The sequence below is a fragment of the Vombatus ursinus genome, unplaced genomic scaffold (assembly GCF_900497805.2).
Source record: "Vombatus ursinus unplaced genomic scaffold, bare-nosed wombat genome assembly UNPS02014773.1, whole genome shotgun sequence".
NCBI classification, from domain to species: Eukaryota; Metazoa; Chordata; class Mammalia; order Diprotodontia; family Vombatidae; genus Vombatus; species Vombatus ursinus.
In genome coordinates this window covers 22,075,315-22,340,050 of record NW_020954551.1, presented here as the reverse complement: position 1 = coordinate 22,340,050, position 264,736 = coordinate 22,075,315, and the positions used below count along the sequence as shown (strand labels likewise).

General features: G+C 35.1%; 2 pseudogenes; both read left to right on the top strand.

Moving 5' to 3' along the window:
• Positions 1-42,766: 42,766 nt before the first annotated feature.
• LOC114044292 lies at positions 42,767-83,890 on the top strand (annotated as a pseudogene).
• Positions 83,891-83,979: 89 nt separating this feature from the next.
• Positions 83,980-174,371, top strand: LOC114044291 (annotated as a pseudogene).
• The last annotated feature ends 90,365 nt before the right edge of the window (positions 174,372-264,736 follow it).

Genomic DNA, 264,736 nt, shown 5'->3' with positions numbered 1-264,736 from the left:
TCTCTCTCTCTCTCTCTCTCTCTCTCTCTCTCTCTCTCTCTCTCTCTTTCATTTCAAGTTACCATTCAGGTTTCACCACTGTTAATAAACATTTCTAGGTGAAGACAAGTTTCACAGTTAACAGATGTATGGTGTCCTGGGGTGGGCATGATCATACAAATGGGAAAAGGACCCACATGTACAAAAATATTTATAGCAGTTCTTTTTGTAGTGGCAAAGTATTGGAAATTGAGAGGATGCCTATCAATGGGAGAATGGATGAGCAAGATATGGTATATGAATGTAATGGGATACTATTGTGCTATAAGAAATGATGAACAGGTTGACTTCAGAAAAACCTGGAAAGACTTATATGGTCTGATGCTGAGTGAAATGAGCAGAGCCAAGAGAATGTTGTACACAATAACAGCCATATTGTATGATGAATAATATTGTTATACTTAACCCTTCTCAGCAATAGAAGGATCTAAGACATCTCCAGAGGCCTTGTGATGGAAAATGCTATCCACAAAGAAGAAAGAGCTATGGAGTTTGAATGCAGATTGAAGCATACTATTTGCTACTTTTTTTTTCTTCTGTTGCATTTTGTTTCCTTCTTCTGGTGGTTCCTCCTATTGGTTCTAATTTTTTCTTACAACATCACTAATCTGAAAATATGTTTAATAAAAAAATAAATAAATCCTTCTTCAGATACAAACTATTGTTGTGACTAGGTATGTGACCCACTGCCTGACTTTGTTTCCTTGTCTTTAAAATGAGAATAATAATAATAACACCCAACTGGAAAGAAAATGAAAATACATAATACAAAGGAGATACTTTGCAAATATTATAGTGCTATAGAAGCATAAACTATGAATAAATTGGGTAAAGTAATGTAGCTTACTTATACACATTATGTGTGTTCCAGTTGTCTTTTGAATAATGTTTAATTTTGATTCTTTGAAAATTATTGTCTTCAATGATTCATAGGCTTAAAGGATAGCAATGTGATTTAAAGGTGGGGTTTTGTGCCATTGTCCATATAGGAATTAACATTAAAACACTGCCAAATGGAGCATGTTCAACCCAACATCCTCAATTCTTCCTCTTAATTTTGTACCCAACTTATCACTTATTTGCTTTTCCTTCCAAAATAATGATACTGATTCATTAACTCTGTGGGATGCTCATTTGACTACATGTTACATCTAGACATTATGAATTTTTTATCCTTTTGATTTTCCCTAGGTAAATAATTGAGTTGATGCTTTTTAATTGGCAATATGTTTTCACCAAAGAATACCTGCTATACCAATGGCTTGATAGAATCAACACATTGCCATTCACAAAAAAAGCATTTTGAAGACCCCTTTTATAGAAGATACCTCTTCATTGTGGCCTCTGTCTAGAGAATCCTCTCCAGCAGTGATATGCACCTTATATAAAAAACGCCTCCCTGTACAATAGCTTATTTGATATTTATTAACAGATTTGGTGGATCAAAGTTATCTCTGTAGCATCAATAAAATAAATTGTAAAATATGTTTGTGTTATGAATTTATTTTTTTAAAAATCCAAAAACATACAGAGAGACTTATAAAATAGTACTCATTCCAATATCTGACTTCTTCTGCAGATGCATCCAAGGTACATTTATAATTAATTTTGAGAAAAACACTGCCATGACCATCACAATACACTAAATTATAAAGAAAGTGGTTAAATTATCTTCAGCACATTTTACTTACTAAGACAGGAAAGTATAGTTATACTCAAAAACATTTTCTTTAGAAAGAGTCCAAACAAGAGAGGTATCTGTTATTAACTCTGAATTAACAGAACAATTCACTCTTCTGAGTATTGCAATTGACAATACAAGGTATTCTTGCTGCATGTTCAGAAGGCACAGGAAAAACCATCAGAATCTTTCTTTCTTTCTTTCATCCTCCCTTTAATGAATATGAACATGTATTTATATGTTTATTTTTATGATCTTTAGGACCAAAAAAAATAGCTTATTGTCAGTATTTGGGATTTCATTAAAATATTTCTAGCAGTCCACTACATCTAATCTGCTTTCCTGAGTTCTTGTGATACATTTTAAGAAGCATAGATTTTAAGTTGGTAATCTAATTTGAGTTGTACAACTAATGTGACATTGCTTTCAGGAAATAGCAGAGTTTCTTTAATTATCTCAAGTTCTCCATGAAAGTAGAGGTCTATCTTTTTAATATTAAATTCCTATCTATGTTGTTATGTGACATCAAAAAAGAATGGAACAGATTCTCAAATAGTATAAATAAGTATCACATGGAGGCCAATGGAAAAGTGCATGATGAATGTGAGTAGAGAGCAACATATGATCAATAAGGGATCCAAAAATAAAGCACAATAAAGATGGTATCCAGCAATTATGTGTTGGGACATGATGGTGAGATGCTCACATGGTGAGGATAAGAGATGACAGGTAGATAGGTTCCTAGTTTTATTTATTAGCTTAACAGTTTTTTTTTTACTTTCAATTTTATTAATCTCACATTTAGTTTTCAGGATTTCCAATTTGGTGCTTACTTGGGGATTTTTAATTTGTTATTCTTGTATTTTTTAGTTGCATGTCCAATTAATTGATCTGTTCTTTCTCTATTTTGTTGAAGTAAGAATTTTGAGAAAAAAATTTCCCCTAATTATTGCTTTGGCTGCATCCCATAAATTTTGGTATGTTACCTCATTATTGTAATTATCGTTAATGAAATTATTAATAATTTTATGATTTATTTTTGATTCCCTTATTCTTTAGGATTAGATTATTTAGTTTCTAATTCATTTTAATGTATGTTTCCACTACCCTTTATTGAATATAATTTTTGTTACATTATAATCTAAAAAGGACATATTTAATATTTCTGCCTTTCTACATTTAACTTTGAGGGTTTTAAGCTATGACACATAGTCAATTTTTATGTAAGTGCCACGTACTGCTGAGAAAAAGGCATATTCTTTTCTATCCCCATTCAATTTTTTTGCAGAACTCTATAATATCTAACTTTTCGAAAATTCTATTCACCTCCTTAATTTCTTTTTTATTTACTTTGTGGTTAGAATTATTTGTTTCTAAGAAGGGAAAGTTGAAGTCCCCCACTAGTATAGTTTTACTGTCTATGTCCTCCTATCACTCATTTAGCTTCCCCTTTAAAAATCTGGGTCATATACCATTTAGACCTTTTATGTTTAGTATTGATATTATTCCATTGCCTATGGTACTCTTTGGCAAGATCTAGTTTTCTTTCTTATATCTTTTGATTAAATCAATTTTTGATTTTGCTTTGTCTGAGATTGCTACCTCTGCTTTTATTTTTTTTTTACTTCAGCTAAAGCATACTATACTTTTCCCACCCCTTAACTTTACACTGTGTGTCTCTCTGCTTCAAATGTTTCTTATAAATAAAATATTGTAGGATTCTGTTTTTTAATCTGCTCTACTTTTTACTTCCATGTTATGGGTAAGTTCATTCCATTTACATTCACTGTATGATTACTAACTTTATTTCCCTCCATACTATGTTTCCCCTTTTCTCTCCCTTTCTCTCATTAACCTCTCTATTTCACCCTATTAGTTCTCACCCATGTTTTGCTCCTGACCACTGCCTCCCCCAATCTGTCTTCCCTTCTTTTAGTCCACCCTCTTTTCTTACTCCCTTCCCCTACAACTTCCTTATAGGGCAAGATAGATTTGTATAACTGAGTGTGTGTGTTATTCCCTCTTTGAGACAATTCTGAAGAGAGTAAGCTTCAAGCAATGCCCACTACTTACCCATCTTTCCCTTCACTGTAATAGGTCTTTTATGTCATCTCTTCATTGAGATAATTTACCCCTTTCTATCTCTCCATTTCCTCTTCTTCCGGTACAATCCTCTTTCTCTCCTCTTAATTTTGTTTCTTTTAATATAATCCCATCAAAGTCAACTTATACTCACACCCTCTATGTATACTCTTTCTAATTGCCCTAATAGGGATAAAGTTTTTAAGAGTTATGAAAATCATCATCCCATGTAGGGATGTAAATATTTTAACCTTACTGAATTCCTTATGATTTCTCTTTCCTGTTTACCTTTTTATGCTTCTCTTGAGTCTTGTATTTGAGAATCAAATTTTGTGTTTAGCTCTTTTCTTTTCATCAGGAATGCCTGAAAGTTCTCTATTTCAATGAATATCCATTTTGTTTTCTTGAAAATTTATACTCAGTTTCACTGGATAGGTGATTCTAGGTTGACTTTTTTGCCCTACAGAATATCATATTAAAATTTCTCTGAGCCTTTAATGTAGAAGCTCTAAATCTCTAATTATACTGACTGGGGCTCTGTAATATTTAATTGTTTTTTTTTTTTCTGGCTGCTTGCACCATCTGCTAATTGACCTTGCAGTCCTGGAATTTGGTTATACTATTCCTGAGACCTTTCCTTTTGTAATCTCTTTCAAGAAGTGATTGGTAGATTTTTTCAATAAGTATCTAACCCTCTGGCTGTAGGGTATCAGGGCAGTTTTCTTTGATAATATCTTAGAAATATGATGTCCAGACTCTTTTTTTTATCATGGCTTTCAGGTAACCCAATAATCCTTAAATGATCTCAGTTGGATCTATTTTCTAGGTCAATTGTTTTTTCAATTAGGTATTTCACATCTTCTTGTATTTTTTTATTCTTTTAATTTTGTTTGAAATATTCTTGATATCTCATGGAATGCTTAGCTTCTGCTTTCCCAATTTTAATTTTTAATAGTATTTTATTTTTCCCAGTTGCATATCAAGAACATTTTTAGTACTTATTTTTACAAGATTTTGAGTTCCAAATTTTTCTCCCTTCCTCCCTCCTCTCCATTCTTCTAAAATGGTAGACAGTTTGATATAGTTTATACACATGCTATCAGGTAAAATGTTTCCATATTAGTCATAGTTATGAAAGAAGAAATAGATCAAAAGGAAAAAAACACAAGAAAAAAATAAAGAAAAAATATGCTTTGATCTACATTCAGGGTCTATCAGTTCTTTATCTGGGTATGGATAGCATTTTCCTTCATTAGTCCTTTGTACTTGTCTTAAATCATTGTGTTTTTGAGAAGAGCTGAGTTATTCATACTTGATGATCACACAATGTTGCTGATACTGTGTACAATGTTTTCTTGGTTCTACTCACTTCACTTGGCATTAGTTCATACAAATTTTTCTGGGTTTTCTGAAATCTCCCTGGTGGGCATCCCCCGATTTCCGATATTTTGCTACCACAAAAAGGCTGTTGTAAGTAGTTTTTGCACATGTAGGTACTTTTCCCTTTTTTATGATTTCTTATATACAAACTTAGTAGTTGCATTGCTAGATCAAAGGGTATACACAGTTTGAGCATATTTCCAAATTGCTGTCCAGAATGGTTGGATCAGTTTACAACTCCACAATACTGCCTTAGTGTCTCAATATTCCCACATCTTCTCTAGCATTTATCATTTTGGTTTTTTTTTTTTGTCATATTAGCCAATCTGATTGGTGTTAGGTGGTATTTCAGAGTTGTTTTAATTTTCATTTCTCCAATCAAGAGTGGGTTGGAGCACTTCTTCATATGCTTATAGATAGCTTTGATTTCTTCATCTGAAAACTGCCTGTTCATAGCCTTTGATCATTTATCAACTGGGGAATGGCTTGTAGTCTTCTTTACTACCGGTGTAGTGCTCTTTCCACTATGTCACTTAGCTACTCCATAGTCTAACCTCACTGAAGAATAAAAAGGTAAGAAGGGGGTCATAAAGACCTGAGTTTCCATTTCTAATGGCTTCATCAAATGGTGACCAACCTTCTGACAATGAGTTTCTCTGTACTTATCTAGGATAGTCCTTAAAAAGTGAAAGATCATCTTTCACTGGGTCTAAGATGTTATTCCCTCTAGATATGCCCTCCAAACTTAAAATAAGAGAGAATGTCCAAAAAAAATTGATTGAGCAAACAATTCACTGTTCTGACTTCAGTGGCATCTACTCTGTTTTCTTTCAGGGACAAGAGTGAAAACTTTACTAAAACCCCCAACATCTCATAAAGCCAACAGAAAATACTAAATCAATTATCCCTTTACCTTCCTGAAGGTTAGATGCAGATTATATGCTTTCTACAGCAAACTCATTAAGAAGCAACCCATCTGCTGTTTCTGTTTTTTTTTTAAAGGAATAAATAGTAGTAGTTGACTTACTTCTAGCAGTCAGCTATCTCTCAGAAGAATTTGAAGGTGAATCTGTACCATCCACAGTGGAAATCAAGAAGATGTGGGTCAAACAGCTTAACATAATATTATTAGCTTAAAAAACACCAACGACATAATATTTACAAAAACCAAGAGAACCTCCAAAATAATTGCAGTTTGAAATGGGCTCTTTGTCAAGTCAGGACAGCAAGCATTATTAAGTCCGTATTATGTCATTCAGTCTGCTATGCACTAAAGATACAAGAAAGAAAGAGTGCTCTCAAGAAACTCATAATCTAATGGAGAGACAAGGTTCAAAGAACTATATACATACATGATATATATGAGACCTGTAGATAATTCTAGAGGGAGATCAGAAAAAACTTCTTGAATCCATTAGGATTTTAACTGAGATTTGATGGAAAGTGATTTTAGTGACATGCTGTTTTCATTTCATTTCATTTATATCATTGGGCATGCCATTTGCATCTGTTCTCTATGGACTCTGATAACCTAGTACAGACATGTTCATCAGTACTTCCCCTAGAGATAAAAGGAAACAATAATACAATATAATACTACAATACAATAAAAATTATACAGTAAAAATTCTATTTACCTGTCATCTGAAAGACATATCCAACTATGTCCTCTTTCTATCAAGTCACCTTAATTATAATTGGATGCTCAGCAGTCTTGAATCCCATTTCTGATCTAAGCCAGGTTTCATAGGAAAATCTTGCTGTTCTACTGGTAAGAAATTATCATCATCATTGCCACCACCATCATCACCAACATAAGTAATATCTATTCAACACTTTACATGTGGCCTTCTCATTTCTTGCCCATATAATATAACATCAGCAATCCTCATTCCTTTTACTAGTCATCCAACATACTCTCCTCATCTCTGCCTTATAGAATTTTTATTTTATGACTTATTCTAAAGAATATCTTTATACAAAGTCTTCTCTACCCACCCTCTCAAAGTCAACTGCCATTTCCCTCCTTTCATAAGTTACTTTGCATGTATTTTGTATTTATTATTTATATAAAGAAATACTATCTTCCCCAATATAATGCAAGCTTTTAGAGAAAGGAGACTATTCCATTTTTTGTTTATGTACCTCTAGTGTTTAGTAGAGTTCCTGACATGTAGTAGGCACTTAATAAATTCTTGTTGATTGATTTTTTTTCCTTACCACAAACTTGTGAAAATAAGAATTCAGTAGTCTCATTCATATTTTACAAATAAGAAAAATGAAGCCCAGAGATGTTAAATGAATTGACTAATATCGACAAGCTGTTAAGTGAAAGAGGTGTACCCTGAAGCTTGGCCTTCACAATCCAAGTGATCAGTTCTTAAAAGTATTGTTGGATGTGATCAGAAACAATTTGGTTGAAGTTCTTTTTGGATCTTACTATATAGTGAAACTGAATTGTAAGCTCTTCTCTGTGTGACTACACCTTGATTAAACACTAATAGACGAGGAGCAGCCCACATGGCATAGGAAGATGCTGCATCTAAATCCAGTGTCCATTCTACTGTATTGTGTACCCTTCCAGTCACAGAAGGAATCAAACAGAACCAGACCAATGTCCAATGGCCACAGAAGGAAACATAGATTCTAACTGTGGTACACCAATAAAAGCTGAGATAGACAATGATTGGGATTATAATATATAGAGACATACCCCATCCACCAAGTAAATAATTGTAAAATGGGGAAAGAGAATTAATGGTAATTACTCAGTTATTAGAAGTATATGAGTGGGGTTCAGCTGCTCCAAGAATCTAGGAGAATTTTTTTTTGGGTGAAGGTGCTAATTTTCATTGCATAGCAGACATTGTTTATAGATGTCTGCTTATAAATAGGTACACTCAAGGCTTTTTGGTCTCACACCTGATACAGTGACCCTTTTCCTTTTTTCTCCTTCTGTTAATTTATTTTGATTTATCAACAATCATTTCCATAATCTTTGGCATTTTAATTTTTTTTCTCTATCTTCCACAAGACAGCATGTAATCTGATATAGTCTCTACATACACATTCCTATTACCCATATTTTCACATTAGTGATGTTGTAAATAAGAATTAAAACCAATAGGAGGAACCACCAGAAAGATGAAACAAAACACAACAGAAGAAAAAAAATGCAAATACTATGCTTCAATCTGCATTCAAACTCCATAGTTCTTTCTTCTTTGTGGATAGCATTTTCCATCATGAGACCTTTGGAGATGTGTTAGATCCTTGCATTTCTGTGAAGGGTTAAAACTATCAAAGTTAGTCATTGCACAACATGCTGTTACTATATACAATGTTCTCCTGGTTCTACTCATTTCACTCAGCATCAATCCATACACGTCTTTCCAAGCTTTTATGAAGTTCACCTGCTCATCATTTCTTTTAGCACAATAGTATTTCATTACATTCATATACCACAACTTGTTCAGCCATTCTCTGATTGATGGGCATCCTCTCAATTTCCAATTCTTTGCCACCACAAAAAGAGTTGCTATAAATATTTTTGTACAAGTCTGTCCTTTTCCCATTTGTATGGTCTCTCTGGGATATAGCCCTAGAAGTTCTATTGCTAGGTCAAAGGGTATGCATATTTCTATAGCCCTTTGGGCATAGTTCCAAATTGCTCTCCAAAATGGTTGGATCATTTCACAACTCCACCAACAATGCATTAGTGTTCCAATTTTCCCACATCTTCTCCAACATTTATCATTTTCCAGTTGTGTCATGTTGGCCAATCTGATAGGTTTGATATGGAACCTCAGAGCTGTTTTGATTTGCATTTCTCTAATCAACAATGATTTAGAACATTTTTCATATGACTATAGATGGCTTTAATTTCTTCATCTGAGAACTGCCTGTTCATATCCTTTGACCATTTATCAATTGGGGAAGGACTTGTATGCTTATGGATTTGACTTAATTCTCTATATATTTTAGAAATGAGGCCCTTATCAGAGACACTGGTTGTAAAAATTCTTTCCCAGTTTTCTACTTTCCTCCTAATCTTAGTTGCATTGGCTTTGTGTAAAAACTTTTCAAGTTAATGTAATCAAAATTATCTATTTTGCTTTTTGTAATGTTCTCTATCTCCTGTTTGGTCATGAATTCTTCTGTTCTCTATAAATCTCATAGGTAAACTATTCCTTTCTGTCCCAGTTTGCTTATAGTATCAGCCTTTATATCTAAATCATGAACCCATTTTGACTTTATTTTGGCATATGGTGTGAGATTTTAGTCTATGCCTAGTTTCTGCCATACTCTTTTCCAGTTTTCCCAATAATTTTTTGTCAAGGAATGAGTTCTTATCCCAGAAGCTGGGGTCTTTGGATTTATCAAGTACTAGATTACTATAGTCATTGACTACTGTGTCTTGCACACCTAACCTATTCCACTGATCCACCACTTTATTTCTTAGCTAGTACGAAGTAGTTTTGATGATTGCTGTTCTATAACACAAGTTAAGATCTGGAATGGCTAGGATACCTTCCCCTGCATTTCTTTTTATTAGTTCCCTTGATATTCTGGACCTTTTGTTATTTCAAATGAATCCTGTTATTAATTTTTTCTAGCTCTATGAAATAATGTTTTGGCAGTTAGATTGGTATGGCACTGAATAAGTAAATTAGCTTACCTACAATTATCATTTTTATTTTATTAGTTCGGCCTACCCATGAGCAACTTATGTTTTTTCTAATTTTTTAGATCTGACTTTATTTGTATGAAAAGTGTTCTGTAATTGTGTTCATACAGTTCCTGGGTTTGTTTCAGCAGGTAGACTTGTAGATATTTTATGATGTGTACAGTAAGTTTAAATGAAATTTCTCTTTCTATCTCTTGCTGTTGGGCTTTGTTGGTAATATATAGAAATGCCAAAGATGTATGTGGGTTTATTTTATAGCCTGCAACTTTGCTGAAGTTGTTTATTATTTCAAGTATTTTTCCTTGATTCTCTAGGATTCTCTAAGTATATCATCGTATCATCTGCAAAGAGTGATAGTTTTATTTCTTTGCCTATTCTAGTACCTTCAATTTTTTCTTCTTCTCTTATTGCTAAAGCTAATGTTTCCAGTACCATATTGAACAACAGTGGTGATAATGGACATGCCTGTTTCACCCCTGATCTTATTGGAAGTGCTTCCAGCTTGGCTCCATTACATATAATGTTGCTAAAGATTTTAGGTATATGATACTTATTATTTTAAGGAAGACTCCATTTATTCCTATGCTCTCTAGTGTTTTTAATAAGAATTGGTGTTGTATTTTGTCAAAAGCTTTTTTCTGCATCTATGGAAATGATCATGTGGTTTCTGTTAGTTTTGTTGTTGATATGCTCAATTATGCTGATAGTTTTCCTAATATTGAACCATTCCTACATTCCTGGTATAAATCCTACCTGGTCATAGTGTATTATTCTTGTGGTAAGTTGCTGTAATCTGTTTGCTAATATTTTATTTAAAATTTTTGCATCTATATTCATTAGGGAAATTGGTGTATAATTTTCTTTCTATGTTTTGATTCTTCCCGGTTTAGGTATCAGCATCATATTTGTATCATGAAAAGAATTTGGTAAGACTCCTTCTTTGCCTATTTTTCCAAATAGTCTATATAGTATTAGAATTAATTGTTCTTTAAATATTTGATAGAATTTACTTATAAATCCATCTGGCTCTAGAGATTTTTTTCCAAGAGAGTTAATGTCTTGTTCAATTTCTTTTTCTGAGATAGGGTTATTTAACTATTTGACTTCCTCTTCTTTTAATCTGGTCAATTTATATTTTTGTAAATATTCACTCATTTCACTAGCATTGTCAAATTTAATGGCACGCAGTTGGGCAAAATAGTTTCGAATTATTGCTTTAATTTCCTCTTCCTTGGTGGTGGATTCACCCTTTTCACTTTTGATATTCGTAATGTAGTTTTCTTCTTGTTTTTTTTAATTAAATTGACCAAAGGTTTATCTATTTTATTGGTTTTTTTTCCCATAAAACCAGTTCTTAGTTTTATTTATTAGTTCAACAGTTTTCTTAGTTTCAATTTTATTAATCTCTTCTTTGGTTTTTAGTATTTCTAATTTGGTGTTTGAGGATTTGTAATTTGTCCTTTTTCTAGCTTTTTTTTTAGTTGCATGCCCAATTCATTGATCTCCTCTTTCTCTATTTTATTCATGTAAGCATTTAAAGATATAGTTGATCATTGGTTGTAATCCAAGCTCCTTTGCCTTATGGAATATTGTATTCCATGCCCTATGATCTTTTAAAGCTTCAAAGTCCGGTGTAATCCTGACTGTGGTTCCATGATATTTAAATTGTTTCTTTCTGGCTGCTTACAATATTTACTCTTTGACCTGGTAATTTTGGAATTTAGCTACCATATTCCCTGATCTTTTCAATTTGGGATCTCTTTCAGGAGGTGATTGGTGAATTCTTTCTATTGCTATTTTACCTTCTCGTTCTAGGACCTCAGGGCAGTTTTCCTTGATGATTTCCTGGAAGATGCTGTCCAGGCTCTTTTTTCATTGTGATTTTTATGTAGACCAATAAGTTTTAAATTGTCTCTCCTGGACCTGTTTTCCAACTCAGTTGTTTTACTAATGAGATATTTTATGTTTTCACCTATTTTTTTTTCCTTCTTTAGTTTCTGTTTGACTGATTCTTGATGTCTCATAGAGTCATTAGCTTCCATTTGCCCAATTCTAATTTTTAACAAATTGTTTTCTTCTTTTAGATTTTTGTACCTACTTTTCTATTTGGCACATTTTAAGGAGTTCTTCTCAGTGAGTTTTTGTGTCTCCTTTTCTGTTTGGTCAATTCTGCTTTTTAAGGAGCTGTTTTCTTCAGTTAATTTTTGTCCTTCCTTTTCTAAGCTATTGACTCTTTCTTGCATACCTCTCATTTCTTTTCCCAATTTTTCTTCTACCACTCTTATTTGACTTTTAAAGTCCTTCTTGAGCTCTTCCAAGAAGGCTTTTTGGCCTTCAGACCAGTTCATATTCCCTTTTGAGGTTCCAGATGTGGGTTTGTTGACAATGGTGTGTTCTTCAGAATTTCTGCCTTAATCTTCACTGTTCCCATAACAAGAATCTATGGTACATTTCTTTTTGCTCAGTGTGTTTGTTTATTTCCTCTGCCTATAAAAAGATTGAGCTCTCCTGCTGGGGATCAGGAGGCACTGACCCAAGCTTCTTGTATTGGGAGCCTGGGGCCTGGTCACTGGCTTTGTGTGCTTAAGCCTCAACTGCTGGCAGTTGGAGGCTGTAGGGTTCTGGCAGCTTACCTGCTGTTGGCCTGGAATCAGCAACACAGGAACTCTAGGGTTAGGATTGGATATTCTGGCCCCTGGAGGTTGCCTGCTCACCCAGGTCTTTCTTTCCTTTCTCTTTCTTCAGCTTCTTTCAGATGGATGTTTCACTGCTGCAGGGTTTTTCTCCATCTGGGGCTTTCTCCCTTGGAACATTTCTCAGAATTTTCTTGAGGCACTGGGAGACTTGGCTGCTGTACAATGCTGAGGCATGTGGTGGTTATCCATGCTGGTTTCCACTGATTGCCCTGCCCATACTGAGGCACTCAGGGTTCCTGATATTGGTGTTTGCCTGCTCTACCACCTGGGGTTCAGGATCATCCCTGGTATGCTGTGGTGTGGCTTTCCACTAGCTTGCTATGACTTCTCCTGTTCTGTACTGCTCCCATTCCCTTAAGGCAATAGGTGCCTTTCCCATTAATCCCTCAAGATACCTGGGCTACTGGACTGCTGCACCCCATCTTTCTTCTGGTTCAGCTGTTCTTGGGTTTTTCCTATGGTGATATTTTCTGGCCTTTCAGAGGTTAGTAAGGGAGAGTGACAGTGACTTACTTCTTATTCAGGGGAGTTCTGCATTCAACCTAAATAAACCAAGTTTTCTACTTTGGGTTGGAATTGAGGTGAATAGGCTTTTTAAAAAAATGCAAGATGAACTGTGTTAAATAAAACTGGTCTTTTAGGGAAGGGTAAAACAATTAGACTCTAGGTGGTTTACTATTTTTTTTTATTTTTTACAGTATGACTATTTCTTTAATAATATAACACTTGGTGAGAATTTATGATCTCACCATATGGATACTCTAGTATACAAAGGAGACAGACAGTGGCAGACATTCACAGAGTTAGAGATAGAAGGAACCTTAGAAGTAATCTAGTCCAATGTTCTCATTTTACTAATGATGACACTGAGGCCTAGAAATAAAAGACACCTTGTGAGGGGTTGTATACCTAGTAAGATGCAGAGCTGGGATTTGAACCCAAAACCTATAATTCCAAGTCCAATATTTGTGTACCACTCTATATCTCACTAGATTGCACCACATCCATATACTCACATCTCATGAAATTCTCATCATACTGAATCCTCCAGTTTGCTGGTGATTTCACTCTGTTTATCTTGACATTCTCCAAATATCAATGGAGTATATTGGGCAACCCATAAGTTATCCTACAGTCCTACTATATAAAGAGTATGTAACTGATTCATGTATTTTAGTCATGTATCACTCTGACAAATCAACTCAAACTATGATTATAATTTGGATATCCCTGGAAAAAAGACAGATATATAGTCGTCTTTGCCATGACACAAAGTTTGCTCCTTCTTAGCTATTTTCAGGCCATAAGTCAACCTTTCCATTATTGCAACAAGTTTTCCCCCTTTACTTATTTTATTTCTCACTGTATGGAGAACTTATAATGGTTAGATATGTGCTTATCCCTCATACCCATGAGGCATAACACATTATAGGTAAAATATGGCACTGTAGGTTTAAACCATCAACATATAGCTATATATTTTGATATGATTATGAGAAGCTCCCTGTTTCTAAAGTTTTATGGAACCTTAGAAGAAAGACCATACTCATCCAAACTCCAGTGATACATATTAAAAATTATATGCACTGATCAATAAAGTGTGAAGAGGCTTATGAAACAGACTGCTTTTTTCTGGGACAGCAATTTTTCCCTATGAATTATTTATAAGGGGAATGAAGTAGAAACAAAAGAAATATGAAAGCATAAGGCTTACCTTATCATTCATAATCTTTCAAACATCAGCAATGAAGCCATAATCATTTCCCACATGCTGAGACATCACTGAACAATGTAACATGATGGCAAGTAAAAATGTGTTAGAATATGTAATATAAATTAGTCCTAAGTATGTTGCTGAATCTCTGTTATGAGTTTTCTTTAATTGTGAGTGGTCATTTCACATTCCTCCCTCCTTACCCTTTTCTTCCCCTAAAATATTATTTCTTTTTGAAAAACTCATGATATTTAATGTTAAAAATATTTGGAACCTTAAGGGGAGAGTCTAACATCTAACACATAGGCAGCACTCCGTCAATATTGACTAAATTATGGAATTTAAAGCTAAAATGGAAGGGTCATGTGAATCATAGGTTAAGAGCTATAAGAGATCATAGAGCTCATCTTCCCCAACTCCAAATGATGAAAAAGAAAATTAGAAAGGTACAGTTACCTTACCAGTGTTATATAGGTATCAATTGACGGAACAAGAATTTGAACCCAGTTCCAAATCATTCTCTCCCTGTGGCATCAGACTGCTTCCCAGACCTTTCATTTCAAACTTCTCAATTGATAGATGAGGAAACTGAGACCCAAAGAAACCATTAAATAACTTCTTTAGTCAGTCAACATACAGTGCTCAGTCAAACACTTATGTGCCTAGCATCTTGCTAACTGTTAGATGCGAAGAAAGGCAAAAAGTATAACTTTCTTCAAGGAAATTACATTCTAATTAATGAAGTGACATCTAACTAACTAACTATATCTATATATCTATATCTATCTCTATATCTAGATATCTAGATATCTATCTAGATATCTAGATATCTATCTAGATATCTATATGTCTATATATCTAGATATCTATCTATCTATCTATATATCTATCTATCTATCTATCTATCTATCTATCTATCTATATATATATATATATATATATACACAGAGTAGGTTGAAAGTCATATAGCTAATTAATGGCAAAAGTGGGTGGGGGGTGGCTTGTGCAGCTAGAATTTCTGTTTCCAGCCTCCTCACTCAATACTTTTTCTAATGTAATACAGCTTATTTCATTACTGAAGAGGGCAAAACAGAAGCAGTCAAACATATATTTCACTTTGAACTTAATTTCATTAAGATGCTGAACAGCATGTTTTCTTAAGTTTCAATAAATACATAATAAAAAATAAAACAATAAGAAAGATAAATCTTGATTTCAGGGCTATCTACAACTGCAAGAAATTGACTTCAAGTAACAAAATATTGTGATAATACTGTCTTTCATTTTGATGGATACTTACATAAAGCACAAAGTGAGTAAAGAATAAACTCATGATGGGTTGATTTTGTATTTGAAGGCAACTGAGAAAACATGCATATGAAAGCACTCTTTGTTATAGAGTGATTTTCTATATACAAATCGACAAGGTGTCCCAAAAGTTTTACGGCATCATTAAACATGCACTAAAATTTTTGGGATACCCTGTGCCACTGAATAAGGAATATATTTGGAATGAGTTCCAGAAAGACCCACAATAACAAGATTTTTTTTAAAAAAATCTATTTCATATAATAGTGTAATTGGAATAAATATTAGATGACATCTAATCTAACCCTTATCTGAATCATGTCTGTCTAAAACTTTTAGCAAACTTATTTCTCAAGGAAAATAATAACAAAAATTACAATAATAATAACATGAAATTTATATAGTGTTTTTAATTTTCCAAAGTACTTTATAAATATTATCTAATTTTATTTTGGCAGATAAGAGATATTATTATACCTATTTTATAGAGGAAGAAACAGAGAAAGACACAGTTAGGTGACTTTCCCAGGGCACTAACTACTGTCTGAGGTAGGATTTGAATTCAGCTCTATCCTGACTCTGAGCCCAGAGCTCTCTCCATTGCATAATGTAGCTGTAACAATCTAACTCACTTTGAACAGCTATAATTTTTTGGAAGTTCTGCCTTATGTGAGGATATATTTCTCATTTCATTTCTAATTATTGGTTTTGATCCTGCCCTTTGCACCCCAAGTAAAGGGAAAAAAGTGCAGTCTCTCACATAACAACTCTTTCAATCCTTGAACACAATGATTGTGTTTGCTTTGTCTTCCTCCTCCACTCCATCTAAGCTAAGTCCATTCAACTTATTTCCCATGTGACGGATTTTCTTCTTCCTCATATCATGCTTATTGTCTTTTAGTTGCTCTCTAGCTTAAAATTTTATTTCCTTACATATATGGAATCAGTTTTGTGCTTTAGCCAGCTCACATAGGTTGATGAGAGCCAATTGTCAAATTTCTGTTTTGAGAATGTATACCTCAGAAATTTGAAAATGCCATAAATCAGGGCTTGTTGATTATTTAGACTTTAGCTAGTGATAGGAAGGCTCTGATTCTTAGAATCTAGCCAATAGCCCATAGATGCTCAGATTCCTTAAGAGTCTAGCTAATATGGCAAATCTTCAATAAACCTTGTTCTTGGCTGCAAGAAGGCTTGGGTTGATTTCTTTCAGACAGGATCCAGGTGTCATGATTTTGAGATTCCAGGATCCCTAACCTCTAGACCACATCATATGGTTCCCTAAACCGGGAAAAAACTGCCTATACCAAGCTCTTCACCAGCCGGGATTGGAAGATCTGTGTCTTCCAGACTACAGGCCATTCACCTACAGTTGGTAACAGCAAATGCCAGCCAATGTCCCCCATCATTCCCTGGATGCAGCCTGTGCTCGGTACAGTCAACCTCCTCTTTGGGGTCCCCTTGAGGCAGGGACAGCTCTATGCCCCTTGCCAGCAGGTAGCAGTTTCAGAAGCCAAGACCTTCACCCCTTACCCCAAAAGAATTTGGGTTCCTATTTGTTTGAGGGGGGAATGATGGGGTTGGAATCTGGGCCCCAGAAAGGAAAAATCCTGGACTTTCCCACATGGCCAAATTTCTGGCATTCCCCTGAGGCTATGATCCCCTCAACTGGCCTTTCATTGTGTCTACATCCAATCTCCCCTCCATTGTCTTACCTCCCTATGGCCCCTGGCAATTTCCCACCCTTAATCCTAGCTAGGCTCCATTCTCCCTTGGTCATGGGGTTCAGGTCCCAGGAGTTCTGTTCATCCCAGCTTACTAGCCACTCCCATCCAGATCTCCTTAGGCCCTTCCACCTGCCACCCCAAACTACTTGGCCACTCCCAGATCCCTCCCACAGTCTTTCTATATATAAGGTCCATCTTGTCTCTATTAAGATGCTCTGATTCTTAGAATCTAGCCAATAGCCCATAGATGCTCAGATTCCTTAAGAGTCTAGCTAATATCGCAAATCTTCAATAAACCTTGTTTTTGGCTGCAAAAAAAAGTGATAGGAAAATGGTAACAATGAAGATTAAACTTAAAATTGTGTTATGTGACCATTTTGGAAGAATTACTTATTAAACGTAAACTAACATATTGCTGTGTGGAATCCAGAGTTTGATTCAAGCTGATTTGACCCCAGGGTACAGTACAGAGAACCTCTTATCTCTCTATTGCCTATCATAGTATATGCTTGACATATTGTACTTGCCATTCCATATGAATTACATAACTACTGAGGTTCCTTCCAACTCCTAAATGCTGCAATTCAGTTCCCTATTTTCCCAGATCTCTTCCATATGAACTATTGTCTACTCAAATTCACTTCCATTCTGCACCCTCTATTTTTAACGACAATTGCTTAACTGTGAATGTTTGAAACTCACTAGACAAGTTGAATTGATGTTCTGACAACTGTTTACATTCACTTAGGAAAGATCCTCATAGGGAAATCATGTATATTCTTTGAAACTTTCTATAATTTACTCTGTTACTGGATCCATAATCTCATAAAGGCTCCATGCTTCCACATCTGGCCCTGCCACATAGAAGATCCCATTGAGCATATACATTATTAGGCAATGCAAACAGCCCAAACTATACTGACATTCAAAAATGTCTTATATCTATGCATGGATCTGTATTGTTTAAATTTTATAAATACCTTGTATAAAAGCATCAATGTTTATTAACTTCCAGATGACACAAAACTTGGAGGCATTGCTAATCACTGGAGGAAAGAGTCAGAATGTTTATAGTCTCATAAGATGAAACTCACTAGATATGAATTTAAAATCTTCAGTTGGGTTCAAAAATCACCTTGAAAATTAAGCAATATAGGAACCATAATTTGAACAGGGGATTTCTTAGGGTTTTAGTGGATTATAGCATCAATATGAGCTAATATAATCAACCAATGAAAGCTTGGGTAGCTAGGTAGTACAGTGGATAGAGTGTTGGTTCCAGAATCAGGAAACTCATCTTCCTGAGTTCAAGTCTGGCCTTGCTGTGTAATGATGGACAAGTCACTTAATCCTGTTTTCCTCACTTTTCTCATCTTTAAAATGAGCTGAAGAAGGAAATGACAAACCACTCTAGTATCTTTGTCAAGAAAACCCCAAATGGAACCACAAAGAGTCAGACGCAACTGAAATGACCAAATAATAACAACAATGAAATGTAACATCATCTAAGGCTGCACAGTTGTCCAGAGCTAAGGAAGAGAGGTGACATTACTATTGCACTCCACCCCTAGAGAAACCAAATCTGGAGCATTGTATTCCCACAGTTTAGGCAAGACATTGATTGGAGAGTGTCAGAGTAGGCAACTAAGAGGTTGAGATGAAGGACCTGGAGTTCCTTTCATATGAAGATTGGTTGACAAAGCTCAGAATTTGTAGCCTAGAGAATAAAAGACTTGATGAAGAGGACATTTAAAGACAGAGGTCCATGCCCCTATGCTAGAGGTTTCTCAAAAGGCAGATACTGCCCTATTAAAGATCCCTCATTGCAACCTGCCTTTAAATCAGTTCTAATTCTATCTAATTCTATTATCATCAAACTGTCCTCTGAATCATAAATTTTTAAAAAAGCATCTGTATGCTATAGCACTGTTCTAGGTGCTCATGATATGAATACAAATCTGGGAAGACAACTACACTCAAGGAACTTCACTTCTAATGGAGTGGGAGAGAATGTTGACAGGCAATTGGTAGCAAGAGAAGAGTGGTTTTTTTTGGTTGTTTTTTTTTTCTGGGAAGTATCTAGGGTATTCAAGGAGGACCAGTATCTTTGGTACAAGAGCTTGCTGAACCTTTCTCAGGGCTACTCATCTACCATTGGGGTCTTTTTCTCAGCCAACTCTCACCTGTGGCTTTAAGAAGCTGTAGCATGCACAGCGGCCACACCCTAGTAAAATCATCTTGGCAGATGGGCTAAAGCAGTTTGAGGGTCACCTTGTTAGATGATAATTAGGTAACATTATTACTTGTTAGGTAATATTATTATTATTATATTAATATTACATTATTATTACTTGTTAGATAATATTATTACTTGTTATAATATTATATACGTGTTAGGTGATAATTAGGTAGTAAAGAAGTTTGAAGGTCACCTTGTTAGGCCTCAAACCCATCAGTAAGTTAAGGGGGTGGCTACCTTAAGCATGTAAAGACTTTCTCCAATGGAATGGACAGATGAAAACAATATGGCAGCTGAGGCAGACACCATGGGGCACTTGGAGCTTGATCAGACACTGAAGATGCCAATGTCATCTACTGCATCCTGGGCCATCGCCAGTTGTCCTGACTGTTGTCTTGCCATTGGACTTCAATGACTCTGGAAGAGAGAGAGCACGATTCTGCCTTACTTAAATCCAATTCACATGCAAGTCAAGACATCATCCCATGATGTCATTGGTCCTCTTCTAAAACAAATGACATACAACATCTGGGGCAATGATTGGAGCAATAGAGTGATTGCTTATCATACAATTTCCAGTGTGAATGGTAGTATTTATCTGATTACTGTTCCCAGAAGAAGTGAAAAAGGACAAGAGTGAGGAAAAGATAGAGCAGTTAGGCAAGAGGGCAAAAGGGCATGAGAACAGGAGGACAGGGTCAGCTTGCCCAGGAAGACCCTGGTTCCCTGGTAGACAGCAGAATGGTATGGAAACTTGTCCACTAAGCTATTCTGGATACCAATAAAGTAGCTAAATGCACCAAGTGCAGGCATTTGCATCAAGTTAAATTCAATGTGACATCTGATAAACAGAAGAGGTGCAGAGGAAAGAAGATAGGACTTAGATTCAGGGAAACAAGGGCTACTATTTATTATGCCTCTGGCACTGTTTGACCACAAGCAGCTCATTTAACCTCTCCAAACCCCTATTTCTTCATCTGTAAAATAGGAATGATAATAGTAGCTACCTCAAAGGTTGTTATGTGGACTCAATTGAGATAATTTAGGTTAAATGGTTTTCAAATTACATATATATATATATATATATATATACACACACACACACATATATATACATATATAGTATCTACATGTAAATTTTGAAATATATAGCTAACATTGTATCTAAGCATTATATATCTATATATATATGTGAACTGTTAACATATATACTAGTTTTTTTATCATTTATTAAACTCCTATTAAGTGCAAGGAGTCATAAAGATCTTTGACTTGGAATGTATTGACATGGATTCTCTCCATGATGTAGTTTAGTGATCTCTCTTCCTAGTGTAATTCTCTTTAATCTTTACTTGCAGCTTCTCCAGAAGGCTCTGTGCCCCTTCACTGGAGGAAAACATGACTTCCAGAGACTGTTCTAACAGGTAGCCTGCTCTGCTAGGATAAGCATTACTTGGAGAAGAGAGCATAGAAACTTGTAAATTATTAAAGCACAATTGGTCCATCAAAATTTTAACAATTTCAGGGCAGGACCAGTAAAGCATCTATCATTTGGAGATCTCTTTTCTTACAAAGCTTTTCTCCTTTTAACTTGTCCTCATGAAAATTTCAGAGGTTCACTTGCCGTACAAATGTCATTGATGCCAATTATGATGACAACAGGAATGTGTTAGGAAGTTATACTGTGGTGAAGAGCCATCCATTTAAATGGTAATCTAGCAGAGACAACGTCCAACAAATAAAAACCAGGGGAACTTGATTCCCCTTGTCATTCATGTACATCAGGCACTACATTGGCAGGTCCAGCTTTTCACTAATAAGCCTTCAAGAAGGATTAGTACCGATTTGCTCATTGCACTATCACATGCACATTGCTGAAAATAGCTAGGTGAATTAAATGTCACTGTGCTTTCTTGTATGCAGAACCTGATAGGTTCAAATGACACTGCCATCTGACATGCTGTTGTATCCAATGACCCTTTGCTTTCCTAGTTACTGATATGCTCTTAGGACTTCAAAGCATCTTCATCTGCCTTACAGTTTACATATTTTCTCTTTCAATTTTCTTTTTCTATCCCAGTTCAGCTAAGCACAGTATTTGGCACACAGTAAGCACTTAATAAATGCTTTTCCATTCACTGGTTCACTTGGTCATAATTGCTGGCACTCATATAGCATTTTAAGGTTTGTAAAAGCCTTATGTCTCATACAATCCTGGTCGCTAAATTGTGCAAGGCTTAATACTGCACATTTTACATATGATAAAACACTTCAGCCAGGGTACCTGAGTTGAATTCAGGAGGAAAAGTTGCTGAATTGGAGTGGAAAGGGAAAGAAGAGGTACTGATCTAGAATCCTGTGCTATTATTGTTATAAATGTTATTATTATCCTCATTTTATAGATGAGGAAGCTGAGGCAGACAGAGATCAAGATGATTATCTTAGGTCACACATCTAATAAATCTGAGGTAGGATTTGATTTTCATATTCCAAGATTTTAAGTCCTTTACTCTATTCACTGCACCACATACTGACCTCTAAAGTATGTAACTTTTATTCCATGTTACTCAAGATTTCTAATTTTGCTTCATTGTTAGAAACATAAATAAGTACTTCTCATTAAAAGAAATCCAAAATAAATGTAAACAGTAAAAACAAAATATCAACCAATACAACACTCTACTAATATATCACTCATTTCTTCCTCAGAGGAAGTTTCTTGGATTTCAGTCCAGATTTAAAATATGGGAACACACTGCGAGAATAAAAGACTGCCAAAATCTCACAAAAGAAGTACAGAGATTAAAGTGTAGAAATAAATGAAAAAATCAGACTTCATGTCACTTGGTTAAATTGTACAAACAACTCAACTAGTCCACTTATAAAGGAGATCACATTGATGACATCATACAAGGAGAAAATAGGTTTTGTTTATAAACTCCATTGAGCTTTCATTAAGATTTCTGCAATGATGTAGATTTTTTGCCAAAATATCAGTGTTAACTGGGAGGTTCCATATTGTTTAAAATGTCCTCAAATTAATTTCTTTTGGGGTATTGTAACAACATTACAAAAAGGGAAAAGTGTTATATTCACATTAGACTATTCTGTTTCATTAATCCAAGGGTAGATTATCATTGCACTCTTAGTTCCTGGTTTACTTGTCCCTGCTTAGACAGGGCCTTGATGAACTAGAAAGTATTCATTGGAAAGCAACCAGGACAGCAAAGAGCCTTGACTCTGACTCAGTGTTGGTCAAAGCAATCAGGAATGTGTGGCCTAGAGAAGAACATATTCAATGAGAGATGGAGAGTGATACCTGTCTTTAAGTATTTCAAAACGTGTCATTTGAAAAGAGATTATTCTTCTTCTGTTTAACACCAAAGAAAAAAAAAAAAACAAAAAAACAAGCAAGAGTGGAAGTTACATAGATTCAAATTTAATTTTAATGCCAGGAAAAAACATCCAAACCAAACCCAACAAAAACTATCATTTAGATCTGTATCATTAGAGTCAACCTATAATTGGGTAGAGTGGGGGTGAAGTCTCTCCCCATCCCCCTTCCCCACCCTACCCAGTTATGGGTCTTAAATGAGGAGTCAGATGTTAGATTAGATGTCCACTAAGATTGAATATGATAATTCATGAAGGGATTTATAAAATATAGGTAAGTCATAGCTTCAATATTCCCCTCTCCTATGAGCTTTATAACCCAGTCAAAAATGGAAATATGTTTAGTCTGGCATGACCTCTTTTTAATGAAATCATGCTGACGTTTTGTGAACCTTGCTTCATTTCCTAAATGTCCCTATCTCTTTAATAATCCATTCTAGTTTTTATTTTATTTTTTCCCCAAAGAATCAATGTCAGTCTATTTTCTCCTCTTGCCATTTGTCTTCCTCCTGTCCTAAGGTACCTATGTCATTCTCCATGAATTCTTGGAATCTATTACTTCTGTGACTTTACTTTCCAAAGTCAAATATTGGGATTTAAAGGTGATGGGGATCCAGAAGCATAAATCTCTTGTTGTTGTTTTTTTTGAGGGGTGGGAGATGTGGTATGAGTGATCATTTTGCTGGAACTTGGCATCTTATGATTAAATCTGGTACTTACTTTAAGGTGAGTGTGGATGTCTCTGTTAATTGAAATCTGGGACCTGAACAACAGACTCTTATTTTTTTTTCCCTTGTTATCAATGGCTAAAATTAGTCAATGGCCAGAGAACAGGATTTCTCTCTCTCAAAGGTTAAATTGTCCTTATGAAATTACAACTTTTGGCCGTGGTTTCATTAACAACATATTCTAGATAATTAGAATCTTTTGAATTTTTCAGTAGAGTGATACAAACATGCAGAATTCCCTTAATTCTATTTCTCCTCTCCCCTCTCTATCCAAATTCCTTACCCCCTCCATTCTTCAAGGCTCAGCTCATCTCACCTTCCCTGTGTCTTTTCCCTGTAACAAATTACCATTCTTTGGAGTATTATATTCCTACATCTATTTTAGTATCCTAACCTTGCTTTGTATGGAACCACTGAGTTTGTGGAGAACTTCATTCAAAGACTCTTTCCTCATATCTGCATGAAATGAATGCTTCCTTGATTTTGCTTTAATGCTGTTTTATGACTGCTTGTTTAATCATAGCTATCATTTATATAGTGCTTTAAGGTTTGCAAAAAAAAAAACTTTACATATCTCATTTGATCTTCATGAAAACTTCATGATGAAGGAGCAATCATTATACCTTTAAAAAAATTAACAGAGAGGGAAACTGAATCATGGGGAAGTGAAATGATTTGCCCAGAGTCACATTGCTAGTGAGTGTCTGATGAAAAATTTGAACTCATTTCTTCCAGACTTGAAGTTCAGGACTCTATGCATTGTGCCACTTAGCTATTTTTCTTAGGAAAGGCAATTATGCCCTAACAATACCCTGTTGACCTCCAGACAGTTCATTGATTTACTTATCTGGCTCAGGCTTATTCCAGATACATTTTAGCTTTCTATCCACATTCATACCAATGTAGGATCCAGAAATCCTAGACTCACTTTTTCCATTAGATGAATCAAACAACAGAATTAGTCTTTTGCCATCTATTTTTATAGAATTGTTAGGAATTTGATTATAACAGCCCAGTTACTTCTAAAAATGAATAACATTTCCATTGGGCACTGCTAAAATTCACAGAGGCATTTTAAGTGCCTATGAATATTCAAAACCTCATTATTGTTGAAGCTTATAATTATCAAAATCCCTTGACAAAATATGCAGGGTACAATAAAAAAGGAGATTCATTTTAAAAAGTGTTCACTTCCATGTTCAACTATTTTGATTTAATTCTAAACTCTAGAGTGTGTGTTATTACAAGTCATTTTGGGAGATACCCATGCTGGTATGTATCCTTTCACCAGGAAAGCATAGCTTGCAGATTTTGTGCATTTAATGATTAGAGCATTACACATTTAATTTAAGTCATGGTTATACTGGAATCAGATTAAAGCCTTAAGTTAAAAATAAAAACACAAACTAGAGGGTCTTGAATGGAATGATTATTAGTTGAGAACAATTTCCATGGACCTTCTCACATTTAGTTGGGTTTCTGATATTACCGTGCTTAGTGCCAAAAAGAATAATCTTGAACTCATTATACCACCAGCAGTGCCGAAAGCTGGTGAATTTCTTATTAAAAATTCTTAATTATCTTTATATTGATAGGATAACTTGTCACTACATCAAAAGTAAATTGTAAGAGAAATTCGATAGACTTTGAAACCCTGCCCAAGCTTTCACCTAAAATACTTTAGGACCAATGAATTTCTGAACCTGTCTTCACAATTTGTAAAGAAGATGGTTTCAAAATTTCTTCTCATAATTCTTTGTAGCCCTTGCTTTTGTCATCATCACATTAAAATTTTGGATAATAAATGTGTGAATACTTTAATTGAATTTTAAAATAAGTCTGTTACCTACTATTAGTGTGGCCTCAGGAATATCACCTTAGCTCAGAGAACCTGTGTATATGGTTGGACTAGATGGGGAAGTATGGAGTAAGAGATAGAGTGAGGAAAGTGGAATTTGGAAGATCAGGATGTAAACTACACTTCAGGCACTTATCATCTTGTGATTCTAAAAACATCACCTAATTTCTTTGTCCCTCAGTTTCTTCAACCATAAAAATGAGAGGGTTGGACAGTATAGCTTCTAAAATTCCTTCCATCTCTATATCTTTCATATTAGATCTCCAAGTTCTCTCTCAGCTAGAAATCTATGACACCTGAATTAAAAATATAATCAACAACTCAAGAATTGTCAAAGGTTTACTTTGTGTCAGTCACTACTAATATCTGGGAATACACAGTTAAGCAAAGAAAAAGACAGTCCCTGCCCTCAAGTAAGTTATATTTTAATGGAGGAAGACAATATATGAAAGAAGGCTGAAAAACATTGAGATTCCTTCATGGGGCATGTTGGAGTAGTCCAGAAAATCAAGAGTGAAGCCTAATATGAAGAACTGAGCTGGGTACTTCCACAAAATGGACATTTTCAGACAAACTCACTAAACTATCAATAGGGGAGAAGAAATGGGTAATGAGATTCTTCCTCCTACACAGTTGATTGACAAAGTTGACAAAAAAGGGAAAAAAAACAAATATAGGTGGGGGTATGGGAAATGAGGTACATCAATATGTTAATATACGGTTAATAGAGCTAGGAATTGAGAATCTCCCTCCCAATTGAAAAGAATGAAATCAAAACCTTTGAATCAAAACCAAACCGACCCCATATTAGTCAAGTTAATAAAAAGTAAGTCTCATCGAACACCCAGAGTTTTCATTGTCTCACTTTCAGGAGGTGGGCAATACTCTAATCATTTTGAGGCAGGGGTGGGGAACCTGTGGCCTTCTAGGTCTTTGGGTGTAGCCTTTTGACTGAATCCAAGTTTTACAGAGCAAATCTTTTTGTTAAGGTTATTTGTTCTCTGAAGTTTGGACTCAGTCAAAAGGCCGCACTTGAGGACCTAGAGGGTCACATGTGGCCTTGAGGCCTCAGGTTTCCCACCTCTGGTTTGAGGCATCATATTTTAGTATGGACATTAATTAAAAAAGGAAAAAAGAAAAAAATTGTCCAGAGGAGGGCAACCAGAATATTGAAGACCTTCAAGATAATGCCATATGATGACCATTTGAAGGAACCAGTAATGTTTGTCCTAGAGCAGATAAAACTTAGGGTAGTCCTTTATTTGTCTTTGCATATTGGAAGATCTATTAACTGGAAGAGGGATATCACTTTGTCTATCAGCCCCAGAAAGCAGAGGCAGAAACAGTAAGTCAGATATTTAAAGGGACAAATTTAATACTATTGTAAGAAAAAAAAGTTTCTTACAATTAGAGCTATTTAAAAGTGAAATGGGTTGCTTTGAGAGGCAGTGAATTCTCCATCCTGAGAGGTATTCAAACAAAAACTGTATTACTCCTTATCAAGTAAGTTATAGATAATATTCTTGTTTAATTGCAGTTTGGATAAAGTGCACTTTGAAGTCACTGCCCACTCTTAGATTCTGATATTAAAATTATCTTAGGAAAAGCTTGTTCAATTCAAGAGTTGTACCTAGAAATTACTGTGCCCGGGGGAAGTGCAAAAAAAAAAAAGAAGAAGATGCCTGAACCAAGTGAAAAGGGTGAGGAGGGGAAAGGAGTGTGGACAGCAAGTAACCTGTGGAGTTCCCAGGGGGAGAGATATCCAGCCATAGCCATCTATGTATAACACAGATATATATAAGACAGTCTTATGTTCTAGAGTCCATTACAGGGGAATAGAGAAGGGCAGGGAGCCAAAAAGACCCCCGGTGCATGACTGCAAAAGAAAGTTTTTTCATACTACTATATTTTGACATTTCCTATTTTGGTAGTTTATCACTTTAATTATTATTACAAGTAGGTGTTGTTGCCACTTTCTTTCAAGTGCCTTAAACCTTCTACATTTTTTAGGAAAAGTTCAAATGAGCCCACCCTACTTAAGGCTTTCTTGTACAATCTAAAACAAAGTTATCATGTGTCTCAATAAAAGAGATTTCAGATGGAAGTCAGAGTAATCTGTTTGTGTCCTAATGTAGCTCTATCGTCTATAATACTGCAACTGTGAACTTTCATTCTGTTCCACTCCCATTTCAATGTCAATGTCTAAATTCTTGTCATGGCATGTTTTGCCCCAATAATTCTTCAAAAAGGCTGTCAGATTTTTCTCTCTGTTCTTTCAAAGCCTGCCCACAAATATTAACAATCTCGACAGCTCTTCCCAAGTCCATCTCTTTGTTCTGCAGAGCAGAACATTTTTGCCCTGGGCAAAAATGGATAGACCTCTTTGATCAAAAGAACTATACACAGGAAAGTTGATAGTTAATATTGGTGCCAAAGTCTCATGACTACTGACTTCCAGGGTCCTGTGACCTCTGACACATGAGCACGTGAAAGAATAAAAATGTCTTAGAAGTAATTGTCAAGGATGTAGCTATTACTGATAGCATGTGACACTAATCCATTGTTGCCACCAAATTTGGTCTATTCTGTGACAGAGACTTGGGAAGGGTATAGTCCCATGCCTCACTATCATCACTGCCCCCCCCAGTCACACATTTCTCAAATCATTGAAACAAAGATACAAACATAAAAAGAAGGCTTCTCATTAAGGCATTGCCTAGCTCTCTATTTATTCCTATTACCAGCATATTCAATTTTATAAGCCACGATAAAAGCCAAATAAAATACATAATCTAAATATAAGGTCATATTTTAAAAAATTGAGTGGAACAAAGGATTTTTTTTTCACTTCTGTGACTAAGATAAAAATTATTAACTCATTAAGAGAATTTTTTTTGGCTAGGCAATGGGGTTAAGTGACTTGCCCAGGGTCAAACGGTTACTAAGTATTATGTGTCTGAGGCTAGATTAGAACTCAGGTCCTCTTGAATCTAGGGCCAGTGCTCTATCCACTGTCCCACCTAACTGCCCCGAGATAAATTTTTAAATAATTGACTGACAATTTAAAATATAAAAATTATAACAATATTTTCTATGAGCAATCATTTACTCTAGAAATAAATGAGAACCCAGGAAGAAGAAATGTAGTTCAGTGGAATGAACCCTGATTTTGGAGTCATAGAATCTGGGTTTATATCCCGCCCCTGATACTTACTGCTTATGGATCCTTGAGCAAGTGACATCCTATTTGGGCCTTAACATCTTTGATCATTTAATGTAGTAGTGAGATTATATGGCCCTTCATAGATCACTGCAATGTCATAGTAGGAGGGCTTGCATAGTTCAATGAAGCTGTGGATTATGCCATGCAAGGTTACCCAAGATAGATAGGTCATAGTGTAGAGTTCTGACAAGAGGTTATCCCATGGAGATGGGAATGGCAAACCACTCCGGTATTTTCGCTGAGAAAAGCCCATGGAGAGTATTAAAGGAGGACAGAAAGACCTGGCATGCTATGGTCAACAGGGTCACGAAGAGTTAGACATGGCTGAACAACTGAAAAACAACAGAGATTATATGGCCTCTGAGTTACTTTGTAGTTTAGGATCTGTAGTCCTGATTGAATTAAGAAATATATTTACATCAAATATCTCAGATAAAAGCTTGAGTTTCAAAATGCAGAGAGATCTGGCACTAGTCAGAACAAGGACTGTATATCAATAGATAAGCAGTAAAAGGATATGAACCATTTTCAAAAGAAGAATTAAAAACTTTTAACAGCTATACAAAAAAATTGTCCCAAATCATTAATAATGAGACTGCAAATTAAAACAACACTGAAGTTCCACCTCAAGTTCACAAAAATGATTAAAATGGAAATTATAAATATTAGAAGGCATGCTAATACATCATTGGTTGAGTTGTGAATTAGTCTAGCAGGGATAAGTAGCCCACAGCCTCAAGGCCACATGTGGCCTTCTAGGTCCTTGGGTGAGGTCTTTTGACTGAGTCCAAGTTTTACAGAATAAATCCTTTCATTAAGGGTATTTGTTCTGTGAAGTTTGTATATACTCAAAGGCCACACTTGAGGACCTAGAGGGCCATATGTGGCCTCAAGGCCGCAAGTTCCCCACCCCTGGACTCTAAACATTCTAGGAATCATTTTGTAATTATGCAGGAAAAGTCACTAAAAGGTATATATACCTTTTGATCTGAACATACCCTTTGATCTACTTTAAGATACAAAAATAAAACCCATTCTACACCAACATTTTCATAGCAACACTATTCTTGGTAGAAAGGAAAAAAATTAGGAAAAAAAGAAGCCTCTTGATTAGTGAATGTCTAAGAAAATTGTGGAATAATGGAATGATACTATACCATAAGAAATGATGAATACACCACATTCAAAGAAACATGAGAAAAGCTATATGTGCTGATATAGTTCAAAATAAGCACAGCCATAAGAATAACATGTACACTGAATACAATAATGTAAATGAAAACAACACTAAACAGAACTTGGGCTGTGATTAATTATAATTACCAATTTAGATGATAAAACACTTATCCCTTCTCTCTATTGAGATATGGGGCAATCACAGTTCCAGAACAGTGTTTGCTGTGAGACACATTTTCCCTATGGTAGGTTGTACTTAACCATTTTTCTTTGTTAAGAAGAAAATTTTGGAGAAATAGAGAGCACATTGGGAAATAGTTTTAGCATAAAAACAATAGACAGTAGTACAATGTTTGAAAACAATCCACATACAGATGTCTAGTTGCTTCATATAGGGGCAGACTAGGGCACACCAGACCTTAGGTCAAAGATCTTTCCTCTCTATGTATTATCTACAGGTACTCCAAATGCCAATGCCTTTAGCTATGGCGGCCACTATGGACACTATCCTGATTTTCTTACAGTAGCTACATTTGGGGTTTTAATATAACTGCCTCCATTTTAGGTAAAGTAGCATTAATGTATATTTTTCAATTGATTTAGAAAAATGACTGAAGAATATTAAAATTTTATCGAAAATTCTTTGATATGGAAAAGCAGTGAACTAACAACCTGTGCATCTTTGTTTCATGAGTTGTTGGGGTGCATCCCAAAAATCTGTTTGACTGAATGAATGCCAGTGACATCTTAGAAATGGTTACAACCTCAAAAAGTACCCAGTGATATGGATTTTTTTGTTAACAATGGCAGGATAGCAACAGGGTCTGGAGGTAAGACACTATATCCGTGACCATGCATGAAGTATTGTAATCAGAAATTACAGAATCTTCAATTTTGAAGGAGCCTACAGAGGCCAAATACTAGTAGATAAGGATCCTCTCTACATTGTCTCTGATGAGTATTTATTCAGCTTCCCAGTAAGAATTGCCAGGAAGAGAGAGACTACTTTCTAAGGTATCTCCTTCTGTTTTTTGACAGATCTAATGATTAGGAACCTACACCTTACTCTAAATTTAGTTCCGTCTTTCTGTCACTTATACTCATTGCTCCTAGTTCTGACTTCTGGAGCCAAGCATATCAAGTGCAAACCCTTTGTCATAAGATGAGTTCTCAAATACATGGACACAGCTGTCATGTCTTCCCTTAGACTTCTCTTTTCCAGTATAAACATCTCCAATTCTGATCCTCCAATAAGATTGGAAGTCCCCCTTAAAATGATAGACAGTATCTATCAAAAACCATCAGCAAGTATAACATGCAGGGGAATAAACTAGAAGCATTTCCATTAAGAGTAAAGGTGAAACAAGGATGTCCATTATCACTACTGTTATTCAATATTGTGCTAGAAATGTTCGCTGTAGCAATTAGAGAAGAAAGAGAATTGAAGGAATTAGAATAGGCGAAAGAAGAAACAAAGCTATGACTCTTTGCAGATGATATTATAGTATACTTAGAGAATCCTAGAAAATCAAAAATAATAAATATAATAATAATTATACAATTATTGTAGTATACTAATATAAATAATACTAATATAATTCATAATAATAATAAACAAATTTAGCAGTTTCAGGATATAAAATATACCCACACAAATCATTAACATTTCTATATATTACTAACAAAGACCAGTAGCAAGAGATAGAAAGAGAAATTCCATTTAAAATTACAGTAGACGCTATAAAATATTTGAGAGTCTACCTGCCAAAACAAAACAAGGAACTATATGAACACAATTACAAAACAATTTTTACACAAATAAAATCAGATCTAAATAACTGGAAAAATATCAGTTGCTCGTGGGTAGGCCAAGCTAATATAATAAAAATGACAATTCTACCTAAATTAATTTACTTATTCAGTGCCATACTAATCAAACTACCAGAAATTATTTTAAAGAGTTAGAAAAAATAATAACAAATTTCATCTGAAAAAACAAAATGTCCAGACTATCAAGGGAACTAATGTAAAGAAATGCAGGGGAAGGTGATCTAGCTGTACCAGATCTTAAATTGTATTATAAAGCAGCAATCATCAGAACTACTTGGTACTGGCTAAGAAACAAAGTGGTGGATCAGCGGAATAGGTTAGGTATGCAAGACACAACAGTCAATGACTATACTCATCTACTATTTGATGAATCCAAAGACTCCAGCTTCTGGAGTCTTCACTATTTAGCAAAAACTACTGGAAAAACTGGAAAAAATGTATGGCAGAAACTGGGCCTAGACCAACATCTTACACCCTATACCAAGATAAAGTTAAAATGGGTACATGATTTAGACATAAAGACTGATACTAGAAGCAAACTAGAAGACTGAGGAATAGTTTGCCTTTCATATGTATGAAAAAGGGAAGAATTTATGACCAAACAAGAAATAGAGAACATTATGAAATACAAAATGGGCAATTTTGATTATATCTAATTGAAAAGTTTTTGTGCAAATAAAGCCAATGCATCCAAGATTAGGAAGGAAGCAGAAAACTAGGAAAGAATTTTTATTAACAGTGTCTCTGATAAAGGTCTCATTTCTAAAATCTATAGACAACTAAGTCAAATTTATAAGAATACAAGTCATTCCCTAATTCATAAATGGGCAAAGGATATAAACAGGCAGTTTTCAAAGGAAGAAACTAAAGCTATCTATAATCATATGAAAAAAATGTTCTAAATAACTATTAGAGAAATGCAAATCAAAATGACTCTGAGGTACCACATCACACCTATCAGACTGGTTAACATGACAGGATAGGTCAATGATAAATTTTGGAGAAGATGTGGGGAAATTGGAACACCAATAAATTGTTGGTGGAATTGTGAACTGATCCAACCATTTTGGAGAGCAATTTGGAAGTATGCCCAAAAGGCTATCAAAATGTGCATACCCTTTGACCCAGCAATAACACTTCTAAGGCTGTATCCCAAAGAGATCATAAAAATGGGAAAAAGGTCCCACATGTACAAAAATATTTAAAGCAGCTCTTTTTTTGTGAGGGTAAACAATTGGAAACTGAGTCCATCAACTGGGGAATGGCTGAACAAGGTGTGATATATGAATGTAATGGAATACTATTATGCTATAAGAAATGAGCAGGCAGACTTCAAAAAATTTAGAAAGACTCACATGAACTGATGCAGAACTCAATGAGCAGAACCAGGAGAACATTGTACACAGTAACAGCCACATTGTGGGATGACTGACTTTGATAGACTTGGCTCTTCACAGAAATGCAAAAATCTACAATAACTCCAAAAAACTACTGGAAAATGCTGTCCATGCCCAGAGAAAAAAGTACAGAGTCTGAATGCAGATGAAAGCATATTATTTGCTTTCTTTTTCCTTTGTTGTTTTGTTTTATGGCTTCATTCTTGTGGTTCCTCCCTTTACTTCTAATTGTTCTTTACATCATGACTAATGGTAAAATGTCCTTAACATGAATGTATATGTAGAGACTATATCAGATTGCACGGGAAGAAGGAAGGAAGGGGGGTAATTTAAAATTCAAAAGCTTATGGAAGTGAATTTTGAAAACTAAAAATAAATAAATAATTTATATTAAAAAAATGAGAGAGAGAGAGAGATTGGAAGCCCCTTGCCATCCTGGCTACCTTCTATTTTGTCTGCTTTGTCAATGCCCTGGTGAAATTGTGGTACTGAGACCTAAATACAATACGCTGGAAGTGTGCACACAGGTAGTACAAGGGTCAATGGCAGGATTTGAACTCAAATCTTTCTAGCTGTAAGTCAAGCACTTGATTATACAATGCTGTCCTCGTTTTCAAATTGTTTTGCTTAATTAAACCTTTGAGTTAGACAGTTAAATCATTATTATCCCCATTTTGCAGTTAAGCAAACTGAGGCTCAAAGGGGTTAAGTGATTTGAAAGGACACATTGTGGGTGCTTATGGGTTTTTATTAAGTTGAATGGAATGGAATCAGAAAGACTGACATATTTTGAGAGATCCGGCTAATGGAATTCTGCAGTTTGTAGAGAGATTGCTCATGAGACATGGTGAAGGTAGGAGATAGATACTATTTTAAGTATAAATAGTAAGGAATAATGGTTTGGAACTTAGGAAATATTTATCTTATTTTCTTTTGGTCTGTTAAGTCTCTCTGGGAAAGCAGATAAGGTTTTTCTGTGGTATCTGTACCCATGTGCTGTGGTGTGTGTGTGTGTGTGTGTTTGCGTGCATTGTAACTACAATTCACAACCATGTGACTGCAAGTGATTTCCCTTGGAGTTCTTTGAGACAACATAGTTCAGGGTCAATGGAAGCTGTGTACTTGAACATTCCCTTTAAATCACTTCCTACTCTCTATGGCTTCCTGTGTGAGAGATCATTGAACCTTGGGATCTTTTAATAAATATGTTGTCACAATGTAGTCAGTGAAAGCACATTGATTATAGAAAATATCTGTCCTGGTGTTATCTCTTTACTGATTTTTTCCCATACACCTGATTATCCTGATATCATTACTGTACTATCATAGCACTAAGCAATGATTCCTGAAGAAATAAATTAATAAAGCATTGAGCAGTCTGATCACTTAACTGAATCAGGAGTCAGATTCAATAAAATAGTGTTAACCACATATTGGAAACAAGCATTAAGTAAGGACAGTCAATAGAAGTTTCACATTTCTGCCATGCTCAAGAAACTTGGCTACAGCCACCAGCAGAATCAATCATCTCACCTGCTTCCAGACAAAACAAATTCACTTCACTGTTAATGCAATGGATGACTGCATCCTGAGAATCCCTTCTGTTAAGTGCTGAAACAACTTTATTTTGAACCAGTGGCAAAGCAGGCAGAGTCAATCAGCAAGAAACTTTCACGTAGAACTTTAGGGATTTTGCTTGGTCAATTCTATGCAAAAAGGGCAACGAAAAATCCCTTAAAAGTAGCAGTGCAGAGAGCTCTGACCAACACAATTCACATAATGGTTTGTGGATGGCTAGTGATTTTGTGTATTTAACTATTTCCTTTGGGTCTGCTGATTTCTTGAAACTATTCTCAGATCCTAAACACCTAGACCCTCTTGAAAACCACTGATGCTTCTCTTTCTATAAATAAATTGCCTTTTGCTATTGCCTTCTATAAACACTGCAAATCAAACTGGATTTCTCATAAACATCTTCAACCTAATGTTTCTAAAATATTATTGCTGTTGTTCAGTTCTTTCAGACTCTGTAATGCCATTGAAGTTTTCTCGGCAAAGATAAATTTAAAGATAAAGTGGTTTGCTGTTTCCTTCTCCAGCTCATTTTACAGGTGAGGAAATTGAGGCAAACAGGGATAAGTGACTTGCCTAAGGTCACACAGCTAGTGTCTGAGGTTGGATTTTAAATCAGAAAGATGAGCCTTCCTGACTCTAGAACCCACACCCTATACACTGTGCCACCTAGCTGGCATGTCTAAAATAAAGCTCATTATTTCCTTCCCACAAAGTTCTTATCTTCCAAACTATCTTATTACTGGCTTTCCATTCACCTGGGCTCATAAGCGTAGTGTCATTCTCGAGTTCTTGCTCACATCACTCTCCACATACAATCTCCTCATGAATCTTATCATTTCTACCTTCACATATCTCACATGCATGTCCTTTCTCACACAAACTCACTCACACATACACTGCCCTGTTGCTAACCCTCTTTACCTGGCATCTGGACAATTTCAATAATTTTCTAATTGGTTTCCTAACATTATCTTCCCCCAATATAATCCATCCTCTACTCAGCCCCCAACTTTCTTTTCCTAAAATGCAGATTCAATTATATCATCCTGCCTCCCTGTCCCGCCTCTAATAATTAGCAGTAGCCCTTTACCTCTAGGTAGGATCAAATTTTTAAAAAATCACCTTCTTATCATTCAAAGCCCTTCACAACCTGACCTCTTTATCCTTTTCCATTTTGCTGATGCCTTACTCCCCTCCAAATAATCTATAATCCAGCAACACTGGCCTTCTTGATGAATTTATACATGAGACTCCATTTCCTGACTGTAACTTTTAACTGGTACAAAGGCATTTCTTCTCTGGGAGTGTTATCTTCTCACCTCCACCTTCTTGTTCCCTTGGCTTTCTTCAAGATTTATCTGAAATCACAAGGTCTTTCTAAGTTCTCTTCCCTCCCTTTAGTCCTTATCTTCTGAGATCATTTTCTATTTTTATTGTATATATTTTCATGAATAATTTTTTTGCATGTTGTCTCTCCTACTGGAATTTAAGTTCCTAGACTCATTTACCTGTGTTTTTGCCTTTCTTTTTTACTACCTGAATTTAATATGGTGCCTCACATATAGTAAATCTTTAATAAGTGTTTGTTGATTAACTGACATACTCCAATAATCTGCTTTTCCTTCATTATCCATGTGTATATTTGTGTAACATGATGTTGGAAATTACTGCCTCCTGGCTATTCATGTGTATACATGTGTCAGCTGTCTCATACAAATGCCAAACTCAGTGGACCTTGACAAAGGGAATGATTCTATTCCTGGCTTCTTTCTACCATGGACTGTCAATATGGAAAAGCTCTCTCTTGTGAGAGATATGGAATGGACTGCCCTCCCTCATTCACCCCAGCACAAATGACAAATAGCCAAGCACTCAGCAGTTACAGCTCATGGAATGCCTAGGCAAGCCTGAGCCTGGGTTTGAGGTTGTTTCATCTCCATTTGTGTTTCTTTGTCTGATGTTAGTTGATCAAATATTCTTTCTAAAGCTGAGGTTCTTAACCTCTCAAAATATTTTTGAAATAATAAAACACATGGGATGACAAAGGAAAACAATTATATCAAAATATAGTTATTAACACAAGCATATACATACATATGCACATGCACTTATATGTATATACATGCACATATATGCATATGTACAGGTATGTACATAAGTGCATATACATAAATATATACATAACTAACATGAAGCACACAGCCACTAACCTAGTGTTAGCCCTTATTAGCTCACATTTGGGTATTTTCAAATAATTTTCCCATTGCTCTCTGTTTCAAGTCTTTTCCAAATACAATTCATCCTCCACTCAAATGGCAAAGAGAGTCTAACAGTCATGTCTATGGGGAGGTGAAGAATTCATGACCAAACAAGAGATAAAGAGCATTACAAAATGTAAAATAAATAATTTTGATCATATTAAATTGAACAGATTTTGTATATACAAAACCAATGCAACCAAGATTAAAAGGGAAACAGAAAGCTGGGAAACGATCTTTATAGCAAGTATCTCTAATAAAGGCCTCATTTCACAAATATGTAGAGAACTGATAAAATTCACAAGAATGCAAGCAATTTCCCAATTGATAAATGGTCACAGCATATGAACAGGCAGTTTTCAGATGAAGAAAGCAAAACTATCTATAGGCATATGAAGAAGTGCTCTAAATCACTTTTGATTAGAGAGATGCAAATTAAAACAACTCTGAAATACCACCTAACACCAATCAGATTGACTAATATGACAAAAAAATGAAAATGATAAACATTGGAGAGGATGAGGGGAAACTGGAGCACTAATGCACTCTTGGTGAAATTGTGAACTGATCCAACCATTCTGGAGAGCAATTTAGAACTATGTGCAAACTATGCAACCAAATTGTGCATACGCTTTTATTCAGCAGTACCACAATGAGGTTTGTATCCCAAAGAAATCATGAAGAGGGAAAATGACCTACATGTGGAAAAATATTTATAACAGCCCTTTTTGTGGTGGCAAAATATTGGAAATTAAGGAGATGCCCATCAATTTGGGAATTGTGAACAAGCTGTGAAATGTGAATATAATGGCATACTATTGTGCAATAAGAAATGATCAACAGGAAGATTTCAGAAAAACCTGGCAATATCTGTACAAACTGACTTAAAGTGAAATGATCAGAACCAGGAGATCACTGTACACAGAATCAGCAACATTGTGTGATGATCAACTATGAATGACTCAGCTCTTCTCAGCAACACAATGACCCAAGACCAGTACAAAGGACTCACGAAGGAAAATGCTATCTGTAGCCAGATAAAGAACCGATGGACTCTGAATGTAGACTGAAGCATATTTTTTAGTTTACTTTATTCTTTCTCATAGTTTTATTTCCTTTGGATCTGTTTCTTCTTCCACAACTGTGATGAATATGGAAATATGTTTTACCTGATAACACATATATAAACTATCTCAAACTGGCTAACATTTTTGTAAGAGAGGAGGAGAGGGAGGGAAAAAAAACTGAAACTCAAAATTTTATAAAATGAATGGTAAATTTTTTTCTTAATATGTATTTGGGTAAAAATAAAATACTATTTTAATTTTAAAATGTCAAAGATAAATGTTAAGGACCCCTTTAGATTAAAGGTGATCTTGTGAGTTCAAAAGGAATAGACGTCTGGAGACCATCGTCTGGAGAGAGGAGAGTTTCCCATTGGAGAAAATGACCTCAAAGAAAAAGGCTCAAGATCTTATCTAGCTGGTTAAAAGTTAGAGTTATTGGAGGAAGATGACAAGACAAGGTACCATCTGACAAGGCTATTCAACAGCCCCTCAGATAGCAGTGCTCTAAGCCAGGCCCTAGTAGTTATTATTGTATGACTGGTAATCTGGTGAGAATGAGGGATAACCAAGAGATGAACTGTGGCCTTCCCAATTGTCCTTGTGATGTCAAAAAAAAAAGTCAAGAGGACTGGCAGTATGTTGGGTGGATGATCTGCAGTGAATTTACAGAACACAGACGAGCCATACAGGAGTCACAGACATGGACAGGTTATAAAACTGTATTGTTGGGGCAGCTAGATGGCACAGTGGATAGAGCACCGGCCCTGGACACAGGAGGACCTGAGTTCAAATCTGGCCTCCTACACATAACACTCACGAGCTGTGTGACTACTTAACCTCAACTGCCTCACACAAAAAAAAAGTATTGTTGAAGAAAATATCCACTTTGATGAACTCACAAATATATTTGAATGTATTAGAAACCAGTAGAAAGGAAAAATTCTGAGTAGATTTGTGTTTCCATATATGATGATAAACACATTTAGAAAGTTAGCACTGGCATTTGTTTACAGGGCTCATTTAGGAAAGAATGGGGTTTTTTTTGTTTTTAAAGTCAAATAAGTGGCAGTAATTATACAAAAAAAAGAAATCAATATGTTCTCTTTTAATATTTAATTTTCGTTGAAGCTAATATCTGTCAGGATAGACAATTCAAAGACTATGTTGGAGTCTATTTATATGAGGAGATATAGAAGTGAAGGTAAATAAAGAAGATGAAAAGAAAGCAGAGATGTGGAGACCTTAGTGTATTTGTTATCAGACAAATGGATCAAAGAGTCAAAGAATATATGTCAAGCTAACTCATGTTGACCACTATGAAAGCAAATTTGCGAAATTATTTTAATAATATTCTTTCCACTGCTTCAGGAAGTAAAGAATTAAAAAAAAAATTCAAAACTTGTAGGCTATTTTTTTGCAAGTTGGCTGTCCTTCCCCACAAAGAAGTTATAATCTAGTTTAAAATGTCTTCCAAAAGTGCTGCTTTTACTATTCCACTTATAGCTCCCTTTTTGGGACCACATACCTGTCCTGTACTTGTAGGATGGGTCTTCATAGGGATTAGTACTGCTTCATATTCATATTCTCAGAATTTCTCTTTATTTCTCTGCTCTATCTCTCTGTCTCCTTCCATGTCTCTCTACATCTCTCTTTTCTCTATGCATGTAAGTTTAATTGGGTCTCCAGTAAAGGTCTTCACATGTAAATCTATTTGGTCATATACAAGGTTAGTCTCCCAGTTGGGGTAGTTGCTTGTTTGTAATGAAAACTGGGGACAGGTATTCCACATGGAATAAATATAGCCCACTTCAATTTCCCCTTGGCAGAGTTCTCAAGGTAGATAAAAAATGCTATATGTCAAGATTGCCCAGCCTATTCTCACTTAAAAATTTGTTTAGGGGGCAGCTAGATGGTGCAGTAGATAGAGCACTGCCCTGGATTCAGGAGGACCTGAGTTCAAAACTGGCCTCAGACACATAACACTTACTAGCTGTGTGACCCTGGGCAAGTCACTTAACCCCATTGCCTAACCAAAAACAACAACAATAACAAAAAAAAATGAATTTCAGGGCAGGTAGGTGGTGCAGTGGATAGAGCACCATCCCTGAAGTCAGGAGGACCTGAGTTCAAATCTGGCCTCAGACACATAACACTTACTAGCTGTGTGACCCTGAGCAAGTCACTTAACCCCATTGCCTAGCAAAAAAAAAAAAAAAGCAAAAAAATTTGTTTAGAGATGGTTAGGTATCTTCGGTAATGATCATATGAAAACAGAGAGAAAAAATCCAAAGAGGGCCCAAAGTTATGATACAGACAGGGGTAAAAAAAAAAGCTTAACTCATACATAGAGTATTAGAATGACTGTTCTCCCTTCATAGAAATTTGGGGATTCTTTCACCATAATTCTCTGTTAGGATATAAAGAAATTCTTTAACAAGATACAGTTGGTACTTCTCTTCACCACAGAAGTTATGTTACAGTCTCTGAAGCTGCTGCCCACTTCAGGTCACTTTCTTTCCTTATCTGTATGAAGCTACTGCCACTAACTATAGTTATCAATAAGTCAGTAAATAAATAAGTTTTTTCTTAAGCACCTACTATGTGTCAGATACTATGCTAAGCACAGAAAATACAAGAGAAGCAAAAGATAGTCCCTGCCCTTAAGGAACTCATAATCCAATGGGGGAGACAAGCTGCAAATAAATTTGAACAAGCAAGCTTCATAAAGGGTTAATAGGAAATAATTAAAAGATGTTAGAATTAAGGGAGATTGGGAAAGTCTTCTGTAGAAGATGGAATTTTAGTTTTGACTTGAAAGAAGCCAGGGCAATCAGAAGGCAGAGAGGAGAGAAGGCATTACGAGCACGGTGGACAGGTGGATTGAGAAAATGCCTGGAATTGAAAGATGAAGTTTCACATAGGAGCAGCAAAGAGGCCAGTGTCAATGAATGGGCGTTAACTACTGTAAGCACTTCCATCCACCTCTGATGAAAGTTCTCATCGGAACTCTGGATCTCCTAAATTCACAAGGTCCATTAGACATTACTGCCTTGGAATGCCCATTTACTTATCATCAGGAAAGAATAAACACAAAGAGAGAGAAGCATGCAGGTGCTCAAACCCGTAATGGAGAGAAGGGTGGCAAGAGTTTCAACCTCTCTCTCACCAACTCTCAAGACTAGGTTGACATAATCCTAATTCCTTGATACTTCAAGGGAAAAGCTTCAATAAGGGCTTGGCAACCCCTCAATCAATCAATCAACATTTATTAAGTGTCTACTATATGCCAGACACTGTGCTAAGCACTGGGGATACAAAAAAGGGGAAAAGACAAACCTTGCCCTCAAAAAAATTACAATCTAATGACTGTAACAATATACAAACAAATCCATATAAAGCTGGCTATATACAGGATAAATAGGAAATAATTAATAGTGGGAATGCATTAAGAGGGGTTGGGGAAAGTTTCCTGCAGAATGAGGGATTTTAATTGGGACTTAAAGGAAACCAGAAAGGTCAGTAGTTAGAGTACAGGAGGGAGACCATGCCAGTCATGGGGGACAGCCAGAAAGAATGCTCGGGGCTGAAAGATGGAGAGTCTTGTTAGTGGAACAGCCAGGAGGCCAGTGTCACTGGATCGAAGAGTATATGTCAAGGGAAAAGGTGTAAGTCATCAGTTCTTCGAAGTCCAAGTCAATTAAAAGATTGTCTTTTATCATAGAATAAACCCCTGAGTCATCCAAGGGGTCTCTTAGAATGAAATTAATCCGAGAATTTATCTGTGCATACTTCAAGGACAGGTCCTTATAGGGCAATCTAACCATGGCAAATACTAAATGCAGTAGATGTAGGAGACAAATTTAGGTAAGCAGGAGGCTAGAGATGCAGAAGACCTCTAGTTTTTGTTTGATAATGTATCTCATTTTAAGACAGAATTCCAGATGGTTTAAATCTCACTATTTTGTATTTTTAAAACTACTGATTCTATTTCTTTCATTTTTTTCTCTTTGAGCTTATTTTAATTGATCATAAGTTTTAGTAAATATAAAAGTAAAATTCATTGTTGTCACATGGTGATTTCTCTTGTTTTATTATTAACAGTATTTGCTATGAGAGGCAGCATGGCATATTTGAAAGACTGCTATATTAAAATTCAGGTAGAACTGATTACAAGTTCAGTCTCTTGGCATACTTCCAAATTCCCATCAGATAATCATCTTTAGCATTTGGGAATGTAAAATCATGATTTGAGGGAACTCCCCAAATCATGTTATTCTCTATTTCCTATAACATTTCATTTCTGATTTTAAATCATATTGAGTGACTGTAATAATAAATAGTGAAACATTGTTTTCTATAACAGGGTAATACTAAGAAAGTTTTAGAGGTTTTCTTTATCTATCTATCTATCTATATATCTATCTATCTATATATATATAATGATAAGTGCGTGATTATTTGTATTATTTTAAATCAACATATTGTGGCAATGATTTAAAACATCTGTCAATGAGCTAACTGATTTTCTTTGTTCTGCTTAAAAATTACATCCAGCCCCTGGCTGTGGTGGAGTCAGAGAGAACAAGAGAGGAAAAGGGGAGGTCAAGATCTGGGCCTGGTGGTTAAAGTCAGATGTTGGGGGCCCAAGTTGCAACACCCTTAGTAGCATCAGGAGCCAAAGGGATAAGGATGAGTTTAGAGGAGATTGATGGGGGCAGAAATCAAAACTCTCTCCCTGGACAATGCATCAACACTTTTAGATGTTTTCCTAAAAAGGGGGCATGGGTATGGATTGGCAACCTGGACCACAAGATCACAGAGTACTACCTCCTCAAACATGTACAGAAATTTGGAAAAGTAAAGAGTGGCTTGCTATAGTGGATTGAGCTGAGGCCCTGGAGTCAGGAGGACCTGAGTTCAAACCTGGCCTCAGACACTTGACACTTACTAGTTGTGTGACCCTGGGCAAGTCACTTAACCCCAAATGCCTCACACACACAAAAAATTGGAAAAGTAAAGCAATTTGTCTTTCCATTCCATGAAACTAGTGCTTCAGAAGGACAGCCTTGGGAGTACTACTTTTGTCAACTTTGAAACCAAAAAGGAAGCAGATCAAGTGATCCAGTGTCTCAATGGCAAGCTGGCTCTGTCTAAGCTGGTGGTATGGTGGGCACATGCCCTCGTTGAGAGATATGATCATAACAAGAATGACAAAATCGTTCCAATCAGTCTTGAGTCATCATCCAGTCTGAATCCATTCAGTCCAACTTAGGTGTCAGTACAAAGATAAAAGCAATTGAAACCAAGATGAAAAATGATGGCCTGAAACCCTGATGCTGAATACTCAGCAGCCACTCTCTATTCTTACTTTAAACCACCAGATTAAAAAAGGACAAGTCCTTACTCCAGTAAGGTGTTACTTAATCATCACCTAAAATCCTCTAACCTGACTCCAGTTAGGTCTCAAAGGTGATGGTTGGGAAAAGTTGTAGCAGCAAAAAAAAAATTGCTTTATACACCTAAAATCCTCTGCCTTTGTACATTGTAGATTTAAATGGTACTATCCAAGAGCACAATCACATTAGAGTTTTGTAACATGGCATTTTAAACTTTTCTTATGGTGATTCCTGGCCTGAAATTTGTATAGGATTGAACACTATCCAAAACAAATTGGATTGTATCCAGAGCTCTGACTTTACACAAGGATATTGTAGGTAACTGGGTTTCTGCATTTTGTGAGTCCAAAAATGCTATTTAGTGTACCAAAGAGAATTGACTATTTTAAAGGAGAAAAGGAAATTTATCTAAGTATTCATTTTCAAAAGAAGTGGGGGTGAAGTGGGGTGGGGAAAATGTGTATTTTCTTTTGCCTAAATGATTTCAATACTTAAGGATAGTGGCAGGGGCAGGTGGTAAAAGGTGACCAGGGACCATTTTTGCGGTTCTATTTTTTAATATGCTCATAAGTGTCTCTAGAGTTTTACAGAATGGAAATGTCTCTGACAAGGAATGAAAAAAAAAGTTCCTTGCGGGAAGAAAGCAGGTCCTTAATCTGCTTAAGCATTCTTTTTCTCATGTTTTAAATTCCAGATAGGAAGGTATGATGTATGTCTGAAAACTATTAAAAAGGAGATAAATCTATGGAGGCCATTGATGCTTTTTCACCAAGACAACAATTCAGTCATGAAAACCTTTTGTCATGCTAGGTTTGCATCTTTTTAAAAATATTATTCCACAAGATAAACTAGTGAACCTGTAAACTTGTTAATGTGAAAGATATAGAAATTATAAGAATGCCAGGGGAGTTTCATAAGAATGCCTTCTGCAGAACTAGGTTTTTGCCACGTGTATGAGCAGTAAAATGAAATCTCTCTTTTAGCAAACATGAAGGCCAGATAGCCCTTGTCAAACACCTTCTCTCCTAATATGTCTCTCTTACCCGATTCAGTAGCAGAGATTGAGATGTGTTGGGGGAAGGGTGGGTTGGGGTAGGGAAGGCTGGGATAGGTAAAGTGAATGAAGTAGGAAGACATAGTCTATATAATAGATATTTCAGTCATTGGCCTAGTAATTCAGGGATTTGGTTTTAAAATCTCACCCAAGATGCTTAATGGCATTTGGGTCATGGGAAAATCACCAATTTTTTTCATTTATAAAATAAGTGGAGAATGTTTGTTTCACCAACCTCACAAGCTTGATGTAAGCAAATCAATTTGGAGAATTTAAAGTACTCTATACACACGAGTTTTATAATAATTTAAAGGCTCAGTACAAATTAGCCATCACTTACTACTTATCACCTCAAAGAACAAACATAAAGCCCTCTTTGCCAGTTCAAATCTTTTCATAACCTGTCCCTTTCCTATCATTTCAACCTTCTTAAATTTTATTCCCTATCTCATACTCTATAATCCAGCAACTCTGGTCTACTTCACAAAGGTCCCTCCCAAATATATAGACTGTTGCCCATGCCTGGAATTCACTGTCCATTTACTTCTACTTCCTAGGTTCCCTATTTATTTATTTGTTTTTTCCAAGACTCAGCTCAAAGACCACTTTCCACAGATGTTTTCTGACACACTCCCTTTCCAATTAGGCATAAATTTTCTATTTAACTAGTTATTTACATGTTAAGGGAAGAAATGTGTGTGTATGCATGTTTGTTTTTCCTTTCTTCATATCTCCAGTTGTTAACATAGTATCCTATACTAAATGTTTAATAAATGTGCATTGACTGGCTAATTGACTAACAGAATCTGGGTTTCCTTTTCAGACTGGAATTTGATGTTTCCATACCCACCATTTAAAACTTTGACTCCTCAAAGAGAATGTCAAGTTTCTGACAAAAGATCTTACCATTAATCAATTAATCGATTACTATGTGTCTACTATTTGCCTGGAACTGTACTACTCCTGGTGATAAAAAGACAGAAAGGAAGTATCCCATGTCCTCAAGGAGTTTACATTTTTTTTTACTCTTGAACTTGTTTTCAGTTTTTCAAACAACAAAATAAACTTCCTTCCCAACATGTGAAATCTCCCTTCAGACATTTTCTAAAATGTAGTTCCCAGCTTCTGGATGATCAAAGGGCTTGAAATCAAACATGGGCCTTTGATGTTGCTACAATCTATGAAGACAGAAGGGAAACCCCTACTTGATGAGCTCTAGGTCCCAAGAATGAAGGAATAAGTTCTTCAGGAAACCTGATTCATCTTAGAAAAATATTGCACACCTGTCATTCTCTTTGCACTCAGATACTCTATGAACTGGGAAAGTTGGCACCTTTTGGGATAAGCTAATCCCCCCAGAAAACCACTCCTGTCTACTTTCACTGTGTTTTAATAGCTTAATCTATACTCAGAGAAGGTTGTGAGCTTTATAAAACATCAAAAGCAGACATTGGAAATTTCTCTTTATGAAAATGAATCAAAGATTCATTAACTGAATAAAGAGTAATTGGATTTGAATGGCCTCCTAGTGTTTGACTCATTTAAGAAATTGCTCCATGGCTCAAAGGTATACCTTGGGTGGGATAGTACCAGCACCCCCAGAAACTTTCCCAATTCTCATGATAAAATCCCTTGGTAAGATATCTCCTCATTGTTAATGAATTTGTATTCTCTGACCCTACAATGGAAAGAAAAAAGGAGGATGATAAATGGCATTGTTTTCAAAGTTTATTTTCCACCAAACGTTACACCATATTCATCAGACAAAGAGACTGAAGTTCTATTTACTTCCATGAAAGATATTGAGAAGTTGCGCAAAAAGGGAACACTAAAGGAAGGAGAAAAATATATGAGCTCATCAAGTCATGCCCTGGACAAAAGAAAATGGAGTCAGCAACCTCATTTTCAGCAGGGATGATGAGCTCTGCTACCACATAGATCAATAACATTAGCTGCAGTGGCCATCAAATGAAGAAATGCAAAAACTGAGGGGGTAACAGAGAAGAACATCAGGAATACCAATCCCTCAGAGCAATGTGCTCCTGGTAAATGAAGGAACCAGCTTTCAAGATGGTTTGAAGCAGGAACCAGTGCATTCAAAAGTGGAATCCCCCAGGCAAAAGAAAACTCAGATTTGGACTGTGCACACCATCTCCCTCTGAACAGGAACTTGGCAATGATCTATGGTCTAACGCAGCAAACTAATTGGCTCTAAGTGGAGGAAACCATTTCTACCTTGAGTGCTAAATGTTTCCCTTTTTATACTTTCATCTTTTGAACTCTGCCAATGTGGATGTAAGCTCCCTCTGCCTACATCCATTCATTAGAACATGCATTTCCTGGGCAGTGTTTCTGATCTCCGAAACGCTCAATGTGTTAATGGATTTCCTTTCTATTTGTGTGCTTGGCATCATTGGGTATTCCACAGTGGGCTTGATTAATAGAAAAATCAGGGACTAGAGGACATTGTGCCCTTCATTGAACAAAGGAGAACAGATTATGATCTGCTCACTCAGTTGAGATCACGAAGCCTATATATAGGAGACTTATAGTTGGCTTCTGATAGAGTAATCCCCTATTAAAAACCAACATGGCCTTTTTCTTTTTTTTTCTTTTTTACTGCTCCAAATTCACTTGAATCACAAACTCCATAGGAGGAGAACATGAACTCCTCTCTACTTAAAACCTGCTGATGACTGAGATCCGCAACACCTAAATAAAACCGGCAATTCAGGCTTCACAGAGATGATCACTCACCAGTTAATCTCTGATCCACAAGCTCTGTGAAATAAAACTCTTTTCAGTAGTTATCTCCTATCTTCTAAGTTCTTTTGAACAAAGATAAGGAAAACCCCTAAAGACAATCGAATTGAGCTGAATTAACCATGGGAGCAGACATTTCAGATATAAGCAAAATTACTAACATGCATAATCTCTTGCTCGAATAATGATATAATAATTAATATATTTAAAAAGCTTTTGATTAATAAAAATACCAAAAGAGTAAGTAATAGTAAATGGCTCACTGAGCCTTTGGCACATTTGATAGAATCCTTTCTTTGTTTATGTGTGAACCATGGCTTTATGAGTTCTCGCCTGCATACACCAGTCTCCTTTTCTTTCTCTTTCTAATAGACTCAACCAATGACTTGCAGGGGAATTATCAAAAAAGACCTGGTTAAACAAAGAAATTGTGCTGACCAAAAATGAAAATACTTTGTAATTTATGAAAGTATTCAGATGACAAATGTTTAATTTGCTCTTAAACAATTATGAGAACAAAACTTCTGGAATTTTGGAGCATCTCTGCTTCTTCCAGGGACATTTATGTAAATAACTCTGAAGTCCATCATTCCTGCTCCAGCCTCCCACCTGCAGTCCTGTCCTGAATTTATGAATGCCTATCAGACATCACCACCAGATTACTTACCTAGAGTTCCATACATCCTATCATCTGTCAAACCTTAGCAATTGTTATCTCCACCACACTTCTAGCATCTGTCCCCTTCTCTCCACTAACAAGACCACCTCCCTTGATAAGGTTTTTATCTTGTTTTACCAGGCTCTCCCTTCCTCAAGTATCTTTCTTCTCAAGCTGATCCCCCACGGAGATAAAGTTTGGGATAAGTTCAGGAATTGAAGCTTTGATTTCATTGGTATAGTGTCAGGCTAATTGAATTAACCCTCTTTATCAATGGAGCTCAGTATCTTCTCTGAAATTTACAGTCTTAGAGAGTTGCCTAGAATACTGAGAGATTAAGTGATTTGCCCAAAGTAAACAAAGCCAGTACAAGTTGGGGAAGGACCCTGGGTCTTCTTGATTTGGAGACCATCTCTCTCTAACCATTATGCCATGTAGCCTTAGTCATGTAACTTTCAAAATTATATTCTTCAAACATAGGTCTGACCTTCTATCCTCTTCTTCAAAAAGCTTTGGAGGTTCCCTGTGACCAAATGAAGTACTAGTGGATTAGATGCTAGTGGATTAGATGGCCTAGTAAGGTCTTTCCTAGCTCTAAATCTGTGATCCTTTCATCCCCTGTTTGGAATTTAAAGCCTTCATAATCTTACTCCACCTTATTACACTTTACTCCCCTGTATGCACTGTTTTCCAAACTTAACTGTTTGCTGTTCCTCACATATGACATATTTTCTATTCTCTACTTTTTCACAAACTGTACCTCATGTTTGAAATACGCTCTGACTCCCTTTTCTCCTATGCCTTTTAAGGTTCCTGGCTCCCTGCAAAATTTTGTTCGATTGCCAACTCTCACAGAAGACCTTTTCTGACATTTCCCAAGGTGATACTGTCCCTTTTCATAAAATTATTTTATATTTACTTTGCAATCATAGTCTATCATTACTCAAAAGTATATTACTTCTCCCCAATAAATTCTTAGCTCCTTGAGGGCTGACACTGTTTCATTCTTCTCTTCATATCTCCAGTGTCTAACACATTTCTTGTCATTTAATAGGCACTTAATATATATTGATTGACATAAAAAATTAAACTTAAGTTTCTCCTTCTAATAAGTGCCCTCCCTCCAAATGTGGAGGTTCCACCATGCTGATTGTCACCCAGTTGCAAAAGCTTAGGATTTTCTGGTTCTCTTTTATCCCTTGGCAGCAGTCCTGACCATCCTGCCTCCCCATCTTTTTGTCATTGTCCTTTTGTCTTTTAATAACATCACCAACCTCCTAGTTCTTAGGCCGTCATCATTTCTCACCTGGACTGCTTTAATAGTCTACTAATTGGTCTCCCTAATGCCAGGTTCTCCCCTCTATAATAATGCATCATTCTGCAGTCACGATAACCTTCCGGATGAGAGGATCTGATGATGTTGCATTATTGTTCAGCAGCCTTCAATATTTTTCTAATACCTATAGGATTAAATCAAGACATCCCCACCCCCCAACACATACACATATACTCTCTCTCTCTCTCTCACTCACTCTCTCTCTCTCATACACACAGACACACACAGAGACATACACACACACGCTTCACATTGAAAGTCCTTAATCATTTAACTCAAAACAAATATTCCAAACTTATTCCCTTCCATTCGTGAATTCTAGAATCTATGTCTGGTTCTTTCTACCTATAGGACCACGGGCAAATCGTTTCACCAAACTTGGCCTCAGTTTTCCCATTTAAAATGAATGAAATGGAATAAATGGCATTAGAGTTCCTTACCAGTTCAAAAAGTACTATCCTATGATAAAACAGACTTTTCATTGTGTTCTGATCCCACATCCCCCTCTTCCAACTCCATGAATTCTTAAAGTATATCATGTGCATTTCCCTTCACACTCCTACCTATTAAAATCCTGTCTTCTTCTAAAACAGCTGAGAGGCCACTTCCCAGTTCTTTCCCAGGTTTCTAATCCATAAAGCAGATGAGGGTAATTCTTCCTTCTCCAATTATCTTAACAACTTTTTCTGGACCATCCTTTTATTTTTCACATTTTTTATCATGTTTTACTTTTCAAAGTATTTTATCAGCTCCATCAAAGAACAGCCTGGGTCATTTTTCATCAGTACTTCAGCATATAGTGTGACATGCTACACATAGTAGGTGTTAAATGTTGTTGAATTTAAATAAGGATGCAAATCAAATTGTAGTAGGGATATCAACTGAATGGTGATATCTTGAGCAATTTACACTCTCGCCACTATACTCTTTTTATATTCCAAGCAAATCAATTTAACACATAGGTACATGGTTCCAAGTTTGGATAGTTTCCTAGTAACTTGGGGATGCTCGATTCACTTTGAACTAATTGTGTCTGTGGGCTTACCATTGTATATTTGAAAATTAAAACAATTGTGAACATTAAAGGAAAGGAATCATAAGCTACAGTTTTAAGAATATAGACACTAAAAGTTTCATGAATCTTAAGGTTTATTTTATATAATGGCCACCATTGACAGTCTGGTGAAGTATATGAACCTCTTCTTAGAATTCTGTTTTTACATAATTGAAGTAACAGCTAAATTCAACTAAGAGGTCAGTGAAATTAATAATGTAAGTTTTCCCCCATCTAAGTTCATGAACTCCTCTAAATCCACCCACAGACCCCCCTCACATATTTTCAGACCCAAAGTTAAAAATTTCTGGCCTTGGGGTAGCCATTTGCCTAGTGGACTCATAGATTTTATTTGAGGGAAAGATAGCCCTGGAGGGGTTGCTAAAAAATACTAGCCTGATGCAAGTTTAAATGTATGTTAAAAAATTAACTCCTTATTGTATGACTATACCACAGAAATGACTTACCAATATAAATTTCATTGAACTGAAAAATTCAAAAATAAGTCACTCCATATATAAGCCAGGGCATTGGCTATTGAACTAACACAAGTTAAAGAAACCAAGTTATTTAGGTGGAAGTCATCCTCCACATCTGGATTTTAGAGATCTATATAGAGTTTAATACATTGTTCAAAGCAGACATTCAATAAATAAACTTGTCTTTGAACTGAACATTTCGACACCATAATATTCTAGGTTAGAGGTGTCAAACTCATATAGCATGTCTGCATACTGCCAGCAACATTCCCTAGTGTGACCAAACTAGATTAAAATGTATTTGGGGAATGTTTAGCAAAATAAATAAATACACAATGCAAAATAGTTGCTATTAATTTGTGGTTTCCTAAGTCAATATGAGTCCACGTAAACCCATTTCTATTTGAGTTTGGCACTACTGATCTTGTAAATTGAATATTTTGGATAACTGATGTATAGATTAATACCTTGCAAAAAGAGTTAGGCTATAGTAATACCCCTCCCCTTATCTGACAATAAGAATACAATAATTTCAACCATATGGAATATAGCTGTAAACCTAGATGTTTAAAAAATGCAGAAAATAGCTCTCATAAAGTCTATGCAATTAATCTTTCTCTTTAAAGCAGAATTTGACAGTTATCATTCTGCTCTAGTTCATTCGTCTTATAGAAATAAATATTGACACAGTTGCAAGTTACCGTGGACATCTAATCTAAGAATTCCACAACTTTCTGAATAAAATGCAATATATTTACAGAATACTCTGTATGAGGAACAGCTGGAGGTAATATGGGCACTTCCTCTAGAAAAGGGAAGGCACAAACGAGCCCTGACAACAGTTTTCAACTACCCAAGGGGCCTCAGATAAAAGAAGAGATAGACTTATTTGTGGCAGCTGTAGGAGACAACCAGAATAAGCAAGTGATAGTTACAGGCAAGTAAATTGGGGATGAAATTGAGAAACAGTTTACAACAATTGGTAGGAAATTAGTTGGAATACAAACAAGTTAACAAGTATTTATTAAGTGCCTCTTATGTACCAGGAACTGGGCCAACACTGGGAGTACTAAGAAAGGCATAAACAAACAAACAAAATAACAAGAAACAAATCCAGTCTCTATTCTCAAGGAGCTCACAGTCTGATGGGGAACACAACATATAATCAACTATATCTATATTTATATCAAATCTGTATCTATATCTATTAAACAAGTTGACCTAGGTCACAGACATCATTCTAAGTTACAGCATTGGGCTGGATGGCAATGTACCTGTCAAAGCTGTCCCTGGGGATGTTGGGGGGGGCGGGGTCAAGATGGCAGAGTAAAAGCAGACTTGCTTGAGTTCTCCCCCAAACCCTTCCAAATACCTATAAAAATGTCTCTAAATAAATTCTAAAGCAGCAGAACCCACAAAACGACAAAGTGAAACAAATTTACAGCCCAAGACAACCTGGATGGTTGATGGGAAAGATCTGTTGTGCCTGGTTGGGAGAGGAGTGCAGTTTGGTGTGGGCATGTAGGCAAGGCAGGCCTCCGCAAACCTGGAGCAGGTCTCAAAGGACTGAATCACAGGCAGCTATGGCGGTTTCCAGACTTCTAAACCCATGAATGCCAAAGACAATTTAGAAGGTCAGTGGGAGAAGTCTATGACTGTGGTGAGAGAGAGAAACACAGTCCCAGCCCCAGGGCAGTGGCTGCTTCTAGAGCTTCTGGCCCACAGACTGAGGGGGAATCAAGTGGCTGATCAGAGGAGCACTGCAGGGATCTCTCTGCTGGTGTAGGATTCTCTTGCTTTGCTCATGCTTCTTTCTGGGTCACAATTCAGGGTAGCAGTCCTGGGGTGAGGAAAAGTGCTGGCGTGGTAGAGCTTGTAGTGGTGGTGGAGAGGAAATCCTCCTCACAGTTCCAAGGCAGAAAAGAGTGCTTGTGGTCACTCAGAAACCAGAGCACAGGCCAGGAAAGGAGTAAACACCTCGCGCCTTATCATGCCACCTTGGAAGAACTGAAAATTTATAGGTCCCTAGAAGTATCTCTGAACACAGCTGCACAAAACCCCCAAAGCTTGGGACAGTACATTCTGTACACTGGAAGCAGACCCCTACCTTAACAAAGAGTTTAAAACTCAAGTAATTGGCTGGGCAAATGAGCAAACAGCACAAAAAAAAGTCAGACCATAGAATCTTACTTTGGTGAGAAAGAAGAACAAAGTATACAACCAGAAAAAGACAACAAAGTCAAAGCTCCCATATCCAAAGCCTCCAAGAAAATTATGAATAAATCCCAGGCCATGGAAGAGATCAAAAAGAATTTTGAGGAGCACATAAGAGAAGTAGAGGAAAAACTGGGAAAAGAAATGAGAGTGATGCAAGAAAATCATGAAAAATGAGTCAACAGCTTGCTAAAGGAGACCCAACAAAATACTGAAGAAAAGAACACCTTAAACAATAGCCTAACTCAAATGGCAAAAAAAAGGTCCAAAAAGCAATGAGGAGAAGAATGCCCTAAAAAGCAAAATTGGCCAAATGAAAAGGAAATCCAAAAGCTTACTGAAGAAAATACTTCCTTAAAAATTAGAATGGAACAATTAAAAGTTAGAGACAATCTGAGAAATCAAGACACTGTAAAACAAATCCAAAAGAATGAAAAAATAGAAAACTATGTTAAATATATCACTGGAAAAACAACTGACCTGGAAAATAGATCCAGGAGAGAGAATTTAAAAATTATTGGACTATCTGAAAGCCATGATCAAAAAAAGAACCTAGACATCATCTTTCAAGAAATTATCAATGAAAACTGCCCTGATATTCTAGAACCAGAGGGCAAAATAGAAATTGAAAGAATTCACCAATCACCTCCTGAAAGAGATCCCAAAAGGAAAACTCCTAGGAATATTGTAGCTAAATTCCAGAGTTCCCAGGTCAAGGAGAAAATATTACAAGCAGCCAGAAAGAAACAATTCAAGTATTGTGGAAACACAATCAGGATAACACAAGATTTAGCAGCTTCTACATTAAGGGACCGCAGGTCATGGAGTATAATATTCCAGAGGACAAAGGATATAGGATTATAACCAAGAATCACCTACCCAGCAAAACTGAATATAATCCTTCAGGAGAAAAAGTGGCCATACAGTGAAATAGGGGACTTTCAAGTATTCTTGATGAAAAGACCAGAGCTGAATAGAAAATTTGACTTTCAAATACAAGACTCAAGTGAAACATGAAGAGGTAAATAGGAAAGAGAAATCATAAGAGACTTATTAAGGTTGAACTCTTTACATTCTTGCATGGAAAGATAATATTTGTAACTCATGAGACCTTTGTCAGTGTTAGGGTAGTTGGAGGGAAAAATTATATGTATGTGTATAGATAGATAGATAGATAGATAGATAGGTAGACAGATAAATAGATAGATAGATGGCACAGAGTGAGTTTAAAATGAAGGGGTGATATCTGGATAATAAAATTGAGAGGTAAGAGAGGATTATACTGGGAGGAGAAAGGGAGAGGTAGAATGGGGTAAATTATCTCACATGAAACAGATAAGAAAAAGCTTTTACAGTGGAGGGGAAACAGGGGAAGGTGACAGAGAATGAGTTAATCTTTTTCTCATTGGATTTGGCTTAAGGAGGGAATAACATACACACTCAAGTGGGTATGGAAATCTATCTAACCCCACAGGAAAATAGAAGTGGAATGGGACAAGAGAGCAGGAGGATGATAGAGGGTAGGGCAGATTAGGGGAGGGAGTAATCAGTAGCAAACACTTCTGAGGAGGGGCAGGGTCCAAAGAGAGAATAGAATAAATGGGGTGGCAGGATAGGTTGAAGGGAAATATATTTAGTTTTTCACAACATGACTACTGAAGGGAGGAGAGATAGAAGGGAGGGCAGATTAGGGGAAGGGGTATACAGAATGCATGCCATCTTGGGAAGGGGGAGGGATGAGATGGGGAGAAAATTTGGAGTCAAAATCTTGTGGAAGTGAATGTTGAAAACTAAAAATAAATAGATTTCAAAAATAATAATAATAATAATAATGCAAAAAAATAGCTGTCCCTGGTCCTCAGAGAATTATAGAATCTTTTGTTAATTTTCAGGTTCATTGTACTGTTCTGAGCCTTCATCTGTTCAAAATAATAACCCAGATTCTTGTGAAGAACTCTGTGGTAGACCAAACAAAAAATAGCTAAAGTTTAGAAGCAACACAAAGCAAAATATTTAAATAAAGCAGGGTAGAAAGGTTAGTGACAGGGAAGAAGAATCAGTTAGACATTTTGGCATACTTTCATTGTACATCTGCAGTGGAATGATTTCCATTTACTCCCTCTAACCAGAAAACTTACCCACCATGCTAGGAAATTTCATAGCCAGTTCTAATTCACAATATTGGCTATAAAACTCAAGTTTCTTACCATGACACTGGACTCATTGTGCCATGGCTTCCTAGTATATTTCTAGACTCCACAGTTTCAAGTTTGTTCAGTTCTCTGTGCTAATAACCAAGAGCACAGTAAGTGTTAAATTATTGCAAAGGAAAGCCAAATGCTGAGCAATGAGGTAAGGATTTGTAGAGAATCTAAGAATTAAGATGAACTTTGAAGAAAGGGAGAATTTATGGAAGTGTATTCCAAGTAGTCAAAGTAGAGAAATGGGTACACACACTCTCTCTCTCTCTCTCTCTCTCTCTCTCTCTCTCTCTATATATATATATATATATATATATATATATATAATAGTGTTAAAAGCAGAAAAATGGTTATACACACATACATAAACATATGATACATGAATATATGAGCAAAAAAGTGTCCCATTCCCCTACTCAACATGTATCTGTATTCAATCAAAGGAGCGAGAAAACAGTAATTAATTGACCAGAATGAGGCCAGTTTTCAGGTAAGACATATAAGTTGTTTGAGATTTATATTTGTAAGAAAACTCTTTGCATCAGTCTTCAGATCTGACTGGGTTTCTGGTCAGCTTAAGCTAGGTTCATAATTATTGGACTTTAAGCAATAGGTAGAGGGAGTTTAGTTTCCCAGTCATGTGGGGCTAGTTTCAAACAATACAATAAACTTTTCTCACAATTGCCATAATTAAATAAATTTTCTCACAAGACAGAAATTGTACTAGTCCCATAATTGAATGGAAAGGGAACTGAGCAAGATCCAGAATTGAGTCACAACATGGAGTCAGCGTGGTTCACTCAATTCCCATAATTCAATCACATTTATATATGAGAAATGATTATTACTAATTATGATGAAGATGATAGTAATAATTTATTATCCTATAGTATTTTAAAGTAATTTCCTCATAAGTACATGGAAAATATGTTAATATCAATATCATTATTCATCTTATACAAATAAATTGATGCTTGTGTAGGTATAATAACTTCACCAGGTTCACACAGTTGAACATAATAAATGCTAGAGGCAGTCCTTATTTTTAAAGCACCTACTGGGAAAAGTAAAAAGCATAAGACATTTTTTGAACCAAAAATCATTCACAATATACCACAATACATTCTAAAATGGTAAAATTTCTAAATTTAAGGGTTTGCAACATTAAATAACAAATAAAGGAGAGTAAAAGAGGTACAACTATGGCTACAGGGAAAATTCTTAAATAAGGTTTGCTATTCATCATAACAAATAATTTCAATTACATGAAAATTTTAAAAAAAACTACTCAAATAAGACAAATTTATCTATAATGAAAAGAAAAGCAGTGGACTACAGAAAAATGATTTCATAGTATGCAGAGAAACTTAATATAAAAACATGCAGCTCTTCATTTGGAGCTCTCCCTCCAGGTCACATTAGTATAATGGGCCCCTTTGGGAATGACAATCCTAGTCCAATGCACTTTTAAAGTCTGAACCTCTGAAAGTGTAGCTCACTTCCCCTCCTTATTTGTTTCCCTTCTATAGTCAGTCTGAGAACACAGATAGCTCAAAGAAATAGATTTACTGAGGTGGAGCCAAAATGGTGGAGTAAAAGCAGTGACTTGCTTGAGCTTTCCCCCAAATCCCTCCAAATACCTGTAAAAAAGGATTCTAAACAAATTCTAGAGCAGCAGAACCCAAAAAAAGTCAGAGTGAAGCAAATTTTCAGCCCAAGACAATCTGGATGGTTGATGGGAAAGGTCTGTTGTGCCTGGCTAGGAAAGGAGAACAATTCAGAGAGTGCTGTGCAGGCAAACACAGAGCCCCAGTGAACCTGGAGCAGGCCTCAGGGGACTGAGTCACTGATAGCTGTGGTAGTTTCCAGACTTCTCAAACTACAAACATGAGAGACAACTTAGAAGGTCAGTAGGAAAGGTCTGTTGGACCTAGGTGAGAGAAGAACTCAGTCCAGGCCTGGCCCAAGTGCAGCCCCGGGGCCACAGACATAGCAGCATTGGTTGCTTCCAGAGCTCTTGGCCCCCAGATGGTGGGGGGATTGACTGGCTTCTAAGAGAGGGACTGCAGGGATGTCTTTGATGGCACTGAGGTAGGATTCTCTTGCATTGCCCATGCTTAGATCTGATTCACAGTCCTGGATAGTGGTCCTGGGGTAAAGAGGGGCTCTTCCTTGTGGCAGTGGTGGAAAGACAATCCTCTTCACATTTCCAAGGCAGAAAAGAGTGCTTGTGGTCACTCATAGACCAGAGCACAGGCCAGGAAAGAGTAAACATTTCTCCTTTGATCATACCACCTTGGAAGAAATGAAAATTTACAGGTTCTTAAAAGTATCTCTGAAAACAGCTGCACAAACCCCCAAAGCTTGGGACAGTACACCCTACACACTAGATGCCAACCCCCTACCTTAAGAAAGAGTTTAAAACTCAAGTAATTGTCTGGGATCATGAGCTAACAGAGGAAAAAACAACTCAGACTATAGAATCTTACTTTGGTCACAAAGAAGATTAAAACATACAACCAGAAGAAGACAACAAAGTCAAAGCTCCTACATCAAAAGCCTCCAAGAAAAATATGAATTGGTCCCAGGCCATGGAAAACCTCAAAAAGGATTTTGAGAAGCAAGTAAGAGAAGTAGAGGAAAAACTGAGAGTGATGCAAGAAAATCATGAAAAACAAATCAACAGTTTGCCAAAGGAGACCCCAAAAATACTGAAGAAAATAGCACCTTAAAAATACACTGACCCAAATGGCAAAAGAGGTCCAAAAAGCCAATGAGGAGAAGAATGCCTTAAAAAGCAGAATTGGCCAAATGGAAAAGGAAGTCCAAAAGCTCACTGAAAAAAAATAATTCCTAAAAATTAGAATGAAGCAAATTGAAGCTAATGACTCTATGAGAGTCATTATATAAACCAACATAATGAAAAAATAGAACACAATATGAAATATCTCATTGGAAAAAGAACTGATCTTGAAAATAGATCTAGGAGAGAGAATTTTAAAATTATCGGACTATCTGAAAGCCATGATCAAAAAAAGAGCTTAGACATCATCTTTCAAGAAATTATCAAGGAAAACTGCTCTGATATTCTAGAACCAGAGGGCAAAATAGAAATTGAAAGAATTCATCAATCACCTCCTGAAAGATATCCCAAAAGGAAAACTCCTAGGAATATTATAGCCAAATTCCAGAGTTCCCAGATCAAGGAGAAAATATTGCAAGCAGCCAGAAAGAAACAATTCAAGTATTGTGGAAACACAATCAGGATAACATAAGATTTAGCAGCTTCAACATTAAGTGGTCAGCGGGCTTGGAATATGATATTCCAGAGGTCAAAAGAGCTAGGACTAAAATCAAGAATCACTTACCTAGCAAAACTTAGTAGAATGCCTCAGGGGAAAATGAACATTCAATGAAATAGAGGACTTTTAAGAATTCTTGGTGAAAAGACCAGAACTAAATAGAAAATTTGACTTTCAAATACAAGACTCAAGAGAAGCATGAAAAGGTAAACAGGAAAAAGAAATCATAAGAGACTTATGAAAGTTGAACTGTTTATATTACTGCATGGAAAGATAATATTTGTAACTCATGAGACCTTTCTCAGTATTAGGGTAGTTGGAGAGAATGTGTGTGTGTGTGTGAGTGTGTGAGTGTGTGTGTGTGTGTGTGTGTGTGTGTGTGTATAAACAGAGGTCACAGAGTGAGTTGAATATGTAGGGATGATATCTAAAAAATAAAATTAAGGGAAGAGAGAGGATTGTACAGGGAGAAAGGAGAGGTAGAGTAGGGTAAATTATCTCACATAAAATAGTCAAGAAAAAGTTTTTTACAGTGGAGAGGAAGGTGGGGGAGGAAGAAGAAATGAATGAATCCATTCTCATTGGATTTGGCTTAAGGAGGGAATAACATACACATTCAATTTGAAATGGAAATCTATCTTACCCTACAGAAAAATAGGGGGAAGGGAATAAAAGAGGGGGCAATGATAGAAAACAGGGCAGATTGGAAGAGGGGGTAATCAGAAGCAAAATATTTTGAGGAGGGACAGGGTCAAAGGAGAGAATAAAATGGGGGTGGGATAGGATGTAGGGAAATATAGTTAGTCTTTCACAACATGACTACTATAGAAGGGTTTTGCATGACCACACATGTATAACCTATATCACATTTATTGCCCTCTCAATGAGGGTGGGTGGGGAGAGAAGAAGGGAGAGAATTTGGAACTCAAAGTTTTAAAAAATTGATGTTAAAAATTGTTTTTACATGCAGCTGGGAAATAAGATATGCAGAAAATGGTGTATAGAAATTTATTTTGCCCAACAAGAAAATAGAAGGGGAAGGGGATAAGTGAAGAGGGGGTGATAGAAGGGAGAGAGGATTGGGATAAGGGGTATGCAGAAGGCACACCATCTTGGGGTGGGTGGAGCAGAGAAATGGGGAGACAAATTGGAACTCAAAATCTTTTGGAAGTAAATATAGAAAACTAAAAAAATAATTAATTAAAAAAATGCATTTACTAAAATGGCATTGTAGGAAAAACAATTTTAAGGTCATCAGATCAATGGCTAATTTACCTATAATTCCATTAAGTTAATTTTCAATATTCATTCTTCATAAAGGAAAAAAAAGTGGAGACCATTTATATTCCCTTTACATATGTAATGTAAAGAATATTCCCCAATAGATAGTCATAAAAATCTTACTAGGCACTTAAAAAAAGTAAGAAAACTGTCAATAATTATTGAAAAGAATATTTCTTCCTCAAGATGGTAAAGCACAGACCAGAACCCATCAGAACTTTCCCAACATTCCAGACCAAATAACTTTAAAAACTGCTTCAAATTAAGTTTTAGAGTAGCAGAGCCAACAAAATGTCAGAGGGAGATATTTTTCCAGCTTATAATAACTTAGGAGGTCCACAGGAAAGTTTTGTAACACTGGGATGGGTACAGCCTTGGAGTGTGATGGGAGTACCACTGGTAGGCCTTGGAGGTGGTTGCACCAGAAGCTTGAAAAATGTCAGGAGTTCTCAGCCCAGAGACAGTAAGAGGATCAGACAACTGGTTAGTAAGAATTTACAGGGGATCATTTGCTGCTACCGGGTACATCTGGCACTGATTGGCACATCTATTGCCCATAAGTGGTTCTTTATCACAGTTCCAGGGTAGAGAAAATCTGTGGTGGGATTCAAGGGATCAGGAGCCCTGGTCCCAGTTTCAGGGCAAAAACAAAATCAGTAGCACTTGTGGATGCCAGAGAGCAGGGGACCAAATAGCAGTTCCAGGTCTAAAAGGAGAACTAGTACTTGTGGTCCCTTGTGGTCCCCCTACAAGGACCCTTCCTGGGTAAAGACTAGAGCACATACCAGCAGAGCAATTATTGCAGTGCTCCCAGAATAACATCAAAACCTTGAAGACTCCCAGAACCAGCTCCGAAAACAGTAGCATGAAAATTCCTGAAGCTTGACGTAGTGCTTCCCCACCCCAAGGTGAGCAGACCGCAAACCTGATGTAAAGTTTGAAATGAAGAAATAGATTGGGAAAATGAGTAAACGACAACAACAACAGAAGGAGTTGACCATAAAAAGCTACTATGGAAGAAGGGAAAATTAAGATATAAACATAGAAGAAGACAATGTAAAAAACAGCTAACGGCAAAATCTCAAAGAAAAAATGCTAATTGGACCAAAGGCCAGTAAGAAATCCTAGAAGAGTTAAAGCAACAAATAAGAGCAGTGGAGGAAAAAACTAGGAAAATAAATGAGCAATGCAAGAAAATTATGGGAAGACAATTAAATGCTTGGCAAAAGAGGCACAAAAAATGCCAAAGAAAACACCACCGTAAAAAACAAAATTGGATTAATGTTAAAAGAGATGCAAAAATTCACTGGGAAAAAAAATAAACTCCTTTAAAAGCAGAATAGGCTAAATGAAAAGCAGGTACAAAAATCCAGTGAAAAGAACTCCTTAAAAAACATAATTGGCCAAATGGGAAAACAGAGGTTCAAAAGCTCACTGAAGAAAATAATTCCTTAAATCTTGGAATTGGGCAAATGAAAGATAATGATTCCATTAGACTTCAAGAAAAAATAAAACAAAGTAAAAAGAATGATTTTTTTAATGTGAAATATCTCATTGGAATAAAAACTGATCTGCAAAATAGTTTAAGAAGAAATAATTTAAAAATTATTGGACTAATTGAAAGTCATGATCAAAAAAAGAGCCTAGATATAATATTTCAAAAAATTATCAAGGAAAACTGCCCCATATCTTAGATCCAGAAGGCAAAACAGAAATTGAAAGAATCCATTGAAAATGATCCCAAAATAAAAACTCTCAGGAATACCATAGCCATTTTCCCGAGCTCTCAGGCCAAGGAGAAAATACTGCTAACAACCAGAAAGAAACAACTCAAATATTGTGGAGCCACAATCAGCATTATACAAGATGTAGCAATTTTTACATTAAAGAACCAGAGGCCTTGGAATATGATATTGTGGAGGTCAAAGGAGTCAGCATTACAACCAAGAAAAAGCTACCCAGGAAAACTGAGTATAATCCTTCAGGGGGAAACATGGATATTTATTGAAATAAAGGACTTTCAAGTATTCCTCATGATAAGACCAGAACCAAATAGAAAATTTGACATTCAAATACAAGATTCATGAGAAGCGTAAAAAGGTAAACAAGAAAGAATAACCATAACGAACTCAATAATGTAAAACTGTTTGTATTTCTGCAGGGGAAGATGTTTACATGTAACTCCTAAGAACTTTCTTATTATTAGGGCAGTTAGAAAGAGCCTATATAGATGGAGGATACAGGTGTAATTTGCTTATGTTGGGATGATCTCAAAAAATGTAAGGGTGAGAAAGAGGGATATACTGGGAGAAATAACGAGAGACAGATAGAATTGGGAACATTTTTCACATAAATGAGGTACACAAGGAAAAACTTTTATAGTGGATGGGAAAATAAGAGAGGTGATAGGAATGTTTAAACTTCACTTTTATCAGAATTGGTTCACAGAAGGAAGAATACATACATACATATATATGTACACACTCAGTTCATTATAGAAATGTATCTTACCAAATAGGGAAATAGAAGGGGAAGGGAATAGCAGATATTCCCCACCACCAGGTGAGCAGAGCCCAGAGCAGAGGGGGTGATAAAAGGAAGGATGAATTATGCGAGGCCATGGTCAGAAGCAAAATAGACTTTTGTGGAAGAACAAAATACAAAGAGAGAGGGAAGGATAAACAGAAGCAAACAGGATATAGTGAAATACACATAACTGTGAATGTAAATGGAATGAATTAACACATAAAACAGAAACAGAAAACAGAATGAATTAGAAACCAGAATCCAAAAATATGATGTGTGGCAAGATTCATACTTCAAAGAGAAAAATACATTAAAAATAAAAGGCTGGAGGAGAATCTATTATGCTTTAGCTGAAGTAAAGAAGTCAGGGATTGCAACCATGGTTTCAGAAAAGCAAAAGCAAAATTAATGGAAAGAGATAGTAAGGGAAACTACATGTTGATAAAAGATACTGCAGACAATGAAGTAAAATTTAAAGAAATACAGCAAGCTTCTCTGATAAAGGCCTCATTTCTCAAATATATGTGAAACTAAATCAAATTTATAAAAAAAAAAGGAACAATTTCCCAATAAGAAATGGTCAAATGATATGAACAGGCAGTTTTCAAAAGAAACAAATCAAAATTTTCTATAGGCACATGAAAAAATGCTCTAAATCATTGTTGATTAGAGAAAGGCAAATTAAAACAATTCAGGTACCACCTCACACCCATCAGAAATAACATGTGCTGAAATGGATAAGGCAAGATAATATAATAATGAAATTGATGGATCAATGTACTGCTCCAACCATTCTGGGGAACAATTTGGAACTATGTCCAAACAGTTATAAAGCTGTGCATACCATTTGATCTGGCAATACCACTACTAGGTCTGTACCCCAAAGAGATTTTTTTTTAAATGGAAAAGGACATATATGTATAAAATATTTATAATAGTTCTTTTTGCGATGGCAAAAAAAATTGGAAATTGAGGGGATGTCTATCAATTGGAGATTGGTTGAACAGGTTGTGGTATATAATTATTATTTAATACTATTGTGCTATAAGAAATGAAAGGTGAGATGGTTTGGGAAAGGATATGGCAGGACCTACATGAACTGATGAAAAGTGAGATGAGAACAAATGGAAGATCATTGTCTACAGTAACAGCGATATTATAATGATGAGCAATCGTGAAAGACTTTGCTACTCTGACAATAGAAGTATTCAAGACAATCTCTCCCCCTGACACACACATGCATATATGTATATGTGTGTGCTTAGGTATATAGATATAGGTATATACTTATACATATATGGGGAATCACTCAGTTACATGAATATCTTTCCTCATGGGCATAAGTTTTTTTTTTAATTTGTTATTTGTGTGCGTGTGTGTCAGTGTGTCTGTGTGTCCATATGTGTAATACTTTTGTCTGTCCTATGTTACTATGGACTATAGAGTTGGCTGACCATTAATCTATTCTTTCTGATCCATCCCCCCGATGGATAGTAGTGCTACTATATTCCTCCCAGGATGTTCTTATATACTTCCTAGAAGACAATTTAGGGCAGGGGTTGGGAACCTGCGGCATCAAGGTCACATGTGACTCTCTAGGTCCTCAAGTGAGGCCCTTTGACTTGAGTGCTGCACTTGAAGACCTAGAGGGCCACAGGTTCCCCACCCCTGGTTAGGGCATGACCTCTTCTTCGGCTATCACCCTTTCTTCCCTACTCCCCTTTTCTCTAGAGATTGAAGCAGCCATATCTTGATATGAAAGTGTGTTTACTGTTAAGTTTAGGTGGAATACAATAGTCTTTATGTCAAAGTGGTCTCTTTTTCTGCTGATCTATGGAGTTAATGACAGAAAATGTTAGAAGTATTATCAAAATATCAAAGAGGCTCCAGGTAGGAAAAAAAAATCTTAACATCCTGACAGAGGTTTGGCCCTCTGCCCCAATTTATTTATTTTTTCCTCCATCTACAGCTAACCCCTGGTCTCTCTATATTTGAGAAAAGATCAAGAAACATGAAACATTTATGTAAAAAGATGAAACAAATTATATTACAATGTCTAAAACAGGCATGGTAGAGGAAACTGGACAAGGAACAGAACTTTAGAAAAACCTACACAAACAGAAAAACCTTCCTTAAGTATTTGAACATAATGAACATAAAAAGCCTCGATGTGAATCCTCAGTCCCAAGATTCCAGCAGAGGCCCATTGACCCAATGCTATATTTATTTCCTTTCCTTGTTGCAGTTCCACCCTCATTTCAGTTTCTCCTTTCAGTTACCTCCACTAGTGTTGTCCCAGTAGCACCTCTGCTTTCCAGAGCTGCTCATTAATTCCAGGTGCTGGAGACCCTATATTTCCTATTCATTACTCAATTGCCTTCTCAAAGACTGTACGTATCTCATTTTAGACTCCTGGATATGATTACCCTTCTCCTTTCTGACTTAAAGATTTCATTGGTCAAAATCATTGTTAGGACTAAAGAGAATGCTTTTAACTCTAAACTTGTAAGTACCAGAAAGCAAGTAACTTCTTACAAACCTATGGTATTTACTATATTTTAATACATAAGATGAAGTGAAGAATTAGAGGCAGAATTCCAACCCAGGTCCCTTTTCTCTTGGTGCTATTTTCACCTAAGCACAATGAATAGACATATTAAGCTAGATTCAACACGCCACATATAAGAAAGTAAAATAGGGTTAAAGAGACAAATAGTGTCTTGGTGTGAGAGATATACTTTGTCCTGTTGGCAATGGGGACTCCTTGAATACGACTGAAAAAGTAGGTGGTTTCAGCATAGATTTATTTTAGAATATCTTTCCTGATTTTAAAAATTCCTCCCTGACACCTTTAAATGGTATATTTACCTATGTTCTATTTTTTATCTATCATCTATCTATTATTTCTCATCCATCTATCTAAACACTATTTATCATTTGTATTTATATTGTTTTGTGTGAATCAAGGAATCTTGAAGTTATAAAAAGCTTTGAAATGAATATTTGTATTTGGTGGCATCTTCTGCCTATAACTATTTTAAATGTAAGAAGGTATAGATAGGCATTTCTTCCTTGGTGGTCACTTCAAGAATTATGACAAATGTTAATTATACAATTGATAATAATTATATTCTTAGTTATTTAACTGAATGTTATATGGATTTGATAAGGTTATAAATCATATTAAATGCACCTTAAACCAATCAATGGATTCATTACCTTATAATAAATGCTTTTCAAATTTAAATTAAATACCAACTTGACACACTTCATTTAAATGACACAAATGTACTTGAGAGAAATACAATGACAAAGTGGCTATTTTGAAAGCACTTTATTTATAAATTGCCAGTAGATTTCATTTAGGGATGGTTACACACACACACAGACACACACACACACACACACACACACACACACACATACAATTTCAGATCATAGAGTTCTAGGTAGACACCCATAGCCTCAGGAATCAGGAATATTTGTGATTTCATAACTTCTACAACTTTTTTGTTCAAGAAAGGATGTTCCAGCTGATTTTTGAGAACACCAGTTTGCTTTATAAGAAGCTAAACTAAATGCATAGTGAGAAAATAACTTGCTGTAGTTCAGTTCATGCTGGGTGGGAAAAAAGTCAAGCAGGTAAACATGACAAGATAACTAGAAGATAATAATAAGAAGAAAAAGAATGACCTTCCAGCAGCATTTTCAAAAGTAAAGTTTAGTTGGAGTTTGGTATTTTACAACTCAAGCTAGTTGGCTAACACAGTCCAAAATTGTAGAATATTACATTCTGAGGTCCTTAGAGAAAAATTGACATAATATTCAAGCTCAATTGTGTTGAAATTAACAACAACAAAAAAAAAAACAAGTAGAAAGTCTAACAATTCATACTGGCATGGCTGTGAGCCTGGGATTTCTGAGCAATATACATCAATGGAGCATGCATAATGGTAGGCCCTTATGGACATGCTTTAAGCATTTCCCTCAATATAGAATGTTGTTAAAGAAATAGTTTGAGGTCTAAGAGACTCCTCACCTACAGATTCATCATTAAGTGATAGACGTACATCTACCTACCTACTTGACTATGCATTTTTTTTTGCCCCCAGAAGTTTTGATGATGGTAAGTGGAGGGAAAATCCCCGTCAAGAGCATCTCAGTTTTTTTTAAGTATTAATTTGCCACCAGTATTTGCATTATCACAACATTCCTAATCTTATTCCATTTTAAAGTTGCAAGGAAATAGATTTAATTCCTCAAGTATGACCTTCTGTTTTCAAAATAACATACTTGCTTGTAAGCTTCCACATATAAATGTGTTCCAATAAATTTTATTTTCCAAGACATCAATGCATTTTTATCTCAGCCTAGGACTAAAGATGGAGCTATTGACTAAGCATGGTTTGAAAATGTTGAACTGAATAAAGATGTGCTCAGTCCTCAGAGGAGTTTTGTACATGTTAGGAACGAAATTTGATTTTATTGATATCTGGAAAAAAAGTGAATTGCTTGAGTGCCCATGATTGCTACTACAAATAACAAATATTTTTCCTATCCCCATTCTCTCACTGAAACACACACACACACACATACACACACACATTGTGATAGCCCCTTTTTAGGCTGATCTCTTGTACTTCAAGCTCTTTCTTATAAAACAAGCATAGTTAAGTAAAACAAATTAACTCATTGGACATCCCCGAAAACAGTCTTTATAATTTATGTGTCTGCTGAGAGTGGTGAAGCATTCTTCATCACCAGTCTTCTGAAATCAAGATTGGTCACTGCAATGATCAGATTTGTCCTGCCTTTATGGTTTTTACATAATTGCGTAGATCGTTCTCCCAATTCTGTTTCTTTTCATCTGCATCAGTTCATATAAATCTTCACAAGTTTTTTTTTGTATTCTTCATATTCATAAATTTAGTGGGGTAATAATGTTCCATTATGTTCCTTAATATATGGTCAGATTTATATGAGAGAAAGAGATAGGACTCATTATTTCATTGGATAGATGAGGAAATTCTATAGATACAAGTTGGTATTTTCTCTGTAACTTATGGACTTAGAGTGTTGCTTAGTACACTTATAGGTTATATGACTTGCTCAGGGTCCCATTTCCAGTATGCATCAGACATAGAACTTGAATCCTGGTCTTCATATCCTTGAGCCTAGCTCTCCATATGCTGTGCAACATTGCTTTCCTCAGCCTGTTATCTCTCATTTATATGTGGCAAGGTTGGGTGCTAGTTATTCCATGTTAGTGATTTGGAAGTATCAGTAGCATTTGTGGAGACTCTCATTATAGAACACCATTCTGATATCACCCTATTCAGATACAATTTTGTGGGCTAGAAATCATAGAGGTAAAGTGATGTCAAGCAGAATACAATTTGTACTTCCTAGACATTGTTGAAATACTTTCCTGAATTTATATGTAATGCTTCAGTTATTCTGGATGTATTTCCTGTTCTCAAGGACCGCTTATGGGGCTCCATTTTCTGGCTTCCTATTCCTGTCTATCGGTCTCTCTGTGTCTCTGTTTTTCTATGTCTCTATCTCTCGGCCTCATTCTCTCTGTCTCTCTGTAACTCTGTGTCTCTTTCTCCTTCTCTCACTGTTTGTCTCTCTCTGTAACTCTGTGTCTCTTTCTCCTTCTCTCACTGTTTGTCTCTCTTTCTGTCTGTATGTTTCTGTCTCTTTTCCACTTCCTGCCTCTCTCTGACGCTTTCTGTGTCTCAATCTCTATTTCTATTTCTGTCTTTCTCAGTAAGAGAGGGAATGTGGGGGCACTGAATTCATGAATTCATTGGCATAGAAAATACTGGGGGTGAAAACTCCCTCTATTTGCAAGATCTCTTGAACTAAGAGTTCTAGAATGTTTTCTAGGTCTTTGAGAACTTAAATTACTTTCCCAGAGTCACACATCTGGTACACAACAGAAATAGAACTTGATCTGCTATCTTCTTAACTCCAGGGTCATCATTCCCTCAAGTATTTAACAATCCCCCTCTAGAATGAAATTCTACATTTTCTAAAATATGCTCATCATGTTAAATTACTTAGCCTTGTTAAGAGAATGTAGTTGTTGGTCACAACATATCTTATGAATCAAATATTTTGTGTCACTTTTAATGATTTTTTTATTCGTAAGATTTTTAATAGGAATGAAAAATACCTGGAGATAAATTACTTCTTGTATCCAACAATTGTTACCCTATGGTTGGTTCTGGTAACTACCTATAAGAAGAATAGCACTAAGTTTAGAAGCAGAAAATACAGGTCCACACCTTGGATCTCACTTATCTAACTGTATGACTTGGGATAACTCACTTTAGCCCTCTGGGAAGCATTTTCTTCATCTGTAAAATAAATTATTTGGATTAGATGACTTCTAGATTCATTCCAGATCTAAATCAATGATCCTATGATCCAAGACATGTTGCCATTTCCCCACATAGGGAACAAGTAGTTTATTCAAACATTTCAGAAAGAAATGTAATAACACAATAATGACAAAATGACAACTAAGGCCAATAATCATGGAATCTCAGAGTAGGAAGGGACCCAAAGACCCTAATTATACCTGAAAAATAATTTTGCCTTCAATATCCCCAAAAAGTAGTCTTCTAGTCTTTGTCCAAAAGCTTTCAGCAAAGAGAAACTTATTGCTTCCCATATCAGTCCATTCCACTTTTGCTTAATTTTTTTTCTTTACATCTTATCTAAACTTTAAAATTAGGCCCAAATGAGCTATTAGATCCACATGCAAATGAAAGAAAAAGCAATATTCATGTTGGAAAACAATAATTATCACTGAAATTTTTATTGTGGTTTACAGACATCTCATTTAAGCCTCACAATAAGCATATGATGTAATTACTCAGGGTGACCCCATTTTAAAAGTTCTACTCTATACCACATGTACATAAGGAGATCACTTAGGCCTCTTTAAAGTTAAAATGAAAGTGTTCCTTCTGGCAGCTTCTGCCAAGCTAAAAAGACTTTGAACATGGCTCCAACAATATATCAATCCTTATTTGTTTTGGAGCACTAACCTAGCTATATACAGAAAGCGACATGACATTAACAATTAGCTGGTCACTTGCCATTTTTTGTTTGTGGGCTTTTCTTTTTAGCATAGTAATCAATGCAAAAAAATTGTTTTTGCTTTTGTTTTGTTTTGATTTTTAGTGGTATTCAGTACTTCAGTCCTATAGTTTATTGTTCTGTATCTGCAGTAATGGTAGCAGAGTGTTGGATAAAGGGGTCAAAGATTCTAAGGCCCAGAAAAGTTTTAGATTGCCAATAAAATTTAACTTGAATATTGTTCCTCTAAATCAGAGGTACCTGTACTTATTTAACCTACCTCCCCTCTTAAAAAAATTACTCAGTGCCATCCTGGACATCTACTTTCTTTAATCCTTTAATTTTTTTTTTCAAATTTGTATCATTTCAAAAAAACATATATGTATATATATAATGATGCATCTTAAATTTAATATTTTATTGTAAATTTGTGGGGGTTTTCCTGCATTGAAATTTTCCTGATGCAATATATTTCATTGTGTAACCATATAGTATAGTATTATAAACAAGTCATTACATGCACTTATTCCTGCTGATGCTTTCTTGACTTCCCGACAAAGCACTACATGCTTGTCTGCCAAAACTTTCTTGTCAGTGGGCTTGACCACTGATTGGTTATTACTTCATTTTGTGTGTTTATTTGGAAAGTAATGTAATCATACAACTTTAACTCTGTTACACAACAGATTAAAACACTTATCACAGGTTTTTCAAAACTTTCTTATATTCTCTTCTTTCCTTATGCTTCTAACATCCCCTTATTGTTATTTAATAACCCCCCCCAATTGCACCCGAAGCTACTACCATCCCTCTGGATCATTCCAGCACTCCTCCAAGGGGGGTATCACCCATTTTAGGAAGCTGTGGAAGACCTTTATCCGCAGACCAAGTGGGCATATATCTGGTAAAGTTTAGTCATTTCAATTTTGACATTCTTGGTATAAGTGAAACCAGAAAAAAAATGGAAGAAAGTTGCAGCTGAATGGAAGAATGTGCTCAAGAAAATAAGAAATATATCATTGAATATTTGGTCCTAACATATTGTAGTGCTACTCTGACTGTTACTAGCTACCATGTACATAGAGCTTTAAGATTTACAGTATCCTACATATATTATCTCCTTTGCTTCTCACAACTACCTTGTGAGGTAGGTACTGGTATTATCCCCCCTTTCAAGATTAGGAAATGAGGCTGAGAGAAGTTAAATAACTTGTCCTAAATCATAGCTGATTCAAAATCTACCACACTATGCATCACTCTCCCTAGCTACCCTCATTAATACTAACTTAAGTATTTGGGGGAGGGGAAGAGCACCATGAAAATAGGTGTCACTTATGTACCAACATTGATTGCTGAGGATAAAGTGGTTGAGAAATTCTATGAAGATCTTGGTAAGACTTCAAAAATCAAATCAATAGACACTTTGATAATTGTTTATTTTAATGCAACAATGGGACTTGGTGAAGATGAGAAGAACCACGCAGGAAATCATAGTACAAAAAGGAGGAATGAAAAAAGTCAAAGACTTCTAGATTGCATGAAACCAAATATCTATATCATGAACATGATCATTAAGGGGGGTGGTAGGGAAGGTAGATACTAATTATGGCAAGCTCTAAATAACACACAAAAGAATGAAATAGATTATATTACAACACACAGGAAAAGACTTATTACAGCTAAGCAAGTTATCACTTTTTATAGTCAGACAATCTATTCAAAATATTTTCTGAGAGTAATCTATGCATCAATCAATCAATACACATTAATTAATTGTAAACGATATTCCAGGCAAAGGCTCCTCAGAATATTAGTTTCCTAATGGAATTCAACAATTGACCACATCTTTATCATCTCAAAATTCAATAAAAGTTATATGTCAAGTCAATAAGTATTTGTTAAGTACTTATTATTCGTCAGGTACTATGCTAAGCACTTTGTATATCAATACAAGCAAAAAGAAAGAGAATTGTTTATTTCAAGGAAATTACATTTCAATGGTATAGTCAATAGACAAAAGTGAACGGAACAAACAAGGGAGGAGGTGGAGTTACATTTTAAAAATAGATAATTTTCACTGAGTCTCCCTCTTGCTTTTCAATTACAGAAAAATATTTGATTCTGAATGTATTTATATTATATGTATATATATATACAAATTTATATAAGTATTTGATTCTGTTTGTATATGTGTATATGTATATATAAATATATATATAATATATATCTCAAGCTATTTTTTCATCCATACATTGAATTCATGTAAATTTTTTTTTGAAGAAACAAGAGCAGAAAGAATCTTGCTCTATGGCCCTCTGATTATAAATAGATAGGACAAATGGATAGTGAGCTAGACCCAGAATTGAAAAGAGTTCAGTTGACTCTGTTCAACACCTTTGGGAAATTGCAAAGTTCCCTTACTGACCTCAAGCTTCCCATGAAAGCAGAGGCCATTCATTTTAATAGGACCATTCTACTGGTTTTGCTACATGGAAATGAGACATCAGATATACCATCTATGAAGAATTTAAAATGAAAACTTCATAGAGGGCAATAGATAAGCACATGGTGCTCGAGAGCAGGCTGTTACATAAAACCAAAGAAGTGCTACAAAGAAAAGTAGGTGTAGAAGGAATCATCAGGGGAAAATGACTATCATATAGAAAGCATTGATGAATGCTTATTGACTATAGAATAAATGCTTGTTGATTATTAGTAAGAGAACATGGGATGGCCCCAGGGCAAGTCAGATGGGTAGCTGGAGTGCTCCATATCTATATATGTGTGTGTGTGTGTGTGTGTGTGTGTGTGTGTGTGTATATACATATATATATATATATATATACACACATATATATATATATATGATGAGAAGAAATCAAAAGGGACTCTGGGATGTGGCATGGATTCCCTATGTTCAGCTTAAGGGCAGATGTGGATAAAATGTGAGCAGAATGGACAGGCATGAATGAATTATAAGTGGTATCATTGCAGGAAACCTCAATAGGTGAAATAGTGGATATATTTGAATATTTTCAAATGACAAACTCAGGTTCAGAGAATTTTCTTTAGGCCATATAAATAGTAAGTGACAGATATAGAATGTTAATATGTGTTTTCCCTACTCCAACCCACTATGCCAGGCCTGCCTCCCTATAAAGAAAGTGGTCTAAATGTTCCAATAAACTATGCAACTTTGACTGATTCCAGTTCTTAAAGTCAATGCATGTATGTAGCATATATTCCAAATTCAGATATAGAGCTGAAAGTAAAGAATTTCTGCAGCTACAATTATCAAAATAAAAAAGACAACTTTAAAACGGGCATTTTGGTGGGGAGCCAAGATGGCGGAGTAAAAGCAGTGACTTGCTTGAGGTCTCCCCCAAACCCCTCCAAATACCTGTAAAAAATGGCTCTAAACAAATTCTAGAGCAGCAGAACCCATAAAAAGACAGAGTGAAACAAATTTCTAGCCCAAGACAACCTGGATGGTTGATTGGAAAGTTCTATTGCACCTAGGCTGGAAGAAGAACACAGTTCAGCATGGGCGCACAGGCAAACATGAGGCCTCAGCAAACATGGGCCAGGCCTCAGAGGACTGAATCATGGGCATCTGTGGCAATTTCCAGACTTCTTAACCCACAAACACCAAAGACAACTTAGAAGGTCAGTTGGAAAAGTCTGTGACAGCAATGAGAGAGAAACTAGGTCCCAGAAACTAGACAGCAGCTGCTTCCAGAGCTCTAAGCCCACAGATAGAAAAGGGATCAAGTGTTGATCAGAGGGAGATTTCTGGGATCTCTTTGCTGGCACTGAGGCAGGATTCTTTTGCTTTGCTTGTGCTTGGATCTGGGTCAGAGCTCTGGGAGGCAGTCCTGGAGCAAGCTGGAGCATTGGCATGGTGGAGCTCATGGTGGCAGTGTAGAGGGAATTGTCCTTACAATTAAAAGGCAAAAAAGAGTGCTTGTGGTCACTCATAGACCAGATTTCAGGCCAGGAAATGAGTAAACATCTCACCCTTGATCATACCACCTTGGAAGAAATGAAAATTTACAGGTCCCTAGAAGTATCTCTGAAAACACCTGCACAGAACACTTGGGACAGTACATTCTCCACACTGGAAGCAGATATCTACCTTAATAAACAGTTTGTAACTCAAATAATTGGCTGGGATCATGAGCAGACTGTGCAAAAAGTCAGACCATAGAATCTTTCTTTGGTGACAAAGAATATCAAAACATACAACCAGAAGAAGACAACAAAGTTAAAGCTCTTATATCCAAAGCCTCCAAAAAAAAAAATAGGAAACAGTCCCAGGTCATGGAAGAGCTCAAAAAGTATTTTGAGAAGTAAGAGAAGTAGAAGAAAAACTGGGAAGAGAAATGAAAGTGATACAAGAAAATCATAAAAAAACAAGTCAACAGCTTGCTAAAGGAGACCCAAGAAATACTGAAGAAAATAACACTTTAAAAAAAGACTACCCCAAATGGCAAAAGAGGTCCAAAAAGGCAATGAGAAGAATGACTTAAAAAGCAGAACTGGCCAAATGGAAAAGGAAGTCCAAAAGCTCACTGAAGAAAATACTTCCTTAAAAATTAGAATGGAGCATAGGGAAACTAATGACTCTATGAGAAATTAAGACATTGTGAAACAAAACCAAAAGAATGATAACAATAGAAAACTATGAAATATCTCATTGGAAAAACAACTTTAAACAATTTAAACAATTTAAAAATTATTGGACTATCTGAAAGTCATGTTAAAAAAAAAGACCCTAGACATCACCTTTCAAGAAATTGTCAAGGAAAACTACCCAGATATTCTTGAGTCAGAGGATAAAATAGAAATTGAAAGAATTCACCAATCATCTCCTTAAAGAGATTCCCAAAGGAAAATTCTTAGGAATATTGTAGACAAATTCCAGAGTTCCCAGGACAACGAGAAAATATTGCAAGCAGCCACAAAGAAACAATTCAAGTATTGTGGAAACACAATCAGGATAACACAAGATTTAGCAACTTCTACCTTAAGGGTCCAGAGGGCTTGGAATATAATATTCCAGAGGACAAAGGAGATAGGATTGCAACCAAGAATCACCTACCAGTGAAACTGAGTATAACCCTTCAGATGAAAATGGCTATTCAGTGAAATAGAGGACTTTCAAGCATTCTTGATGAAAAGACCAGAGCTGAATAGAAAATTTGACTTTCAAATACAAGTCTCAAGAAAAGGTTGAGGACGTAAACAGGAAAGAGAAATCACAAGGAACTTAATAAGGTTGAACTGTTTACATTCCTGCATGGAAAGATAATATTTGTAACTCATGAGACCTTTGTCGGTATTAGGGTAGTTGGAGGGAAAAATATATATGTATTTAGATAGATAGATAGATAGATAGATAGATTGATTGATTGATTGATAGATGGCACAGGGTGAGTTGAAGATGAAGGAGTAATACCTGGAGAATAAAATTAAGGGGTGAGAGAGGATTATACTGAGAGAAGGAGAAAGGGGGAGGTAGAATGGGGTAAATTATCTCACACAAAACATACAAGAAAAGGCTTTTACAGTGGAGGGGAAATGGGGGAAGGTGAGAGGGAATGAGTGAATCTTATTCTCATAGGATTTGGCTTAAGGAGGGAATAACATACACACTCATTTGGGTATGGAAATCTATCTTACTGTACAGGAAAATAGTGGGGAAAGGGATAAGAGAGCAGGGGGATGATAGAGGGCAGGGCAGATTGGGGGAGGAGGTAATCAGAAACAAACCCTTCTAAGGAGGGACAGGGTCAAAAGAGAGAATAGAATAAATGGGGGACAGGGTAGGATGAAGGGAAATATAGTTAGTTTTCACAATATGACCGTTATGGAAGTGTTGTGCATGACTACACATGTATAACCTGTATTAAGTTGCTTGGTTACCTTGTCAATGAGGGTGGGTGGGGAGGGAGATAGAGAGAAAATTTGGAACCCAAAATTTTAAAAACAAATGTTAAAATTTGTTTTCACATGCAACTAGAAAATAAGATATACTGGCAATGGGTATAGAAATCTGTCCTGCCCTACAGGAAAATGGAAGAGGAAGGGGATAAGAAAAGGGAAGGGAGATAGAAGGGAGGGCAGATTATGAGAAGGGGTATTCAGAATGCACATCATCTTGAGTTGGGGGGAGGAATGAGATGGGGAGAAAATTTTGAACTCAAAATCTTGTGGAAGTGAATGTTGAAAACTAAAAATAAATAAAATTAATAAGGCTAAAAAATTAAAATGGGCATTTCAACTTCTAAAAGTTGCTATGTTGGGAAATATAGTAAGATAAATTTTCTCTAGAGATCTTGCTTGCTATGAAAAAATAGTCTTGAAAATGACATAAGGAATAATCATTGCAACCATTCTCTCCAAAGTATCAAGTTCTAAAATCATTAGCTCAAAATTATTTGATTTTTAGAAAAGTATGAGGATTAATTTTCTTAGTTTTGGGATTAAACTTTGGCTGAGGATGATAGCTAACAATTGATATGAGCTCTCATGCTTAGATTATGTTTCCCTGGACTGAAAATTTCTTCATTGATGATATAATAATGTCATTTTAAAGGTCATGTCCTCAATAAGAAAATAGAAAATGGGGCTTTTGAAATGTAAAAAAGCGGGAAACAAGAGGTGCTAGTAGAGCCAAATCTCAAACTATGAAGAACTCATTCTTTTAAAAGTTTAGTAAAGGTTGAAAGACTAAAAATAGAAGGGTGGGAGAGACATACAGAAGCAAACAAATCTATTTCCTTAGTATTATATGGTAAACACAAACATCCCAGCTACTGAGATAAAGTCTCTCCAATTGAAAAAATGCTGGGAAAATCAGGCAGCAGTATAAAAGAAATTGGAATAGATCAACCTCTCACAATTTATACCAAGTAAGCTAAAGATGGTTACATGACTTCAATATAAAATGTCACATCATAAGTAAATTAGAGAAATGTGGAAATAAATACCTATTTCGATTTATGGATAGGAAAAAAGTTCATGACCAAATTAGAAATAAAGAGAACTACATAAGATAGAATGGATAGCATTTTTTACAGAAAATTTAGAAAATGAATTATTTTACAAAAAAATTCAATAAACCAAAAATTGAAAGGGATGCAATGAATGAGGAAAAATTATTTTTAATAAGCTTCTTAGATAAAAATCTAATGCACAGAATATATAAGCAACTGATTAAAATCCTTAAAAACAAGATCCATTTTCCAAATAATATATGGTCTAACAATAACAAGAGGCAGTTCTCAAAGGAGGAAACCTCAGTTCTCAATAACCATAAATAGCCATATTAAAAATGATGCTCCAAATAACTGATGTTTGAGAATAGCAAAATTGACAATTCTGAATGTCCACCAATCACAGAGGCAAAGATACCAAAAGAAAGAAATCATACATGTTGGATGGGTTGTGGGGAAATAGGCATATTGATGTACTGCTGGTGGACCCGTGAATGGGTACAACCATTTTTAAAAATGTTGTGGAAGTATACAAAAAAGTTACTAATTAGTGAATATCCTTTGACCCAGCCATAACACTGCTAGGAATATACTCAAAAGATATATAAGAAAGAATTAAATTTCCTCTAAGTAGAAAAATATTTATACCAGCTCTTTTTGTGGTGACCAAAACTTCTTACCCCCACAAAAAAATTAAAAGTATACTCATTAATTGAAGAATGTCTCAAAATTATGAATATTCTGGAATATTATTGTTCTATAAGAAATGATGTAATAAATTATTTCAAAGAGATATGAAATGACTTTAATGAACTGATGGAGAGTAAAAAAAGGAGGAGAAAATTTATTCTGTGACCTCAATATGAAAATGAACAATTTTGAAGGTTTCCTAAACTTTCAAAGAATGAAAGGATCAGAATCAGAAAAAAAATGCATGCAATAAAAACATTACAAGTACAAGCAACTTTGAAAATTATAAGCATTATAATTAATACCAAGACTATTAATGATTCCAAAGTCCCTAAGATGCAGTGTGATACACTTCTTCTGACAAAGGAAATTTTCTCAGGGTATAGATATGTGTGTATATACATACATGTATGTATGTGTGTATATGTACACATATATATGAAATTATGACATTTTTACATTTATATCCATTCTAACTAGCAGCACAGTGATGAACTAAGTGTTTAATAAATATTGCATATTTGTAAAAAGTTACTTTTTACTTCTGCAGTGTGATATATATGATAAAATAAATATAGACATGTGTATACAGATATATGCTCACATATGTATAAAAATTACATATATACCATATTTGTACATATACATATCATCTATATGTGTCTGTGCATGTGAACATGCACACACACACATATTTATATATATATATAGTACCAACAAAGCCCAACAGCAAGAGATAGAAAGAGAAATTCTATTTAAAGTTACTGTAGACATTATAAAATATTTAAGAGTCTATCTACTGAAACAAACCCAGGAACTATATGAACACAATTGCAGAACACTTATCACACAAATAAAGTCAGATTTAAATAAGTGGAAAAACATCAGTTGCTCATGGGTAGGCTGAGCTAATATAATAAAATGACATTTCTACCTAAGCTAATTTATCTATTCAGTGCCATACCAATCAAACTACCAAAAAATTATTTTATTGAGTTAGGAAAAAATAATAACAAGATTCATTTGGAAGAAAAAAAACGTCCAGAATATCAAGGGAACTGATGAACAGAAATGCAGGGGAAGGTGGCCTAGCCATTCCAGATCTTAAATTTTATTATAAAGCAGCAATCATCAAAACTACTTGTTACTGGCTAAGAAATAGAGTGGTGGATCAGTGAAATAAGTTAAGTATGTAAGACACAGTAGTCAATGACTATAGTAATCTATTATTTGATAAGCCCAAAGACCCCAGCTTCTGGCATGAGAACTCACTCTTTGACAAAAACTGCTGAGAAAACTGGAAAAGAGTATGGCAGAAACTAGGCATAGATCAAAATCTCACACCATATACCAAAATAAAGTCAAAATGGGTTCATGATTTAGATATAAAGGCTGATACTGTAAGCAAACTGGGGAGAGCAAGGAATAGTTTACCTATCAGATTTATGGAGAACAGAAGAATTCATGATCAAACAGGAGATAGAGAACATTACAAAATGCAAAATGGACAACTTTGATTACATTAAATTGAAAAGTTTTGTGCAAACATAGCCAATGCAACCAAGATTAGATGGGAAGTAGAAAATTGGGAAAGACTTTTTACAACCAGTGTCTCTGAAAAGGGCCTCATTTCTAAAATACATGGAGAATTAAGTCAAATTTATAAGAATATATACATATGTTTAAATGTATTTAATCATATACACATGCATACACACACACATACACACACACACACACACACACACACACACATATATATATATATATCACCATAAAAGCAAAAAGTAACTATTTACAAATACACAATATCTGTTTATGTTTATTGGGAGATAAATTGATATACCTAAAAATTTGCACAAAAAGATAGAATTGGTTAAAGTAAAGGCACACTCAAATAGACAGCGATGAGAGATCAGCTAGAGAAAGATCACTGATAATTAAGGGGGATAGTAATGATTTCTTAAATGCCTCTGAGTGTTCTTTTATGAACAAGAGCAATTGGGGTAATAGTCTGATTTGGCCAGAGTTTAAGAATCCATGTGGAGTAAGTCTCAAAATCTAAGTAATTCCAGCCTACATTTTATGTTCTATGCAATAGGTTCCATGGAAATTTTTTTGAGTTGGGGAAAGACAAGATTAGAACAACACATTAGAGATATTGCCTTTGTAGCAGGGTGAAAGGTAGTTTATAATAGAGAGAAATTAAAAGAAAGGAAGACCAGAAAAGAGGCCATTCAATCAAAACCATGCACATATGTGTCCACTGGTCAGAATGGAGTTATAACTGTAATGGGAAAAAAACAATTTCATTGGGGGGTGGGGTTTAGGGAATTCCCAGAAGAAAGAAGGGAAGGAATAACACATTTATTAAGTACCTGCTATGTGTAAGGCACTGTGGTTTTTATCTCATTTATTCTTCACAACAACCCTGGAAGATAGGTACTCTAATTATCCCCATTTTACAATTGAGTAAACTGAAGCAAATTGAGGTGAAATGACTTACCCATGGTCACATAGATAGTAAATGTCTTATTCTGGATTTAAGCCCCTGTCTTCCTGACTCCATACTCAATATTATATACATTGTCTCACCTAGCTCCTTCTATGTGGAGGGGTAGAGAGGAAAGAGGTATCTGCCTCTATCAATGCAGTTGTTAATGAACAAGACAGAGAAGGATTTTAACCAAAACCTTTGCTCTAAGCTAAGCTCTCTATATGCCATGCTGTCTCTTTCATGGCTATAATTGTACCAGTGACTACATTATGGGGAAATACTTCACCCCTTGGGAAAGTTGGTGAAAAGAAAGCATGGTCCCTGTGGTTGACCCTGAGATGGTGTTGAATCTTTTGGTACCATTGAACTTAATGTCACAGTACTTGAATGTGAATATCAGCACTACCCCCTCTTCTTCCTCAGGTGACTTGGAGCAAGTCACTTCATCTCTCTAGGTCTTCATTACTTGTAAAATAAGGGAGTTGGTCTAAATGACCTCTCACATGCCTTGGAACTCCAGATTTATGCTCTTATGACCTTCAAGGCTACGGTGGCCTTAACTAGCAGAAGGGCAAGGTGCAATGATTGCAGTGAAGCCAGTCTTTACATAGACTCAGTAACCAATCCATGAAACAGTGTACAATCTTCCTTTTGCCTTCTATGAATTGTGGTTTCAGGACATTAGATCTATGAACCAAATCAATTTCTCACACTATGGCTGTGAGATTTTTTCCCTGAGTATTATTCATAACACTTTCAAATATAACACAGGTGCATAAGATCTTTCAGACTAAGCAGTCCAGGAATCCAAACAGGGATGAAAAGAGTTATTTTCAGAGGATTAATTTATGTAGTATTGTATGGTTAGCACTATAACATTGGCTCTCCCTTTGAGCCTCAGATTTATTGCATTATTGAAATTATTGCATTAAAGTGGCCAAAACAACTAAAGAAAAAATAGCATTACAATAGGTTATACCCATCACTGTCACATGGATGGAAAATTTCATCATAATATTGATTGATAATAACATACTGTAATTGTGTCTTTAATGACAATTTCTCCTTTAATGACAATTTCTCATAAGAAAACATTAAGAGCAATGTTTCATTTTTTGAATTATTGATTTGATTCAAAATCACTGATTAGTTCTGCTTCAAGGATAAGATTATTATACTCTATTAGAAAACTAGCTTATTTTTAACAGATATTTTCAGGGTCAGAGTTTGTGACAGCAATACAGTCGTATGGTGTGACAGATCAGTTTGTATTTGATTCTCTGGGTGAGAATACAAGTATATACTTTTCACAGGATCATTGATTTTGAGCTCAAAAAATTTATAGGTGTCATCTAGTCCAACTTCTTGTTTTTGCAGATGAGAAACTGAGTCTGAGAATAGTTAAGTGACTTTCCCAAGGTCACATAGCAATAATGAATAGGGATTGGATTTGATTCTAAGATCTCTATTTCTAGATCACATAAATGATCTTTGCATTGTTTCTTGCAGGAAAGAAGAAGTGAAGGAAGGAAAGATATGGAGAAAAAAGGAAGGAAGAAAGGAAGGAAAGAAAAAGGGAGGGAAGGGAGCAGAAGGGAAAGGAACAGAGAAAAATTAATAATGAAAGGAAAGGAATAAGGAAAAGAAAAAAAATTAAAGAAGAAAAGAAAATGCTTCAGGAATTCATAGGCTTTAGAGCTGGAATGGACTTTGCAGATTTGTGCTTCATATTCCCATTTATACTCCATTTTCCATGAGGAAAAGTTGTCTCATAATTTGAAAGCAATATTATGTATTGGAAAGAACACTAGTTTTGAAGTCAGAGGACTTGAATTCACCTTATAACACCGACACTTTCCAGTGTGACCTTGAAAAAAAAATCTTTTATTCTCCCTGTGCCTGAGTATGGCCATTTATAAACTAGGACAGTTGGACTATATTGCCACTGAAAGTTTTTTGAGAATTATCATCATATAACTATGTGAAAATAGTTTTAAAACAGTTGTCATTTTATGCGAAAAGTACATTTATACAATACTCATTAATCATAAAGAAAAATATTTTGAAATAAACAAATATTTCACTAGTCAAATTTATATTTGAAGCCATCAGCTTTCTCCAATTATTTTTTACATATTTTCTTCATTAGGTAGAAATGCAATTAACGTCACAATTTTATTATTCATATCACTTCATTTATTTATATAATACTATTTTTATTTTATGCCTCCAATTTTCCTTGTCTCCCTTTTTAATACATTTCTTAATGTTTATTTTTGCTTTTTTTTCCCTTTTCCTTTCTTTCTATGTTTCTTCCAATTTTTGTCATGAGCACACTTTGTTAGGAATTATTTTTTCTTCCAATTTTTGTCATTAGCACAAATGTCATGTGTCTCTTTGTCTCAGTCTTTGTCTCTCTCCCCTTCAAGATGTACTTGTCTCCTAATTCCTCTCATTTCATAAACTGAAATGTTATCTATTTCTATGTTCAGAAACTCACTCTGTGTCTGGATAGTGTTGATATTTATTACCTAATTTAAAGATCAATCATACCTGGGCTTTATTCTATGGCATCTTTATTCTACACATCTTACAATGCCTTTTGGCCAAAAGTAACATAATTCTGACCTGAAATCAAAATAATGAATTTAATTCTTTTCTGTGAATGCTTTCATTGGCAGCATACCCAGTCTCCCAGGTAATCAAGGTAGAAACTGCTCTTTATTACAAATAAATAATTCTTTGGTATCTGAAGGTTATTATATAGATTTTGAAAGAGTCGAACAATTTTTAAATGTACAGACTGAACAGTCACAAATCCCCAAAAGAAGATGATGACCTCCACTTTTCCATGGTTCAGTCATTTTTACACACACACACACATACACACACATGCACACACACACACACACACACACACACACACTCATACAATTTTCTACTTCCTATGCACTTGGTGACTCTGAGGAGTAGTCCACTTGATACAGGTAGTAAGAAAATGGTTGAGCTGAAAATTATCTCCAAGGTAGCATCTCTCAAGGGGTATCTTTTAAGTTATTTATGGCTTTTCTTTTTACATCAGAGTCATTTCTAGATATGTACTTGTCACATGCCCACACTCTTACATGTCCTCATCCAGTGGGACTTCCAATATAACAAAGAAAAAAAATTAAGGGAAGCTAATAGTCTATGATTTAGGTATATTAGTGTGGCAAACTTCTATGCCTGTTTTCATAAGAACATAGATGTAACATTGGTGGAAATCTCAAGGGTTATTATAAGATCAAGAAATTGAGGCTCAGAGAGTTTAAGTGCTTTGTAGAAAGTTACATAGATAATAGGTATTGGAGGTGGGGTTTTGAGTTAGGTCCTTTGTGCTCCTTCCACTAAAACTCTGCCTAAATTCAATCTTTCCAAGGATAACAGAAAAGTATATTTTCTTATCCATTCTCAGGGGTTAAGACTGCTTATCATAATTACAAGGACTGCAAACATTTTATCATTTTATCTAAAGTTTTTTTTCATCAATCCACAAAGTACTCTCTGTGGGTCTCTTTTTAGGTGGCAGAGTGCATTAATGTTGAATTTGAAGTCAGGAAAATATGATTTCAAATCCTACCTTAGATACTTAAGACCTATGTACCCCTGAAATTGTCATTTAAATTATCTCAACTACCTCATTGCATAATCGGGGTAATAATAGCACCTACCTCATAGGGTTGTTTTGAAGGTCAAATGAGATAATGTATGTAAAGTACTTTACAAACCTTAAAGAGATGTATAAATGTTAGGTATCAAAATTTGCGTTGTTGTCATGTTGTGTTTTCCTGGTTCTGATTACTCTACATCAGCTCATATAAGCCTTTCCATGTATCTCTGACTTCCACATATTCATCATTCCTTACAGTATAATAATATTCCATTACATTCAGCTAACAGAATTTTTGGCAGTTTTCAAATGAAAGAGTACTTACATCATTTTGGGGTCCTTGTCACCACAAAACATGCTGCTTTGAATATTTAGATTTGCATGGGACCTTTCTTTCTGACTTTAACTTTCTTGGGAATATATGACTATCAGTCTGCTCTCTAAATCAGAGGATATGAAAAATTGTTTTTTTTTATAAAATTCCAAAGAATTTTTAGAATGGTTAAACCACCCAGTGCATCAGTATATATGTTTACCCTAACATCTCTCACATGGACTATTTCTGGCTTTTTTGTCATCTTTGTTGATTTTCTGCGTATAAGGTTGTTTTAATCTTCATTTCTTTTGTCATTAGTGATTTAGTGAAATGTGGTTAATAATTTGCCATGTTGAAAGTTGTATGCAAATAGTTTCAGGCATTTCAGGAGCCCAGGAGCTAGGGACAAGGCACAATGGAACTCATCATCCTGGACGATTATTATCAGGCCAGTGAATGGGCTGGCAAATACATCAGGAACCAAATCACTCAGTTTTGTCCATGGTCAGACAGGCATTCTACCCTGGGGGTTCCTACTGAGAGCACCCCTCTTAATTACTACAAGAAACTTCCTGAGTATTACAGGAATGGAGACCTGCCCTTCAAGCACACGAAGACATTTAACATGGATGAGAATGTGGGCTTTCCACTTGACCACTCTAAGAGCTACCACTCCTTCATGTTTCTTCAAGCACATTGACATTTGCCAGGAAAACACCCATATCATAGAAGGAACACAGCTGATCTTTAGATAGAACGGAATGCTTTTTAAGAAAAGATTAAGGTAGTTGGAAGGATTGAGCTGAGATATTGGCTCTGATGGGTACATTGCCTTCAGTGAGCCTGAATTAATTCTAGTGTCTAGGACCCAAGTGAAAATTCTGGTAATGAATATCATCCAAGACAATGTTTGATTCTTCAATGGAGAACTCTTAAAATTCACCATGATGGTTCTGACTATGGGTGGGGGCATAGCCATGGATGCCAGTGAGGTCATCATTCTAAATACAGGGATCCACAAAGTATTTGCTCTGTTGAATGCCATTGAAGAGGGAATAAATCACATGTGGACTGTGTCTGCCTTCCAGCAGCATTCCAGCCTAGTATTCATGTGTGACAAAGATGCCACATTGGAGCTGAAAGTGAAAACAATCAAGTATTCCAAAAATTGATATTTTTTATAACAAACTGATAGAACCACTGTACATAATAAAAGGAAAAGAAACAGAGAAAAACCAATATTCCAAGAAATCATATAGTGACAAATTTGAAAGAGATACACAGATTTTAGGGAACAGGTCTTTAGAAAAATAAATATTTCATTTACTAAATATGTACCCCCTTGAATAATGCTGTATCTGCCTTTGATCAAAATGGTTGTAGGTGAGCATATTGTACTAGGCTGTAAGATCTGGAACTTATAGAAATGTCATTTAGTAATAATGAATTGATCTGTAATTCAATTTTTCTCTGAAGTGAAGATTGTGGACATGGATATCAAGCAAGCCAAAGTGTGATTCTTCAATGGAGAACTCTTAAAAGTCACCTGTTTTCTACTTCCTATTTTCTATTGCCATATTATACCTGCTAAATATGGGAATGTAGACATATACATGCCTAATATCAACATTTTTAAAGTGCCCTTAAAGCACAAGGAGAGAAGAAAGAATATGTGTAAGTGTGTACATGTGTGTTGTTTCACCTATTTAGGAGAGGCATTTAGAAAAGGTGTACATGGTAACATGAGAGTAGACCTAGGAAAAGTAGACATTTGGGACCTGAACAGGATTAATGACAATTGTAGGTGGGGTAGGGAGGAATATCCATTTTTTTTCTTTTTCTCCTTGTGTTATGCTTCTTTTTGTTGGTCTTTCACAGTAGAACCCTTACTTAAACTCAGATGACTCCATGAGTAAATCATTGGAAATAGGGAGAAAGTAGGGGGAGATGAGGGTCTTTGCCACTGCATTAAAGTCTTGCTTTGGGTTCACTGAAGCTGCCTTAGGTTCAGTCTGATACTTAAGAGGGTAAGGCACAATCCCATTTCACCACTGAAGCCTAGTTTATGTTCAGTAACAATACTGTAGTTTCATCAGAAATTAGGCAAATTCCTTAATTTAAGGGCTACTTGAGAGACTCTTGGGATTGGAAGTAAATCAATAAAACAAGAATTATGGCTCAAGATTAGGGTTAGCAATAGAGCATGAATGACGTTTCACTCTTGAGATTTGTAAGTGCAAGGCCATACATGTTGAAAAGTCTGCCTTGTAAAATTTGACCATCCATATTTAAAATGCCTGTGCACTTTGCCATCATGGATTGTTCATTCAATAAATATTCATTATCATCTACGATCAACAAGGTACTAGGTGTTCAGGGAGATACAAAGGGCATTGTTCCTGCCTTTTAGGACTTTTCTCCATTAGGTATGACTAATGTTTTACACCAGATATGTTTTGTCAAAATTTGTATCGTTTGATGCAACTATTCTTCAAACATTTTGTGATGTTGTCCCCCTTCCAGACATTAGCAACTTCCACCATTGCTCACTCCAACACTATTAGAATTGTCATGCCTCCATTCCACTCTCTTTGTAACCTTCCTACTGTCTAATCTTTTTTTTAATGTGCTTATGGGAAGCTGCTGCTGGATCCATTTCGGGGGAGGGGGGGGATTAACCTTGTGAATCTGATTCAGGTGATTCTGATAGAACTTTTGAATACTGTGTTTTCTACTGATCTCTCTATTTTAGCTTTTATGTGATTAGCAAAATTCTGTTTTAAGCTGATGGATCAATGGACTTTACTATGTCATCAGACACTACTGATAGTAAAATGTGGCCTTGAATAATATTCAGAAGTTATGAACTAAACCAAATATGAACAAAAGTTAAGATATATTTTTGATTACTGGTGTAATCAGTTATACACATCTGAGAAATCTAATAAAGACAGATTAGGGAGAGGAGTTATGGTAACAATAGCATTTATTTTAAGTAGGCTGAGATGGCTTAATTTTATGGAGTTAAAGAGGTTGTTCTCAATATTTGTTGGTATTACTGCATAATGATGTATGTTTTTTATCCTATGTTGCTGCCCTAGCGAATACCAAAGAGGAGAACAGCATCTAATTTTAATAAGAATGTATACTTTTTAATAAGTATAGTAATTTTGCCACAGTCCATGGTCCATGAGTGTTTCTTACATTTAAGTTTTATAGTCAATTTCTGCAATGTCCTAATCTGGGCCTGATCTAAAAGACTTAGCATAAGTTGTCAGAAGCACATTACAATGACTTTGTGGATAATTTTAGAGTCCAAGTGAGTGAAGTGTCATATGGAAAAGTAATTTGTTGGCCAAATATGGCTTCAATACTTTTTGTTATGAATGAGGGACGTTTTCGGTGTGATAAGGCAGGGAGTCCTCATTGACTCTGTAGCAGTAGTCCAATGATACTTAAGGGCTTTGAAGAAGAAAATAAAAGAACAGGAAAAAAACAGTATCCTCTGGCTCTTATCAGTGATTTAGAAAACCAAAAACTGGATTCGTGATATACGAAATAAAAATACATCATCTTTAAACATTCACCAATCAGAGCAGACATGCACAACATTCAGCCCTCTTACTGCCCACGCACCACACATAAAGGATTTCATGTGGCCCATAAAAAACGTAGAGGATGTAAAAAAGCACTGCACAACATACCACCCATTGGCCACTTTGGTGCACCACAAGTAGCCTGCAGGCCACATGTTATGCAGGCCTGAATTAGAGCAATATGAACAAGATAAAAATGTGACATCCTGAGAAAGTATTGAAGAAAATATCACAATCTTAAGAACTCTATTCCAAATTATATAAAAGTCATCACAGAAAAGAGCATGTTAAACTATTTTAATTTAAATTAAACTATTTTAATCACATAAAATTTTGTAAAGTTTATTGTATGCCAATGATTCATTTAAGATATCTCAGTCATTGTCCCTACCACTATTACAACAGAGATAAAAAGGAAATGCAGAATCAATGAAACAAAAATAATCATTTATTAAGCACCTATTCTATACAACACAAAGGGAATGAACAATCTGTATTTGCTAGTAGACTACATTCTTATGGGGGAGATAATCAGTACATATATAAGTAGGTAAAGAAAAATTGCAAGTTGTTATAAAATAATTAAATTATGTTAATTAGGGAGGAAAAACACTAGAGGAATTATGGAAAGACTAGGTAACAAGCAGTACTTAAATTGTGCTTTGAAGAGAAATACATATGATGAGGGGATGAGGGACTGATTACTAACACAGGAGAAGGTCAAGGCAAATGCAGGGAGATAAGTTTTGGAATATAGAGTATGAGTAACTTAGAGAAGGCCAGTTTGACCAAATCACAGATTGTAGAAAGGAATAATGGTAAAATGAGGTTGGATAGACTATTACCACTTTATGAAGAACTTAAAAACCCCAAATTCCTTCTCCAAGAGAGAAGATATAACAGATGATGAAAAAAGATAGCTTTTGATGCAAGGTCATCAGAGGGTAGCCATGTTTCAAAGAGCAGTAGTAGATAAAAGAAGCATGAGAAAAAAAGTGTTCAGTATAAATGTAGGGAGTTATGGTCTGTAGATGGAAGATGTGGCCTCTGACCCAAAAGTTGTTTGGAAGAATGTATAGAATCAGACTAGTTTAAGGGTATAGAAGAAGAGAATGTGAATACTACTAGAGATGATGATTGGTAACCACCTCCACATTCACCAGGGCAGAAATTCTGGACCAAAAACAAAATCCCTTATGAGTAGAATGTCATGACTTCTCCACACACTGTAATATATGTCAGCATATAAAGTGCAATTATTTTTATGGTGGTCTTTTTACATATACTTACCATGAAGACTATAATAAAAATTACTAGATGTCCTATGAAATTATGCTTCATGTTAACTTTGGATGTACAATTAAGAGAAGTAACTACAATGTATCAGGCACTATGATAAGTGCTATACAAATATCCTCATTTGACAAGTAAGCAATTTTTTTTATTCTTTTATTTCTTTATTTTAGTAACTTCTTTTATTTACTTCTCTAGAGAGAATCAATGACCATCCTTCCACTTAGTTGCAAGTTCCTTCTGTGCTCTGGTTTGATTTATGGTGAAAATGTCAAGGTTGATTCACTTCAGTTTCTCAGGTAGTATGTTGACTCAGTCATTGGGCAAACATTTGGCATTTAGGAGGGAAAGCAATAAATTTATGTGAATAGACAGCACAAAGACTAGAAAATTTTATATGCCCTACCACCCCACTTTTCCCCACTCTGTCATCATCTCTGCAAAAGTGAAAAAGGGTGTCATAGAATTGAGGACCATTTTGTATTTTTCTTTGTTTCAGAAATGACTGTTTTCAAAACATTTACCATCAAGATTCCAAACTATTGTTGATGAGACTATCCATGGTTAATTGGATCGGTTCTTGTAAAACAAATTTAATCTTTTGCAAGGATTTTCAAAACTGTTAAGTCTTATGCTGTCCTGGACTAGCTTTTAACAACTTAGGATAACCATAATAATGTGATGAGTCATTGAAGTGAGAGTTATTGAAACACTTCTAAAATATAAGGAACTTTTTTTGTGATCAGGGTAATTTAAGTAATAATGAAAAGCAAAGTTTTGGATTTCCAGTGCTGAAATTCCATCCCAAAATGGAACTGAGAATGATATTGTAGAAGCTAGAAATTGTCCAAGACTTTTATCCATTTCAAGTAGAATTTTTCCTCTATTTACCTATCTTTACTTCAGAAAATAATTTTATATTTGGTATTTTTTCCTAAATGTTCATGTTCTACAACTGCTGGAATAAGCAAAGCAGAAAATATGGAAGCCCTCACTTGCATCTTACAAACCCACATGTACATCTAGTTCCTGCTGTTGTTCACCCTTCATTTTCCACGAAGACCAATGACATCTTGGGGTGATGACTTGACTAGTGCATGAGATTTAAGTGAGGCAGAACTGCACAAAGTCACCCACCTCATCCTCTCTTCTAGAGTCATCAAAGACCAGTGGCAAGACAAAATTCAAGATGACTGGTGATACCCTAGGATGCAGAGGATGACCTTGGTGTCTTCTTTCTCTGACCAAGCTCAAAGCACTACATAGTGCCTGCTTTAGCTGCCTTTGTGGCCACTGGAACAAATTGTTCTTATCTATCCATTCTGCTGAGGGAAGTTTTCATAAGCTTTTTGTAGACATCATAACTCACCAATTGGTTTGAGGACTGTCAGTTACTCACATCCTGGTTCAGCCCATCTGCCAAGACAGTTTTACCAGGGTGTGGTTGCTGTGTATGCTACAGCTTCTTGGAAAAATAGATGAGAATTAGGTGACAGGTGGACACCAAAGGTGAATGAGTAACCCTATAAAGGGCTAGGCAAATTCTCACACCAGGGGTGTTAGTCCTCTCTAAACAAACAGTGCAACAAAGATATCAGTACAATTTGGAGTCAGAAGACATGTCACTGTAAAAGTCTCTATGTTTGGTCCTATGGCCCAGTAACATGATACAAGAATACATGATCATTAGTTAACAAAGTGTAAATTATTTTCATTGCTCAAAAAAAAAAATCACAGCAAAAAACTTTATATTTAGAAGTAGATAAAAATAAATATTATATGAAATATAAGATAATAAATGTGATCATTCTTACTGAAAGAGACAAAAAAACCTTTTTTTTCCCTCTGTCCTTGGAGTGAAAGCTATTACTACACGAACAGGGTCAAACACTGACACATTTCTTTATTTTAATTGTATCAAAGTAAAATGATAATTTTGTTTTACACTAGAATTGGGTGAAAATAATGGCATTTTCATTATCTTTTCAAGACATGAATATTTTACCATTACTTTTACCCAAATTAATTAGTTACATAATCTTTAAAATAAAGTATTAGACTGACAACATGAAAACAAATCTAGAGTTTCTTCCATGTTTCTACATTAGGTGTTTGATTGTTTTTTTCAAATGGAACTAAGTTTTGGTCTTTTACAAATGTATTTGTAATTCAAATTGATCTAGCACCAGTCACAATCAAATGGTTAGTAATTATTAATTCTTAAGAAAACAGTATTATATATTCACAAATAACGCTTATGAAATTTACCATTTTCAAGTCAAATTCATTTAAAATTTCAGAAAATGACTAACATTCATAATTAGGTGGCCTGAATTATAATTGTTAATGCATTTTAATGTTAATTATATGAAATATTAGAGACAGTTACAGTACCTATGAAACTCAACTTTAATTCATGTAAAAATTAAGATATGTTACAAATAATTGAGGTTTAAAAGCCCTTCTTCCTTTTGAAAATCCTAATCCAAATTTGAATCTTTTCATTTAAAAATTGTTCATCTTCAAATAGAAATTCAACTTCATTATTAAGTAGGAAATTTATATGCAGAAACCTGATCTTTCATCAATCTAATATATTGCTTTTAACAAAATTAGAATTCACACTTATTGTTAAGAACTTTATTGAAACCTGGAGGCATTCCCAGCCTTGTGTTTATAGTAAAGATAAAAGAATTTATAAACATCATTCAAACAAAAAACTGGAGGGCTGAAAGGATAGATAGATAGACAGACAGATAGATAGACAAAAAGACTCATGTAGGTAGGTAGGTAGATAGGTAGGTAGGTAGATAAGATGCTTTGGGAAGACTGGGTGGTGTAGTGAAAAGAGCACCAGCCTTGGAATCAGGAAGACCTGAGTTCAAGTTTGGCCTCTGACACTAACTAGCTGTGTGATGACCCAGGGCAAGTCATTTACCCTTGATTGCCTCAAAAAGAAAAAAAAAAGATAGGATGTTTTTCTTGTCCTTGAACCTTTTAGTGTTCTCACACTCTTGGGTTGTCTTTGGTATCATTTTACATATTTTTATTTACTTATCTAACCACATATTTTTAGCCTCTAGTAGAATATATATTCTTTCAGGGAAAAGGATATCTTGATTTTGTGATTATACCCTTAACGCCTTCAAGAACAGTGACTTAAATTCACAGCAAAACAAACAAACAAAAATGTATTTAAAGATAGATAAAATAAATATCATGTGAAATGTATTCAAAGATTATCATCATCTAATAAATGCTTGATGAATGAGCCAGAATCTCACTTAAATTGTATGATTAACAGATGTGTTTCAACTAAAATGCTAAAAAAAGGTTTTACCCAAAACACATCTTTCGCCTCTTCTTTTTTTTATCAACAAGTCAACAAACTTTTATTAAACACTTTTTATGTCCCAGGCACTGTGCTGGTGATATGGGAAAAAAAAAAGACAATCCAAGAGCTTGAGAAGCCTACATTCCAATGGGGAAATATCAACACACAAAAGAGAGATGAAAAGATGGTGAGAGAGAGGTGGTTTTCAAAATTTAGATTAGGGTGAACTTGGCAATGAGAGAAAGGGACACACAAACTTAAGAGAACTTATGAGTTTTTCTGTTATCATAAGCTTCCCTTAGGTCTGAGAGGAAAACAAAGTTGTTTGCTTGTGTATATTTTCCATGTTCTTAAAGTAAAACAAACATTAAATTTACAATGCTGATGGTTAAATAACTTTCTGGGTCTTTTTTTCTGCCTTCTGCCTGATTTTTCAGCTTTGCCTCTGATTGTCTTAGACTTCCCTTTCAGATAAGCTGGCAATAATTCTATTGGTGTCACTTTGTGATACTACATCATAAAAAACCCAGATTAAGTGAATAAGTGTTTGAATTTTGAAAAGAAGATTTATATAGTAATTTCTGTCAGGTCCGTTAGTATAGTAATCCTAGTAGGGACTGCTATAATAAGGTGATGATGTTAATTTGGAAAGGGAATATTACCTCTCATCTTCAATTTGATGGATAGCATCTTTCTCTAATGTAGAATTTCTGCATTGTGTCAGCACTGGGAATGTGTCCAACTATTCAAAATAGTACTTCACATCCAACCTCATGGTTCAATGTGGGTGTAGGTACTTGAGAAGCTGCCAAATAAACCTCAGACTAACAAACTCTATAATACATAGGGTTTAAAATATAAGACCCTCTAATTTATATAAAGGCAACTCATTTAAGATCCTGAGATTATGATTTTTTCTCCATGGGTTAAATTTTATCCAATAAATAATGATTTAATTGCCATCCTCGTTACTTTGCAAGGAATTTTAGTAGACTCGTGGAAGTATTATGCATGAAGTTTGCTCTCAAAAAGTATATGATCAGGACATAGCCAGATTGGCAGAGTAGAGGAAGCATTCAACTGAGTTCTCCAAATATACCCCTTCAAACAGCTTTAAAATAATGCCTCAAATCAAATTCTGAAGAGGCAGAAGCAACAAAAGTTCAGAATAAGACATTTCTTCATCCTAAGCCAATTTAGGAGGTTGGAAAGAGAGATTTGTGACATGGGGGGGGGGTGGAAGCTGACCCAAAGTCCACATAGATGAAACACCAATGGTAGGCCTAGGTGATGGTGACAGAGGCAACAACAGCTTTGCGAGCTCTCAAGCGAGAAAAGAGAAGGGTACCTGGCAAATGGCCAGAGATTAAATGAGACTCAAACTAGCTTTGGATTCAGGACCAGATGCTGTTTGTCGACTCCTTTGCCTATACCCACTTCTATGTTGTAGTTCAAGGGCAGAGAGAAACACTATTGCTCATGATTGATTGAATGCCCTGAGAGTCAGTATAGCTTTTGGTCACAAGAGATCTGGTAACCTGAGGGATAGTATCTATTGCAATTCCAAGAGATCAGGGGTCCTTTCTGGGTAAGGATAAGAATGCCACCTTGGTAGCTAGTTGTGTCAAACAATCAGTTTATCACAAGTACCCACAAAAGTTAGTTAAAAGAATTACCAAGCCCCAGGAGCCAAGAGGGTGGAGTTAAAAGGTAGTCGCTCTCACCCTCCCCTATCAACCTCTGAAAACACAGAAAATATCACCCCAGAAAAAACCCTGGAACAGCTGAACCAGAAGAAAGACTGGGAGCAGCAGTGCAGTAGCCCAGGTAGCTAGAGGGATTAACGGGAAAGGTGCCTCTTACCCTGGGGGAAGGGGAGCAGTACAAAACAGGAGTCACCCAGCCAGCTAATGGAAAGATCCACTTTAGCACACCAAGAGGAGATTCTGGTACCTCACCATTCTACAGCAAATGGGTCTCCCAGTGCCTCAGCAAAAATAAGGGAAGCAGCACTACAAAGCGCCCCAGGCAGATAAGCACCCTGCAGCATTCATCTGAAAGGAGTTGAAGAAAGCAACCTAGAGTTCCAAAAGTTCCAGCCTTGCTAATTCCAGTCCAATGCCAGGTAAGCTGTCAGAACCCTACAACCTTCAACTACCAACCAGGAGGAGATCCCAAAGCCCAGGTGATCAAGCAGGCAAACACCAACAGCTGGACCTCCGAGTGCCTCATTGAGGGTGGTAAACTGGTGGAAACCAGTTCAGAAAATCACCAGGTGCCTTGGCATTCTACAGCAAAGGAGTCTCCCAGTGCCTCAACAGAACTAAGGGAGGCAGCACTGCAAGGGGCCCCAGGCAGATAAACACCCAGCAGCATCCATCTAAAAGGAGCTGAACAAAGCTAAAGGAAAGGAAATCAGGCAACCTAGATTTGCCTGAAAGTCCCAGCCTTGCTGATTCCAGCCCAACACCAACCAGGTAAGCTGCCAGGACCCTACACTACAGCCTCCAATTGCCAACATAATAGGCCCCAGCACACAAAGTCAGTGACCAAGACCTAGGCTCCCAACACAAGAAGCTTGGGTCAGTGCCCTCTGCTCCCCAGCAGAAGAGCATAATCTCTTTAAAGGCCAGGGAATAAAGAAACACCATGACTAAAAAGGAAACATACCATAGATCATATTATGAGAAGAGTGAAGATCAAGACAGAAATTCTGAAGAGGACAACATTGTCATCAAACCCACACCTGCAACATCAAAAGGGAATATGAACTGGTCTGAAGCCCAAAAAGCCTTCTTAGAAGAGCTCAAGAAGGATTTTAAAAGTCAAATGAGAGAGGTAGAGGAGTCCTTAAAAAGTACAATTGGCCAATTAGAAAAAAAAGTACACTGAAGAAAACAAGTCCCTAAAAAACACAATTGGCCAACTGGAAAAAAAAGTACATTGAAGAAAACAAATCCCTTAAAAATACAATTGTCTAACTGGAAAAAAAAGTACACTGAAGAAAACAAATCCCTTAAAAATACAATTGACCAATTGGAGAAGAAAGTACAAAATCTAACAGAAGAAAACAATATGTTAAAAATTAGAACTGAACAAATGGAAACTAATTACTCCATGAGAGAGCAAGAATCAGGCAAACAGAAACAAAAAAATGAAAAAATAGATGAAAACGTATGAGTAATACAACTGACTTGGAAAATCGATCCAGGAGAGACAATTTAAAAATTATTGGCCTACCTGAAAATCATGATGAAAAAAAGAGCCTAGAGGATATCCTTCAGGAAATCATAAAGGAAAACTACCCTGAAGTCCTAGAACCAGAAGGTAAAATAACTATAGAAAGAATTCACACTGCCTGCCAGAAAGAGATCCCAAATTGAAAATGCCAAGGAATATAATAGCTGAATTCCAAAATTACCAGATTAAAGAGAAATTACTGCAGGCAGCCAGAAAGAAACAATTTAAATATCAAACCACAGTCAGGATTACACAGGACCTTGCGGCCTCTACATTAAAAGACTGGAGGGTGTGTTACATGATATCATGTAAGGCAAAGGAGCTTGGAATGCAGCCAAGGATTAACTACCCAGCAAAAATGAGCATGATTTTTCAGGGAAGGAGATGGATATTCAACAAAATAGGGGACTTCCAAGCCTTCCTGATAAAAAGACTGGAGCTCAACAAAAAATTTGATCTTCAAGTACAAGATTCTAGAGAGACATTAAAAGGTAAACGGGACAGAAAAATACAATATGTTGTTAATAAGGGCAAAATGTTTACATCCCTACAAGGGAAGATGACACTTGCAACTCTTGAGAACTTCATTGTTATCATACCATGTTAAAGGATATAAAGATGGGTGGATATAAGTTGACTTTGATGTAATGATAAAAAAAAAAAAGTCTAATCAAGTGGGTTAAATGGATCCAAGTAAGAGGATTAGTCTGAGCTAAGAAAATGTACTGAGAAAGAAGGAAGCAGACAAGGGTAAATTACATTACAGGAAAAGACACAAAAACCTATTAGAGCCGAGTTAAAGAAGGGAGGAGGATGAGCATTGTTTGAACCTTACTCTCATCAGATTTGGCTCAAGAAGGGAATAGTATAATCAGTTAGGTATAGAAATCTAACTTGCACTATAGGCAGTACGAGGGAAAAGGGGAGAGAAAGGGGAGGGGGGATAGAAGGGAGGGAGGAAGCAGTAAGGGTAAAGGGCAAGAAAAGGGAAAGGGATAATAGAAGGGAGGTGGAACCGAAGGAGGCTCTGGTCAAAAGCAAAACCTTAGCAAGGGGAGGAAAGGAGAAAGGAGAGAGAAAAGCATAAACAGTGAGGGGTGGAACAGGGGAGAAAAAGACACAGATAGTAATCATAACTGTGAATTTGAATGGGACGAACTCTCCCACAAAATGGAAGCAGATAGCAGAATGGATTAAAAACCATAATCCTACAATATGTTGTTTACAGGAAACACATTTGAAAAAGAGTAACACAAACAGGGTAAAGGTAAAAGGCTGGAGCAAAATATGTTATGCTTCAGCTGAAGTAAAAAAAAAAAGCAGGGGTAGCAATCCTGATCTCAGACAAAGCAAAAGCAAAAATAGATCTTATCAAAAGAGATAAGGAAGGAAACTACATCCTGCTAAAAGGCACCATAGACAATGAAGTAATATCATTACTAAACATATATGCACCAAATGGTATGGCATCCAAATTTTTAGAGGAGAAGTTCAGGGAGTTACAGGAAGAAATAGACAGCAAAACTATACTAGTGGGGGACTTTAACCTCCCCCTCTCTGAACTAGATAAATCTAACCACAAAATAAACAAGAAAGAAGTTAAGGAGGTGAATAGAACATTAGAAAAGTTAGGTATGATAGACCTCTGGAGAAAACTGAATGGGGGATAGAAAGGAATATACTTTTTTCTAAGCAGTACATGGCACATACACAAAAATTGACCATGTACTAGGGCATAAAAACCTCACAATCTAATGCAGAAAGGCAGAAATATTAAATACATCCTTTTCAGATCATGATGTAATAAAAATTATATGTAATAAAGGGCCATGGAAAGACAGACCAAAAAATAATTGGAAACTAAATAATCTAATCCTAAAAAATGATTGGGTCAGACAACAAATAATAGAAACGATCAATAATTTCATTCAAGGGAATGACAATAATGAGACAACATACCAAAACTTATGGGATGCAGCAAAAGCAGTTCTTAGGGGAAGTTTTATATCTCTAAATGCTTACATACATAAAATAGAAAAAGAGGAGATCAATGAATTGGTCATACAACTTAAAAAAAACTAGAAAAAGAACAAATTAGAAATCCTCAATGAAACACCAAATTAGAAATATTGAAAACCAAAGGAAAAATCAACTAAATTGAAATTCAGAAAACTATTGAACTAATAAAACTAAGAGCTGGTTTTATGAAAAAAAAAACAATAAAATAGATAAACCTTTGGTTAATCTAATTAAAAAAAAAGAAAGAAGAAAACCAAATTACTAGTATCAAGAATGAAAAGGGGGAAGCTACCACCAAGGAAAAGGCAATTAAAGCAACAATTAGGAATTATTTTGCCCAACTATATGCCAACAAATTTGACAATCTTAGTGAAATGGATACATATTTATAAATATATAAATTGCCCAGATTAACAGAAGAGGAAGTAAAACACTTAAATAACCCCATCTCAGAAAAAGAAATTGAACAAGCCATTGATGAACTCCCTAGGAAAAAATCTCCAGGGCCAGATGCGAATTCTATCCAACATTTAAAGAACAATTAATTCCAATACTATATAGATTACTTGGTAAAATAAGTGAAGGAATCTTACCAAATTCTTTTTATGATACAAATATGGTGCTGATACCTAAACCAGGAAGAGTCAAGACAGAGAAAGAAAATTATAGGCCATTTTCTCTAATGAATATGGATGCAAAAATTTTAAACAAAATATTAGCAAATAGATTACAGCAACTTATCACAAGAATAATACACTATGACTAGGTAGGATTTATACCAGGAATGCAGGGCTGGTTCAATATAAAGAAAACTATCAGCATAATTCATCATATCAACACAAAAACTAACAGAAACCACATGATAATCTCAATAGATGCAGAAAAAGTTTTTGACAAAATACAACACCCATTCCTATTAAAAACACTAGAGAGTATAGGTATAAATGGAGTCTTCTTTAAAATAATAAGTAGCATCTATCTAAAACATTCAGCAAGCATAATATGTAATGGGGACAAGCTAGAAGAATTTCCAATAAGATCAGGGGTGAAACAAGTATGTCCATTATCACCACTGTTATTCAATATCATACTGGAAACAGCTTTAGCAATAAGAGAAGAAAGAGACATTGAAGGTATTATAACAGGCAAAGAAGAAACAAGGCTATCACTCTTTGAAGGTGACATGATGATATACTTAGAGAATCCTAGACAATCAAGTAAAAAACTATGTGAAATGATAAACAAATTTAGCAAAGTTGCAGGCTATAAAATAAACCCACATAAATCATTGGCATTTCTATATATTACCAACAAAGCCCAACAGCAAGAGATAGAAAGAGAAATTCCTTTTAAACTTACTGTAGACATTATAAAATATTTAGGAGTCTACCTCCCAAAAGAAACCCAGGAACTCTATGAAGACAATTACAAAACACTTTTCACACAAATAAAGTCAGATCTAAATAATTGGAAAAACATCAGTTGTTCATGGATAGGCTGAGCTAATATAATAAAAATGACAATTTTACCTAAGTTAATTTACTTATTCAGTGCCATACCAATCAATCTACCAAAAAATTATTTTATAGAGTAAGAAAAAATAATAAGATTCATTTGGAAAAACAAAAGGTCCAGAATATCAAGAGAACTAATGAAAAGAAATGCAGGGGAAGGTGACCTAGCCATTCCAGATCTTAAATTGTATTATAAATCAGCAATCATCAAAACTGCTTGGTACTGACTAAGAAATAGAGTGGTGGATCAGAGGAATAGGTTAAATATGCAAGACACAGTAGTCAATGACTATAGTACTCTATTATTTGATAAACCCAAAGACCTGAGCTTCTGGGATAAGAACCCACTCTTTGAAAAAAACTGCTGGGAAAACTGGGAAAGGGTATGGCAGAAACTAGGCATACCCCAAAATCTCATACCATATACCACAAAAAGTCAAAATGGGTTCATGATTTAGATATAAAGGCTGATACTATAAGCAAATTGGGAGAGCAAGGAATACTTTCCTGTCAGATCTATGGAGAACAGAAGAATTCATGATGAAGCAGGAGATAGAGAACATTACACAAAGCAAAATAGATCATTTTGATTACATTAAATTGAAAGGTTTTTGCACAAACAAAGCCAATGCAGCTAAGATTAGAAGGAAGGTAGAAAATTTAGAAAGAATTTTTACAACCAATCTCTCTGATAAGGACCTCATTTCTAAAATATATAGAGAATTAAGTCAAATTTATAAGAATACAAGCCATTCCCCAATTGATAATTGGTCAAAGGATATGAACAGACAGTTCTCAGATAAAGAAATTAAAGCCATCTATAGTCATGTGAAATAATGCTCTAAATCACTATTGATTAGACAAATGCAAATCAAAAGAACTCTGAGGTACCACATCACACCTATCAGATTGTACAACATGACAAAACAGGAAAATGATAAATGTTGGAGAAGATGTGGGAAAGTTGGAACACTAATGCATTGTTGGTGGAGTTGTGAATTGATCCAACCACTTTGGAGAGCAATTTGGAACTATGCCCAAAGGACTATAAAAATGTGCATACTCTTTGACCCAGCAATTGCACTTCTAGGGCTATATCCCAAAGAGATCACACAAATGGGAAAAGGACCCACATGTACAAAAATATTCATAGCAGCTCTTTTTGTGGGGGCAAAGAATTGGAAATTGAGAGGATGCCCATCAATTGGGGAATGGCTGAGCAAGTTGTGGTATATGAATGTGATGGAACACTATTGTGCTGTAAGAAATGATGAACAGGCTGACTGCAGAAAAACCTGGAAAGACTTGTATGGTCTGATGCTGAGTGAAGTGAGCAGAACCAAGAGAAGGTTGTACACAATAACAGTCACATTGTGTGATGACTAATATTGGTAAAGTTAACTCTTCCTGGCAATACAAGGCTCTAAGACATCTCCAGAGGCCTTGTGATGGAAAATGCTATCCACATACAAAGAAAGAACTATGGAAGTTGAATTGCTATTTTTTTTTCTCTTCTATTGAGTTTTCTTTCCTCTTTCTAATGGTTCCTCCTATTGGTTTTAATTTTTACTTACAGCATCACTATTGTGAAAATATGTTTAATACAAATGTAAATGTATAGCCTATATCAGATTGTGTGCCATCTTGGGGAGGGTGGTGGGGAGGAAGGAGAAGAAAAATTTTCAACTCAAAATCATATAAAAATGATTATTGATAAATCAAAATAAATTAATAAAAAATTAAAAAAAAAATAAAAGACTCTACACATAAAAAAAAAGAATTACCAAGAAGAATAAGGACTAAGGATTCCATTTCAAGTAATTACGGGTGGAAAGCAGAACTTTACAGTGACTTTCAGAGAATGGGTTATGTTTTTGTTCTCAGTATTGACTAAAACATATTTATGTACAACGTTCATTTTAATATCTGTTCTAGAAAAGAAATTGAAGGAACTATAAGAAATGAGTTATGAAGGATAAAGAAGAAAGAAATAGTAAAAATCCTTCAAGAAGCAAAGTAAGAAGGGTAATGGGTATACATATAAGTATTTTTATTTATACACACACACATACACATACATATACATATATATGTATACACACATATGTACATATATATATATGTATGTGTATGTATATATGTGTGTATATATATAATGAAATTCCTGTACTGAAGGAAATGGCAAATTCTTGGAATAAATCAGTTTCCTGTGATTCAAGGAATGATGAGGTTGATGAATAGGTGCCATTAGATAAGAGGTCATTCAGAAGACAAAAAGATGAGTGATAATGCTTGGTTTTTCCCTACTGAGGGGCACAGAGGTAGCAGTTTGGTAAAATGACAAAGAATAGAGAAATCTGTTGTATTCTCAGAGTTAATATCTGCCACACAATAGGTAACCCACTGAGACTTTGTCAAACTTGCAGCAACTAATTGCTCCTATTGATTTGTGTGATGACACAGGACAAAACTAGAAGGAATGCAGAAAATGTTGACTTAAGTCATAGTATCATCAAATAATACATGTAGGAATAGAAGGGGCCTCAGAGGCAATCTAGCCAAGTTCTCTCTTATTTTACAAATCAGGAAAATAAAAGTCTGGTAGATTAAGTCTTATTCTGAAGGACACAGAGGTAGTGAATATTAGAAACAGGATCTGAATCCAGGTATTCTCAATTCAAAATCATTGTTCTTTCCAGTGTATCACACTATTTTCTATTATGATTATTAAGTTCTGGGCAAAAATAAAATGGTCCTTATGGGGACTGTTGGTCCTTTCTTCACTACTGCCAAATGAAGATAATGGGATCATGGCATGCCAACATGATTTTAACTTAGCCAATGCTAATGTCTAGTTTCTGTAGTTTGGAACCCCCTTTTTATTAGTAGTGCTGTAAAGGGAATAACACTGACCTCTAAACTTTATATATGAATTATGACTGGTTCATAACCCAAACACATAGCAGGTTGGAACAACTTTCCAGAATTGGTGGCCATATGGCTCCAATTAATTTCTAATGTCCTAGGGGCAGAATACTTTTATAGGAAAAGAAATGGAGAACAAATGGTCTCTCTCAGTTTCCAGCTTATCTGGAAAAAGGAATTATGTGAAACACCTGCAGGTTGTGTCAAACCCTGATCAGGTAAACTTGTCACAATACTGCTTCCATATGAATTATTGAAAAATATGAAAAGGCCAAGATGAAAATAATAATATCAACACACAATGATGTTTAATACAACATGTTAAAAGTTGCAGAACACTTTAGACATACCTCATTTGAGACTCTCAACAGCTCCAGGAAATCAATAATATAGGTATTATTCCCATTTCATAGATATATCTTTGGCTCTGTCCTAATCAGTATTTTTGTTTTCAATAATTTGAATGAAGGAATAGAAATCTTGTCTGACAAATTTGCAGATTACTTGAAGTTGGCAGGAAGAACTAACATATTGGATGAAAGATTCCAAACTTAGAAAGATTCTGTCTTTACTCCAATTTGCCTATACATGCTAATTTTACCTTGCTTTCCTTCATATTCTTTGGTCTACTCAAATGGCTTTCTTGCTGTTTCTTGCATGCAAAATTGCATCTCCTACTGCCATAATTTCTCACAATTTGTCTCCCATGGTTAGAATATGCTCCCTTTTCATATCTGCTTCTTAGACTCTCTAGTTTCCTTTGAAGCTCAGCCACAAAACAACATATTATATAAGGCCTATCATAATTTTCCCAATTGCTAATGTATTTACCTTGTAACATGTATATGTGTGCATGTGTATGTATGTATGTATGTATATACACACAAATTGTATACATTTTTCCTCTTCCAATATAATATAAACTCCTCGGGGGAGAACAATTTCATTTTAGGATATATACACACATACATACATACATGCATGCATATATGCACCTACATATATAAACACATATGCATGTGCATATGTATATATACATGTATGTGTGTATGCATAGGTGCACCTATGTGTGTATGTACATACATATACATATACACATAGCATATGCATTCCCAACACCTAGCACCCTAGCAGCAAGTCTGACACATAGATGATTAATAATTTTTTTATTGATAGATTGATCTAGACATGCTTCAAAGGGAAGCCAAATCTAATTTTAAAAGAAATTAAATAGGAAGTAAAGTAACAGTTTACTTTTCTATTAAAAACAGTCAACTTCACAAGTACTTGACAGGGGTTGTGTGGCTGGGCAAAAATTCCTCTTAAAAAATATCAGAAGTTGATTATCCACAGCAAAGTTAATATGAGTCAATAGTGTAAAAGTGTTGACAGAAAAGATTATATTTTCCTAAGCTGTGTTGAACTACATAATGTTCAATTGAATAGAAATTATATTTTCTCTCCATTCAGGCCCTTCTATTGAATTGACATCTGGATACTGATCTCAGATGTGGTCACCACATTTTAGGAAAGATATTGACAACCTTGGGTCCACTAAGGGAAAGGTACTTAGTATTGTGAATCAACTAAAGACAAACTTCATGTCTAAGCATTGGAGGAACTGGAGATGTTTTGCCAGGAGAAGATGATACTTTAGTGGAATATGACAGATTTGTCACATATTTGAAGGACAGGTGGTAAAAGGAAATTTGTCATTTGGGATCCCAAAGGAGCAATGGGGCAATATGCGGAAGATTCAAAGAAGAAGCTTTATCCGTTCAACATCAGACACAAGTCTATGATCCAACCACTAATGCTGAAGAGACCAAAGTTGATCAGTTCTATGAAGACCGACAATATCTTCTACAAATAACTCCAAAAATATATGTCACGGTCATCATAAGTGATTGAAACACTAAAGAAGGAAATCAAAAGAGAATTGAAATAACAGGCAAGTTTGTCCTTGGAGTACAGAATTAAGCATGACAGAGACTAATATAGTTTTGCCAAGACAACTTGCTGGTCATAGCAAACAGTCTTTTGTTTGGCAACTTAGAAAGGGATTCTACACATGGGCATCACCAGATGGCCAATATTGAAATCAGATTGATTATGGACCTTCAGCCAAAGATGGAGAAACTCTATGTAGTCAGTAAAAATAAGACCTGGAGTGACTGTGGCTCAGATCATGAGTTCTTATTGCAAAATACAGACTTAAATTGAAGAAAGTAGGGAAAACAAGCACACTGTATAGGTCTGACCTAAACAACATCCCTTATGTATATGAAGTGGAGGTGATGAATACATTTAAGGGATTAGGTTTGATAGATAGAGTACCCAAAGGACTATGCACAGAGGTTTGCAATATTGTATAGGAGGCAGCAATAAAAAATATTCCAAAGAAAAAGAGCTAGAAAGCAAAATGGTTGTCTGATGAGGCTTTACAAATACCTGAGGAAAGAAGGAAAGTGAAAGGAAAAAGTGAAAGATATTCCCAACTGAATGCAGAATCCCAGAGAACAACAAGGAGAGAGAAGAAGGTTTTCTTAAATGAACAATGCAAAGAAATAGAAGAAAACAATATGATGGGAATGACAAAAAAAACTCTTCAAGAAAATTAGAGATGTAAAATATAAAAATGGTACAGACTTAGCAGAAACAGAAGATATTAAGAAGAAGTGGCAGGAATGCACAAAAGAACTACATAAGAAAGATCTTAAAATCATCAATAACTACAATGATGTGGTTACTGATCTAGAGTCAGAAATCCTGGAGAATGAATTCAAGGGGACTTTGGGAATCATTTCTAACAATAAGGTGAGGGAATTCCAGCTGAGCCATTTAAAACCCTCCAAGATGATACTGTTAAAGGACTGCATTCAATATGCCAGCAAATTTGGAAGACTTAACAGTGGTCACTGAATTGGAAAAGATCAGTTTACACCTCAATCCTAAAGAAGGGAAATGACAAGGAATGTTCAAATTACCAAACAATTGCATTCATTTCACAGACCAGTAAAAGTTATACTTAAGATACTGCAAGCAAGGCTTCAGCAATATGTGAACTGAGAATTACCAGAAAATCAGGCTGGTTTTCAAGAGGCAGAGGAACTAGAGACCAAATTGCCAATATTCTCTGGATTATGGAGAAAGCAACGGAGTTCCAAAAATAATCTACTACTGCTTCTTTGACTACACTAAAGCTTTTGACTAGATGGATCACAACAAAATATGGCAAGTACTTAAAGAGATGGGAGTACCAGATCATTTTACTTGTCTCCTGAGGAACTTATGTATAGACCAAGAAGCAACAGTTAGAACCAAACATGGAACAACTGATTTGAGATTGGAAAATAGTATGACAAGGTTATATATCATCAGCTTATTTATTTAATTTAAATACAAAGTAAATAATGCATAATGCCAGGCTGGCCAGAATTAAGGTTTCCAGGAGAAATAGCAACAATCTCAGATAATCAGATGATACCACTCTGATGGCAGAAAGTGAAGTAGAATTAAGAAACCTCTTGATGAACATGAAATACAAGAGTGTAAAAGTTGGCTTTAAGCTTCACATAAAAAAAAAAAAAACTAAGATCTTAGCAACTGGTCCCATAGCTTCCTGGAAAATTGATGGAGAAGAAAAGAAATAGTGTTGGATTTTATATTTGTGGGCTTAAAGATCACTGTAGATGGCAACTGCAGCTATCAAATTCAAAGATGTTTGTTCCTTGGAAGGAAAGCTATTGCAAATCTGGATAGCCTACTAAAAAGCAGGGATATCACCTTGCTGATAAAGGTCCATATCATCAAAGCTATGTTTTTTCTAGTAGCAATGTATGACTGTGAGAATTGGGTTATAAGAAAAACTGAGCACCACAGAATCAAAACTTTTGAATTATGGTACTTAAGGAGACTTTTGAGAGTTCCTTGGGCACAAAAGAGATTAAATCCATCAATGTTTAAAAAATAATTCAGGCTATTTTCTGAAAGGTCAAATACTGAAGTTGAAGCTTAAATGTTTTGGTCACATAGCAAGAAGATGGGACTCATTGGGAAAGACCCTGATGTTGTGAAAGATTGAAGGCAAAAGGAACAGGGCAGAGGAAGAAAGGGAGAGATAATGTCATGGAAACAATGAACATAAATTTGGATAGACTTTGAGAAATAGTAGGAGATAGAAGGGCCTGGAGCACTATGATCATGAAGAGTAAGATAAGAATGAACAACAATAAAGAAAAGACATCCTAACAATCATATATGAAGTAGGTTGCCTTGGGAGATATTGGGCTTCCCCTTCAATGGTTATCTTCCAGAAATTGTTGGAGAGTCATTTATTGCTGGTTTTGTAGAAGGGATTTTTCTTTTAAATTGATGGGTAGAAGTAGATTGATTCTTAAGTGTCTTAGATTCCTAAGACTGTGATTCTGTCTTTCTGTGATAGTAAATATTTATTATGCTATAGTAAATTATTTGTAGTTTCTTGTGAATATACTCATGTTTTCTTCAAAGATGCTTTTTTGTATCCATAGACCATTCTTATGAAATTTCATAAAAATAAGAAAGCAGGAATAAGTATAGGAAAACAGGCCAGTTGTTAGTACAAGATGTGTTATAAGATATTGTGACTAATAGCTAAAAGATTATTTAGAATAATAGCTATAAGTCAGTCACTTAATAAACATTAATTGTGTCCACTATGTGCCAGGCACTGTGCTAAGTGCTTTTTTATAAATATTATATAATTTACAAGACTAATTTTGAATCACTAGTTGTCAATATAAAGAGGGAATGAAAATAGAAATTGACTTTGTGATTTCATTGGTGTAAAGAGTTTCCAAGGGAGGAAACTCTAATAATGAAGTCTGTAACTAATAGTCTTAAAGAGTTGTGTATAAGTCTCAAGAGTTAGGTGACTTGCACATTGTTATACCACATATTTGTGTCAGAGATTATATTTGAACATGTATCTATTTTTATTTTCAAGTTCAAGTAACTATTCATTACATTATGCCCATTCTCATACCAGTCACATGTAACATAATATATATCATACATTTTATAATGTGCTTTCCTCATAATACCTCTGTGAAGTAAATGATAGATTTATTCTTCACATCACTTTTCAGCTGAGGGATTGAGGTTAGGACAACAAGGAATTTGATCAAGGTCTCACAACTTAAAATTCAGTGAGTTGCTTTGTATTTGCAGGGCAGGTGGAATCAGCAATTTTGTATCATGGTAGTTAATTACAATATTTAAGCACAAAACTCAATGAATAAAAATTTTAAAATAGAGATCTTCCAAGATTCAATACTTTCAGTAACCTCTCCTATCATAATGACAAGAGCAAATCAATGAAAGAGAAAATCCAAGGGATTAGAAACCTCTAGCTATATTTCACTACTCTGACAAAATCTTGGTAATCTCAACCCATGCCCAATTCAGTAGATCTGTCCCCCTGGAAACATTTACTCATACCCCATTTCTTTGTTTATCACCTGGAAAGTCTTAATGTATGGCCTCAGTTGATACAATTAATCCATTCAATGGTGAAAAATCAAATAGTTCATTGAACAAAATCATGCCAAGGAAAGTTCCTCTAAAATTTTCCCCACATTAGAAAATCTAATTTAAAATGAATATGTATGTATTTCCTTCCATTCATTTAAAATGCATAAATAAGTTCCATTTTCAGTGATGAAGAACTGCGCGGTGATTTGAAACACCAGTTACATGAAATTCATAAATTCACCTTTCCATATTCTTTTCTTCTTTCCTTTAGTTATCAGTTAGGAAATAACAGACAACCCATTGAGTATGAAACAGAATTTCTTAGAAAACTATTTTCTTTTGCCTTTTTGACTATTACTTGAAATTAAAGCACCATTTCTATTATTAATCTCTTTTTCCATGACCACAGGAAAGCCTTGGCTTGTTTAATTGACAAAAAAAAAATGAAATATTGTTAGAAACAGTTAGTCTCTAGGTAATGAATCCTATTTTCTTTAGCAATCTAATTTGCTAATGCAAGAGTCATGGGTTGAAAGTTTTACTAAACTAATTAGTGTCTCTTAGTTGGGTCTTCTAGCACAGAGTTCATTGTCTCATTTTTGGTTTTGTTTCCTCAGCAAAACGCACAATTCCTGGTTTAAAAAAAGGAGGTACTTAATAAATGCTTGTTAATTGAAATTGTCTCTGTGGCAGACAAATTGTACAGAATTTATACTTGTAACTTCGTGCATATCCATAAGTCTCCCAAATAACATGTAATGTATCATCATTCCTTGTAGCAAAGAATACTACAGTAAAATGAGCAGAAAAAAAATCCTAAATATATAGTAATGACTGGGCAACAGGCATAGTATCTGAAGCCTTGTCAATCTTAATTTTACAAATATATCTTTCTGCCGTCAGTTGTGTCTGGCCCTTCATGACCCTATCTGGACTTTTCTTCACAAAGAAATTACCTTCTCTGGCTCATTTTACAGATTGGAAACTGAGACAAACAGAGTTAAGTGACTTGCCCAGGATCACACAGCTAGTATGTGTCTGAGGCCAGTTTTGAATTCATATCATCCTGATTCCAGGCCTGGTACTCTATTTATTGTACCACCTGGTTGCCCTATACAAAGTCATCTTATCTAATGTCACTTGAGCCCTCATTGCTATACAGCAACCCTTTTATCCTTCTCTGATTGACTCCATCACATTTCTTGGATGGATAATTCAAACCTCTCTTCTCAGTCTTCTATTTTCCTACAACTTCTTTCTTGGCACATAATATTAATAATGTACACTATTTATGTAGTACTTAAAATTTTGCCAATTACATGATATTTTTGTCGTCATTTGAATCTCCTAACCACCCTATGAGGCAGGAATGATTATTCTCATTTCCTCAGATGAGGAAACTGAGTGTGTAAGAAGTGATTTGCCCAGGGTCACACAGCTAGTGTCAGAGGCAAGATTTCAAGTCTTCCTGCCACTGAGATCACTTTTCCTTGAGCTTTGCCAAGAAAAAAAAAACCTCCACAGTGAGGTTCTTTCTCCATTCAGTCTTCCTACACACAAAGGCCTTAAACAATACTCCCTTACTCAAAACTATTTGATAGATTACAAATATTTCCTCACTAAACCAAGAATCTATAATTTGATTGGTTGAGAATAGAGATAGTGTTTCATAATAAATACAAAGACGAACTAGGAGGCAGGAAGACCAAGTTTTAAATCTTACCTCGGAAAAATATTGGATGTGTGACCTTGGGAATATCACTTAACATCTGAGTGGTCTAGGCAATTCTCTAAGACCATAAGTATTAGAGAAGATGTCCAGGGTGGTTGCTTACCTTGTCGTTCCCTATACTGATAAAACCCATAACTCCAGTTCCTATTTCTATATATCAACCTTTACTAACTCAGACATCAACCTCACTAAAACTTAATATATAAAACTTTTGAAAGTTTCTTTAGCAAAAAAAAGGTCTTTACTCTAAAGCTAACTTGGTTACAAACATCTCAAGCAAGAATGACCTAGGCTTGTTGTTGTTGTTATTGCTATCATTTGGGGTTTGCCCTTCATTTTTGAAGAGGACCAATGATATCATGGGATGATTCTTGACTCACAGGTGAATTATATTTAAATGAGGCCAAGTTGCACAAAGTCTTCTGGCTCATTCTTTCTTCCAGAATCCTCAAAGTTTAGTGGGAAGACAAAAGTCTAAATGGCTGGCAATGGCTCAGGATGTATTGGATGGCTTTGGCCAAGCTCTAAACACTCCATAGCACCTGCTTCAGCTGCTTTCATGGCCATTGGAACAAACTGTTCTCTTCCATCTATTCTGCCAGAGGAAGTCTTCAGCCCCCCATCTCACTTGATGGGTTTGAGGCCTTTCAGTTGCTCTCAACCTGATTGAGCCCATCTGCCAATAGGGTTTATTGGGGTGAGGTTAGTGCACATGCTACAGCTTCTTGGAGCCACAGGTGAGAGTTGAATGTCAGGTAGATACCAAAGGTGGATGAGCATCCCTGAAAAGGGCTTGGCAATCCATGCAGAGGTGCTCATCCTCCTTGAACTCAGATATTCATCACCAGGTGCATAACCAAGTCAATGCTTGAAGATTGTCTAGCTTCATAGAAACTGTCATATTTTATATGCTGGTGATTTAACCATCAGGTGCCCAGATTCACCTCCACAATGAAGCATCAGAGTAGTCTTTAGTGAAGGTCTCAGATATCTACAAGAAAAGATACCCACAGGAAAATTATTTCTTTCTTTTTACAACCTGGTTCCAACCTACCTTTCAATTTTAGTTCAGATTTGAGACTAGAAAATGTCCATTTAACTGCCTCCATGTTTTCAGTTGTGCTATTACCTCTCTCCAGAATGAGCTCTCCTATATCTTAATCATTTGAAATATTGCAAGGTCTAAATCCAACACTATCTCCTCCATAAAGCCTTCCCTGGTCTCCTAGCCAGAAATCTCTTTTTCTCTCATAAGACTCTGATATAGTTTGAATCTTGTATTTTTTTTTTGGTCTCCATATTCTGCTGGAAGGAAGAAAATATTTATTAAGTACCTACCATATGCAAGGCATTATGCTAAACATTTTATAAATAGTATCTCAATGCTAACATTATCTCCATTTTACAGAGAAGGAAACTGAGGCAGACAGAGGTTAAGTGATGCAGAGGGCTATTCAGGTAGTAAGCATCAGAGGTCATATTTAAATTCCTGTCTTCCTGACTCCATGCTCAACACTCTCTTCACTGTACCATCTAGCTACCGCTATTGCTCTTTTAATAAACGGAAAAAAAATGTGGGTAAGTACAATGTTTGCTTGTCTTTATGAATTCCTATGTGAGTACCACAATTATTTATATTTAGTAGGCACTCAACAAATGTGTGACTTTATGCCTTTTTTTCTTTCCTTTTCCTATTTTCTGTACCTGCTTATGGACATGGGAATATTTGAACAAGGCAATTTTTTCCATTGTGCTGTCAGACAGCTCTACATGTTAGTTACCATGAAACTGCAATATGGACAGTGCAAAATGTGTGATAAGTTGCCTATTTTTGACTTCTGCTGAATGAATGTTTCATTTGTTTTCATAAAATTCCCATGCCAATTATTAAGCCAAGTTCATCAGGAAGGTTTTTACACTGGACATAAAAAAAATCATTTGAAGAGGAAACTTGACCTTCGCAGAGGTTTTAATGATTTCCCAGAGAGACAAAATTGGAATGAATCAACCAGAATCTATGTTGATTCCTTAATGGAGTTGTCCAGTCAAGAAAAGTCAAAGCAACAGTAATTTGTCAGGGGCCTACTATGTTTACGGCACTGTACTAAGTGCTGGTGATGACAAAATAAACAAAAAAGCTCAGTTTCTATTCTCAAGGTCCTCAGAAAATAATAGGGCAGACAACACGGAAATAACTACGTACGCTTGAATATGTGGGATAACTTGGAGGTAATAACAGAGGAAAAGCATTACAATTAAGGAGGACTGAGAAAATCCTTTAATTTTACAGAAAGCAGAGCCATACCTGAGGTTTGAAAGAACCAGAAGATGGAGATGGGGGAGGAGAGAGTTCTGGGCATGAAAGGCAGTTAGGGAAAATGCCCTGAGTTGTGAGATAGAATGCCATGTGTGAAGAACAAGGAGGCCAGTGTTACTGAATCCGAATACTTTCTAAGGACCTAAGTTGGCATAGGGCAGAGCACACTCCTGAAGTTTTGGTAGTCTGGGACAGATTTGAACTTTTGTTTCTGGCATATCTACAAAGTAAATATCTCATTGTAAACACTGAATAATAACCAAGGTGCTAAACATCCCATTGTAAATACTAAATCATAATAAAGCAAAGTGCTAAATAAATGTTATTAGTAGTACTATCATAGTAGCTTTAGAGGATAGAATGAGTAGAGAGAAGAAGATGGATTCAAGAAATACCACAGAGATTAAATCAACAAAATATGTTGAAATATTTTACAAGCCCAGGTAACAGCAGTAATTGAAGGGTGATTCTGAAGATCTGAGTGACTAAAATACAATGGAATTTTTTAAATAGTAAAATTTTGAGTAAATGATAATCTGAGGGAGGATAAAGAGTTCTATCTTGCATATATTGAGTTGGGGACATCAGTGGAATATCTTGGAGTAAATGAGAGAGATTGATCTGAACATAAGGTTATGGAGTCATTTGCATTGAGATAATATTTGAATCAATAGAAGCTATTAAAAGAGAGAGAGAGAGAGAGAGAGAGAGAGAGAGAGAGAAAGAGAGAGAGAAAGAGAGAGAGAGAGAGAGAGAGAGAGACAGAGAAGGAATGTGAGCATAGAGAATGAAAACATGAAAAGATGATGTTTGAGGTTTTAACCTTATGGAACATCTATACAAGAGAGATTGAGGAGTACTTAGGTAATGGAAAAATCAAACAAATCACTATCATGGTAGACAAATGAGGTGAGTGTATCCTTGAGAAGAATGCATCAAAAAGGTTCAGAGGCCAACTAGAATGAGAACCGAAGAAAGCAATTTAATTTAGTACTTGAGAAATCATTGGCAACCTTGAAAAAGGAGTTTCCACTATACAGTAAGATCAAAATTGTGAAGTGAATTGGCAGTAAGGAAATGGAAGCAATGGGCATAAAAAAATCCTTTTTCTAAATTCGTCAGTGAAACAATGCTAATTTGAGTGGTTGGCAGGGTAAGGTAAGGGGCTTTCTTTTCTTTTTAGGGTGAAGCCTCAGCATGTTTGTAGGCAACATGGAAGAAGCTAGTGGATAAGAAGAGATCAAAGATCAATGAATGAATGAATGAATGAATGAATGAATGAAACAGCATTTATTAAGTGCTTACTATGTACCAAGCCTTATACTGATCACTGGAAACATAAATACACAAGAGAAGACAGTTTCTAACCTAAAGCAATTTACAGTATAACAGAAGGAGACATATATAGAGTAGAAGTGGTCAAAGAGGGGTATTTTTATTTGAAATATTACAAGGATAATGAGTGTAGTTCACAATGGATTTCATTAACTACCATCAATGATGGTACTCATTGGATTACAGATACAGAACTGGAAAGTGGACAAGATGGGGAGGGGTAGGGAAGGAGAAACTGGAGGATATGAATGCTTAAGTCAGCCTTACTGAAGGCCAGGATATATCCAGAAAACAAAGTGAAGCATGGCTTGAGCCAATTTAGATATAATGGATGATATGAGACACTCATAAGATAGCTAGGTGGTGCAGTAGATAGAGTGTCAGGCCTAAAGTCAAGAAGACTCATCTGCCCAAGTTTAAATCTGACCTCAGACACTTACTAGCTATGTGACCTCAGACAAGTCACTTAACCCTGTTTGCCTCATTTTCCTCATCTGTAAAATGAGCTAGAGAAAGAAATGACAAACCACTCCAGTATCTTTATGAAGAAAACCCCAAATGGGGTCAAAAAGAGTCAGACATGGTTGAAACAACTCAACAACAACAACAATAAGTGATTTAATCAGTTGATACTGGAGTATCTCAGCAGAAAAAGAGAGGATGGATAGATAGAAGTAAGCACTTATTAAACACATGCTATGTGTCTGGCACTTTGCTAAGCACTTTACAAATATTGCATTTGATCTTCATAACAGTTTTTTGATCCTGTCCATTCCTTAGCACTTACTAACAAATGTTTATTTAAATGGCTATGTGGTAACTCTGACACCACAGAAAAGAAAGGGAAAAAACTCCATAAGCAAAACTTACATAAAATTATCATCATCATCATCATCATCATCATCATCATCATCATCAATCATCATCATCATCATCACTACTGCTGCTGCTACTACTAATATTTTTAATAACCAGTCAATTATATCAATAAAGAATCAAGGCCCAATGACACCTATTTTCTTCCAGGTATTTCTGGAAAGAATACTATATCTTATGTTTAGAGACTGAGGTTCACATCAACCATCTATGCTACATAAATATTATTGTCCTCAAATCAGATCATAAGATACAGAAGTACAAAAAACCACTTCCCAGCCTTCTCCTTATATATAGAAATACCATTTCTGACAATTTTGTTGTTTCAGTATATTTCTTACTTCCTAGAAAGTCTAGGACAAGGATTAGTGAAGAAACAAGGTGTTATCCGTTGCCACCTCCAAAATCTGCATTTTGGCGTCTCTGACACTATAATTAGTTGAAGAAAGGAAAGAAAGAGGTTGGTGGTTGGGTTCTCTTATATTCCATGAGGTCATAGAAAATTTACTACTCACCACAAACAGGTGGGGAATTGCTCTCATGGCCTTGGTTTGGGACCATGAGGTACACTTTATATGCATAATTCCTTAGAAGAATTTTGGAAATAGCAATACTTAAAAAATGTAATGGGGGCTTGGTACATTCCTAGATCACCAGTGATGAAGTCCCTCACTTGGAAGAGAGTAATGTCTTCCCAAAAAAATCTGATTCTGTGAGACAGGAGAACTAGCACATTGATGTGTACTCTGTGTTTGGCCTATAACATGATTGGATGCAGCTTTTGTCCATTAGCTACATAGCCATTAGTGCCTGTGTCTTTAAAACTACTTGACCTTAGTCAGCCTCTTTTCCCTATATTGCTCTCCAAGGCTGAAGACTCATTTGCAGCAGGTGATATCATTAGCTAAATAAAGAAGGCCTGAGGGCAATCTTCTACCTACTACCTACCAAGAAAAGGGCTTGGGGCTCAGATCTCATTTTCTTTGACTTTTTCATTTCTTGATGTAAGGAGTAGAGTCCCTAACCTGGGATCTCACGCCACTGGGATTCAGTATACCCAGAAACCAAGCCCAGCAGTGAACAGATCTAATTTGATTTGTCCATAAGATTAATTTCTTTACCTTTAACTCTTGTGAATCAGCGTCCAAAGGTTTCCTAAGGAAAAAGAATGTGAAATGCTAGATAAGTGGGGCTTTGCCCCTCACCAAAGACTGAGATGGTTCACAGTAGATTATGAATTTTAGGAGTTGAAAGAGTTTGTATTGCTATATCTTTAAAGTAAATGTTCCATTGTAAAAGCAAATCTGATGTGAAGTGATTAAATAGAGCATGAATTCTATTCACTGGCCCTAGAATGGGAGAAGGTAATTGTTAGGAACTTGTGTCAATGCCAAAAGAACAGGAATTCCCTGCCCATCCCTAGCAGGACCCAGAAGAATGGGGTGAGAGTGGAAGGGAGAATGCATTGATTAGAGAAAGCAAGAAAATCAATCCATGTTACAGATTTCATTTGGTTTGTCCATAATATGAATTTCTCTACCTTTCATTCTTCTGAATCAGTTTCTGAAAATCCAAGTATGCTCCTTAGACATGTGACGTAGGGAGAGCAAAAAGCAGCAGAAAAAGCATCAGATTAATTGCCAGATGACTGGTGTTCAAATCCTCACTGTCATTTCTATATGTGTGACTTTAGGAAAGTCATTAAGCCTCTCTGAGACTCAGTTTCTTATCTTTAAAATGTAGGGCATAGACTAAATGAAACCAAAAGTTCCTTCTAATTTGAAATCTATGATCCTATAACTAAATCTGTGATTTCATTGGAAATGAAATAACATATGGAATTCCCAGGTTAGATAACTCCCTCAATCAATTCAAATGGGCACCTTCTCTGTAATGTATAAATAGTCTTACAGAATTTCTTAGAGCACTGAGAGACTTAGTGACTTTTTCAGGGATGTGTAACTAATATTTGTGCTTGTGAGAGGTGGGATTTGAGCTCAGGTCTTCCTGACTTCAAAATCTTTAATCTACAATACCCTCTAAACATGGTAAAATTCACCCAGGAATTTTATTCAGTACTTCCCGTGCTGTGCTTTTGTATACCTGTGAACTTCACCAGCAGTTAAGAACCCAGGGCTGAGAAAAAATACATTCTGTGCTATGAACAACAACAACAACAAAAATGTCTTATGAAGGAAAACAAAGAAAAAAATGTGCTATTAGATATTTCTTCCCTTTGAAAATAAAGCTCAATCATAAGGATAGCATTGAAATTGTCACTGATAGTTTTGCATTGATGATATTACAATGATTTTGGAAATGTCTTTTCATCCGTATTAGGCTCATATAAATGTAAAGCACATTTACATTTTAGGATATGAACTTTTAAAATGCACAGATTACTCTACAAAGTTATCGATTGTAAATATTTACTGAAGCGATGTAGGCCCATTGAAAAATGACTTCTCCCATTTCATTTGAAAATTTGGGAACGAGGAACATTTCATGGTACCATCAACCAATGAGATCAAAGAAATTATTTGTTGTTGATACATTATCCATTTAGTTAAGTTAAGTAGACACTGGAAATGAATTTTTGGGAGGACAGAATGTGAATTTATGTTTTAATAGAGTAGGAAAGCTTAAACTATTTGTGGAAATGATTATTTTAATGAAAACTATTAAAATGAATTTGTTGTTATAATTACCATTTTCACTGAATTAATTATAATAATTACATTTTTTGCAGTTTTCTCAGGACTAATTCTATTTAAGGAGCTATCTGCCTATTTAATTAATTTCAAAAGTTCATTTTATTTAAAAGGGTAGAATTGCCTGATACTGTATTAAGGGGAAAAAAAGGAATCTCAACATAGTGGATAGAAAATAAGCTTCAGAGTCAGGAAGATCTGTAAAATATTCTTCCTCTGACACATGCTAGTTATGGGTAAATAATTGCATCTTTCAAGGTCCCAAACACATTTCTAAGCTGATGTCCCATGCAGCTATAGAATGATGACCCAGTAATGTTAAGATCTCAAGAATCCAATGTAAGTGAAGAAGTAGTTAAAGATCTACATGAATGTGGCAATATATAATGAATGCAGAAAAATACATGAAGTTTTGCATGTTTAGGTGAAAGGTGAAGAAAGCAATATAAACATACCAAATACATGCAATAACAACAACAACAACATAAATGGAAAGAATAACCCAACCAAAAAAAAATAAACAAAAGTAAATGCTGCAAAATTAGAAAAACATAAATTATGGCTTCAAAGAAGAATTGTGGCAAGACATCTCCACACTAATTGATTGCAGAGGTGGGAAGTCCAATAGGTGGTCCATTACATATATTTTCAGTCTTTTTTGTATATGGATTCATTACATTATTTTTGTTGTGCCTTCTTCCACTTTTATTGCTTTTTTTCTTTAAGAAGTAGTATTTGCATGATAAATATGATCTACATAAGCGATATGCAGCATTATCTGTAATGAGCATAAACTAGAGGTATTTCTAAGAAAAAAGAAATTAAAATGACAAGTATAGGCAAAGGGGAAACAAAGATATCACTTTGCAGACGATAGCTACAACAAAGTTGTAGGATGTAAAATAAATCCAAACAAATTATCAGTGATTCAGTACGTTACCAACTAACTCCAACACAAGGAGATAGTGAAATTCCTTTCAAAATAACTGTACATAGCATAACATACTTGGGAGTCTGCCAAGGCAAACACAGGAATTATAAGAACACAATTACAAAATATTCTCTATACAAATAAAGATATCTAACTAATTGGGGAAACGTTGATTGTTCATAGGTAGCCTGAGACAACAATAAAAATGACAATGCTACTTAAATTAATTTATGTTTTCAGTACAATATCAATCAAACTACCAGGAGATTATTTTCTAGAACTAGAAAAAATAATGAAATTTATCTGTAGGAAGAAAGGGTCAAGATTATCAAAGGAATTAATGAGAAAATGAAAAGTGAGTAGGAAGGAGGCCTAGCAATTCCATATCTCAAACTATACTACAAGGCCATAATCATCAAAATGATTTGATACTAGCTGAGAAATAGGTTGACTAGTAGAATAGATCAGTTACACAATATACAGAAGCAAAAAAGCGCTATAGCCTAGTGTTTGGTAAATACAAATATCCCAGCTTTGGGACAAGAACTCACTGTTTAACAAAAACTACGGGGAAAACCAGAAAACAGTCTGACAGAAACTCGGTTTAGACCAATGTTGCATGCCACAATACAAGATGAGCTCTAAACCAATCATTAATAAATTAGAGGAGCATGGAAGAAATTACCTGTCATACAAACAAAACACACACACACACACACACACACACACACACTCATGCACACTTGTGTGTGCATGTGTGTGATATATAATATACATAATCTATAAATTATGTATCACATATATGGAGAGAGAGAGTTCATGATTGAAAAACAGATAATTTTTACTACATGAAATTAAAAGGCTTATGTGCAAACAAAGCCAATCTAGCTGCAATTAGAAAAGAAGCAGAAAAATGGAGGGGGGGAACTTTGAAGCAATTTTCTCTAACAAAGGACTCATCTCAACAATTCCAATTTTTAAGATTAAAAGCTATTCCCAGTTGATAAATCATCAAATGATATCAATAGGTAATTTTCAGAGGAAGAAATCCAAGTTATCAATAGTCATGTTTTAAAATGTTATAAAACCCTAAAAATTAGAAAAATACAATTTAAAGCAACTCTGAAGTACCATTTCACAACCATCATATTATCAAAATTGAACAAAAAAATTAAAATGATGAATGCTAGAAGGGCTACAGGAAAACAAATGTGTTAACGCACTGATGGTGGAACTATGGATTGATCCAACTGTTCTTTAAAACAATTTGGAAATATAGACAAAAAGCTATTAAACTCTACATAATCTTTGACCACTGGTAAGTCTATACTTTAATGAGATCAAAGGAAGAAGAAAAGGACAATATGTACAGAATATTCATAGGAGTTCACATTGTGGTGGCAAAAAAAACTGAAACCTGAAGGGATCACTATCAATTGGAAAATGGTCAGAAAAGTTGTTGTATGTGAATGTGATGACGTACTATTTTGCTGTATGGAATCGTGAAGAGAATATTTCAGAGAAATCTGTGAAGACATGTAGGAACTGATACAAAGTGAAGGGAGCAGACCAGGGGACAATTTGTAAAGTAACTCTATTAAAAAGACAAACATTTGGGGAATTTGATTAACAAAATGAACAACCACAGCTTCAGAGGACTCACTTTAAAAAAAAATGCTCCTCCAGATAGAGAGGTGGTGGGCTCAGTGCAAACATGCATACACATTATATTGTGTATACCTACATCTATATCTATTTAGATATGTGCACACACTCATATACATATGTAGAGAGACAGATACACATATATACCTAATATATAGGTACATGTATATGTGTATATATACACATATATGTATGCACATGTGTATACTCACGTATACATGTACTTAAATGTATGTGTACATATCTATATATACACATTTATTATACTGTGGGAATGTATGTATTTGAATATGGCTTACTTGAGAAATTGTTTTACTTGGCTATACATGTTTGAAATGGATTTTTCCCCTTGCTTTCTCCAGAAAGGTGTGAGGAGGGAGAGGTCAGAGAGACTCCAGTATTAAAAATAAATAAAATATATGTTATTTCTTATATAGTATGTCTTAATGGGAGGGGAGGGGAAAAGGGAAGGATATTGGGAGACATTCTGGTAATATAAAATATATTAATAAAATTAATTTTTAAAAATTCATAAAAATATAGCCTACAGCTATTTGGGTAATTTTAAGTGACAAATTTATTTACTCTAAATTTTAGCCAGTTTGTCTTATTTATAATTTTTTTTTCAGAATACTGAAAAGGCAATGCCCATAGTTTATCTGGTTTTTGCCTCTTATTGCCAGCCTCCAGTGACTGCTTCAAATATGTAGCTGTATAAGCCAAGTCATAACCCTACTTATTTTTCAGAACTCTGGTTCTATGACAGACCACATCATTATCATTTTTTCCCAGATAACAGCATAGTCCTTAAGTTTGAAATCATGAAAAATGGAGCTCTAAATGGACCCTTCATCACTGTTGCACAAAGTCACAGACGGAGTCCAACAGTATATTGTGAGTTGCAGCTGGGATGGGCATTTACATCATCATAAAAAGCCTGAAAACACCATTTATAAGATTTGATGATTCTAAAACTATATGCTCATCTGTCAAAGTGCCAGGGATAAAAATTATTTGGACACACAATAATAACAGCAGTGATTATCATCAATTTGAGACATTTTTGCACCTCTTCAAACTCCTACTTGTAAAAAGAATTTTAAAAAAAACAAGCAAACAAACAAAAAGAGACAGCTAGGTGGTACAATGGATAGAGCACTGGCCCTGGAGTCAAGAACACCTGAGTTCAAATCTGACCTCAGACACATAACACTCACTAGCTGTGTGACTCCGGGCAAGTCACTTAACCCCAATTGCCTCATATATATATATATATATATATATATAATTAAAAAAAACAAACAATCTCCTACTTGGCGGTACTTCTTGACCAATTTACATCATCTTCATCTTCATCAATTATTATATATCATCATCATCAACAACAATAATTATAACAATAACATGAAAAAGATTCACAAAACTGGTATCTGCTTCTAACTGGAGCATTGCCATATCCAGGGAATGTAAATTCCTTAAAGAGAGAAGTAGTTTCACTTTTCTCTCTGTTTCTCAATCTAGAACAGTGTCACCTAGTGGAAAGTACATTGATCCTGAAATCCAAAACCCTAGAATTAGATCTTATCTCATTGAGCCTTGGCCAAGTACCTTAATCTCCCTGGGTCTTTTGTCTGAGAAAATGAGAATATAAAACCTATGTGGCCTCTAAGGTCCCTTGAAACTATAGATGTATAACCCTAGTAAGGGCTAAATGAGAAAGAATGATGTAGTAGACAGCTGGAACTGTAGTAAGGAAAACCTAGACTGAAATTCCACCAGCTCAAACATTCAGTTGCTCTGTGACCCTTGGAAAGTCGTTAACCTCCTTGTGACTCAGTTTTCTCAGATGTAAAATAATGGGAAAGGGGGCAGCTTTAAACTTAATATCCTCTATAGTCCCTTCCTGTAACTTCATGAACCCAAATCCCATTCTTTGTTGTATACTGGGCATATAAAGACAAAAATATAAAGGCACCTACCTTATATTCCATTAGGGGAAAACAGCATGTACATAGATTATGGAAATAATATATATATATAGTATATGCATATATAACATGTACACACACACATATAATTGTATCTGTATATATGTGTAGTATTAAAAAAATGTAATTTCAAGGTAGGAGTAACATAAATTACTGGGGGAACTGGTGATATAAAGAGTGAGACTGAATCAAATTTCTAAAAATGAGAAGGGACCCAAGTCCCTTCCTCTTTTTCTCCACTCATTGCCAGCCTATTATTGCTTTTATTTATACAAATTAAGCCTATTTCAATTCCCTCAGTATAGATTAGAAAATCCTGAAATTTCTAATTTTAAAGCCTATCCATCCCTAATACAAATTAAACTACAATAACCTGTCACAGCTCAAATGATACTTCTCAGTTATGGAACCATCTAGCTAGTTCTCTCTGTGTTTCCTTCCCCTGATTCCACCTCCCTCTATGATAACTTAACTGAAGGCCTCTTCAAGGGGGGAGATTTCTGACAGACATCACTGTCGGCTTTTGTTATTGTTGAGAAATCAAGCTCTGTTCCACCCTGCAACAGTCTATAGTTTGTTGCCAGGCCCCAAATGGTTCATAGTATTTCTGTATGTATTATTTTTGACAGTTTCTTCTCCCAATTAAGGACCACATAGCACTTTCCATTCACACTGAGAACTCTAGGAAGTACTATTATTCCAACCAGTTGATTATTTTTAAAGCTAGGGGAAAAAAAGTGATTCTTTTACTATGCATGATAGAGATCAGGGAAGGCAAAAGAAGTCAGCAGTTCATTGTTTACTATTAGACAGTCACTCACTAGGGGAAGCACTGATGGCCAGTTTGCTGAAAGTAAAGTCACCTTCTGTTACCACCTTCATCACAACTGAATAGACGTCCCATAATATTAAACATTTTTTTCATTTTGTAAAAGAAGAAATAGAATTCCCTCAAAATTTTAAAATTGTAATATAACTAATCCAACTTTTTTTTATTTTCACTTGACAATAGAATGCACATAATATCATGCTTGTCATTTAAGTTCTACCTAGAATATAGAAAACCATAAAAATAATTGAGATTATGTTCAGTCATCTGAGGCTACTTAAAACTGTGTTCTTTTTTGAAGTGAGGAGCGAAGAGAATTTTTCATATTATATATTACTATCTCAATCTCATGCCATTCCATCCCACACCATTCTCTATTCTACTATGAAATTATAATGATGTGATGTGATTATATTTGTATATCTATCTATCTATATAATCTGTATACACACACACACACACACATATATATATACATACATCTATACATCTGCTGTATGTCTATATCTATCTGTACATACGTGTGGTACACATACACATAGAGAGAGCACTCCCAGTGAGAAAATTCCCTACACTGATGAACTGATGTGCACTTGCAGAGCAGGAAATATTTTGCCATTTAGAGGCTTATAGAACTGCATGAGGTACAAAGAATTCAAATGAGTGGACTAGGATTGCAGAGTCAGCAAGTGTCAGATTATCTTTCCATAATAACATATGGCTTGATATAACAATATAATAATACAATAATATAATTACAACACACTATAAAATAATGCAATGCAACTTGAAATATACATATATATGCTTACACATATATATGTATGCATATATATACATATTAATATATATACATTTATATGTACAATTATTTTTTCATTTGATTGATTATATACACACACACACACACATATATATATATAAAATCAATCAAATTAAATAATAATTGTAAAGCACTTATCACAGTGCCTGGAACACAGTAAGTGTGACATGAATGTTAGCTATTATTATTGTTATGAATAGTGCAGTGGAGACAACACAGAATTTGTAGTCTGAGGTTTGTTTGAAACAGCTCTGCTACTTACCACAAGTGTGCCCTTAGAAAAAACATTTAACCTCTATAGCCTAAGGTATTTATTTATAAAATTAAGGGATTAATCTTGCTTTTCTCTGAAATTCTTTCCAACTCAAAATATATGGTTCTATGTTATAATAATATTTTGTTTTGGTCTTGAGTTACGGTTTTGTACTGCCAAGAAAGTCCTTCCAATAATACAAAATAATACTTCATCTATAACTTAGAATCTAAGATAATTTCCTGGGGGTCCTGAGAAATTAAGAATCTTGCAATGTTCAAATAGATTGAGCGTGTTAGAGGTAGAATTTGCTTTCATGACTCCAACAACAGCTGCCCATACTATTGCCTGCTATTTATTTGAGCTCAATGTAAGGGCAAAACTTCCCAACCATTGGAACTGTCCCAAAGTTGAATTGACTGAATTTTCCTCTCATTGGAGATCCTCAAGAGGTTGACCAATCATTTGATAAAGATATGTTAAAAGGAGTTATTTCACAGTCAGATTTGGTTTGTACTCTGAGGTCCCTTCCCACTCTGAGATTCTGGGATTCTCTGATGAAAACTACATTAATTAAGAAAGGTTTTTGGAGGAAAGTGTTTTTCAGATCACACCCTCAATCCTTTCAATAAGGATTGACACTTTTTTAAAAAATGTATCTATTTTTAAAAATACTTTCTAGCAAATCTAACAAGTCCATAAATCATGTAGCTGGCCCAATTGATAGTTGCTTATTAAAATATTGGTGAATATTCTTTCATCTTGGATATTGGCTTTTCCTTCCAAGTTTGTATCAACTAACAATTAAATAAACATGAGGAATCATGGTGTAATGAATCAACACTGGGCTTGGACTTCAGGAAATCTGAGCTTCAGCCCTGTCTCTGACATTTACTCTCCATATGATTTTAGGTAAGTGGATTAATACCTTTGAATCTCTGTTATTTCTTGAGAGAGAAATATGGCATAGAGTATAGAGAGCTGATCCTTGAGATGGGAAGATTTATGTCAAGGCTCACCTCTGACAAATCTTTATCTGACATATACTAGATGTGTGACACTGAACCCTGGAAAAGTCACTTCACTCTTCATTGCCTTAAGCAATTCTCTAGAATTGTAAAGTGCAGAGCAGTTGCTAAGCTGTCTTCAGAGAAGGTCTCCTCACTGGGGATTGCCCTACACCAATAATATCACAGGTCCAGACACTCCTCACCTCTGCCAACCCTTCCTCAACACTATCACTCCAAAACAGTAATATTATCGTTCCCTAATGTGTCAAGGAGAAAGTATTTTTTAAAACAAGGTGCTAAAAATGTCAAGATATCGAAAGATGGAAATAATGTTGGATAGGATAAATAAAGATGAACACACTAATATATTGGTGATGGAGCTGTGAATTTTTCCTTCCATTTTTAAAAACAATTTACCATTATGGTTTTCAAAATGAATGTAATGTCCCATACATTTTGATCTAAAAGACCCTACTACTAGACATATACCACAAGGAAGTCATGTGCAGGAGGATCTAGTCAGGATGAAGATCCAGCAAAGGAGACTTGAGAAGGAGCAGTCAGATAAGGAAGGAGAAAACCGGAAGAGAGTGCTATCCTGAAAATCTAGATAGAAAAGATTATCAAGGAGAGAATAATCAACAGTGTTAAGGACACATACATACACACAATCGAGATACATCAAAATATTCAGCTCACTGCTGTGGCTGTGCATATGTATGTATGTATCATATATATATATATAATATATGCGCACACACACACATATACACACAGACACACACCTACATACATATATGTATGTATATGTATATATATGCATGTATGTATGTATGCAAGCATGTGAGCAAAGAACTAGAAATGAAGAAGTTACTCATAGAGTATGGCTAAATAAACTGTTATATATGGATCTAAAGGAATGTTATAACACTGAAAGAAATGATGAATGACTAAAGAGCAAAGGGAAACATATGAACTGATGCAGAGTCAAGTAAGCAGAAACAGGAAAACAATATACACCATAACAAGAAAATTGTTAGCTTAAAGAACAATAGCAAGAGCCCGAATCAAATAATTAAACTGCATGCTATGTAATTTTAATGACCAGACTCAGTTCTAAGGGGGAGTTGGGTAAATTATGCCTCCTTCACCAACTAGGAAGACATTCCACACTAAAGATATAAAATATTGCATATATTATCAATCACAACTGTTGTGTTAGTTGGTTTAGCTAACTGTTTTTTGTTTGTTTGTTTCTTTTTTAATCTTTGATATGCTGGGCAAGGGAGATATAGACAGTGACAAAAACAATAAAAATAACTTCAAAAGTTTAAAATGCAACCTAATGGGTTATTTCTCATATAACTTATTAATATAAAATGTTAAATTGCATGAGAAATTTTATATATATATATAATTCTGTTATTCCATGCTTTTAAGAGTTGGCTCTTGAAAAATATGTCAAAGTATGAATCAACATATGTTGGGGACAAGTATTAAATTATCTCTCAATGTGACTAAGTGTATGCTCATTCATCTCTTAGTCACCTTATTCATACATGTATCAGAGGAGATTTTGATTATGTGTGTATATGTGTGTCCTTTAACACTGTTGATTATTCTCTCCTTGATAATCTTTTCTCTCTAGATTTTCAGGACATCACTCTCTTCTGGTTCTCCCCTTATCTATCTAACTGCTCCTTCTCAAGTCTCCTTTGCTGGATTTTCATCCTTATTAGACCCTCTAACCACAAATGTCCCACAGGTCTCTACCCTGTGCCCTCTCCTCTTTTTTCTCTTTACTACTTCATTTAGTGATCTCATCAGTTCCTATATATTTAATTATTATGTCTACGTTGATGACTCTTGAATCTATCTATTCTACTCCAATCTCTGTTGACCTCCCATCTCACATATCCAATTGTATTTCACACATCTTAATCTCAAAAATGTCAAAAATTGAATTTATTAGATTTCCCTAAACCTTCCTCTTTTCCCAACTTCACTATTATTGTTGAGGGCATCACCATCCCTTCAGTCCCCCAGGCTCACGGCCTAGAAGTCATCCTCACTTCCTCACTATTTCTCATACTCTATGATTAATATGTTGTCAAGGCATGTTTATTTTGCCAGTGCAACATCTCTAGAATATGCCCCCTTTTCTCTTTTAATATTGCTACAATCTTGGTGCAAGCCCTCATCATCTCATGTTTGGATTATTTAGTGCAGCCTACCAGTGGGTCTGCCTGCTACAAACCTCTTCCCATTTCAAAATCATCCTCCTTTCATCTGGCAAAGTGATTTTTCTAAGGCACAGGTCTTACTATATAACACCTCTATGCAATAAAATGCAGTGTTGATGCTTATGAGCACTTTCATGGAAAATATTTATACAAGCTAGCACCTATACCTCTGACTTCTTAAATAAAATATACTGAAATTTCCGACACAGTAAAAGAACTGTGGAGCAGCTTGGTGATAGAGTGGATAGAGTCTGGGCCTGGAGAAAGGAAGACTCATCTTCCTGAGTTAAAATCTACTAGCTGTATGACCCTGGGGAAGTCGCTTAATCCTGTTTACCTCTGTTTCCTCAACTATAAAATGAGCTGAAGAAGGAAATGGCAAGCTATTCCAGTATCTTTTTCAAGAAAACTCCAAATAAGGTCACAAGGAGTCAGAGGTGGCTGAAGAATGATTGACCAACAACATGAGAACTGAATATAAAGTTCTGACATTGTAATGAATAGACTATATAAGCCATATCAAGTTATTTAGCTTTTCTGGGGATCAGTTTCCTCATCCATGAATTGAGTAGTTTAGCTTATGTTATACATAAGATCTTTTTAAACAACTAGCCTCAGAGTAAGAAAGATTTGTCTTGAAGACTTGACTGTATGACCCTAGGACAGCAGCTTTGAGTGCCCTAGGCAATAGTCTCTAAGAGTCTATAACTTGCAGAACATTGGCCAATCTGTTTAATAAAGGGGATTGGTTTCGTTACACAGAAGAAACTATATCAATGAAATGACAGATCCATCTTCCCTTAACAAGCAATCTAAAAAACAAACTTTTTCATAATAACATATGGGTAATCTGTAAAGCATCAATTAATATACTATTCAATAATGCAGGGAAATCACCAGGGTGCACATGAAGATGTTTGTACACTAAATGTTCCCAGACTTTTCTGTTTATTGGTATTTTTTTCTTATCTCTTTCCTTTCTTGCCAGCTGTCACTCAGCTTTCTTCTGTCAATTACTCATTCTACTTACCTTATTTCACACATGATTATCTGGTTAAGAATGGAGCCAGCTCTCCCAGAGCACAATGTGCATGGCCTTTTCAATAGCTTATATGTCAGCTGATTTTTTTTTTTTTTGCTAATTCCCTATGGCTCTACCCCATGGATTAAAACTGCCATGATTATTACTTTTAGATATGTAGACATGTGATTCCTGTTTATATTTTAGCCACCTCTTGTTGTAATGGATTCCATAAGATTACTATTTGCAATATGAATATTATTCCCTTGTATTTTCATACTTCTCAAACTTCAACGAGGAAGACCCTCTGTCAAATGTCACAATTTGGTCAATATAGCTATACTTCCATTAGGTCCATTCCTTCACAACTTTTGTCTTCTCTAATTGGCAGTCACAAACAGCAACTTGGATGCTAGGGGCCAGTTGTGTAAAGTGCACCTACAGAAGTTAGTTACATTGGAGACCAGGATACCAGGGCACCATGATACAACTAATGGGTACGTTTCTAACCCTGGATGTGGAGCAAGCCTTTATAGGGAGGAACTGACCTGGGATAAAGCTGGTCAGGGAAAGTTGGGCCAAATAGTATTATCTTATTTTAATGACTTATTTTTGCTACAAGATGTTATGCTAAACTCACTTCTATGCATGTTGCTGATATACTTTCTGGACCCTTTACATTTCAGCATCTGGAAGCAAAGAGTCAGTTACCCAGCCCTGGTGATAGCTCCACCAACTTTCTCAATGTGGCACTCCCTAAACTTTTCTCTATCCTTTTTATCATTTTGCCTGCCTTCCCCTAAACTTTCCATTTGAAGTGACAACATATTTCATAGATTGTAAATGAAGGGGATTAGATGAATATGTGTGTGTATACATACATACAATTCATTTTTGCATCTCTACAGTTTATATGATATGGATTAGAACTAAGCAAAAATAAAAGGTCTGATTTATTTGATATTCTTTTGACTGACACCACCAAGAAGTCTAGTCATCATTCAAAAGTAGGTCAGTCCTCCATATGCGTGAGATACCCACCCCCAAAATAAAACATCCTGACTTAATTGATTTCTGCACAATAATGATTGAGCCAGTGTGGCATATATTTCTCAGATGGTGGGGAGGAGGGGCGATGTCTTCACAAATCCTGTTCTTCATTAATAGGATTTGTCCACATACTGTCTGCCCAATCTGTCCAATGCTTTAAAAGGCTGCAGCTGTGTTTCATTTCCTTGCTAATCCAATTGGCAAAGACATGAACATTACGGTACAACAAGCAAACAAAACTAAATTCCAAATATGACTGGACAGGTGGTAAAATGATACAGCATGACATGATTAGAAAACAATCCCCAGTGCAAGATGTCTCCCGGGTACTGAATTTCTGGACAAAGCACAAAGTGAAAGTGAAACATTAAGTCTTTAGCTGGTTTCTCTTGGGTAGTATTGGTGAATCTAATGCAAACCAAACTGTCACCAGGAGACAGGTATTTCCTCCAGGACCGGAAGAATTCAAACTAGATTTTACATAACGTGCTGGTCTGTGGACAGTAGAAAGTTAATAATTGTTTGTCTGATTAAATTACTTTTCTCCTTTAAGGATGAAAGTTGAGTTTACTGTAGGGAAACACACAATCAAATGGTAACCTGAAGCAAGGGAGAACTAATAGTTAAGCCAATGGCAGACTTCAGTGTGAGACTGACAAATCTATGAATGTCTACCCTTTTGCATTCAGTCCTAAAAGGACAAAAAAGAAGTGTGTGAATAATAATTATAAGAGCAATATTATGATTCAAAAGAAAAAAAATTAGAATTATAAAATGTCAGGATTCTGCTTGCTTAGCCATCCTTGACAAGATTATAATTATAGCTATAACTCCCAAATTGTCTTCTATCTTGTTTAGAAATGTTCAGAGGAGGGGGTGTAATGACTCCATTTTTAATTGAATAATAGGTCTTAAAAATGTTTCCCTAAGTCTTATCAGAGGAGGAAACTTTTGTTGTTGTTAATAGGTCAAAATTCCTTTTGTATAAAATCAATTTGTCCCTTGAAAAAGGGAGAAAATAACTTCACTAACCCTCAGGCATGGCAAAGAATAGGCCACTAAACTGTCCATAAGAATCCCTATATATGCAGATTAACTTAGAAAACCACATATTAGTGTTATCTGTGTTCAATTCATTTTTATCTATGTATGTGACATTAATTTTAGGGAAGATGTAAATATTTCCCAATTATATTTTATTCTGGTTCAGGTAGCATTCAGGAGTATTGCAAGCCATGTTTGATACCTTTTTTACAAGGTCCAAAGTCACCTTGTATCCACAACAGGTCAAAGTGAAAAAGACACAGGGTCTCTCACATGAGACCTGAATAAATCAGTGGATAGACATTTAAGACACAAGTCTGCAAGCTATTTCGTCTCTACCTCTTGATTTCCCCTCGCACCCTTCTTAACTACTCTCTCTCACTAATCATTTCTATTCCTCTTCCATCCCTTCTTTTCCCCTGTCTTCATCTTCCCTCTTCCCTCTTCTCCACTATACTTCTTTCCTTTCCCTTCTCCTTCTCTTCTCTTCTCTTTCTTTCCCTCTTTCTTCCCTGTTCTCTCATTTGTTTCTCCATGATGTCAGAGTGACAAGGAGTTTCAAAGCTTTTTACTTTCTTTTTTAGGCAGGGGCAAGGAGCAGCATTACTATTCCTTTCTGAGTGAAAGAGGAATAACTATCAGCCTCCTTTTCTGTCTTTTTCTTTCTATTTTTCTTTCTCTGCTAGCAGTTATTGAGTCTGTGTGCCCTCGAGGCAAGGTAGAAGCCACTGGGCCTAGGAAAAGCTGTTTATTGTCATTCTGATTTTATGAATTTACGTATTTAAGGTTAATGTTAATAAGTACACTGGAAATATACAGAAGTCATTTTGTATGCTTATGATAAGCAAGAGCATTTTCTGCTATTTCTCTTTAAATCTCTCCCTCTCCCTCTTTCTTTCATTATTGGTATCTTTTGGTTTTTCCCCATCTACATTATCCAATGTATCTCTCCTCTCTTCTTCCCAGAGAGCTATGCCTTATAACAAAAAAAAAAAATCTAAAAAAAGGAAAAAAAAACTTCAGTAAAACTAACCAAACCATTAACTAAGACATTATAAATAGTGTTCCAAACCTATCATCCCCAAATTTGAAAAGAACTGAAGGAAAATTACCTTCAAATATGTCTTTTTTGGGGACCAAGTTTGATCATTATAGTCCCATGGCATTGAGCTTTATTGTATTGTGATTATCTCTATTTATATTATTGTAATAACTATGTATAGTATTTGTTGGTTCTATTTACTTTACTTCTTTTCCTTAATGTATTTTTTATACTTTTTTTCATTCTATCTTTTGCACCATTCTTCTGGAAAAATAAAGGAAAAAGAAAATCCTTGTAACAAACATACGTCGTCAAGTAAAATAAATTCCCATCCAAAAAAATATGCCTCATTCAGCATCTAGAATCTATCTCTCTGTCAGAAGATAGCTAGTTTGCATCATTATCAGTCTGCTGGAATGGTGGCTGATCATTGCATTCATCAGAGTTCTTATGTATCTCAAAATTGTTTGTCTTTACAATGTCGTTATTGATTTTTTTCACCTGATTCTACTTATTTCACATTTAATCAGTTGATACAGCTCTGTTAAGTTTCCTCAGAAAACATCTCTTCCCTCATTTCCATCGTTTTTCACTTTTTAACTCATTTCTCAATCAATCAATGGGAACTGTAAGGTCTTTACTGCAATATATATATGTATTTATGTATGTATATATGTATGTATGTGTTTGTGTCTGCATGTATGTGTATGTGTGTGTGTATGTGTGTATTGTATTTCTTTAATAACTGTAGAAGAAAAAGAGTGACTAATATTAACCAAATGACTATAGGTCTCATAATGAAAGGCAGTGCTCTGGAAGTAGGGAATAAGAAATATGAAATTTGGGTTCTGGTCCCATTCCTGTTACTCACCAGCTATGTGCTATCAAGTAGGTCACTTTTTTTTGAAAAGGTTCTTCAACTGGAAGATGAAGGGACTGGACAAGATTTCTTTCTATCACTTTCTGGTGCTAATTCTAAGAGTTATTCTATTATATTATATTATAAGAATAATTCTAGAGGCCCAAGGTATAGTGGAAAGTCCACTAGATTTAGTGTTAAATGACTTGAATTCATATTCCATGTCTTTTATTTATTGATTGTTTTACCTTAGCACTTAGCACAATGTCTGAGAAAAAAATAGATGGAATATAAATGGCACCACCTGCCTTTTGAAAGTCATATCATTAAGTGAAAAATGAATGAGTTGTACTAAATGACCTCTAAGGTCAGCTCTGGCTTTAAGTCCATGATCCTATTAATTCTTTGCGTCTATCTTCTCCATTATGCCTTATCTTTTTCAGGTGAGGAAATGGAAGTCCCAGGAGCCTAACTTCAGGCGATCTGGCTACTTACTGGAAGTACTAGAACTAGAAATCAGAAAACATTAGAAAAGAAAGTGCAGTTGGTAAAGTATGGGGGGGTGAGTGGGGAATTACAGTTCTCTGAAAACTCAAGAGACTGGTTAATGCAGTAGCAAGAACGCCTGGATATAAACCAAAATGACATAGTCCGGTTCTGGTTTTGCTACTAAATAACTATGGGACAGTTAGTAATTCATATAAATGATGGCAGTGATATGAACTGAACTCAGATGTATTGAATTGAGCTAAGTTAAATTGAACTGGGTCAAGTTTAATGTAACTGAGTAGAATCGAATCAAATCAAATGAAATAAATTGAATTGAATTCTATGTTCCTAGGCATTGATAACCTCTTGGCAAAATTAAATTGTTAGACAGCATGGTATCTGAAGTCTTTTTCAGGTCCCATTTTCTGTGATTTTAAGTAAACTTAAAGCTTTATTAATTAATATAAAATATGGAACAATGGAAAGGGGTCCTGTGCTTCTCTTTTTCCTGCTCTCCTGTCCACAGACAGAAAATATGAAATCAGTTGTGGATGAGCTCATCATGTTATCATTCAGCAAACTCATTTGTATCTACTTGGTCATGTGTAGAATGCCAGTAATTGTGCTTAGTCCAATTTCTCAACAGGGCTGCAACAGGCAACATGATTATGAGCAATGAACTTTTCATCACTAACAAGTTAAACCAGCCAGAATTAAACACAGTTGTTTCCACTGAATTTTTTTTTCCTCTTTATGATAATGAAATTTAGTCATCTTAAATTTCCTGCTCATTCTGCAAAAAAAAAGGAACTGCAAATAAGTGGGGTGGACTGATGATTATAACTAATTAATTTTAAACTTTGTCAATGTATTATAATAATACTTTTCCACTTTAAAATTTACCAAGAGCTTTGACCCACATTATCTTATGTGATCCTCATAATTATTCTGTGAGGTAGTTAGAGAAGGCAAGGAAATTGGCGTTTAGGGAAATGAAGAAACTTGATCAATGTCACAGTTAATGAATGGCAAAAGATGGTATAGAACCCTTTTCACCTTGTCCAGTTCTCATGTCATTCAAAATAAGATTGTTGAAGTCAGGGACTTTCTTACTTTTGTATTTGTAACCATTAGACCAGTGCTTGGCATATTTTAAGTACTTGATAAAGATTTTTCTTACCCATTCCCTTCCTTGCTTTGTTCCTTTATTCCTTCATTTTTCTTCTTACCTTCTTCCCTTCCTTCTTTCTTCTCTTCTTCATTTACTACTTTTTTCTTTCTACCTTCCTTGTTTCTTTTCTTTCTTCTATCCTTCTTTCATTCCATCCTTCCTTCATCACCCTGTCTTAGTTAAAGAGATTTATAAAGAATTATTTATTGAAAATTGTGACAAATTTTTCTTCATTAATATTGAGTGAAGAACTGGATTACAAATGAGCCAGCAGGAAGGGTACCCATTAGACAAAGAGAAGAAGGCCTTAACAGTAATATATATTAAATTGTAAGAATAGCTATTCATCCTTGGAAGGTAAAGGAAATTGAAACGATAATAAGACCTGAAGTCAGAGAAAAGACACTAGGTTAATCCTCAAAGTTCTCTTCCAGTCTGACTTCATATTTCAACATTACAAGAATATACATATATATATATATATAAAATATATATGTACATATAATCATATATCACATATGTGTATACACATACCCACATATTTATGTATATGTATATATGTATTTATACATGCATATATATCTGTATGTGTGTATATATATATGTGTGTGTGTGAGTGTGTGTGTATATATATATGTACATACATGCATATCTCTGTGGGTGTATAAGTATATAGATAGATAGATAGATAGATATACACATATATATGCACACATTATCTTATTCAGAATACCTAAAATTAAAAAATCTAAGAGAAATGTAAATGACTATAATTATTAAATTTTTAAATTATGTTTGAGTGTAGCATTCATATTCCTGAACTTATTAATGTTTAAGACTGCACTAAGATTTTTAAACACCCAGTGTATAAGTACATAAGAAATAGGTACAAGGTATTGAGGACTATATATTAGTAGTTCAGATATCAGAAAAGGCTTTATCCAAATGGTGAGATTTGAGCTTAGTTTTGAAAGAAACAAGGGATTCCAAGGGGAATGTATTTCAGGAAGTGGAATAAGTACAAAAGTGTGCATCTACAAGATGGCGTGTTGCATGTAAAGAATGTCAAAAAGGTCATTTGGGATGGATTTGTAGCTGGATTGAGAAGAGTTTTTAACTTGTGAGAAGGAAGGAAAGAATGGTTGGAGATAGGTTGTAAAGTCCATCAAATGACAAATAAAAGAGTTTATATTTGATCCTAAAGACAATGCGGTAAAATTGGATTTTACTATTTAGAGGAGTCTGGACTGTGCTATAAGAAATGGTCTGGACTGTGCTATAAGACATGGTCTGGACTGTGCTATAAGGAAATCCCTTTGGTAGCTCTGTGGAGGATTAATTGAAGTAAGAAAAAGAAGAGGCCATTTCTATAGACAGGTGAAAGGTGATGAGGGTCTGTACTATGATGGTGGCGTGTGATTGGAAAAAATGAACAGATGTGTGATATATTGTAGAGAAAGAAACTCTTCACAGATGATATGATGATATACTTAGAGAATCCTAGAGAATCAAGTAAAAACTAATTGAAATAATAAACAACTTTAGCAAAGTTTCAGGCTATAAAATAAACCCACATAAATCATCAGTTTTTCTATATATTACCAACAAAGCCCAACAGCAAGAGATTGAAAGAGAAATTCCATTTAAAATTACTATAGACATTATAAAAAATTTGGGAGTCTACTTCCAGAAACAAACCCAGGAATTATATGAACACAATTACAAAACACTTTTCACACAAATAAAGTCAGATCTAAATAATTGGGAAAACATCAGTTGCTCATAGGTAAGCCAAGCTAATATAATGAAAATGAAAATTCTACCTAAGAAAATTTACTTATTCAGTGTCATACCAATCAAACTACCAAAAATTATTTTTAAAGTTAGAAAAAATAGTAAGAAGATTCATTTGGAACAACAAAAGCTCCAGAATATCAAGGGAACTAATGAACCGAAATGCAGGGGAAGGTGGCCTAGCCATTCCAGACCTTAAATTGTATTATAAAGCAGCAATCATCAAAACTGCTTGGCACTGGCTAAGAAATAGAGTGGTGGATCATTGGAACAGGTTAAGTATGCAAGAAACAGTAGTCAATGACCATAGTAATCTAGTACTTGATAAACTCAAAGACCCCAGCTTTTGAGATAAGAACTCATTCTTTGACAAAAACTGCTGGAAAACTAGAAAAGAGTATGGCAGAAACTAGGCATAGATCAAAATCTCACACCATATACCAAAATAAAGTCAAAATGGGTTCATGATTTAGATATAAAGGCTGATATTGTAAGCAAACTGGGAGAGCATGAAATAGTTTACCTATCAGATTTCTGGAGAACAGAAGAATTCATGACCAAACAGGAGATAGAGAACATTATGAAATGCAAAATGGATAACTTCAATTACATTAAATTGAAAAGGTTTTGTAAAAACAAAGTCAATGCAACCAAGATTAGAAGGAAAGTAGAAAATTGGGAAATAATTTTTACAACCAGTCTCTCTAATAAGGGCCTCATTTCTAAAATACATATAGAGAATTAAGCCAAATTTGTAAGAATAGAAGTCATTCCCCAATTGATAAATGGTCAAAGGATATGCACAGGAAGTTTGAGGATGGAGAAATTAAAGCCATCCATAGTCATATAAAAAAATGCTCTAAATCACTATTGATTAGAGAAATGCAAATCAAAACAACTCTGAGGTACCACATTACCTATCAGATTGGCCAACATGACAAAACAAGAAAATGATAAATGTTGGAGAAATTGTGGGAAATTTGGAATACTAATGCATTGCTGGTGGAGTTGGGAAATGATCCAACCATTTTGGAGAGCAATTTGGAACTTTGCCCAAAGGGCTATAAAAATGTGCATACCCTTCAACTCAGCAATAGCAGTTTTAGGGCTATATTCCAGAGATACAATACAAATGGGAAAAGGACCCACATGTACAAAAATATTTTATAGCAGCTCTTTTTGTGGTGTCAAAAATTGGAAATTGAGAGGTGCCCATCAATTGGGGAATGGCTGAACAAGTTGTGGTATATGAATGTAATGGAATACTATTGTGCTATAAGAAATGGTGCACAGGCTGACTTCAGAAAAACCTGGAAAGACTTGTATGGTCTGAAACTAAGTGAAGTGAGCAGAACCAGGAGAAGTTTGTACACAGTAACAGCCATGTTGTGTGATGACTAATATTGATAGAATTATCCCTTCTCAGCAATACAAGGATCTAAGACATCTCCAAAGGCCTCATGATGGAAAATGCTATCCACAAAGAAGAGAGAACTATGGAGTTTGAATGTAGATCAAAGCATACTATTTGTTTTTGGTTTTTTTTTTGTATTTTGTTTCCTCTTTCTAGTGGTTCCTCCTATTGGTTCTAATTCTTACTTACAACATCACTAATGTGATAATACATTTAATGGGAATGTATATGTATAGCCTATATCAGATTGTGTGCCATCTTGGGGAGGAAGGCAGGGAGGGAAGGAGGGAGAGGAAAATTTAAAACTCAAAAGCTTATGGAAGTGATTCTTGATCATTCAAAATAAGTTAATTTAAATAATAATAGTAATAATAAATTTAAAAAGAAAGAAACAAACAAAAAGATTTTCCAATCAATTCAATATGTGGGCATGAAAGAATGAGGTTAACACTGAAGTTATGAATATTAGTGACTAGAAAAAGGGTAAGGACCTTCACTGAAATGAAAAGTTTGGGGGTGAGGTGGGGATTTTCATGGAAAGGAAATGAACTCTGTTTCAGATATCTTGAGTTTCAGATAATTAAGGGGAACAGACTCTTTTAAATTAATTTATTTTAATTTATCAACAATCACTTCCATATGTTTTTGAGTTTAAAATTTTTCTCCCCCTCCCTCCCCCCCACCCTCCCCAAGACGGTACACAATTTGATATAGGCCATACATAGCAAATAGTATGCTTTGACTTGCATTCAAACTACATAGTTCTTTCTTCTTTGTGGATAGCATTTTCCACCACGAGGCCTTTGGAAATGTCTTAGATCCTTCTATTGTAGGAAAGGGTTAAGTCCATCAATACTAGTTATCGCACAACGTGGCTGTTATTGTGTATAACCTTCTCTTGGTTCTGCTTATTTCACTCAGCATCAGACCATACAAGTCTTTCCAGGTTTTTCTGAAATCAGCCTGCTCATCATTTCTTATAGCACAATAACACCACTTGTTCAGCCATTCCTCAATTGATGGGCACCTCTCAATTTCCTATTCTTTGCCACCACAAAAAGAACTGCTATAAATATTTTTGTACATGTGGGTCCTTTTCCCATTTGTAAGATCTCTTTGGGATATAGCCCTAGAAGTGCTACTGCTAGGTTGAAGGGTATGCATATTTTTATAGCTCTTTGGTCATAGTTCCAAATTGCTCTCCAAAATGGTTGGATCATTTCACAACTCCAACAACAATGCATTAGTGTTCCAATTTTCCCACATCTTCTCCAACATTTATCATTTTCTTGTTTTGTCATGTTGGCCAATCTGATAGGTAATGTGGTACCTCAGAGTTGTTCTGATTTGTGTTTCTCTAATCAATAGTGATTTAGAGCATTTTTTCATATGACTATAGATGACTTTAATTTCTTCATCTGGATCCATTTAAACCACTTGATTAGATTTTTTTATCATTATATCAAAGTCAACTTATATCCACCCCCTTTATGTATACTCCTTTAACATGGTATAATAACAATAGAGTTCTCAATAATTATAAGTGTCATCTTCCCTTGCAGGGATGTAAACAGTTTGCCCTTATTAATAACATATTGTATTTTTCTGTCTCATTTACCTTTTTATGTCTCTCTTGAGTCTTGTGTTTAAAGATCAAATTTTCTGTTGAGCCCTGGTATTTTTTATCAGGAAGGTCTGGAAATCCCCTATTTTGTTGAATATTCATCTCCTCCCCTTAAAGAGCATGCTCATTTTCACTGGGAAGTTGATCCTTGGTTATAATCCAAGCTCCTTTGCCTTACAGAATATCATGTTTCATGACCTATGGTCTTTTAATGTAGAAGCTGCAAAGTCCTGTGTAATCCAGACTGTGGTTCCATGATATTTCAACCGTTTCTTTCTGGCGGCTTGCAGTATTTTCTCTTTGACCTGGTAATTTTGGAATTTGGCTACCATATTCCTTGGCATTTTCAATTTGGGATCTCTTTCAGGAAGTGATTGGTGGATTCTTTCTATGACTGTTTTACTCTCTGGTTCTAGGACCTCAGGGCAGTTTTCCTTTATGATTTTCTGAAAGATACTGCCCAGGTTCTTTTTTTTCATCATGATTTTCAGGTAGACCAATAATTTTTAAGTTGTCTCTCCTGGATCTATTTTCCAGGTCAATTGTTTTACCAGTGAGGTATTTTATGTTTTCATCTTTTTTTCGTATTTTTGTTTCTGCTTGACTGATTCTTGCACTCTCATAGAGTCGTTAGCTTCCATTTGCCCAATTCTAATTTTTAACAAATTGTTTTCTTCTATTAGATTTTATGCCTCCTTCCCCATTTGGCCAATTGTATTTTTTAAGGACTTGTTTTCTTCAGTGTACTTTTTTTTCCAGTTGTCCAATTGTATTTTTTAAGGATTCTTCTACCTTTCTCATTTGACTTTTAAAATCCTTCTTGAGCTCTTCTAAGAAGGCTTTTTGGGCTTCAGACGAGTTCATAATCCCTTTTGAGGTTCCAAATGTGGGTTTGTTGACAATGTTGTTCTCTTCAGAATTTCTGCCTTGATCTTCACTGTTCTCATAATATGAATCTATGGTACATTTCTTTTTACTCATGGTGTTTGTTTATTTCCTGGCCTTTAAAGAGATTGAGCTTTCCTGCTGGGGAACAGAGGACACTGACCCAAGCTTCTTGTGTTGGGAGCTTTGGAACTGGTCACTGTCTTTGTGTGCTGAGGCCTTCAATGTTACTAGTTGTAGGCTGTAGGGTTCTGGCAGTTTACCTGGTATTGGACTGGAATCAGCAACACTGGAACTCTAGGGATAGGATTGGGTAGTCTGGCTCCTGGATGTTGCTTGCTTTTTCTTTCCTTTAGCTTTCTTCAGCTCCTTTAAGATGGATGGAGGTTGTTTATCCACCTGGGCCCCTTGGATTGCTTCACAGATTTTTTCTGAGGCACTGTGAGACTACTGTAGAATGCCAAGGCACCTGGTGGTTTTCTGAGCTGGTTTCCACTGGTTCCTCTGCCCTCACTGAGGTACTCAGAGGTCCAGGTGTTGATGTTTGCCTGCTCCACCACCTGGGTTTCAGGATCTCCTCCTGGTAAGCTAAAGTGGGGCTTTCTGCTAGCTTGCTGGGATGCCTCCCATTCTGTACTGCTCCCCTTCCCCCAGGGCAAAAGGGAACTTTCCCATTAATCCCTCAAGCTACCTGGGCTACTGGACTGCTGCTCCCTGTCTTTCTTCTGGTTCAGCTGTTCCAAGCTTTGTCCTGGGGTGATATTTTCTGGGCTTTCAGAGGTTGATATGGGAGGGTGAGAGTGACTATCTTTTTACTCCACCATCTTGGCTCCCAGACAGGAACAGACTTTCAAAAACTAGACAGTTAAATGTGTGGAACTGAAGCCTAGGAGATGTATAGATCAGAAAGTCATCTAAATAGAGATGATCATTAAGCCTATGGAAGATGATATGGTCACCAATTTATTAGCATCTTTTGTTTTTAATTTACCTTATTTATCAAATATATCCCTCCCCATGGAGCATCTAGGTGGCATAATGGATAAAGTGCCAGGCCTCAAGACTGGAAGACTCATCCTTCTGAATTCAAATCTGGCCTCAGAGACTTTCTAGCTGTGTGACCCTGGGCAAGTCACATAACTTTATTTGCCCCAGTTCCACATCTGTAAAAATGAGATGGAGAAGGAAATGGCAAACCATTCTACTATCTTTCCCAAGAAAACCCTAAGTCAGACATGACTGAAATGACTGAACAGCAATCCCTCCCCTTCCCTTTTGAAACAAGACTTCTCTTTTAAGAGAGAGAAAGAGAGAGTTAAGCAAAACTAACAAACATATCAACTCAGTCTTATGGTATATATAACTTCTACCCCCATATCACTCTCATCTCTAATCTCTCAAAAGAAGGGATGGACATGCATTTTCTCATTTCTTCTCTGGAGCCATTTTTACTCATTATAATCATATAAGTTTCAGTTCTCATTTTACTCTTTTTTACATACTTTGTTACAGTCTTGTACATTGTTTTCCTGGTTTAGTTAATTTTTCACTCTTCATCAGTTCGTACTTTTCTGAACTCTTTATATTTATCATTTCTTATGTCATAGAAATATTCCATTACACACACACACACACACACACACACACACACACACACACATACACACAGTTTTTTTAATCCATTTCCCAATCAATAGATTATGGCTCTATTTTTAATAATGTATCTAAGCTATTTTACTAAATCACTTATCTTCCTTGCAACATGGAGACCAGTTTTGAAATTAAAAGATTCTACGATTTTATATCTTTCATAGAAACTTAAATAAAGTGAAAGCTTCTTGAAAACAGAAGCTGATTCATTTTTGTCTTTATATCTCTAGCACCTAGCACACTATCTGGCATTTTCCAATCAGGGACCAGGGGTCAGAGGACATGGAGGGGGTGTATGAATGTATTATTTCATTGGTGTAGGAAATTCTCAGTATAGAAAGTCCTTCCACTATACAAATGGGCAACTCTTATGTGGCTGATAACTTTTGGTTATTTTTTCAGAAAGTTGCCTGACAGACTTCAGAAAAACCTGGAAAGACAGTATGGACTGATGTGAATGAAGTGAGCAGAAGCAGAAGAACTTTGCACACAGTAACAACCATGTTGTGGAATGACTAATGTTGATAGACTTAGCCCTTCTCAGCAATGCAAAGATCTAAGACATCGCCAAAGGTCACATGATGGAAAATGCTATCCACATCCAAAGAAAGAACTATGGAATTTGAATGAAGACCAAAGCATACTATTTGCCATTTTTTTCTTCTGTTTTGTTTTGTTTTCACTTTCTTGTGGTTCCTCCTATTGGTTCTAATTCTTCCTTACAACATCACTAATGTGAAAATGTTTAATAGGAATGTATATGTATAGCCTATATCAGATTACACACCGACTTGGGGATGGAGGTGGGGAGTGTTGGGGAGAAAAATTTAAAACTCAAAAACTTATGGAAGAGATTGTTCATAAATAAAAATAAATTTATAATAAAAGAAAGTTGCCTGAGACATTTTGAAGTTACATGACACAACCAGGTTTGTATGGCTAACATGTACCAAAAGCAAGACTCAAACCTAGGTCTTTTTGACTTTGAGGCCGATCATCTACCCCATATATTTTGTACCCTACCTCTGTGTTAAACATAATGCACAGTTGTTGATTTGATCATCTATATGATATTCACTCCAATAAGCTTTGTTTTTCTAAAATATTTTGAAGGGAAAAGGTCACTTGTTTGAAATGTAGAATTCTTATGATTGAAAAAACCTTGACTTCTAATGCATTGTTAGATACTGTTCAATAAATATGCAAAATAAAGTGATAAAGTGATGTCTTCTTTCCCTTATACTTAAAACAGCAAAATGCTTTATTTTTAATTAAATTTTTAAATGTTACAAATAGTTGCAAGTAAATTTATACCAATTAGAAAGGGAATGAAAGAAATGTTATAAAGATGGGCATTTCATGTGAGATGTTCTTTAATTTTAATAATTTAAGATTTAGAACAAGGCCTTAAAGCTTCTGAGAAATGAGAATTTCAAAAAATCAAGTTTCTTTCATCATCCTATGTTTTGCTTATTGCTTTTTAAAAAGAAAAATGATTTCTGAAACCTGATTTAATAGGATCACACATCTGAATCATGTGATTCTTCTTGAATGTCAATAAAATTAAAATTAATTTAGTTATCATTAATATACTTTGCTCAGTTTTTTTAAGCTGGTTTCTTAAATTATTAAAAACAAAACATAAAATCACTTTCATTTGTTTCTCTTTTTTGATATTGTTAAAGTATCACATCTCAATGTATTTTTATATCTGCTTCATTGTACCACTATTTTACTTATATGTGTCATTTCATCAAAGGTAAGGACCTACATGATCACAATGCAGTAGTATGTAAATGTCATTGATTGGGTAGTCATGGGTCATATGATAAAATGTTAACCTTTGTTTAAGTTGAGTTATATATTAAGGAGATCTTTCTGATGGAAACTCAGGAGGATTGACTTCAGGGAGTGATTAAGAAAGATTCACATACATTGCACAGAAGTAGTATTTATTGTTACTCTAGGAAAGATGAATGATATAGGTGAAAGGACACTTTGTTTGGATTTGTAATTTGTAATCCAAATCCACTATTTGCTACTTGCCTGATTTTGCCAAATCATTTAATATTTCTGCACCTCTGTCCTTTCATCTAGAAAATGAGGGGGTTGTAATAGACAACCTTCATGCTTTAATTCAATTCTAAACCAATGACCATGTGATCCTATGTTATGGAAGCAAAGCAAGCATTTGGGTTAGCTGATTTTGCGTGCTCAGGGCCCTGTGGCCTATGAGCTATTTATGGTGAAGCCTGTGTGGCCAAAGTAGTAATAAAGCAAAATTCATACCGTAATTATATAAACTCTAGTAAGCTAATGCCCAGTTATAAGATGCTTACTTATCTTATTAAATTAGCTACTAACTCTTGGGGGTGGGGTGATGATAGTAGCATAACATTATCATCATCATCATTGTCATGATCATCATCAAGAAATATAATAGTTAATTCAGTTGCTTATTAAAAATAATGTCATTCTCCCCTCCACTGGACAGGAATTGATTCTTATAATTTTTTCCAATGACTAATTAATGCAGCTTTCTAATATAAACTATTAATAGGAGTCAGGGCAAAGTCTAATTAAATGTTCCAAAAACAATGAACCTGGAGTCAGTAATTTTTATTGAAAATTTTATTTCAGTTACTTACATTAACTGGAGAGCTCAGCAGTGGATCAATAATGGCTCATTCCATTCAAGTTCTTAGCATTAATAACCAGGATGTCCACAGGGCCAGCCATCATTGCTATAGAGAAAGAGTTGAGACTGTAGAATAGGAGTCTTTCCAGCAACAGTCCCAAATTCCCTGCTTATACTTGTTCATCAAGTTTAGTATTAAGTTTGCAAAAGCAAAATTCATGAATTGTTGAATAGGTGATATGGGCATAACACATTGGAGGTGGGGGTCTGGTTCACCTATGTTAAATTTCAAGCTCCTTTAGGACAAGGATGATTTCATTTTTGCCTTTGTATCTTCAGAGCCTAACATACTGTCTGACATACAGAAAGACATCAATTAATGTTGTTATTTGATTAATTGGTTGCTTGAAGGGGGTTCAAATCATAGGATTTGGATCTTTAAATGCTTTTATTAAGATCCAGATCATAGGATTTTGGAATAAGAGCTGGAAGATTTATTAAAGGTTATTTTATGATCTCTAAGGTTCCTTCCAGCTTAAAAATTCAATGATCTTTGACCTCTTCTTCTTTCCCCTTTTTCATTCTCCATAACACAAAATGAATTGAAACTACTATTACCAGTGACCACAATTTTTGTAAGATACATTTCAGACTGTACATATAGAGGCATCATGGTTTATTGCAGTGATCTCTAAGGTGGAGGCCTTGGTCATCCCAAAATGTGTTTGATTCCTTTATCATAGGTGGGAAGATGGGTCAGATCTTCCCTTTCATGCCACAAGTAATCTTGAGACTTGCCTCCCCTACTTCAACTCATCCCTCAGCTATGCAAGATATCAACCTCCTTTTTTTTCTTCAGAATGATATTTCAAAGTAGTTATAACCTAGAATTACCAGAATACCTGTAACAGCAACTATATAGGTGTCACTGGGAAAATATTTCCTTTTTCTCCAAAGCTTACATAGTCTCACTCCTCATATCTCCTTGTGGCTTCAGAACATGTCTCTTGCATAGGGGGTACATTCTGTACTCTTGGTCAATTTTCAGTGAATAAGTGTCCAACCTGTACCCTCTTTCCTTTTGAGAGGAGCAGAATGAGTTTCATTAGATGAGCAGGTTTGTGGAGGGGATGTGAGCTGCATTGTTGGTATCATGATATTATCTTCCCTCCCCAAATCCATCTTTCTCACAGACTTCCTTATTTTTATAAAGAGCATCACGTCCTTCCAATCAGCTCATCTGGTAATCCTCACTGACTCTTGCCATACATATCCAAAAAGTCTTTTTATTTTGTGTTTACATCCATACCATAATAGAAATATGCATACCCACAAGACCACCACACATGAAGTCTCATCATATGTCAGATTGATTCCATTTGATTCTCAACACCTTTTGAGCACCCTGACATATGACAATATGATAAGACTTCATTATAGAGAGAATGAACAACAAACTTTGGATACCTCTGATGTAGGGGATGGAGTATTGGACCAAGAGGTAAAAAAAAACTGTGTTCTAATTGTACCTTAGTCTTGTTACATGACTCTGCCCAAGTCATGTAACTCCCTCAGCCTCAGATTTCTTAATTGGAAAATGGATAGCACCTGTTGGACAGGGTCATTTTGAGCATCACATGAGATGATACATTCCAATATTAAAGAGCCACAAAAATTTGACCTAATTATTGCCAAGTAAAATGCTTATTTACCCACACCAAATAAATAGTCCCTGACTCTCAGATTCTTTCTATTTCCTCCAGAGAGTGTACTGCAAATCCAAATCCACAGGGATGTGGGGGGGAGGGGGAATTTCAGCAGAGCTAACCAACATTTAAACTGTGGATAAATGGATGATAGATGAATAGATGATGGATGGCTCAACAGATAAATGAATAGAGAGATAGATGGATACATTGATAGATGGACAATTTGATAGATCGATAGGTGGGTAGATGAATGAATAAATGGATGGAGAGATAGATACATAGATAGATAGATGGATAGGTGGATAGATGAATAGATACCTACCTAGAAAGTATGGAAACATTTTTACAGATGATTAGATAGATAGATAGATAGATAGATAGATAGATAGATAGATAGATAGATAGATAGATGATGTATGGATGAAATATTCTACATCCATATTTCCCACTTCAACAAAGAAGGAATAGAGAGATACATTTTCTCAATTTTTCTCTAGGATCAAGTTAGGTCATTATAACCACATGTTATTTTATTAGCATTTTTGTTCATTTGTCATGTAACCATTGTGTACATTGATTCTTTCTTTTTTAATGCACTCCTTGTAAGTTAATGCAAGTGTTCACATGCTTCTCAAGATTCTTCATATTTATTATTTCTTGCTGTACTGTGTTAATCTATTGCATTCCTGTACCATTACTTACATAGTGCAGTAGTTAAATGTCACAGTGGGAAAAAAGGAAAACTCCTGATCTGAAGTCAGGAAGACATGAATTCAAATCATATCTCAGAATAGGGATTTATGATCCTGCACAACTCATCTAACATTTCTCAGCCTCAGTTTTCTCATTTATAAAAAAGGACTAGTAATAATACTTACCTCATTAGAGTGTTATGGAAATCCAATGACATCATATTTATATAGTACAATGAGAAACTTAACTAGTTTATAAATACTAACAATAATAAAAAATTTGTTGGTGTTGTTATTGTTTTTGTTGTTGACATTGATGATGATGATTACAGAGCACTATGTTTTGAGATAGGGGATCTGAATTTAAACCCAAACTTTACAACATGCTAGCTAGGTAAGCATGAGTGAATGATGTGATTTCTCAGGGCTTCAGTGTCCTAAAGTTTAAAATAAAGATGTTAAACTAGATGACCTTGAAGGTTCCTTTCATCTCTAATCTTATTATTTCACAATTAGTAGGGATCAAATTTGTTTCCATTTCTTTTCTACTGCAAAAATTTCTAGTAGGGACCTTTTTGTCTGAACACAAACATGGATGGATCTGTCTACAAACTTTTTTGTCTATAAACTTTTAAATTCAGTGTTTCTTTAAGTACACAAATAAAAGTTGTTGAATAAAAAGCGGGAAAATGGAGGAAAAAATCTAAAGGCATGATTTTTTTTCTGTATTTTACTGGCAGATTTATTGAAACTAGCAAAAAAAAAAGCATGCAATTTGTTTAGTAGACCCCTGGAGTCTTTTATTAAATGTCTCTAACCAAATACTTTTTTTTTTTGTTTCTTAGACTCAGTAGGTTTTTCAAATTTAAATATTTTTAAAAGTCAGCATTGCTCCACTCAGAAATGGACTTGACAGAAAAATGCTTAAAATATTAATTTTTCTTTAGTGTATAAAGATGATTGTAGTAGTTAATTTTCTTGCCTTGCTTGGACTTACATAGGTCCTGTTTCTAAGTGTCATCTTCCTTTACTACTTTTTGGTTTTGACATTGTATCTTCCATGGTTCTCTAATTGTGTACTTTGGCCATCTCTTGGGGGGAAGTTTACTATAAGTGTACTTTTGAAAATGTTAAGCAGCTCATGTGCTGAGTGGGGCTTTTAGTTAATGTCTTGCCTATTAAGTAATTTTGCCTCCAAACTGCAAACATTAAAGATTTTGTTATTATAGAATGTTTGAATAATCCCATGACAAAAATACAGCTATTAATATGTCTTGCTCATAAAGATTTTAATAGCACTTTAAAAAGAAGGCATATGGGTCGGTAGAGGCTGATGCTTTTTCATTCCCCCTCATACACCTTAATTCCTTCCAGGCAATTTCACCATCTATAATCTTTTTCATTATTATGGAATCTCATCTTTGTGAGATGTCTTGAGAAATCTAGGCATGTATACTTTAAAAATGTGTTCCTTGTGCCACATGGATACCACTGACATATCCAGCTTTTCTTTCTGACTCCGTTTCTTAAGTTACATTGACTAGACACCCTATACTCTAAAAGGAATTCAATGACAGAGGAGATACATATGCACATAAACTACATGCATTAACATATATTTCGATAATTCCAAAGACCTGGAAACAAAGTGGGTTTGCACTGTTTGGGTCTCTGAGATTTAGAATAGGAAGGGGCATTCAAGGTCATTTTAACCCAGGTCTCTCATTGACATTTCCTCATTTTGCTACTTCCTCTTTAGGTATTGAGGTGGATTCAGTATGATTGTTCCAGAATTGTCTCTGATGAAAAGAGATGTGGAAATTGACCTTTACAAGTCTTTTTTTTTTTTTTTTTACTTAACTACTCTTACACAGTCTACACTCTGGTCAAACTGGCTTATTTGCTATGGTCCCAGATTACTAATCCATTTCTCCCAGTACATATATTTATACAACACCTCCCCTTAAATCTCAGTATTGGAACACTCTCATCACCACCTTATAGAAGACTTAATTTCCTCCAAGCTACTTTTCATTTTTCAATTCTTATGTGCAGTTTTTCCTGATGTCCTGGAGTCCATTATTCTGATTGGTGTATGCCTTTCATTTCAGAAAGGCCCATATTTCATTTCCTTTGTCATTTTTTTAAATATCAGAGCCTAGAATAGTACTTTGAAAATAACAATCAATCAACAAGTACAGTTAATTCTGCTGTAACAGGACGTGTGTGTTCCTAAAAATCACCATGGTATACAAAATTTCACAATAAAAAGGATAGGGCTTATGGGAAAGAGTGGGAACTCAGCACTCAAAAACTTTATCCATGATAAATAAAAAAATGATAAGAACATAATAAAAAGGGTAGCAGTCTCATACACATTAAATGGTTAGGAAATACTTAAATACTAGAATAAATTAGTGACTGCATAACTTTATAGTGCATACACAATGTTGTAGGATAACACATTCAGTGAGCGGCAGTGCCTAGTAGATGTTTGATATGTAAGTTTTGTGTGTTCCTATGTTTGGTTAAGTTAGGTGCAGTTTTTTATGGTTTCACTATCTTTTTGCGGACAGAAATCCCTCAAAAGTAAATTTCTTTTCAATATGCTCACATTGTTCCCTGATATATCAATTGTGTTTGACCAAAGTCCTGATTTCTAAACAAGTGTTATAGCAAAACTGACTGTATTTCTTAGGTGCCTACTACATGCAAGCATTGAACTGCACTCTGAGAATAAAAATACAGGAAAAATAAAACAGTCCCCACCCTCAAAAATCTTAAATTCTATTGGAGGAGACATGTATTCTCATAAGTTGTACCAAATATATACAAAATCAGTATAAAATAATTTAAGGGTGAGAGTACTGGAAGCTTATGGAATCAAGAAAGCTGTCATGTACAAGGTAATATGACAAATGCTTGAAGAATTGAATCAATGTGAAGTATATATATATATATATACACACAGACACACATATATATGTATGTATTTATGTATGTATGTATGTATGTATGTATGTATGTATGTATGTATGTATATATGACTCCTGTAACCACTGCCATGGGTGATGGGGATAGGCTTTCAAATAACCCCTATGCCTAACATAGCCTGGGCTGCATCAGAACTATAGTAACATCAAAGATTCATTCTTCTGGTGAATTGACAACCTACCTTGATGTGTTCACCAAACATATTTATCATACACAAGATCATTGGGCAGACAAGGAAATGTGGCTACACTACAACCAAGTGAAAAATCTATATTGCCTTTACTAGGTTAGGCAATGCAACAGGCACTTTTTAAGTTTGTCCTTAATAAAGTGGGCCCACTCTGGAGGAGAAGGAGAAGATTGTTCTCTGGGTCCTATTTGGAAAACTGCTTTCATTTCCACTAGTTCTTCATTTTGTGAGAAAAGCTTAGAACAGACTTCTATTTTATCATTTGTTTAACACAGCATCATGGTATTCCAATAGGAATTCAAGTTTTCCATGTTAAAGGCTATTAGTTTGTGTATATCCATAGGTATTGTAGTCCATAGCTCTGAAGCAACCTAAAATAAACTCATAAATACACTGTAAAACCATCGAAATAATTTCCTTTCTGTACAGAGTTGCATAAGTAATATAGTTGGGGCAGCTAGGTGGCACAGTGGATAGTGCACCAGTCCTAGAGTCAAGAGGACCTGAGTTCAAATCCAACCTCAGACACTTAACACTTACTAGCTGCTTGAACTTGGGCAAGTCACTTAAACCCATTGCCTTACCAAAAAAAAAAAGATAATATAGTTGCAACTAAAGAGTAAATAGAATTTAATGGGAAAACTTGGTGTTCTTGGACTTGGAATAAAAAGAAACAAACAAACAAATGAACAAAATTGTGTTCAAATCTTTCCCCTGACACTAACTAAGCTACATCACTGAGATCAAACTATTTAACCATCCTGAGCTTCACTTTCTTCATCTTAAAAAATGTGGATAATAATGTCTTCTATACCTACCTCACATGGCTGAAATCAGGCTCAAATTAGTTAGGTTTTTAAAGTACTTTGTAAACTTTAAAAGTCATACTTTATCAGTTATTATTATTAACTCTGAAACTATATTCTTGATTCTTCATCACAATCTTTTTTTCTGATGCCAAATAGTGGCAGTGCCCAAAGGAATTGGCCAGTACCCATGCTCATGGAAATTCACCTTGAGACTATCACTGAATTAGTAAGGGACCTTTGTGATGTTACAAATATGTCTTGCATGTATACGATGCCAACATATATATGTATGTAATTTATTAATTTAAAACCACATTCAATTTGAGCAGTTGGCAACTTTTAAAGCTAACTTAAAAAATAAAATTGAACAGTTATTTTGGTAATGTATACCCATGGTTTGATTTTACCCCTGCTTCCAAATAACCCCTGTTCATTTAAATCACTTATCAAAGTATTTCCATCATATTTATTATTTCAGTATTTGTAGACATTTATTTTAACGGTTTAAAGATATGACCAGAATTCAGTCAGAAGCTCCCTCCTTACCTTAGAAAAGCAAAGAATACATTTCAAGAAATTATATATGTCTAGTTTATTTTCCCTACCAAGGTGGGACTTGGAAATTTTAGTATCTGACTCTATTTCCTAATCAGGCACAAGAAGCTTATTTGTTTTTATCAGTTTAAGTTTTACATTGAAGGAAAAAGAAATGATTCACATCTGAGTCCATAGAGAGACAAGCTACCCTCCTCATTTATGGTGGGTCTCTCTTTTTCCCGTGGACCTGTAGAGTTTCCTGAAATTAGAGTACCACTATGAAACAGGATCAAGCAAGGGAGAACCAGGGCTCTTTTATGTATCCCTCCTTTATATCTCAATGATCTTTGTCAAGAAGTCTCTTTCCTTAAGTGCTCAATTGTTTTACTTCTTTCATACATTCCTGGCATGAGTTGAGTTTCCTCAACTCTACTACTCCCCATTGTACTGCTCTCTTCTGACTGATGGTACTTATTATCTCCTCTCTATGTAACTCAGTGACTCCTGAGTTAGTAGACTATGAAAAGATTATGTCTATGCCTCAGCTAACACTATGGTATTTCCTAACTCTAGGGAATTGAGTGCCTGTAGCCTTTTAAAATATTTTACATCTGGCTCAAATAACCTCTCAGTCCATAAAACAGATATCTTCAGGGGACTGTGGGAACACTTCTTTTAGCAAAATGCTAAAAGGAGGCTCTTTTTATTACTTGAGTTTGGCTCCTGGTGAATTTATATCTGTTCACTCTTTCTAGCACACCTCCAACAACTCTTAGATATTGTCTTACATCAGCTCTTTTAGCTAAGTCTCATAGATTTTAGAAGGGTGCTACCACTTTTTTTCCATTGATCTTGATATTTAGACTGGCTTATGAAAATTAGCATCGGCCTTCCCCAAGATCTTCAGAAAATCAGGGAGAACAAAAAAAAAAATCAGGCCCTCCCTATGGTTCTTGCCACATAGATGCCTGTGAAATAAAAGAAGAAGGATAGGTATTTTGGTTGACTTCATAAACAAATTATAAGAGCAAAAAGAAAACAATACTTCTTGGGTCTATGTCTAGGGGAAGAGTTCATAACTAAGCAAAGGTTAAAGAAAATTATTTAAAAAATGAAAACCTTAAAATTCAGTATATAAAACTAAAAAAAGGTTTTTGCACAAACAAAACCAATGCAGGGAAAATTATAAGGGGATAACATGTAATTCAGGAATTTTTCTTCAAGCAACTTTGTGTGATAAAGATTTTGTACCCAATTTATAAGACTACAAATCATTCACTAATAGATAAATGATCAAAAGATATGAACAGGAATAAATTCAAACTAACACCAAACATACTAAAAATTAAAAATTAGAGAAATCCAAATTTTAAAATTATGTATCAGTAACAACTTTACACATATCAGGTTGATAAAAATCACTAAAAATGGGAAATAACCAATGTTGGGGAGATCATGAGGCAAAAAGTAGACTAACGCACTCCTGGTGGGATTGTGAATTAATATAGTCATTCTGGAAAGTAATTTATAACTATCCCTCCAAAGTCATTAACTGTTTATCTTCTTTGATCAAACAATATATCCACTAGACCTACAACCCAAAAGAGAGAAAAGAAAGAGAAAAGAGACAGTTTGTACAAAACTATTTATAGTAGTTCCTTATATAACTACAAAAATGAGACAATAAGAAAGTGATCATAAATTGAGGAATGGATAAACTAAATGTGATACATGAATGTGAGAGAATACTATTTTACCATAGAAATAATGGACACAACATGTAGAACTTATCATACAGGCTTTTTTGAAATGAAAATTTATCATTACATATTTTGAATCCTCTCTTATCTTCTGCTATGCACATGGCATGCTTTTTTTTCTAGCTTTGTAATTAAGTCCCAATGTTTAAGTTTATGATACTTTTTTTAATTTTCTCTACTCTATTTGTGTTCTGGTGTTTGAGTCCGGTTTACATCAATCAAATTCAATTAAAAAGGAAAAAGAAATAATGAAGGGATGACTTCAGAGAACAATCAAAAGATATATATGAATAAATGCAAAGTGAAGTGAGTGGAACGAGGGAAACAATTAATACAATAATCAATTCATTGAAAAGTCAAACATTTTTAAGAGATCAATCAATGAAATGACTATTATCTATGTTACTCACATACTGACAGATGATTGAATTAAGCTGCAGAATGAGACATACATTTTTATATAATGATAATATGGAATTTTTGTTCAAATATGAGTATTTGTATAATATTCTTTTTTTCTTCTAAATTTCAAGTGTGGTGAACTGAGAGAAAATAAATGAAGTGAAAAATAAAATTAAATGAAAAAATAGAGAGAGAAAAGAAGGAAGGCCAGAAAGAACCACAGAAAAACAGCAGGACAACTCTGAAAGCTACAGGTTAAATTCATATACACTCATACACACATCCATATATACACACATGTGGATAGATACATACATATCTATCTAATAGTCATTGGTGAGAAGGTAGGCACTGGAAAAGTTGAAGCATTATCCACTCCTTTGTCAATCATTTCTCAGTCACTAATTCTTGACACACCTAAAGCTAAAGGCCCCAAACCTAAAAGCTCAACTCACTCATGTGCATTACAGTTAACGTATACTATGACACTTGCCCATGGCTTTTCATCAAGATGACATTTAATATTGACATGGTAAAATATGAATGTGGATAATAGTGCCTACCCTCAAGACAATTACAGTCTGATGGGGAGAAGAGGAGGGTTAAACACATCAATAACTTCAACAAAAGACATAATGTGATAGCGTAAGAGAGGCAGAAAAAAGTGCTTTGTGAGTTAACTAGAGAGAGAGAAAAGGAGATAGAGACAGAGAGAAGAGAAAAAAGAGATGAGATGAATTGTAATAAATATATTAGGACACCAAAATATATATTAAAATGTAATTCCCTAGGAACAAAATTCACCAATTAATTTCATATTTTCTGTATCAAGAAAGCCCTTGTTGCTATATCTAAATATAGTTTAGAAAATACTAAACTTTTTAAGGTCATAATGGTGTACAGAATGGAGGGCTGAACTTTGAGTCAGGATGACCTTGGTTCAAGGTCTTCCCTTAACACATATAAACTATATTACCCTAGTTGTCATTTAACTTTTCTGTGCCCTCAGGCTAACTGTCTAATGCCATTACAGGTCAGGTGCCCACTGACTTTGGAAGATGAACATTTCCCCACTGGGAATTCATCATATAAATAAAATTATAGGTCAAGACAAAAAAAAACATTGACCTTTTATAAATATTTTATCCTGATATTTGGGCATTATCACAAATGAAATCATCAATGTTGGTCTTAATATAACTTGTCTTACCTCTGATTTCATGGAGCTCTGACAGTAATTATGAAAGATATTTCCCTGCATGAAGTAATCAGAAGGTAGTGTCCTTTATGAAAAATATTGCCTCATAGAATGATTTAACCACCCCCCTATTCACAGCAAGAAGTTAAAAATCCAGAATTGAGTAAGTTGAAATTGAACTCATTTTATAGAATAATATCTATGAGACCTTACTGTGTAATTCCATGGCATAACTGCTTATTGAATTACTTATGGAAAATGTATTCAGCATGATTCCCAATGATAATGAAAAAAGAGGAATATTCATAAATTCCACATACCCAAAACAAATACCATATCCTGTTTACAAATTGAAGGACAAGTAAAATTCCAAGAGGATTTGTATAATTTCAAGAGTGCTCAAAATCTAAAATCTTTCTAAATTAACTTTATATAGTACCTTAGGAAAATACTAGCTGCTTACAATATGAGATAGAGTCCTATATTCAAGCAAATCAACACACATACACACATGAGTACACACAAAATACACACACACATGCAAACTGGACAGTATATGAAATTGGCATCACAGAGTAAAGCAATAATGGACACAGGTCAAGATATAGTAGAAAACACTGAATACCATACTCCCTGTTTTTTTTTCTAAATTCATGGTTGTAAATGAACTTCAGAAACCATCTAATCTAGTGTCACACCTGCCCAAGAATTTCTTTTCTCATTCTTCCAAAAAAGTGATTATCCAGCATGGTGTAATAACAACACAGTTCTCAAGAGTTACAAGGCGGGGTGGGGCAGAGTCAAGATGGCAGAGTAAAAGCAGTGAATTGCTTGAGCTTTTCCCCAAACCCCTCCAACTACCTATAAAAAATGGCTGTAAACAAATTCTAAAGCAGCAGAACCCACAAAAAGACAGAGTGAAACAAATTTCTAACCAAAGACAGCCTGGATGGTTGATCGGAAAGGTATATCATGCTGGGCAGAGAGAAGAGCACAGTTTGGCATGGGCATGCAGGCTGCAGTGAACCTGGAGCAGGCCTCAGAGGGCTGAAAATAGTCCCTTAAAAATTAGAGTGGAGCAAGTGGAAGATAGTGACAATCTGAGAAATCAAGGCACTGTAACACTAATCCAAAGGAATGTAAAAAATAGAAGAGAACATGAAATATCTCATTGGAAAAACAACTGACCTGGAAAATAGATCCAGGAGAGAGAACTTAAAAATTATTGGACTATCTGAAAGCCATGATCAAAAAAAGAGCCTAGACATCCTCTTTCAAGAAATTATCAAGGAAAACTGCCCTGATATTTTAGAACCAGAGGGCAAAATAGAAATTGAAAGAATTCACTGATCACCTTCTGAAAAAGATCCCCAAAGGAAAACTCTTAGGAATGTTGTAGCCAAATTCCGGAATTCCCAGATCAAAGAGAAGATATTGCAAGCAGTCAGAAGGAAACAATTCAAGAATTGTGGAAACACAATCAGGATAACACAAGATTTAGCAGCTTCTACATGAAGGGTCCAGAGGGCATGGAGTATGATATTCCAGAGGGCAAAGGAGATAGGACTACAACCTAGAATCACCTACCCAGCAAAATGGAGTATAATCCTTCAGGGTGAAAAATGGTCATTCAATGAAATAGGGGACTTTCAAGCATTCTTATAGAAAAGACCAGAGCTGAATAGAAAATTTGACCTTCAAACACAAGACTCTAGTGAAACATGGAAGAGGTAAACAGGAAAGAGAAATCATAAGAGACTTATTAAGGTTGAATTGTTTACATTCCTGAAGGAAAAGATGATATTTGTAACTCATGAGTCCTTTGTCAGTATTAGGGTAGTAGGAGGGAAAAAATTATATGTATGTATAGATAGAAAGATAAATAGATAGAGAGCATAAGGTGAGTTGAAGATGAAGGGGTGATATCTGGAAAATAAAATTAAGGGATGAGAGAGGATTATACTGCGAGAAGGAGAAAGGGAGAAGTAGAATGAGGTAAAATATCTCACATGAAACAAACAAGAAAAGGCTTTTACAGTGGGAGGGGAAATGGGGGAAGGTGAGAGGGAATGAGTGAATCTTATTCTCATAGGATTTGGCTTAAGGAGGGAATAACATACACAAGTATATACTTTGTATAGATGGGGGAAAAAAGTACAAAGTTGTGGAAAGAGAGGAATATTTATGTAGTTACTTCCCTTTTTTGGACAGTACTAACTTTTAGGAAGTGGATATTTATAAGAAACCGAAATTGGAATCACTGAAAAAAAATTTGCATTAAATATTACTGATATCCAAGATACATAGGAAATTGACACATACACAAAACAAATATTCATTCATATACATACATACATACATATGTATATATATGCATGTGTACATATATACACATAGGGGTATATATACACACATATGTTTTATGGTCAAAGAACATGAATAAACAATTGCAGGAGATTTGCACATTCAGGGTGACTAAATAAAAGATGCATTTAGGGGTTTTTGTTTGGTGATTTTCTTGACTTGCACACATGCTATCTGAACACTGGTTGAAGGAACCAGAAGTATTTACTGAAAAGAAACAAAGATTCAAGCTTCCTATGATAACTGTCTTTAAGTATTTGAAGATCCATCACATAAATGAGAGATTTGATTTATTCTTTCTTTTTGGCTCCAGAGGGAAGAACAATGAGGAGTGGGTAGAAGTCATAAAGGCTCTGTCAAAAAAGAATCCCAAGAATTGAAACTGTCCAAAAAACAGAATGGGCATCCTTAGGAAGACATAAGTAGCATGATCTTATTGGAGACTTCTGAGAATAATTTGATAGCCACTCATCAGGCACAGAACAATGAAGATTCTTTTTCAGTTATGGGTTGAACTAAATGGCTGCTTAAGTATCATCCACTTTTATAATGCTATGGTTCTCTGTACTATATCATATTTCTGACTGATGATGCTCTCAAGAATATCTCCTCTCAAAATACTTGATCCCATGTCCTTTGAGCATACTCTACCTGAAAAAGTAAAGACATGAGATACTAGTGTGTATATCTGTGATTCCCCCATTGGAATATAAGCTTTTTATGGGTCAGTAATGGTAAAGTATGATGATGTGGAGCGACAAGGAGGGTCCCAATGAGGATATGCACCATAATTTCCAGCAGATGAAATCAACCGAAGCTTTTTCTTCTTTCATGGCTTATCAGGAGCCACAATCTCCATAAAGAATTACTTGCTCTTTTCTGCCCTTCCCCTGCACCGATCTGAATTTTTTCCTCCTTAGATTTCCCTACAGTGCTCTATTGGGATCTCTCATGTGATTCAGTCACACTTTACCTTGTTTTCACCATGTTCTCTGTAATCATCCCACTTTGAACTTACTGGCCTGTTGTCTTATTCCCCACATTCACTCTGGTAGCTGGCAAGAAAATCTGCTGAAAAGTTTATGTACATGAAGACAATATGAACAAAAGCCTTTTCTTTGTTTCTGACATATACTGTCCTTAGTCTGAACCCTGCCACTAGAATCTCTCTTTGTCATTATGTACTACATAACAGGCAGGAAATGAACCGTTGGTTCAAAACTTGAGGAGAAAGATGTAAATGCTGAAGTTATCCCAAGGGCAAATTAAAAAAAAAAAACTGATTTTCATTTAGAAAGGACATCTCTGGCCTAGATGGACAAAGTTTCTAAACAGATCTCCCACACAACTGCAACTTGACCAGGATGTTATTGAGATCTCTTCAAACTGTTAGGAGTTTAAGGCCCTTTTTACTTATCTTTTCTAATATTTTACTCTTCTTTCTGCTACTATGTTGTGGCTTATGTTGCCATTTTATTCCCCACAATCTCAAACTTAAACCATCTCCCTGTATGTTATAATAGTTATGAAAATTTTCCTCTGTTAAATTCTAATTGAATGTAAACTTTGTATTTTGAGCAATTCACTTAGCTTGCTGATTCACTCTTACTTCTGTGCAACTTCATTTTGCTAACATATTGCTTATGAGGTTCTGTCCTGGAGGAAGCTGAGATTTATAACTCAAAGAACTTTTTACCTCTCACATACAAAACCAAATTGTGTTTCATATTTTAGGACCTTTTTCTGAATACTCCTACTATAACTTCTTGAGTGAAGCTATATCTACCAGTCAGGTCTCAGCTCTCTTTTCTAAATGCAGCATCAACAATGATGAAGCAAACCTGACTGTTTACCCTGAATTTGTCATTACTCACATAGTCTTCATACACATGTACCTGGTAGTATTCATAAACTGGTACTGAAGCTGGGGCACAGATTTTGAAAAAAAAAGAAATTAAATTAGATTACCTCCAAGATCCCTTGAAATTTTTAGAGTCTGAGACTTTTAGACTATCTAGTTATTCTGTGAATTTAAAAATATCAAAAGCATTGTACATCAACCTTATGACAAGACTTTTCAACAGAACTCAAGACACTTTATTGGCTCCTTCTCAACTATGGTACAAAACAAGATTTCTTCAGCTTGTCATTGAAAGCTCTTTACAGTTTACTTCATGTATTTCCTGACTTTCCCATTATACTACACATTCCAGTGAAATTGGCCTACTTGTTCCCTAACTGGGGCATTCTTTTGTCTCCTTCCATGCCTTTATAAAAGCTGTATCACAGGCCTGGGATACCCTAAATCTTTATCTCTTCCTTTCAGAAAACTTGAAATTCTACAAGACTTAGCTGAGGTCTACAAGTTTACAAGACTCAGTTCATTTATTGACTTTACAATCCCCTCCTAACTTCCTGGTCTCTATGCGTCTTATTTCATATGATATACTATTTGATTCAGTGACACTAACATTTTGTAGTCCTACAAACATGACATTCCATCACTCAAGGAATTTTCTCTTGCTCACACGTGAGGTTGCAATGCTCTCCCTCCAGGTCTCCATCTATTGACTTCCTTAGCTTTCTTTAAGACTCAACTAAAATACTATCTTCTACAGGAAACTTTTCCTCAATCCCTCTTAGTTCACTTTTTTAAATTATTTCCTGTTTATACTGTATAATGTGTGTTTGTCAAGATTGTTTTTGTGTCATCTCCTCCATTTCTTGAGGGCAGGTTCTGTCTTTTCCCTGCTTTTGTATCCCCAGAGCTTAGCACATCACCTGACACACAAATGTTTATTGATTGATTGATCTCTTGCATATCCTTCCTCAAATTATGCTGTATTTATTTATAAATCTTAAAATCTTACTCATCCCGCCCATGCCCACCAGTAGAATGTGAGCTCCATGAAGGCAAGAATCATTCCTTATTTTGTCTTTAGCTAGCAAATAGGAATGTGCCTAATACTTGGCAGATATTTAATAAATGCCAGTTGAATTTAATTGAAATACTTTTAGTCTTTGATGGAAGGTCTATTTTTCACACAAAGGAAATTGTTAGTGCATTCAATGACTAATTTCCTTATTGAAGTTCTATAACAAAGAGAAATAAATGGAATGAAAACAATACTTCTTTGTATAATACAATAGAATTGAGAGAGTCTAGTTTATTTTCTTTTGCCCTTATACATTTAAGATTGATATCTAAGTTCATCTTATTTTCAACTGCAGTTTTCTAAAATAATTAGATGAAGAGAAAAAAACACATCTAGTATCAGGTACACAGAATTTGTTATTACCAAGTATTAAATTAAGCAGCTACTTAGCAAGCAAGAGGCATGTGACATAACCAATTCCTAGGTTCTTAGCTCTTTAGATTGTATAAAATCCTTGATGATTCATCATCCACTGCTGTCTTATTGATTTGCCCTTAAAATGTCCTGATGAAAAGCATATGCATTCACAAAGTAAACAGTACATTTCCATGAGAAATGGAAATCAGATCACAGAAGTAGAAACTTCTATCTATTTTAAGTTTAAAAAGTAAGCCCAGCATAAATAAATCATTCTGACTTTTACAAACAAGGTGTCTAAGATTAGGGCTATTTATTTAAAGAAAATTTTACTTATGCTGTTATGGTTCTGACTTCATACACACTACAGCTTCCATAATTATAATAATAATAATAATAACAACAACAACAACAAACAACAGGCAATATGCTGGAGTGGATGGAGAACTGGGCCAAGGCTAAGGCCAATATACATATCCTTGGGCAAGACTTTTCTCTTGGACGTACAAGGACAGAGGAGAGGTTGATATTCAGTGGAAGAGGAAGTTCCACACCAGGAGTTCACTGCTCAAGTGAAATTACATGGCTATTAGTACTATTATTAATAATGATATTAATCATGATAAAATTAACAATAACAATAATGATGATACTAACTGAGAAGAGCCCCTTTGAGGCATCATTGAAGGGTTTAATGTGGAGCAAAAATCTCCTAGAATCTTGTTTCTTCAAATTCTCCCTGGTAACGCATGAAGAAGAGTGTATGTGAATGCAGTAAGATTTTGAAAAATATTACTGAGTTCCTAGCCTTCCATCTGTAACCAAAATAAATTGTTAATCAGTAAGCCATTGACCTTGTTTTGCATGTGATGTGAAATGGAATTCTAAGCCAATAAGATTGTTCACTTTTCAGTCTATTCATAATAAGAAAATAATATTATTTCTACTTCAGACATCTGCCACCAAGTAGGCTGCATTCTTCTTCCTAGGTGCTATGGGCAATACTCTTCATGTCACAGAATTGAAGAATTAAATAATTGTAGAATTAGCAGTTGGAAAATATTACATGGTAAATGTGTCCCCATCTTTGGCTTGAATAAAATCAATCCTTTTTTTGTTATAATGACACAGGAAGAAGACCTATTGTTACTCATACTCACTACATTTCATCTTTTGTGTTTGATTTTCCTTCCCATGGTTCTATTCATCCAAAATGCTGTTTCAATCAATGCTCCACAAAGGCTTTGTCTTTGAGGCACAGGGCTTTGAAGATTTTAGTATTATCTCTTAGTCATAAGTGGAATAACTTCCATTGAATTCTCGTAATTATAGCAGACGTTTTGCAAAACATATTTGTTTTATTAAAAAAAGCATTCTTTATGAAATACTGGAGATGAGGGATAATTGTCTAAGGAAAACAATTTTTTGTTAAGTAAACAAAACCCAAATGTGTTTGACTATTTAAATCATTTTCTGCCTTTTTTAACCCAAGGAAGAATTAATTTCATGCATTAATGTCTGAGGAAAAGTTTTCCAGAAGCATTTGGATAATTGTAGGTACATATACTTAATAAAGAATAAGGTTTAGGGAAAATTTAGTAGCAATATTACTAGACAATTGCTAGGCAGCTGGGTTATACAGTGGATAGAATACCAGGCTCAGAGTTAGAAAGACTTATCTTCCTGAGTTAGAATCCAGCCTCAGTCGCTTACAACCTGTGTGTCACGGAGCAAGTCACTTAACCCCGTTTGCCTCAGTTTCTTCATCTTTAAAATGAGCTGAAGAAGGAAATGGCAAACCACTCCATCATCCTTACCCAAGAAAAGCCCAGATAGGGTCTTGAAGAGTCTGACACAGCTGAAACATCTAAACAACAGAAGCCCAATCTTGGTACAACACTAGGAAATCTTATAAACTGAATGCTACCCTCAACCCTGCCTTTAACTACTTTTTATGAGTATAGGCACATCACTTACTTTTTCTAAGGCCCAGAATCCTCACCTAGAAAATGAGATGAATGGGTTAGATTAAATGACCTCCATGTGATCATTTACTGAAATTCTCTGAACAACCACAAAAACCTGTGTTCTGGTTCAAAAGATTTAGACTTTATGACTTCTATTAAAAGTCAGTTTAGTTCTATAAGGTAGAGAGTCAGGCAATATACATTTAAGTGTTTCTATGTGTCAGTCATTATACTAAGCACTGGATATATAAAACAATCAAAAGCAAGACAACACTTGCCCATGAGTATCTGCCCCAATATTCTAATGAGGGAAAAGCTGGGAAAGGAGAATAAAAAGGCAAAATAGGAGGAGCTTACATAAACATGGCACTGGAGTCCAGAAAGAATAACATTCAGGAGAGAATCTAGAAAGTCAGAAGTGTATCCAGGAGGGGAATAAAGATTGAGGAGCTTAGAACTTTCCCCAAAATGGAGTCTTCCAGAGGAATTCACCAGTCAAGAAGGGGCAGCCGTGGGAAAGTAATGTTGCACTATGAGAAAGTTGAAGAGGTAAGTAGATATTCCAGGCTAATGAGGAATATTGAAAAATTTTCCAGGCTGAGACTGGAGCTAAGATTTGGTATTGAAGTCAAAAAAGACAGAACAGCCAATATGAAGTACCAATGTTCCAGGAGTCGTGATAGGCCCTAGGGATACAGAGTGAAAAAAAAATTGAAATATTCCCTGCTCTCAGGATGTTTATCTTTTAGATTCATGAAATTGAATTTACATAATGCATTTGCTGGATTTTAAAGCCTTTAAAAATAAAATCTTATTCCTATCATTGGGAAGAAATCATGTAAAGGAAAGCATGAAAAAAATAGACATAAAGGATTAAAAAAAAAAAACCTTTATGCCCTAGTGCCTCTTTATACCAAAATATGTCACTTTCAAGGGAGATTCTCTCCCTATTCCCATCCTTCTAAAATTCAATTAATCCATCTTTCCATCAATAAGTATTTATTTTGTGCTAAAAAAATATGTGCTAGGTTCTGGGGGGGAGGAAGAAGAGAAATAAAATATCCCTGGTCTCATGTACTTAGATTTTATGTAAATACTGTTGATCCTCATTATTCATGAAGTTCATATGTGTAAAATTGCTTACTCACTAAAATGTATTGATAACAGCAAAATCAAAACTAGCAATGCTTGCACATTCATTCACAAATATAAATGGAGTTGTAAAAAAAATCATCTCCCAATGCACAAGTTCCCAGATGAGGTCACACAAGGTGATTCTCTGCCTTCTTGTTTCAGCTCTCATCCAGTAAACATAGGTCCTTTTTTGTGGTCTATTTTGTGACACATTTTTTGACTTTTTTTTCTTTTTCTTGTTGATTTGGTTGTTTAAAATGGTCCCCAAGCACAGTGTTCAAATTCTGTTTAGTGTTCCTAAGCCCAAAAAGATTGTGAAATGTTTTGTGGAGGAAAACAAAACAAAACAAAATATGTTAGATAAACTTCCTTCAGGCATGAGTTATAGTACTGTTGGCCATGACTCCAATGTTAATTAATCAAAAATACAGTACGTTCAGAAAAAACAGAACAAGAAATTTGCCAATGTGTAGATGAAACTAATCAGAAAAGTGCTGAACTAAATGATGTTACCAGAAGTTCACCTAACCCTGTATTTCCCTTAGTTATGTATTCACTAATTCAGTGTTTCCATCAACTTTATAGAACATAAGCATCTCAAATGATGAGAAATATCTGAATATAGAAAAGAGATACCTAATAAATTTTCTTAAAGAAAGTAATTTGGGGGACAAGACAAGGCCACTGGGAGGACTAAAAAATTATTCATATAGGAGGTGGCATATGAGCAGAACTTTGAAGGAAATTAGAGATTCTAATAAGTCAAGGTGAGAAGGGAATACATCCTAGGCATAAGAGCTATAGCATGTAAACACATAGATACAGGAGATGCAATGTTATGCATGACCAAGAGCAAGGCTCATTTGGCTGGATCAGAGTACCTGAAAGAGAGGTATATATCTACTAAGCCTAAAAAGGTAGGTTGAAAAAAGACTGTGAAGGGCTTTAAATGTCAAAAAGAAGACTTTGTATTCCATCCAAAAGGCAATAGGGAGCCAATTAGTAGGGAAGTGACATTGTCAGAATTGTGCTTTAGAAATATCACTTGGCCAGTTATGTGGAGGATAAATGTCAGAGCTGAGAGGCTTGAGGCAGGGAGAAGAATTAGAAGGCTACTGTAGTTGTCCAGTGGAGAGGTGATAGGGGCATGAGCTTTTAATCCACTCATATTTCATAGTTGTTTTCAGTGACCATTTCCCTATAACTTCTCAATAGAAAACAAAATATGTACATTACTAACTTTTATTTTTTCATGGAAAACACAACTCTAGTCATCTGGTAGCAGATTGGTATATTTTCTTTTGGCCTAGATGAGGTAGAATCTGTGCATTTACCTCCTTAATCCACCTAGTAACAAACCATAATGTTGCCACCTCTGCTTATAATAAATATAATTTAACTTGAAAAAGGGATACTTTATTAAATGAAATATTTGGTGATTAAAATATATTATGCTGAATAGTGAGATTTATTTCAAGTAGAAACTCCCTTCCCCTTTGCAAAAATCAATCAGTCTTCATCAAGATAGTGATAGATTGATTGGGCCTGCCCATGGTCATACAGATAGCATGTGCTAGCTCATAAAGCATGAGTCTAGCCTTGGACCCAGATCATCCTGATTTCAACGAAAACTTCCACTTTATCCACTATGTAATACTATCTCTCAAGTATGATAGTATTAGATGAATATTTTCAAGGCAAATGCCATGGGATAAGAAAAATCCATTTCATTCAATTTTCCAGGTGTCATTATTACCACCCTGTTAAAATTACTTGGGGGGGCGGGGCGTAGCTAGGTAACACAGTGGATAGAGCACTGTCCCTGGAGTCAGGAAAACCTGAGTTCAAATCCAGCCTCAGACACTTACTAGTTGTATAGTTATACTGACAAGTCACGGAAGCTGATTTGCCTCAGTTTCCTCATCTATAAAATAAGCTGGAGAAGGAAATGGCCAAGCACTCCAGTATTTTTGCCAAGAAAACTCCAAATGGGGTCAGAAAGAGTTGAACATGACTGAAAACACTGAACAACAACAAAATATCTGAATATATTTCATGAATACTAATTTAAGGCTGTAATATTCCAACGGTGACAATTATTGAAGGAAAATAAATTAGAGGATGATGAACATAAAACAAAATCACTCTTTGAAAGTTAAAATGCATAAAACTGTGTACTATCAAAACTGAAATAAGAGTTTCCCATGAAGCACTACAGTCCTCCTTACCTTTCTAAAGAAAATAAAATGAAGAATTAAATGAACTGAAAGGAAAAAAGTAGTATGATTTAATCAATAAAATATTTTTAAAAGACCTACAGAAAATTTTTAAGAAGGTTGCTGTGTAACTTCATAGAATGGCCAGTAATATGTATGGATACTTCAGAGGAAAAATCCATATTTTGTTCATTGTTCATTTACAATGTGATTTTATTGGCTCTTTGCTAAAAGACAAATCCTTTTCTTCAATCCTCAAAATAAATGTCACTTTGAGCAAAAAAATATAATTGAAACTAAGTTGATGGAAAGGTTCTTCCTCTCTTCTCAACCTTTTGTTCATCAATTTACTGTAAATCGCTACTGTTGCCATCAGAGAAAGAACTTTTTTCTATCTATAATGGAATTAGAAATGAAGAAGAAAAAAGGATGTTTGATTAAGTCTATCCTATCACTACTCAAGAGTACTCCATCACTGTAAGACTTCTACCTGACTGGAGATCAAAGTGTTGATAGGAGTATAAAGAAATAGCTAGACATTTCTCCAGCTTTGTTTTCATTAAGACTTTCCTCTTCTATGTTCATCTTCCTTCCTTCCTTCTTTCCATCCTTCTTTCCTTCTATTCCTCTCTCTCTAATTACAGAGAGGGGAAGAGGGAGATAGAGACAGAGAAAGATATGTTAGAACTCAATATATGTACAAAAATTAAAGTAGCAAGTCAATTTTATAATATAGATCGATTACATTTTCCTCTATAATCTTCTCTGAAGCAATTCCTTCAAAAATCTTTCCTTATTCATATGTGATCTATATCAAATTTAAAAGTGAATTTAATAAACATAATAAAATAGAACAGAATAGAATAGAAAGAAATGATGTGTAACGTTCCCATTTACAATAGATACTTAATACCCTTAGGTATCTGTGAAATAGGAATCAAAAGACAGCCTTCCTCCCCCTTGCAGAGTGTGACATCCAAACTTTCTCCTCTTATGCAACTTTCCTCCATGTCCTTCATAAAGCATCTTCAATCTAGGTCTTTTAAACATTTTTTTCTCCATAATATCCCCACAAATAAGCTTTCGGTGATGAATTTTGTATTTGGTTTCAGGATTTGTCCAGGGTTCAAATCCAGTCTCTGATAATTTTCTACTTTTGTGACCCTATTCAAGTCATTTAATACATACATGATTTAGGTAAATGTCTAGGACTTCTCTACTGTCATGAATGGTTTGACAGATTTATAAGGTGGAAGGATTTTCCAGACACTGTAATGAAATCACAGATATTTCAAATATGTGTGTAATGTGACCATATGACATGGGCCTTCATGTAAAAGTAGACATGGGACCATAATCAGCTTTTTAACATACTCCTGTCTCTGAATTCTCATGTTATTGTTCTCTTTGGCTTCTCCTCCTGCTAATCCTTTGCATTGCTGAATCATCACCCAAGTCCCACTGTCAATATACTGATGTACCCAAGAGACCCCATGTGTCTTTCCTATAATTTATCTCAATGTTCTCAATTTTCACCGGTTTAAACCACACCTCTAAGCAGATGACTTACATCTTTATATTTAAATCTAATCACCATCTTGAGCTTTACTCCTTTATCTTCAACTACTTAATGGTCATCTTCAAATGAATGACATCTCAAACTCAATGCATACAAAAGAGAACAAAACAAAACACTCCTTCTCCCCCACCCCCAAAGTTCCTTTGAAAAAAAAAGAGAATCATTTTAGTTAATATGGTATCCCATATTTAGTTCTTTGCCAGTGAAACTGACCAAATTAAACCTCTTCATTTTTGTTTTTTTTTCTTTTTAATCATTTTTAATTAAGAAAAATTAATGTTCTCTCCCTCCCACTCATCCATTAGCAGAAAAAAAATAAAAACTAATAATGGATATATATAGTCAAGAAAAATTATTTTGTTGTTGATGATAAATAGATAGATAGATAGATAGATAGATAGATAGATAGATAGATAGATAGATAGATCAGTGGCACAGTGGACACAATTCTGGGCCCAGAGTCAGGAAAAATCATCTTCCAGAGTTCAAATCTAGCCTTACTAGCTTTGTGACCCTGGGCAAGTCACCTACCCCTATTTATCTCCATTTTCTCATCTTTAAAATGATCTGGAGAAGTAAATGGCCAACCACTCCAGGATATATGCCAAGAAAATCCCAAAAGGGGTCATGAAGAATAAGACATGACTGAGAAATCACATACATACATATGTATGTATATATAATGCATATCCCACTCTCCACCCTGAATCCATCATCTGCCAGGAAGTAAGTAGCATGTTTCACCACTGGTCATCTGGAGTAATAGATACTCATTATGTTAATCAGAATTCTTGTGCTTTTTATGGTTTGGTTTAACTATGTTATAGAAATTATTCTTGTGTTTCTTCTCAATTCACTCTGCATGAATTCATATAAATCTTTTCAGGTTTCTATGAAACTAACCTATCCTATCCTATCCTATCTATCTAGCTAGCTAGCTAGCTATCTAGCTAGCTATTTAGCTATCTATCTCTTTATCTATCTATCTCCGTATCTATCTATCTAGTGGCACAATAGTATTGCTTTATATTCACATAATTTGTTCCTCTGCTCCCTAATTGAAGGTACACCTTTGTTTCTAGTTCTATGATACAAAAAAGAACTGCTATAATTAATTCATACATAAAGATAACCTTGTTTGTTTGGTCTGTTTGGGAAATAGGTCAATTGGTGGAACCATTCAGTAAAAGGGGATACATAGTTTAGTAAGTTTGGTGGCATATTTCCAAATCACTTTCCAGAAATTCTATACTAATTCACAGGTCCACCATTACAAAGGTCCACCAAATAAGTATTAACATGTCTCTTTTCCTGGAGATTCTCCATTTGTTATTTTCCTTTGCTGTCAACTTTGACACTTTGGGGTGAGATAAACCTTCAGAGTTACTTTAATTTGTATTTCTATATTTATTAGTGATGTAAAGCATTTTTTTATATGGCCATTAATATCTTGTATCTCCTCAATTGAAGAAACTTTTCATTCTATGTGACATACTATTCTTATTAAGGAAATCACCATTCTTTTAGTCATGCAGATTTGAAAACCCAGACATTTTCAACTCTTCCACTTCATTCTGTCTTTCTTATATTTTATAAAATTTAAAGTTGTGTTCATTTTACATCCATAACATATCTCACTTATCCTCTCCTCCCACCCCCAAACTCACACTACAGTTATCCTGGCTCTGGACCTCACCAACTCTCACTGGAACAGTTGCAATGGCCCACTAACCACCCTCCTGGCCCCCCTACTCCACACAAATGATATTTGTAAAGCATAGTTCAGACCATGTCATTTTCCTTCTAAAGTAATTCCAGTGGCTCCCTTAAAGTCCTTGACAACATAATTCTAGTCAGTCTTTCCAGGCTAATAGCAAATGACTTCCATATATTCACCACATTTTAGCCAAATTGGCTTATTGATTGTGCCCCATACATGACATTTTCCATGCCCCTTTTACAAAATTTTTGTTGATTTTGTTTTTATATCATAAACATTTATAATTCACCTCCAAATATGTGAGACCATCCTCTCCTGGAAAAAGGGAGAAAAAAATCTAACTAACAATGTCTTCATAACATCTGAAAGGTATTAAAACAGGCCATGTCTAAAGCACTTCTCTATATTTTTATTTTTTCTCTTAATGAACAGAAATATGTTTTATGTTCCTCCCACCTCCCACCCCATTGGAAAAAAGGAAAAAACATATAATTCATCTTAACAAATATACACAGTCAAGCAAAACAAGTTCCCTCATTGGTTATGTAAAATCAAATGTCTCATTCTGCATGCTATCAACCCTCTTTCAGAAGGTGGGTAATATATGTCATCATCAATACTTTAAATCATGAATGGTTATTATATAGATCATATTTCTTATAGCTTTCAAAGTTGTTTGTATTAATAATGTTGTTTTCATTTTTTTAATTATTTTTCCTGACCGTTCATTTTATTCTTCATCAATTTATTAAAATCTCCAAATTTGTCCCTTTTATAATAGTGATATTCTGTTATAAATTATTCTTCTGGTTCTCCTTTCTCCTCTGCATCAATTCCTTTATGACTTTCCATATCTCTTTGAAGTAATCAATTTCCTTAATTGTATTCCATCATATTCATAGTCCACAGTTTATTCATAGATTCCCCAAATGATGGGAATCCCTTTGGTTTCCAGGATTTTGTCACCACAAAAAGTGGTGCTATAATTATTAAATACATATAGCACCTGTTCATATTTCTTTGATCTATTTTTAGGTAAAGAAATAGGTCTAGATGTCATATGGCAGAATAAAGGGTCAAGAACTATTTAATAGCTTACTGCGTATAATTCCAAACTGCTCTGCAGAACAGGTCTATCCATTCATAGGTATAACAACAGTGCATCACTGTTATTTTTCCACAAACCTGAAAATATTTATAATTGTCCTTTTTTTCCTTTGATGTCTTTACCAATCTAATTCACTAGATGGTGCAATAGATAGAGTGCAGAAAGATTTATTTTCCTCAATTAAAATCTGGCCTCAGACACTTACTGTGTGATCTTAAGCAAATGACAACACTTTTTTGCCTCAATTTCTTCATCTCTAAAATGAGCTGGAGAAGGAAATAGACTACTCCAGTATCTTTGCTTCGAAAACCCTAAATGGTGTTAGGAAGACTTGGACACAACTGAAAAATGATTGAACAACAACTAATCTAATGAATAGAAGGTAGATTCTCAAAACCCCTTTAATTTGCAATTCTTTTATTGGTATTGCTTTGGAGAATTTTTAATAAGTGATATATATGTAGGTAGATAGATATATAGATACACAAGATTATTATGATTTCTGAAGTATTACTGTCTAATAACTAAAAACATCAAAGATAATTGATGGTTGGATAGGACTTAAAGGAATTCAGGGAATATATTTTTAAAAAACCAGGTAAATCTAACCCATTATTCTATACATTTTTCTTCATTGTTATAGTACAATGTGATTGAATGAAAAGGGTATTTGTTGGCTTGGGTAAGAATCAGGATACCTGCATATTATTTCTGGCTTCATCTTGTTAGCTAACTGGGCCACTATGGCCAACTTACTTTACATTTCTACATCTCTCATTTTCTTCACTTTTAAAATTTGGGTGCCAGTATAGAAATCTCTAAAGTCCTTTCAACTTAATGATAAGATCTACCCAATGACTGATAAAGTTAAAACTGAATTTTTCAGATTTACATTCATAAGCATTTGCCGTGTTTAGAATATAATTTCAATTAATTTTTGTCATTTCAAATGAAATTTCCTACACATAGATTTATAATATATGGTTATATATTATATTATATTAATATATTATAAATAATAATAAATTACATTATTAATGTATGTTACATTAACATTATAATAATATGTAATATAATCATTATGTTCCTACAATTTCCTTTAATATTGATATGAAATATATAACTCAGATCATTCTAAGAGATTCTAAGCCTTCTGACAGAGACTTCTCATGTGAAAGAAAATTATGAAAGTGACAAATTATCCAAAAGGGTAAAATGTTTTGTAAAACAGTAAAGTAAAGATTTATTGTTTCTTCCTCCTGCTAATAAAATAGAAAAATAATTAATTTTGATTGAAGGGGCAAAATTGTTTTTTCTAATCATTTGTATGTAGCTCAACTCAAATTTATGTCACTGTATAGTAGATTATTAACCTGTTCATCATGTTTGTTTTTCTAATCATTTTTAATGATTTTCTTAATCAAACCCTTATACAGCCTCTTTACCAGTACTTTGACTCCCTGAAGGCTACTTAATTCAGTGTTAGTAGAGTTAAGACTGCTTTATGGAGTATTAACTATTATGTCTTTCCAGTTAATCATGAACTGGGACGATCTATCTTCATTGTTAAATACATTGCACATCACAACTCTGAAGAGGAAATTGTGATATATGAATTTAATGGATATTATACCATAAAGAGAGGGAAACACAAAAACCTGGGGAAACTTGTATGAGATGTTACAGACTGAAAAGGAAAACCAAAATAACAGTACACATAATGACTACAATAATTGAAATGAAAACACTAAAATTCAGAAATCAAATTAAATGCATTAACTAATCTTGGTTTTAGACATTCAGTGAAGTAATGCACATTCCTCCTCTCAGTAGAGATGTAGGTGTTGGATTGTGAATACTAAATGTCAGATATGCTGTGTTTTGCCTATGCTACCCATTTTTATTTCCTAGCTACCTTCAAAACAGGTCTCATGCCCAATGCCTAGCACAGTGATATATAATAGTTACTTAAGGAATGCTTCTTTAGCTTCAGTGAATTGAATATCATGCTAGTGAGGCTAAGTTGTCTGAGTAGATCTCTGTTTTGACAATTATCTTCCTTCTGATCTCTAAACATAGATAGTACTTCTCTATGTTCATGGTGGCCCCCATCTCACAAAGGTGGGCTACTGCTTATAAGGAGGGTATGGATGCCTCAGTAGTAAATCTATCATCCCTAGTGGACATGCAATTCATAGTTTGGGTGTTGTCCATTGTATTTTCTTGTGTTTGAAGGACAGCATATTTATTTTAGAGCACTAAGTTTCCTTGCTCTATTGCTGTGACACAAATCTAAGTTTAATATATGTTTCTTCTACTCAGCATTATGAGAAACTGGATAGTGGGTAGAACGTCCTGACACATTGTGGCATTGATAAATAGTTCAACACCATGTCAAGTTAACATCTATCTTCAGTAGTGTTTCATAGCCAATATTTGTCTGTAAGAAATTTACCTTCCAAAAACATGTCATTTGACTTTCTACATAGTTTCAGCAGTAGCATCCATGTCTATAACAACATCAGAGAATAAGACTGGAGTCCTCTCTAGCTTCACAACACACTTTCATTTCTCTGGAATGATTCCCAAATGATATTTACTCATCCTTGTTTCATTTCACAAGAACTATGACCACATCTGCACCTGCTAGTGAGATATTTACACCTGGATGCAATTCTGGCACTTAAAAATAAATAACCTTCAAAACTAAATTCATCAGTTTTTCTACCAAAGGAGCTCTGATTTCCAATTTACCTAATTTCATCTTTGTATCCTCAATGCTTAGCACAATGTTGGGCACATAGTATGTCTTTAATAAATACTTGTTGATTTCATAATATAGTACAACAAACATTTATTTAGCACCTACTAAATGCCAGATATTGAGCTAGGTGACAGAAATAGACTAATATTTCATATTTGTAAAATGCTTTTTAAGTTCTAACATGTGTTCTTCACTGTAGTCCTACAGGATATGTAGTGCAAATGTTACTGTCCATTATCCATATGCAAGGCAGTGTTGTATAGTGGATAGAGAGCTTGTCTCTGAGTTCCAAAGACTCTGAGAAAGTAGCTATGGAATCTGGGGTAAATCACTCAATCTCTCAGTTCCCTAGGCAACTTTGAGACTATATGTTGCAGAAAATGGTGTTACCCTACATGGGTAAACAAATTCCTTTATCTCAGAGTTGCCGATTCCAGTGAAATTGTAGGTCCTATTTCTATCCAACAGTACGTCTATTTCCATGAAAAATCTCAAGTGAAATGCCTTGCTAAGGGTAACTGCACTCATAACTATAAGAGTAAGGATTCAAAACCAAAATCTCTGATTACAAGATTGGTGTTCTTTCTAAGGTCTATATTACTGGTACCACCATTCCTCTAGGTAACTATGCTCTAAAACTTTAAATCACCTGGGATTTCCCTCTCTGTCTACGTCTTTCTTTTTATATCTACACAACCATTCAGCCAGTAACTGTGTCAGTGCTAACTATACAGAATCACTGAAATGAGATTTAGGTTAGAAGGGACCTCAGAAACCATTTACATCAAGCCATAACTGGAAAAGATTCCTCTCTATGATAATATTGACAAGTAGTTATCTAGCCAATTATTGAAGAGTGCTCACAAAAAAAGATTCCATCACCTCCCAATAAAACAAATGCACTTTACTGATAGTTTTAATTTTAGAACATTTACTTTTTCATGAAATCAAGTAAATATGACTCTTTATAGCTAACATTCATTGTTTCTATTTCTGTGTCCAAATATCTCTCCTCTGTTTGCTACCTCCTTTCGATTCCCACTGTCACCAATTTAGGATAGATTTTAGGCCAAAATTTCTCCATAATGATGATAGAGCAATCTTCCAACTCATCTCTACATCTCCAGTAAGACTCCATTCAGTTCTTCATGTTCCAAAACAATTAATCAGTACTCCTATTTGGTGTGTAGTCATTTCAGTCATTTTTTTTTACTTAATAATTGCTTATTTTTTTACTCTTTTTTTCTTTTTAATTTTTTTTATTTTTAACATGTGTTTTTAAAACTTTGGGTTCCAAATTTTCTCCCTTCCTCCCTCCCCACTCACCCTCATTGAAAAGGCAAGCATCTCGATTCAGGTTATAGATGTGCAGTCACGCAAAACACATCCATAGTAGTCTTGTTGTGAAAAACTATATTTCCCTTCATCCTATCCTAACCCCTATTTATTCTATTCTCTCTTTTGACCCTGTCCCTCCTCAGAAGTGTTTGCTTTTGATTATCCCCTCCCTCATTCTGCCCTCCCCTCTATCAAACTCCTGCTCTCTTGTCCCCTTCCCCCCTTTTTTTCCTGTAGGGTAAGATAGATTTCCATACCCCATTATGTATGTTATTCCCTCCTTAAGCCAAATCCTATGAGAATAAGATTCACTCATTCCCTCTCATCTTCCCCCATTTCCTCTCCACTGTAAAAGCCTTTTCTTGTCTGTTTCATGTGAGATATTTTACATCATTCTACTTCTCCCTTTCTCATTCTCCCAGTATAATCTTCTCCCACCCCTTAATTTTATTTTCCAGATATCACCCCTTCATCTTCAACTCACCCTGTGTCCTCTATTTATCTATCTATCTATCTATCTATCTATCTATCTATCTATACAAACATAAAATTTTTTCCCTCCTACTACCTTAATACTGACAAAGGACTCATGAGTTACAAATATCATCTTTCCCTGCAGGAATGTAAACAGTTCAACCTTAATAAGTCTCTTATGATTTCTCTTTCCTGTTTACCTCTTCCATGTTTCACTAGAGTCTTGTATTTGAAGGTGAAATTTTCTATTCAGCTCTGGCCTTTTCCACAGAAATGCTTGAAAGTCCCCTATTTCATTGAATGACCATTTTCTACCCTGAAGGATTATACTCCATTTTGCCAGGTAGGTGATTCTAGGTTGTAGTCCTATCTCCTTTGCCCTCTGGAATATCATACTCCATGCCCTCTGGACCCTTCATGTAGAAGCTGCTAAATCTTGTGTTATCTTAATTGTATTTCCACAATACTTGAATTGTTTCCTTCTGGCTGCTTGCAATATCTTCTCTTTGACTTGGGAATTCTGGGAATTTGGCTACAACATTCCTAGGAGTTTTCCTCTGGGGAGCTCTTTCAGGAGGTGATTGGTGGATTCTTTCAATTTCTATTTTGCCCTCTGGTTCTAAAATATCAGGGTAGTTTTGCTTGATAATTTCTTTTTTTTATATAATTTCTTGAAAGATGATATCTAAGCTCTTTTTTTGATCATGGCTTTCAGACAGACCAATAATTTTTAAGTTCTTTCTCCTGGATCTATTTTCCAGGTTGGTTGTTTTTCCAATGAGATGTTTCACATTCTCTTCTATTTTTTCATTCCTTTTGATTAGTGTTACAGTGCCTTAATTTCTCAAATTGTCCCTAACTTCCAATTCCTCCATTCTAATTTTTAAGGAAGTATTTTCTTTAGTAAGCTTTTGGACTTCCTTTTCCATTTGGTTAATTTTGCTTTTAAGGTCATTCTTCTCCTCATTGGCTTTTTGGACCTCTTTTGCCATTTGGATTAGGCTATTTTTTTAAGGTGTTATTTTCTTCAGTATTTTTTTGGGTCTCCTTTAGCATCACTCTCAGTTTTTCCTCTACTTCTCTTACTTGCTTCTCAAAATCCTTTTTGAGCTCTTCCATGGCCTGGGACCAATTCATATTTTTTTTGGAGGCTTTGGATGTAGGAGCTTTGGCTTCACTGTCTTCTTCTGGTTGTATGTTTTGATCCTCTTTGTCATCAAAGTAAGATAATATAGTCTCACTCTTTTTGCACTGCTTGCTCATGATCCTAGCCAATTACTTGACTTATAAACTCTTTGTTAAGGTACGAGTCTGTTTCCAGTGTGGAGAACAGATTGTCCCAAGCTTCAGGGATTTTGTGCAGCTGTGTTCAGAGATACTTTTAGGGACCTGTAAATTTTCAGTTCTTCCAAAGTAGTATGATCAAGGGTGAGGTGTTTACTCCTTTCCTGGCCTGTGCTCTGGCCTAAAAGCACTCTTTTCAGTCTTGGAACTGTGAGGTGGGTTTCCTCTCCACAGCCACTACAAGCTCCACCACTCCAGTGCTCTTCGTCGCTGCAGGACCACCACCCAGAACTGTGACCCAGATCCAAGCATGGGCAAAGCAAGAGAATCCTGCACCATCAGAGAGATCCCTGCAATCCCCCTCTTATCAGCCATTCAGTTCCCCCTCAGTCTGTGGGCCAGAAGCTCAAGAAGCAGCCGCCACCCGCACTGAGCTCGGGGACTAGAGCTGAGATCACTGGCTTCTCTCTCTCCCTGATGACACAGATTTTTCCCACTGACCTTCCAAGTTGTCTTTGGCATTCATGGGTTGAGAAGTCTGGAAACTGCCACAGCTACCTGCAATTCAGTCCTCTGAGGCCTGCTCCAGGTTCTCTGCGGGCTGCGTGCCCATGCTAAACTGCGCTCCTATCCAGCCTGGCGCGATATACCTTTCTGATCAACCATCCAGTCTGTCTTTGGCTGGAAATTTGTTTCATTCTGTCTTTTTGTGGGTTCTGCTGCTTTAGAATTTGTTTAGAGCCATTTTTTATAGGTATTTGGAGGGATTTGGGGAAGAGCTCAAGCAAGTCACTGCTTTTACTCTGCCATCTTGGCTCCACCCCTAGTCATTTCAATCTTGTCCAACTCTTCATTACCCCATTTGGGGTTTTCTTGGCAAATATACAGAAGTGGTTTGCATTTCCTTCTCCAGATCATTTTACAGATGAGGAAGCAGAGGCAAACTGGGTTAAGTGACTTGCCTAGGGTCACACAAGTTATAAGTGTCTGACACCAGGATTTGATCTCATGTCCTCCTGACTCTGTGCCAGGCACTCTGCCCCCTCACTGCCCAAACTTTCATTGTTTTTCATTCTTATCTGACCCTTTGTAACCCACCAGATAAAAAAAAAATTCTTAATCTGTCATGCAGGGTCATCTACCCCTACCTTTTCAGATTTGTCTTCCAGAGCCTCAAATTCATATAACCTACCCTTAAGATGAAATTAAATATTAGCCACTTTATCATGCCCTGAGTCTTTCCAATTGCTTGACTTTGCTTATTTCAATCACTCTACCTGGAATATCCTCATTCTATTTGTTAAGCAAGCTAGTGTTTGTTAAGTACCTACTATGTGTCAGGGATTTTGTTATGAGCCAAGGGTCTAAAGACAAAAAGGAAATAATCTTTACTCTCATGAAAGTCCAAATATGCTGATTAAAATTATTTTAATTCTCCAATGCACAGCAGAAAGGTTATTTCCTCAATGAAGTCATTTTTGATACTGTACTACCTTTCCCCTTTCCTATTCCCAAGGCAGATGAGGTCAGGAGATCCTACATCTTTCTCCAAGCTCTCCTATTACTGTAGACCTATCTTAAATCAACTAAAACACTAGATAATGTATTATCATTATGCAAATATGTATTATATTTTCCTAAGTAAGGCACAACACCTCATCAGAACTACTCACATTAGCAGGTCAGATACACCAAGAATGTCTACTCTTCTGACCTTGGGTTCTAAATAAATATAGCTTGAGTTTTAATACTATTGTTCTCAATCCCCCACCATTGTGCTCCCTAGAGATAATCAATTAGACATCTGGTTTACAAATGAATTTACTGAGAATATAAGACTAGTTGATACAAAATTTTTCCAAAAACATATAGTTTACTGTCTACCTGTATACTTGAAAAACTCTCTTCCCACAAGAAGAACAATTCCCTCCAGAGTGTTGGTTACAACTCTCTGAATCACCCCTTACTGACTCATTAGACAGTTAACTTATTATTTTTAGACATAGCCCACACATCGGAATTTATCACCTCATTCTGTCACAAGATTTCCCTATGCGACATTATCTGCTTTTCAACAAATGTCCCAAAGTTCTATATTTTGTTTTCAAATTGATTTAAAGTCTTAAACTGTATTTTTCTATGTGTCTTTTTATTTTTCTTTTCTCTTCTTTGTAAATAGTATTTTATTTTTTTCCAATTACATGTAAAGATAATTTTCAACATTTATTTTTATAAGATTTTAAGTTTTAATTTTTTTCTCCCTCCCTTCCATTCCACCTCCTCAAAGTAATCTGATACAGGTTATACAAGTGCAATCATGTAAATATTTCCATATTAATCATGTTGTGAAAAAAAGCAGAAAAAGAAAAAAAGTGAAAATAATACACTTTGATCAGCATTCAGACTCCATAGTTCTTTCTCTGGTTGTGAATAACATTTTCCTCATGGGTCTTTTGGAATTGTCTTGGATTACTGTATTGCTGAGAAGTTGTTATATGTCAATGAAGTTATCAAAAAGTTTTTTTCTAACACCTAGGCTACTATTAAGATCCTTAGTAACTAGTTTAATAGTTTACTTATTGGATTGAGTTCAAGACAAAACCTCGTAATTATACTTTCCTCCCAGTTAAATATTTGCTATCTTCAGAAAATCAAATGGTGTACTTTTGTCTAAGTCCTTAATTTCAAATCTTGAATGAGGGTGTAGTAAGTAGGGAGGGTAGTAACATTTTTATTTTCCATTTTCTGTAGTAGTACCTTGTCCTACTGTGTGGCACAGGTCACATGCAATTCATAAATTAACCTTCTTCCATATGTTCAAATACATGGTGATATAACTAAGCAAAAAGGCATGAAATCATAGAGTTCTCATTGGTTACTGCCTATCTTGGAGCTTGCAAAGGTCTTCTCCAAACCAAAATCTATAAAGAAAGGAGAAAAGACAATCAATCTTCCTATAAAAAAGGAAAACCTGATTCCTACAGATATCCCAGAACATATGGAGCTCTTCCCACAGAGATTAGGGATGTGACATTGACTGAAAATAGCATCTCTTATCCTCAGAAAAGAAGTCAAAAGGTCTTGGTTGAAAACTCTTTAACTATTGATGGACCAATAATTTCTTTATACCCTTTTCATACATAGACCCACCAAATATTTCTAGAATTTCATTTCATCATCATCATCAACAACCATTGAATTTATATTGCATTTTCAGGTTTTTAAAGTGCTTTATAAATACTTTATTTAATCATCAAAACAATTCTGGGAGAGAATGGTATTATTATTCATATTTTATAGAACGATATTAAGTGGCTTGCCCAAGGTCACACAAGGTAGCAAATGTCTGAAGTTGAATTTGAACTCAGGCCTTCCTGACTATAGGCCCAGTATTCTACTCAGTGCACCATCCAGCTGTCTCTAATAGAAGCATCTACTACTAGTGGTCCAGAAAGAACTTTTTAATGGGTTCCTGAGTATTGTGTGTGCATTTTAGCATTTATAATTTCCCTGATGAATAAATGCATTAGGGCTATCCAAATAGGGTTCCCAACACACCCCTCATTAAGATAAACAGGTTAATATTAAAGTAAAAGAAACTTGGAAAACACCCAACTGTGGCAGGAAGAAGAAAACATGCTCTTATTAAGCTCCTACTATGTGCTAACCACATTACAAAGGGCTCCTTTGATCCTCAAAACAATTCTATGAGGTAGGTACTATTATGATCCTATTTTATAATTGAAGAAATGGAGGCACACAGAATTTATGTTGCCCAGAGTCATATAACTATTAGTGGGTGAGATTAAATTTAAACTCAGGTCTTCCTTACCCCAAGCCAGCATTCTGTCCACTTTGCCACCTGGCTTCCTAACATCAGTTTAAGCACTTGGAGATAATTACTTGGTGGATCTAGTCCAGTTGGCAAACCTTATCCTATGGACCTACAGTCCAAAATGATCTCAAACAAACTAAATTAACTCATTTTATAATAACAAAAGCAATAAAAGTTTACAAAAAAATAATTATGACCATTGTGAGCTATCATAGTGTGCTCTAAGAAAACTGAAAAAAATGTTTGGTGATCTCGAGAAAATGGGTACAATATTACAAGAGGTATCAGTGAATTAACATTGAAGAAAGGAAAAGTTTATTTAAAGGAAGTGTTCTGACTTATAAAGAAACACACTGGGTAAGAGACTATCTATTTACTGTCTAAAACAATGGAAAAAAATGTGCAGATTCTCTAGGGGATCCCAGCAAATAGAGGTGTCCCAGAAGTTGAGTGCCTGATAGAAAATCAGACCAGTGGATCCTTCAAATGCACAAAGTGCCCAGCAATTAACTTAGAAAAAAAACAAATTGTACAATACCATATTTAATTTCAGTTCCTCAACAGACAGGGGTGTTATTAGGCCTGATCTCCAAAAGGTCAATAGACTACTATCATCCAGAATTTTAGGGACAATTAAGACATATATGGGTTTCAATTACTATAGTTCCTAAGCCCCCACTAGTGTGTTCACCATTAACAAGTTAGCCACATTTAAGTTAACTTTTAAAAAGTTACTTACTAAGTTGGTATAATAATAATAATTAGAACAAAACTTTCCCACAGAACTGGTGATACTCTCTCCCCTTGCTTGTAGAAGGTCCCTGAAGACAGTGGTCTTGATTTTAAAGTACAATGGCAGTGAGGAAAATATGTAGATTGCCCACATGACCAAAAAGCCCCTCATAGCTCTGGTAATTTGAAGTCCTTTTTTTCTTTGTAGAGTCCTCATAAATTTTCCCTTAATTAAAACACATGCTATGAGCTGTAAGGATAGTTGTTTCTGTTTAACATTTAGCACAATGCCTGGTACACAGTGGGTGCTTCATAGATGTTTGACAGTACATATTTAACACACACACACACACACACACACCACTAAGATGCCATAGCCCTTGAATTACTATCTTTATCTATAGGAGTTCCTTCTGGTGTCAGTCACTACCCCTCTGGAAAGTTCTGTCATTACCTCTCATTTAAGGGTGCATTTCTGAGTCTCCTGATCTTATCAGCTCCCTTGGACATGTCCATGTAAGTATATTAATTTGCTTAATATGGGGGGAAGGAGAATGCTGGAAATGAAAGATCACCAGGTTCAGAAGCTAAATTCTGCCTATGTAGTGGGGAGGGGTTTCTAGAAAGGAATAGAGGAGAAAGAATACCCTGGAATTGGCTTTGTACAAATGATCTATGAGAATTTCTATTTGGTTTTTTTTTTTTAACCAACATAGGAAAATGAAGAAAACAGTGATACTTCATGCTCCACAATGTAACCTATCATTACATCTCCTGGGGAGACAACACATAGATGGGTGAAGTGTTCAGGGAGGAATACTTTGGTCCAGCATATTACAGGAATAAAGAGTAGGGTCATAGGGTACTAGACTGATGCACCATTATGGGAAAAATGGTAGAAATGGTTTGATTCTGATTCTAGTACTGATGGGGGTGGGACAGAGCAGCATGGAAAAGTCATTTCAAAGCTGACTAGGGAATAGAGCATAAAGTAAACCATTCTGGCCCAGGAGATGCAATCACTATTTCTCTTTGTTTTATTATATATCAACTTGCTAAGGCCACAGATTGAATCTTGCCTTTGTTTGCTATGCTATTACTGCACAGGGAGTTGTTATAACTGGGTGTGGAACATTTACATATTGTGTTGAACCTCATTAATTCACACTAGTGACAGAGAGAATGCCTGTTTTCAAACTCTCAAGTTTGGGCATGAATGTTTTTGCATATCAATTGAGCTTAGTTATAATACTAAATGTCTACTACCTAGATCATTTATCCAAAAAAAAAATGGAAATGTTCATGATTCAGATTATTGATTTTTTAAACATTATAATTCCTCATACTTTGTGTGTAAATGACCTAGACTATATTTCACATAATAAAAGAAGTATTGTTTGTTACGGCACCACTCTCTGCTTGGTTAAATTTCTCCAAGTAAGTCTAGCAACTATTGTGTCTGTTATTAAAGCAAGCCTTTGCAAAGTAGTTGATTGATAATTACTCAGGTGCGTGGTCTTTCTCTGTGAGTATTTACAAAACTCTTAGATATGGTGCTTGGTTCATCAAAATGAATATTTATTCCACCAATGCAGGAGAGTTGCTGTGCTCCCTTTCTAGCCAGCCCACAACAACAACCCAACAGAGCTGAACAACAGCAAAACTGAATAAGCACCACCAGCAGCAACAGTAACAATAAGCTCCTTCTGGCAATAAGTTTTTTTGAAGAACTAACTGACACAGTGGGGAGAACACTGAATTTGGTGTCAGTGGCATAAGTTTGAATCCTACTTCTGTCATTTACTACTTATGGAAGCTTGAGCAGGTACCTTCACCTTTCTGGATTGAAGTTTCTTCATATGAAAACACAAGGGTTTGAAAATTCTAAATCTATGGTCCTCTCAACCTAGGTTTTTTTTTTCATTGTTGAGTTACTTTTCAGTCATGTCCAATTCTTCATGACCCCATTTGGGATTTTCTTGACAAAGATATAGGAGTGGTTTGCCATTTCCTTCTCCTTTCAACTTAGGAGTATCTTAAATGAAATACAGAAAAGGCATCTGTGATACCCTTTCTTGGCATGACTCAAAGTCTTTACATCTTGGTAGGTACTGTTAGAGTTTCTTTTCTGCCAAAGTAACCTTCAAGAATCCAGGGCAACCTCCACATGTTAAGAAGACATCGGAGAAGGGTTTTAGTGTACAGTTCAGATAAATAGATATTAAAATTATTTTATAAAGAATTTTAGAGAACATCTTCCCATATATAACATTGTTATTTAGTTGTATGACTATGCACATTATTTGAATCTACCTAAATGAGGGCATATTCTGGAATAGTGTGTGATATGACAGCAAATTTTCTAGTAAGCAAAGTTACTGATTTTTAAATCCTATAAACCTAGGAAAGATAGGATGGTAACATGGCTAGAATTCACCTTGGAGTGAAGACCTGGCATCAAATCCTTATACACACAACTACAAGCTGTATGACCTCAGGTAGGTCATTCCACTTCTCAGTGCCCTGCGCAACTCTCTAAGACAAGAAATCACAGACAAGTTGCCAGGCTGCGTTGGTAAAGGAAGTTTAGGTATGAGGAGTCTCATATCCTAATGAAATAATAGATTCAGACAAGAGAGATATAGATAAACAGAGACAGAGATAGAGTGAGGCAGGCACAAAGACATAACAACTACAAGACAGAGATAGAGAGACAGAGAGATAAAGACAGAAAAACAGTCAGAAATAGCAAGACAGAGACAGAAAGATAGACAGACAGAGAGACAGAAGCATAATAAATGTGATAAAATATCATAAATCCTTTATATGTATATACATATGTGTATATTCTAATACTAATTAAAATATATGCTATTCCCATTCAATGTTATTTAACAGTTTTGAAAGGTTAATGTGAAGCTGGTTAATTGAAAATAAGGTTTATTTGTTTTTTTTTCCTCTGTGTTGCATTCAATTGGACATATTTACAGGTAAGCTTCAATGAACGAAATTTGTGGGCACTTAATATTTTTTTTTAATTTTAAGGAAATGAATTTCATTACATTTTCCCACTGACCAATTGTACAGCTAAATGAATGTGTTAATTTGAGTATTTTGGTGGGAATCATCACCTTAGGAGATAATAGGTTTCCTCCCTCTGATGAGATCTTCAAGTGAAGTCCAGTATTATCACTTGCTGGATATGTTGCAGAAAGCATTTCTGTTCAGGTAAAGTGTCTTCTTATGTCCCTTCCAACAAAGGGATTCAGTGACTGGCTGGGAAGCATTCTTGGCTTCTGAGAGTTACAACCACCTCCACAGCACTTTACATTGAAGATCCTCTAAAAACAGAAGCAAAAATTATTTATAACTAACCCTCTAGTCACCCTGAATCATTTTAGGGTTTATGCCTAGACTCTGACCTGAAGATACAGACTCTGGGACAAATCTGGTCAATGGGCAGAGAAATATTGGATTTGTGATACTACTTCAAGGATTGGTTCCCCATTACCTGGACAGTGGAGAAAGAATAATTTTCTTTATAAGATCATACATTTGTAAGGGCCCCCAAAGATCTCTAATTCAACTCATGGCCCTTTCTACAAATGAGAAAAGTAAGGTTCATAGAGGTGAATTAGTCTATATAAGGCCATATAGGTAGTGAAGACAATAAACCAAACCAGTTTTTTTCTTGCCCTAATACAGAGATTTTGCCATCATATTGACAAAATATCTGCTTACCTAGACTTCTACCTGTTGCTTATAATTAGAGTCTCTTAAAAAATGTGTTCTACTTGTGTTCTAGATAGGTTTCTGTAAGCAGTGCTAGGCTCAAGTATATGAATGGTGTAAATAAAGGACCCAACATGAAAAAAGGTACTTATAAAACAATTACTTAATTTGTGAGACTACTGTTGTAAAATAGGGCAAGGATACATATTGCTGATTCTGCTTCTGGTTCTAAGTCAGATGGGTTGAGTTGAGACATCAAAACATTCCCTTTTCTTCCTTTTTTTGAATGCTGGTAAATATGGCTAGCACAGAGTAGAGAATATGCCAGGTCTGAAAAAGTAGAAGGCAGCCTTTGCGTTGTTATGCTGTTGTTACAGTTTACCAGCATCAGAGGGACACTAGGAATTATGTCATCAGTAAGAAGCCTAATTTTATGAATGGAACAAAGAAACTTTCACATTCTATCCGCCTTCATGGTGCGGATTACTGTCTATCAGCATCTCCTAATTCCTAAGAGACTATCAGATCCCTGAAATGTTCCCCCTATGAAATGTATTTAGTCTTGAACATAGTCTACCATAATGCTCTAGTCTGTATTTTCTTATCATTTCCATTTCTTCTGTGTTCTTTGATCCCATACTTAACCCTGGTGCATCTGTATAGTCTCCCTGTCCTGGCCATCTCTAGTCTGGTCTACACCATCACCAATCAAGCCCTACCATTTTGTCCTGCCACAATGTCTTGCCATTTTGTATGCTTGTAAATTGGGTGCATGAATTGAGTTGGAGTTGATGGTCTTAGTGGTTTCACTTTCATCAAACATTTCATGGAGATTGAAGAATGTGTATTTTCTAGGCTTTAGGCCATAAGGCAGACTGTGACTGAACACAGGCCAACACAGTTCAGCTTGGGGACCAGAAGATAATCATGGGTTACAGGAGACTCCTGGAAAACTGGAATGAGTTAGCAAAACTAAATGAAGCTGAACTTTTTCTGTCTCTATTTTTAGGCCTACACAACATAGTGGACATCTTCCAATAGTCTTTCCAGTTGCTATTTTTAGTCAAATTTTCATCAAACTTGCTATTGACTGGGCCCTAAGAATGATGCTAGAATCAGGGGCAAAACAGTGCTCTAAGGACCTGAAAATTTATTATTGAAAAACTCTATATCTTAGGATGATAATGTGGTATACAATCATTGTTTCCTTTTTAAAAAGTTACAAATTTTTTGAAAGCAGTTGAGTTTATTCATTAACATTTTCTTTTTTTACTTAGATGTGTGATTTCATCTATATAGGAAGCTCCAGCTGAGGAAATTCCTATACAAATGCATATTGACATCTTCTTTTCAATTGATAGTTACAGAGATTTTATCGGAGTAAGTGGTTTCATGTCATACCAAGGATTACTTAGTCAAAATGTGGAATTTTAACACAGAGATTCCTGATACTAAGAACAGTTCTCTAGGTACCATGTAAATGTTTTTTACAGGCAACTAGAAGATGCAGTGGATATAGCATTAGCCTTGAAATCTGGAAGATCTGAGTTCAAATCTAGCTTTAAACAGTTACTACCTGAGTGACCCTGAGAATGTCATTTATTTTCAATCTGTCTTAGTATTCTCAATGATAACATGGAGATTGTAATACTAACTGTTTTCCAGGGTTGTTTTGAGGATCAAATGAGATAATATTTATAAAGTACTTAGCACAATGTATGACACATAATCAATACTAAACAAATGCTTATTTTCTCCCTTCTTTTTCCCTTCCTTTTTTCTTTTCCTCCTTCATACATTCCTTCTTTCCCCATGTTACTTTTTATAACAATAAATATTTATAAAACTCCATCATTGGGAAGAAAGAAACTTACTAAAAGAGAAAAGATAAGAAACATGAACAGAATATACGGCAGAAAAAAAAGTGTGACATGAATTTCCTTCCTGTAGTGAACACATTTTCCTTTGTGACTAGAGAAAGAAACAGGCATAGGAATAGGAGCATGGTGTGATAGAAAGGACAGGATAGTGACTTCATTATTTCTTTGAATTTTCAATCTTTTTACTCAGGTAATAACAAACAAGATATATCTTCTTTCTAATCCTTCCCCCCTAAAAATTCTCTGGTACTTATGTATTTATTTTGTATGTTTTACATATAAATGTTCTCCCTTCTGATAGGCTATAAGCTTATTGAGAGAAGGGTTGGGAGTGGGGAGTAGATCATTTTTATGCCCAGTGCCTAACATAGTGTCTGGCACATAGCAGCTGCTTAATAAAAACTTGTTGATTTATTGATTGATAAATAATCATGAACAACTAACAGCTACAGAGATAAAACATAATAGTTGAAAGGGTTTAGTAAAGCCATGGTGAAGAGCAGATGAGGCAAAGGATTACCTTGGGAGAGCAGTTTAAAGTGTGCAGATATGGAAATAAAAGTTAAGTAAGTTGTTAATTTTAGAATTTAATAAACATTAATGGATAAAAAGAAATATGAATAGTAGTAAACAACATTTTAAATGGACAATGGAACCCTATTCCTTTCATTCTTGCTTAAATTTATTCATTCATCCTTTCAATCAATCAATCAAGAAACTTTTATTGAGTCTTCTAAATGCCAGGCACCATTATGTTTCAAATACAAAAACAAGGCAGTCCTTGACTTCAAGACACTTACAAACTACTGAGAGGATTCTCAATATTACCAGATAGGTACAAGAATACAGATTATGTAGACATAAATATATGCACATCTGTACATATATATGCATCTGTGTATACATGTATTTATACATATACAATACTAAATAATAGATGGCTAGAATTACAACTAAGGGAAAATTGGCATCAGAGAAGTTCTAACATTTTATACTCTATATTTGTTTATATTTATACTTGTATTTAATAATGAGCTATAATTTCATTACATGTATAATTTGAGAATGCAGTACCCATTGCTTTTTTAAAGGAGAATTAGGTAGTCTTTTGGTGGGCACTTCAAAGCAAGGTACTAATAATACCTGGGAGCAGATACCATGAACTGCAGACATAAAGTCCTGGAGAAGTTATTATTTAGATCATACAGATTCAATCTTGTTGTGGAGTGACTTAAATATCGCACTAAGAAGCTTTTCTAGAAATTAAATCATTTTCTTCAAGAACTCAGAGAAATGACATTTGGAATAGCTTCACTAATAGACCCAAAATATTATTCCATCTTTATTCCTACTGAAAGTACCAGACAATTCTGAATTTGTTTTTGTCAGAATAAAATTGTGCAGAACAAATAAAATTGAATGCAACTTGTATTTTCAGTCAATATTCTCTTCCACATTCTCACAGTCACTAGAGACACAATTGCTTTCCTTCCATTTTTAAATTATTAGTCTAAATCACTAAGATTTTCACTTAACTCTCTCATACTGAAGGATGTACTGTTTTAAAACACCTTCAATTCCATTTTTATATCATGCCTCACTTTGAATAACTTCAATAATCTAAACTGTACATGTATATATATATACACACACACATAAATCCATATCTATACACATATACATATACATAGAGACAGAGAAACAGAGAGAGGGAGACAGAGAAGCAGAGAAACACACAAGATGAAAAAAGGAAGAGACACAGACTGAAGAGAGAAAGATAGAATGAGAGAAGTGGGAGGGAGGGAGGGGAGAGAGAAAGAGGGAGAGAGGAGAAGGGAGGAGAGGAGAGAGTGTGATGGTTGGTCTTTGGAAGAGGTATGTTTAAGTCCTAGTAGCCAGACAGACCTAAACAAGTCACTTAAACATATTTCCCTAAGCAGCTTACTACCCTATGCAATTCTCTAATATGATGAGTTACAAGTGAGTAACTGAGCAACATTGTTGAAGAGAATTTCCACACTTTTATTTCCCCATGCCAATAAAATTAGAATTTTAGATTACATTTTTTCTGCCTCTCTATTTCCATCTGTCTGTCTCTACTTATCTATATCCTTATATCCTTTAAAAGGTTATTCCATGGAAAACCTCCTAAAAAGAATAGTAATTATTGACATTCAAATTTGCTTAGATATTACATGACATCTATACTTCACATTTGGCAATAAGTTTGTACTTTGAGAGTCAAATTAGATAATATATGTACCATGGTTCATACTCTTAAATAAGACTTTGTGACTATCACACATCATTGCCATCATTGGTGTTTTCCCAACCTTCTCTTAAAGTTAATTGTTCCCAGTATTAAATGAGGATTGATTTACTTTTTAGGAAGATCTCAAACCTTTTTCAATAATCCTGGTCAATAAATGCAGTAAGCAAATATTTATGAACTACATCCTTACAAGTTAGATGGAATTTGTTAGTCATCAGTGCTTTATATCAAGGGTTCTTAAACTATTGATCCATTTTCAGAATAGTATCTTACATGCATAAAATAAAATACTGAAGACAACAAAGGATATAAGTTATAGTAAAATATAATTATCTCTATATAAGTACATGCATGTATGTGTCTGTACATGTGTGCATACACACCTACATGCATACACAATTACATACATATGTATATACATACTTGCATGCATATGAGTTGGAATCAGGGCTGGTGGCATCATTTTTTGTTTGCCCATAAGGATGATGACTAGATCTATTATCTTCTTGGTATAGAAAATTCTTGGATTAGAAAATGTTGTCTGCACATGTAAATCAGTACCTTTTTATTTTGCAATTTAATCTTAAAGATTGGCCAAGAATACTAAGAGGACCAAGGACTTGACCAGGTTTGGTCAAGGATGAAGGATGCAGGGTATCTGATGCAGGATGGAAACTAGGTCTTACTAACTCCAAGGCCAGAACACTATTCATCATTCCAACCTTCTTTTCTACAAATAGTGTTATTCAGTTGAATTAAAGTGTAATGGGATGGGGAGAAGATTGGGATTTACCAATGGGAACTCAGTCCTTGTAACAAACATCAATACTCTTTGCCTTCTTCCTATCCAACCATACAGAAATTTAGAATCTAATCTCCAGCCATAACTAAAGTGTTGGTATTCTGAGTGGACAACTTGCTTTTCAGCTGGGTTGATTCTCTCAGGGCATAACATCTCAAATTGGCTGATGACTAAGCTGGGTTTTTTTGTTCTTTTAGTACATAATGGTTTGGCTGTATGAGTCAATTTACTAATAAGTTGGGTCAAGAAAGGCATTCAGCTGCTACTTTGGCTTAATGGCTTCTTACTAGCCTTGACTGCTGCTCTGAAATCTTTCCAGATCAGGTTATGTTCACCAAGTCACTACCTTGGAACTTCCATTTCAAGAATGCTACTTGGTGATCTCTCAATTCTTATTGCTAATGCTGTCAGTTCTGAGGAACTAACTCTACTACTACTACTAACTCTGGTAACCAGTGTACTCTTGATAAGACATCAAGATGTCTTGAACTGAATTGAATTGCTGGACACTCTCATCTCAAAATACACATTTACCTAATATCACAAAAAAAAAACCACAGACAGAGATACCATGTTAACATGGACACATGGTATTTGGGTGGGAGGATATGGCCAGTTGCTTCTCTCTCACTGGTCAACTCAAAGTCATCCTACCTAACTTTCTGACAGTAAAGAATGAGAATGAGAGATGGGTGGGACACATTTATATGTACACTTACATTATACATGCATTCCTATCATGTTTAGATTTAGAAAATACAGAGTAAACCATATAATAATTCATTAATTCTTTCAGCTCTGAAGGAAATTAGAAACTTCATTATAAAATAGGACTGGGACCTCATGTCCATATCTTCAATGCAAGTCTTGTCTTCCTCCTAATTACTATCTGTATAATCATGGACAAGTTGCTTCTCCTTTCTAGACCACAGTTTTTACTAATTCAAAAATTAAAAGTTAATCAACAAAATACATATGTACATTAATGAAGAAATGAATGAATGAATGAAAACATTTCTATCCCCATTGAGTGATTATTTCATCTCTTTCCTCCATTTCATTGCCAAATTTCTTGAAAGACTCCCCTGTTCTTTTCCTCCAACCCTTCTGAGATCACTTCCATTGTAAATGCACCACATTATTATAACATGACTTTATAAGGAGTTGAGACTTTAACTCACAAAAAAGGGTAAAACAACCAGCTGTTCTCTCAACCATTTGGGATTTATCATTTAAATCATGAGGAGATTAGTCTCAGACATTGCACTTCAAGGCAGGAGACATAAAAGGCAGAACTAGAAAAAGGGAAGGTCAAGTTATGATGGATGATTTTATTATTTCAGGAATTCCTTCCAACACTACATAACACTGCCAATATATGCCTGCCTATTCTGTGCTATTCTTGTCTATTTTTCCTTCAAAATTTAACCAGAGGGGAACCACCTAATACACTGAAGACCTTCCTCAATCTCTTCCAACACTGAGAGAATACTACTGCCATACTTTGTCTCTCCCTTGCTCTTCCCTCCTGACTACCTCATTTTCCATTCATACAACTCCTACTTTCCCTGGAATTTTTTTGGTCTTTTTTTAGGTGAGGCAATTGGGGTTAAGTTATTTGCCCAGAGTCACACAGCTAGTAAGTGTTATGTGTCTGAGGCCGGATTTGAACTCAGGTCCTCCTGACTCCAGGGCAAGTGCTCTATCCTGGAATTTTCTTTGCATGGCCTCAGTGGTTGTATGGTGTGACCTGACCAATCACTCCATGTTATTCTTCATTGCTTTCTTTATGTAACATTTATCTTCAGGTCTCTGAAGGCATGCTAACACTTGATCTAGATACCTACTTTTAAAGAAGAGGAAACTGAGGCAAAAGTAGATTAAGGAACTCAAACAAGGTAACAAAATTAGATGTAGACAGGGCTGGATGAAAAAATCGCTTCTACTTTCCCTTCCATTTGTTCTTTGTACTACATGTTTTAAACATGTTATGTTTTAAGTCATGTTGTTTAAAATACCGGATGTGAAGTCAGGAAGACCTGGGTTCCAATTCAGCCTCAGAGACTTATTACCTATGGGACATTGGGGAAGTCACTTGATCACTCTCAGGCTCAGTTCCTGAATTTCCAAGATGACCATAATAATAACACCTATTTTAAGACAGTTGTGAACAGCGAGTGGAACAGCATATGTAAAGTGCTAGCTTTGAAATGCCATATACATGTGACTTGTTTATTATTGTTATTGCTATTGCTGTAGCATTCTTGTTGCTACTGATGCTGTTGTCATTATTATTTAGATGCAGCAAGCTGAAGAATAACATGAGCAAAGGGGGAAAAAATCATCACCTTGCGGGGAATGGGGGAGAAACTACCCTAGTTGGTTGTTATTTTTGCATATTAGAGTTTCAGAAATTGGGAATAAGAAAAAAAAAGAGGTTCTGAGAAATACTCACACACACATATACAAATATATGGTGTGTATCTATATATATATATAGTGTGTATATGTGTATATACACATATACATACATATATACACACATACATACATATGCATTTATACATACGGATACACAAACACATATGCATACATATACACATACATACACGTACATATAAATATATGCTTGAGAGAATATGTGTATATGTGTGTATACATGTGTATGTATATATATATATATATATATGTATGTATATATATGTATATAATATATATTATATATATACACAGGCCTGAAGTCAGGAAGACCTGAGTTCAAACCCCTTCTCGAAACTTATTAGCACTTATTAGGTTGAAAGGGATTTCAGCAGTCATCTTGTCCAAACCTTTCATCTGACATATTACTAACTGAGGATCCAGAGAAATGATCTTCCCAGGGTCAAATCACTTAACCTTGATTGCCTCAGTTTCCTCATCAGTAAAATGAACTGGAGAAGTAAATAACAAACCACTCTAGTGTCTTTCCAAGAAAACCTAAAAAGTGGTCACAAAGACTTAGACACAACTGAAAAATGAGTAAACAACAACAAATATGTACTTAATGTACATATACACACATATGTGAACAGGATTTCAGTTTACTATTTCAGACACTGGAATGTGTTAAATTGTTAAATCCACCTCTATTTGCACAAGTTAAACAAAAATGCAAAATTCATCCTGGCACTTTTATCAACTGTATGTAAAAAAATTAAATACATGAAAAGATAATACATGTCTACAAGCAGAAAATAGAATTCCAATTTTTACTCAAGATCTTATTTGGCAACAAGTCAAAACTTCCCTTCTTGTAAAAGAGAAAATGTAGCTTTCTCCTACTTCATTTTACAGATGATGTTAATAACTATAGACAATCAAACCTGAATATTCATATTCTCTTTAAATAAAACTAAACTTAAAATATATGGTCATCTATAATCTAGATTTCAAAGTATACCATTTGTATAATTGTTTTAAACTATAGATAGATATAGGTAAAGGTATATCTAGCTATATATAGACAACTGTGTGTGTGTATGTATGTATGTATGTATGCAGGTGTGTGTATACACACATATCTACACATATGACTGTATGTGCAAATGTGTGTGCATATGCATATGTGTATATACACGTGTATACCAATATTGCATATATCCATATACATATGTAAATACATGTGTATGCACGTATGCATATTTCAAGCGATTGGGCACCCAGGGAAGAAGACAAAGAGAAAGAGCCTAGTTTATAAGCTCCATTAATTTAAAGCCTCTCTCTCAACACAAACTCAGATATCTCCATAATCTATTAATAGGCACCCTCTGAGAAATTTCCTTCTGCAAAGCACTGCAGCGAGTAAGGACATCGGGAGTGTAATTGCCGCATGTAAAGCAACAGAAACCTTGGAAACTCATGGCACAAACTGATGAACAAATATCCTTCCTGCCATTAGTATATTGGATAGCAGCTAAGCTTGGCAAACTTGGGAGTGAACTGATAAGCAAGTATATTTTCCTTCCACATGAAAAATGGGGTGGGGGGGTGGAATCTTGCCAGTCTTGTAGAATAAAAGCAGATGGCCCAGAAGAAGGCGGTTGTTTACAGCTTGCACAGTCTGTGTTACTAACCATACATCAATGGCAACATGAGTATAACCCAAAGATTGCTAGAAAAATAGAAATAGAATGTATTTTTCTTCTATGGACTACAATAGCTGAGTGAATCTTACCTTTCAGTACTAAAACTCAAGTTCTCTGCAGGAGAGACATGCCTTTGATACGTACTAGCTACGTGACCTTAGGCAAGTCATTTAATATTTCAGTGCCCCAGATAACTCTCTAATATTACAAATTGTAGAGAGGTTGTTGACCTTATTTAGTAAAGAGAATTTCCTCACATTGAAGTTCCCTATACTAATGAAATGACAGGCCCACCACAGATCCCTACCCACCCTAGCTGTCTACACACAAAAAAATCATGAACACAAATGGAAAAATAAAATCAGTAAGTTGTCAAGATATGTCCAAATGTTTGGATGACTCTTTCAACACAGACTAAGGAATATTTCACAGATGACAGTTTGCTTTTTGGGAAGCTACATGTTGTAATGGCTAAAATATTTGTACTTGAGTTAGAAAGATGTGGGTTCAACAGCCTCCTCTGACATATTTCGAAATGTGTCTTTCTGGTTGTTAGTTTCCTTTTCTCTCAAATGTGAAAATAATATATATTGCAACACCTGATGGGTGTTGTTATTTCTGTTCTATTCAAGAAAGAATGTTTTTGTGGAGCTTAAAGACCTATAAAAGTATTAGTGATATTATTATTATTATTATTGCTATTATTATTATTATTATTCCCACATAGAGGTAAATTGACTGAAAGAAGGGTGATTAAAATTAGGTCATAAAGGACATTAAGAAAACCAAGAAAAAAGACTGATATTTTTATAAAGAAAAATATTTGTAGTGTAGGTGAAGGTAGTGGAACAGATATCAAAACTAGGATCATGTCATAGGCTCATAGAATTTTTAGGTTGAAAAGGATGTCAGCAGTCATCTTGTCTAAACCTTTCATCTGGCATATTACTAACTGAGGATCCAGAGAAATGATCTTCACAGGGTCAAAGAGCTATTTAATGCTACAGTTCACATGCAAATTCTGATCCTTTGGCTCCAAAATCCATTATTTTTTTTCCACTCTACTTATCCATGTTTTTTTTAAATTGATATTGTCCCATGATTTTATTAAATTGATAATAAAATATGATTGTCAAGTATTTCAAATGCAGTTTAATTTAAAATATAAAATGACATTAAACTTATCCTCTCTACAGTGCTTTAGTAAAGTATTCTTGGAAAATAACCATTTTTCCTCTTTACCATTTTTATAAATCTGAAATATCACTGGAAATCCATGTGTATTCTAGTGAATTTGGGCAGAATTTAATGGGAAAAAACAAATTAGCTTTAGAAGAACTTTTCTCTTTTTTTATCCTTAAGAGTAAGAGTAGGTGAGAGAACAGTGGGAGATCAGAAAACATTCATTATTGTTCAATATGTAGAGCAGCAGGGAAGGGAAATTAAAGCCTAGCAGTGGAAGATAGCAGCAGTGGTATCATTAAAATCAGCAATTTTTCTTTGTGGGAGTTGAAGCACCCAAGGGGACTGGAATCCTAGTATGTCCTTACTTCTTTGATCTCCCCAAGTAAAGATGGAAAGAACAAGGGAACCTCCTAGAGACTAGAGAAAAGACTGGTGGATAAATAAATGGTGGATGGAAATCACCTGACTTGATATATTTGACTAAAAGGGGCTATGCACCTTGCTCCTCTGGCTTTAAGGTTATTTTCTATCTCTGTGACACACATGTGGTGATATGATCTTTCTGGGTCTTTGTTATAAAGATACAATGAAATCTGCCAGATATGAAAGGCAAAAGGAGTAACAAAAGAATGTCGGCCAAAATTGATGTGAGGGGACATGGTACAATGTGTCCTATCAAAATCTCAATATTTAATATTTTAAACAAGCAATGGCTTTATATAAAAAGAGTGAAGGAAACTAAGAGTTCAGAAAGCTTATTAAGTTAATTACCCCTGAAATATTGAAATATTTTACAGAATATTATAGAATTAGAAGATAGCTTAAGATGGTAGAGACAGTCAGCTGAGCGCTCCCAACATTCCCTTCCCAAAAAATTAAAATAATGTCTTAAATTGAATTCTGAAGTGACAGCAACAGCAATAGGTCAGAGTGATGAATTCTTCCCAAGACAACTAAGGAGGTTAGAAATAGAGGTCTGTGACAAGGAGGTAGAGGCTGACCTGAAACCCAAAAGGATAAAACACAGGTGGTGGGATGTGGGGCGGGGGAGAAAGAAGCAGCTGGAGATTTAGAAGCTCTCAAGCCAGAGATGTTAAGGGACCAATTGTGGATAATTGATCAGAAAGAGATTATAAGGAACTTGTGAGCTAGTGTTGGATACAGGAACAGACACTGCTTGGCAACTCCATTGTCTATGCCCACTTCTAGGACATAGTTTAAGGTGGAGAGGAATGTTTTTCATGAAGAGGAAATAGAAACGCTGAGTTGGGGGCAGTGTTGCTTTTGTAACAATTGCTTTTGGGAGCAGGGATCCTGAGGAACAGTATCACTCACAATCCCAAGGGACCAGGGCACACTCCTGGTTAAGGATCAGGGTGCAGACCAGGAGAACAGTGAGCACATCTTTCCCTAGATCATACCATCTTGGAAGCACTGAAAACTTCCAAATACCCATAATTAGTTCCGAAAATAGCAGTGTGAAAAAGCCTACACCTTGAAACAGGGCCTCTCCAGACCATGTCAGGAAAAGAGTCAAACATTAATATAAGTTTAAAATCAAGAAATAGGGTGGAAAAAATGAGCAAGGAATGAAAAAGAACCTGAGAACAATAAGCTACTATGAAGGCAGGGAAGATTAAAACACAAACTCAGAAGAAAATGATGAAGCCAAAACAGTTAGAAACAAAGTCTCAAAGATAAAAAAAAAAGTTAATTTTGACACAAGATGAATAAGAATTCATGGAAGAACTAAAAGTTTTAAAAATCAAATAAGAGTGGTAGTGAGAAAAATGGGCAACTAGGTTGAACAATGGATAGAATTCAAGACCTAAAGTAAGGAAGATCTACCTTCCTGAGTTCAAATCCAGCCTCAAACACTTATTAGTTGTGTGACCTTGGGAAAGTCATTTAATTATATTTGCCTCAGTTTCCTCATTTGTAAAATAAGCTGGAGAAGAAAATGGCAAGACACTCCAGTAGCTTTGCTAAGAAAACTACAAATTGTGACATAAAGAGTCAGACACAATTAAAAAATGACTGAAAAGAGAGGGAAAAATAGGTAAAGAAATGAAATCAAAGGAAGAAATTTATGAAAAGAAAATTAAGTTTGGTAAAAGGCAAAAAATGCTGAAAAATAACAGATAAAAAAGAATTGGCTAAATTGTAAAAGAGGTACAAATGTTCACTGAAGAAAATAATTCCTTGAAATGTAGAATAAGGCAAGTGAAAGCTAATGATTCAATGAGACAAGAAGAAATAATAAAACAAAGTTAAAAGAATTAAAAATAGAGGAAAATGTGAAATATGTCATCAGAAAAGCAACTGACCTGAAAAATAAATCAAAGAGAGATAATATAAGAATTATTGTATAACCTGAAAACTATGATGAAAGAAAGAGCCTAGGCATCATATTTCAAGAAATTATCAAGGAAAACTACCATAATATCCCAGATCCAGAGGGTGAAGTAGAAATTGAAAGAATCCACCAATTACCACATGAAAGAAATCCTCAAATAAAAATCACAGGAATATTATAGTAAATTCCAAATATCTAAGGTTAAAGAGGAAATATTGCAAGCATCCAGGGAAAAAAAATTTCAAATACTATAAGCCACAAACTGGATCACATAAGATTTAGCAACTACAATGATAAAGAAGTGGAGGGCTTGGAATATGATATTCTGGAAGGTAAGAGACCTAAGATTACAACAAAGAATAACCTAACCAGCAAAACTGAGTATAATCCTTCAAGCAAATAAGATGGATACTTAATGAAATAAAGGACTTTCAAGAATTCCTGATGAAAAGACCAGAGCTAAATAGAAAATCTGACTTTCAAATGTAAGACTCAAGAAAATCATAAAAAGGTAAACATGAAAGAGAAATCATAAGGAACTCAATAAATTAAACTGTTTACCTTTCTATATGGGAAAATGAAACATGTAACTTCTAAGAATTTAATTATTATTAGTGAAGTTGCAAGGATTCTATAAAGAAAAAGGACATGGAAATGAGTCAATTATGTTGAGATGATGTAAAAGAAAATGGATAGGAGAAAAAGGAGGATGCCCTGGGAGAAGAGTAAAAATAAAAGGAAGAAAGGGAAAAATATTTCACCTAAAAGAAGTATGTAAGGGACAGTTTTTACAGTGGAGGGATAAATAGTTGGTGGGTCAGACAAGAACTGAATCTCACTGACATTTAAATTGGTTAAAAGAGTGAAAATAGATGAAAATATTCAAATGAGTATAGAAATCTATTTTTAACCAACAGGGAAGTAGGAAGAGAAGGGGGAAATGAAAAAGAGAAGGGAATGATAAAAGAGAAAGTAGATAAAAGAAGGCAGTGGTCAAAAGCAAAACATATTTTAGAGGAGGAATAGGCTAAGAAGAAAGAAATGTAAATGGTAGAAAATAGGTTGGTGGGAAATGAAGAATTAGTAATCATAACTGTGAATGTGAATGGGATAAACTCACCCATAAAACATAAATGAAGAGCAGAATGGATAAAATATCAGAATACAATAATACATTTTGTTTTATTTTGTTTTGTTTTCACAAGAAATACACTTGAAACAGAGAGGCACAGAGAGATTTAAAATATGGAGCTAAAGCAAAACCTAGTATGCCTCAAAGTAAAAAATAAAAAAGGCACAGTTAACAATCATGAACTCAGACAAAGCAAATGAAAAAAACAGATCTAATTAAAAGAGATAAGCAGGGAAACTATATCTTGCTAAAATGCAGCATAGACAATGAAGCAATGTCAATACTAGACATAGAAGCAGCAAATACTATGGCAGCCAAATACTTGAAGGAAAAGTCAAATGAATTACAGGAGGAAATGGACAATGAAATTATACTCATGGATTTTCCTGTCTCAGAGCTAGATAAATCTAACCACAAAATAAATAAGAAAAAAGTCAAGGAGATGAATAGAATTTACATAAATACAAAAATTAGGTATGATAGACCTCTGGAGAAAACTGAATGGGAATAAAATGGAACATAACTTTTTCTCTGTTCTTCATGGCACCTTCATAAAAGTTGACCATGTATTAGGGCATAAAAAATCTCATATGCAAATGCAGAAAAGCAGAAATATTAAACAGACCTTTTCCAGACCATAATGCAATAAAATTGCATTTAATAAAAGGCAATAGAAGCATAAGTTAAAAGAAAGGTGGAAGTGAAACAATCTAATACTAAAGAATGAATGGGTAAAAGAACAAATCATAGAAACAATCAATAATTTCATTAAAGAAAATGACAACAACAAAACAGCATTCCAAAATTTGTGAGATGTAGGAAAATCAGAATTAGAGGGATATATATGTGTGTGTGTGTGTGTGTGTGTGTGTGTGTGTATATTATATATATAGCTGTGTGTACATATATATGTATTCATGTATGTATATATATAGATATATAAATATATCCACATATATATACACACACATGTACATCAATGACAGAAAGAGCAGATCAATGAGTTGCCCAATAAAAATCTAGAAGAACAAATTAAAAATCTCTGGTTAAACACCAAAATGAAAATTCTGATAATCAAAAGTGAGATTAATAAAATTGAAAGGAAAAAAAAACTTTGAGCTAATAAAACTAGGAGCTTATTTTATTTAAAAAAAACAATAAAATGGATAAACAATTGGTTAATTTGATTAAAAAATAAGAAAACCAAATTATCACTATCAAAAATGAAACCAGTTGATGCACCACCAGTGAAGATGAAATTAAAGCTATTATTAGGAGTTATTTTGCCAATTATATGCCAATAAAACAAACAATTTAAAAGAAATGGATGAATATAAATATAAACTACCCAGATTAGTAAAAGAAGAAATAGAATACTTAAATAATCATACCTTTAAAGAAATGAACAAACCATGAATCAGGTGCTGAAGTAAAAATTGCCAGGACCAGCTGGATTTAAAAGTGAATTTTGCCCAACATTTAAGCAACAAATATTCTCAATATTATATGAACTGCTTGAAAAAAATAGGTAAAGAAGGTGTCCTACCATCCTGCAAATATGGTTTTGATACCTCAACGAGAAAGAGCAAAGACAGAGAAAGAATTTATAGATCAAGTCACTTAATGAATATTAGTGCAAAAATTTTAAATGAAACACTAGCAAAAAGATTACATCAATATATCACAAAGATCATACACTATGACCAGGTGGGATTTATACAAGGAATGCAAGCTTCATTCAAAATTACAAAAACTGGGGCAGCTAAGTGTTGCAGTGGATAGAGCACCAGCCCTGGATGGAGGAGGACCTGAGTTCAAATCTGGCATCAGACACGTAATACTTCCTAGCTGTGTGACTCTTGGCAAGTCACTTAACCCCAATTGCCTCACTCAAAAAAAAAATTACAAAAACTATCAGCTTAATTGACTATATATAATTATCTCACTAGATGCAGAAAGATCCTTTAACAAATAATAATACCCATTCCTATTAAAAAAGACTAGAATTATGCAATTAATGGAATCTTACTTAAAATGATAACTAGCATCTATCTAAAACCAAGTGCAAGCATTGTGTTTAGTGGAGATAAACTTTAAACCTCCCCATTATGATCAGAGGTAAAGCAGGGATGTCCAACACTATTATTCAACATTGTGTTAGAAATGCTACCTATAACAACAAGGGAATAAACAGAAATTAAAGGTATGAAAATAAGCAATGAGAAAACAAAATCATTAATCTTTGGAGAAAGTATGATGATATACTGAGAAAAAACTAGAGAATTGACTAAAAAAAACTAGTTGAAACAATGAACTTTAGGAAAGTTGCAAGATATAAAATAAACCCACATGAATAATCAGCATTTCTATATACTACCAACAAAACCCAACAGCAATAGATAGAAAGATAAATTACATTTTCCATGATAACAATTAAAATCACTTTTCACCCAAATAAAGACATATCAAAACAATTGGAGAAATATTAACTGCTCATGGTTAGGCTGAGCCCATAGAACAAAAAAAAATAATTTTCCCTAAGTTAATTTACCTATTCAGTGCCATACAAATCTAATTTGCAAAGAATTATTTTATAGAGCTAGAAAAAATTGTGAAGGAAAGTGTACTAGCAATTCAGATTTCAAACTATATTACAAGGTATTTGTGTAATTTTTCAGTTGTGTCCTAGTTTTTGTGGCCCAATTTGGAATTTTCTTGGAAAAGATATTGGAATGATTTGCCATTTTCTTCTCTAGCTCATTTTCCACATGAGGAAACTGAGGAATAGAGGGTTAAGTGATTTGCCTAGAGTCACATAGATAATAAATGTCTGAGGCCAGATTTGAACTCAAGAAGATGAATCTTCCTGACTCCAGACCTAGCACTCTATCCACTATGCCACATAGCTGCTCTCATATTAAAAAGCAGCAATCATGAAAACAATCTGGTACTGGCTAAGAAATAGAGTAGTAGATCAAGGGAAAAGATTAGGTAAACAATACACATCAGTAAATGATCATTGTAATCTAGCATTTGATAAACCAAAAGAATCAAGCCTTTGGGGGCAAGAAACAAAAATCACCGGGAAAATTGGAAAGCAGTTTGGTGGAAACTGCTCATAGACTAATATCTCAAACTACATACCAAGTTAAAGTCAAAATAGATAAATGATTTAGACATAAAAGGGGATATCATGAATAAATTCCGGCAGCATGGGAAAATGTATCCATCAATCTTATGGATAAGGTAAGATTTTATGAACAAATGAGAAATAGGAAGAATCATAGGAAGTAAAACAGATAATTTTGATTACATAAAATTAAAAAGCTTTTGACGAAGAAAACTAATGTGGGCAAAATTAGAAGGAAAATAGGAAATGGGGGGTTGGGTTTTTATTGCATATTTCTCTGATAAATGTCTTATTGGTCAAATATAGACAACTGAGTCAAATTTATTTTTTAAAAATTGGCCACTGTGCTCACCTCCCCGGCACTGGACTCACCAGCGCTTGACCCTTCCTGATTTCACTGCGGAAGACCAGTCAGAGCCCAGTCGGGCCTTCCCTGTGGGGGCCATGCTGTATTTCTCCCCTCCCTCCACAGGGAGCCCACAAGGAACATGGCTGTTTGCCAGCCTGTGTGGTGCCAGGGTGAGAGGAAAAGGTTGCCTTTTAATCCTCCCAAGCTGTTCAGATGATCCTATCATCTACAAGAGAATTTGGCCTTGGACAAGTGCTTTTGCCTGTTTGAAAGGGTTCTAGCCAGTTGGCCTACATTTGTGGAATACCATAAAACACTAAGAAGAAAAAATGGGAAGTTAAGAAGCTTGTCTTCAACAGAATCCTGGTCATGATAGACTAGATTCAAATCACTTGGCTCTTGCTGAATCCCTGTGGTGGGAAAGGAGAAGCAAGGATTACCTGGATCTAAAAGTCTCCTCTCCTCTGTCCCCACTCATGGGCCTTGGCTTCTAGCACAAAGGGAAGGAAAAGCTCTTGCCTTAGCTCAGTCAAAAAACATTCTTCTGCATCTGTCATTCACTGCCACTTACCCTGGACTGAGCCTCTGGGGTGATCTTATCTCCCACTTCCAGAAACGTATCTCTTTGTTCCCTTGTGGCTTCTAGTACACAAAGACTTCTGGACCCAAGTACTCATTGTTCCTCTTTGCCATCTTTTACTTAACAACTTTTTTTCCATCAAGTTTCATACTTTCCAAATTCAAGACCCAAGTCCTATATCACAATGGCTATTTACTGGCCCTATCTCATGTACCCTTTATAATCACATCTCTGCCAAGAAGCATTAAGGCTTCAGTGACCAGAATCCCCACACTAGGACAAGTCCTAGTAGGCTTCCATCTGAGTTATGAAACCATTATGATGACACTCTAGCATTCATTTTCATTTGGAATAAATTGTTTTCAAAGAATTTGTGAAATTTAGAATATAGTATCCTATAAAAATGTTTGGAAAATATGGACTGCTCCTAAATCAGTCCACAAAAACCCTAGTTTGGCCCATAACAAATTGTGTTGATGACATTGTTTATAAAGAAATTCTATAATGCTTAGAAAGCCCCATGATGTTACTGTAAATTCCATTGTTCTTTAAAAGGAAAAAAAAACAACTTTGTATAAGTATGTGTAAATGTCTCCAAGCTTCTAGGTGGTGACTCACCTGATCCAGACTTTTAAATCGAACATAATAACCAGAAATGGCAAACCAAATTATTTGTGCTGTATCACAATTGGTCGTGGATCACTATGATGCTGGGGAGGGAGCGAGGGTGACCATCAAAGGTTCTTTTAGTACTGTATATTTCAATATACGTGGGGCTTATTCCTAGATACTTAGTAGGTTTACTTTTGATAATGTTTCTTAAAACAGATCATTCCCATATTAGCAGCCGTTGGCCTAGAACACTGAAATTTTGAAAAAGTAGGCTTTAAATGTTGGCACAAATGTTTCCAGTCACAAGTTTCTTGGAGGTAAATGTAAAAAATTTAAATGGCTTATTATTAAGCAATACAATTAAGACAAAAGGTATAAACAACTTGACATAAAAAAGTCATTTCCCTATTGATCAATGATCAAAGGATACAAACAGCTTTCACAAGAAGAAATCAAAGCTATGAATGGTCACATGAAAAAAATTCTCTAAATCACTGTTGATTAGAGAAATGCAAAATTGAAACAACCCTGAGACAACATCTCACACCTATCTAACATGATGAAAAAGGATAATGACAAATGGTGGAGGGGATGAGGGAAAAAAATGATATACTACTTCACTGTTAATGTAGTTGTAAACTAGTCCAACCACTCTGGAGAGCAATTTGGAACTACTCTGAAAGGGCTATAAAACTGTGCCTATGCTTTGACCCACCAATATCACTACCAGGTCTGTAACCTAAAGAGATCCTAGAACTAGGAAAATGACCTTCTTGTTCTTGTTTTTTTGTTTAGTCGATTAGTCATGTCTGACTCTTTGTGATCCTATTAGGGGTTTTCTTGGCAAAGCTAGTGGGATGGTTTGCCATTTCCTGCTCAAATCATTTTACGAATAAGGAAACTGAGGCAAACAGGGTTAAATGACTTGCCCATTGTCATGCAGCTTGTAAGTATTGGTATTCAAAGCACTCTATCCCATGCACCTATTTATAACAGCTTTTTTTGTGGTAGTAAAGAATTGGAAACTGAGATGCCCATCTATTGTGAAATGGCTAAACAAATTGTGGTATATGATTGCAATGCAATACTTTTGTGCTATAAGAAATGACAAGCAGAGTGGTTTCAGAAAAACCTGGGAAGATTTGTATAAATTCATGTAAAGTGAAATGAGCAGAACTACATGAATATTTTAAAAAATAACAGAAATAGTGTAAAGATAATCAACTGTGAAAGACTTAGCTACTCATATAGAGGCAATGATCCCAGACAAATACAAAGGGGCCATAATGAAAAAAATGCTATCCACCTCCAGGAGAAAGGACTAATGAATTCTGAATGCAATTGAAGCATATTTTTTAAACTTTATTTTTTCTTGAGGTTTTTGTCTTTTTTCTTTTGCAATATTATTAATATGGAGTTATGTTTTGCATTATTTCACATGTTTGTTATTGTTCAGTCTTTTTAGTTGTGTCTGACCCTTTGTAATCCCATTTGAGGTTTGGTTTTTGTTTTTGTTTTTGCAAAGATACTGGAATGTTTGACATTTCTTCCTCCAGCTCATTTTACATATGAGGAAACTGAAGCAAACAGGGATTAAATGACTTGCTCAGGGTCACACAACTAGTAAATTTCTGAGGCCAGATGTAAACTTAAGAAAATAAGTCTTCCTGACTCCAGGCCTGGCACTCTATCCACTGTGCCACCTAGTTGACCATTCACATGTATAATCATGTATGTAATTGCCTTTTCAAGGTGGCAGAATTGTGATAGGGAAGGAGAGGAATTGAAACTCCAAATTCAGAAAAAATGATTGGTAAAAAGTTTACATGTAATGTGAAAATGTTTTATGAAATAAAGAAAAGTATATTTAGAAAAAAATTAGAAAAGATTTTAGAATTTAGTCTAAAATCTAATACATTTTTTGGGTGGTGGGAATTGGAAGGCCAAACTTGCGACTGCACAGGTATAAGGAATCCCAGGTGAGGAAATCCCCTTCTTCCAAATCACCTGCTCTGCACTTAGTGCCTTAGAGTTTTGCATAAAATTCTGAGTACAATCATTTGCTTCAGGTCAAAAAGACAATATGTGAGTTGGTATTGGAACTCAAATTTATTGACTCAAAGATTGGGAATAATCTATCCTATTTTTGGAGACCACCAATGAGAGGAGAACCATCAGTTCTTGAGGAATCCAATTCCACTTCTGGACAGTTTTGAAGGTTGTTATTTTTTTCTAACATAAAACCTAAATGTATAATTTAGCAGCTTCCCATAGCTCCCACTTCTTTCCTCTGAAGCAGTATGAAGGCTAAGGTACTTAGAAAATCCTCTTCCAGACAGAGTCATTTTTCTGAACTCAAATTTAACACATAAAAAAAATTTACCAAAAAGAAAGTTCACAAACAGATTATATATATATTACATCCACATTTTCTCAATTTTGAACTGAAATGCATGGCCTGCCCTATGTCATGGAAGGCAAATTTGGTTTGACTAATATGAGAATTAATTCTTATATTTACCCCAAAGCCATCTGGAACAAAGAAAATTTTTAAATTAATTATTCATTTTTATATAAATTTTCAGTCTTACTTCCAGCTGAGACCTGAAATGGGAGCACCAATACATTACTAAATAGATATACTATTCTTATGATGTACACATCTTATTTGAAAGGTGGAAATGGGAACTGTTATGAAACCCATTCTCAACCTATTAAACTATTTTTTTTTCCAAATAGAGTTAAAATCCTGTTTAAGAGGTAGGAAGGAGGGGACAGAGCCAAGATGGCAGAGTAAAAGCAGTGAACTACTTGAGCTCTCCCTCAAAACCTTCCAAATACCTGCAAAAAATGGCTCTAAACAAATTCTAGAGCAGCAGAACCCACAAAAAGACAGTTAAATACATTCCCAGCCCAAGACAAACTGGATGGTTGATTGGGAAGGTCTATTGTGCCATGCTGGGAGAGAAGCACAGTTCAGTGTGGGCCACACAGGAAAAAACCTGGCCTCAGAGAACCTGGAGCAGTCCTTAGGGGGATGCATCAAGAGAAGCAGTAGCAGTATCCACACTACTCAACATAAATACCAAAGACAACTTAGAAGGTCAATAGGAAAAATAATGGACCACAGTGAAAGAAGAGCTGGTTCTGGCCCCAATCCTGGTACAGCCCCAGGGCTGTGGCTGCTTCCAGAACTCTCTGCTCACAGACAGAGGTGGGATCAAGCTGCTGATCAGAGGGAGATTGTGGGATCTCTTTGCTGGTGCTGAGGCAGAACTCTGTTCCTTTGCCCATGCTTGGATTGGGATTGCAGTTCTGGGTGGCAGTTCTGGGACAAGGAGGAACACTGGCATGGTGGAACTTGTGGTAGCAGAGGAGAGGGAATCCTCCTCACAGTTCCAAGACAAAAAAGAGTGCTTGTGGTCACTCACAGACCAGAGCCCAGGCCAGGAAAGAAGTAAACACCTCACCCTTGATCACACCACCTTGGAAGAACTGAAAATTTACAAGTTCCTTGAAGTATCTCTGAAAACAGCTGCACAAAAGCCACAAAGCTTGGGACAGTATATTCTCCACACTGGAAGCAGACCCCACCTTAACAAAGAGTTTAAAATTCAAGTGATTGGCTGAGATCATGAGCAAACTTCACAAAAAAAAGTTAGACCATAGAATCTTACTTTGGTGACAAAGAAGATCAAAACATACAACCAGAAGAAGACAACAAAGTCAAAACTCCTATATCCAAAGCCTCCAAGAAAAATATGAATAAATCCCAGGCCATGAAAGAGCTCAAAAAGGATTTTGAGAAGCAAGTAAGAGAAATACAGGAAAAACTGGGAAGAGAAATGAGAGTGATGCAAGAAAATAATGAAAAACAAGTCAACAGCTTGCTAAAGGAGAAACAAAAAGAATACTGAAGAAAATAACTTAAAAAAAATAGCCTAACCCAAATGGCAAAAGAAGTCCCAAAAGCCAATGAGAAGAATGCATTCAAAAGCAAAAGTGGTCAAATGGATAAAGGAAGTCCAAAAGCTCATTGAAGAAAATACTTCCTTAAAAATTAAAATGGAGCAAATGGAAGCTAATAACTTTATGAGAAATCAAGAAAATGTAAAACAAAAAGCCAAAAGAATGAAAAAATAGAAAATGATGTGAAATATCTCATTGGAAAAACAACTGTCCTAGAAAATAGATCCAGGAGAGATAACTTAAAAAATTATTGGACTACCTGAAAGCCATGATCAAAAAAAGAGCCTAGACATCATCTTTCAAGATACTATCAAGGAAAACTGCCCTGATATTCTCAAACCAGAGGATAAAATATAAATGGAAAGAATCTACCAATCACCTCCTGAAAGAGATCCCCAAAGGAAATCTCCTAGGAATATTATAGCCAAATTTCAGAGTTCCCAGGTGAAGGAGAAAATATTGCAAGCAGCCAGAAAGAAACAATTCAAGCATTGTGGAAACACAATCAGGATAATGCAAGTTTTAGCAGCTTCTACATTAAGAGACCAGAGGGCTTGGAATATAATATTCTTGAGGTCAAAGGAGGTAGGAATACAACCAAGAATCACCTACCCAGCAAAACTGAGTATAATCCTTCAGGAGAAAAAAATGGACATTCAGTGACATACAGGACTCTCAAGCATTCTTGATGAAAAGACCAGAGCTGAATAGAAAATTTGACTTTCAAATACAAGACTCAAGAGAAGCATGAAAAGGTAAACATGAAAAAGACATCATAAGGAACTTAATAAGGTTGAACTGTTTACATTCCTACATGGAAAGATATGTGTAACTCATGAGACCTTTGTCAGCATTAGAATAGTTGGAGAGAAATATATATAGATATCAATATATGGATAAATAGATATGTACATACATATATAGATGCATACATACATACATACATACATGTATAGATGGCACAGGGTGAATTGAAGATGAAGGGGTGATAGCTAAAAAACACAATTAATCCATGAGAGAGGATTGTATTGGGAGAAAGAGAAAGAAAGAGGTAGAATGGGGTAAATTATCTCACACAAAACAGACAAAAAAAAGCTTTTACAGTGGAGGGGAGGTGGGGGAAGGTAAGAGGGAATGAGTGAATCTTATTCTCATCAGATTTGGCTTAAGGAGGGAATAACATACACACTCAATTAGGTATGGAAAACTGTCTTATCTTACAGGAAAATAGGACAGAAGGGGATAAGAGAACAGGGGGATGATAGAATGGAGGGCAGATTGAAGGAGGAAGTAATCAGAAGAAAACATTTCTTAGGAGGTACAGGGTAAAAAGAGAGAATAGAACAAATGGGGGGTGGGATGGGATGAAGGGAAATAAAGTGAGTTTTTCACATAATGACTACTATGGAAGTGTTTTGCATGACTACATATGTATAACTTACATCGAGTTGTTTTCCTTCTTAATGAGGGTGGGGGGGAGGAGGAAGGGAGAGAATTTAGAACCCAAAGTTTTAAAAACAAATATTAAAAATTGTTTTTACATGCATCTGGGAAATAAGATATACAGGAAATGTTGTATAGAAACCTAACCTGCCCTATAAGAAAATAAAAAGGGAAGGGGATAAGAGAAGAGGGAGGGTGATAGAAGGGAGGATAGATTAGGGGAAGGGGTATTCAGAATGCCTGTTGTCTTGGGGTGGGGGAGGGGCAAGGTGGAGAGAAAATTTGGAACTCAAAATGTTGTGGAAGTGAATGTTGAAAACTAAAATAAACAAATTAAAAATTAACCTCCACCACCCCCCAAAAGAAGCAGTATGTTAAAATTGACACAGGTCTGGCTACAGAATCATGATGACTTGGGACTCAGTCTTACTTCAGGGACATGGATGACCTGGAAGAAGTAATTTAGTTGATCTCTAGATCAGTTTTCTCTTCTAAGAAAAATAATAAAGTCTAAGCACTTGAATCAAAGTGTTGCTGTTGTTATGATGCTCAAACTGTAGATAGATATAGATATACACACATATGTATTTGCATGTATATATGTAAATATGTATGAATATAATATGTTCAGGAAAGGTTGCCTATAGAAGATAGCATTTTAATTCAAATGTAAAAGAAACCAGGGATGGGTATATCTGTGTATAAATATGCATATGTGTACACGCTTTTTCATACACATATGAGCTTTTTTCAAATGTTTGCATAAATATATATATATAGATATGAAAAACATCAATGTAAAATGCCTATTTTATAGGCAACATGTAATCAGCAGCTAGATGGACAATCCATAGAGCTAACGTATCAATATATTATGGATCAGAATTAAAGTTGGACAATTATTTGGGCCTAAAACTAAATTTGAAGAAATAAGGGGGCTAGCTTACATTTAGCAAATAGTAACTTTGCACTCAATGACCCCAAGCTACTTCCTGAAGCAAAAACCTCGTGTTTTTACAACGATATTTTTCTATGGGTGTTATTTGGATACAAATCATGAGACCCCACAATCTGGAAAACACCATAATTTCAGAAGTTCAATGGGCAATGGAGAAATGAAAGACAGGTGAGACTAGGTCACATAATATTGTCAACACCAACACGGAAAGAATATCAACAAGGAAACTGGTAACTGAAAAAAAAAGTTGGAGAGAGAATTTGGATGAGCCAAGTGCTACATGGGTACTCACATAATATTAAAATTTCTAAATTAAGGTCTCCAGAAGATTGAATGGATACTTAAGGAAGGATTTAAAGCATGTTCTGAGACACAGATGTCCAAGGGAAGGCAGTAAGGTCAGGTTATTACATGCACACTTGTAGGATGTGCCAGTATCAATGAGATTAAAGAATCTTTTGAAGTACTGAATTATACATTAGAAAAGAGGCATCTGAGTATTAAAGGAAGCAGAAGAGAGAGGACAGGGAATGGTCAGTTTATATATAAGGAAAGTGGGCACCAAAGTAACAGGTTATGATTTGAAGAAAATTATCCTTGGGTTGCCCTATAGGATCAAATGAGATAATATTTGTAAAACACTTAGCACATGCATCTAGCAGGTAGTAGGAGCTCCACATATGCTTATTCCATTCCTTTCTCATTCCTTGCTGTCCTTCTATCCTTCTTTCTCTTCCTTCCTTTTCTCTTCCTCTCTCCTTCTTTTCTCTATTTCTTCTTTTATTATTTTTTTTTGTTTGCTATTGAACATTCAGGCACTCATTTTATTTGAGGTTCATTGCAGTTTGTCTTTAGGCTATCCCAGTCCATCTTTCATTTTTAGGGAAAAGAGCTGGTTGGTGTGTTCATCTTGTTTGATCTCAGCTCATTAACACTGGGCTCTTGGACTTGTTTGGGGGATTGAATTTGAATAGTGCAATTTTGGCTCTTTTTTTACTTAGTTCAAGAGTCATCCAAAGAAGGGAGAGAGAGAGAGAGAGAGAGAGAGAGAGAGAGAGAGAGAGAGAGAGAGAGAATAAATACATATATATGTATATCCCATAAAGAAATTCAGTGATAGGCCTAGTTTCTTGTATGCTGGCACTAGATTAGACCTAAGATTGAAAGAAAATGTCATCTCTCTCAAATGACAAGTAGAGAGATAAAGGGTGCCATACATTCAACTTTCTCTGTATTTATATAAGCACACATACACACACACCATACATGCACATATATCTGAATGTGTGTACATATATAAAATTTACATATATATCAGTATATTTTAAAATAATTTGAATGAAAATGTCATATTTATATAAGATATTAAAGTTTAAACTTCTCTATAAATTTATGTGCATCTATAATAATTTGTAAAAGATAAAGTATTATAAAATATAATACTTTGCTACATGTAAAGTTAACATTTATATAACACTTTGTTTATGAAGCATTTCCCACGCTTATGTGTATATACTTATATTTACATATATGTGTGTATATGTATGCGTGTATATATTTCCACTTCTAAACCATCATTAAAACAAAGATTTGGGAAGAAAAGATCACACTTCCATGTCTATCCTCTGTTAACATAAAATTCAAGGATATTATCCTCCTTATCATGACATTATATTGGTGCAGATATTTGTAATACAGCTTCTTTTTCTGTCCTCTCTAAACACTATACATCACTACTCATGTTCCTCCTTTCTAATAGTTCAGTACTTCACTGGGCCCTTGATTCATGTGCATACATACATACATACATATATACACACAAAGATATGCTAGTAAATGTTTAAAATGGGCTTTCAAATACATGCATACATATATGTATATATGTGTGTATTTATGTCTGAATCTTGGTCTGGGACTGGGAGTGCCTCTGTTTATATCTCAACTTTAAGATTAATCTGTATGATTATTTTCTCAATCACTTTAAGTCTAGTTAAGCAACAAAACCATAAATTATGCCCTGATTGTAGTGTTTGCCAATGTCTGAGATGTAAATACTCATACTGAAAATTTACCATTTGGCTCATGTGAGTCAGTTTGAGCTTTTTCCAGACTACCTCCTTTTTTAATGTGTAAATTTAATGATTATGTATATACTCATTTTATATATGTGTAAGTCAACACATAAACATTATACTTATGAATTGTGTAAGCAGATGCATATGCAGATATGTATGTATATAGATAGAGAGACAGAGAGACAGAGAGAGAATAAAAGTATGAGGCAGTCAAGTGGCACAATGGATGGAGCAGTGGGCCTTGAGTCAAGAAGACTTGAACTCAAATCTGACCTTAAACACTTACTAGCTGTGTGACCCTGGGCAAGTCACTTAACCTCTGCCTCAGTTTCCTCATCTGTAAAATGGGGTTACAAATAGTACTTACCTCCCAGGATTGTGGGGAGGATCAAGTGAGACAAAAATAGTAAAGGATTTAGCACAATACCTGGACCACAGTAATGACTATTTAAATGTTAGCTATTATTACCTATTATTAATATGATACCCGTTCCCCTTTGCATTGTGACCCCTTCCAGGATAAGCTCATCACCTCTGATCTCACCACCAGGATGCTAACTTAAACCTTGATTAATACTATCTCCCTCAGCTTCCTCTCCCTTCTGATGGGCGAGATGGAGGATGGAGTACCAAACTCTTCCCAATGCCTACCTTTACAGAAGGAAGAAACTCTGCTGCTCTCTGCCTGGTTATAACTCTATGAAACAAGATGCACCTGGCCAAATACCCCTTGGAGTTCCCCTCCACCCTAACCTTCCCTCCTCCTTTTGTGTGTTTTTCTCCCCCTTTAAAATGGAAGCTCCTGGAGTTCAGAGACTGTCTTTCTTTTCATTAATTGAATCCTCATCACTTAGCACAGTTCCTGATATGTAATATGTGCTTAATAAATGTTTATTGGGTTGGATTGCACATACACATGCACACAACACAAACACACACACATATATTCACTTTAAATTGGTATCAGAATAGCAGTAATAATAAGCACTACAGATTATTTATTTATTTATGAGTAAATAATATGCACTAAGTAAGTGGTGTCTTTTACCAAACTTGTAGGTACAATTCATAAAAGGAGCTAAAACACTTCTGGAAGTATACTTTGCAAACTCAACACAATTTCAACAATTACAAATATCACAATGAATTTATTTAGTAGTAGAGAAATTGATCTCCATTTGTGCTTCAACTCAATATGTAGGGTTCATAATATAGTGCTAATTGTGTGCCATGTAGAGGGGATGAAGAGATTAAATAAGCCATTGGCATGCGCTCAAGGATCTTGCAATTGAATGAAAAATGTCAGAGGAGATAGGGGCTAGATCTGTGATTTAATTGCTATGGGAAACCCCCAGAAGAAGGTACTCTTTCTGTAAATGTACATAATATATCATCTCTGCAACTTCTATCTTTACCAAGTTGCATGCAGAAATAAATGGTCAAGTAACTTGACACAGGTTGTATAATACTATGTATTTGAGTTGAGATCTGAATCTAGGGTTTCCTGAAACTGAGTTTGGTTCTTTATCCACTATGCCATAATGATTGTCATAGCATCATAGAAATCTGAGAGCATCAAAGACTTAGGAAGGCAAGAAATGTTAGTAGACATCTAGTCCTCAGAGAGTGGAAGTCATTTACCAAAAATGAGGCATGGGCACATATAAAGCCAATATTTCATAATGAACTTGGAATCAGTCAACCTGTATTTGAAATTTGCCGAGGACCCTTATTAGAAATATGATCTTGGGCAAATTGCTTAATTCCTAATCATTGTACTTTCCTCATCTTTAAAATAAAGCTCATAATCTCTATATTAATTATCTCATAAAGTCATTGGAAAGAAATTGAAAAATGTAAGGTATTACACATAGGTGTGCAATTGCACTAACATCAATAAGTATAATATAAATTATAAATATGAAAAGTGGGGAAATACTGAGATATCAGAAAAGAAACATCACCTCTAACTTTCAGGAAGATTGTCAAGGAGGCAATTTGTATAAAATATTTTGAAGAAAGAGAAGGATTTCAATAGATATAGGTGGCCAACAGTCTACCCTAAGCATTGGAGATACTGTTATCAAAAGTTAAGTCATGAGAGAACAATCTTTCAACATATTCTGGAATAGATATTTCATATGTTTGCTTGCATGCTTTGTTGCAAGTATTATTGTAATTTGGAATTTTAATTAGGACAAAGCCATTTCTGGTAGTAATTTTGCTGATAAAGTATGTTTCTTACATATAAGTACTTGGGCATCAATCTTTCATGACAGAATTTATGATCATAAAAGATAATAAAGATTATCTACCTCATCCGCTTCATTTTACAATTGAAACATAAGCCCCAAAGAATGACTTGAGTGACCTAACCTCCATCTCCATGGGTGTCAGAATGAGGATTAAAACCACTCCCTTTGATTCAAAATCTAGTCCTGTTTCTAAGACAACTTGTCATCACTCTGCCCATTAGCACATTATAGGAATACATACAGTGTTTCTGTTTTTCCTGACTTCTACTTTTCTAGACAATCACTAAATACATAACTCTTTATCTAAAACAACATACTCACTAGAGTGATACAGTGGTCTGAGTTATAATTAATCTTTACATTTCAACGTATAACAATTTGTACATTGTAGAATATATCTTTGATTTCCAGTATATCATATATTTTTCTCCTTAAGTAATCATATTTCATTTCATTACTCAAAGCAATGCTATATATTCTTTTGTCATTATTCTCTCCTGAAGCTGTTATGATTTCAGAGCTTACCTGTATTAGGGTACAAAATAATGAACATAATATTCTAAGTTCAATGTCTTCCACACTTAAAAAAGGTAATTACCTCCTCTTTTTGGTTTAGGACATGACGACCTTTCAACTTCAACTAGCAGTGAAAGATTTTTACTGTTCATTCAGACAAATAAGGAGAATATGAATAATAGCTAGCATTTTTGTAACCCCCTAATATATGCCAGACACTATGCTAAGTGCTTATAATAATTATCTTAATTGACCCTCACAACAACCCTGGGAGATAAGTATTATTATTATCTTCATCTTACAGATGAGGAAACTGAGGCAAACAGAAGTTGTGACTTGCCAGGATTGCAGGCAATAAGTGTTTGAGGTTGAATCTGAACTCTGTTCTTCTTGACTACAGGCCTAGGAATCTACCAACAGTAAAATCTAGATGCCTATACAGACTAGACATGCATATCTTAATTTTCAATCCACAATCACTTTAATTTTCACCCTTCACTGATTCTTTTCCACTAAAACTACATTATTTTCCTCCACTAAAACAGGTTAACATTTTTAGCATGATTACTTTCTTTAACTTTCAGGAGAAGTCCTATTCTGATGTCTCATTTTAGTGTGAAGAGGACCTTGAGTTCTCAAAGGCTATGCCAGAAGAATGCAAACTCTAATAAATCCTAGCAAGTTGGAAATAGTCAATACCAGAAGGCCAGTCAGGTGCTGGTGAATTGGTTAAAGTACTGTGATTCATAAAGATGACCTACTAAAGCCCAGAATGGTTAAGACCTTCATTTAGTAAAGAGGATCCATACACTTACAAAACTGCTTATCTTTAAGTTATTCAAGTATTTGAAGTTGAATTTAAGATGTTTCCTTATCAGTTTCTAATCTCAACTTGTTTGTATTCTTTATATTCAACTCATGCTTTTGATTCACTGCACATACAGATCTCATTGTTATGTTAGTGAATAATAAACTTGTATTTTGTATAAAAATCCTTATTAATTAGAATTGAAATTCTATTCTCTTTACTTCCATCTCTTTCAACCCAAATAAAAAAACTGAATCTCTGATCTCATTTATTCAGAAATTCCCTCCAATGATATTGTTCTCACATCCAACATGGTAGAGACATTCCTCATCCCAGCATTCTGAGAATAGCAATGAAGGATTCTGGCTATCTATCTGTCTTAGATCACCTTTGACCTATGACCAGAGCACACGTCTCCTTCCTATTATATAATTTTCTTAAAAATCATCTCTTTTACCCCAAGTCTTCTTTGGAGTTCCTCATTAAATATGTGTTTAAACCTTTGTACACTCATCATACCTTGTGTGTGGCATTCCATATCTCACTATCTTATAGAAACACCAATATTTATTATATATGAATAGTCCCTGCAACTTACAGTGTTAACAAATTGCTCAGATAACTGAAAGTTTAACAGGCTTAGCAAGGGTAATGCAGCCACAATGTAGCAGAGATGAAACTTAAACTCAGGTCTTCTTGGCTTCAAGACTAGCCCTCTACCTACTTCTGCATGCTTACCTTTCAATGACATCTAGTTCTGTAAAATTATTATCCACTCTATAAATCAGTAAGTCTTTTTATCTGGCCAAAAGTCCATGCATTAATTGTTATGAAATAATACCACTTTATTTCACTTAATATTTTGTTATAGCGTACATATATATGCATACATATATACATATATATGAATAAATGTATATATATATATATATATATATATATACAATAATCTGGTCAAGCTGGGGAATATCACTTCTTTAGAAATAAGCTACCAATATTTAAAGGATTAAAGCATCAGATATACATCAGCAACCAGAGGAAAAATATATCTTTCTTTGGTGAAGGGTCAGGATGTCTATTAGATCCAGGCTTTTCCACAATGTTTAAAATGAGACATGCTGTCATAAAACACATGGACATGGACTTAAGGATTACTTAATGCTTTCTTAGATTAGACTGGTTTAAACTGGACAACAACTTCTTGGCAATAGGATTATAAAATTTATGGAAAATGAAATGAAAGTTTGAGAGTACTGAGATGGATGTTTTCTCTCCACTTTAAGTAAAATGAAAAGGACACATTTAAAACAGAAGTAGCTCAATTGGCTTCAATATAATACATATTTAGTAAGAACCGAAATTACCATTCTCATTGGCCACCTTTGGGACAGTTTACTAAAGTAAACCGCAAGTATAATTTCGATTCATTTCAATCCAACAATCATTTTTAATTAGGCTCCTACTATGTGCTAAGCATTGTGATAAATTCTGTAAGTTAAAAGACAAAAAAAAATTAAACAGGCCTCACCCTTAAGAAACTTGCATTCTGCTGAGAAGAAATAATTATATGTATACTAGTAGGTAAACAAGATACACACATATACTAACAGACACACACATATATGTACATATGTATGTTTGCATGTGTTTATATTACATAATAGTAAGTAATTTGGGAAAGTATTTACAGATGGGTATAAAAAAGAAAATCAGAAATGGACTGGAAGAAGTGAAATTTGAGCTTAACTTTGAAATAAACTATGGAATCCAAGGCATGAGTAGGAATTATATTCTAGGAATATGGAGCATATAACCTATACAAAGACAAACTGAGAAGTTTGGATTTTACCTGAAATGTAATAGAAGTTATAAAAGTTTCTTATGTGAGGGGGTCAGACATGCATTTTAAGTCTACGACATTGTAGAGAATGATTGGAAAAGGAAGACTGAATGTAGGGATAGAGATAGGAGGCAATTACAATAATACATTTGAGAGATAGTTGAATTTATCAATAAATCTTATTTAAAGATCTTTAGCCTGATTCAAATCCATGCAAACCAATCTCAAAAGGAAAGAAATACACATGGCCACGTCAAGTGGACTGTAAGAGATATGTCTAACTCAGACAGCTTCTGAGTTCTGGGCCTATTGAACCTCATATATTTCTACACAAACCTTATTCCACTCTTGCTATAGTATATGTGTGTGTGTTTGCATTAGTACATATTGGCACTCTCCTACTGGCAAAACTCTTATGTGAACTACATGATATATGGAAATATGTCTTTCAGCTGGGAAAGTTATACATGCAGAGGAACCACTCAGAAGAACACTACTAGAAGCCTTACCAAAATGACAAAGAATGTTATCCCTATTAGGAATCATCAGTTCTTCAACAAGCCAGCAATAGATAGATAGATATGATATGATATGATATGATGATATGATATGATATGATATGATATATATGTAATATGTATGTGATATTTTGGAGATAGTGAAAAGATAGTGAAAAGACACTATAATAAAGAGAAAGAGGGAAAGACTTTCTGTAGAAGGTGGGATTTTAGTTGGGACCCAAAGGAAATAAGGGAAGCCAGGAGGTAGAGATGAGGATGAAAAGAATTCCAGGCTGTGGAAGAGCCTGGGAAAATAGCTGGAGTCTGAGATGGAGTATCTTGTATGAAGATCAGCCAGGAAGTCTATGGGATCCTGTAATATGGGGGAGGGATATAATAATAATGATGATGATGATGGATCCTTGGGAGTATCCTATTTTTAATATCTTTGTGAAGTAATAAATCAAATACTTTTTAACATTTATATATTATAATGAGAAATGGTCCCAGAGCACAAGTGATTTGTTCAAGGTAATGCAATAGAAGAGGTGGATTGGACAGAAAGCAGACTTTTTAAATATTAGCTCTTAATCTTCCTGCTAATTCATGCAACAATTCTGAAAAAGCCTAGGAGGCCAGAATTTCTCCATGCTTAACTATTGTCTTGGAGCCTGGATTCAAGTCGTTTTGCAATGGTTATTTTTCCCAATCCTGTGGAAGCTCCTTGCCCTTAAATTCAGGTGTTAATTTAACGAATCATAGACCTCATGTAATGGTAAGAGCAAACATTTTGATTGGGATAAAAAGTTTGGGAGCCTCAGGTTCAGGTAACATAGACTGCAGCTGACTCAAAGCCTTCCTAGGGGCCAAGCTTTCATTTCTTCCTACCCCTCCCACCATTTTCTTTGACAAACTATAGTCAATGTTGATGGTTAGGTTTTCCTTGGTTGTAGTCCCAGCTCTTTTGCCTTCTGAATATCATATTCTAAGCATTCTGCTCCTTTAATGTGGTAGCTGCTAAATTTTAGGTAATCTGGAATGTGGCACAATGATATTTGAATGGCTTCTTTCTGGCTCCTTGAAGTTTTTCTCTTTGACCTGGAAGTTCTGGAATTTAGCTAAAATATTCCTGTAAGTTTCCATTTTGGGATCTCTTTCAGGTGGTGATCAGTGGAATCGTTAAATTTCTATTTTTTACCTTGGGTTCAATAATATAAGGGCAGTTTGTTTTGTTTTTTTTACAATTTTTTGAAATATGATGTCTAGACTTTTTCTTTGATCATGGTTTCCAGGTAGTTCAATAATTTTTAAATTATTTCTCCTTGAATAAATAACTTATTTTTTTACTTTATAATTTAATATTTTATTTTTCTTAATTACATGTAAAAACAATTTTAACAAATTCTTTTTTTTAAATTTTGAGTTCCAAATTCTCTGTCTCCTTCCGCCACATACTCCCATTGAGAAAGTAAGCAATTTGACATAGGTTGTACATGGGTCATCATGCAAAACACATTTCCATGTAAGTCATGCTATGAAAGAAAACACAGATTAAAAAAAAAACAAGAAAAATAAAGGAAAGAAAAAAGTATCTTTGATCTGCATTCAGACTCTACCAGTTCTTTCTCTAGAGATGGACAGTACCTTTCATCATCAGTTCTTCAGAATTATCTTGGATCATTGTATTGCTGAGAATAGCTAAGTTATTCAGAGTAGATCATCACGCAATCTTGCTGTTACTGTGTACAATGTTCTCTTGGTTCTACTCATTTCACTTTGCACCAGTTTACACAAGTCTTCACAGGTTTGTTTGTTTGTTTTCTGAGAGCATCTTTCTTGTCATTTCTTAAAGCACAATGGTGTCCCATCACAATCATATACAACATCAGCCATCCCCCAAAGATAGACATTCCCTCAATTTCTGATTCTTTTCCACCACTAAAAGAGTTGTTTTAAATCATTTATACATATAGATCCTTATCTCTTTTTTTTATCTCTTAGAGATACAGATTTAGTAGTGATATTACTTGGCCAAAGAGTATGTGTGACTTTATAGCCCTTTGGCCATAGTTTCAAAATGCTCTCCAGAATGGTTGAATCAGTACAGAACTTCACCAATGGTACATTAGTATTTTAATTTTCCCACTTCCCTTCCAACATTTATTATCTTCCTTTTCTGTCATATTACCAATCTGATAGATGTGTGGTGGTAGCTCAGAGTTGTTTTAATTTGCATTTCTCTAATCAATAGTGATTTAGAACATTTTTTAATATGATTACAGATAACTTTAATTATTTTTTTTCCTGAAAACGTTCATTCCTTTGACCATTTATCAATTGAGGAATGGCTCCTATTTCTATAAATTTGCCTCAATTTTCTATATGTTTGAGAAATGAAGTTTTTATCAGAGAAACTTGCTGTAAATTTTTCACAGTAATGATAACTATGTATTTCCTTCCATTGTATTTTCCCTGTTTATCCTACTCTCTCTCCTTTCACCCTATCCATTTTCAAAAGTGTTTACTTCTGACTTTTTCCTCCCCCCGTCTGCCCCAGCCTGCCCCCTCATTTTATCTCTTTCCCAGCCTACTTCCTGATATGGTAAGATAAATTTCTATACTAAATCTTCCTTTTTCCAAGTCAGTTGTTTTCCTAATGAGATATTTCACATTTTCTTCTATTTTTATTCATTCTCTTAACTTAATTTTGTTTCTTTATATCTCATGGAGCCATTAGTTTCCACTTGCCCAATTCTAATTTTGAAGGAATTATTTTTTTCTGTGAATTTTGTTACTTTTTTTTTTCATTTAGCCAATTCTGTTTTTAAGGTATTTTCTTCAGTAGTTTTGTACCTCTTTTACCAATGTGTTAATTTTCTTCCATTGCTTTCATTTCTTTACCTATTTTTTTCCTCTACCTCTTTGATTTTAAAAATAATTTTAGCTCTTCCAGTAATTCTTATTTAGTTTCTGTCCAATTTACATTTTTCTTTAAGAATTTGTTTGTAGCTATTTTGATTTCATTATTTTCTTAATATTTGCATACAGGTTTTATGGTTTGGTTCTTTTTATGTTGTTTGCTCATTAATCTGGGCTATTTCTTGATTTTGAACTTTATGTTAATATTAAACTCTTTTCCTGGTATTGTTGAGAAGATCACTGTCTCATGCTTCAGGAATTTTTACACTGATGTTTTCACACCTAGTTCTGGGAATATGAAAGTTTTTTCTGTTGCTTCCAAGGTACAGTGATCCTGGGAAATGTGTGGTCACTACTCTCCTGGTCTGCACTCTGGTCCTCACCTAGGAAGGGCCCTTGAACCCTTGGGATTGCAATTGATACAGTTCCTTAGGGCTACTGTTCCTCTGGGGCTGGGAACAATATGGTTAATCAGGGTCTCTTATGCTTTGGAGATGGAAGTGACACTATCCCTTATGAGTTCCACTCACTCGACTTAAAGTGCTTTCCCTTGAGCTTTGTTCCAGAAGTGGGTATAGGCAACAGATTGGTGAACAGTTGCCCTTCAGAGGCCTTGCTACCTTGTGAATGAAAGTGCTCCCCTCTGCCCTTGAACTATGACCCAAAAGTGGGTATAGGCAATGAAGTTACCAAACAGCATCCAGTCCTTTGTGCAGTGATAGCACATATGTTCCCTGTAATCTCTTTCTAACCAATTTTCAAGTCACCCTATCATCTCTGGTTTGAGAACCTCCAAAGCTGCTTTTGCATCTGTCACCACCACCTAGTCCCACCAGTAGTGTTTCATTCATGTGTGTTCCAAGTCAACCTCCTCTCATGTGTCACAGATCTCTCTTTCCAAGCTCCTGTGTTGTCTTTGGCTGGAAGATTGTCTCACCCTGACCTTTTGTTGGCTCTGCCACTCCAAAATTCAATTTGAGGCATTATTTTAAAGTTATTTGGAGGGGAATATTGAGAAAAATCAACTGAGCACTTCCTCTATTCTGCCATCTTGGTTCTGGTCCTCTCAGCATTACTTTAATTTTTATTTCTCTTATGATATGGTCTGGAACATATTTTCAAATATACAACATGGTTTATAATTCTTTTGAGAACTATTGGTTCATATCGTTTGACTACTTATCTATTAAGGAATAGCTCTTGGTCTTAGGTATTTGTATCAATCACCTATATATTTTGAATATCACACTTGTATTAGTGACACATGATTCAAATATCTCCCATTCTATGATTCCTTCTTTACCTTCCTTGATTTTATATGTGAGATTCTTAGCTTTATATAATAAAAATGGTCTATTTATATTATATATGATCTCCTCTCACCCTTACTTGAGTTAGAATTCTAAGCTATGGCCCCTTAGCCATAGCTGTGTGAGATAACTTTATTCTCTATTTTTTTTCCTTTTTTTATGATGTTCCCTTCCATATTCAGGTCTCCTCTCCATTTTGAGGTTATCAGGCTATATGGTGTAAGATGTCTCTCTAATTTGAATTATAATCATACTGCTTACAAGAGATTCAAATAGTTATTTTCAAAAAAGGAAGCCTTCATCTAGTAATTTCTCATCCCCATTTTAGCTACCATTGAATTATTGTTATCTTTGTTTATTTGAATGGCTGGTTTAGTTTTATTTGTATGTGTATATATGTTCATGTGTGCATATGTTTCTGGCTTATCATCTTCCAAAGATTTCCTTTTTTTCTCTTTGTGTGAGTATGAATGTAAATGTAAAATATCAGTTAGTTTAGATGACTTCCAGTCTGTTACATCATTTGAGGTTTGGTAATGTTATGACCACTTTTATGCATTTTCTCATTATTCCTTTTCTTCCTCCAAAAAAATTTTAAACTGTTTTGTTTTTTTGTGTAATATTATTGTAGCTATTATTTTTATAAAGTATCTCCTTGCTAATTTGATTAGTATAACTAAATATATAAATTAATGTTGATTATCATCATTTTATGATAATTCCATGGTCCAACTAAAAGCAATGAATATAACTCCAATTATTTTCTCTTTTTTTTTCCTTTCTGTAAAGAGTGTATTTTAAATGTAAACCATAATATGTGTCTTGATTGATTAACCACTAGATGCACTATCCATTTTTATGGTTGTTTTTAATAAAATTACTTCTTTTCTTTTATACGTACCGTATGCAAATGTTGATTTTTTTGGGCAGATTTATTTTGTATCCAGATACTTTACTGAAGTTATTAATGATTTTGATGCATTTGATGAAGGTTCTCTACTTTTCCATTATAGCGTATGAAAATATAGATTATTTTGTTCCTTTTCATCTGAGTTTATTTTATTTTTCTTCTCTTGAAATAGTAGCATGAGATTATATATTTAGAATTAAAAAGAATCTCAAAGGTCATCTGGTCACCCCTTCAGTATACAGATGATAAAACTAGGTATCAGAGAAATTAGGTGACTTACCCAAGGTCACAGTCTATTTCTACTACTATATTTGCTTCACCTCTTTTTCTTTTGGAAAAGCTTCTGGTATTTTTGCATATTAAATAATACTATCCATTTTATATGCATTTTGAGATTATGTTAAGTAAGTGTGCTTTGTCATCTATGATTTACTGAGATTTTAAGATAAATGAATGCCATAATTTAATTTATCATTTTTTTCTTTTTTTAAATGATTCTTGTATCAGAGATATGAATGCAACTTGGTCATATGTTAGTTATTCTTGTATATATTACTATAACCTCTTTGCAAAGGTTTTTTTTTAATGTTTACATCAATGTTTCTTAATAAAATTGTTCTATGATTCTTTCTCTACTCTGTAATTTTGTCTCTTAAATGGTTACTCCTACTATAGAGGTACTTTATTATTAGTAATATGACAGAAAAATACTTAGCCTTCTAAATGAATCAAATGTGAATGCATTCATGAATGCTTGACACCAAGTAAGTTTCAAAAGTTCTTTCACACCTGCTAGCACAAACACAGTGGGATTCCAAAAAAAAAAAGAACTTGTCTTCTAAAAATATTGAAACTTTGACTTAGTGCCCATAAAATTATATTTTCATTCAAATCCTGAATTGGGTGCCTGGGGCAATAAAAGAGTGCTTTCTCAGAAACCACAATCAAAGATAAGCCCAAAAAGCTTTGATGATTTTGCAGTAGGCACACTTAGCTTGATGGGTAGGTGAGAGAACATCGAAGGTACATGACAGGTAAAATATAAAGTCCCATAAAAGAGAAGGATGTGAATGTGTGAAATTAACTTTCAAGAAACTCAAACTGAAGTGTATTCCTGGATGTCTTGATGATAAGGAAAGCCAGGATCTGAAAGGGGTAACTTAGAAAGTTGTTACTGTCTGCCACCTACATGGGACTTTCATGAGCCTTGCCAAGGCTTTCTCTTACTCACATCCTACTTTGATTCTTTGATTTCCTGTGGTATGTGATAAGATTGGTGATTCATATAGTACAAATGCTTTTTTTAAATATATTTTTCATCAGTTAAATAAAGCAGGAGATGCAAAGATAATAGTGGGCTTTAGAGTCAAAAATTAATCACTAAATTAAAAATCAACTAATATTTATTTTACATCTCACTTATCTTATATTCATATATACACCCCCAATTTTTTGTGTATGTGTGTGGATAGATATATAGATGCATGGATGTAAATACATACATGAGGATACATATATCTCAAAATAATTCAACAAATGTTTATTAAGATTGACTACATAATAGTAATTTTACCTAATTGCTATGGTCAAAAATGTTTATATACATGTTTTTAGAGCTTCCTTCTCCCAAAAAACTTAAATTCTCTGGAGGAAGAGATCTCTACAATATGTATATAGCCAAGTACACTAGAAATTAGGAACTGATGAGGTCAAGGTGAAAATTGGAAGATAACATGCACTCAATATTTGAGAAATAATTACAACAATCTTAGTCTTTGGTGGAGGAAGTATTGCTTTCAGGAAATGCTTCATGGAAGAGATGGCAATCACTCTGAGTTTTTTTCCCATTTATTTATTTTTTTTAATATCCCCAGTTACATGTAAAACAGTTTTTAACATTCATTTTAAAACTTTGAGTTCTAAATTCTGTCCCTTCCTCCCACCCCAACCCTCATTGAGAAGGCAAGTAGTTTGATATAGGTTGTACATGTGTAGTCATGCAAAACATTTCCATAATAGTCACGTTGTGAAAGAAAACAGACAAAAAAACCTCAAGAAAAATAAAGTAAAAAGAAAAGTATATGTCAATCTGTATTCAGACACGAGCAGTTCTTTCTCTGGGGAAGGATAGTATTTTTCATCATAAGTACTTCAGGGTTATTTTGGTTCATTGTGTTGCTGAGAAGAGCTAAGTTATTGACAGCTGATCATCTTACAACAATGCTATTACTTTATACGCAGTACATTCCACTTAGCATCAGTGCATGCATGTCTTTCCATGCTTTTCTGAGAGCATCCTGTTCATCATTTCTTATAGTACAATAGTATTTCATCAAAATCACATACCATAATTTGTTCAGCCATTCCCAAATTGATGGGCATTTCCTCAATTTTTAAATTTTTTGCCTCCAGAAATGAGCTACTTTACATATTTTTGGACATATAGGTCCTTTTCCTTTTTGTTTTTTTTAATCTTTTTGGGGATACACACTTAGTAGTGGTATTGCTAAGTCAAAAGATAAGCATGGTTTTACAACCCTTTGAGAATAGTTCCAAATTGCTTTACAGAATGGTTGAATCAGTTCACAACTCCACCAACAATTCATTAACATTCCATTTTCCCATTTTTCTCATTTCCCCTCCAATATTTGTCACTTGCCCTTTCTAGCCTATTAACCAATCTAATAAGTATGAGGTAGTACCTCAGAAATGTTTTAATTTGCATTTCTCCAATAAATAGTGAGTTTGAGTATTTTTTTAAATATGGCTATAGATAGCTTTGATTACTTCCCCTGAAAACTGATAGCTTTTGATCATTTATCAATTGAGAAATGGCTTTTATTTTTATAAATTTGATGCCATTCTCTATGTGTTTAAGGAATGAAGTCTTTATCAGAGAAACTTGCTTCAAATTTTTTTTCACAGTTACTATTGTTAACTGTATTTCCCTCCATCCTATCCTCTCATTTATTCTATTCTCTCTCTCCTTTCAACCTGTCCCTTCTCAAAAGTGTTTTGCTTCTGAATTCCCCCTTCCTCAATCTGCCCTCCCTTCTGTCACCTGCCTCTACTCTTATCCCCTTCCCCTCCTACTTTCCTGTAAGGTAAGCTAGATTTCTATACCCAATTGAGTGTGTATGTTATTACCTCTTTGAGCCAATTTTGATGAGAGTGGGATTAACTCACTCCTGCTCAGCTTCCTTCCATTGTATAGGCTTTTTCTTTCCTCTTTTATGTAAGATAATTTACCCCATTCTACCTCTTTCTTTCTCTTTCTCCCAGTATATTCTTCTCTTACCCCTTAATTTTATTTTTTGATATTATTATATTCCCTTCATATTCAATTCATACCTATACCCTCTGTCTATATATACTCCTCTAACTACCCTAATAATGAGAAAGGTTTTATAAGTTATAAATAACATCTTCCTATGCAGAAATGTAAACAATTTAATCTTATTAAGTCCCTTATGATTTCCTTTTCCTGTTTTCTTTTTATGCTTCCCTTGAGTCTTATATTTAAAAGTCAAATTGTTATTCAGTTCTGGTCTTTTCATCAGGAAGGCCTGTAAATCCTCTATCTCAATAAATATCCACTTTTCTCCCTGAAGGATTATATTCAGTTTTGCTGGATAGGTGATTCTTTGTTGTAATCTTAGCTCCTTTGCCCTCCAGAATATTCCAAGGCCTCAAGATCGTTAATGTAGAAGCTGTTTGTGTTATCCTGACTGTGGCTCCATGATATTTTCTGGTTGCTTCCAATATTTTTTCCTTAATCACGGAAATCTGGAATTTGGCTCTAATATTCCTGGCAGTTTTAATTTTGAGATCTCTTTCAAAAGGTGATTGGTCGGTTATTTCAATTTTTTTTTTTTTTTGGTGAGACAATTGGGGTTGAGTGATTTGCCCAGAGTCACATAGTTAGTGAGTGTTATGTGTCTGAGGACTGATTTGAACTCAGGTCCTCCTGACTACAGGGCCAGCTTTAACCACTCTAACCACTGTCCCACCTAGCTACCCCAATTCTTTCAATTACTATTTTACCCTCTGGTACAAAAATATCAGGACAGCTTTCCTTGACAATTTCTTGAAAATGATGTCCAGGCCCTTTTTCTGATCGTGGGTTTCAGGTAATCAAATGATTTTTAAATTCTCTCTTCTGGATCTATTTTCTAGGTCAGTTGTTTTTCTAATGAGATATTTCACATCATCCTCCATTTTTTCATTCTTTTGGTTTTGGTTTATTGTTTCTTGATTTCTCAAAAAGTCATTAGCTTCCACTTGCTCCATTCTAATTTTTAAGGAATTATTTTCTTCAGTGAACATTTGTACCTCCTTTTCCATTTGGCAAAATCTGCTTTTTAAGGCATTCTTCTCCTCATTGGCTTTTTGGACCTCTTTTACCATTTGGCCTGGTCTGTTTTTAAGGTGTTATTTTCTTTAGTATTTTTTTTGTTTCCTTTACCAAACTGTTGACTCATTTTTCACGATCTATTTGCATCACTCTCATTTCTCTTCCCAATTTTTCCTCTTCCTCTCTTACTTGATTTTCAAAATCCTTTTTTGAGCTCTTTCATGGCCTGAGACCAATTCATATTTTTCTTGGAAACTTTGAATGCAGGAGCTTTGACTTTTTTTGTCTTCTTCTGAGTGTGTGTTTTGATCTTCCTTGTCACCGTAGTAACTGTCTATAGTAAGAGGGTTTTTTTCATTGTTTGCTTATTTTTCCACTGTATTAGTTGACTTTTTACTGTTTATTAAAGTAGAGCTGTGCTTCCAGGGTAGAGGGCATTCTGCTCCAAGCTTCAGGGGTTTTGTGTAGATGTTTTAAGAGATATTTCTTGAGACCTGTAAGGTGGTATCATCCTAACAGAGGTGCATTTACTATTCTCTTGGCCTGTTCTCTGGTCTATGAGTGACCATAAGTACTCTTTTATGCCATGGAACTGTGAGGAGAGTCTCTGCTCCACTGTGGCCACAAGTTCTGCTATCTTGCTGCTCCTCCTTGCCCTGGGACTGCCACCAGGACTGGGACCTAGATATGAGCGTGGGCATGCTTCAGTACTGGCAAAAAGACCCCTATAATCTTCTTCTGACCAGTTGTTCAACTCCCTTCCCATATGGGGGCAGAGAGCTCTGGAAGCAGCTGCTGCACTGGACTGCGCTCCACTCTCACCCTGATGCAGCAGCCCCTTCTTGCTGACCTTTTGAGTTGTCTTTGGTGTCTGTGGGCTGTGAGGTCTGGAAATTTCCGCTACTGCTAATGATTCAGTCACTTCCAGGGCGCCCTCTGGATTTTTCTGCGCTGGCATAGACTATGCTGGACTATACTCCTCTCTCACCTGGTGCTGACCTTCTAAGTTGTCTTGGGCTGGGAATTTGTTTCACTCCATACTTTCATGGGTTCAACTGTTCTAGACTTTGTTTAGAGTCATGTTTAAAGGTATTTTGAGGTTTTGGGGGAGAGCTCAGATGAGTCCCTGTCTTATTCCACCATCTTGGCTCCATCTCAGTCTGAGTTTTAAAGGAAAAAGAGGATTTTTTTAAAGAAGAGATGAGGAAGGAGTTCCTTCCAAACAAGGGAAATATCCTGCATAAATGTTTAGTGATTAGCTGTTGGCATCTCTAGTTGAAAGAAGAGTGAATAATTCAAGTTTTATGAAACATTGAGTGCAGAGGGTGGATGTGAAAGAAATAAGAATTTAAATGTTAATTAGAAACATATTACTGAAGGTCTCCATTACCTAAACAATAAGTTTATAACTTATTGCAAAGATAATAGGATAGTAATGAATGTTTTTGAGAATAGAAATGCCCTGGTCAATCTTATGCCTTCGAAAGATTATTTATGCAGATGTATTAGGAGCAGATTAGAGAAGGGAGCTACTAAAGGGAATGAAAATAAATAGAATGATATTACAACAGTACAGACAAAAATAATCAGAATCCCAGGTAAGTGGGCCATGTGTGGTGAGAAGATAATACATAAGAGAGATGATATTGATATAGAACCTGTACGATTTGGTAACTGATTAGATTAGATTAATTACCAAGTAGGTAGCCTAAAAGATCACTCAGTGTCTTGAACAAAGGCAACTGAGAGGATGGTGGTGTCCTCAGTAGAAAAAGAGATGTTTGGGTAGGGAGGAGGGTTGGGGAATGATGAATTTGCTTATTTCATGTTAAATTTTTCAAGCTTGACATATAAATGGGGCTATTCAGATGATATGAATATGCAGGCCTACATAGATTAAGAAATGGCTTAGAAATATAGAGTGATCTATATAGATACAATAATTAAACCCATGGAAGTTGATGAAAAACAATATAAAGAAAAAGAAGAAAACCCAGAGTAATATTTAGATGGACATCCTTGATTAAGAGGTGTCAGCTCCATGATGGGCTATCAAAGGAGATCAAGAAATAGCAGTCAAATGGATAGTAAGTGAATCAGGACCAATGCTGTCTGAGGGAGAATAACTAGGAAAATAGAATGATTAGCATTGTCAAGACATTCAGAAATTTGAGGAGGGTGAGGAGTGAGAAAAGGGTCTTTTAATTTAACAGTTAAGAAATCATTGACAAATTTGAGGGAACCATTTCATTAAAATGGTGGAGTCTGAAACAGAATTGAAAGGGCATGAGGAATGAGTAGATGGTGAAGAAGTAAAAAAAAATGAGTGTAGATTGTTCTATTATCTTGGGATCATTGAATCAAAGGTTTAGAGTTGGAAATAAACTTTTAAGTTGTTTAGACAAACTGCCTGATTTTATAGATTAGAAAATTGATAACCAGAAAGGTTAAGAATTCAACAAAGAGCAGACATAATATATGTAAGATGAGAGTGAGATCAAATAAAACAGTTAAAAGTTTTAAGTATCAGTAAGCCTGAGTATATTTTCAGAAAGCAGGGATAAGAAGAAGTTATAGAGAAGACAAAGTAATTCTTAAAAAACAGAGTAGGCCAAATGGAAAAAAGGTGCAAAAATTCACTGAAGAAAATAATTTCTTAAAAATTTGAATTAGAAACCTGGAAAGACTTGTATGGATGGCTACTGAGTGAAGTGAGCAGAACCAGGAGAACATTGTACACAGTAATAGCCACATTGTGTGATGACTACTTTTGATATACCTAGCCCTTCTCAGCAATGCAAGAGTCTAAGACATTTCCAAAAGTCTCATGATGGAAAATGTTATCCACATCTAAAGAAAGAACTATGGAGTTTGAGTGCAGATCAAAGCATACTATTTGCTATTTTTTTCTTCTGTTTTGCTTTGTTTCCTCTTTCTTGTGGTTCCTCCTATTGGTTCTAATTCTTCCTTACAACATGACTAATGTGAAAATATGTTCAATAGGAATGTATATGTAAAGCCTAAAAAAATAAAAAAATAACAAAAAATTAAAAAAAATAAAAACTGCAGAAGGGTCAGGGAGGGGAAAAAAATTGAATTGGGCAAAAGGAAGCTAATGACTACATGAGACACCAAGAACAATAAAACAAGATCAAAAGAATGAACAAATAGAAGAAAATGTATAATATGTCTTTGGAAAATCAATTGCCCTAGAAAATTTATTGAGGAGAGATAATTTAAGAAAAGTTCACATACAAATGAAATCACAGATTTACCAAAATATTAACAATACATTGGTTATTAGTCTCATTTAATATAGTTGGAATATATAAGTTACCAAGCATGAGCTAGGTAGTAATGAAGATCATAGTAACAGAATTAGATTTAGAAGGGACCTGATCCGTTACATATGAAGAAAGTGATACTTAGAGAGTTGAAGTGAATTATTCAAGGTAAGTAACATAGGCAGGATTTAAACTCATATCTTTGCACTCTGAATCCAGACTTTTTCCATTTAACCACCTTGTGGACTTCTCATGACTATATACTAGTCCAGTTAATCTCAAAGATACAATACAATAAGGTACAATACACATTTATTAAGGGCCTACTATGGACCAATCACTGTGCTAAGCATCATGCATAAAAATGAAAAGAAACAGTCCTTCCCTTATAGAGCTTTTAATCTAATGGGAAACACACAAAAAGAAGCCAAAAAGGGAGGGGAGTGCCAAAGAAGGTCCTTGTTATGGGTTCATGATTTTAATGAGGTCAAAATCAAGCAGAGCAGAAATGACAAGTTCTTTGGAAATTTTGAGTCCTCTGTAAAGGGAGGCTTTAAGAGAAGTTTTTTGCTCAACCCTACAGTCCTCTAATCAGAGGCACAGAGGGAACTGAAGGGACTGATGTGGTGTGTGTGCCAAACCTGAAATTATCTCTAGAGATTATGAGTTTCTTGGTTATGAACTTATCCTAGAGTAAGCATGATGTTGGTGGAGACAAAACCAAGAAAAAATTTTATAGCTACTTAATTGGAATTTATGAATCAAAGATAATAAACATGTTATAGTTTTTTCCTGCTTATAAAAATCATCTTTTTTTTCTCATTCTTTCATTTTTTTTTAAATCAACATTATCATACATTAGCCCCTGAAAGCAGGTCATAAGAATTTCAGGTTGCTACAAAAAGAATATCCCCATTTATTTCATTCGTATTTGTATTGAAATGTGTAAAAGTCTGATTCATATTGCGGAACACATTCTATTCACAACTAAGGCTGTCACCCAGCAGAATGAGTAGACACAGACTAGAGTCGATCATTTTGGTCTTCATTCCACAAACACAGATTCAATACACCTCTGTATTGAATTTATGGGAAACACAGATGAAAGTTGCATGTGATTAGTAAGCATAGATAAGTCACAATGTTCTTCATTGAAACAAACACCCACATTGACAAGAACACTGAGCACTGGATAATAGATTTTTAACTGGAAGGGGACTTAGAAGTTACCTAGTTCAACTCTCCCATTTTGCATATGAGAAAATAAAGCCCAGGAATGTTAAATCATTTGCCCAGGTTCATATAGAAAAGAAGTGGGAGTTTTAGGATTTGAACCCAGACTACTTTGTTCAAATCAAACGTGTTCCTCTTCCCTGCCCCAATACACTCACTACACCACAGATTGGATTCTTGAAGTTGGAGAGCATTTCTTACTCCCAAGGCTTAAGCAGACTATGGTATAGTAAGTCATTTGAGAGCCCAGAGCTAAAGCAGTCTAAATACAGACTTAGTACCTAGAGAGCTACTGGAGGAATCATATTCTTTTCTTGTTTCTTCAGAGTTCCTGACCTACAATTTTGTTAGCGGCTTAAACAAAGATGAAAATTTATTGGACTAGCCAAATTGTACTGACTTGTAAATGACACAGACAGAAAACCAGGAAACCTGGAATTGATTTTTACAGAGTAAATCTAAACAGGAAAAGAAACAAACAAACTTAACTTAATTTTCAGAGTAAAAATCTTTGCAACATAGACTTTCTTCAGAGGAGTTGTTTGAACATTATGGGCCAATATATCTAGGTAAAATGAAATGTATGAGGAGTGCTTTACTGCCTTATGTTGTAATCCCTCCACAAAAATAAAAAATCTACCCTGGAAGAAATGGCAAAATATAATAACAAATGTGATCCTTCAAAATGTTCCTTAAAAAAAATATATTCCCTTTTCTCATTTTTATGTATACCGCATTATAAACCAGCATATATATTATGGGAAATGCAGACTCCTAAGTTATGAGTAAATACAGTGAGTTCTACAAATTCCATTTTATTGTAGTAATAACTGCCTGCATGATTTATAGAGTGTACATGAAGCATAGTAAACCCCAAAGAAATCACTTAAAATCCTTTATTCCTACCTATATCTTTAAAATACTGTAGGTACCTATTAATATTCTTATCTTAATTTGATTTTTGCTTTAGGAAATTGACTGAAAATGCATCTAGCCTTAGGAGCCTTTTTTTTCCTTCCTGTCTCAAACTACCATCCTATCCACCACACATTCACAAAAGCAGCTCCTGGTGCCATCTGTAGAAAAACAGCTCAGGGAGACCTCGAAAGTTTTAATTTCCCAGTGCCACTATCATACTGCAGCTGTAAAAGCTGCCTGAGTCTTGGTAAAGATACACAGCCTGCTTTGTTCCAGGAGTCAGGCATGGCACAGTATCTGCAGGATGTGAACTATAAAATCCTAATGTAAAAGAGTGTTGTTTTAATGGATCTCTGTTTTAAAATAGCCCAAAGCCAAGATTAAGTAGCAGAAAATTCATTATGGGCTAAAAGATCTTATTCCTCAGTACAGCAATAAGGTCCATCATTTCAAACATTAAGCTCTTGCTAAGGATACTGAAATAAAAAGATGTAGAAATTTGGCTTAGAAATTAAGATGTAATAGTGTTGAGTGGAGTTGTTCCTTATTCTATTTTTCTCTTTATTTCATTCTTAACTATCATGTAGAAAAGGTGAAGAAGAAAATATAAACCCAAACTACAATAAGTTTATCTTTGTAAAGAATAATACATATTGTAAGTATCATTAATACATTATCTATATAGATGAGAGGACCCAGTTAACTCACCCTTTGTGAAGGTGGGATGCCTACAAGGGTTATACATTGCTTATGTTTTTGAACTTTTTTAATGTATCAATCATTTGTCCTGATTTTTTCTTCTTTAAGAAATATTATTTGTTATATGTGATAGCTATCTGGAAGAGGGGGAGGAGGGATACTTGGGTTAACTAGGATGAAGTAAGAAATAGAAGATGAATAAAAATATTTAATTTATAAAACATTAAAAATATATTACCTATATGCCCAAATTAAGACATATTAAGGCACAGAGCTCCAAAAGAAAACTAGACTTTTAAGAAGAAGAGTTATGTCTGAGCCCTAGTTTTAATACTTTTTAGGCAATTAACTATGGTCCAATCTTTTTACCCATTTAATGCTTGGTTTCCTCAAATATAAAATGGAGATAGTAAAAAAAATTACAAAAATCTACCTTACAGGATTGTGAAGAAAGAAATTCATGAATGGTCAAATACATTCTGTGTATCTATTCTATAAATAATTTTAGTTAGTATCCAAAAAAAAGCAGTAGAAACAGATTTTCCACAACATAATTTTTTTTCTAGAAAAAATAGGATTTTTAAGACTAGTATTACTTAAGAGTTAGTGGATTAATACTCAAAGAGAATGATCCTGCTTCCTTCCTTACAGTGACAGTGGTAGCACGATATAACAGAGCTTCTTTCAGTCGGGAAGACTAGAGAGCAAGTTTATCTTGTGATATATATTGGCTGTGTGTGACCATGGGCAAGCCAATTAACTTTTCAATTTTGTAGGCAACTCTCTAAAACTATAAGATAGAGTTAAACAGTCAACATGCATCCACAGAATGAATTTTGTCAAAATGAAAAAATCACAGGTCCAGACATCCCTGTCTCCTACCAAAAAAAGTATTCTCTTTCAAAAAATAGATAAGCCCTGAAATCACAGACTCTAAGGCTTTCAAGATACCTCAACAACCATTTCTAGTTGGACTTCTATCTGAAGTATTAATTGCCTCTACAATTTATGAAAAAGAGATTGTGTTCTTATAATTTTAATTTTTTTTTTAATTTGCACATATCTGCTTGATCTCTCTATCCCTTACACCATTGTGTAAAATGTGTGTATGAAAAATGAAAGGGAAGAAGAAAAATAAAGGCCTTGTAAATAAAAACGCATATACTCAACCAAAATAAATTCCTTCATTGGTCATATTAAAAAAAGCTGTATTTCACTACACTCTGAGTCTATCACCTTTCTAGGTGTAGCAAGCTTCATCTTTCATCCTCTGTAATGCTTGGTCTTTGCACTGATCTGAGTTTTTTAGTCTTTCAAAGTTGTTTTTCTTTAATATGTTGCTATTATGTAATTGGGTAAATTATTCTGCTTTCATCAGGTTGCATCCACTCATGCAGGAATCCCCTGGTTTCTCTAAATCTGTCCACCTTTATCATACCCTATACTATCCTATCACATTCATATACCAGGTCTTTTAAACAAATAACTTATTTCTGCAAATAAGTATTGCCCCCTTTCAAAGCAGTCATATTAGAGACAACTCAATTAATTATCCCAACAACCTCAATACTGCCATTGTTCAAAGCATTTTTGGTAATTTCATTAGAATTTTTGGCACAACCTTTTGTATGTTTTTAATGGTGGTGTATCTTCATATTTTGGGCAGCCAGGTGATATAATGAATAGAGTGCCAGGCCAAGAATCAGGAAGACTGCCCTTACTGAGTTCAAATCTGGCCTCAGATGCTAACTAGCTATGTGACTCTGGGCAAGTCACTTAACCCTATTTGACTCAGTTTCCTCTTCTGTAAAATGAGCCGCAAAAGGAAAAGGTAAACCATTCCAGTATCTCTGCCGAGAAAACCTCAAACAGGGTCATAAAAAGTCGGACATGACTGGAAAAAATGACTGAACAATAACAAATCTTTGTATTTGGAGAGTAGAATTCATTTTTGAAAAAAGTTAAAAGTTATTTACAAAAAAAATCCAGCAAATTCAATCACCTGCATAATATAATGTTGAGGTCTCTTCAGTTATTAATAAATTGATTTTTATTTTTAATGTGTGTTAAATATGTACTACATGCTGAGTATTTTGCTAGGTGCTGAGGTACAAAGATAAAATTACTTTCAGTTGCACCTTCTCTCCTTCAAAAAGATTTAAAGGATCTGGTTGAAGAGATGAGATGTGTTTACAAGAAACTATAGTATCAATTAGAAAATAAATTTGAGGGGAAAATCTGAAGGAAAGTATGAGAAATTTGAGGAGGGAGAGGATACTTCCTGTCTGGGGACAAAGAGATTAGGCAAGGTTTCATGGAATCTGAGTTGGGCTGGAAAAGGAAGGCAAGAATTTGAACAGATAGAAGGAGAAAGGTCTAAGCTAAGGTAGAGGGACAGAAGAGGGTAGGATGCTAGATCTTTCAATACTCAATATGTACTTTCCCTACTCCAAGTGAAGGACTGATCCACGTCAGTTCTCTATAGCTCATTATATTTCTCTGGGGAGCAACTTCCTCTTAATCTTTTTGTTATCATTGTTATATCTTTTCCCCCATGCAGAAGATTCTCCTTCGCAGAGAAAACAGAGGCCAATCAATACTTGAGCAGTTCTGCCCTCTATGATGTCAATAATTGCACCATCTTCCATAGTATCTGCCCTAATCCTTCTTTCAGTGGTTCCCCATTTCCTACTAAATAAATTAAAACTCATTTGTTCTGCATTCAAGGTCAGTGTGACACCAATCTGCCTTTCACACCATATCTAACACTATTCTTATGATTTTTAATATGTATTCCAGATGAAATGAAGTATATATTACTATAGCTAAAAGAATATATATTTATTCATCTCATTAGTAAATATTGCGATTTGTTGTCTACATGCTCACCTGAGGTACAATGTGGTTTTTTTTTTATTCTTTAAAAAACTTTAGTATTTTTAGGTTCTAGGATTTCATCAGTGACTGTCTCCCTTGGACATTCTTGAGTTAAAAAATATTCCTTCCACAGTATCTACAAAAGTTTAAAGGGATATGTATGGTCCTTATTGATCAATCAGTAATTAAGCATTTATTAAACACCTACTACATGCTAGCCACCATACTAAGCTCTGGGAATACAAATACAAGCAGAAGGACAGTTCTTGTCCACAAGGAGCTTACATTCTAACAAGACATGTCCAATCAAAGAGAGACAGAGGAAAAGACAGAGAGAGAAACAAGAGTGGAGCAAAGGTAAGGAAGGTACTTCTAATATGTGAATTCTATGGTTTAAATGAGGTTTCTGGATGAAGAACTGGTTTGATAAAGAAAATTCAGAGTATAGAAGACTGATATAGAAATTGGAAAATAGATGGCCTAAAGTAAATGGAACTGTCCTATGTCCTTCCTATTGAAGCTGATTCAATTTTCACGTAACCTTTTATCTCTGGGTGTGACCTTTAATTAATTTTGAATTGTACTGAATTTTCTACCCACTAACCACCTTACTGGCTTACAGTATTGAATGCAAATCAATGGGCTGCCCCTTAGGGACCATAAATGGCCCCAACAAATGAAGGTTTGATTTGGATTTAACAGAAACATAAGAACTATAGTTCAAATCCTATGATCTTATAAATACAATAGCACGAAAAAAACCATCTTCATTAAAGTTTTAGTCCCTCTTCTCATAGAGGACTTTGATATCTTATATTTCCTTAAGGCGGCTGGATGCAAATCATATTTCATTTCCCTCTCAGAATAACACCCAATCCCTAAAGTCAGGTTATTTTGCTTTGTTTTGCTTTTGCATATTTGTATTCTTAACACATATCATAAGGCCACACACTGAGGCAATAGCAGAGTACAGAAGGAAAAAGCCCTAGATTCTTAGCAAAAGTACTACATCCACATCAACAATTCACTCCTAACCACACCTCAACACTTACTATCTGTATGATGATAGACAACCCTCTTAGACTCTTTGGACATCAGTTTCTTCCTCTACAAGAGAAGGGTTCTGGGCTACTGAGGACCTTCCAACTCTAGATTGATGATCACAGGTGCTCAGAAATCACCATGGTCAGCATTTAATATATGTTTTTGAATCAAACTGAATACTGTAATGACCATACTATTAATTGCACTCTCTTAAAGGTAAATAAACTTAGAAATCAGTACAAAATTAGCAATACTAGTACAAGACAGAAACTTCCATTTGTTTTATTTATTATTAATATCTCAACTGCTATTAAATATTAGTTTACTGTTTTATATATATGCATATGTATACATACAATATATAAATACATATATGTGTATATATAAATAAATATGACATATTTGAATGAAAATATCTGGCTATATGAAGAGATAGGAATTTTTCTGTTGGAAAAAGCAATCATAAAGAACACTGGAGGTAAGGTAGGAGGTCATTCAACTTGTATTTTGCTTCTATTTTCTTTGCCAGGGAGAGAGTTTTGAAACTGAACAGTATAAAAGAAAAAAATGACTAATAAAGAGTTAAGTATCAAAATAATTAAGAAGGCAATAAGAGATAGCCAATGTGTCCTTGATGGTTTCAAGCCACCTGACCCAGAAGAGCTATATCCTAGACAGGGTTATGCTAATAAAATTTTAACATCTGGCTCTCAAAAAAAGTATTCAGGGTAAACTTCATATCATTTGCATTTTTCTCCATCACTTTCCTAAGTCTAGGCATTCAACAAAATAATAAATCACACCCTGGCATGTATAGTTTGCCAATTTCTAAGGCACAGTGTTCACATTGAAAATTTAACAATCAACTCTTGAGAGCTGGTATAAGCTAACTCAAATGTCTTCTCACCCAGACTACTAAAGGTACTGATGAATGTGATTCTTAAGTCATTGTCAGTAATCTTTGAAAGACTACAGAGAAATGGAAAGAGGCCAAGGAACTGGAGAGGGAAAAAATGTGCTGGTTTTTTGTTTGTTTGTTTTAATAGACTGGAATGGGGTTTGTGACCTAACAGCTAAATAGCTTGGATTCAATTTCTAGCAAAATTCTGTAATATGTTATTCAATGGATGGTAAATGAATATCTGGAAAATGAAGTGGTGATCAAAAAGATTTAGCATGGCTATATCAAGAACAGGTAACGTTAAATTTATCTTGTGTTCTTTATCTGACGGTTTTATTTCAGCAGGTTATTTTAGGAAAGCATTTTGTCAAAGCTGATTTGTTAAACTTGGGAACAAGATAAAGAGGTATGGGCTAGACAGTTATGTAATTAGGTAGATTCAGAAATAGTTGAACAGATGGACCTCCAGATATTCTTCATTAAGAGTTCACTTCTTGGGAGGAGGCTTCTAGTTGATAACACTGGAATTTGCTCTCTGTTTGATCAAGTGCTGCTTAAATTCATATCAAACACATGGTATAAAGACATATTGCATTTTTAACAAATTTGCAGATGATTCATGGTGGTGAGAATTCACTAACCTATTGGATGACAGGTTCTCTATTGAAAATAGGTCTCAACCATCTAGAAGAGGGATCAGAATGACTCCTTTGGCAGTGAACTTTATGGACCCTTCTCAGAATAATGGTTTCAAATGCATAAAATGAAACACATAGAGTTACAAAGGACTACAGTTATCTATCTATCCCTATCTATCAACTGAAATGTCACAGAGATAGATAAATAATATGCATATTATTAATTAATTAAATATTATACACATACAAGTTCGTGGACCTCAAATCAAAAACTCCTGATGTAAAATACTAGGTCTATACAACAGATACAGAAGAGAAAAAAATAGTAGGACTACACATAAACCTTACACTTGGCTTAATAAATAATCAACTTCACATATGTAACATGAATCTCAAAGTCCATTGTTTTGCAACTCTTCATTGATGGAGACTGATGACCTGCCCCTACATAAAAGACCAGGCAGAAAGAGTAGGAATGAAGAAAGCTTTAACTCTCTTCAGTTTGTTTGGATTATAAGAGCTTCTGGATCCCAGCTTTTAGAGAGAAGATGGAATATACAAACCCCATCTTTAGCTGCTGAAGAGAGAATAAGACTCCAGAAAGAAGCCAACAAAAGAGGAACTGGGAATTTCCATCATGATCTTATCCACACTTTGCTACACTAGAAGTGTTTCAGGGTGTTTACCCTTATGTAAGGTCTGGAACTGTCTCTCTTGATTGAGCAGAGTTATCTTGCCCAAATAGCTGAGCTCCCTTATTCTGTTGTCTGGTATGTCTGTCTATCTGTGTATCTATCTATCTATCTATCTATCTATCTATCTATCTATCTATCTATCTCTATATCTATACTTTCTCTGATTTCTATTTTGCTATAGACTTGAACAAAGTGTTTCTTTGCTAGTCACTATGTGCTAGTCACTATTCACTGTGGAATTTGTATTTGGTAAAAAAAAAAGGGTGGGTGGGGCAAGTCTTTGATATAAAGTTTAGGTCCTCCTTTCCCCATTTAGAAATTGCATTTATTCATCTGGGCCAGAACACTTGCAAACACTAAGACTGGTTTGATGAAAATGATGGGGAAATTCAGAAGCTGTTAAATGAAAAACAAGGACTCCACAGGGTTTACCAGCAGGATAGTGCATCCATCTCTAAGAGGGCAGTGTTTAACTCCAACAAAAGTAAAGTGCAAGCAAAGCTGAGAATGATGCAGAATTCTTGGTTCAGTGATAAGGCAGAAGAAATCCAGCTTTATGCTAATAGTAATAATTCAAAGTGCTTTTGTGATGGCCTAAAGGTTATTTTGTGCTGAAGACCTAAGGTGCATCTCAACTATTCAGTGCTGATGGAACCACACTGATAAGTGATAAGGACATGATCTTGGAAAGATAGGTTGAACAATTCCATAGTGTTCTCATAAGACTATCATCCACCAATACTGAAGTAATTAACCATATACTTCACATTAAGGTCAATCCCTCTCTAGCTAAACTTCCAACTGGGCTCCTTTCATGTGGCAAAGCACCTGGTGGTGATTCCAGCTGGATTTACAAAGCAGGGGGCCTACTGCTCATATAAAAACTAATGGAAATCTTCTTAATTATATGGTCAGAAGAGATAATCCCCCAGTTCAAGTATGTTTCTATCGTCCATCTCTATAAAGGAAAAGGGAGCAGGTTGTTCTGTGACAATCACAAAGGGATACTTCTCTTAGTCATTGCTGGCAAAATTATTGCCAGAGTCCTCCTTATCAGTCTGATCCTTCACTTGGAAGATGGTCATCTACCCATGAGCCAGCTTCAGAAAGGGGCAAGGAATGGTCAATATAGTGTTTACTGTCCAACAACTCCAGGACAAATGCCAGGAGCAGAACCAAGGTCTGTATACAACAGTCATCAATCTGACCAAAGCTTTTGATGCTGTCAGTCATGAGGGCTTGTGGAAGATCATGGCAAAATTTAGTTGCCCAAAGTTCATCAATGTTGTATGTCAATTTCATCATGGCATGCTTGCACAGGTTCTGGATAATGGATGGTGCTCTTGCTCTTTTCCATCATCAGTGGAATCATGTAGGGCTGTAGGCTTGCTCTCATGCATTTTAACATGATGTTTTCAGACATGTTGTCAGATGCCTTCAATGAGAACAAAAATGGTATCAAGGTCAGTTACCAGCTCTAAATTTATGATCCTATATTGTTAGAACTGGCTTGTCTGCTTTCCTGACTGAAGGTATTTTTAAATCTCACTTAGAATTCTTCGGGTCAGATAAAATCAGGGCACACTTTGCTTGTATTAACCACAATGTTCTTTTTGCTAATAAAACTTGCCCTTAAATGGTTGAAACTTTTTAATAGGATAAAAATGACTTTCAACATATGAAGTAGCATATTCATATTACTATTCTTTTTTTAAAATATATCAGAACAGTTTTCTAGGTGGCACTGTGGAGTCAGGAAGACTTGGGTTTAAATACAGTCTCAGACACTTACTATCTCTGTGTCCCTGGGCAAGTCACTTAACCCTGTTTGCCTCAGTTTCCTCAACTATAAAATGACCTGGGAAAGGAAATGGCAAACCCCTTCAGTATTTTTGCCAAGAAAATCCCAAATGATATCATGGAAAGTCAGATATGCCTGATGCAACTGAAAAATAACAACAGTTTCTCCAAAGTAAAATGGAGGGATTCTGAGTATTTTCTCTAGGAAGAAGTTTTCATTCTTATGGATAATGTTGGATACTTATAAAGAGATGACATGAATACATTTAGCCTGGGGCAATACAGACCAGATGGACTAAAATGGTTTTAAAAAATATTTCAGACTGCTAAACTACTTACGAAAGTCATATCTGCTCCTTGTCATTGTCTCTGAGAAGTTTGGTTAAGGGAAGAGGGTGGCAGGAGTAGGAGTAGCAGAAAACCAAGGCTTTAATGTTGGGAATAAAGTAGAACATGTTGCTTTGGATATATTAATTGTTGAATACATAATTATCAACTGAATAGAGGAATTAAGGATTATCAACACAAAGAAAGAAATTATCTGGATAACAAAATGCCCACATCTTAACCGTAACCCTAATTCCAACGCTAACCCTAATCTCTATTTGATTGTAAGCTCCTTGAGGCGAGGCACTGTATTTTGCTTCTTTTTGTATCCCTAGTGCTTAGCACAGTGCCTGGCACATAGTATGCCCTTGATAAATGTTTATTGAATCGAATTGTCTCTGGAGCTCTGTCTGTCTCTCAGTCTTTGTATCTCTGTCCCTCTGCCTCTCAGTGTCTGCTTGTCTGTTTCATTGTGTCTGTCTTTGAGTCTGTATGGTTTACAGTGGTAAATAAAACCTAACTTTTTTACATCCATCTGCCCTTAGAATAAGGCCAAGAAGGAGGAAGAATACCATTCTTTTTTAAGGGTAGCTGGGAAAAAAGAACAAAAAAATGACAGACTGTACAAGTTATAAAACAGTGTTTCTTTTATAATGACCTTGCTCATGAGGCCCACAAGGATGGTAGTCTTCATTAAGACGCATATCTCCCTAAAGGACTTTGGACTCCATTGCTATAGTTGTTCAATTCATTTCTGCCAAAAGACTCTCCTGTCTTAAGCACTTCTTTCTATATTGAGCTTCATTCAGCCATGTTTGTCACTTAATTTTAATATTTCATTTCTTCACTCTATTATTTATCACTTCTCCCTTATTTCCATCGAGGATTTGATGCAGGCCTCAATTGAGTTTCCATTATCCCAGCACCTAAATTTAGTTTTACTACAATAGACATTAACCCTGTACTTCAGTGGTGTAATGAATTATGTCGAAGACTTCCATCGTCAATTTATGTGAAGAGGGCCTGTGGTCATTAATTCAAACTAAATAAAAATGAGGTGAAGCTTCATTTGCTCCGTTTACCAACAGTAATGGCATGAATCAATTACTATGGTCTGTCTTCTCCTAGATACCTCTTCAGATATGGAGGTTTAGAAAATGAATCATTTTTCTTTCACTCAAAGCAAACACCATAAAATGGGCCTGGGCCAAACACAGTAATAGGTGTCATCAAATCTACTTTCACAGACATGTAGTTGTGGGGTGGGGGGGGCTGAGAAAAAGACAGAACTCGGGAAAAGACCTTTAACCTGAGGACACAAGGCCCCCAGTTTGAGGCAAGAAAACTGATACCATGGGAAGTGGTGAACCTACTGCTCTGAAAATCACCTTCAGGGGAGGGATCAGGATGGGATTGTACCTCTGATGAACTCATCACAGAGGAAAGGAAACTAGGCCATCTGGTAGGTTCCTATTTTACTTAATTATTCTTGCTTAGTAGATGCTAAGCACATTTGTTTTTACTTGCCAACAGAATACCCAAACTGACAGGAATATGTAAATTTCAAAATCCAGAGGGAGAGCACAGTTAACCTAACCTACATATTCACAGGGGACATATTCAAACTTAAAGAAAGAAAGAAAGCAGCTAGATCATTTAATATGGTGCAAACCACATTATCATTTTGCATTTTCATGTCACATGATAATTACATTTTGTGATGAAATCAGTACCTACAATTGTTTCCAATTGTCTATTTCAATCAATCATTGCTCACCAATCATTTTGTTAATCAAGCAATGCTTCATTGGTTGGATTTGGAAATAAAACCCATTTATCTGTCTGTGTCAAAGGCAAAGTGAAACTATAGGTACTTTAAATCATATAACAATTAGATAGTTTCAGTGGTCTCACATACCAAAATGTTAAAAGAGCTATCAATTAACAAACATGAATAAGTTCACATTTTGGTTTTTTTTTTACACTCTACTCTCTTCTACATATGTTACTTGGAAGGTGTGTCCCTTAAAGATCCAATTCAATAAACATTTATTCAATACCTAGTATGTTCTAGGCACTGTGCTAAGTTCTGGGGATTCAAAAAGAGATAAAAGATAATCTGCCCTCAACAAACACAATATAAAGGGAGAGACAATATACAAACAAATATATACAAAGCAAGCTATAATAAATTGGATAAATAGGAAATAATAGAGGGAAGGCACTAGAATTAAGAGGGGTTGAGGAAGGCTTCTTGTAGAATGTGGGATTTTAATTGGGACTTAAAGGAAGTCATGGAAATCAGTAGTAGAAGCAGAAGAGGGAGAGCATTCCAAGAATGGGGAACAGTCAGAGAAAATGACTGGAACCAAGAGAATATGTGTCTTGTTCATGGAACAGCTAGGAGCTCAGTGTCTTTGAAGTTTGAAGAGACTGGAAAAATAGGAGGAGAGCTAGGTTACGAAAGGATTTGATCAACAGAACATTTTGTTTTAGCTCCTGGAGCAAGAGGAAGCCACTAGAGTTTATTTAGCAGATGGATGATCAGACCTGCATTCTAGGAAAATTACTTTAGTAGCTGAATGAAAAATGGATTGCAGTGGGGAGATACTTGAGGCAGACAGACCCACCAGCAGTGGATCTTTTAAATAATCCAGGTGTAAAGTAATGAGGGTCTGCACCAGAGTGGTGGCCCTTTCTGAGGAGAGGAGAGTATTTGAGAGATGTTACAAAGGTGAAATCAATAAGCCTTGGAAAAATCTTGGCTATAAGGGATGAGAGATAGTGAGGAATCCAGGATGACTCCTAAGTTGTGAACCCTCTACAATAATAGGAAGGTAGGAAAAGGGAGAGTTAAGAGGAAAAATAATGAGTTCTGTTTTGGACATGTTGAGTTTAAGATGCCTCCTGAACATCAAGTTTGAGATATCTAAAGGTTAGTTGGAGTTGAGAGATTGGGGCAGGAAAGAGAATCATCAGCATAGATATAGTAATTAAATACATAGAAGTTGATAAGATGATACCAAAAAAAAAAAATTCAGAGGAAATGAAAATAAAGAGGAATGACTAGTCTACAAATAAAATGGAAAATTACTTAACATATATATCATTATACATGTTTGTACCTCCTTACATATGTACATGTTTGCCCCACATGGGTGAGAGCAGAGGACAGACCTCTGATTACCTTTCATCTACTTTGTATATATCATATATGTGCCTAGATAACGTTATGTTTGTCTCTTCCACTAAGATGTGAGCACCTTAAGAGCTGAGTATGTTTTTACCATCTTTTATATTCCAAATTCTTAGCACAAAGTAAGCTCTTAATTAGAGAAGGAATGGCAAACCACTCCAGTATCTCCTAAATGGAGTCACGAAGAGTTGGACATTACTGAAATGACTGGACAACAATGAAAAGCCCTTGATAGTGGAATATCAACATATTAATTAATAATAAGAATCTGTTTATGTACTGCATATCTATAATCTCAGGACTAGTGTGTCTCTGCTGGTGGCCACTAGATAAGAGGATTATTTCTTTCTCTTTTTCAACCATAGCAAATCAGAAAAGCTATCCACCAAGGCATTGAGGAGTTGTGACTTTCTTCCTTGGAGGCAGTTTCCACTCTGATGAAATCATTTATCCTTGAAGTACAGTGTGATAAATAGAAAGCTATCAGTCAGTAACTTATCCACATTACATTTTAATACTATGATAATTCTGATAGTTTTTTTTTCTACTGGATATGTACAAACATATGCCTTAGGATAATTTTTAAGACAAAAAGGAAGACATCTTAACATTTTCTTCAGACAGGGGAGGGAATTCTGAAAGGTGCAGAAGAACCAGAAGAAATATATGAATCAAAAATAGATTTATTAGGATTAGGCAGCAAAACTAAAATGAAAACATAAGGGAAATCCATAGGGAATATTAGTCTATCACCTACAGACTGACAGTTTTATGTTTCCCCATAATTTAATATAATAAGGACGTGTAGGCACTAAAGCATTCAGGTTAAGTATTCATGAATAATAAAATCATCTTCATTTTGGCTGGTCACATATCCCATTCACATTATTTTACTGTCTTACAAATGAGAGGACTGGCAAGGTTTAGAGCATAGCAAGATGATTTAAAAGGTAACTGCTTAAGCTATTTAAGTCTTAAATGATCCTCATTTTGGGAGAATAGAAAACCCACCAAAATAAATAAATAAAGTTTGAGAAGATTTTTGCAAAAGGCAGAAAACGTGACTTGATAAATGATGATGTTTTATCCTTCATATAATAATTTACTTCATAAAGGAGATAAATTATATAAGCATAGCTACTTCTAAACAAACAATAATAAATTATGCTATAAAGGTATTAGAATATTCCAGATGGGTTGATGAAAACACAGAATAGGAATCATAACAGCTAGCATTTGCGTAGTTCTCTAAAGTTTGTGAGGTGTTTTTCTTGGAACACATCTCATTTTTCTATCACAACTCACACCTACTGCATGTATGCAGGGGACAGTGAGGACAAGTAGTCCTATGATGCTACTGATAAAGAAAACTCCCTCTACCAACACAGATATGTATCTGCTTTGTTGCTTAGAGTCTTAGATAGCTACCTGGGAGCACTATGAGGTTAAGTAATTTGGCACATGGCCAGTAGGTATCAGAGAGAGAATTTGAACCCAGATCATCCTGAGTCCAAGGTCAAGTCTTCGTCTACTAGCCTATACTGCCTCTAGAAAATATATGGGATCCCAGAAGCCTTAGTAAAACTTAAGCTTATTTATGTAAGATTAAGTACTTAAACTTTAATAGCTTTAACCTGCAGTAAGACTTTTGGAACCTTTTGTATATGTTGATTTAAATTCAGAGGAGGAAACCCAAAGGCACTTAAGATAGGCAAAATATAAGGATCATGTAAGGTTTTTTTGGGGTAAAGCTCATTTTATTTCTTGCATGGATAAAGATAATATTAAATCACCTCTTATCATTACTTACTCAAATTGATTCTTGCAAGATGAGAATGTAGAAGTGAATGATTAAATTCCCTTCAGAGTTGGCATCTTTACCATTGATAATCAAACATCTAGTATGTTAGAAAATCATAAACTGCCTGACATGATTCATTTCTTTTTCAAAAACTATTATCTTTCATTCATCCCCTCTCCATAGAATTTTACATCATTCTCTGTTTGCCTGCAATGAGCAAGCCACGCTGCAGGGTTTTTCATATCCTTCATAAATAGATTAACCAAAGAAAGGGCACTCAAACTAAGTAATGCTTCAATCAGTGCTTCTTTCATTTCCTTAAATGTAATTAAGTTGTTTCAAATGAACTCCAGATTTGTAAAACGTCTAATTTATTTGGCCGTCTACAATTCTTGACTTTATTCCATTATTGACTACAATAGTACAAGGTTCCATGATTTCATTGATTTGAATAATTCTTCACAACACACTCTTTGCTATGGTAGTTGCTTTCAAAAATCTCTGTGGCCAAAACACACTGTACAAGGAGTTCACCAATCCCCCAGTGAAGAAGTTTGAATTTGACAAGAATGTCAGCACTCTTCAACAGGTCTGCATATGACGATTTTCCAGATTCTTAGTAACTGGCTAAGATTTCACTTCAATGACTTTGTCTTTGAGAACTCCTTTGTCCATTGATAAAGATGTATATGTATACACGTGTACATGTATAACTGTATTGTGTATATGTATATACACATATGTATACATACACATGTGTTTATGCATATATACATATGTATAATTTTCCTCATTACATGTTAAATTAATTTTTAACATTTGGGTTTTTTTAAGTTTTGAGTTCCAAATTTTATCTTTCCCTCCTTTTCTCCCCCCCATCTCCCTGAGACAGTATACAATCACATATAGGTCATACATGTACAATCATGTAAAACATTCCCATATTAGTCATTCTGTACACGAAGACTCCAAATAAAAAAAAAGAATGAAAGACAGAAAGTGGAAAACAGCATGCTTCAGTCTGTGTTCAAACAATATCCCTGTCCATTGCTTTTGAGGAAGGTCATTGACAAATGCATCTCTGTAGCTTTAACCACACTTGGACCAGAGGATAGGTCTTGAATATTTTTCTAAATTTGTCTTGAAAGCTTCTACCCTGGGGACCAACTCTTTCGGTTGTTGAGTTCATTCCCTGGCCCACTATTTAAGAAAATCCTCAGCTAAGCTATACTTGATTCCCTATTTTTAAACATTTTCTCAAAAGACTCAACTGATCCATGCCCTGTAAATGTCAGTGCCCAGCAGAGGGACTGGAACAGAGGCTGTCTGCAGCTGATGTATGAGGTAGAGGAGGAGAAAGAAGAGAAGGAGGAAGCCTGGCTGCAACTGTGACTCATTGAGCCTTAGCCTGCCAAATTCTACTGTGATGCTGCAAACTCTGCTTCTTTAACATCTATCACAAGGAGTGCCCTGGGTGGGGAGAAGCCCCAGCCAAAAAAGACAAGTCTCTTGTGCAAAAAGAAGGAAGCTGTCCATTGGAACTGACCCTGAAAACATTTCAGGCCTTCAGCATCATTGGCATGGGGCAGCTGACAGAGGACACCTACCAAGTACAATTTGTACTGCTTGGGAATAGCCACCTAGGGCTGAATCCTGGATAGTATCTCATCTTAAATGAGACCATGGGTGGCCAGGAAGCTCAGAGAGCCTGTACACTAATTAGCCTGAGGGGTATTTTGACATTTTAATTAAGTACTATGAGATGGGGCTCATGTCTCAGTATGTCAAGTTATAAAAAGCTAGTGATATGACATTTTGGTGAGGATCTTCTAGGCACTTCCCCTATACAGCAAACAGATATTGTGAACTCCTCGTGCTGGTTTCAAGCACTGACCTGGTGCCCATTCTGCCCAAGATGAAGGAGTTTATGAACAATGAAGAAGATGAGAAACATTCATCTCCTTTGTTAACTGCTTCAAAACCTTTGAGTACATCTACCTGAGGCACCTCCTCCAGGATCAGGCTTACTATTAGAATGTTTGAACAATGAGAACTCCCTGAACAAAGTCTCTGGAAAAGAAAATACTCATTTGTGTCATCTTATCCAGGCCCTAATCAAGAAGCTGGTTAGCTCCTGCTGGAAGAAGCACTTACTTCTGGGCTGTGGCCCACCCAAATTCACCCAAGACATGGCCACATGTTTGCAGGGGGCTCAAGCTAACCTAGGAGTCCTACTCCTTGTTCCAGCTAACCATGAAAGGAACTTTAGATGTTTGAAGTGGACAGAAGACTGAGAGAGAGGTTGTCAGAGTTGATCCCTTCAACCTTTCATTTTATAATTGAGGAAATGACAGCACAGGGCTTTGAGTTAAGGTAGCATTAGGGGAAACAAACCCTACTGTAGCAGAAAGAACCATAGACAAGCAGCAGAGGACTTGAGTTCACAGCCTGAAAAGGGATCTTCTCAACAATACCCCTCAGAAGGATTGGTTTGGCTTCCACTTGAAGGTGATGAAAAATTCACTACCTCCTGGGGTAGATTGGTAGGACAATTTCAAGTTTTATAGGATTTTTCCTGACAATGAGCCAAAATCTGGCTCTATCCATCTTCTACTCACTGCCAAGTTCTACCCTCTGCCTTTCAGATTCTTATAGACAACTGCCTGTGCCTTCTGTGTCTTCTCATCTCTAACCTGGGCTTCCAGAGGTCCTTTAGTAGTCCTCACATATGACGTGGTCTCTGCCCATTGTTTTTAACTCTACCTTCAGGCCAAATCTCAGAATCACAGATTCTCAGGGCTAGGGAGAGATGTCAGAGGCCATCTACTTGAACAGAAATCAATATTACCACTAACTAGTGGTCATCATCCAATTGCATAATACTTCTGGTGATGGAGACCTCACTATCTCCTAAGGCAAGCCATTCTAGTCTTAGCTCTGATGTCTAAAATTAAGTTCTGATCTTAGACCAAATGATCAACTTCTGGAAAAAGATGGATCCAAGATGGCAGGATAGAGAAGCACTCAGCCAAGTTCTCCCAAATTTCCCTGTAAACAACTCTAAAACAATGCCACAAATCAAATTTCTAAGTGGCAAAACCAACAAAAGTACAGGTGAAACAATTTTGTAGTCCAAGACAACTTAAGAAGTTGGCAGGAAAAGTCTGTCTCACTGGGGTGGTATTCAAACCTGGAGTGCAGTGCAAACTGGGCAGCACATGCCATGAGTGAAGTAGCAAGCCTAAAAGATAGATGCATGGGAGGCAGGAGAAGCTTCAGGAGATACAGTCCATGGATGTTGGGATGAGGCATTGGAGATTGCATGGCACCCTTTTCTGGCACCTGGTTCAAGACCCTGTTGCATTGCCAATATGCAGTTCTGGTTTGCAGTCACAGGGCCAAAAGGAATAATAGCAGCAGGTGCCCTGGATGTGGTTTTAGGGAGGAGAGTTTTTGTGGTAGCTCAGTGAGGAGTAAGGACCCTGTTCTCAATTCCAGGTTGGAAGGGAGCACTAGCAATTGTGGCTGCCAGAGGGTAGAGGACCTGGTCATAGTCTCAGGACCAATAAGAGTGTTAGCACTGGTAGCTACAGGGGAACAAGGTCTTTCTTGAGTAATGACTAAGCACAGACCAAGAGAGCAGTGAGCACACATCTCTTTAGATTATAGAAACTTGGAAGCACCAAAAAAATGACAGACCTCCATATCTAGCTCTAAAAACAGCAGCAAGCAAAGCCTGAAACTTGTGACAGTGCCTACTCCAACCTGGGAGCAGAGCTCAACTTTAAAAATGAATTAACATTCAAGAAATAAGCTAAATAAATGAGCAAACAAACAAAAAAAAATATAACCTGACCACAGAAAGTTACTAGGTTGACAGGAAAGATCAAGACACAAATTCAGAAGATAATGAGGTCAAAATAGCTACAGGCAAAGCCACAAAGAAAAATGTGAATTGGTCACATCCACCACCCATTCCCTCCAAAAAAAAAAAAAAAAAGAATTCTTGGTAGAACTCAAAAAGGATTATAAAAGTCAAATAAGAATCAAAAAGGGAAAAAAGGAAAAAAGAGAAAGATGAAAGCAAATTTTTAAAAATCCAATAGATTTTTAAAAGAGACACAAAAAGATACTAAATAAAAACCTTTAAAAATAGAATTGTCAAATGGTAAAATAGTTACAAAAAGCTCACTAAAGAAAATAATTCCTTAAAAATTAAAATTGGGCTAGTCAGATCTAATGACTACATGAGACATCAAGAACCAATAAAAGAAAATCAAAAGAATTTTTAAAAAGTCAATGTGAAATATTTCATTAGAAATATAACTGACCCGGAAAACAGAATTAGGAGAGATAATTTGAGAATTATTAAACTACCTGAAATTCATTATAAATAAAAAAGATCCTAGATATCATATTTCAAGAATTTAAAAAGGAAAATGCCCTAATATCCTAGAAACAGAAATAAAATAGAAATTGAAAGAATCCACCAATCATCTCCTAAAATAAATCCCCAAAACAAAACTCTCAAGAATAATTTAACCAAATTCCAGAACAACCAGGTGAAAGAGAAAATATTAGAAACAGTCAGAAAAAAAAAAAAAAACAATCCCAATATCATGGAGCCAAAATCATGATCACATAAGATTTAGCAGTTTCCACATGAAAGGATAGGAGGGCTCAGAATGTGATATTCTGAAAGGCAAAGGAGCTAGCATTACAACCAAGAATAACCTACCCAGTGAAACTGAATATAATCCTTAAGTTAGAGAAAAATGGAAATTTAGTTAAATAAAGGAATTTCAAATGTCCCTGATGAAAGGACCATAATTGAATGGAAAATGTGGGTTTCCAATATAAGATTCAATAGGAACATGAAAAGGTAAACATGGAAGAAAAACTATGATGAAATCAATTAGGTTAAATGTTTATATTTCTATATGGGAAGATAACTGTAACTCCCAAGAACTTTATCAATATTAGGGCAGTTAGAAAGAGTAAATATACTTAGATATATATATATATAATGTATAATATTATATATATTAGTATAATTATAATATAATTTAAATTATAAGTATAATACAATATATAATATATAATTATATAATGTAAAATATTATAATAATAAAATATATATACTTATATATAACACATATATAAGTATATACTTAGATAAAAGAAATAGGTGTGAGTTAAGTATGATGGGATGATTTAAAAAAATAAAATTAGGGGATGAAAAAGAGGGATGCACTGGGAAAAGGGGAAGGGAGAAAAGGAATGAGGTAAATTGTCTCACTTAAAAGAGGTGAGAGAGGAGAAACTTTTACAATGGTGGGAATGATTTGGAAGGAGGTTGTGGTAGGTGACATTTGAACCTGATCTTTGTGAGAATTGGCTCTAAGAGGGAATAACATATCTTTTGTTTGGGGTATAAACATCTATTTTACCCAAAAAGGAACTAGAAGAAGAAGGGGATAAGAGAAAAGAAAGGGGGCTGACAGAAGAAAAAGAAGATTGAGGGATATGGGGGTCAGATGTAAAACAGCTTTTGAGCAGGGACAGAGACAAAACAGAGAGAAAAGAATAAGCGGGGCAGGGGGGAATGGGATAAAGGAAAATACACTGTCAAAAGTCATAATTGACCAGCCCTGAAGTCAGGAGAACTTGAGTTCAAATCCAGCCTCAGACCAAACACTTGACACTTCCTAGCTGTGTGACCCTGGGCAAGTCACTTAACCTCAATTGCCTAAAAAAAATCATAATTGTGAATGTGAAAGTGATTGCTTTCCCAGAAAATGGAAGCTAATAGTAGAATGGATTAAAAACCAGAATCCAACAATATGTAGTTTACAAGAAACACACTTTAAACAAAGACACACACACAGAGTATGAGAGCAAAATAAGACCTAATTAAAAAAGATAATCATGGAAACTATATTTTCCTAAAAGGTATCAAAGACAATGAAGTAATATCAATATAAACACATATGCAACAAATTGCATAGCCTCCAAATTCTAAAGTTAAATGAGTTCCAGGAAAAAAATAGTAAAACTATACTAGTTGGTGACCTCAAGTTTTCCCTCAAAAACTAGATAAATTTAACAATAAAATAAGCTATAAAGAATTCAAGGAGATGAATAGAATTTTAGAAAAGCTAGATATAATAGACCTTGGGAAAAAATTGAATGGGAATAGAAATGAGTACACCTTTTTTTCAGCTATATATGGCACTTTCATAAAAATTGACCATGTATTAGAGAATAAAACCTTACAACCAAATTCAGGAAAGCAGAAATATTAAATGTATCCCTTTCAGATCATAATTTAATAAAAATTGTATTCAATAACGGTCCATTGAAACATATATTAATTAAAAACTAAATAATCTAATCCTAAAGAATGAATAAACCAGATAACAAATCACAGAAACAATAAATAATTTCAATAAAGAGAATGACTCAATGAGACAACATCACAAAATTTATGGGATGCAACCAAAGCAGTACTTATGGGAAAATTTATATCTCTAAAAACTTACATCAATAAAATAGGGAAAGAATAGATTAATAATTTGTCTAAAATCATATAGATTAAGTTCAGTTAGCTTTAAAGCATTTATCAAAGACTTAATATGAACTAGGTCCTATGTTAAGTGCTTGGAGTATAAAGAATGGCAAAAACATGACTCTTAATCCAAAGGAGTTCATTTTATTTTGGGAAAGAATATAAAAATAAGTTTGTGCAGACACGATGCCTACAGTAAAAATGGAAAGTGAGGCAGTACCAGGGGAGGTAGAAGGGAAAGCAGGGATAGGAGTGGGAAAGGTCTGTAGAAGGTGGGGTTTGAGCAAACTTCTTGAAGGAATTAGGAGTATTTAACCAGGAGAAGAAAAGATTTTAAGGAGAGTCTCAGGGTACTTTTGAATAAGTTTTGAAGGTCTTCAAATAGAAAGGGTATTAGATTTGGTTCATTTGGTCCCAGGGAGCAAACTGAATAGAACACGTGGCAGTAGAATAGAGGAAGATTTTGGCTTGATATAAAGAAAAAAAACTACTTCATAATTAAAGGTATCTCAAAGACAAGACAAAATTGCCTTTTGAAATTTTGAGACAATAGCACCTCCTCACCAGAGGCATCTTAGAAAATGATGGGTGCTGATCTAGTAAGTGGCAAGGGGAGGAGGTTTCCTATTCAGGTACTATTTCCATTAGCTTGCTTCTGAGGTTCCATCCAGCTCAGAGATTCTGTGATTCTGCAAAGAAGCCAGTGCCATCTTGCATGCATGCCAAGAAATTAGTGATGAATTTTAGGTTTATATTCATCTTCCATTTTTGTAGGCTTTTGATTGCTATTAAAGCAAGAAATTAAACAGAAAAGAAACACAATGATTCCAAAGAAATTTTGAAATGTTTTCAAAGTCAACCATTCCTCCAAGAATATGGATATGAACAATGTAATACAAACTTATTTAGTATCAACTATATGAAAAATATCATAACATATTTTGAGGGAGACATATGGAAAAATAGGACAAGATCCCTATCATCAGGTTGAAATTTCCCTGAAACAACAAAAATAGCACTACTTGAGCATCAGTATTGGGAGCTTTCTCACTGGCTTTTTATTATGTTAATAAAACTACAAATAATAGGTCTGGTAATTTTTTTTAATATTCAGGTGATTTGAGTAAAAATAATGAAATATCACATGCCACATTAAATAAAATTGGAGGATCACCCAAAGGACACTCAAAGTGTTTATAGCTTATAAGAAGCTACTGGAAAAAATTTATATATGAGGAATTCTGTAATGGTGTAAAGGGAATCATCAGAGAAATATCTAATCCAAAAGGAATTTAAAAGAGTAAAAGAAAAATAGGGACCAGTCACATAAGAATAATATGAGCTAACGGATGGGTAGTCCTTATTCTCCATTGGCTACAAATGCCAAAAGATTACAAGGAAAGTCACCTGGACATTAGTTTAGTGGAAGCCCAATATTAGATTTATGTGAACACATGAAACAGTCACACAGGATTAGGCAGGTATAGATGGATTGAGATGTTCATTGATGTCATCTGGTACTCATTGATGAGTACCAGTATCAATGAGATCACAGATCCATTGGAGTAAGAGGTATAAGAAATACACAGAAAATGTGTTTGGGTATTTGATTTAGGGGCTAATGGAAGTTCAGAGAAGGGAGAAAACTTTTGGCTTGCGAGATGAGGAAAGGTTTGTCCCTCCCTACCTCTAACAACCCTTGCAATGAATTTGTGTATAGCTTGTCTTTACTTTTCTGTGTGAATGTCACTTCCCTAGTAGAATGTTAGGTCTTTGAGGGAATGGACTGCTTCATTTTTGTTTTTATGTATTGCCAGTGTCTAACACAGTAGCTAACACTAAACATGTATTTAATAAAAGGTTGAATTTAAATAAATTGAATTAACATTTGATCTATTCTTTGAAAGATTTTGACAGATGGAAGGATGGCATTTCATCATGGAAAATGGTCTAATAGAGGCAGGAAGGTAGGCTGTTGAAAAAATCCAGTTTGGCTGGGAATTAGCCTGCCCTTCAGGTAAAAAGCAAAAAGTGAAGGGTAGGACTGGGAAAGAGGGGAAAGAAAAGAATAAAAAGTCCTAGATTTTTCAAACTTAAAAAAAATCTTCAAATTATCTGCACTACTCCCTTCAGTCCTTTTGCCAAGCATCTTTTACTTTAATCATTCAGTAACAAATCTTCCCTATTGCATAACACTGATTAAACATACCCATCCTTTCCAAACACAACTGTGTACAAATTTATTTTTATTTCCCAATGAATTAATTTCATTTATGGCCAAATAGAGCTCAAAGTAATAAAGGCAGGGTCTTCTGCTTGTATTCCAAAAATAAAAATAAAATATCCACGAAAAGGAACAAATATTTATTAAGTGCTCTATGCCAAGATCTCTGCTAAGAAAAATGAATCCCTCTAAATAATATTCAATGAAGTAATTTTCTTCAGCTTTTCCCCATCTAATAAGAAAAGAAAAAAATATTCAAATGTAGAAAACATCAGAGCCAACTGATTCAGGTTTACTTTTCAGTTGCCATATGTTTGTCCTCTAACGAAAAGAAGTATGATTTCCTAGCAAGGGGGTGGATGTAGTTAAATGTCCTCTTTGTTAAAGTTCCATTTCTTATGGGTCTTTCTTGGTACATGCTACATCACTTAAAACATTATCATCGCTAAAAGTCTTCATTATATACTATAAATGGAAAGTGTGAAAATTAAATAACCAGAGTTGGAAATTTGAAGTAAATGTACAAACCAAACCCAACTTTCTCATGTATATGTATAACTGGAAAATGAGCAATCGAAATTGGTATAACCTTTTCTCAGGCATGCAAACACCTTTCTTTTTGTCAGTTACATCTAACAGAATAACAGGACCCTGGAGTTGGAAAAGACACAAAATTCCTTTTGAATAATTAAGAGTTTAGTGGTAACTGACAGATGATCTGTTTTCTGCATTTCCACAACTACATCTATCCAACTTCTATCGCCTTCTGAAGGGTTTAGAGGTAAGTAAGAGACTTCTGCAATATTTTCCATTCCATTCTTTTAAATCTTAAAGAAACTTTAAAAGTCAATCATCTTCATTCTTAAATTACCATAAAAAAAGCTTCTGGTTGACAAGTAGTCCGACAAAATGGTACCTTGGTTTGAAGTTCATCAGCTTTAGAATAGCTGAATTCACTCAGCTATTGCTGAATTGTTGGAAATGTCCATTGAAAGGGTGAAAAAGTGATCCTTCCTATCATAATGAGAGGTTATTTAGTCCCTCATATTGTGAACCTCAGAGATTATGTTTCTTTGCATGGGACCAGTGGTCCATGTTTATCTCCACATAACTGATGCCCACTGAATTCAGAGGAATAAATAATTTTTACTACCAAAATAGATCAGTGAATTGAGGGTAGGGCTTAGAGTCAGGAAACCCAGAGAGAAATCTGTCCTCTGACATTAACTAAATGTAGGCACTCGGGTAAGTCATTTCACTTTGAACTTCAGTTTCCTCATTTGCAAAATTGAGATAATAATAGCACCTTTCTCACAAGAGGGCTGTGAGACCCTAATGAGACAATGTATGGAAACGCTTTTCAATTTCCATACTTTGCTTTAAAAGTAGATTAATTTCTTTGCTTTTAAAAGTGATAGACAAATTTTAATTAGTGGTAGAATTATAAGAGCAGAGATCACAAGATCAGAGACTTTGAGGTTGAAAGGACATTAAAAATTATTTATTCCACCCTCACACATCATTTGCAGATAATTAAACTAAAGGATCAAGAGGTTACGTATCTGGTAAGTTTAAGCAACAGGATTTACATCCAGGTCCTCCTGATTCTAAGTTGAGTGTTCTTGCCACTCTACCACACTATCAATGAAGCTTTTATATTGCTCATTGTGGATGGAATTTTCTTCTTATTCATTTTCACCTCCTGGCTTCCTACATTTCCTTCAAGGTCCAGATAAAATCCTATATTCTCTGAGGAGCTTTCCTCAGTCCCCCTTAATATGATTACCTTCCCTCTGTTGATTTTTCCAATGTATATATGTACATATATGTATTTTTTCTTTGCATATAGTTGTTTGCATGCTATTTATCCCATTAGACCAATATCTCCTTGATGATTATGATGATAAGGCCTTTTTTTCTTTTTTCCCCCATCTTTTTGTATCTTCAGTTTTTAAGATCCTGGTATATAATATATTTTTAGCAGTTTTTTAACTGACTGATTAAACAAGAACTAACAATTATTATGATTATTATTGCCAAGCAGATAGAGGGCTAGACATGGAATCTGAAAGATATGGGTTTAAATTCCAATTTAAGCACTAGCTATATAACTCAAGTTGCTTAAACTCTCTCAGACTCAATTTCTACATGTGAAAATGGGGATCATAGTAGCACTTCTTTTAAAATGCTATTATGGGGATCATTAGGAAGAAATGTGAAAAGTTATTTGCAAACTTTAAAACACTTATGAAATATTATGTGTTGATATTAAAATGCTTAACTTTTGCGAAACATTTGTCTTTTAATTATACTGAGAGTATTATTGTTTCCATTTTAAAGATCAGCAAACTGAAGGTCATAGAGGTCAAGGACACAAAATTAATGTGTCCATCACAATTTTAAGCCAGATACCCTGCCATTAAGTTGCCCTGTTTAACAAACTCACCACACTTTCTCCTTCCATGAGATTTCTATCTCTACTTTTCCACAAATCCTCCACTGAGGATTGGCTTAAAATACTGGAGGTCTGCCACTTGGTCTTTAAAGTCCTCTAATAACAATGTCCATCTGCTATGTCTTATTCCACAACTCTTGTTCCAGTGATACACAACAGTCATATTATCTTTATATTATCTTTTGTGACTCAACTCATGCACAAGTCATCTTCATATCAGGCTCCAATCTGCTTTTGCCTCTGCATTGTTCCATTGGTCTTTTGATTACAATCATTTTAATTCTTCTGAAATCACAATATTCCCTGTTGTGAAGCCATATGTCACCAAGCAGTAAAGAGAAGGAAGCTATTGTGCTAGAGCAATTGGCAATCATAGAAGTTACTCAAATGTGATCTCATCTAATCTTTTACTCCTATGGAATTGCTAGTCCATCTCATCATTTGTGGTAGACAATTGATCAAGATATACATACTAATGGACTAAGTCAATCAACCGTCCATTCATTCACTCATAGTCTTTGCAATATTACTTTTCCAACCACTTTCTCTTCTTTCTGCATCATCGTGACTTTTACTGATTAGACTTTGTAGTGTTCCAGGCCTTGCTGTAACAAGTGAGAAGAAACTCACTTGTTTCACGGTCATGATCAATAGAAAATATTCTTTTTGTTTTAACTTTTGATAGACTATCTTTCAAAATCTATGCTGACTCAATATTTCACTTGCTTATAGAACTACCCATCACAACATTGAGTAGAATCCATCAGTCAGTCACTTGGCTAGTAAATAAGCATTTATTAAGCATCTATAATGTACTTAGCTGCTAGGCACCATTCTAAGTACTGGGGATTCAAAAAGAGTCAAAACACAGTCCCTGCCCTCCAGGAGTTCACAATCTGATGGGGGAGAAAGGCAAATACATATAAAGATACAACTAATATACAGGATAATTAGCAAACAACTATTAGAGGAAAAGCCCTAACATTAAGAGGGGTTGGAAGATGGTGAGAGTTTAGTTGGGATTTGAAAGAAGCCAGATAAGCCAGAAAGTAAAGATGAGAAGAGAGAGAATTCCAAGAATGGGGGACAGCTCAAGAAAATAACTGGAGCTGAGAGATGGAATTTCTTTTTCATAAAAAGTGAGAGGGTCAGTGTCATTGTATAGATGAGTACATGGCAGAAAGTAAGGTATAAGAAGACTGGAGAGGTTAGAGGTAAAAAGCAAGGTTATGAAAGACTTCCAATGCCAAACAGAGGATTTTGTATTGATCCTAGAGGCAATAAGGAACCACTGAAGTTTATCAAGTAGAGAGGTGACAGATCAGACTTGAGCTTCAAGAATATCACTTTGGTGGGAGAAGAGAGGATGAATTGGAGAAAGGAGAGATTTATAAACTATTACAATAGTCCAAGTATGAGGTGATGAAGGCCTGAACTAGAGTGGTGGCTGTATCAGAGAAGAGAAGGTGGTGTATTTGAGAGAAGTTGCAAAAGTGAAATCTGTAAGCCTTAGCAACAGATTGGATATGAGGGTGAGGGAGAATGAGGAGTCAGAAATGAAACCTAGGCTTTGAGCCTGGGGGACCAGGAGAATAGTGTTCCCCCTCTACAGTAATAGAAAAATTTGGAAGGAGAAGGGTTGGGGGAATGGAAATAATGGGTTCCTTTTTAGACACATTGAGTTTAAGACATCTACTGGACATCTAATTCAAGGTGTCTGAAAAGCGGTTAAAGACATGAAACTAGATGTCAGCAGAGTGGTTAAAGCAAGATAGGTAGATTTAAGAATTCTCAGCATAGAAAATATAGTTAAATGCATTGGAGCTGAGGAGATCACCAAATAAAATGGTATAGAAGAAAAGAAAGCCCAGTACAGAGCCCTGTGGGACACCTCTGGTTAGTGTATGTGACTTGACTGAGGATCCAGTGAAGGAGACTAAAGACCTGAGAGTTAGGAGGAAAACCTATGTCTGTAGTTCTGACTGCCATATGATTTTGACTGTGTGTTGCAGATACGTTTTTGAGGAGAGTTTCAAGTGTGCCTTTTATACTACTAAAGTAAAACAAAATAGAAAATTTGAAAAATTTTAATTCTTTTAACAAGATTGCCAAGAAATTAATATGAGTTAACAAAAAATGTACTCAACTAGTATATTGAAGCCTTAAGTTCTAACCTTGTTCCCATTTTTGCCTTATAATTATGAGAAAGAAACACCCACCCAACTTCTATAATTTAAAGAGCATTGGACAAGAACTCCCATTTACCCCCACCTTCAACATATGTCTATAGTCATAGGAACACAGGATATCATAGTTGCAAGGCCTTTAGATGCCATCCAATCCAAATGAAAGCTGAACCAGAATTCCCACTACAACTTTCTCATCTAATGAACGCACTAATTATGTTTGAAGAGTTCTAATGGCAGGAAATTGTTGAACTGCTGCTGCTGACTCTTCCCTATGTATGACATTACATCCTCTATTCCTATCCTTTGTACAGGTGGATTCTGTGTGCACTTTCTTCTTAAATTCTGTTTTAGAGAAATCAAATCTTTATTCAAAACTCAGCTCAAGGGTCAATTCCTCCACAACACCTATCTGCATCCCCCAGGTATTAGTACTCTTTCCTTATTAAAATTATTTTGTATGTACTTTGTACTTCCTTTTTCATATAAGTGTTTAATTCTTCAATAAATTCTAAGCTCATTGAGTACAGGAATTATTTCATTTTTTTTTCTAAACCATGTCCTAAGTGCATAGCACAGCATCTGGCATAAAGTAGATATTTTTTAAATTGTTTAAGTGAATTGAATTGAATTGTGCTTGGAGGGATGAAATTTGCAGCCTGCTTCCCCCACTCCAACACTCCAGTGAAACCCGAATCAGATTAAAAGGTAATTGGGAAGTGTTTTGTTTTTTTTTAAGGTAAGTGAAAATACAATAAATAATGTGAATATGTGTTTTGTCAAGTCAATATGGACCAGCATATTGGCCACCATTTCTGAGTTGTTCTGAGGCCACCCCTGATGAAGGTCATTCTACTTGAGATATCTCTAATTCTTAGGAATTATTTCCTGGTATCACATGTAAATTTACTTCTTTGCTGTTTCCATCTATTATTTCTGCTTGTTCTCTCAAAGGTCTAATAGAATCAATTTAATTCCTATTTTACATGGCAAAATTTCAGGTGCTTGAAAACAGCTGTTGGATCTTTTCTCCTCCAAGCTAAATACCTGAGTTCCCCCAAACTATCATTGGACATGGATGAAAGCATTTTGCTATCCTAGTTGCCTTCTTTTGTATATTCCCAATGTCTGTCTTCAAGTGTAGTGGTCACACTCAAACACAATGTGTCAGATGTGGTCTGAACAAGGGAGAGTGTAATCATGCTATCACCTCTCTAGACCTGGACAGTATAATTCGCCTTAATGCAGAATAAAAAAAATTAGCTTTCTTGGCTGCCATATTAAGTTGATGATTTAAATAAAGTTTGCAATTCACCAAGAGTTCTAGACCTTTTAATTTTAAGATACCTGTGAGAGATCCTATCTCAAACACAAAAACAGCTAATGATGGAGCCATATGTGAATCCAGAGAAAGGATTATTGAACTCCTTTTTATCTCTTCATTTTCCACAATGAAAACAAAAAATACCCTTGAGGAATCTTGCCTTAATATAAGCTAAAAATTAACTTAAACTTCATTGGTTGATATTTCAGTATGGTATAGTTGAACACTAGTTGAGACAAAGTTCCTGGGAGAGTTGAGTACAGAAGAGCATATAGGAAAGGGCAAAAGAAGGGGCAAAGGGTTCTGAATCAGAACAAATGAGGAGGCAAAGTGGGGGAAAAATCCTTCATCTCCAATACCATTTGTAAACTATATTTTGTTGTATTTATGAAATTAAAAATGTCTCCCATATTCCATATCATCCCCCATCCTGAAAACCATCCTCTATAACAAAGAACATTTTAAAGAAAAAAAATTAAAGAGATAGACAATTGGTAAAGTTGATCAGTCCCTCAAAATAAGAAAAAAAAGTCTGAAAATTTGTACATTGTTTCACACCCATAAGCATCCAACCTCTACAAAAGCAGTAAAGTGGTATCTTTGCATATATATTATTTAGAACCATGTAACTCTTTGTAAATTCAGAATACTCGTTTTGATTGTTTTGTTTTTGTTCTTTTCATTTACAGTGAGATGCTGTGTATGAACAGTTCTGCCGTAATGACATGTGTTTCCAAGAAGTACCTCCATTATGCAAAAGCACACAATGAAAATCATAGAACTTATGAGGAAAATCAAGTTAGGGAACAACATTCAAACACTTCATCAGTGACACATTGAAAAAAAGGTAAGAAAATAATCAAAAATAATAGCAAAGTTTTATAAATGTTACATGGATAAGCATAAATTCGACAATAATTAGTGACCACATCTTTGCCTCAAGGTACCTTTCATGTGCTTTGATCTTTTGTTTTTTCAGGGAATCCATAAAAATTTGATGACTCTCTAACTTTGGAGAAATTGCTACGTATTCTCATCTTCATTTATTCCTCTACAAAATAAAATTAATGACTACTAGAAATGACTTACAGGATTTGTTTTGTTGAGTGAGGAATGAGATAATTTATGTGAAAACACTTTAAATTACCATACAATATAAAACACAAGCATATGTATATGTGGGTATATCATGACATACATGTTATTGCATATGTGTTTATGTGAACATACTCAGAGATAAGGTTTTATTGTCATTTAATGATGTTTTCCAATAGCAACATCAATCATCTAGAATTCCTATGCAGTCTCAAAATATTGTAACACTGAAAGAAAATTATAAGGCCACTTTAACCACAGGCAAACATAAATAATGCTATTTCATATGTGAAGTTGAATATGTTCTTTGTCTCTACTTCAGAAGACACTACCATCTTTATATGAAGCTTCATACTTACCTCATTTCACTTCTAAATTGATTTGAACTTGAATCCAGGCCACAGGCTAATATCATCCTTGAATGGACCCAGATGGTAAGCTATGTATTTGACTATCATTTTACATTCCCAGTGATATCATCATCCCAACTTGAGTTCTATCCTAAAGTGGGAAGGTGATGGTGGAATGGAGAAAGGAAATATTAAAACAAACAAACAAAAAACCTCAAGTATAATTTTAATGAACTACAGCCAAATTGCTGCTGTGGCATTTAGGGATGATATTTTACCAAGAAAAAGAGACTGGGGTGAGAAAATTTTACATACATTTGTGGAATCAATTTATCCAATTACTAGATTCCATTCAAAGTATTATGATTACAAAATCAGTCTAATTTATCAGGAGTTAGTTTGTCTGAATTATAATCAGGGTTCAAGCTCAGTATGAATCAATAGTGGGATAAAGTAACCAAAAATCTTGGGCTTTTGTATTAATTAATTTGTATAAATTTCCGAATGCCATAGTCTAAGCAGAAACTTGATAAATTGGAGGACATCCTAAAAGGGAAAACCAAGTTGGTGAAGAGCTTTGAGTCAAAGTTGTAAGAGAATCATTTGAAAGAACTAGACATCTTCTTCCTGGAGTTTTGTCACTTAACTTCATGACCTAGTTCAGATTCTACCTTTTTCAGGCATTGTTCCCCAATTCTATGTATCACTACCCAATTGTTAATGTTCCTTCTTCTGATACTATCTCCATTTACTCTGTATGTATCTTGTGTTTACCTAGCTTTCTACACATTGTGTCCCCCATTGAAATGTGAGTTCCTTGAGTATAGACTTGTTTGTTATTCTTCATATCTCATGATGTAGCACAGTGCCTCGCATGTTGTAAGTATTTAATAAATGCTTATTTATTGAGTGACTGGAGAAGAAAATACTCAAAGATGGTCATATCACTTGTTTTCTTCAGCCTCTAAGGAAAGATACAGGAATAATGGGAACAGAAGTTGCAAAGATGCAGTTTCAAACTTGTGGTTAAAGAAAGAACAAAAGCAATGACAATAACAAAAACAGATTAACAAACACAACCACAAAAAGTCTTCTTCACAATTAGAGTTTTCCAATAGTTAAGAGCTTTCTTTGAAGGAAGTGAATTTAATGACAGTCCTCAAGTAGAGGCTGGCCACCTACTGGGTAAGGATTCTGTTTCAGTTAAGAGTTAAACTGGATGGCCCCTAATATCTCTTCCAACTATAAAGTTAGATGATTCTGTAATCCACTGCTCTAGGTACTCTGCTAGGTCCCGAGAATATAAAGACAGAAAGGAGATAGTCGCTGACCTCAAGTGGAAGATAACATATAAATACAGTATGTTATTTCTCTTATCTTCACCTGTCAGCTACCATGAGCCAGTAGACTCTTCCTTTTCTTCACTCATACTGCTCTCTCTCTCTACTCATGACTCATATTATGGCACCAATCCAGTTATACTGCCCTAACTATGAAATGAACACTCGCTGTGTGTCAATATTTCTCCTGGAAGAGGGACTGCTGAAGTACTCAAATGTGATTTATTCATGTTTGTTTTGGTCAATCAATTAATCAATAAACACTTATTAAGAGCCTACTATGTGCCAGACACAGTGCTAATTGCTGAGGATACTAAAAAAAAAAAGACAAAAGATGGTCTCTACCTTCAAGGAGCTTACAATCTAATTGATCAGCTACATTCCTTTATTTTAATCACCATATTCTTGGTATGGATAAAGCTTTTTACTCTTAAATAAACTGCTTTTCTGGAACTTGGCTTCTTCCTTTCCTGAGCCCTGTTCATAAAAATGAAGCTAAAATTTCCCACAAGGTCAATGAAGATTTTAATCTTTTCTTTACTTCCATAATCACTAAACAGAATTACTTCAGGCAAATTATGCCCATTAATTATCCACTATTATGTCTGCTTATGTGGTTGCAGAAGCTGATGGAGTCTCAAATGTTCAAGAGGCCATGGCATTCATCATCCGAATAGTCATCACAAATGAACTGCTCATCATAGACTACAGTGCAACTGTAAAAGAAAGGGAGAATAATGTTCCCATATGACCAACAGATCCAGAGACTGCTAGAAATTCTAGTTAATGCTGGACACCAATCCCAACTATAACACAGAGTTAGAGAACCTCAGTATGATCTTCCTTACTCCGTTTTCAATTTTTAGCTTCAAAGATCCTCATAATTTTCCTCCCAGCTAACCTAGAAGCAGAAAACCAAAGCTGTCTTACAAAGCACAGGTTTTCTTAGGCACAGAGAGATTCACTTCACCAGCCCAATGATAAATGGGCAAAACAGAAATCCACAAAGTAGATGTGCTTCATTTTGTCTATACACCATCACATTCTTATTTCTTTCCAGAGGAGTGAGGAAAAAATTATTTTTGGAATATGGAGAAGGGGTTATTTAAATCTTCTTTCCCCCATAAGCCTAATGTTAGTATTTATGCAGAACACTAAACCAAAGAGCTTATTTTTCATCCTACAAGATGATTGGCCATCATATATTATTATAATGGTAAAAAATGATGCTAATCATTAGAATTATATATAATGAAACTTTTATTTTCAAAAATATTTGATACCACTATTTCTGTTGGTTAAAAAATGGAAAGGGGACACTGTTTTTCCCCAGGGATTTTAAAGTAACTTTAAACTCATATCTGTCATATACTTTCAAAACATAGATTAAAACATTCATTTAAAAATACATATTAGATACCTACTAAAATGTGATAAGTCATCAGATAGGGGCTGACAAAGGTAAAAACCAAAGAAAATAAGGTGCAAACCACCAACAACTCTTCAAACACTCTAAATTCCAGTAAAACTATCCCACTCTCTGTTCCCCTTATACTAGCATGGTTTGGGAAGGCAGTGTGATATGGTGGAAAGAAATCATATGGAGTCAGAGGAAGTGGTAAGGTCTTTTCTTTATCATTTCCTACCTGTATGATGCTCAGTAAGTCCTTTAACCTCTTTAGACGAAATTTTCTTAACTGTAAAGTGAGGATATTTGAATAGATAGTCTTTTAGGTCCCATACAGCTCTAAATCTATGAGCCGTGAGTTAGGACATTCCTTCTCTCAGCTATATCCCTTGACAGAGACCATCACCTATGTTTGTAATTGGTTCCCTCCTCCTTTCCTCCTCTTAGAACCATTAATTTCCTTCAAGGCTCAGTTCAACTCCTAAATGAAAACTTCCCTGACTACTCCTCACCCAGGTTTTAAAGCCCACCCCACCCAAATATTCTTTGTATAGGTTTCATGGTTATTTTTTTTGTACCGGTTGTCCCATCTTCCCATACACTGGCCCACAAGGAAGAAAGGAAAAAAGGGAGAAAGGAAGAAAGGAAGGAATAAAAGAAAAAGAAAGGAAGAAACAAAGGAAGGAAGGAACAAAGGAAGGAGAGAAGAAAAGAAGGAAGAAAGAAAGGAAGGCAAGAGATACAGAGGGAAGGAAAAAGAAGGAAAGATGGAGGGAGGGAGGAATGAAGGAAGTGAGAGAGGGAGAAAAAGAGGGAGAGGAAGAGAGAGAGAAGGAAAAAAAGAAAGAAGGAAGATTATAAGATTGTAGATTTCAAGCTACAAGGAACCTCAGAGGCCATAAAAATCAATTCCATTATTTTACAGAAGAGAAAACTGAGGTACCAATAGGTTAAGTGGTTTGGAAAGCAGGAAAGAAGAAATATTATGTATGTATGTATGTATGTTCATATGTATGTATATACATGCAAACAGAATTAGATTTATGTATATTATTTCATACAAAACTATATAAATAATTATACTATATCAAGTTCCTCAGAGCAGAGTGAAGATCCATGAAATCATATTGCAGAGAAAGAATTCTTTCCATGGAGTCATCTTGAAACTTGAGGGTTGGCTAGGAGGTAAATAAGTGGATGTTGGTGTATAAGTGGTACAGTTCAAATATATTTGATTTGACCAAGATTCAAACCTTAACTGTGCTAGCTGTGTCACTTATACTAGCTGAACTTACCTTTTACCTCAGTTTCCATATCTTTATTTTTAAAAAGTGGGAGTAGCCTAGATTATATCTATCCATACATTTATTATTCTGTTCTTTATGAGTATTCCAAATGAAAAGAACTGTACTGAAACCACTTCCATATGGGATAATTAAAAATTGCTTTATGGAGGAAGTAACATTTGAATTAAAACTTGGAAGATGAATAGAATGACAAAATGGCATAGTATAAGGACATTCTATAGGGGGCAAATGGAATCAACAGTGGTATGGGGTAGTATGGATCTTCTTTAAGGGTTGGGGGGTATACCAATTTGGATGACAAAGGAGAATAGTGGGAGATAATTTAATTAAATTCAATAAATGTTTATTAACTACTCACCTTATGTCAAATAATATTCTAGATGCTGGGAATTCAAATACAAAAACAAAATAGTACCTACTTTCAAGGATCTTACTATATACTGGGACAAAGTAGTATACACAGATAGATAGACAGACAGACAGGTAGATAGCTAGCTAGCTGGCTAGCTAGCTAGCTAGATAGATAGATAGATAGATAGATAGATAGATAGATAGATAGATAG